The sequence below is a fragment of the Nerophis ophidion genome, linkage group LG16 (assembly GCF_033978795.1).
Source record: "Nerophis ophidion isolate RoL-2023_Sa linkage group LG16, RoL_Noph_v1.0, whole genome shotgun sequence".
In the NCBI taxonomy this organism is placed as follows: domain Eukaryota; kingdom Metazoa; phylum Chordata; class Actinopteri; order Syngnathiformes; family Syngnathidae; genus Nerophis; species Nerophis ophidion.
In genome coordinates this window covers 27,291,484-27,558,847 of record NC_084626.1, presented here as the reverse complement: position 1 = coordinate 27,558,847, position 267,364 = coordinate 27,291,484, and the positions used below count along the sequence as shown (strand labels likewise).

General features: G+C 41.3%; 3 protein-coding genes across 7 annotated transcripts in view; 1 reads left to right on the top strand and 2 right to left on the bottom strand.

Moving 5' to 3' along the window:
- The window catches only part of trnt1 (tRNA nucleotidyl transferase, CCA-adding, 1), a 27,021-nt gene extending 21,897 nt beyond the window's left edge, over positions 1-5,124 (bottom strand). The window contains 3 exon segments of the mRNA XM_061874773.1: positions 1,785-1,978; positions 4,722-4,851; positions 5,007-5,124. Coding sequence (XP_061730757.1) covers positions 1,785-1,978; positions 4,722-4,851 — 324 coding nt within the window. The 5' untranslated portion in view covers positions 5,007-5,124.
- Positions 5,125-9,045: 3,921 nt separating this feature from the next.
- Positions 9,046-17,976, top strand: arl6ip5a (ADP-ribosylation factor-like 6 interacting protein 5a). Its single transcript, XM_061874772.1, has 3 exons — positions 9,046-9,273; positions 16,977-17,194; positions 17,261-17,976. Exons 1-3 carry the CDS (start codon positions 9,095-9,097, stop codon positions 17,434-17,436), a joined length of 573 nt encoding a protein of 190 aa, XP_061730756.1. The 5' UTR covers positions 9,046-9,094; the 3' UTR covers positions 17,437-17,976.
- A 14,116-nt stretch (positions 17,977-32,092) lies between these two features.
- frmd4ba (FERM domain containing 4Ba) lies at positions 32,093-157,962 on the bottom strand. Of its 5 annotated transcripts, XM_061874770.1 has the most exons (25): positions 157,927-157,947; positions 157,726-157,832; positions 85,021-85,086; positions 84,782-84,876; positions 84,549-84,641; positions 84,092-84,176; positions 80,349-80,405; positions 79,851-79,873; positions 67,676-67,759; positions 63,114-63,179; positions 62,414-62,471; positions 61,882-61,968; positions 51,256-51,332; positions 50,678-50,816; positions 48,311-48,452; positions 48,112-48,245; positions 47,914-48,030; positions 47,531-47,756; positions 47,384-47,440; positions 47,150-47,285; positions 46,531-46,695; positions 44,767-45,527; positions 44,552-44,675; positions 39,037-39,238; positions 32,093-32,862 (listed from the first exon to the last, which is right to left on the bottom strand). In XM_061874770.1, the coding sequence occupies exons 3-24, from the start codon at positions 85,084-85,086 to the stop codon at positions 39,043-39,045; spliced, it is 2,988 nt and encodes a 995-aa protein (XP_061730754.1). In that variant the 5' UTR covers positions 157,726-157,832; positions 157,927-157,947; the 3' UTR covers positions 32,093-32,862; positions 39,037-39,042. The 5 variants fall into 5 exon arrangements, with proteins under 5 accessions (XP_061730754.1, XP_061730753.1, XP_061730751.1 ...); XM_061874769.1 differs by having other exon boundaries at positions 157,726-157,962; XM_061874767.1 differs by lacking the exons at positions 157,726-157,832; positions 157,927-157,947 and adding an exon at positions 101,678-101,842.
- Between the last annotated feature and the right edge of the window lie 109,402 nt (positions 157,963-267,364).

The window sequence follows — 267,364 nt, the reverse complement described above, 5'->3', positions numbered from 1 at the left end:
AGCAGGGAAGCCCAGACTTCCCTATCTCCAGCCACTTCGTCTAGCTCTTCCCGGGGGATCCCGAGGCGTTCCCAGGCCAGCCGGGAGACATAGTCTTCCCAACGTGTCCTGGGTCTTCCCCGTGGCCTCCTACCAGCTGGACGTGCCCTAAACACATCCCTAGGGAGGCGTTCGGGTGGCATCCTGACCAGATGCCCGAACCACCTCATCTGGCTCCTCTCGATGTGAAGGAGCAGCGGCTTTACTTTGAGTTCCTCCCGGATGGCAAAGCTTCTCACCCTATCTCTAAGGGAGAGCCCCGCCACCCGGCGGAGGAAACTCATTTCGGCCGCTTGTACCCGTGATCTTATCCTTTCGGTCATGACCCAAAGCTCATGACCATAGGTGAGGATGGGAACGTAGATCGACCGGTAAATTGAGAGCTTTGCCTTCCGGCTCAGCTCCTTCTTCACCACAACGGATTGGTACAACGTCCGCATTACTGAAGACGCCGCACCGATCCGCCTGTCGATCTCACGATCCACTCTTCCCCCACTCGTGAACAAGACTCCTAGGTACTTGAACTCCTCCACTTGGAGCAGGGTCTCCTCCCCAACCCGGAGATAGTGTTAGATGTAAATATAAACAGAATACAATGATTTGCAAATAATTTTCAACCGATATTCAGTTGAATATGCTACAAAGACGACATATTTGATGTTCAAACTGAAAACATTTTTTGTGCTAATAATCATTAACTTTAGAATTTGATGCCAGCAACATGTGACAAAGAAGTTGAGAAAGGTGGCAATAGATACTGATAAAGTTGAAGAATGCTAATCAAATACTTATTAGGGACATCCCACTGGTGTGCAGGCTAATTGGGAACAGGTGGGTGCCGCTATTGGGTATAAAAACAGCTTCTCAAAAAATGCTTAGTCTTTCACAAGAATGGATGGGGCGAGGTACACCCCTTTGTCCACAACTGCGTGAGCAAATAGTCAACAGTTTAAGAACGTTTCTCAAACTGCAATTGCAAGAAATTTAGGGACTTCAACATCTACGGTCCATAATATAATCAAAAGGTTCAGAGAATCTGGAGAAATCACTTCACTTAAAACAATATATGTATGTATGTGTGCGAGGAATATATATGTATGTATGTATATATATATATATATATATATATATATATATATATATATATATATATATATATATATATATATATGTATATATGTATATATATATATATATATATATATATATATATATATATATATATATATATATATATATATATATATATATATATATATATATATACATACATACATATATATTCCTCGCACACTAATTGACTGAAAACATGACATGAAGTGCGTACTCCATCCACAAAAAAATACATTTTTAGACAATATGATTTGCCTGAGCGGCTAGGAGACACATAGTAACAAGCAGTAGAAAATGTATTAGAAAGGACAGATTTAAAAAAAATAATTAAAAATAATTGTTTATATATATATATATATTGTTTTTTTTAACTTGGGACTTCCCGCGGGCCATAGTTTGGGTACCCCTGGCCTACAGTGTCTTACAGAAGATGTATATGTGGATATATTGCTTGACTAAGTATGGGTTTTTATTTGCTGCAATTTGCCATGCGTGCAGAAAGTTTGACACCTGTTCTCTACGCTTATGTAAATCTTGCTTTGCTGTGGACAGCGACACCGAATGATCATTTCACCCTGGAAAAATACTTTTTGGTTACATGAACACACATTTGTATGGCAACTGGGACTTACTCGAGCTGTAATAGTTCCATGCTTCTCTCCTTTGTTGTTGATCATCCTTATCCCAGCAGCTTGGAACATTTGCTTCATCTCCTCCGGGGTGGCGGTGGTGGCAAAATCCACATCATCAGGCCGTTTCCCGGACAACAGGTCACGGACAGCACCTCCAGCTATTCGGAGCTCATACTGGTGCTTCCTAAATAATTCTGACAAGATCAGACAGGCTAATTTTAGAAGTCAGAATGTACATAATGACAGAGCTCATGATGTAAATTAGGGTAGATTAGAATTTTCAAAATAAGTTACCCACTCTTGGAGATAGGGCTGGGCGATATATCGATATACTCTAGATATATATCGCGGGTTTGTCTCTGTGATATTCGAGTATATGTTCTCACGCAGTTACTTTTAGCTGCTGACACTACACTCCAGGCTCTTCCCACTCTTTCTTGTCCCTCCTTCTCACAGACACCAAGCGCACCTTCTTACATACGTCACATAAGTATACGCCCTCGCGGAGCAGAGAGGTGGGTAACGTTAGCTGTGGTGCGAGTGTTAATACGAGAGAAAGAAGGTGCAAATCTGGTAACAAATGAGGGAAGAAATAATTCCCAAGAAAAACAGCTGGGGGTCCATCGCTTGGCCGTGGTTTGGTGGGAATATGTCGAACAGACAACCGTAATGTGTCAAGTGTGGGGCAAAAGCATTGCTACAAGGAGTAGCATTACTGCTAATATGGAGCATAATTAGAAAAGTCCCCTGCTAGAGAATGAAGAGTGCTTACTCCGCATGTCAACATCTCCATTCGGTGCCACACCAACAAAATGCCGAGGCAACCATTTCCACATCAACACCGTATAAAAAAAATAAACAACATAAGAGATAACGTCCGCAGTAACCTGCCACATAGCGATTTGATTTTCTATTATGCAGGTAATTTTTTTGGACAGTTAATGAAATAACTTGTGTGACATCATGCACAAAAGTGCAGTTTATTTCATGTTGTTTTGATATGTCGTTCTTAGTGACATCATGCACAAAGGTGCACTTTATTTGTTTTTAACTATTGTAGTGGTGTTCTGTACAAAAAGTGCACTTTATTTCATGTTATTTTGATATGTCGTTCTTAGTGACATCATGCACAAAAGTGCACTTTATTTGTTTGTAACTATTGTAGTGGTGTTCTGTACAAAAAGTGCACTTTATTTCATGTTGTTTTGATATGTCGTTCTTAGTGACATCATGCACAAAAGTGCACTAATAGCTTGTTTTAAAATGTCTCTGACAATCTTGCCCTTTCTTTTTTGGAATTTACATGAAAGTTTGTGCCACTGCTTAATAACTAGGGATGCGGATCTTTGGGTGTCCAATGATTCGATTCAATATCGATTCTTAGGGTCACGATGGGATTCAAAATCGATTTTTTTTTCAATTCAACCCGGTTCTCGATTCAAAAACGATTTTTTCCCGATTTAAAGGGATTCTCTATTCATTCAATACATATGATTTCAGCAGGATCTACCCCAGTCTGCTGACATGCAAGCGGAGTAGTAGATTTTTGTGAAAAGCTTTTAAAATTGTAAAGGACAATGTTTTATCAACTGATTGCAATAATGTAAATTTGTTTTAACTATTAAACGAGCCAAAAATATGATATATTTTATCTTTTTGAAAATATTGGACCCAGTGTGTTGTCAAGCTTATAAGATGCGATGCAAGTGTAAGCCACTGTGACACTATTGTTCTTTTATTTTTATAAATGTCAAATGATAATGTCAATGAGGGATTTTTAATCACTGCTATGCTAAAATCATAACTGATATTGATACTGTTGTTGATAATATTCATTTTTGTTTCACTAATTGTAACTTAGATATTGGGTTTCACTATGTAAAGCGCTTTGAGTCACTTGAGGAAAAAGCGCTATATAAATATAATTCACTTCATTGTGAAAATGTATACTTTTGGTCTGTTCTGTGTCGTGTTTGTGTCTTCTCTCAATTGCTCTGTTTATTGCAGTTTTGAGTGTTGCTGGGTCAGGTGTGGTTTTGGAATTGAATTGCATTGTTATGGTATTGCTGTGTATTGTTTTGTTGGATTGATAAAAAAAAAAAATCGATTTTTAAAAAATGAGAATCGATTCTGAATCGCACAACGTGAGAATCGCGATTCAAATTCGTATTAATTTTTTCCCCACACCCTTATTTATAACTGATTAATAATTACAGTTTTGGTCAATTGACTTTACCCATTCACACACTGAAGGAGGGAGCTGCCATGCAAGGCGCTAACCAGCACCCATCAGGAGCAAGGGTGAAGTGTCTTGCTCAGGACACAACGGACGTGGCGAGGTTGGTACCAGGTGGGACTTGAACAAGGGACCCTCAGGTTGCGCACGGCCACTCTTCCACTGCGCCACGCCGTCCCAATGAGAGACTTATTATACTCTAAAAATGTTGGTCTTACTTAAAAATGCATGCATTTAGTTGTATTCAGCGTTAAAAAAAATGATATGGCTCTCACTGAAATACATTTTAAAATATTTGGCTTTCATGGCTCTCTCAGCCAAAAAGGTTCCCGACCCCTGGCAAATATTAATGCAGTATGAACAAGAATATTTTAATGTAGACACATAGAATCATCATTCTGCTGTGATTATATGCATCAAGTGTTAATTCAAAGCTCAGGCGACATATCGAGATATATATCCTGTATCGTGATATGGCCTAAAAATATCGAGATATCAAAAAAGGGCCATATCCCCCAGCCCTACTTGGAGCAATAAGCCCCACGTGACGTCGTGTGCTGCGATGAGGTGGCGACTTGTCCAGGGTGTACCCTACCACCCGAATGCAGCTGAGATTGGCTCCAGCGACCCCAAAAGGGACAAGCGGTATAAAATAAAAATAAAAAAAATGGATGACGTCGTGTGTTATGACCGCGTCTCACCTGCGAGTTCGTTCAGTCCATCGTTGAACAACACCTGGAACTCGCTTGTCTTCAGCTGCATTGTAACGAGGCTCTTCCACAATAAAGGCGTCCTACCGATCACAAGAGGTCGGAATAGTCTCCCCCACATCTGCGGAAATATCCATAATAACCACGCTTGTTAGCTTGTTACATGTGCCGGGTAGTCGACTGTCAGCCACCAGACCTCACTCAGTTGTGACATTATTCTTCACATGTTAAACAAGTATCGAGATTTGAGCGTAAACTGCAACAAATATGTTTTACCAGAAACAGAAGCTTGGGTTAAAGTCATCGGCGCTTCGTCCTACTTTTAAAGTCACTTTCCAGCTCAGGAAACGTTGCAAGTAAAAGTGACGTCACGTGACAACTGTCTTCTTCGTTTATGTCCGCGTTGGTTAGCATCTTTTCTGGCGCGTTGCTGCCCCCAACCGTTGCTTTAAGACAATTACATGCTGCAGTCTATGTTAAAGACTTAATAAAACCCACTACTACTCACCACGTAGTCCAGGGGTGTCAAACTCAAATACAGAGTGGGACAAAATTTTAAACTGAACAAAGCCGCGGGCCAAGGTTGAACAGATTAACCTTTTAATAGGGACCAAAACAAGTTTTGCATTGAATATTGAACAAGAGGGCTTCACGGTGGAAGAGGGGTTAGTGCGTCTGCCTCACAATACGAAGGTCCTGCAGTCCTGGGTTCAAATCCAGGACTGCAGGATCTCGGGATCTTTCCGTGTGGAGTTTGCATGTTCTCCCCGTGAATGCGTGGGTTCCCTCCGGGTACTCCGGCTTCCTCCCACTTCCAAAGACATGCACCTGGGGATAGGTTGATTGGCAACACTAAATTGAAGTGAATTATATATTTTATATAGCGCTTTTTCTCAAATGACTCAAAGCGCTTTACATAGTGACACCCAATATCTAAGTTACATTTAAACCGGTGTGGGTGGCACTGGGAGCAGGTGGGTAAAGTGTCTTGCCCAAGGACACAACGGCAGTAACTAGGATGCCACAAGCGGGAATCGAACCTGCAACCCTCAAGTTGCCGGCACAGCCACTCTACCAACCGAGCTATGCCGCCCCAGCTATTGGCCCCAACATGTGAATGTGAGTGTGAATGTTGTCTGTCTATCTGTGTTGGCCCTGCGATGTGGTGGCGACTTGTCCGGGGTGTACCCCGCCTTCCGCCCGATTGTAGCTGAGATAGGCGCCAGCGACCCCAAAAAGGGAATAAGCGGTAGAGAATGGATGGATTGAACAAGAGAGACTTATATAACTTTATAGTGACATGCAAAATCAAGTTTCAAATAATACTAATAATTTAAAAATAGCAATGGCATATCAAATCAAATTTAAATAGAAATTGAATGCCTCTTTTCTATTTGCAGTCTTCTCAGGTAAATATCAAAATACACTTTTCCCACAGGCTAATAATGAATTTGTATATTGTAGCGTCCAGGTAGTGCTGCAAGGGATCCTGTGTATTTGTTCTGTTGTGTTTATGTTGTGTTACAGTGCGGATGTTCTCCCAAAATGTGCTTGTCATTCTCGTTTAGTGTTGGTTCACAGTGTGGCGCATATCTGTAACAGTCTTAAAGTTGTTTATACAGCCACCCTCAGTGTGACCTGTATGGCTGTTGACCAAGCTTGCATTGCATTAGCGTGTGTGTGTGTAAAAGCCACATATATCATGTGACTAGGCCGGCACGCTGTTTCTACATAGGAAAAGCGGACGTGACGAAAGGTTTTAGAGGACGCCTGAGGCAGTGCCTTTAAGGCACGCCCCCAATATTGTTGTCCAGGTGGGAATCGGGAGAAATTTGGGGGAATGGTTGCCCCCTGTGATTTTCGTGAGGGGCACTGAAATTTGGGAGTCTCCTTGGAAAATCGGGGGGGTAAGCAAGTATGAGTATTAGCGGTGAATGCGGTGTTACAGCGACACCGCCACTATATAATACCGGCGGGCCAGCTCTAATGTTAATTTGATATTGCCTCAAGGGCCAAATGAAAATACACGTCGGGCCAATTTGGCCCGCGGGCCAGAGTTTGACACCCAGTTTATATATCAATGATGAAATATTAACATTGCAACACATGCCAATACGGCCTTCTTAGTTTACTAAATTTCAATTTTAAATTTCCCGAGAGTTTTTTCTTGAAAACGTCGCGTAATGATGACGTGTACGCAAGACGTCACAGGTTTTAAGAAAATATGAGCGCTGTACACACACACAGCTGAAAGTTGTCCGCTTTAACCGCATAATTACACAGTATTTTGGAGATCTGTGTTCCTGAATCCTTTGCAATTTGTTCAATTAATAATGGAGAAGTCAAAGAAGAAAGATGCAGTTGGGAATATTTAGCCTTTAGCCACACAAACACACGGTGATTCCTTGTTTAAAATTCCAGGAGGTGAAACTTTACTATGGATCACAGCGGTCAAGCGAACATGGATCCCAACCAAATGTCAACCAGCAGGTTTCGGTGAGAAAATTGTGGTAAAAAATCAGAGCTTGTGCCGCTGCCGTCGACTTCCCTGAGACACTGCGCGTCAACACACCCGTGGACGTATACATCCGACTATCAGGCACTGTTAAACTCACCAAAACACTAGTGAACACAATAGAAAGATAAGGGATTTCCCAGAATTATCCTAGTAAATGTGTCTAAAACCATCAGAATCCGTCCCAATGCAATGGCGTTTATTTTTTTTAAACATTTATTTATTTATTTTTTCTAGTCCGTCGCTATCAATATCCTCGAACACAAATCTTTCATCCTCGCTCAAATTAATGGGGAAATTGTCGTTTTCTCGGTCCGAATAGCACTTTTTGTTGGAGGCTCCCATTAAAAACAATGTGAATATGTGAGGAGCCATCAAACATGTGACGTCATCGTCTGCGACTTCCGGTAGAGGCAGGGCTTTTCTCTTAGCGCCGAAAGTTGCAAACTTTATCGTGGATGTTCTCTACTAAATCCTTTCAGCAAAAATATGGCAATATCGCGAAACGATCAAGTATAACACATAGAATGGACCTGTTTGAATAAGAAAATCTCATTTCAGTAGGCTTTTAAAGGCCTATTTGAAACCCACTACTACCGACCACGCAGTCTGAAAATTTATATATAAATGATGAAATCTTAAAGCCCTACTGAAATGAGATTTTCTTATTTAAACGGGGATTGCAAGTCCATTCTATGTGTCATACTTGATCATTTCGCCATATTGCCATATTTTTGCTGAAAGCATTTAGTAGAGAACATCGACGATTAATTTTGCAACTTTTGGTTGCAAAATTAAGTAACGTTTATGACAACCTTTTTCCAAAACACGATATATAATGTGAGATACAACAGGATAATGAATATGTTTTCAAAACTCTTACAAAAAAGTGGGACCCCAAAAATTTATTGTGGGACCCCATTTTTATGACTTGATGGGGTCCCTGGGACCCCATGTTAAAAATCCCTAGCGCCAACACATCAGTCAACAGAGGAGAAAAAATGCTTTATTTAGATAAATATAAATAAATAAATTGGTTGTACCTGTATAGCGCTTTTCTACCTTCAAGGTACTCAAAGCGCTTTGACACTACTTCCACATTTACCCATTCACACACACATTCACACACTGATGGAGGGAGCTGCCATGCAAGGCGCTAACCAGCACCCATCAGGAGCAAGGGTGAAGTGTCTTGCTCAGGACACAACGGACGTGACGAGGTTGGTACTAGGTGGGATTTGAACCAGGGACCCTCGGGTGCTGGTTACGCCACGCCGTCCCTATATTATATATTATTATTTATATTAATATTAATATATTATTTATAAAGCAAGTTCGAGTATCATTGGCAAAATTTCACCTACTCCCGGCCTTGGCGTGCTGCCCGCCTTTGCACGCATATATGTGTCCTCTTTTTGGGATTTCAGAATATGGTCATTCAATTATATTACTGTGAAGCAAACCATGAATAATAAAACACGCCAAAACATGTGTCCTTTATCATAGCTACACGTATGACAAAACAATGCGTGAAAATCAATGGTATTTAGAGAGGTAAGATGATTTAAATGCGCTGACAGTTCATTGCTCATGCCAAATTAATTGCACTGACTGGAGCGGATCACCACTCCAAGATGGCGGCCCCGCATCTCGTCAGCGCCAGTAGGCTGTGGCGCTCGATCCCGCGTCTACTTTTGAGACGTCAATGTACAATGGCTGGCTGTGCACGTGACAACCGACCAATAGCAGGGCTCATACCAAAAGCACGCGACGCAAATAATCTCGCGAGATTTGGTCACATCTCTGCTGTCGCCTAACTGTCAACACAGCAAAGGAGTGGGGGGAAAAAATGGCTGGAGTGGAAGTGACACCGCTGAGAACATGGGACGACTTCTTCCCCGGGTGGGAAAGATTCGCCAAACCGGACGTGAAAGATATGGCAAGATGGAATAACAGAGTTGTCAGCAACTTGCTTTACTATCAAACTAATTATTTGGCCGTGGCTGTCGGAGTTTTTTTTATTGTCGGGTAAGTTGACTTGTGTTGACATCCGCGCTCCACTTTTTTTTTTAACTTCTGAAAAACACATATCTATGTCAATGTGGAAGATTAATTGTAACTAATTATACCGTTTGATATGTGGTAATTATTGCATTTGTGGTGGCAGCTGCTTATAAAACCCTTTTAACGTTTGCACACAGGAAGTACTCCTTTCGATATACTTTACCAGGGGGTCGGCAACCCAAAACGTTGAAAGAGTCATATTAGACCAAAAAAATACAACAAACGGGTCTGTATGGAGCCGAAAAAAATGTCAAGCCCTATATAACTCTTATAATGAAGGCAACACAATTGATAGTAATAATATAGACCAGGGGTGCCCACACTTTTTCTGCAGGCGAGCTACTTTTCAATTGACCAGCTCGAGGGGATCTACCTCATTTATATATATCATTTATATTTATTTATTTATGAAAGAGACATTTTTGTAAACAAGTTAAATGTGTTTAATGATAATACAAGCATGTGTAACACATATAGATGTCTTTCTTTCACAAAGACAAGAATATAAGTTGGTGTATTACCTGATTCTGATGACTTGCATTGATTGGAATCAGACAGTAATGATGATAACGCCCACATTTTCAAATGGAGGAGAAAAAAAGTTGTCCTTTCTGTACAATACCACATGAAAGTGGTTGGTTTTTGGCATCTAATTCATCCAGCTTCCATACACTTTACAAGAAAAACATTGGCGGCAAATTCCGTAGCTTGCTTGATTGACATTCACGGCACCCGAGGGTCTTGTGAGATGACGCTGGCTGCTGCCAGTTCATTATTATGAAAAAATGACAGAGAGGAAGGCGAGAAACACTTTTTATTTCAACAGACTTTCGCGCCGTCCCTTCCGTCAAAACTCTAAAGGCCGACTGCACATTTCCTATCTTCACAATAAAAGCCCTGCTTCATGCTGCCTGCGCTAACAAAATAAGAGTCTCGGAAAGCTGGCGTGCACAAGTTATGTGCACGCCAGCTTTCTGAGGGATCGCTTGTGCACGCCAGTTTTCCGAGACTCTGTATTTAGTTAGCGCAGGCAGCATGAAGCAGGGCTTTTATTGTGAAGATAGGAAATGTGCAGTCGGCCTTTAGAGTTTTGACGGAAGGTACGGCGCGAGAGTCTGTTGAAATAAAAATTGTTTCTCGCCTTCCTCTCGGTCATATTTTAATATTAATGATCTTGCAGCAGCCAGCGTCATCTCACAAGACCCTCCGGTACCGTGAATGTCATTTAAGTGACGTCTTGGTGAAGATTGATGATCACTCATTTTTAGGTCTATTTTTTTTAAAAGCCTGGCTCGAGATCGAGACTGACACACCCCCCGCGGTCGACTGGTAGCTCGCGATCGACGTAATGGGCACCCCTGATATAGACACTTTAGTGGTTGGGGCGGGGCGTGGTTAAGAGGGGAGGAGTATATAGCTAGAATTCACCAAGTCAAGTATTTCATATATATATGTATATATATATATATATATATATATATATATATATATATATATATATATATATATATATATATATATATATATATATACACATACACACAGTGGGGCAAAAAAGTATTTAGTCAGCCACAGATTGTGCAAGTTCTCCCACTTAAAATGATGACAGAGGTCTGTAATTTTCATCCTAGGTACACTTCAACTGTGAGAGACAGAATGTGAAAAAAAAATCCAGGAATACACATTTTAAGAATTTTAAATGTATTTGTAAATTATGGGGGAAAATAAGTATTCGGTCAACCATTCAAAGTTCTCAATGATGGAAGGAGGTTTTGGCTGAAAATCTTACGATACATGGCCTCATTCATTCTCTCCTTAACACAAATCAATCGTCTTGTCCCCTTAGCAGAAAAACAGCCCCAAAGCATTATGTTTCCACCCCCATGCTTCACAGTAGGTATGGTGTTCTTGGGATGCAACTCAGTATTCTTCTTCCTCCAAACACGACGAGTTGAGTTTATACCAAAATGGATACATGGATGATACGGCAGAGGATTGGGAGAATGTCATGTGGTCAGATGAAACCAAAATAGAACTTGTTGGTATAAACTCAACTTGTCGTGTTTGGAGGAAGAACAATACTGAGTTGCATCTTAAGAACACCATACCTACTGTGAAGCATGGGGGTGGAAACATAATGCTTTGGGGCTGCTTTTCTGCTAAGGGGACAGGACGATTGATCCGTGTTAAGGAAAGAATGAATGGGGCCATGTATCGTGAGATTTTGAGCCAAAACCTCCTTCCATCAGTGAGAGATTTAAATGGTTGACCGAATACTTATTTTCCACCATAATTTACAAATAAATTCTTTAAAAATTCCTACAATGTGAATTCCTGGATTTTTTTTCCACCACATTCTGTTTTTTCACAGTTGAAGTGTACCTATGATGAAAATTACAGACCTCTGTCATCATTTTAAGTGGGAGAACTTGCACAATCGGTGGCTGACTTAAATACATTTTTGCCCCACTGTATATATATTTTATTAGCCATCCATCCATTTCCTATCGCTTATTCTCTTTGGGGCCGCTGGGGCCTATCTCAGCTACAATCGGGCAGAAGGCGGTGTAGACCTTGGACAAGACGCCACCTCATCGCAGGGCCAACACAGATAGACAGACAACATTCACACTCACATTCACACACTAGGGCCAATTTAGTGTTGCCAATCAACCTATCCCCAGGTGCATGTCTTTGGAAGTGGGAGGAAGCCGGAGTACCCGGAGGGAACCCACGCATTCACGGAGAGAACATGCAAACTCCACACAGAAAGATCCCAAGCCCGGTATTGAACCCAGGACTACTCAGGACCTTCGTATTGTGAGGCAGACGCACTAACCCCTCTTCCACCGTGAGAAATACTTGAATTTCAGTGTTCATTTATTTACACATCTACACACACACACATAACACTCGTCTACTCATTGTTGAGCTAAGGGTTGAATTGTCTATCCTTGTTCTATTCTCTGTCACTATTTTTCTAACGATGCTGTGATGATGCATTGCTGTGTGGCACGCACAAAGGTGCTTTCATCAAATGCACTAAAGTCTGGAATCTTCCATCTTTCCCTAACATGGCCCAAAACCGGTCAATCTTTGCTTCCTGAGGAAGTTCTTCACTGCCAAGCAATTGGTAGTCCACTACTTCTTCCCGGAGGCTATCCAGGTCCAATCGCAGCTGCGGCTTGGAACTTACAAGCGTATTTCTTCATCTTACTCATCATCGGCGTTGCTATGGCTGTATACTCCTCGTTCTTCTGCACTCTCTAAAAGCCGTAGATGTTATTGTCACATATGCATGTACAGTAGATGGCAGTATTGTCCTCTTTAAGAGTGTCACAACATTGCTGTTTACGGCAGATAAACTGTTTTAGGGTAGACGAAAACGTGACTGCTGTTGTTGTGTGTTGTTACCGTGCTGGGAGGACGTTAATGAAACTGCCTAACAATAAACCCACATAAGAAACCAAGAACTTGCCCTCGATCATTCTACAGTTATAATGTAATTGGGCAGACACAATGTTTATATTGTGGGAGGGCGTACGTGAAAACAGGCTGTCGACACGTCACTCAGGTCAGCATGGAGCTGGAGGGGGCGTGGCCTCCAGCTCAGCCTTAATTTTTGGAGATTTTCGGGACAAAATTTGTCCCGGGAGGTATTCGGGAGAGGCGCTGAATTTCGGAAGTCTCCCGGAAAATCCGGGATGGTTGGCAAGTATGGTTTAAATCCATCCATCCATCCATTTTCTACCGCTTATTCCCTTTGGGATCGTGGGGGGCGCTGGTGCCTATCTCAGCTACAATTGGGCGGAAGGCGGGTACACCCTGGACAAGTCGCCACCTCATCGCAGGGCAGAAATATCTAAATTTAATATTTATTCTACACCTTTTTATAACATCTGAAAACATTAGTAAAACTTCTCAGAAGGTGAGATAACTCCTGGAAATGTCTGTCTTAGAATGGCCAAAGGTATAAAAGTGTGTGTCCAAGTTGAAGGAAACGGCGGGCTGTCTCCTTCTAATGGATTTAATACAATCTTTGCAAGGTGGGTAACATTTGCTGTGGTCTGGAACAACAAAAATGCAGCCAATATTACAAACAGATAATGTGTCATGGAACATGCAAATATAAATCATATACAAAGAAGATACAAGTAAAGGATATTAAATGAGCCAAATATACCTAAAAAAAAGGCATAGTGATGCAATATGTAGATATAGCTAAACTAAATAGCATGTTAGCACGAATTAGTTTGCAGTCATGCACTGACCAAATATGCCTGATTATCACTTCACACAAGTCAATCACATCCACAAAGCGCACCTTTGGTCATTCACGCACAGTCGGGCTGGGCAATATGGACGAAAAAGTATACCTCTATATTTTTACTTAAACTCGATATGTATCTTAAAATATTTTTGGGTGAAAGTATACATAGAAAAATATTAATTTTTGAGTGATGTTCAATGAAGTTGAAGTGAATGACAACTGTATGGTAAACAGTCAGTGGCACCTTTTTTTTAGCTTAGTTAGTCAAGATGGGTATTAACACTTCAATTATAATGTAATAATCACTTATTCTTCAATTTCGACTCTTTAAAATTCAAAATTAAACCGAAAAAAAGAAGAGAAAAACTAGCTAATTCGAAACTTTTTGAAAAAATTAACTGAATTTATTGAACATCATTAGTAACTTTTCCTGATTAAGATTAATTTTAGATTTTTGATGACATGTTTTAAATAGGTTAAAATCCAATCTGCATTTTGTTAGAATATATAACAAATTGGACCAAGCTATATTTCTAACAAAGACAAATTATTATTTCTTCTAGATTTTCCAGAACAAGATTTTTAAAAGAAATTCAAAATACCTTTAAATAAGATTTAAATTTGATTCTAAAGATTTTCTAGATTTGCCAGAATAATGTTTTAAAATTTTAATCAGAATAAGTTTGAAGAAAGATTTCACAAATATTCTTCGTTGAAAAAACAGAAGCTAAAATGAAGAATTAATTAAAATGTATTTATTATTCTTTACAATAAAAAATACTTGAACATTGATTTAAATTGCCAGGAAAGAAGAGGAAGGAATTTAAAAGGTAATGTGTTTAAAATTCCTAAAATCACTTTTAAGGTTGTATTTTTTCTCAAAAATTGTCTTACTGAAAGTTATAAGAAGCAAATTGAAAAAATAAATGAATTTATTTAAACAAGTGAAGACCAAGTCTTTAAAATATTTTTTGGATTTTCAAATTCTATGAGTTTTGTCTCTCTTAGAATTAAAAATGTCGAGTAAAGCGAGACCAGCTTGCTAGTAAATAAATACAATTTAAAAAAACAGAGGCAACTCACTGGTAAGTGCTGCTATTTGAGCTATTTTTAGAACAGGACAGCGGGCGACTCATCTGGTCCTTACGGGCTACCTGGTGCCCGCGGGCACCGTGTTGGTGACCCCTGACATAGATGAAACCATGATCTGCTCTCATCCAAATCAGTAAAGCAAACATAAAAATCCACCGTGTCAAAGTTTAAACCAAATACTGACAGAATATCCAATACTGGACTTTCACCTATGATTGATGGAAGGTAATGAAGCAGTCAGAGACACAGTAGTTTCTCTTCACAATACGAGCAACAATAAAATTTGTTGCCGACAATTCTATTTGTCAAAATGGCATTTTTGGGGGGATTTTTGTAAACAAACCTTAGTCAGGCCAATGTAGATCACCTTAGCTCACCCTTTAGAGCACAGCTGAAACTTCCTGGCACTAAACCTGCAAAAAAATAGCTTTTCTCCGGTTTCTTTATGGTTGCATTTTTACACTTTGCACTTTAATAAGCATTTATTGCCTTATCTGTGGGGCTTCACGGTGGCAGAGGGGTTAGTGCGTCTGCCTCACAATACGAAGTTCCTGCAGTCCTGGGTTCAAATCCAGGCTCGGGATCTTTCTGTGTGGAGTGTGCATGTTCTCCCCGTGAATGCGTGGGTTCCCTCCGGGTACTCCGGCTTCCTCCCACTTCCAAAGACATGCACCTGGGGATAGGTTGATTGGCAACACTAAAATTGGCCCTAGTGTGTGAATGTGAGTGTGAATGTTGTCTGTCTATCTGTGTTGGCCCTGCGATGAGGTGGCGACTTGTCCAGGGTGTACCCTGCCTTCCGCCCGATTGTAGCTGAGATAGGCGCCAGCGCCCCCCGCGACCCCGAAAGGGAATAAGCGGTAGAAAATGGATGGATGGATGCCTTATCTGTGCACCTAAGAACTTATTGTTGAGTGTTGAATGGGATTTTAGAATTATGTTTACATTTAGTGTTTTTTTATGGTTGTGTTAACATTTCTTTTCCTCTTTGCCTCGATAGCTGAGAGGTTTGATTGAAACTTTTATTAGTACAGTACATATTCCGTACAATTGACCACTAAATGGTAACACCCGAATAAGTTTTTCAACTTGTTGAAGTCGGGGTCCACGTAAATCAATTCATGGTAATTGATTTACCAGGATTATAATTAGTTACATTTAAATACAAATGTTTACCTTTTAATACAGTTTTCTCCTGGTCCCTATTTTTGATCGGTCATTAAAAAAAATATTTAAAACTCTCCCAGCCCTTCATAACACTAGTGCAAATTCACTGGAGTCCAAAGATGGTCAAACTTTGGTTTGCTGACATTATCCTCCAGCGTAGCAAGTCCACTGGCCATGTTATTGACTTGGAAAGTTAAATTCCAGATTAACACTCCTTAAGGTCGCCGACATGACCCTTGATGACATCACAGCTGCGGCATGCCAACAGTGGATTAGCCACAAAGAAAGTGTCTGGCGAGGAAGTATTATACTTAATTTAGGACAAAGATACATGCCAGAGGTTTCTTTTTCCCATTTAATAGGTTTTGTAGATCAGTAGAAGCATTTAAGTCTCACCTTAAAACTCATTTGTATACTCTAGCCTTTAAATAAACTCCCTTTTTAGACCAGTTGATCTGCCGTTTCTTTTCTTTTTCTCCTATGTCCCACTCTCCCTTGTGGAGGGGGTCCGGTCTAATCCGGTGGCCATGTACTGCTCGCCTGTGTATCGGCTGGGGACATCTCTGCGCTGCTGATCCGCCTCCGCTTGGGATGGTTTCCTGCTGGCTCCGCTGTGAACGGGACTCTCGCTGCTGTGTTGGATCCGCTTTGGACTGGACTCTTGCGACTGTGTTGGATCCATTATGGATTGAACTTTCACAGTATCATGTTAGACCCGCTCGACATCCATTGCTTTCCTCCTCTCCAAGGTTCTCATAGTCATCATTGTCACCGACGTCCCACTGGGTGTGAGTTTTCCTTGCCCTTATGTGGGCCTACCGAGGATGTCGTAGTGGTTTGTGCAGCCCTTTGCGACACTAGTGATTTAGGGCTATATAAGTAAACATTGATTGATTGATTGATTGAAATTGTTTTAATCTTTAAAAATTTGTGAACAAGTCTGTCTGTCTTTTGTTTTACACAGGACGTGGCTACGAGACATCAAATGACTGCAATTATGAGCGGTAGAAAATGGATGGATGTTTTGCTCATTGCATTGTAATGATTCACTTTCACCACGTGGCGGCGACAGCGACCACATTGGAATCTGCATTAAAAAAAAAACACATTCATGTTTTGCTGTTCTGGTGTACTGCAGGTTCCTGAACCCCCTGGGGATGTTCACCGCCATGGCTGTAGTATCAGGAGTCTTTCTGGGCTCCGTGTGGGCCGCGAAGAACAGAACCGTCGTCTCCAACTTCAAGAGGCGGAGCCCCGCGGCCTTTGTGCTGGCCGTCATGGTGGCTAGCTACGTTTTAATATCCTTACTCGGGAGCGTGATGGTGTTTATGACAGCAATCACATTACCTCTCAGCCGTAAGGTCCACACAATCCTATTAGACCTAGAAAGTCAACACTTTCATAACTCTCTCCTCTTTTCAGTGATATTGGCCCATTCCTCCTTTCGCCTCCGCAACATGAAAAACAAGCTGGAGAACAAGATTGAATGTGCCGGACTAAAAAGGTCACCTATGGGCATTTTGCTGGAGACTCTCGGTCAGCAAGAGGAGAACTTGCAAAAGTTTCAGTCTTTCCTGGAGGCCAAAATGAAGGAGTGACAAAGGAAAGGACAAGACAACACTCAAAGTTTCCCGAAGATCTTCAACCGTGCGTGTCTGAACCGTCTCAGCGAGTGTGTGCCTGGAGCGATGTCTTCCCTTGCGTTTAGGAGTGCAGCAGACATGTCAAACCCACAGGTATTGCACTCCGACAAGGCTACTACGCCCTAAGTCTTTTAATACTCTCTTGAAACACAACAACACTGGCAGAAACAAAAAAACTAGATAAAAGAGCACAAAACATGCAAATAAAAGGCTCGAAAGCAAGGGTCTTCAACATTTTCCAGGTCAAAGACAGCCAAACTGATAGAGAGACAGAGCAAGGACCTCTACTTATACTGCACATCTTGTTTGAAATCATGATTGTATTTTATATTAAACTGCCCCTAAAGGTTCCTTGTTCTTGAGTAATAACAATATTATGCTGTTAATCGCTAGCAACTACAACTTTAATCACGAGCACCTAGGGTTGTTCCGACAGCAATATATACCAAAATGTATTTCAATACTTTTCTAAATAAAGGGAACCACAAAAAATGGCATTATTGGCTTTTTTCAACAACAAATCTCAGGGTACATTAAACATATGTTTCTTATTGCAATCAAAGAACAAATTTGTCCTTAAATAAAATAGTGAACATACAAGACAACTTGTGTTTTGGTAGTAAGTAAGCAAACAAAGGCTTCTAATTAGTCTGCTGTCATATGCAGTAACATATTGTCTCATTCCCCATTCTATTACGGGACTCTCGCTGCTGTGTTGGATCCAATATGGATTGAACTTTCACAGTATCATGTTGGACCCGCTCGACATCCATTGCTCTCGTCCTCTCCAAGGTTCTCATAGTCATCATTGTCACCGACGTCCCACTGGGTGTGAGTTTTCCTTGCCCTTATGTGGGCCTACCGAGGATGTCGTAGTGGTTTATGTTGTGGTTTGTGCAGCCCTTTGAGACACTAGTGATTTAGGGCTATATAAGTAAACATTGATTGATTGATTGAGTGATATGATTTTTGAGTGACAAACTATACAAATTGAATATCAATCCACTTGTTTATGTACTGTTAATATCGGTCTATTAGGGTGTGGGAAAAAATCGATTCGAATTTTAATTGCGATTCTCACGTCGTGCGATTCAGAATAGATTCTCATTTTTTTTAAAATCGATTCTCATTTTAAAAAAAATCGATTGTTTTAAATTTGTATTTATTTTTTAATTATTTTTTTTAAACAATCCAACAAAACAATACACAACAATACCATAACAATGCAATCCAATTCCAAAACCAAACCTAACCCAGCAACACTCAGAACTGCAATAAACAGAGCAATTGAAAGGAGACACAAACACGACACAGAACAAACCAAAACTAGTGAAACAAAAATGAATATTATCAACAACAGTATCAATATTAGTTATAATTTCTGTATAGCAGTAATTAAAAAATCCCTCATTGACATTATCATTAGACATTTATAAAAAATAAAAAAAAAGAACAATAGTGTCACAGTGGCTTACACTTGCATCACATCTCATAAGCTTGACAACACACTGTGTCCAATATTTTCACCAAGATAAAATAAGTCATATTTTTGGTTTGTTTAATAGTTAAAATAAATTTATATTATTACAATCAGTTGATAAAACATTGTCCTTTACAATTATAAAAGCTTTTTACAAAAATCTACTATGCTTGCATGTTAGCAGACTGTGGCAATTCCTCCTGAAATCTTATGTATTGAATGAATAGAGAACCCTTTTAAATCGGGAAAAAATCGTTTTAGAATCAAGAATCGTGTTGAATTGAAAAAAAAAATTGATTTTGAATCGAATCGTGACCCCAAGAATCGATATTGAGTTGAATCGTGGGACACCCGAAGATTCGCAGCCCTGCACTTCTGTTCAAATGTAATAATCACTTATTCTTCTGTTGTTTGGATACTTTACATTAGTTTTGGATGATTTAGGTATCGATCCGATACCAAGTAGTTAGAGGATCCTACATTGGTCATATTCAAAGTCCTCATGTGTCCAGGGACATATTTCCTGAGTTTATAAACATACTATACATTTTTAAAAAAGGAAAAAAGATTTTGTGACGATAAAAAATATCGATATAATCATAGTAGTATTGACTAGATACTCTATTGTACTTGGTATCATTACAGTGGATGTCAGGTGTAGATCCACCCATGGCATTTCTTTACATTCAGGGTGCTTGCTTGCTGTTAGCGGTTAGCTATTGCATCCTCCTACGGTGTGTACGAATTAGAGATGCGCGGTTTGCGGTCTCATCCGCGGAGTTCGCGGATAAACCGCGGGTCGGGCGGGTGACATGACGAAAAAATAGATTTGAATTACATTCGGGCGGGTGGCCGTTGAATCCTTGTATCCTTTGCCATTCAAAGAGACATTTAAGACCCGCGTCACAAAGCGAAGAAGTCAACAGGAGACGCTAATATTCTCTAGAATGACTACCGGCAGTCACCCATATAATAAGTATTAGGGGGTGCTATGAAGTCATTGACTTTGTCGCCCTCTACAGCATGTACGATCTGCTTGTTAGTTCAGCAACATGTGTGTGGCTTCCGCAGCAACACGCACACGACTGCAAGGCATACTGGGTGACACAGAGTACACTAATGGTTGTGATATAAACAATTTTAACACTCTGAGTAAATGCGCCACGCTGTGAAGCCACACCAAACAAGATTGACAAACACATTTCGGGAGGACATCCTCACAGTAACACAACATAAATGCAACACAACAAATACCCAGAATCCTTTGTATCCATGACACTGCCTGACTATTTTATACACCCCGCTAGCAGCAAACCCCGCCACCTCCCTACCCCCTTCTCCCCACCCCACTCCGTGCGTTGGTAAGGTGGGCGGGGTAGGGGGTGCGGGGGTGTAAAATATATTCAGAACTTCTCATGGATACAAAGGATTCTGGGTATTTGTTGTGTTGCGTTTATGTTGTGTTACTGAGAGGATGTTCTCCTGAAATGTGTTTGTCAGTCTTGTTTGGTGTGGCTTCACAGCGTGGCGCATATTAGTAAGTGTTAAAGTTGTTTATATCACAACCATCAGTGTACTCTGTGTCACCCAGTATGCCTCTAGATCTTGTACGTGTGATTGTGGAAGCTGCACACATGTTGCCAGACTAACAATCGGTGTGTACATGTTGTTGAAGGTGTCAAAGGCAATGGCTTCACAGCACTCCCTTATTCTTGTCATCAGGATGAACCCCAATTGGATAATCACGAGAACTTTAGCGGCTCCGACTGTCTTCGTTACTCTGTGAAACGGGTTTATACAGCTCTTTGAGTGGTAAAGGTGGCCGACCTCTGATGTATTTCAGCGGGCGGATGAGTTTCTGATAAAATGTTGGTTCGGGTGAACGGCGGGTGGATGACGACTTTGGTGACGCGGTTGCAGATTATATAATTCATTATATAATCTCTAGTACGAATACTTCCAGTTAAAGAAACACTACATTGTCGACCCTCAGTGAGCAAACCCATCCAAAAGATGGCACTGTAGCACAAACAATGACACACCTTTTTAGTGTCTCCGTGGTCTTCTATGAAAACTATTTGTTAAATACAGAGGGGACAGAGCCATTTCCGTTGCCGCTCCTAAGCTTTGGAACAGCCTTCCCCTCCACATTAGGTCAGCCCAGAGCGTGGGGGTCTTCAAAACCCTTCTTAAGACTTACTACCTGAGCTGAGTCCAACCACTAGGCTTAGATTTTGTCAATTGGTCGCACTTTTAATATTTAGCTTTTTTTTTTTTTACTTTTTATTCGACCCCTTTTACTGTACTGCTTTTGCACTATCTTGTTTAGCTCATTCATTGTTTATGTTCCTTGTTTTTTTATTTTGCTGTATGTTTTTTAACCTTTAAAGCACTTTGGTTCAACTTAAAAATTGTTTTAAATGTACTATATAATTAAAGTTGCATTGCCTTACAAAACATTATGGCTGTTAGTGAAGAAAAAGTCATAAATTTAGCAGCACAATGTGTTTGGTAAAAAAAAAAAAAAATACAATAAGCAAATGCATAGGAATTGTATAATGATATATATTTGCATTAGTTCTGTTAAATTATTTTATTTAAATTTTAAAACATAGTTCATGTGATGGGGACGGATTCTCCACCCTACTCACGTCTGTTGTGTCCTTGGGCAAGAGACTTCACCCTTGCTCCTGATCATGGTTAGGGCCTTGCATCAGTGTGTATAACCCATTTGAATACACCCAAATGCAATTATAACATCAAAATGTCATACAGGAATATGTTTTACTCGAATGCTGCGATGAGGTGGCGACTTGTCCAGGGTGTACCCCGCCTTCCGCCCGATTGTAGCTGAGATAGGCGCCAGCGCCCCCCGCGACCCCGGAAGGGAATAAGCGGTAGAAAATGGATGGATGGAATATGTTTTACTCGAATGCCCCGTCATTTATTTCCTCAAAATATCACAAGTTTAACTTTCAAATGAAATGTTTTCCTCACTTTTCATTGACGTATGCATTGACTTGATCACTGACCGTATGCACGTACTTATCCACGTTCAATTTGAGGTCAAGATACATTTTGTGATTAATCTGCGTTTATACATGATTTAGGAAATATTTTTTGTGGTTAATTGCTTGAGTTAATTTTGACAGATGTAAATTATATTCATGTGTTTACAGTTTGACGCGGCCTTCAATGAAAACAAGTTTGACACTTCTCATTTGAACAGATATGGACATTTTTTATGGTGTGTCCACCGTAATTTGCCAATATCAGAGATTTACTGTATTTCGTAACCCTTTTGTAATGACGTGGATAACAACACAGCCAAAGTATTTGCAATTGAAGCGAAAATATAGCTGCTTTGTTTTGAAACCATGACGAATGGAATATGTGAGTCACAGTTGAAAAGTAAAGACTTCAAAGCAGTGTGAGGTCTTCACCCAAACCCCATTTGTATTCCAACCGCACCCTTTCCGGTCTTTCATCCTGACTGAGCCCTCTGGGTGACTTATTAGCTCGGCCAATGCTAATCGATGGGCTGTGCTACGTTGTAGTAAAACTGCTCAGAGTTTGGATTCACGGAAGTCCGGGGAGGGCCGTGTCCGCTACTTTTATTAGGTGTAGACATCAGCGTGAAGTCGTTCACACACAGCTAATTTACGATGGAGAACTTGATCATCAGATTTAATGGCTGCAGCGAGCCATTTCTGCACTGCACATTCTTTCAAATATGAGCTTCAAACTTGATATTACTTTTAATTCGTGTTGGATTTTAAAGTTACCCATAGTTTCCAGATGTCTGAAATTTCCCTGACAAGTTCTCTTTATGTGTTGTTTGCGTCTAAGAATGAATCTTGCAGCCATTTCCCATTATCATTTTTTTTTTGGAGTAATGCGTAGATCAGAGGTCCCCAAATTTTTTGACTTGGGTTAAAAAAAAATCATTATTGAAGTATAACAATTATAATATAAACAAAACAATTATCAAAATGATATAATATCCGAATTAAAAGCTAACATAACTACAAAATAAACCCATGTGAATGGAGATTTTAGTAAAACATTTAATTCAACAAACAGCAAAAGTAGAAAGTAACATTTCTACGATGGAGTTCAGGGTGTGCATCAACCTATTGCAAGCACTGTACGGAACAAGTGGTAAGCCTTAAGTCCATGCATCTTACTGTTTTGTTATTTTACCCGTTGAGTGGATAAATTACAATGAAAGAAGGTATTATGCAGAACAAACTACACAAAATTGAAATTGCCTTGAGTTTTCTGTAGGTGACGTCAGCAGGCTGATGCAGGAACTAAAAATGTGCGTTAACAAAATGTGCTGAAAATAAGCGACTGGGGGTTTTATTTGTAGATATCCTGTTTAGGTCCAGAACTATGAAATAAGTGTTGTCAGTATTAGAGCCATTTTAGCTGGGATATGTTATTTGTTTTTTTTATTGTGGCAAAAGTAGAAAAAACATCTCACAGAGATAAGATGTTAGTAGAATGAAAGAAAACACACTGGCATTTCCTCATTTCTCACCATGGTTACATTAAATGCAAAGACTATATATGGCTTGTGTACTTCCGGCCCACTTTTTTTTTCTCTTTTCCATTCCTGTTGCAAATTTCTCCATCTCTCCGCCTCCATTAATTCTGTCTACGTCTGTTCTTATGTGCTTCCTACTTCTACCGGGTAGAACCTGCTGCTACCTAGCTGCAGGCTTGTGTATCGTTCCGACATGTACGGTGTACCAGAGCAGGGGTTCTTAACCTTTTAAGACCTCTTAACTCCTTTTCATTGAGGGCCACATCGCACAATGAGTAATATATGAATATACATGTGTATATATATATATATATATATATATATATATATATATATATATATATATATATATACACAATACATTAACAATATATTTTTTTACATAAGCTGCAAAAAATATTTAAATTTTACTTTACTAACTGGCATCTCAGTCAACAGAATTTTACAGTAAAGCAGTGTTTTTTTTACAGCATGTAAAAAAATTTAATGGAATGGAGAAACCTGCGATGAGGTGGCGACTTGTCCAGGGTGTACCCCACCTTCCGCCCGATTGTAGCTGAGATAGGCACCAGCGCCCCCTGCAACCCCAAAGGGAATAAGCCGTAGAAAATGTATGGATGGAATGGAGAAACAATACCACTGTTTTTAGCGGTAAAATTCAAGCAACAGAGCTGTCTTTTTTTTTTTGTTTTTCTTTACAGTAAAACCTTGTTTTGATTTTTTTTTCTTTTTTTTATGTTTTAGTGTCTTATTGTATATGGAAAAAATATGTCCCAAAGTTGATTTTACGGTAAAAAAAAAACCTCAAGTCAGCGGAATTTAACCGTAAAATTTATTGTCAATTTTACAGTCTACAATTTGATTGATCATTTATTTTGAAACCATAAGTCCGGCAGATATTTAAGTGCAGCGTTTATCTTTATTTAAAAAATAAAATAAAATTGGAATGCACGATAATACAATATTTTCATTTTGATAATATCGAATTTTAGAAGACATGTACTTGCATGCAGGACATGATTTTTAATGTCAAAAAGGGAAAGAATAAATATATTTAGTGAGAAAAGATGAAGCATTTTTGTAACGCAAATTTTTTCCAGGCTTTTTTGGGCCTCATAAAATAATGTAGCGGGGGTGGGGGAGTTTGATACCTGTGTTGTAAGACCTTGGGACTCAACCACTGAAATACTAATCCTATTCTTTTAAAAAAAAAATTTAATCAGTCCAAGAAAATAATACATAATAATACCCCAAAGGGAATACGCGGTAGAAAAACGGATGGATGGATAATACCATAATAATACAATTCCAATTTCCCGGCCCAGCAACATTCTGAATAGCAACCAACAGAGAAATTGAGAAGACACACAAACATGACACAAAACAATCCAAAAGTTGTCAAAACAAAAATGAATAATATCCAATCTTATTCTTGATTTTAGTCATATTCAGTAATTCTATCTGACCTACTTACACTTGAACAGGATCAACCTTGTCAAGTGCTGTGGAAACATGTGTTTTTCACAAATATTATCATTACAAAAATAAAAACCAATTAATAAATAGATAAAAAATAATGACGCAGTCTAACTTTCTTCACTAAACTGTCAACAAAGAAACTTCTCTATGACTTAAAGGCCTACTGAAATGATATTTTCTTATTTAAACAGGGATAGCAGGTCCATTCTATGTGTCATACTTGATCATTTCGCCATATTGCCATATTTTTGCTGAAAGGATTTAGTAGAGAACGTCGACAATAAAGTTTGCAACTTTTGGTCGCTAATAAAAAAGCCTTGCCTGTACCGGAAGTAGCAGACGATGTGCGCGTGACGTCACGGGTTGTGGAGTTCCACAGATCCGCACATTGTTTACAATCAGGGCCACCAGCAGCGAGAGCGATTCGGACCGAGAAAGCAACGATTCCCCCATTAATTTGAGCGAGAATGAAAGATTCGTGGATGAGGAAAGTGAAAGTGAAGGACTAAAAAAAAAAAGAAAAAAAACAGCAGTGGGAGCGATTCAGATGTAATTAGACACATTTACTAGGATCATTCTGGAAAATCCCTTATCTGCTTATTGTGTTACTAGTGTTTTAGTGAGATTATATAGTCGTACCTGGAAGTCAGAGGGGTGTGGCGACTGCCAGTGTCTCTGAGGGAAGCCACGGAGGAGGCAAGAGAGTCGCAGCTGCCTCTTTTTTACACGAGGAACGACGCAAGCTACGCTCATGTCTACGGTAAGAGCCGACTTATTACCACAATTTTCTCACCGTAACCTGTTAGTTGACATGTGGTAGAGAACCATGTTCACTTGACCACTCTGTTCCATAGTAAAGCTTCACCTTCGGAAATGTAAACAAGGAAACACCGGCTGTGTTTGTGTTGCTATAGGCGGCCGCAATACACCACTTCCCACCTACAGATTTCTTCTTTGACGTCTCCATTATTAATTGAACAAATTGCAAAAGATTAAGCAACACAGATGTCCAGAATACTGTGTAATTATGCGGTTAAACCAGACTGCTTATAGCTGGGATCGGGCTGGAAAAAAAATGTCTGTTACAATCCAAGACATCACGCGCACGCATCATCATATTGAGACGTTTTCAACAGGATACTTCGCGGGAAATTTAAAATTGCAATTTAGTAAACTAAAAAGGCCGTATTGGCATGTGTTGCAATGTTAATATTTCATCATTGATATATAAACTATCAGACTGTGGTCGGTAGTAGTGGCTTTCAGTAGGCCTTATGATGACGTGTGTTTGTGACGTCTCGGGTTCGACGGACATATTAGCCCAGCACCACTTGCGGCTAAAAGTCGTCTCTTTTCATCGCATAATTACACAGTATTTTGGACAACTGTGTTGCTGAATCTTTTACAATTTCTTCAATTAATAATGGAGACGTCAAAGAAGAATGCTGTTGGTGGAAAGCGGTGTATTGCAGCTGCCTTTAGCAACCAAAACACAGCCGGTGTTTCTTTATTTGTTGTGAAGCTTTAACACAGAGCGTTCAAGAGAACATGTTTCTCTACGTCAACCAGCAAGTTTTTGGATGGGAAAATTGTGAAATGAAGTCGACTCTTACCGGAGACATCAGTGGATTATGCGTCCCCCTGCAGCAGCTGTCAAAAAGGAAGCTGTGAGCTTGGCTTCTCTGAGAGACACTGGCGTTCACCGCAGCCATCCCTACTTTGAGGTATGACTTTACAATCTCATTAAAACACTATTAAAACATTAAGCAGATAAGGGATCTTCCAGAATTATCCTAGTAAATGTGTCTAATTACATCTGAAAGGCTCACACCGCCGCCGCTTTTTCTTTCTTTTTTGTGCTTCACTCTAACTTTCCTCATTCACGAATCTTTCATCCTCGCTCAAATTAATGGGGAAATCTTCGCTTTCTCGGTCCGAATCGCTCTCACTGCTGGTGGCCATGATTATAAACAACGTTCAGATGTGAGGAGCTCCACAACCCGTGACGTCACGCGCACATCGTCTGCTACCTCCGGTATAGGCAAGGCTTTTTTATTAGCGAACAAAAGTTGCAAACTTTACCGTCAATGTTCTCTACTAAAGCAAAAATATGCCAATATCGGAAATGATCAAGTATGACACATAGAATGGATCTGCTATCCCTGTTTAAATAAGATCTCATTTCAGTAGGCCTTTAAGCTTGATATTGTCATTACTGCTACCAGTGGTGGAAAAGTGTACTACACGCCGATGCATCTAAGTCTGGCGTGGAACATCGTGTGCAGATTATACTTGCAATGACTTGTGCAGCTCCACAGGTGAGTCACGAGATCCACGCCAACGTGCACCTCCCCCCACCCGCCCCGGTGCAGATTGCGCAACCCGAAGGGACGAAGCGCTGAGGGCAACAAGATTCTTGTACAATCTTGTCTAAGGGTGCACAGCACCGGCCTCTCCGCGCATGCGCAGTCAGGACGGGTGTTTTTTGCACACCGGCGCCAGATTGCATTGAAGACTCGAAACTGGTTCTACGTGTTTTTTCTTTTCTTGAAGGCAGTGGTCGGCCTCTATGTGGCCTTTGTTTGCTAAGCTGCTAGAAGCAAACTAATTCGCTTTTAAAAGAAACAAAGTTATTTTTATTCCCTGTTTGACTCAAAACGTTTGGTGTGTCCGCCTTATTTGAGCAATAAGGGCGATGCCCGGTGTTCACCACTAGAGGGCGCCCTTCGTCACCGCCCCATACACACTTGCATGTAGACTTTAAGGCTGAATTTTTGGGCACCACACGATTCGATTCAGAATGTATTCTTGATTTAAAATCAATATATATATATATATTTAAATAAAATCGCGTCCCAGTTCTATTATTAACTATATTCTTCTATAAAATAGATAAACAGCTCTGATAAAAAAAAAAAAATGTTGGAACTAATTTGTTAATCTTTCCAGATATGGGCATCAAGAGCAGAAATTGTATATATATATATATATATATATATATATATATTTAAAAAAAATTGAGACGTGGACTTGTCGGACACAGTACACTTTTCCACTTTGCACCAGTCCATCTTCGATGAGCCGGCGGCGTTTCTGGGTGTTGTTGATAAATGGCTTTGGCTTTGCATAGTAGAGTTTAAACGTGCACTTACGGATGCAGCGACCGACTGTAGCTGCTGACAGTGGTTTTCTGAAGTGTTCCGGAGCCCATGTGGTGATATCCTTTACACGCTGATGTCGCTGTTTCGATGCGGTACCATCTGAGGGATCCAAGGTCACGGGATTTGCCGCTTAAGTGCAGTGTTTTTATCCAGATTCTCGGAACCTTTTGATGATATTACGGACCGTAGATGGCGAAATCCCTAAATTCCTTGCAATAAGTGGTTGAGAAATGTTGTTCTTAAACTGTTTGACAATTTGCTCACGCATTCGTTCGCAAAGTGGCGACCCTTCGCCCCGTCCTTGTTTGTGAATGACTGAGCATTTCATGGAGGCTTCTTTTATACCCAATCATGACACCCACCTGTTCCCAATTAGCCTGCACACCTGTGGGATGTTCCAAATAAGTGTTTGATGAGCATTCCTCAACTTTCTCAGTCCTTTGTGCCACTTGTGGCAGCTTTCATGAAACATGTTGCAGGCATCAAATTCCGAATGAGCTAATATTTGCAAAAAATAAAGTTTTCCAGTTTGAACATTAAATATATTGTCTTTGAAGTCTATTCAATTGGATATAGGTTGAAAAGGATTTGCAAATCATTGTATTCTGTTTTTATTTACCATTTACATAACGTGCCAACTTCACTGGTTTTGTGTGTGTGTATATATATATATATATATATATATATATGTATGTTTGTATACCTATTTTACAGTCGAATTTTACGCCTGCATTTAACGGCATTGTTACTTTTCAACACATCTTTTCCAACCTTTCGGCTTATCCTCGTTTTGCTTGAAAGCAAAAACTCGGTCACATGCCTGCGAGATGAGAGCTGTTGGCAGAGTCCTAGATAGGAGGTCTTTGTTTCTGTAGCAAGAGTCCACTCATGTCTGCAGCTGGTGTGAATCAAGCCAGGCGCAGAGGAGACAGCTGGATGCCAAACATGTAAAATCCGGGGAACCGCCCGGATTGTGCGAGACCTCCCGCGCTGGCCAACTCACGCTTGCGGTGGCAGAAAATGCGGGTCAGGGAGTGAAATGAGGTGAAGGGTCGGCGGGGGAGGATCTACACGTGTACGGCACATTTGGGCCTGAAGGGAGGGTTGGGTTCAATACATTTTACTAGCTTGTCTTTCAACGGGAGGACAGAAGAAGTGGTTCCTGCCCAAAGTGGGTGTGACGGAGTTTTTTAAAGACCGGTTTGGTGGCTTGACTGTTTAAGATCACAATAAAACCAGCCCGGCGACACAGCAGAAGTTCCAGGACAGAATACTGCAGTCACAACATACACGAGCAAAACATAACTTGTAGCACACGGATCAAGACTGGCGAGGCCAAATCCAGCACCCGGGCTCAATCCAGAACTTGGGAGACAAAAAAAAAATCCTAAAAACATGATTGCTCCTGTTGAAGGGAGGTACTTGGACCAGTGTAAACACTCGGGATCCTTGCATTGAGACTTTTTAATCTTGTTCGCAAACATAGAACACCGAGAGGTCCAAACTTGTGATTTACATAACTGAGGCGTTCTTCAAAGCACCTTTTAAATTCCTCTCCTTTTTTTTTCGTAATGTGGTCAAAAGTTTACATACACTTGTAAAGAACATAATGTCACGGCTGTCTTGAGTTTCCAATCATTTCTACTCGTCTTATTTTTTGTGATCGAGTGATTGGAGCACATACTTGTTGCTGACCCAAAACTTTCATGAAGTTTGGTTCTTTTATGAACGTATTATGGGTCTACTGAAAATGTGACCAAATCTGCTGGGTCAAAAGTATACATACAGACCCGTTTTCCACTCTGTGGGTCAGCCGCATTCTTGCCGACCGCTCGGAGAAGTCCGGTAGATTTCCAATTTTAATGTCTCAATCAGAAATCTCCCAGGTAAACATTTTTCGATTTCCACCCGGACGTCAACTTTGAGGACGTGCCGCGATGACAATGCCTCTAACACCCTTTCTACGTGTCATCGCGCCAGGATTTCCACCATGCTATCTGCGTGCTGGCTATCTGGTCACATTTTGGATGCCACCTCTAACTGAATGCATACGCAACTGCAAGGCATACTTGGTCAACAACCATACAGGTCATACTGAGGGTTGTGATATAAACAACTATAACACTCTTACTAATATAACTGTGAATCCACACTCTTACTACTATAACTGTGAACCCACACCACACATGAATGACAAATACATTTCAGGAGAACACCCGCACTATATCACAACATAAACACGACAGAACAAATACCCAGAATCCCATGTATCCTGACTCTTTCGGGCTCCATTATACACCCCCGCTACCACCAACCCAACCAACGCACGGAGGGGTGGGGGTGGGGGGTGTTAGTTTGGTGGTAGGTCCAAATATACAATCATGGCGCGCTCTGAGGTCCGAGAGCCAGCTCCAGCTTGTGGTGCCCAAGACCAGACTTAAAACCAGGGGAGATAGAGCCTTCTCTGTGGTCGGCCCTAAGCTCTGGAACATTTTGCCCCTCCATGTTAGAACTTCTCCCACAGTGGAGTGTTTTAAGTCTCGTCTTAAGACCCACTTTTATTCTTTGGCTTTTAACACTACGTGAGTTGTGTGGTCCTCCTGTGTTTAAAAATTTAGATTTCTATTTACTGTTTTAATTGGTTTGACCCTAAAAATCGTTTTTAATCATATTTATTTTATATGTATTTATTTTTGTTTTTACTCAGTCATTTGTAGAGCTCAGGATAGTATTTGAATGCTGTTTTTAATATTGTTGTGCAGCACTTTGGAAACATTTTGTTGTTTAAATCCATCCATCCATCATCTTCCGCTTATCCGAGGTCGGGTCGCGGGGGCAGCAGCCTAAGCAGGGAAGCCCAGATTTCCCTATCTCCAGCCATTTCGTCTAGCTCTTCCCGGGGGATCCCGAGGCGTTCCCAGGCCACCCGGGAGACATAGTCTTCCCAACGTGTCCTGGGTCTTCCCCGTGGCCTCCTACCAGCTGGACGTGCCCTAAACACATCCCTAGGGAGGCGTTCGGGTGGCATCCTGACCAGATGCCCGAACCACCTCATCTGGCTCCTTTCGATGTGGAGGAGCAGCGGCTTTACTTTGAGTTCCTCCCGGATGGCAGAGCTTCTCACCCTATCTCTAAGGGAGAGCCCCGCCACCCGGCGGAGGAAACTCATTTCGGCCGCTTGTACCCGTGATCTTATCCTTTCGGTCATGACCCAAAGCTCATGACCATAGGTGAGGATGGGAACGTAGATCGACCGGTAAATTGAGAGCTTTGCCTTCCGGCTCAGCTCCTTCTTCACCACAACGGACCGGTACAACGTCCGCATTACTGAAGACGCCGCACCGATCCGCCTGTCGATCTCACGATCCACTCTTCCCTCACTCGTGAACAAGACTCCTAGGTACTTGAACTCCTCCACTTGGGGCAGGGTCTCCTCCCCAACCCGGAGATGGCACTCACCCCTTTTCCGGGCGAGAACCATGGACTCGGACTTGGAGGTGCTGATTCTCATTCCGGTCGCTTCACACTCGGCTGCGAACCGATCCAGTGAGAGCTGAAGATCCCGGCCAGATGAAGCCATCAGGACTACATCATCTGTTTAAATGTGCTATATAAATAAAGTGGATGGGATTGGATTATTTTTCCGCAAATGTGGCGACCCCAAAACAATTTAGCTGAACATCCCTGATCTAGAATGGCTGAAAGACAACTTTCTCATCAGCAAAACCGTACAGTTTCCCAGGTACGCCATGTGAAAATAAATCCAGACGGGGTTAAAGCAATCTCCCGGTGCGTGAAGCACCACTAATGCCACTATTCCCAAGTCCCTTTAATTAACTCAACTGGCAGAACAGACATTCAATTACCTAATTTAATGGATTTCGAGTAAATCCCCCCCGTTCAAATGGATTAGTTTGTTTGGATGTGACCTCCGGACCCAAATGCTGGCTTCTTTTTATTCAAACACGTGAAATGATACAAATTCCTAAGAACCAGCTTGGCATTATTTACTATATATTACATGCTTTTCAAATACATACGAAGCTTTTAAAAAAAAAACAAACGACCAGTGTATTAACAATATTACCATGTACGATTTGTTTCCCTCGTCGGAGAAATGAGGAGCACCAAGGCCGTCAGTTCCAGCACGGATAAAAACAACCACCGTGTTTGTTTTGTTGTCCGTGTCTCTCCTCCAGTGGCAGTGCGCTTGTTTGTGTTCTGGGAGTAATACTGCTGGTAGACACAAACACAGATATGTGACACAGACTGAACACTAAAGGAAGTACTCCCAATTAAAGGTAGATTATCCTGGTTCCAGTCGGCGGCCGTCTTTGTCCGACTCGCTCTCTGCTGAGCTCCTTCATTCTTAATAAGATCCTGTCGATCCTGGTCTGATCCTTCATGGGCGTAGCGATCACATTTGTGGCGGGAGACGTTCAAATTTGTTCGTTGCAACTCGCTGTTGTTCCTCTTGGCAAAGTCCGCAGTGCACCGAAACTCATTTTTCGTTCCGATTCCTTCATTCTCCGGGTGTCCTTGTTGAGAAGTGCAGTGTAAGGCACGGGGGAACACCTGCTGGGTATTATTCCAACATAGGCAGCTAAACTATTGTTCCTGGCTCGGAGTCTTCGTGCCAGCAAATCCGGTCCTGTGGGTCCGTGTCTGCGTGCGTTTGGTTGCTGGTGACTTGCTTGACATCTGCGTAGGATCTGAAAGGAGCACAAATGAAAACGCTGAAAGATCGCAGCAATTATTTCACACACAGACATTTTTCTGAGTGTGTTGCGTGTGTGAAAGGACAACCCTGGTCTACACCAGTGGTTCTCAAATGGGGGTACGCGTACCTCTGGGGGTACTTAAAGGCATGCCAAGGGGTACGTGAGATTTTTAAAAAATATTCCAAAATAGCAACAATTCAAAAATCATTTAAAAATATATATTTATTAGGGGTGTAACTGTACACAAATTTCGGTTCGGTTCATTTTCGGTACAGTAAGAAAACAACAAAATATACATTTTTTGATTATTTATTTAACAAATTTGCTAAATCTTCCACCAAAAATATTTTCCTTAGTGGAATATTTGATGTGAAGTAATCGGAAACTTGGATAGGTCAATAATTCTTAATAACATTGATTTTGATTCAATATTATGTTTTGAGCAATGAGTTTGAAAGAAAAAAAAACAGCTTTGTTTTATTAGTCAACGTTGCAACTTTTTCTAAATTACATTTAGCCTTTAAACTTTTTTATTTCACTTTTGTTTATCCATCATCTTCCGCCGGGTCGGGTCGCGGGGGCAACAGCCTAAGCAGGGAAACCCAGACTTCCCTCTCCCCTGCCACTTCGTCTAGCTCTTCCCGGGGGATCCCGAGGCGTTCCCAGGCCAGCCGGGAGACATAGTCTTCCCAACGTGTCCTGGGTCTTCCCCGTGGCCTCCTACCGGTTGGACGTGCCCTAAACACCTCCCTAGGGAGGCGTTCGGGTGGCATCCTGACCAGATGCCCGAACCACCTCATCTGGCTCCTCTCCATGTGGAGGAGCAGCGGCTTTACTTTGAGTTCCTCCCGGATGGCAGAGCTTCTCACCCTATCTCTAAGGGAGAGGGAACTCATTTGGGCCGCTTGTACCCGTGATCTTATCCTTTCGGTCATGACCCAAAGCTCATGACCATAGGTGAGGATGGGAACGTAGATCGACCGGTAAATTGAGAGCTTTGCCTTCCGGCTCAGCTCCTTCTTCACCACAACGGATCGGTACAACGTCCGCATTACTGAAGACGCCGCACCGATCCGCCTGTCTATCTCACGATCCACTCTTCCCTCACTCGTGAACAAGACTCCTAGGTACTTAAACTCCTCCACTTGGGGCAGGGTCTCCTCCCCAACCCGGAGATGGCATTCCACCCTTTTCCGGGCGAGAACCATGGACTTGGACTTGGAGGTGCTGATTCTCATTCCGGTCGCTTCACACTCGGCTGCGAACTTTTGTTTATTTTAATGGTAATTTTAGAATGTGCCGTGGGCCTTTAAAACATTATCTGTGGGCCGCAAATGGCCTCCGGGGCACACTTTTGACACCCCTGATATATCTATAATCTGATACATCTATGGGTAAAAAGCAGAGCCTGGCGATGCATGCGCGTTTATCATAACTCTCTCACTCCCTCACGAATGTTGCCTCGCACCCAATTTTTTTTTTTTCAAACCCCTTCTTAACCCTGAACGTACATTGAAAATACACGCAACCCTAACTCAAAATGCCGGACATTCGAGGCATTAAAGAAACTCCACCTGGACAGCTCCGCAAAGAGGACATATCCCGTGAAAAGAGCAGGTATGGTCAGTCTATCAAAACCCAGTCGTTGCTAGCAAATCCCTTCCCCCTTTTCAAAGCAAAAATACCTAGGATGTTAACTCTGTTATGTGACGCGAACAAAGCGACTTCCAGGCATACGGACAAAACACACACCCATGGACAGACAAAACACACACACCCAGACATGAAAAACAGAAAACATGGAAAATATTGGGCTTTGTACATCACTACTTTTTGAGCACATTCAACAATACCTGACATAAAGAATTCAATTACAAGTCACATTTTGCCAAAACAATCGGAATTGACCAGCAGTGTGTGAACGTGATAATAGAACCATTTAAAAAAAAATGGTTACAAAGTTGTATAATTTTGTGATAAGTATTCATCATTTACTTGCTAATATCTGCTGTAACATGATTCTATCTACATTTTTGTTCAAATATAATAATTACGTATTCCTCAGTTGTTTGGATACTTTACATTAGTTTAGGGCGATACTACAAATTTGGGTATCTATCCAATACCAAGTACTTACAGGGACAATATTGATCAGTGCTAATACTGATACTTTATTTTTCTATGTTATTGAATGATTATATTTTTTTGTTCGGACAAAAACACAGGATGGCGGTGTGATATTAACCATAAATATTGAAATTATTCCCTACAATTGGCTGCAATCTAATTTTGGGGGTTTTGCCCTTAAAGCCCTCCTGTGTCTGGGGGCTTATTTCCAAAATGTATGACCAATAACAAAAAAGACAAAAGATAATAAAAAAAAAAATCAATCCAACCACTGTAGTATGCTGCCATACTTGATATCGTTACTGTTGATGTTAGTATCGATCCGCCCGACTTTTTGTTACATTCAATAGCTCTAGTTTGCGGTTAGCAGATCTTCTTACGGTGCATGTTTACCTATTCCTCGTCCTCCAGGGATGATGCTAGTAAGAAAACTTTCCGTAATTTCCGATACGTTTTCCCTACACTTTGAACGCTGCGGCGTATAAAAAATATGGATTTTTCTTTGCTGACAACCAAAATAAAAATATTTCTTGTCTGCAAATGTTGAAATTTATAAATAAAGGTTATTAAAAAAAAAGAAATAAATAAAAATAACCAAGCATTATTGTCTGTGCTATGGCGCCATCTTTTGGACAAGTTCGCTCACTGCAGGTACTGCAGTGTCCTTCCATTTAGTGCCTTTGAACCGTAAGTAGAGTACTGTTCAGTCTTCTAACCTTCCATAGCGTTTCTACTCGTATGGATTCTTTATTCATAACTCCAAAGAACGTTTGTAAGATTTACAATATAACTTAAACCAGTGGTCCTTAACCTGGGTTCGATCGAACCCTAGGGGTTCGGTGAGTCAGCCTCAGGGGTTCGGCGGAGCCTCTGCCGCGGAGGTCAAGACACACCCGACTCATCGTGTAAATAAAAAACTTCTCCCGTTTGGCGTATTATGAATACGGAAACAGCAGAAGTCACACAGATTTGCAGGTGTGTAATGTTTTATGAGTTAATGCACTGTGTTGGTTTGGTTCTTTGAACAAGGTGATGTTCATGCACGGTTCATTTTAACTTTGTCTTAAATTTGAAAAAAAAAATTAACATTTTATTTTTCACTAAAGAATGGTTCGATGAATGCGCATATGAAACTGGTGGGCTTCAATACCTCCAACAAGGTTAAGAAACACTGACTTAAACTGTTTATACTCACTAACCCGTCCCATGTGTGATGTCTGTAGGTGTGGGTTCATGCATATTTGTACGTGCTATGGTAATGAAATCAACTTAGCGTTAGCTAATATGCTGACCCATTTACAAGTGTCTGTGGTAGAATTATTAACGTACAATGACGTTGTTTTTGTGATGTTTCAGTTTCACAAATTCTTCAGTAAATTCACCAAAACGTCACCGTGGAGTTATGGAGTTTGTTTAGCTGATTTGAGAGCTATCTTCTGCAGCTCGTGGGTCCATGACAATGACTTGTGTTTTGTTTGATCAGCCGTTTTACTGCCGTGTTACAGACACAGTTTGTAAACAATCAAAGACAGTAAATAAAACATTTACAGATTCTTTCTGTGTAAATATTTCATTTCACAATTTATATCTGAATGTTATAATCCGCTGCGGCTAATATATGGAAAACAATTTTTTCCTTCTAGAATTGAGTGCGTTTTATAAAAGCCGAGGAAACCGACTTAGAAGTGGCTTTGCATTGTGGAAGGACGTTAGCCGCAAACAGAAGCTCCTTTGCTTGTTGCTGTCAAATGTGCGAGACAAAGCTAGAATGTGTCGAACATGCATTATCACGATATAACAACAGTTTTTTAAGAGCTCTATCGTCAGCCAAATTAAAATCATTTATATCGTCTACATTGCACAACACCACGCCTGATTATAGTGATTACAAACAGCTGAAGACCACAGCCTCCTCAGACAGGAGTCAGGGGAACACGTAGAACGCATAACAAGAAACAGATGCGATAAAACAAGAACACAGGATTGAAACTTAGCGAAAACGACACAAAACGCAAAACCCTGTCATGTGGAGCTGCCAGCACTTTGACGAAGAAGGTGAGAAGCAGAAGAAAGTACTGGCGGCAAAGTACAAAGGTGGCCCTCCTCTTGATGTCTCGCCCACAGAAGACGTCAATGCAAGTAAGTGTTGATTAATATGTATTTTGCATTGTTTTCTACAAGGCATTATGCACTATACAATGTGTTTTGTGTTAATATTTCAGTGTTTCTTGTACAGACGAATGGATTGTATTTCTTACAAGAAAAATGATTTATGTCTGATCCTTTGGAACGGAGTTCTAACAAAAAGCAAGGTACTGCAGTACAGCCCAAGAGTTTGGACACACCTTATCAGTTCAATGCGTTTTCTTGATTTTCATGACTATTTACATTGTAGATTGTAGAAGGCATCAAAACTATGAATGGACACATGTGGAGTTATGTACTTAATAAAAAAAGGTGTTTTATATTCTAGTTTCTTCAAAACAGCCACCCTTTGCACTGATTACTGCTCTGCACACTCTTGGCATTCTCTCCATGAGCTTCAAAGCACACAGGACAAGTGAAAACCATTTCAGGTGACTACCTCTTGAAGCTGACACACCTTCTCATTTCAATGCGTTTTCTTTATTTTCATGACTACCGTATTTTTCGGAGTATAAGTCGCTCTGGAGTATAAGTCGCACCTGCCGAAAATGCATTATAAAGAAGGAAAAAAACATATATAAGTCGCACTGGAGTATAAGTTGCATTTTTGGAGGAAATTTATTTGATAAAACCCAACACCAAGAATAGACATTTGAAAGGCAATATAAAATAAATAAAGAATAGTGAACAACAGGCTGAATAAGTGTACGTTAAATGAGGCATAAATAACAACTGAGAAGGTGGCTGCTATGTTAACCTAACATATTATGGTAAGAGTCATTCAAATAACTATAACATATAAAACATGCTATAAGTTTACCAAACAATCTGTCACTCCTAACAGCTAAATCCCATGAAATCTTATACGTCTAGTCTCTTACGTGAATGAGTTAAATAATATTATTTGATATTTCACTGTAACGTGTTAATAATTTCACACATAAGTCGCTCCTGAATATAAGTCGCCCCCCAGGCCAAACTATGAAATAAACTGCGACTTATAGTCCGAAAAATACGGTATTTACCTTTTAGATTGTCACTGAAGGCATCAAAACTATGACACCTGTGAAGTGGAAACCATTTCAGGTGACTACTTCTTCAAACTCATGGTGAGAATGCCAAGAGTGTGCAAAGCAGTAATCAGAGCAAAGGGTGGCTATTTTGAAGAAACTTGAATACAAAACATGTTTTCAGTTATTTCACCTTTTTTTGTGAAGTACATAACTCTACATGTGTTCATTCATAGTTTTGATGCCTTCAGTGACAATCTATTATGTAAATATTACAGTATATTTTCACACTGTGGTATGAATGCTGGACAATGACAGAGCGGCTGTGTATAATCTACACAACAATGTCCCAACATTGGTGTCCAATACAAAAGCAAGTAGCACACAAATACACAAAACGATCAATTGCAACAAAGCTCAGGGGTCACATTTTCCCTCTTCCACTTAAAAGTGCTTACAAAGATCTGCAACAATTAAAAGAAAGTATTTTGGGTAATTTGCCAATAAACAATCAATTAAGTAATACATATGATTATTTTGGTAACAACATCTTTGAATTTTGGGTTTGGTTATCTGCTTGGTATACAAAGACCCCAATAGGCCACACCCTCTTTCGTGGCTTTGATTGGCACGGGGGCCTCTGTAGAGTCCATGAAGACATTAGAAAAAAAACAAGCACACTGCAGAGGAATGTGACCACTGGATGACAATATGCCAACCACAGGAAGAAGTAGGGCAGACATGTTGTGTTGGAGAAGCCATGCAGCCACCTTGTCATACACGACACTGAGCAGCCAGGGAAATATCTCAGGGGCAAAAGTTCAACTTCAACATCACTGGAAAGCAGCAAAAGCACAGACTGCGGCCACGGCTGTTTACTTACTATGAGCTACAAGGGGCACCTGAGTGGGCCTGAGCCCTCTGGAGGCCACCGACCTTGTTCGGCAGCCAGGGGAGTAAGAAGAGGAGAGAAGGGAGGAGGGGTGGAGAAAACTGGAGAGGAAGAACTTGAGGGAAAAAAGATGCAGCCTCCCCGGCCATCAGGGCTGCGCCACGAACCATTAAAAATCTGCGAGGTGCCGTATCTATGAGAAAGTCAGCCCAGTGGACATTTAAGGGGAAGAAGCATACTTAACAGGGATGTTCTGATCAAGGGTTTATGCAATATGATCACATGTTTTACCTGTAAATGTTTTTGTTTGTCAATGGGGAGTGTTTTGACAGTTAACTAACAATAATAATGATTTAGATTTACATAGTACTTTTGTAGACACTCAAAGTGCTTCTTAGAGAACTGAATACCCATCAGTCATTCACTCCACATTCACACCTTGATGGTGGCAAGCTACCATATTTTCTGGAACATAGGGCGCACTGCCGATGAGCGGGTCTATTCAGGTAAATTGTTCATACCAAAGGCGCACCAGATTATAAGGGTCAATTATGACTTTTTTCTAAATGTCAAACACTTCCTTGTGGTCTACATAACATGTAATGGGGGTTCTTTGGTCAAAATGTTGCATGGATTATGTTTTACAGATCATCTTCAAGTCGCTTTCTGACAGTCGCTTCAGGTTGCGCCGTTTTGTGGGCGGTCTTATTTACGTGGCTCACTTTCTCCCCATTATTTTTTGTAGCGGTGTAGCGTGCAAGGACGGGAGTGGAAGAAGTGTCAAAAGATGGAGCTAACTGTTTTAATGACATTCAGACTTTACTTCAATCAATAACGGAGCAGCATCTCTTCATCCGTAAAAAACAATAAGGCCGGAATTGTGTTCCGTAAAAAAACGTCCCACCGAAACTCTCTAATGACTAAAGTTCAATCAATCAATCAATGTTTACTTATATAGCCCTAAATCACTAGTGTCTCAAAGGGCTGCACAAACCACTACGACATCCTCGGTAGGCCCACATAAGGGCAAGGAAACCTCACACCCAGTGGGACGTCGGTGACAATGATGACTATGAGAACCTTGGAGAGGAGGAAAGCAATGGATGTCGAGCGGGTCTAACATGATACTGTGAAAGTTCAATCCATAATGGATCCGTGGGTGAATTGTGTAAACTCACCACACTGGTAAATTTTAGCGCTTCCATAGTGAGATATAAGTTGGGACTTTACAGTACTTTGTATTAGAAATGGCAACAGCGGAGGATGAATGTCCCATAACAAGAAGATAGAGAACAAGAAGAAGCCTATCGACTACGGCATCAGCACGGACTACAATTTTCAGGACTTAAACAGATCTCTAATACACATCAGCAGATACCAGAAGGTAAGAAAAGTTGGTTATATCAGATAATATGTCTGCTAATGGGTGCCATTTTGCGGTCCTTATTAGGGGTGTGGGAAAAAATCGATTCGAATTTGAATCACGATTCTCACGTTGTGCGATCCAGAATCGATTCTCATTTTTAAAAAATCTTGTTATTTATTTATTTTTTTTTTATTTTTTTTATCAATCCAACAAAAATATACACAGCAATACCATAACAATGCAATCCAATTCCAAAACCAAACCTGACCCAGCAACGCTCAGAACTGCAATTAACAGAGCAATTGAGAGGAGACACAAACACGACACAGAACAAACCAAAAGTAGTGTTAACAAAAATGTACAAACCAGTATCAATATTAGTTATAATTTCAGCATAGCAGTGATTAAAAATCCCTTATTGACATTATCATTAGACATTTATAAAAAAAAAAAAAAGAACAATAGAATAGCATCTCATAAGATTGACAACACAATAAATAGGTTGTACTTGTATAGCACTTTTCTACCTTCAAGGTACTCAAAGCGCTTTGACACTACTTCCACATTCACACACTGATGGAGGGAGCTGCCATGCAAGGCGCCAACCAGCACCCATCAGGAGCAAGGGTGAAGTGTCTTGCTCAAGGACACAACGGACGTGATGAGGTTGGGATTATGTGGGGATTGAACCAGGGACCCTCAGGTTGCGCACGGTCACTCTTCCACTGCGCCACGCCTTCTTTATTATGCATTTTTCGGCAGGTGCGACCCATACTCCGGAGCGACCCATACTCCAAAAAATACGGCACTAATCAAATGTACTGCAGAAGAAGGCACACTGAAGAAAAATAAAGGTACATACAATTATGAATACATTCCAACTAAATTAATAATAAATAACATTTATGATTCTTGAATAAACTGTCAGTAAAGTTGAAGTGCAAATGAAAATGTTGTCATATTTTTTGCACTTGAGAAAATTGTCAATGACTTTAGACTTGAAGAGAATTGCTAGCTTGAAGTAAAATGCTGTCAACAATTAGGGAATGATGACACAAGCAATATGTACATCGTATTTTAATATTCATACCAAAAGGCTCTTTCTACTAATAAATGCTGATCACCTTCTGTCAGCCAAGTACTAAAACACACGTTTGTATTTAAAGCACTTCTGTTTTAAATGTATCAACACAAATAAATCAATACTCCGATTGTAAAGAAAGAATTACTTAGACATAAAAGTTTGAGTAGAAATGTATCATCTTCTTTTGGGATGATATAAAGATGAGTTCATCATTTGGGTTACTACACTGTAAGTACTGTATTGGAGGAATCTTTCAAATGTATGTTTGGTCTTGTAGGAGAGAAAAAAGTGTCATCATTTCAACACCTTTAATAAAACAAAGCAATATCAGTAAATACAAACAAAGAGTCTAATAGTGGGTGATAATGAGAAGAGAGAAATATGAAAGTACAATTGTGAAACTGTACTAAGGATGGCTACTTTCACATTTTAGCCCCGGCTGTGTTTTTCATTGCTGTAACACATGCTGACTTGTCAAATATTTTCTTTTTATTTACACTCGGAATATTTTCTTACACTTCTGAGTCTCACTTGCAAGGACACACTCCTTTCAGTGTGTTGCTGCAGCCAGGAAGTAGTCTTTGCCATGATGTTAAATGTTCTAGTCGTGTCCTAAGTGTTTGTACTGTAAGCATTGTACTTTTTACACACTGTCACTTACCAAATACGGAGGTGTTGACGTCGCCATGTAAAATTGCTAATGCTAATTAGAAACATGCATAAGGCGTATCTAATGCACATTAGCATTGAGCTAGTGCATTATGGAAAAGTGGAGGCTTGCTTTGGAGCGCTTTTCACTCAGAGGTTGGTTTTGTTGGCTCCTGCAAAAGTACCGAACTTAGTAGCCATCCCTAAACTAGCACGTGTTGGTATCTATCCGTCAAGAGCATTCGCTTTGAGAAGTAGTCTTTGCCATGACGTTAAATGTCTCAGTCTCGTCCTTTGTTAGGTCCTACAAAGTGTTTATACTGTAAATATTGTACTTTTTACACACCTAAACACGGAAGTGTTGACGTCGCCATGTAAAATTGCTAATGCTAATCAGTAGCATGTATATGGCGTATCTAATGCACATTAGCATCGAGCTAGCGCATTATGGAAAAGCAGAAGATTGCTTTCGAGCGCTTTTCAATCAAAGAGGCTGGTTTTGTTGGCTCCTGTAAAAGTACCAAACTTAGTAGCCATCCCTGAACCAGCAAGTTTTGGTATTTATCCGTCAAGAGCGTTCGCTTTGAGGTCCAACGCTCACATTGTTTTTCACAGACGTCTGCTTGGTACAATGTGTCCAATATGTTCACAAAGAAAAAATAAGTCATATTTTTGGTTCGTTTAATCGTTAAAACAAATTTACATTATTGCAATCAGTTGATAAAAAATTGTCCTTTACAATTATAAAAGCTTTTTACAAAAATCTACTACTCTGCTTGCATGTCAGCAGACTGGGGAAGATCCTGCTGAAATCCTATGTATTGAATGAATAGAGAATCCTTTATAAATCGGGAATCGTGTTGACTTGAAAAAAAAAAAAATCGATTTTGAATCTAATCATGACCCCAAGAATCGATATTGAATCGAATCGTTGGACACCCAAAGATTCGCAGCCCTAGTCCTTATACACACACCATAGTAATACTTGTATCTCTGACAATCCATCAAGCGGTGCAGCTTCAGTCATACTAAAACATTATGACAGATTTTTGAGCGCCGTGTGAAATGTTCTATATTCTCAATAAAACATTTAACATTTTAGTGTTGTTTACTGGCATAGGTCAAGTTGCAGTCTACACGTATCTCTTATGTGTGACTACCATCTACTAATCACACTTATTACACCATCTACCAAATTAAATTGCTTCGACGTCGGTAAGCACAATCAGAATTATTATTTTTGTCATTGAGAAACTGAAAGGATTTTAAGTGCGCCTTATAGTCCTAAAAATACGATACATTGTAGTGACCGACGGACCGTGGTTGCCAAGTTGCGCCTCCGGCTCCACCGACCACTACCAAACATTCCTTCCCAGTCATACACCAGTGTGAGTGGCACTGGGAGCAAGGTGGGTGAAGTGCCTCTCCCAAGGACACAACAGCCGTGACTCGGATGACGGCACGACCGCCCTACCATCTGAGCCACGCCATCCCGAGTACCTTAACCTATATTATTGCATACAATTGTTTGAGCGACACAAAGTTAATATGATACACATTAACTAAACAAAATCAAAAACTATTTATTAATCGTTGATTTCATGTTTGCTTTCAAAGTTCTCCTGTTTCCAGGGACTGAATTTGTAAACAATAACACAAACAAGTTTTGAAAAAAAAAAAAAAAGGTAGATTTTGAGGAAATAAAAATATCCATCTAGTCACACTAGTGTCGCTCATGTACTGATGTTACTCTTGTTATTGACACCACTAATTTTTTGACACACTCTTAACTCTTATCAATCTACTCATGAAGTTTCTGTTAATAGCTGCTTACTTTCGGTTGTAACACCGTTCCATCTACACTTGAACTTTACGAAGCACTTATATCTTCTGTTGTTTCCAGCTATCTTAGCGGCTAGCCTAGCTATTAGCATGCCTGCTCCTCCTTGCTCTTGGTGTGTAGCATGTTGATAAGGTTACATCAGGAATTGTTTGTTTTCTGCAGTCAAGGTGATTATTATGAACTTCGGCATTGTAATCGGCATTGAAAGCTATTGATCGGCAACAACAATCAAGTACTTTTACAATAAAATCTTCCGATACTAACTTGTGGCCGATCGATTGGCACATCCCTAAGACTTAAGGTCTGAGGAATCACTGTTGGAGTGCACAGATCCGATAATCCCTGCTGAGCCATGCTGTCATGCAACAAGGTGGAAGACTGCATAATCATCCATCCATCCATCCATCCATCTTATATACACTCCTGCACGCGATACTTATGTGTAGGTGATAATAGCCCCAAACCTCATCTTCTACGTTCAACACTAATTGATTGCAGATCATTTAAATATTGCATTTGGCTGTTAGCAAAAAAGAAGGAGATGAAGCCAAGTTTTACTTCTTACCTGCTGAGAGTGGAGTGGTTGAAAGGAGCTGTAGTGTACTTGAAGGTCTGTGGCGTCTGCTTAGGCACGGCACAGTCCAGTATACTACGGCCGCTTATGTGGCCGTGCCAGTTTCCAATTGAAGCTGAGGACATTGGAGAACGTCACATGTTAGCACTGGGCTCTACACGCATGTCGCCCCGGGATTAACTGATTTCTGCGGAGACTTATCTAACCTGAGGAGTAGGAGAGGTTTCTGTTGTTGTGGCTGATTGGTGGAGGCATGGTCTGGTAGCTCACACTCTGCGTGGATCCTCGGTCATAGTCGTAGCTGTACGCAGCCTGTTTGTTAGCCGTGTTGCGTTGGTACCAGCCTACCAAGTGCTTGGTTACAACTTCCTTCTGGAAATTTCTCGACGTCTGCTCTTCACCCCGGGGGCCCGGGCAGTTTCTAGGTGGCCTCAGTGTAGCGTACAGGTTCTGTGGCATGCCATCTATCTCGTCAGTGCCGTAGCGGCCATGCGTGTCATGGACACGATAAACTGCGTGGTTGGGATGGTGGGACGGATTAACGCTGTAGTGTCCTTCCGTGTCATTGCCGTATATGTGTACCCGACTGGAGTAAGGCTCTGGCTCCATTTGGCCGGGAAACCCTGCCAGGTAGTAGGCAGTTGTGTTGGGTCTGTTCCGGGAATGGTAAGCGTAACAGTGGGTCTCCGGTTGAGCCAAGTTAGGCATGCTGCCAGTGTTGGCGTAAATATCTTTCTTGTGGCGGCCGCGCGTTCTTCGTCTGTGGTTGTGGTTGCCGGGAATGGCGTTCTCCACACTGGACTGGCTCGTGTAAGAGGAGCCATCGTCGAGTACCTCGGTGCTGTTGCTCCGTCGGGTTGGGGAAATCTTGAATGTGGGCAAGGGCCGTTCGGTCTCTGGTAGAAGCTGAGACTGGGACTCCAGACTCTCGCTCCGTTGGCGAAAATGCTGCGGCGCGTGCTCTGATCTAGAAGAGACAAAAAGGTGTGGAATATTGTATTAGTCTTTTAAAATATTCCATTCAAAAGTAAGCAACAACAAAATTAAAAGTGTTAAAAGACAACTTAAAAGATATATATATATATATATATATTTTTTTTTTTTTATTATCATTAGACAAGTGGAGAAAAGGAAGATACTCCATGAGAAGTGGATAGATAACTCTTTAGTAAAGCTGTCAAATTTAATGCATTAACTCATGAGATTAATTTACAAAATGTTTAATCATATGCATTAATCATCTATGTTCTGTAGAGGCCAAAAGTTTGGACACACCTTCACGTTCAATTTGTTTTCCTTATTTTCATGACTATTTACATAGTAGATTGTCACTGAAGGCATCAGAACTACGAATGAACACATGTGGAGTTATGTACTTAACAAAAAAATGTGAAATAACTGAAAACATGTTTTATATTTTAGTTTCTTTGAAATAGCCACCCTTTGCTCTGATTACTTCTTTGCACACTCTTGGCATTCTCTCGATGAGCTTCAAGAGTAGTCACCTGAAAGGGTTTTCACTTCCCGGGTGTACTTAAAGCTCATCGAGAGAATGCCAAGAGTGTGCAAAATAGTAATCATTGCAAAGGGTGGCTATTTTGAAGAAACTCGAATATAAAACATGTTTTCAGTTATTTAACCTTTTTTTGTTAAGTACATAACTCCACATGTGTTCATTCATAGTTTTGATATATATCTACAGGTAACAAAGTTACTTGGTAACAAGATTAGGTTGAAATGTTGGCATAGGGACTACGGAATATGGACACAAGTTTTTTTTAAATACAGGAACGTGGATCTCCTTCAGCGTCTTTAGCACTGGACGTACAGGCCGTTTTTTTTTCCTGAAAGGTATTGATCTCACAAAAGAAATGAAACAAAAACATATGCCCCCTGCAGAGGACACCAGTTCTTAGGAGGGTACAGACGATTAAAACGTGGTAATATTAGGAAATACAAATATGACATACTTGAGCTGGGTGCTGCTGTAAGCATTGCGTGTGAGGACTGGAGTCGGAGGCATACTGCGTGCGTCACCCGGTTGTCTGGAAGCTAACTTGTATGGACTGCTGTGGCTTAATAAGGCATCATGGTGACTGTGGTGGACTGGTTCCTGGATTTGACTGTAGATCAACCTGGAACACAGATAAGAATCATATTTCAGCACACTACCATCGGTCAAGATATACACTCCCACCCTCTTTCCAAACTGACGAACCAAAGCGAAAGAACATGGCCTAGTCCTGAATTCAGCATTTGGGTCAGCATGCATCTTGACTGCTTAAAATGAGTTCACATCTGAAGGCAGCACAGCAAGGAGCAGCTATTAAAACCTCACAGATAGAGAATGTTGCTCCTTTACCAGCACTGATATGTGTTTAGTTCCTTCTATTTTTAAAACGGGTGCATTTGGGCTGATAAGAGGGATCTAATTTGGAGGAGGCAGCTGGTAGGAATGCAGCTCTGAAACTCTTTTACAGACCCGTACTAGCTCCACATACACACACAGCAGTCAATGCACACACACTTAAAAATACGTACATTGATGTATTCTACAAAGGAGCACAGGTGACAATACAAATTATATACCAGCTGTCCGTGTGTTGGTCATTAGCGGAAGCTCGTCTCTCTTTGCTGTGGTGAATCCTGAAAGTTTCTTCATGGTGGGATCTTGGGGAGTAATGGACTGACGTGGAACGCTGTCTCTGGGAACTGATGTCACCATCTGGAATGGAAAAAAGAGCCCAGTTGAACCTGATGCATCCTTTAGAAACTGGAAATTAAACAGCACGTGACCACTGATGAAAAAACTGTAGGTCTTACCTTCGTCCAGTGTGAAGCTGTCAGATAGAGAGCTAAGGTCTGATGGATTTAAATCATCTGGTGACAAAACACAGACAATGGGCCTTATAATTATGACATGTTTTACCAGCATTTTGAACAGATAGTCATGGTGCTTGTTTATGCTACCTAAGGTCACAGAGGCCCTTTCGATGGGTTGTTTTCCGTTCTTCACCCTATAGTCGTTGAGCTCCCTCTCAATCGCCTCCATTTTTGTTTTTGCATCCTTGCAGTTGTTTTGCCTTTTTTTCTTCATCGTCTTGGACATATCGCCCTCTTTGGTTAACTTATGGGCTGCTTGTACAATCTTCCGCTGCAAGGCTAATCTGCTTTCCAGGTCCCTTAAACGTGGATCCTGCAGAGTATAGTGCAAGAGGGTCCGTTACATTTCTCCTACACGTTGCATATTCATATGAAAAAAAATATAATGCATGTAAAGGATTTGTTTTCCTGATTTCAGTGGGGAGTTTCCACAAACACAAATAGTTAAGATAAGGCTATATTCTCCTCACCTCATTATAAGGAAAAAGGTCTTCGAGCTTGAATTCTGTCCCAACACGTCGTCGTACTTGAGGGACTTTCTCTCCCGTGGCAAAGGGATATTCTTTAGGTAATGTGCCTGTAAGTTCCTGGAAATAAAAAGAACAAACATTTAGTGCACAGTTCCGATCATTTACAGTAATTATGGAAGAAGACGTTTAGTGGCTAACCGCTTCTCTCAGGCAGATCTTCTTAAGTTCTTCAAGTTTTTGCGAGAGTGTGTCTTGAAGGCTCTTCTCTTTCTTTTTCATCTCGGCAATTTTCTCTCTCTTCTGCTCCTCGGCCACGTCAGAGTCAGCAGAACCTGTAAGAACACGTATGATCACCCTCCAAATAAAGTAGACGGTAAAGGATGAAACTGCGACTTACCAGCCGAGATGAGGCTTCCACTGCTTGCCCTGATGAGCTGATCATTGCATTCGAGGCTGGTAAGTTTAGTGATCCGTTGGGAAGCAATTTCTGTGAGATCCATGGCAATGTCCCCTGAACTCCTTGTTGTCGTCATATTAGACTAAAAAACGTTACAGGGAAAGGAACAGAGTTACAGCATAGTGAAGAGGGGGAAGAAAAGAAAGGTGAAGGCGGCAATGAAAATATTTCATTTTGATAAATGCACATAGCGGTTGTCTCATTTGCATGCTGGGTATATCAACGGCTGTCTCATCAATCAGGTTAGGCTCCCTGTTCCTGGATAAATACTGAAACTCCTTTTGAGACACAGTGCTTGGAAAAACCTAATTTGACTATAAACCAATTCTTTAATCAAGTTCCACAGCAAGAGGCAATATCACACAGAAACGTGCCTCATAAAAAATATAAACACACGAGAATTTATCTATTTTGTGACGACGGGGGGTTCGAACAACATCTAAAAGAGTGGAAGTACAAGGAGGCTATAAAGCCTCTGCGCCTTGTTCTCATTATCTTTGCCTGGGTGGTTTAATAGTAAGTTTGTCAATTCCCAGCCCAACCCTGCACATATAATGTATACTTTCCTTTTGAATGAGCACATTTTACCACAGTGCTAATTAAAAGGTAATTCCCCCGCATCCACCATAAAACCTCCACTCCCATACACTGGAAACAACTCACAATCTCACCAAGTATATAATTCTGATTTATAGGTGAATATCTAACAAGTTACAATCTCCTGAATAGTATTTTTTTAGGGAGACATAAAAAAAATAAGAAATAAAAAGACTAATGTTGAGCATTACATGTTTGTTATTGGACACAAAAGGTAACACTACTGTACTAGTAAGTATAGATAATAATGTTTTAATTGCTAAATTCAAGGACACTTTTAAGTTTTTAAAGCTTAAATAAAATGTCTTATTTTAAGAAATCCTACCAAGACAATTTAGATTTGTTCCATTGGCAGATTTTTTTTGCTCATTTTGAGCAAATATAACTTGTAATTATGTTTTTTGTACTCTTTTTAAAAGAGGCGTTGTTTCCACTTCATAGTTTAATAATTAAATGCTGAGCACAGTAAACAATATGGGTGTCAAAAAATAAACAGAATCGATTTTCAAATGAATCGCGATTCTTATTTGTGACGATACTTATTGATTAACGTGGACCCCGAACAAGTTGAAAAACTTATTCGGGTTTTACCAATTATTGGTCAATTGTACGGAATATGTACTGAACTGTGCAATCTACTAATGAAAGTTTCAATCAATCAATCAATAACTGTTCTAAAAATCGATAATCTATTAAAAAAACTAAAAACACATTACAGAGGGGCAAAAAAGTATTTAGTCAGCCACCAATTGTGCAAGTTCTCCCACTTAGAATGATGACAGAGGTCTGTAATTTTCATCATAGGTACACTTCAACTGTGAGAGACAGAATGTGAAAAAAAATCCAGGAATTCACATTGTAGGAATTTTAAAGAATTTCTTTGTAAATTATGGTGGAAAATAAGTATTTGGTCAACCATTCATAGCTCTCACTGATGGAAGGACGTTTTGGCTCAAAATTTCACGATACATGGCCCCATTAATTCTTTCCTTAACACGGATCAATCATCCTGTTTCCTTAGCAGAAAAACAGCCCCAAAGCATGATGTTTCCACCCCCATGCTTCACAGTAGGTTTGGTGTTCTTGGGATGCAACTCAGTATTCTTCTTCCTCCAAACACGACAGGTTGAGTTTATACCAAAAAGTTATATTTTGGTTTCATCCGACCATATGACATTCTCCCAATCCTCTGCTGTATAATCCATGTATCCATTTTGGTATAAACTCAACTATTGTTGTTGAAGATTCCCATATCTGTTGTACAGATTTACTTTAGAAAAGCAAAGCGTTGGTTACTTTTTGGGTAGAGATGTATTGAACAAAAACAGTTTTCTTTTACGTAATACCAACATTTATCAAAGCTGCTTATGTATTTTATGAAGGAATGTAGTTAAATATAGAACTGGCACGCAGTATTATTTAAAAAATTTTTTTTATTCTGAATCGAGAATCATTTTGAATCAAGAATAGATTCTGAAACAAATCGTTACCCCCAAGAATCGAATCAAATCAAATCGTGTGTTGCCCAAAGATTCACGGCCCTATTAAACAACTCTTCATGTGTATCATCATATCTACCACTACCCAGTGGCCCTCTTTCTATTACCAAGCCAATAGCATACAACTATTTGGACAACTTAAAACTTGAGAATGTGAGAAATATCACAAATAAAATATGGGATAGACCGAGAATAAGACACGAATACTCACTCTGCTTTGCTTCCTGTCCAGGTAGAACTGGTGCTGACTGATGGCCATCACCCAGATAGTTTTAATCAAAGAATGGCTGGCATACCAGGAGTGAATGACAAGGCCAGCCTGCCCAAAGGTCCGCTTGCTCACTGTTCGACTGGAGAAGGTCAAAACATTCTATTTGTTCTATGTCAAAGAAGGAAGTACGATTGCCAGAGAAATTGCCCAGTCAAAAAATTTGGGGTTTTCAATCATAAAACACTAGATATACACACAGTCATAGCTGTACCGTCAAACCTGCAAGTTTGTATCTGATATTTTCGAAATACATTTTTTAAGGAATCAGATGTAATCAACAAAACTTTTGGTGTCTGTAAAGTAGCACATCCAAAGGCGAGGAGAAGAACAGTAGTCCTCATAACCCTTTTAAATACAGCAGCAGGACAACTCTTGTTTAACAGATTTCCGCCATTAAGACTTGGGTCCCTTAATAACAACCCACTGCAGACACCCTTTTCAATGTGCAGAGTTACAGCTATAATCAGAACACAACAAAAGAGCCACAGAAATATATCAACATGTTAGCCCTCACTGACCTGTGCGGGTCGTTCACTTCCACTGCAAATTTCTTCTCTCGGAAATACAAATTCTCCAACTGCTTCCACTGGAACAACTGCAGTCAAAAACAGTGAAAAAGGGGGAAAGAAATATAAACATGAGTATTTTATACATTAATCCCTGTGAGCCTGCGTCCTCTGCAGTGGACGTTTGTGTTTAGCATGGCAAGACTATTTTTTTCACCCTAACTGACAAAAGAAATAGTCCAGATACAAAATGTCCTCTGCAAAGGACGCACGTTGTAAGTGGATATAGAACTAGAGTACATTACCAGACATGTCGCTGACATTATATTTCTCACATGACAGGCTCAATCAAGTCAAAAGACAGTAGTAGGAAGGCAGATATTTGTCATTTTAAATATGGCTATCTGAATGATCATCAAAACTCAAATGATTCACGCGTCTGCAGCACAGAAGGACTAAAAAAAAATCCCTCTGGCAACACATTCCAGGCAGTTTGTTCTAGGGCAGTGGCTCTTAACCTGGGTTCGATCGAACCCTAGGGGTTCAGTGAGTTGGCCTCAGGGGTTCGGCGGAGGTCGAGACACACCCAACTCTAATCCAATCCAATCCACTTTATTTATATAGCACATTTAAACAACAATAACGTTTCCAAAGTGCTGCACAGCCATGTTAAAAACGATTGTAAAAAAAAAATATATATATATATATATATATATATATACATATTATGCTCCACCAATGACTGAATAAAAACAAAAAATAAATAAATATAAAACCAATAAAAACAATATAAAAACAAATATGGTTAAAAACTATTTTAAAGGGTAAAATCAATAAAAAAAGTAAAATAGAAATCAAAGTGTATAAAAAACACAGAGGACAACAGAGGACCACACAACTCACGTAGTGTTAAAAGCCAAAGAATAAAAGTGGGTCTTAAGACGAGACTTAAAACACTCCACTGTGGAAGCAGTTTGAACATGGAGGGACAGAGTGTTCCAGAGCTTAGGACCGACCACAGAGAAGGACCTGTCTCCCCTGGTCTTAAGTCTGGTCTTGGGCACCACGAGCTGGAACTGGCTCTCGGACCTCAGAGCGCGCGCAGGAATGTAAATTTGGATGAGGTCCGAGATATATTGAAGTGCCAGTCCATGTAAAGATTTAAAAACAAACAGCAATGTTTTAAAATCAATTCTAAAATGAACAGGGAGCCAGTGCAAACTCTGAAGAAATGGGGTTATATGCTGGCGTTTCCTGGCCCCTGTTAAAAGTCGTGCTGCCGCGTTCTGGACTAACTGCAACCGGGAGAGAGCTTTTTGGCTAATGCCAGCATAAAGTGCATTGCAGTAGTCCAGGCCACTTGAAATAAAAGCATGCACGACTTGTTCAAAAAGGTTAAAAGATAAAAACGGTTTAACCTTTACTAAAAGACGAAGGTGATAAAAACACGATTTTAAAACGCCATTGACTTGTTTGTCTAGTTTAAAATCGCTGTCTAGAGTGATTTTATTTACTCTATGTGTAAATAAAAACTTTTCCCCATTATTCCCCCCAAAACGATGTTCCCTCTCATTTTTGCCATCTGATTTGCAGGTGTGTAATCTGTTGTGGTTTATGCACAATTCATTTTGTGCAACTTTGTCTTAAATTAAAAAAAAAAAAAAAAAAAGTTGTATTTTTTTTTTACCAAAGAAGGGTTTGGTGAATGTGCATATGAAACTGGCGGGGTTTCGTACCTCCAACAAAGTTAAGAAGCACTGTTCTAGTGTTACTATTGCATAAAAAGTGCAAAGGAGCAGTTGATCCGGTAGTGACAGGCTGTAGAAGCAAACAAGTCAATATGTAAGAAAATAAACAGCATGTTGGTCCTTTCTGTGAGAAGTTTGAATAAAAAAAAAATAGAGGTATTTTGGTCATTTTCCAGGAATTAGTTGTTGTTTTTTTCACCAAAGAACTACTATCTTAAAATACCACCCTAATAACACAAAATGAGCAACAGGTCCACATTAATGTGGATTAGGGTTGTCTTAATACCAATATTTGTTATTACCAGTAGCAAAATGTATTTTGATACATTTCGATGCTTTTCTAAATAAAGGGGACCACAAAAAAATTGCATCATTGGCGTTATTTTAACATAAATACTTAGGGTACATTAAAGATGTTTCTTATTGCAATCAAAGAACAATTTTGTCCTTAAATAAAATAGTGAACATACTAAACAACTTATATTTTAGTGGTAAGTAAGAAGGCAAACAAAGGCTCCTAATTTGTCCGCTGATGTATGCAGTAACATATTGTGTCATTCCCCATTCTATTATTTTGTCAAAATTATAAAGGACAAGCTGTAAAAATGTATTATTAATCTACTTGTTCATTTACTGTTAATATCTGCTTATTTTCCCTTTTTACGTGTTCTATCTACACTTCTGTAATAAACACTTATTCTTCTGTTGTTTGGATACTTTACATTAGTTTTGGATGATACCACAAATGTAGGTATCGATCTGATACGAAGTAGCTACCGGGTCACACGTTGGTCATATTCAAAGTCCTCATGTGTCCAGGAACTTATATCCTGAGTTTATGAATATAATCTGAATTAAAAAAGATTTTGGAGACGATAAAAAATATTGATGTAATCATAGTACTATCAACTAGATACACTCTTGTACTTGGTATCATTACAGTGGATGTGAGGTGTAAATCCACCCATGGCATTTGTTTACATTGTGACGTCGGTGAGCTATTGTATCTTTGTATGTTGTGTAGTAAAGCATGTTTAGCTCTTCCTCATCCTGTAGGGATGAAACGTGTAAAAAAGTAACTTTGTTTGTCGCCATGGAGGCAAGAATTAGTAAATCAAAAGAAGCTAAAACACTGTCGATCGCGGATGGACATTAGCCGCTAACTAGTTAGCGATGTTTTAAAGCAGTGGTCCCCAGCCTTTTTTATCCGCGGACCGGTCAACGCTTAATAATTTGATCCGCGGCCCGGGGGGGGGGTCCTTTTTTTATTTTTATTTTTTCTTCTTCTTTGTCATGAGAAAGGGACGTTTTTGTCATGAAAAAGGGAGGTTTTTGTGGTTGGTGCACTAATTGTAAGTGTATATTGTGTTTTTTATGTTGATTTAATTAAAAATAAATAAATAAATAAATAGAAAATGTTGTTTAGTTTTTTTTATAAAAAATTCTTCTGCGGCCCGGTGGTTGGGGACCACTGTTTTAAAGCACCTCTTCCTGAGGGCGTTTCTGTGTCATAGCTTCACCTTTACCCTTAGTTTTTAAGCCAAAATGGGTCCGTTCTCCATTTTTTTGTCTAAACACTGTGTCTGCTTGTAAGTACTCCGTGATTTTGCGCTGCTGAACATGCTAGTCTGCTCGTAAAACCAGTAATGTCAAGATATGTCGACAACGCGCCGTCATGCCTGTAAAATAAAAAATATGGCGTACTGGTAATTTTCAAACAGAGTAGAGTACCGTTTTCGATTCATTATTACCGCGATAGTATACTAGTACCGGTATACCGCACAACATTTTTGTTTTTTTGTTTACATCAATGTGATATTAAGGTGTTTAATTAACACGCTATGTGCATGTAATATATAATAAAAAAATATGTATTCAATTTTGATCAGCTAAAATTGATCTACAGCAACCCTGCGATTAATTTGATGAAAAATAGCAACTGTTTGACAGCACAAGTTTTACTTACTCTCTCTTTGCTAATGGGCTCAATTTTAAATTACATCATCTAATAGCAGAGGCTGGTAGAGATCTGGCAGGCCAGAAAGTCTAGAGGAGTTATAATTGATACACTTCTATTTAGAGACCGTGCAAGTGCACAGTGCAAAATAGGTGTGGGAGAGCCTTTCACTTCTCTCTTCTGAGGAAGAGTGCTACAAATATAGCAGAAGTTCTCTGTCAGAATGACACGTCTGCTCATGGGAAACTGGACTCACCTAACAGTCCACTTAGGTCACTGGCCTGTGAGCAACTAACTCCACTTTAATAAAAGATTACAGTAGAGATGGATGCAAGGAACAAATTCTAACAATTTTCTATTCATACATGAAAAAAACACAAGCTTGTCTGCAATTCGATAAAAAAATAACATATTGAACACAAACTTTAGCAGTGCACAATTAAATTAATGATAAATAATAGGCGGATGTGACAAAGGCTTACCGTGAAGGTTATGTCTTAGTTATCCATACTGAATTCCTGGTGTAATAAATCCTGACTTTGAGCTTCCCACAGGGCTTGAGCTTCCTTGAACAATGCTGGCTCTTGTCTGTTCTCTGAGAGACAGATAGGTGTTGCAAGAGTTTCAGCTGAATGGAGCTGAGAGCCACACCCCTTTAAACACCCCCGTCCTCTGACATCACCGACGCCTCACGCTTTGTACCGCTCGGAGCTACTCCCTCTCTCCCCTCTGGCACACATGGCTCTTCTGTTTTAGTTAGACCAGATTAACAGGTTGTATACACAGTTTTAAAAAGTACATTCTGCTTCACTTCATAACTCAAAAAATAAGCATCTAGATTACTCTTATTTCATTCTGCTTCATCTACAACTTACGGTGTTGGTTAAGTTGAACTCTCTAGGGAAAACATGCAACGAATCTGGTGTACTTTGGTCTAATCATTAATAGACTATCGCTCCTTTTATGTGAAACTTGAGCAGTCTGTCAGGTATTTGGTCTACGAAACTGTAGATTGATACAATATTTTGTAGAGCATGAAAACGTATCATTTTAGTATGAAAAAAAAAAACAGTTCATACCATCCATTTGACTGTCCTTTACATGTAAAATCTCCATTACCTAATTAGGATAAGGCATCAACTGTCAGTCTTCTTTTCACTTAGTAAACCAAAATGTCTTATCAAATAAACAACAATGAAACAAAAGGTTGCTTTATAAATAAACAATGGCACCCCCATCGCAAATTAGCACCCACTAGTCACTATCACTTAGCATCATTAACATTGTGTCAACAGATAACATTTTCATCGAGTTAGAGAAACTTCACACCTGCGTGCAAGCACATTCTGTCTGCAGAACATACTGCAGGGACTACTGCTGAGGCCAAAATATGTCAGTGATGTGACACACCTTAACTTTGCAGAGGCAACAACCACAAGACTAAAAGTGGTTTTCTTTAGACGATAAACCCACACTGACAAAATGTGATCTTTACAGGAATTTTACACAGCTTTTAGGTAGTCAAAACAAAACAACATAGTCAATATCTGATAACAAGTCTGAGCCTGGCCTGTATGAAAATCGTCCACCCCCTTCAGAATCACGTCACACATGATTGCTGGCAAGTCTCAACATTTGATGCAATTTAGTAACATGACATGAGATATGATGGCTGCCAAAGGAATTCATTATTTAGCTTGTTTTCTATGTACATTGATTCGATGTATTATATTCTATGTTAATTTTACAGACAAAATGAACATTGCCACTTAAAATAAGGAATAGATTTAAAGGCTCTGCTTTCACCCTAGATACTGTATATACACCAACATTAAGTCTGAAACATTATCTAATTACCTGTTAACTTACAAGTCCTAAAATTGAGGAAGTAAACAGATGGATTATATTTTGGCAACTGTTTTTTTTGAGAAACACAATTATTTTCCAATGCATTGCTCCGTCTAACTCCACTAAGCAGTTCAATAGTCAAATGTACTTTCATCATCATCTCTCTGTATTTACAAAACATAAAAGTCCATAAACATAACACTTTTATATGATTTGTAAGTGCTTTTGTAAAAAGGGGAAACTCCTCGGAAGCTGGAATAGCTTATAAGGGGGAGCCTTCATCCCAAAATGAAAGAAGTCCTAAGACTTGTAATGATCATTTGAAAGATGAAAAAATACTGTATAAAAAAGGTTGCATGTTATCCCCCAACAACAGGACACTAGTGTATACCCAAATTCTTAAACCCCACCCACCTAAATGGCTAAGAACCAGTGTAAGCCTCAGGGGCTTGTTGCCTCCTATAGAACATAATTGCCACAAAAGTGATAGCTTTTGAAAACCAGTGTAACAAAAGAGCCACAGGTCCCTGCCATATAGTGGCTATAAAAAGTCTTCACACTTTTGAAATTGGACCAAGGCAACTCGTACTCAACTTCATGCCATTTGATTTTTGAATACGTTTTCCTTATTTACCTATAGCCTTGAATACCTAGCACCAAAGCTGATAATATATTTCCCACCTACTCTTTGCTCTCTCTTGACTGGCATGGGAACCAGGATCTTCATGATGCTTATTTACACGATGGATTGATCATTAACCATGTCTAAATCTAGCAATACACATAGCAAAGGTTTGTAAGGTTTATCCAACCTTTATCTTCTTTTTATTCGGATTGCGGGACTTGCAGTTTCAATGGAGATACCCATACTTCTCAGTCTCTGGTCATCTCTTCCACTTCCACTGGAGGACACTGAAGCATTGGCAGGCCAGTTGCAACGCTTAATCACTCCAGCATTTCCTAAATATATACCCTGGGACCACCTCCATGCTGGGCATGTCCAGAACACCCCATCAGAGAGGCGTCCAGGAGGCATCCGAACTATATGCCCAGGCCACCTCAACTGGCTACTCGATGTGAAGTATCAGTGGCTCTACTCTGAGATCCTCTTGGATGACGAAGGTCCTCTTCAGGAAACCATTCCGTCGGCATGTACCGTATTTTTCGGACTATAAGACGCACTTAAAAATCCCTTCCATTTTCTCAAAAATCAGCAGTGCGCCGAATGACTCGGTGAGCCTGATATACGAAATAATTCTGGTTGTGCTTACCAATCTCAAAGCTATTTTATTCGGTAAATGGTGAAATGATAAATGTGACTAGTAGATGGCAGTCACAAATAAGAGATACGGGTAGACTGCAAGATGACGCTAATAAACAACAGTAAAACATTAAATGTTCAATTGAGAATATAAACATTAGCTACGGCACTCAAGAAACTGTCAAAATGTTTTAGTCAACTTTGGTAAACAATGAAGCCACACAACTTGAGGATTGTCGAAGCATTACGGCTACCGTAGTCAGACGTACTGTGCTTTAACATACAGGTATTAATATGGTGTGAGTATAAGGACCGCAAAATGGCACCTTTAAGCAGACATATTATCTGGCGGGTTTTTTTTCACGAAATTATGCAAAACCAACTTTTCTTACCTTTTGGTACCTGCTGATGTGTATTTGGGTTCTGCGTAAGTCCTTAAAATGTGCGCGCGTCCGCCATTGTAGTCTGTGGCGACACTGTAGTCGATAAGCTTCTTTTTTTTCTCTATCTGTATCTCCTTGGGCATTCATCCTCCGTTGTTGCCATTTCTAATATAAAGTAACGAAAAGTTGTAACTTATATCTGTCAGTACACTTGCTATGGAAGCGCTAAAAACTACCAGAGTTCCAACGGCTTTTCACGGGACACATTTCAAGCGTTGTTATTGCACTAGTGAGACACGGATTAGGAAATGCTGCTTTTTTTATTGATTTAAGTAACGTCTGAATGTCATTAAAACAGTTAGCTTAATTTTTTGACACTTCTTCGACTCCCGTACTTGCACGCTACACCGGTAAAACAAAGATAACGGGGGACAAGATGCTGTCAAAGTGGAGCCACTTAAATAATACCGCCCACAAAGCGGCGCATCCTGAAGTGACGGTCATAAAGCGACTTGAAGATAGTCTGTAAAACAGAATCTATGCAACATTCTGACCAAATAACTACCATTAAATATTATGTAGACCAATAGGAATTGTTTTAAATTTTGAAAAAAAATTCTAATATGACACCTTTAATGTGTCTTATAATCCGGTGCGCATTTTGTACGAAAATAGGCCTGAATAGACCCACTCATCAGCAGTGCGCCCTATGGTCCGAAAAATATGCTATCCACGATCTTGCTCTTTAATAGTACATAAGGTTGATAGATCGTAAAATTAAAAAATGTTTACTTGTTTGTCGGTTGCTCCTTTCATGGTCACCACAGCAAGCAACACACTAAATCAGGGGTCGGGAACCTTTTTGGCAGAGAGAACCAAGAAGCCAAATATTTAAAAATGTATTTCTGTAAGAGCCATATAATATATTTTTTTAAAATATATTATATGGCTAAACGCTTGCATTTTTAAGTAAGACCAACATTTCTAGAGTATAATAAGTCTCTTATTCTTTGTAATAAAATTGTTATTCCGAAGCTAACTGTGGAGGGGGCGTGGCCTGTGGACCTGCAGCGAAACAGGGTGTGCCAGGACCGGCCTTGAAATCAGCGACAGGTGCGTAGATGGCCCACCTGGGCCTTGTTATCTAATCACCTGTCGCTATTTTATAAGCAGCAGCCAGGAGGAGAGATGGGGTTGAGGCTGGAGCCAGAGTGCGAGCGAGAACGAAAGAGAAAAAGACAATTGCTGGAAAGCAACTGAGAGACTTATTGAAAAATAAAACAATATTGTAACCCTGAAACAGGCTCTTATGTCGGTGTTTGGTGGTCTAAAGAACCCCCATGAGGGAAAGCCACACACTAACCAATAACAAATAAATAACTTCTTGCCATTAACACAACTTCTTGAACAGATGTGGTAGAAAACAGATGGATGGATTAAAAATGCACGAGAATGTTTTGTATTTTGAACATTATTTTTAACACTGTGATTACAAGTGGAATGATTTATAACTTATCGTGTCAAGCAATGTCAGCTCAGATTTACCTGAAAGCCGGATGCACTCATCAAAAGAGCCACATTTGGCTCTAGAGCCATAGGTTCCCTACCCCTGCACTAAATTCTGCCCTGCTGCAACCCTGCCATTTGTCCAACTACAGTAGAACTTCTATCTACGGACTGGTTCTTGATTCTTCAACATGGTTCACCAACCAAAAAGTTTGTATAGTGAAGCAGAGTTCCCCATTAGAATCAATATAAGCATGACTAATTGGCTGTAGCCTAAAAGTCCTTACTTTAGTAAAAGAAAATTGCATTTTGAAGACACTATCATGTATATATATATATATATATATACATACATACATACTTATATACTTTTATATATATATATATATATATATATATATATATATATATATATATACACACACCGTATTTTTCGGAGACCGTATTTTACGAGTATAAGTCGCTCCGGAGTATAAGGTGCATTTTTTGGGGGGAAATGTATTTCATAAAAGCCAACACCAAGAATAGACATTTAAAAGGCAATTTAAAATAAATAAAGAATAGTGAACAACAGGTAGAATAAGTGTACGTTATATGAGAACGTGCCTGGTATGTTAACGTAACATATTATGGTAAGAGTCATTCAAATAACTATTACATATAGAACATGCTATACGTTTACCAAACAATCTGTCACTCCTAATTGCTAAATTCGATGAAATCTTATACGTCTAGTCTCTTACGTGAATGAGCTAAATAATATTATTTGATATTTAACGGTAATGTGTAAATAGTTTCACACATAAGTCGCTCCTGAGTATAAGTCGCACCCCCGGCCAAACTATGAAAAAAACTGCGACTTATAGTCGGAAAAATACGGTGTGTGTGTGTGTGTCTGTGTATGTATATATATATATATATATATATATATATATATATATATATATATATATATATATTATACACAGTATAAATATACATATATATTTAACCAATATAATAAAGGGATAATAGCTCAACAATCTCTATTTTATCCAAACAACACAACATTACAGCAAGCTTAAATGTGAATTGAACACGCACGCACACACACAATTGGTGTTGGTGCGCTCCAAAACAAAAACACAAAAATCATTTTACCTTGTGTCTGAGATTTTATGTGGCATTGTTGAACACTCTTGGGGTTTCGGAGTGATAAACGAGCAGTGGCTTCATGAAGTCACTGATAGTGTTAGCACAAACTAGCAGTGTGAGGCGATCCTTAACCAGCTTGTGTCCAGGTAGTGCCTTCTCCTTCACTGTAATCAATGTCTGCTCTGGCATATTTTTCAGTCTTATGGCAATTAAACATTTGCTGCGGAACAAAGTCTTCTTCGCTGACAAAATCCTACAAATTAAGCTGTTGCAAGCCAAAGGCTAACTACGTGGCAAAAATGCTAGCTCAGTGGTTATCTAGCTACCCGATGCTATACATCAAGACTGTGAGAGTTTGGACACATTTAAAGTGTTTCTGACCACACAAAGTTATCTCTAAAACAGGCTTACACAACCCTGACCGGCGCAAGGTATGGCAATTGTGGAAACAAACACGTCAGAAGTGCAGCGAGCCTAGAAGCTCTTCGAAATGGTGTGCAAAAACTGTAAACAGGATGGGACGTAGGGGGCCCCGCCTTTTCAAAATTCCAGCGGCACACACAAATAATGAATTAATGAACTTATCCAGGGTGTACCACGCCTTCCGCCTGAGTGCAGCTAGGATTGGCTCCAGCACCCCCGCGACAAGAAGTAGAAATGGATGGATGAATGAATGAATTAAGTGTTTGTACGCCGAGACATGGTTCGCACACAAAGGAATATTTGTCGCGATGTAAACATTCACAAACTGAAAAGGACACAAATAGAGGCGAGGTCACCATTTGTTCAGCAGAGACTAACCTTTCTCGGTTTCAGCTTGTCCTGCTGGTCGTACTGGCCAATGCCCTTGTAGCTGACACCTAGCCACCAGGGTATTCCCTGCTTATCCTGAAGGAGAGCAAAGAAAACAATTAGTAGGAGTAGGAGTAGATCTTCATCCATCCATCCATGTTATGCTATACATCTTTATTAGGGTCAAAGGTAAATGGAGCCTAACCCTGCTGACTCTGAACATTTGGAGTCTCCAATGAATGTCCCAATAGTTTCAATTAGGCTCACCGCTGCAGGAAAATAAAATATAATGTTTAAGGGTGTGTCTAAACCAGTTCCAACATGCTATTTAAGCATGTTACAGATCGCCCTGCAAAGCCATGCTTGAATGCAAATGGCCAAAGTATGTTATTTGATGGTGATACATGGATAAAATGTTAGTGCACAGAGAAATTAATACAATTTAATAAAGAAATGTTTACTTATAGTATTACTATTTCAAAACAACTGTGCTGTAATGAATGGTACAACTGTATAGCTTAATAAAGGTCACTGATGTTACCTTTACGGGGTAATAATGGACGCCATATGTTGGCAGGGACTCCACCAGGGCCAGATACCTACAGAAAAACAGAAACCCGTTATAAAGGATATAGCCACTTTATCCTTAATCACTGTCAACCTGTGGTCGTTATACAGCCAACGATTCAGGAGATAAAATGCAGTCATTTAGAACACACACTCATTTACAGTGGCGATCAATCGATTCGTTTTACAGCCTGGCAGAGGGAGGGAAAGGCTACTGATCAATTCAGGGACACACAACATCAATGCCATCAATGATCAAGAGTTGTACTAACCTACAAGCCTGTAATAAAAGGTTTACAATCAACACAATTAATCGCTACTCTGACTTCTCTGTGGAATTTGCATTCCACAGAGAACATTGTCAGCATAATTGGACATTTAAAATTGCCCATACGTGTGAAAGTGATTGTGAATGGTTATTCATCTCTACAGTATGTGTCTTGGGATTGACTGGCAACCAGTCCCGACTGTGTAATACTCCTCTCCCCCACAGTCAGCTGGGATAGGCCCCAGACTGTGAACAGGATAAGCGGTCAAAAATGCATTAACTAATGACATCCACTAATTAATGACACATTCTGGCATGGTGACAACTACTTCTCTACTGCAACAACAGACATCACAATGCGGAAACAAGTTTTAAAAAAGTGCATTGGAAACCATAGACTACTTACTTCACAATGGCTTGTCCTCTGGTCAGTCCCTTCAGTTTCTTGTAATGGTCAATCACTTCGTCTTCACTGTAATTTAATAAAAACTTTTAAAGCAGAATTTTGAACACCTCATACAGTAGACACACATGCACACACACCATTTTTATATGATATTACAGTACACTTTATATTCCAATCTAAACTGTTTAGTCTCTGTATTTAAAATATACATACTTACGACCATAAGTAATTTACACAGTTGAATTAATCAAAACGACGCATAGGAACAGGTAATTTTTTGGGAGGGTGTGGCTCGTTTAGTACAGCGGCCGTGCTAGCTACTTGAGGGTTCCAGGTTCAATTCCCGCATCCGCCATCATAGTGTCAGCCGTTAAGTTGGTTTAAATGTTAGTTAGATAATGGGTTTCACTATGTAAGGTGCATTGAGTCACTAAAGAAAAGCCCTATATAAATATAATTTACTTCACATGTGTAATATTTTCCTCAATTAAATTTCTGTCAGGGGTCCCCAAAGTAAAATATATATATATATATATATATATATATATATATATATGTATATATGTATATATACAGACCAAAGGTTTGGACACACCTCCTCATTCAATGTGTTGTCTTTATTTTCATGAGTATTTACATTGTAGATCAGGGGTAGGGAACCTATGGCTCAAGAGCCAGATGTGGCTCTTTTGATGACTGCATCTGGCTCTCGGATAAATCTGAGCTGACATTGCTTAACACGATAAGTAATGAATAATTCAACTTGTAATCACAGTGTTAAAAATAATGTTCAAAATATAAAACATTCTCATGCTTGTTCAAGAAGTTGCATTAATGGTAAGAAGTAATTTATTTATTATTGGTTAGTGTGGGGCTTGTTGCCCTCCTGGAGGTTCTTCAGACCACCAAGAGCCTGTTTTAGGGTTACAATATTGTTTTATTTTATTTTTCTCTCAGTTGCTTTCCAGCAATTGTCTTTTTCTCTTTCGTCCTCACTCCCGCTCTGGCTCCAGCCCCAACCCTGTCTCTCCTCCTGGCTGCTGCTTATAACAGAGCGACAGGTGATTAGATAACAAGGCCCAGGTGGGACATCTACGCACCTGTCGCTGATTTCGAGGCCGGTCCTGGCAACATCCTGCTTTGCTGCAGGCCCACAGGCCACGCCCCCTCCACAGTTAGCTTCAGAATAACAATGTTATTATAAAGAATAAGAGACTTATTATACTCTGGAAATGTTGGTCTTACTTAAAAATGCACACGTTTAGTTGTGTTCAGTGTTAAAAAAATATTATATGGCTCTTAGGGAAATACATTTTAAAATATTTGGCTTCTTGGCTCTCTCAGACAAAAAGGTTCCCGACCCCTGTTGTGGATTGTCACTGAAGGCATCCAAACTATAAATGAACACATGTGGAGTTGTGTACTTAACAAAAAATGTGAAATAACTGAAAACATGTTTTTTATACAAATTTATTCAAAATAGCAACCCTTTGCTCTGATTACTGTTTTGCACATTCTTGGCATTCTCTCAATGAGCTTCAAGCGGTAGTCGCCTGAAATGGTTTTCACTTCATAGGTGTCATAGTTTTGATGCCTTCAGTGACAATCTACAAAGTAAATAGTCAGGAAAATAAAGAAAACGCATTGAAATAAGAAGGTGTGTCCAAACTTTTAGCCTGTACTGTATGTACATACTTTTCTTTTTTTTTTTACTCGGGACGTCCCACAGGCCAGGTTGTGGATGCTGGCGGGCCGGACCATAGTTTAGGACCCCTGATTCTTTAAACTTTGTTACACCACATTCTTACAGGCTGTGTTAGTTTCAGAAATATGTTTATTGAAGAATTACACACTGCAGCCTCATGTTTTAACACTTGAGTACTACATGTGAACAATTACACTTACATATTACCAGTGTACTTTGAGACTGAATTTGTAAAAATATGAATAATTTAGGGCTACTTCTGTAGACATATGACTATTTGGGGGGGACCTTGAACTAGGACTGCAAGGTTATTTTTATCAACATTGAAATCACAAAATGTTTTTGTTAAAAAATAGTGTTTCCCAAAAGTCTGCAATCTACTTGTGGTAATGGGACCCTGGAGGTGGAGGGGTTGTGTGAACTTGATGTCATCATGTAATTGTAATAAAATGTTCTGATACAAAGGCAAAATAAGCACGTTTTTAAAAAATTATTTGTGTTTTGTTCACAGGGTTTCCCCTACATGTAATGAGTTCTGGCGCAGCGCCACAACAATATGAAAGTCACCACACCTTAAAAAGGAACAAAAATACATTGATTTTGATCAGCAAGACGTACGCAATTGTCTGGATTGTCAGGGATATAGGGGTTCAGCAATGGCAATTGCTCTAGGACTGCAAGCCAGCTTCCTATAAAATGTCCCCCCAAAAAGGTGATCAGTTATGTACTTTTGTGTTCACATTTCATTGACTAAATAGGCGCGAGGATGCATTCAACTTTTTTTCAGAATCAGCTTCTTTCGTGAGAGCTGACGCGACTCTCTCTTCATTCATTTGGAGCATAGAGTGAGTAGTTGCACTGCAGCACAGCTAGACAATCATTGGGCCGAGCGTCTCTGAAAATGAATGAGAAGTGGGCGTGGCCTCGACTGGCCTGGACACCTAGCTTCCGAATGATGATTGAATGATCGGTCTGAGGCTTATTAATCCCTTTTATATTGGCAGCAAAGTTAGCGAATCAGCGATCCTAAAATATAAGACTGCCAAGGCATTTTTCGGTTTTCATTCCGTTGTTTCTGTTTACTTTTGCCTGTGTTACCATCCTTCCATTCATCCATCCATCCATCCATTTTCTACCGCTTATTCCCTTTGGGGTCACGGGGGGCGCTGGAGCCTATCTCAGTTACAATTGGGCGGAAGGCGCAGTACACCATGGACAAGTCGCCACCTCATTGTAGGGCCAACACAGATAGACTCACATTCACACACTAGGGTCAATTTAATGTTGCCAATTACATTGTACAATAATAACCATTATAAAGAAAGAGCAAAATGACATTAAAGCTGAAAGCAGCGTTGGTCGGGTCCGCCTTTGACTGCTGCCCCCGCGACCCAAACTCGGATAAGCGTTAGAAGATGGATGGATAGTAATAACTTCCTGTTGATTATTGCCGAAGGAAGTCAATTATCTAAATGTAGGTCTAAGTGAGACCTACATAGAAGTTTTTGTTTCATGTCTTTCCGGCATTCCTACTGGAAGTTACAAGCAATTTTGTTTGTGTTTTCTTCCTAGGAGCAGTTTTTGCTGTGTTTTATTCAAGAAATGCGCTAGAGCGCAATTTTGAGTATTGGGATTTGGTTTTTTCATTAGATCGCAATTTTTGCCAGTCCTGATGTGTGTGCCAAGTTTGGTGAGTTTTGAAGCATTTTAAGGGGGTCAAATTACAGCTCAAAGAGGCAAAAATATCATTTTTTCCGCAACTTTTGCTTTGAATGGGGTTTTGCAAAATTTTTGTTGATTTTTGCCCTAGAAAGTAAAATTATGAAATTTAGGTCTAAGTCAGCCCTACATAGAGGTTTTTGTTTCATATCTCTACGACATTGCTAACGGAAGTTACAAGCGGTCTGTTTTTTTTTTTTCTTCCTAGGGGGCGCTAGCGCGCAATTTTCAATTTTGGGTTTTGGTTGCTTAATATGTTGGGAAGGCCCACCGTACCGATGTGTGTGTCAAATTTGGTGAGTTTTGAAGCATGTTAAGGGGGTCAAATTACAGCGCATAGGTGCGGAATAAAAAAGAAAGAATAATAATAATAAAACACAGCAGTTTCAATAGGGTCCTTGGCCCATTGCAAAGGACTCCAAAGGAGTCATTTGCAATGGGCCTGCGGACCCTAATTAAACAATTACTAATAACACAGATTCGTTTTTAAATGTATGTATATATTTTTTTGTCTTTTTGAAAGAAAATATATGCATCATTGACTGTTAAGCAAATCATACGATGACATTTGACCACACCTCCACCACCACAAGTATATTGGCAAGCTGGGGGAAACCCTGTGTTCAATATTAGTATTCACTTTTCAGGGTTTTGTCATGGGAGGACACCTATTTATAATTGTTTGCAGTCATTCAGGGCTACAAAAAAAACAGCCACCTTCTGCGGGTGGTCTGCGCATCATCAATTGGACACCTTATAATAACGGCGCTGTAACCCAAGCTTGACTCCACGGAAGACAGGGCAGTAAAAAGAGTTTGGTAATGCCGGTCGGAGTGGTCATGACTCATGGAGCTCTGCGACCATACACAATGGCCTCTGGCTTTTGGGGGGGGGGGGGGGGGGGGGGGGGCTGATTCATAGGGGCTTCAAGACAAGCCACTTTTACTTTCCTGCCGCTGTGAGCTGTGAAAGTGTTTGGTTTGACATGCCGGCAATCACCTTTATTTAATTGTGGCAGTCAAAATCAGGATCGTGATTAAAATTTGATTAATTGTGCGGCCCTACTGTGTACACTATATAACTTTGAGAGACTGCAAACTTACCAATAACTAAGCGCTATGAGATATTGCAAACTTACCAATAACTAAGAGACGGGTGCTTTCTGAGAACTTGGGTGGGCAGAACTGGGAGCTGTTTCAGATCTGATCTGGCAGTTTCAGTGCTGTAGACATAAAGAAATAAAACAAGAAAAAATATTTATACATGCATAAAACAAGTCATTTCCAAATGTTTCTCTGAAAAGGGGAATCAAGTTTTTCATGTATTCTTCATGTCAAGGCCGAGACACAAAAAGACCCAAAGTTTGCACTGAAGATGATGAGAAACATATCATTAGAGTGTAATTACTAGTGCTATTTATGCCCTACATGAGACTCTAAAATATCAGGCATTGAGTTATTCCCTTTCCCAGTCACAGTCACATTGTTCTGAAACTCTTGTGGTTCTAAGTTGATTATTTAAAATGTTTAGGGCTTCATAACAAAAGCAGTATCCATCCAACGATCCATTTTCAATATTTTTAAGGTGATTTTGAAAAGCTGCACTTTCAGAAAAGTGTCTTTTTCATTTTAATATTCAATGCAAATACTTTAAGCACTGTGTGCCAAGAATAAACATTAGCTTCACTGATGTCTTGCCAAGTTTAATATTTCAAAGAACACTGACGGCCTTTAAGTCATAAAGAACTGTAGGAGACCTTGAGAAGACATAATAAATCCAACTACCAAAGCTACTTCAAAACTTAGAAAGTGCTTGAAAAAACAAATGTACACAAAAGCGCATTGATTTACCTTCATTGAGTAGTTAAAGATTGACCCATGAGAGATTTACCCGCAATCTCTGGCTTCAAGTCCAACATTGACAAGTAAATACACAGACTGGCCATGTTTTCTGTGTAGTCAAATGCTGGTGTGTCCCTGCCAAAGTCTACGCTGAAGAGGTCTGACTCACAAACATCGAGTCGAAGGTAACGCACACAGTTTGGTCTGAACAAAAAGAGAGCTGGCCTGGCAAGCCAGTCCACTAGGGACCTAAACAAAAGCTATTCAAAACTTTTGGCAGACTCTGTTCCCTTTGTTGGAAGGTTATGTTGAAGTCCGAGGACTGTCCAAAAGCAGTTCACTCGGCACACTATTTAAAATAAAACCAACTAATCCAATAACATAAAAAATAAAAGGATTAGGGTTTCAGACCAATCGCCATTTGACCTTAAATTGTCTTCTGTAATTGACAAATCAGGCCTTAATGGAATTTGACAGCAATATATATAATTGATCCAGTTACGTGAACTAACTTACCAATCAAAAACAAGGTTGAGCTTTAGCGAGGTTAGAGGGGCTCACAGCTCCTTGTTGCTACCTCTCCCAGGTTGACTGCATTTTGCTGCCACGGCACTATGCTCTGTGTTTGATGGCATACTTTTTATGAGGAGTTGGGGCCAGGCGTTGTCGGTGTGATCTACACATTACCCTGTCAGCAATCTGGAATTCATTACTACGTCTGTTATCTCCCCACAGCCTGGAGCGTGGGGCCAATTCCTACACACGGTACAGCCCGGCCCAGCGCAGCCTACCCAGCGTTCTGGAGATAATACTCCTGTGTCAGCTATTCTAAACAACTCACATGTGGTGATTGTGGAGGGGGGCACGATGAGAGAAAATGTTTCCGTGAATGAACCAATACCAGACAACACTCAGGAGTACACTTGAGGATGATGGCAACAAGAACAAAGTGTTAAGTCAATGTCAATTGACAAATTAGGTCAATAGTGTGCAAGTGATTGGTATTTATTGACGCAACTAAAGCAAATAACTTTCAACAGTGAGCTGCCAAACTGATTATTAGGAAGTTTTGACTCTGTTTTCGATTTATGCAAAAGGGAGAAAAAACATTTTCTTCTGTTTGCGTGGACTTAATAAAAACAAATACAAAGTCAATGTTCTCCTATCATTTTAATCTTCTAACACCAGATAACGTACATTTTTTTAATTTCCTCTTTCCACTTGTGCTTAGTTTAGGGCTACAACAATGAATTGATTATCCATCCATCCATCCGTTTGCTACCGCTTGTCCCATTTTGGTGTTGCGGGGGGTGCTGGAGCCTATCCCAGCAGCATGTTTAAAATGATTAATTTGATCCCAAAAAAGTTTTTATTTTCCTTTAATACTTTGGTTAATTGTTTTATAAATACATCTAATCAAATCTGGACTGCAATGATTGTGGCGGCTAACAATTTCTATGTTCTACTTTTATCAATTCATTCATTTTAAAAGTGCAATTTCAGTGTTGATGATGTAGATTTGTTTTGAGAAAAAAATGGTGTTAACGGCAAACATAAAAATGGTTGTTTATTTCTACTATTTTCCATTGATTGATTGATTGAAACTTTTATTAGTAGATTGCACAGTACAGTACATATTCCGTACAATTGACTACTAAATGGTAACACCCGAATAAGTTTTTCAACTTGTTTAAGTCGGAGTCCACGTAAATCAATAATCGATAATTGAACAAAATAATCAATAGATTACTCGATTACTAAAATCTAGAACCACCTTTATCAAAGAGTGTTCTCATTCATCCGGGTCATTGTATTCTCACGGTATGCAATCGATCTCAACTGGGCTGTCTCAACGCTACTCTCACGTCATTCTGTGTGTGGCAGAATGCTCCACAGACACGCATGCTTGTATACTGCAGTAAAGATTTCTTTAATTAATCTTTTAATAAGTGTAATGACTAAAAAATTGATAAGATACAAACCACAAGGAGTGGCCAAAACTTTAAACACGTGAACAGAGTTTCCACAATAGAGTCTACATGAGAGCAGTGGTGCGTATGTTGTGATCTGTGTGGCGGTGTACAACGGATACTTTTTATTAGGGGTGTAGGAAAAAAACGATTTGAATTTGAATTGCGATTCTCACGTTGTGCGATTCAGAATCGATTCTCATTTTTTTTTAAATCTAGTTTTTTTGTGGATTTAAAAAAAAATAACCAATCCAACAAAACAATACACAGCAATACCATAACAATGCAATCCAATTCCCAAAACCAAACCTGACCCAGCAACATTCAGAACTGCAATAAACAGAGCACTTGAGAGAAGACACAAACACGACACAGAACAAACCAAAACTAGTGAAACAAAAATGAATATTATCAACAACAGTATCAATATTAGTTATAATTTCAACATAGCAGTGATTAAAAATCCCTCATTGACATTATCATTAGACATTTATAAAAATGAAAAAAAAAGGAACAATAGTGTCACAGTGGCTTACACTTGCATCGCATCTCATAAGCTTGACAACACACTGTGTCTAATATTTTTACCAAGATAAAATAAGTCATACTTTTGGTTCGTTTACTAGTTAAAACAAAATTACATTATTGCAATCAGTTGATAAAACATTGTCCTTTACCATTATAAAAGCTTTTTACAAAAATCTACTACTCTGCTTGCACGTCAGCAGACTGAGGTAGATCCTGCTGAAATCTTATGTATTGAATGAATACAGAATCTTTTTGAATCGGGAAAAAATCTTTTTTGAATCGAGAATCGTGTTGAATTGAAAAAAAAAAATAGATTTTGAATCGAACCGTGAAGCTAAGAATCGATATTGAATCAAATCGTGGGACACCCAAAGATTCACAGCCCTACTTTTTATTTATATTTTGTTACCGTGCACATGATAAAAGTGCAATTTGAGTTTAAATTGAGCTTTATTTCAAACATGTACACTGCTGGCGTTAACACACTTTTTGTGTCTTTTTACGCATTGAAATCAGAAAGGAAGTGCATTTTCAGGTTTCCGTCAAAGTAATGAACTTCCCAGTACAATTTCTTACATTATGATTCGCCAAAAGGTTTATAAATCACAAATACTGCCTCTGTTTGCACTCGGACAACTCTACCGCGAGGTGCTGTCAAAAGAAAAACTTCATGGTAAACACTAAGAAAAGTGTAAAGTCAACCTTTTTAATTTCATCCTGTGCCATGGTTCCAGTAAATGAGTTGTTTTAGTCTTTGTGAGTCCATGGAAACGTCACTTTTATCTCCCGCTGGATCGACAATGTTCAAGGATGGAGACAGGCTAGCTGTTAGCTTCAAGATAACCAACACCCGACCAGACTCCTTCACCCCAAAAACATACTTTGCAGGTTAATAAATACATTTACTTATGCATAAAAACTTGTTTTCTTTTGTATTACGTTATTAATGAACTAAGTAACGTTTATGAGAACCTTTTTCAAAAACACAATATAGAATGTGAGATTGAACAGGATAATGCATACATTTATAATTTGTTTTCACAACGGTTACAAAAAGGTGGGACCCCAAAAATTTACTGTGGAACCCCATTTTGATAACTTGATGTGACCCCATTTTAAAAATTCTTGACGCCATCAAAATCAATATGATACATCACATATTACGTGTACTTTAATTTATTGATAGAGCATGTCTAAAACGGATAATTTCAATGTTGATGATGTGCATTTATTAGAAATAAATGAAAGGGGATGGTTTTGGTCAGTAGAAAAAATGTTTATTTTACCTAGTTTCCCTAAAATTTGCATTGAGGCTATTAAAAGTGCTTCATCTGTTTAATTGAACAAACGGATCAATAGATTAGTCGATTGCCAAAATAACTGATAGCTGCAGCCCTACACTGGTACGTGGCAACAGATCTCTTGAAAAATTTATTTTAGAAGCTTTTTCGAAATCTGAGCGAGTAGAAATAGCAGAATATAAACATAGCCAACATATCGTGGACTTCTGGATCTGCCTCCCGGGAGCCTTTTGGCCATGGAGGCCAGTTGCAGGGTCTCTGCTACACCAGAGTCTGTTTGGATGTACTGGAGGAGATGCGGATGAAGGGACAGGACTGTGGAGCTAGCACTGAGTGCTGGGACGGAGAGGCTTCGCTGTGTCTTGACTGGGTGAGCAGGTGTCGGACACCTCAGTCACCTTGGACGTATCCTCGCTCATCCATGCGGACTGGACACTGGCCGAGAGTGGAGTCGGCTGTCTTGGTTGCCTTGTTGGGTCTGCTTCTGTCTCTGGCCATGCTCCCTCCACCCCAGCAGACGATGGCGTGGAACACCGCAGAGGCCACCACATTGGATATGTTTATTTTACTTTTTATTCATAGCTGTATGTAGAAGTGTCTGCTTGTATCTGCTGCTTTAATATCCTCTGTGTTCTTTGATGTTTGATGTTTCCCTCTTACACACATGGAAGAGGGATGTGTACTATGGCTATGAGTTGTTTTTTTTTTCCCTTGGCCTCAGTCTGCACCCCCACTCAAGGGCCTAGGCTAAGACCGATTTTTAAATTTTATTTTAATCTTCTATTTTTTCTCCCCCCCCACCCCCCTTGTTTACCTGTATGTCATCTTTTTTGTAAGGGGCGCTGGAAGCCGGCAGACCCGTCAGCGATCCTGTTCTGTCTCCCTGTAATGTTTGTCTGATCTTGAATGGGATTGTGCTGAAAATTTTAATTTTCCTGAAGGAACTCTCCTGACGGAATAAATAAAGTACTATCTATCTATCTATCTATCCAACAGATCAGCTGCCATTTTGGTTTGCTATATTTGAGTTATACACACATAATATCTAACTTAGTAATTTAACCAATGCACACCGATGCTAGTTTCCAGACACTGTCTAAAAAAAGTGTCTGGGATGCTTAGCAATTTGCATACGCGGGACAAGAAATGGAGGCACATATAAATGAGTACTGTACTTACATAGCCAAAAGCTGAATGATAGTTGGAATAGTACATTGTTGCCTTAAAAATCAATTGCAACAATGCATGAGGCATAACAGCATGAAATGTTTCCAAAAAAGAAGTCTAAATACAATAAATCTGAGCGTATTAATTCCACACTCAATAGGGGGTTGCCCCACGGTGCTACAACTTGATTCAAGTTGCCTACTATTGGACAGTTGACCAGGATCATCCTTCTTAAAGCAGCTGACTGCCAGAAGAGGAGGACTCCAGCTAATCTCTCTGCTACAGAGCCCTTTGCTGATACTGTGTAAAGGAGGCTCATTTATACTTCACGCTTTATGAGGGGATTTATTGAGCCTCTTCAGCAGAAACAAAGGGGATTGCTGACAGGAAAGAGAAATACTGCCACAAAACACGGGGGATGCACCAGTGAAAAAGCCTAATTTGTGCAAGCTTTTATTCGTGTGGGAAGGTTTATAGTACAGCCTATCCCCGTGCCTACAAGCTGAATGTTCACACACACATTTTCCTAATCGTATGACTGAAAATAGAGCTGTAAGAAATACCAATCAATGTGTACTGTATGAGCTCATTGATGCTTTTGAATAATGAGGCAGTCATCGTGCATGAACAGATGGTGCCAAGTTTGATAAGGACAAAGACAAGGGTTGGACAGGCGGTCAAAGTGCATTTTCAGCATTGCACATTGGAGGGTGCATTCAAACATGCCTAATTTCTTAAGGGGAACAGTTGTGTGTCCAGTGAGGACAGGGGCCAACATTAGGGCAAGACACTTGTTCTGCAGCTGAGCCACACGCTCATGCTGAGCAGTGTATACTGCAGACCACAGCCAACGAATGCTCTTCGTTTCATTTCCTGGTAGAATAAAACAACACACCTTATCAGGCGGACAAACCTCTGTGAGGCCCACTAAGCTTATCTCCACTGCTGGGCAGATTACGAAGGCTAGGTCTCCAAAATGAGTCACACACAAAAAGCATTATCTGAGTAAAAATATGTATGTCCAAACAAAGTCATGATTAGGATTCAATTACAAAAGAAGGTGATTGCTGAGATTTTTGAAAATGTAGCATTTCTGCCTTTTAACGCAAGTTTCAGATTCATGTGGCTGGTGATTTCGAGAAACATTAACTGAAGGAAGTCGGTAAGAAATAAGTAGAAATCTGATCGAGGCTGGTCAAACATTATCTACATACAGAACATATTTACAAAGTAACATTTCCTGCTCTTGGAGGACGACATCACTTTGAGCAGAATGAGTACACTTACAGTAAATACTACATGTATTGTATGGCACATTGTTGACATGCCTAACACCCCCAAACTTCCAACTCCAATCATCATGGTCACAGTGTTTGCACCACTTAAACATAATTTCAGCTATAATGCATGCAGGGTTTCTCCTTGATTGATGATGCCTGTGGCGGTAGAGACATGGCGAGGGGCGTGGTCAAAATGCCATCACATTATTTACTATGACGCATATGTATATTTTCTTTAAAAAGGAAAAAAATATATATATACGGTTGTTATATACTTTTTTCGGTGGCCAAATTTTCAGTGCATCACTATAAGTGAATGATAAACTATACATATATCCATTTATACTGTAATTACCTGCCGGTGTTAATGTGTATGTTTGTGTGTCATGATGTTCATTTTTCTCATGGGTTGTGAACACTCCATGTTGGTGGGGAATGAGTAAGTGTTGTGTGTCGAGGAGTGAAACACGGAGGGGGACATGTGTGCACGCAGCAAATACTTGTTGGAATCAAGCTCATTGTTAGCATAAAATTGGCAATAAAAGCTAAAAATAGCGTCAGACTTTGTGTGTGTTTTTCTGGACGCTACAATATTTTGTATTACTATATTATGTATTCATGTAAAACCACTCATTTTTTTTAAGTGTGGCGGTTAATATGTTGCCGTGGCACACCGCCACAATCATTAGGGGAAACCCTGGCATGCATATGAATAGAGAGTATGTATACACATTTATAAAATGCAGTCAATGTAAAAACAAACAGGATACATCTGTGGATAAATCTGCAAAAACATAAAAAAAACTATATATTTTGTAATGTATTTGAACAAGCAATGATATATTTTTAAATGACATTGTCAAAATACTTTGGTATATAATTCCATGCCACTTTACTAAAGTATGTCACAACAATACCAGACCTAATTATTATTGTCAATATTTATGTGGATACAAATGTTACTGGATCACATTAGATAGTTGCAGGTGTAACCAATATTGGGTGTTTTGAGAGTAAAATGATGCAAATTATGCAATAGATACACCGATCAATCAGCAGCATTAGGTATCGGACCGTTTTTGTGAAGAAGTAAGTAGTTGGCCATTACTGTTGTTTTTTAATGCCAATTACAAACACCTATCCCATCTAACTGACACTGTTTATTTTTGGTCCCCGGCTGACAAACGGCCAGCATCTAATTATGTATCTCCATACACAGTGTGGAGCCGCCCAACTAAATTAATAATAATCGCCCCCATTGTTAAAGTTAAAGTACCAAAGATTGTCACACATACACTAGGTGTGGCGAAATTATTCTCTGAGTTTGACCCATCACCCTTGATGGCAAATAAACTGCATTTTCTAGTTTAATGCCCCCGTGACCCTGAAGGGAATAAGCGGTAGAAAAATGGATGGATGGAAGTTTCATTATCAGGTATTATTGGAGTACGAGGCTAAACAAGTTAGACACCAAGAGCAAGCAAAGAACTGGCTTTTTTGTACAGAACACCACTACAATAGTTTAAAACAATTAAAGTGCACTTTTGTGCATGATGTCACACAAAATATTTCAATAACTGTCAAATAAAAATTAGCTGCAAAATAGGAAATCAAATAGTGTATGTCCTTTGCTATGTGGTAGGTTCCTTTTGTTGTTGACTATTTTTTTTCATACAGTGTTGATCTGGAAATGTTTGCCTTGGCATTTTGATGGTGTGGGCGTGTGGCACCGAATGGAGATGTTGACATGCGGAGTAACACTCTTCATTCTCTAGCAGGTGACTTTTTAAATGATGCTACATATTAGCAGTAATGCTACTGTTTGTAGCAAAGCTTTTTACCCCACACTTGACAAATGACGGTTGTCTGTTCGACATATTCCCGCTTGAAGCCAAACCACCGCCCGATGATGGACCCCCTGCTGTTTTTCTTGGGAATTAATTCTTCCTTTATTTATTACCATATTCGCGCCTTCTTTCTCTCGTATCACTTCTCGCACCACAGCTAACGTTACTCATGGTTGCCCATACCTCTCTGGTCCGCGAAGTCGTATACGTATGTTACATACATAAGAAGGTGCGCTTGCTGTCTGTGAGAAGGAGAGACAAGAAAGAGTGGGAAAAGCATGCGGTGTAATGCCAGCAGCTAAAAGCAACTGCATGAGAACGTACAGGGTATACTCGAATATCACGATATAGTCATCTTCTATATCGCACAGAGACCAACCCGCACAAAAAAACTCAAGAACAGTTTCTACCCCCGGGCCATAACTGCACTAAACACAGCTGGAATGTAAAAAAAAACACAAAAAAACTGGACAACTGGACAATATTTACCACATTTATTTACATATTTAATCCACAATAAAAAGCCTGCACAGCATAGGAGGTAGGAAATACTGACTCCCACCCCCTCAGCACACTGGGAATCAGCATTTTCCTCTCTAGTCAGTTTTTACCAGTCACTTTATACTTTTTATCGTCTCGTTCTTTTACATTGCCTCTTAGAGTGGTCTTAGGCCATATTGTATATTGCATATTGTGTTGTTTCCTTATATTGTGTGGCTTCTTCTTTTTTTAAACACAAAGCACCCCAGGAAAGCAAACTAAATTTCGTTGGACCAATACCTGTACATGCACAATGACAATAAAGATCATTCATTCATATAAAAAACTTTCTTGTGTTTGTTTTTGTTAACGTTTTACAAATTCATGGTAAGTCTCTGGACACATGAGGACTTTCAGAGCAACAGTCAAATGGATTCAAACAAGTACTTAGTGTGTACTCTTGACTTTGTTTTGGTCAAACAATTTCATGTAATGAGAGAGAATAAATAGGGAAGTAGTTAAAATTTAGTGTTGATATTTGTAAACTATTAACTGCACTCTTGATAAAATGTGGATAAATTTGCAGGCAATACATGTGATCGGTGTCAGTATAGTATCGGCCGATGATCCGTATCGGCAGCATAACACCTTGCTCAAAACATCCCTAGTTTATTATTATACAAACTCCGTTTCCATATGAGTTGGGAAATTGTGTTAGATGTAAATATAAACGGAAATACAATGATTTACAAATAATTTTCAACCCATATTCAGTTGAATATGCTACAAAGACAACATATTTGATGTTCAAACTAATAAACACTTTTTTTTGCAAATAATCATTAACTTTAGAATTTGATGCCAGCAACACGTGACAAAGAAGTTGGGAAAGGTGGCAATAAATACTGATAAAATTGAGGAATGCTCATCAAACACTTATTTGGAACATCCCACAGGTGTGCAGGCTAATTGGGAACAGGTGGGTGCCATGATTGGGTATAAAAGCAGCTTCCGTGAAATGCTCAGTCGTTCACAAACAAGGATTGGGAAACGGTCACCACTTTGTGAACAAATGCGTGAGCAAATTGTTAACAACATTTCTCCCCCGGCTATTGCAAGAAATTTAAGAATTTCACCATGTATGGTCCGTAATAGCATCAAAAGGTTCAGAGAATCTGGAGAAATCACTGCACGTAAGCGGTGATATGAAGGACCTTAGTTCCCTCAGGCGGCACTGCATCAAAAAGTGACATCAGTGTGTAAAGGATATCACCACATGGGCTCAGGAACACTTCGGAAAACCACTGTCAGTAACTACAGTTTGTCGCTACATCTGTAAGTGCAAGTTAAAACTACTATGCAAAGCCAAAGCCATTCTTCAACGGCACCCAGAAACGCCGCCGGCTTTGCTGGGCCTGAGCTCAGCTAAGAAGGACTGATGCAAAGTGGAGAAGTGTTCTGTGGTCTGACGAGTACACATTTCAAATTGTTTTTTGGAAACAGTGAACGTTGTGTCCTTCGGACCAAAGAGGAATAGAACCATCAGAACCATCAGGACTGTTCTAGGTGCAAAGTTGAAAAGCCAGCATCTGTGATGGTATGGGAGTGCATTAGTGCCCAAGGCATAAGGCAACTTACACATCTGTGAAGGCACCATTAATGCTGAAAGGTACATACAGGTTTTGGAGCTACATATGTTGTCATCCAAGCAACGTTAACATGGACGCCACTGCTTATTTCAGCAAGACAATGCCAAGCCACGTATTACAACAGCGTGGCTTCATAGTAAAAGAGTGAAGTCCAGACCTGTCTCCCATTGAAAATGTGTGGCACATTATGAAGCCTAAAATACCAAGAATGGGAAAGAATTCCACCCGAAAACCTTCAAAAATGTGTCTCTTTAATTCCCAAAGGTTTATTGAGTGTTGTTAAAAGAAAAAGTGATGAAACACACTGGTGAACATGCCCTTTCCCAACTACTTAGGCACGTGTTGCAGCCATGAAATTCTAAGTTAATTATTATTTGCAAAACAACTATAAAGTTTATGAGTTTGAACATCAAATATATTGTCTTTGTAGTGCATTCAATTGAATATGGGTTGAAAAGGATTTGCAAATCATTGTATTCTGTTTATATTTACATCTAACACAATTTCCCAACTCATATGGAAACGGGGTTTGTAGATTTGTGGTTGCAATACACAGTGTGAAATGACAATTATCATCCATCCATCCATTTTTTACCGCTTATTCCCTTTTGGGGTCGCGGGGGGCGCTGGCGCCTATCTCAGCTACAATCGGGCGGAAGGCGGGGTACACCCTGGACAAGTCGCCCCCTCTTCGCAGGGCCAACACAGATAGACAGACAACATTCACACTTACATTCACACATTGGGGCCAATTTAGTGTTGCCAATCAACCTATCCCCAGGTGCATGTCTTTGGAGGTGGGAGGAAGCCGGAGTACCCGGAGGGAACCCACGCAGTCACGGGGAGGACATGCAAACTCCACACATTTGAACCCAGGACTGCAGGACCTTCGTATTGTGAGGCAGACACACTAACCCCTCTGCCACCGTGAAGCCCGACAATTATGTGAATTATGTGAATTATATTTATATAGCGCTTTTCTCAAGTGACTCAAAGCGCTTTACATAGTGACACCCAATATCTAAGTTACATTTAAACCAGTGTGGGTGGCACTGGGAGCAGGTGGGTAAAGTGTCTTGCCCAAGGACACAACAGCAGTAACTAGGATGGCACAAGCGGGAATCGAACCTGCAACTCTCAAGTTGCTGGCACGGCCACTCTACCAACCGAGCTATGCCGGTTATCATATTATTCTGAAATGTACGCCTTTAAGGATTAACATTTGTCTTAACTACACAAAATGCTCTTACCATGTGTAATCCCCGTTGGCTTCCTGAAAAAAAAAAGGTGAATATTGAAGTGAATAACAACATTGTAACAAGACTCACTTAATGACTTACCATGCAGTATTGTATTTGTGAAACTTCTATATACAGTGGACATTTCAAAATATATTTTATTGAGATTTGGCAGAAAGTTACTTTGCTACACCAGACATCTTTAAGACAGTAGGCTATAGTACAAACAATAATAAGGGTTTAAATGTGCAATTGCTGAATAGCTGCAATATACAATTTGTTGTAAATAATAGTAGATACACTATTATTTACATACAAAAAACACGAATGTACATAATTCACATTTTATTATGTGTCAATTTTATGTTAGATACTTTGCCTGAATAAGTTTTTGTGAATTTCAAAAGGGCAAAAAAGACGACCAAGTGTTGTGCCGAACAAACAGGAGCTGTTTGAAATGTGGCTATCAGTGTAAATGACATTGATTTTAGTAGAAAGCGGCGTTCTTACCTGCAACGCGAATGCAGCTAACTTGAATACATGTCCACTTTCCACTTCGATTGTCTCCTGTTTTCATTTAAAAGGAAAAAAAAAGTTAGGTCTAAAAGCGACACAATTTAAACACGACTACAAAGTGTAGTTCCGCCAAACACTTGACCGTACCTCGGTCCTCTCGTTACGGACTAAACCACTACCATGGGGACCGCGCTGTTCCAAACAATATGTTTTTAAGCACATTAAATCAAAATAGTTTTTATATAAACCCAGTGTCGTGATATTTAATTAGAAAGTTAACTAATTCTAGTGCCTGAAAGTCTAACTTGAGTTCCTACAAGGATATGGAGTGTGTTTGTCACAATGGTACGGTCCGAGCAGGTTCAGCGGTCTGTATCCATGGCAACCAGGCTGCTAGCCCCGCGAAAAAAACGGGGATTACAAAAATTTGACCGTTTGTTGCGTTCAAGTACCGCTCGTTTTTCTCGATATTACCCCAAGTTAAATATCACCGCGTGGTGGAAACATACACACATGGTAGTTTGTATTGTCAGTCTTTTATGGCAGTGGTTCTCAACTTTTTTTCAGCGATGTACCCCCTGTGAACATTTATTAATTCAAGAACCCCCTAATCAGAGCAAAGCATTTTTGGTTGAAAAAAAAAAGAGATAAAGAAGTAAAATGCACCACTATGTAATCACTTTCTGATTCATTAAGTTGTATAACAGATCAAAATATTGCTCATTTATAGTGTTCTTTCTATTTGGAAAAAAGATATAAAAACTTGTTGAAAAATAAACAAGTGATTCTGTCAGGCTGTGATGAGGTGGCGACTTGTCTAGGCTGTACCCCGCCTTCCGCCCGATTGTAGCTGAGATAGGCGCCAGCGCCCCCCGTAACCCCAAAAGGCAATAAGCGGTAAAAAATGGATGGATGGGATGGATTCTGTCAGGTTCGCCCCCTGACGGTTTTTTTTTTTTTTTTTAGTTTTTCCTCTGTTTATGTCTTTGTTTCCTGTCAGCGCTTTTATTTTGGTCATTTCCTATCTTTCTCCCTGAGCGCTGTTTCCCATCACCTGCGGCTCATTGGCACCTGGCCACACCTGGTGTCAATCAGCTCGCTCCTATTTGAACCTGTTTGGTCCTCCAGCCAAGGGCTGGATTATTGTCATGTATTGTCGCCCCTGTCTTGTCGTGCCGTGTCGTGTCTTTGCAGCGTAGCGGTAAGCTATATTCGTTAGATGTTTGTAGCTTACTGTTTTTTGTTCCCTGCTTCCAGATTGTTTTCATATTACAAGTACGACGTCTGTTTTCCTGCTCGCTACCCGCTAATTTCCACGCTAGGCCCTTTTTGTTTTTGCTAGCTTCCATGCTAAGTTCCTTTTGTTTATTTTTCACAGTTACAAACACACAATTAATTTTTTTCACATCAGATATAATTGTACTACTTGTCCTGTCCCATCCAGTTGTGCATCGCTGCAAAGTACAACCACGATAATAAACATATTATAAATTATTAGCTATCTGACAGTGTCAATCAATACTGTGTATTATCATCATGTACTGCACAACCACAGCTTTATAAGATACTGTACTGTTTTGAAAATAGTACACTCATATAAGGGGACGGCGTGGCGCAGTGAAAGAGTGGCCGTGCATGACCCGAGGGTCCCTGGTTCAATCCCCACCTAGTACCAACCTCGTCACGTCCGTTGTGTCCTGAGCAAGACACTTCACCCTTGCTCCTGATGGGTGCTGGTTAGCGCCTTGCATGGCAGCTCCCTCCATCAGTGTGTGAATGTGTGTGTGAATGGGTAAATGTGGAAGTAGTGTCAAAGCGCTTTGAGTACCTTAAAGGTAGAAAAGCGCTGTACAAGTACCAACCATTTATTTATTTATTATTTGTTTTCTAGCTCCCATGCTAGCTCTCTTAGTTGGTTATCCGCCTCGTGCGCGCTTTTTGTTGTACCCCTTTGGTTTGTTCTTGTTTTAGTATCTTTATTAAATCATGTTTTCTTCTCCAATGCCTGCCTCCATCTCTGCATCTTGGGGTTCGTCACACACTAACTCTGACAGACTCACTTATAAATAAAGATTTCTACACATAGAAGTAATCAATTTAAAATGCCCTCTTTGGGGATTGTAATAGAGATCCATCTGGATTCATGAACTTATTAACTCATAACATTTCTTCACAAAAAAAAAGCAATCTTTAACATCAATATTTATGGAACATGTCCACAAAAAAATTGTTGCATTTCTTATCACAGTTTAAGAACTTAAATTCATATTTTGTTGAAGTATTATTCAATAAATATATTTATAAAGGATTTTTGAATTGTTGTTATTTTTAGAATATTTAAAAAAAATCTCACGTACCTCTGTGCATACCTTCAAGAACCCCCAGGGGTACGCGTACCCCCATTTGAGAACCACTGTTCTACGGAAACATTGGCTTGTTTACATGATTATTTTCTTAATCAAGCACATTTGTACACACGTCTTTGTATAATGAGTGAGTATGTACATCTTGTACAGGATGATATGTACGTGCATAGTGGTGCATTTGAATATCTTTGAAAGGTGTATTTATTTTAGTAGTTCTATTTGAAAAGGGACACTTGTATATTCCATGAATTTTCTACACATAGAATGTAATATTTCAAGATTGTATGTCTTAAAAGTTTTCAAAAAGAAACAAAATTAATACAAAACTTTAATATTGTAAAAGAAAAAAAAAAGGTTCACACTCTATTTAGACTAACACTTAGACCAGGGGTCGGGAACCTTTTTGGCTGAAAGAGCCGAAAAGCCAAATATTTTAAAATATATTTCCGTAAGAGCCATATAATATTGTTTTTAACACTGAACACAACTAAACGCATGCATTTTAAAGTAAGACCAACATTTCTAGAGTATAAAAGGTCTCTTACTCTTTGTAATAACATTGTTATTCTGAAGCTAACTGTGGAGGGGGCGTGGCCTGCAGCGACAGGTGCTTAGATGGCCCACCTGGGCCTTGTTATCTAATCACCTGTCGCTCTGTTATAAGCAGCAGCCAGGAGGAGAGATGGGGTTGGGGTTGGAAATACAATTGCTGGAAAACAACTGAGAGACTTATTGAAAAATAAAACAATATTGCAACCCTGAAAAAGGCTCTCATGTCGTTGCTTGCGGGTCTAAAGAACCCCCAGGAAGGCAAGCCCCAAACTAACCAATAATAACTAAATAACTTCTTACCATTAACGCAACATCTTGAATGGATGGATGGATTAAACATGCATGAGAATGTTTTATATTTTGAACATTATTTTTAACACTGTGATTACAAGTGAAAATATTCATTACTTATCGTTTTAAGCAACATCAGCTCAGATTTTTCCGAGGGCCAGATGCAGTCATCAAAAGAACCACATCTGGCTCCCGAGCCATAGGTTCCCTACCCCTGTCTTAGACACACTTTATTGATCCACACGGGAATTTGCTCCACACAGGAGGTCAGTTACAAAAGATGGAAAGTATAAGGATGAGAAGGTTAATGCAATTGCAAGTATAAAGTAGACTAAAAAATAATTACCAAAACTAATTAACAAATTAACTTCAAGCAAATACCTAAACTAATTTATTGAGACACATGTATCGTTTCACACACACACACACATACACAAATCAATCAATAAATCAAGGTTGATTTATATAGCCCTTAATCACAAGTGCCTCCAAGGGCTGCATAATCCACAAACAAATGGTAATACTTACATTAAAGACCATTGATTTGGCATTCAAGAAGAAAAGCTCCACTGTTGTGTTGTCTTTTAAAAAGGTGATCTTCTCAATGTAAAATCTGTAAAGAGGGTCTCTTTGTTACATCAGGTACATTTTCTAGGAATGTTGTCCATTGGCTTTATTGACAATATGGTGATCACGCATGTACATGAGTGCCATCTGCTGGTCTACACATGTAACTGCACCACAATTGAACATAGTACAGCAGAATAGAACCTATCACTGTCCTTGCATAACAGGCACACAATACAATTGCAGTGTCTTTGGTCTGTGCATACCGCAACAATGATAAATACACATTAAAAGACTAAATAAAACTAAACGTTTACAATAGATACAAAAGACGGTTACACTTTCACATAAATGATCATGTAATCAAAAAATAAAGTAAGCTTTAATGGTTGTAAAAGTTACAAAAAAACATACTAACCTCACATAAAATTTAAGTTCCAGTGTTGTTGACGTCTTTGAGAAGTCATGATCAAGGACTTTTCGATCAAGCTGAAGCCAGTTATGCTGACCACTACCAAGGATGAGGAGAACATCTTATCAGTCCTTCATGTATAGTAATTGAAAACATGTAACTGACTTTGTGGAATCGAAGGAAACCGGGTTTATACATAAATACATTGAAATTGTTGTTGTGTTAACGGATCTACTTACGTGTCGTCAATGAAGCAAAGTCCAAAATAGTCCTTCTCCTTCAAGTTAAAATGTGATGACACCAAGTCTAGCAGGTCTCGGGATAAAAGCTTGGGCTGAAAAAAAAAAAAAAACAGTTCAATGTGTTATTATCTTTGGACATTTACTCTACACAAATTGAGGCACAAGCTAAAAGTTAGTAGAATGGATGTATTGTGAAACCCCCACACAGGAATGTGAGATCAAATGTCACTTTCTACCTGAACCTGCAGCTGCAGCTTTCTACCGTCCAGCAGGTGTACCTGGCACTGACGTCCCTCGGACATCTGAAGGAAGAAAGACAACATGAGGGATGACAAGCTTTTGCAACACGATGCCTTCATTGTACAGCCTCCACCTCCACCTGTGGCCATTCCATTTTTCCACCCTCCTGTGAGAATAAATGGTGGTTTGACTTTTGTGAGGATGAACAGTGGCTGACTTGAGTGTCAAGTTTGCCTTTGTTGCGAATCAATGGGTAATCTGAACTGCTGGACAGACATGTACATGGGAACTTCCATCCATCCATCCATTTTCAACCGCAGGGGGCGCTGGTGCCTATCTCAGCTACAATCGGGCGGAAGGCGGCGTACACCCTGGACAAGTCGCCACCTCATTGCAGATAGACAGACAACATTCACACTCACATTCACACACTGGGGCCAATTTTAGTGTTGCCAATCAACCTATCCCCAGGTGCATGTTTTTGGAATTGCGAGGAAACCCAAGTAGAGGTAACCCACGCATTCACGGGGAGAACATGCAAAGTCCACACAGAAAGATCCCCAGCCCGGGATTGAACCCCAGACTACTCAGGACCTTCGTATTGTGAGGCAGACGCACTAACCCCTCTGCCACTGTGAAGCCCACACATGGGAACTTGACCCCAGCTAATGAGATATAATACAACATAGCCATCTTTGGTTGGAGATATGAGTTGAAAAGCTGCACATTTACATTTATATATGTCACACTTCAAAAGGTTATTTCACCTATAAGACTGTACACATAGAGTGGACTAAAGAATTCCTGGATGACACTATGTTAGATCGGGGGCCACATGGAGAAAAGTCCACTCCCAAGTGGGCCAGACTGGTAAAATCCCAGCACGATAACCTAAAAATAAAGACAACTTCAGATTGTTTTCTTTGTTTAAAAATAGAACAAGCACATTCTAAAAATGTACAAATCATAATGTTTTTTGTTGTTGTTTTTTTTTTACACTTAAATATTGCGGTTAATAGTAGTCTAACAATATTTATCATTAGTAATACTTTCTGAATAAATTATGTCAACTTATTGGTGTTAATTTTCAATTTATCACGATAAAAAATTATGTCAAAATCAATTTACAGGATGTTATTTATGTAGTTTGCTCATTTTCCTCAACTGCTGGACTAACATCTGTTTTTTTTTTACATATGTCGCATAATCGACAAAGATACAAATAATTGCTATTCCGACATCTAGTGGACACATTTAAAACAGCAGTTTTTTTCATTCAAAAATTCTGGCTCATTTTCATACTTAGCAAACTCATCCCGCGGGCCGGATAAAACCTGTTTGCGGGAAAGATCCGGAAAGTATTCAAAGCCCTTCCCTTTTTCCACAGTTTGTTATTTCTACAGACAATTATTTCGACTTCATTCTTGGTGTGTGTGCAAGCGCTGGGAAGTCTTGGACCATACGGTATATATATAGTAGGGTTGTCCCCATACCGATTGTTTTGGTACTGGCAGGGGTGTCGCCAGACAGATTTCACTTGGGCACATGCCCCAGTGTTGATCTGCAGTGCCCCAGTACAAATTTCACCAATAGAAAAAAAACGCTTCAGAGTTTTAAGTCTACATAACATAGACAACAGCGCACATACTACTTAGTATGCTAATTGATTGCTACTGTATTCACTCGAGTAACAATGAGCACATGGCTAATTAATATGGTAATTTATTCACGTGTGGATCGAGACTTCAGTTGAGAAAGAGCGAGAGAGAGAAAGAGAAAGAGAGAGAGAGAGAGAGAATGCGAATCACTGCTGAGGTAGGTAACGTTTTTTATTATTTATTATTATTTATTATTATTTTGATTTTGATTTGACTCAAACTGTAACTCCTAGATGGATATCAGAAAGTTATTCGCCCGCAGCAGAGAAGAAGCAGCAGGAATGAGAGATGTAGGTGAAGTCCTAGCTAGCTAGGCAACATTATTGTCTTAAGTTGATGCTAAGTTAGCTAACGTTATTCTTTGTATCAAGACAAACATATTCATTTGCTGTACGAGCTGTCGGGGGAATTTCCAATGAACATGAAACATAATGTTGGTTATTGTCTGCTGCTTCTGCATCAATGATGATTTGGAGTAAGCATGTGTGAGTTGAGTGCTTCTCAAATGGTTTATCGTCCGGAATACAACCATTTTTCCATATCATCAAGTCGTGAGCCACATTTTTAAATCATTCAAGTTTATTTCACAGAAAAATAGCACAGTAGACTTGTCTTGTTAATCGGTGTGACTTTGACTAAAATAATCTTGTTTTGTCACCAGAAAAATGGCTACAGCTAAAGCATCTGGTTTTGTTTCCAGAAAAAATTGTAACATTTCTGTATTTGTTTTCAGAAAGATGGCTGAAAATATTGGGTTTTGTTGCCCCATTTAGATTTTAAAAACATATATATTTCCATGTCTGTCCTGAGTCCTCCAACTTGTTAGTCGGTTTGCCTTTTGCTAAAATACTCACTAATAGTCACTAGAAAAATGGCTAAAAATATCTGGTTTTGTTGCCACAATTTGATTTTTTTCTCCCTAAACTTTTTTTTTTTTTTCATGCACACATGTGACTGCGACTCACTAAAAATGACACACAATCCGCTTTTATGTCACGTCCCAGCAGTTGGGAACCACTGGTCAACTGTATAACAGTTACTGTGATATTTCCATGTCTGTCCAGAGTGGTTGACCACTTTGCAAAAATGAAAAGGAGACGTTACAGTTTACTTCTCAGAAAATGATTCCCTGAACAGACACACAACAGTTGTTCATTTATTCTACTACTGTGGCTTTATTGTTTTGTGTATATGTTATAGTTTTGTGTATCTGAAATAGGATTAGCCACATTGCCATAAATGGAAATTAAATAATATAAAAAAAACCAGAGATGTAGGGGTGCTTTATTTTTTGTTTTACTTTTGTAGATGTTAAATTTGCAGATGATTACTGCGATATATATTTCCAAAAGATTCATTGCTCTTCCTTTTTGCTTTTACCAGTAGCAGTTTAGAAGTCTGGAGTAAAAAAGTGCACAAGTAGGTCAAATGCATTAGTTAATTTCAATCAATCAATCAATCAATGTTTACTTATATAGCCCTAAATCATTAGTGTCTCAAAGGGCTGCACAAACCACTACGACATCCTCGGTAGGCCCACATAAGGGCAAGGAAAACTCACACCCAGTGGGACGTCGGTGACAATGATGACTATGAGAACCTTGGAGAGGAGGAAAGCAATGGATGTCGAGCGGGTCTAACATGATACTGTGAAAGTTCAATCCATAATGGATCCAACACAGTCGCGAGAGTCCAGTCCAAAGCGGATCCAACACAGCAGCGAGAGTTCCGTTCACAGCGGAGCCAGCAGGAAACCATCCCAAGCGGAGGCGGATCAGCAGCGCAGAGATGTCCCCAGCCGATACACAGGCGAACAGTACATGGCCACCGGATCGGACCGAATTTCAGGTGGTTAATCAAAGATCCATACAACATAATCTGATATGATTTAATAGTTTAAAGCACTATTTATGTATATTTCATGATTAAAAAAAGTGCTAAAAATGTTTTTGCTTGCGCACTTTGCACGCTTATTTGTGCCCCAGTACAGTATTAGGTCTAGTGATGCCCCTGGGTACTGGTAGCAAAATAAATTTCGATAATTTCCGATACTTTTCGAAATAAAGGGTACACAGAAATTTCATTACTGGCTTTATTCAAACAGAAAATCTTCCATCCATCCATCCATCATCTTCCGCTTATCCGAGGTCGGGTCGCGGGGGCAGCAGCCTAAGCAGGGAAGCCCAGACTTCCCTATCTCCAGCCACTTCGTCTAGCTCTTCCCGGGGGATCCCGAGGCGTTCCCAGGCCAGCCGGGAGACATAGTCTTCCCAACGTGTCCTGGGTCTTCCCCGTGGCCTCCTACCAGCTGGACGTGCCCTAAACACATCCCTAGGGAGGCGTTCGGGTGGCATCCTGACCAGATGCCCGAACCACCTCATCTGGCTCCTCTCGATGTGGAGGAGCAGCGGCTTTACGTTGAGTTCCTCCCGGATGGCAGAGCTTCTCACCCTATCTCTAAGGGAGAGCCCCGCCACCCGGCGGAGGAAACTCATTTCGGCCGCTTGTACCCGTGATCTTATCCTTTCGGTCAGGACCCAAAGCTCATGACCATAGGTGAGGATGGGAACGTAGATCGACCGGTAAATTGAGAGCTTTGCCTTCCGGCTCAGCTCCTTCTTCACCACAACGGATCGATACAACGTCCGCATTACTGAAGACGCCGCACCGATCCGCCTGTCGATCTCACGATCCACTCTTCCCCCACTCGTGAACAAGACTCCTAGGTACTTGAACTCCTCCACTTGGGGCAGGGTCTCCTCCCCAACCCGGAGATGGCACTCCACCCTTTTCCGGGCGAGAACCATGGACTCGGACTTGGAGGTGCTGATTCTCATTCCGGTCGCTTCACACTCGGCTGCGAACCGATCCAGTGAGAGCTGAAGATCCCGGCCAGATGAAGCCATCAGGACTACATCATCTGCAAAAAGCAGAGACCTAATCCCGTGGCCACCAAACCGGAACCCCTCAACGCCTTGGCTGCGCCTAGAAATTCTGTCCATAAAAGTTATGAACAGAATCGGTGACAAAGGACAGCCTTGGCGGAGTCCAACCTTCACTGGAAACGTGTCCGACTTACTGCCGGCAATGCGGACCAAGCTCTGGCACTGATCATACAGAGAGCGGACTGCCACAATAAGACATTCCGATACCCCATACTCTCTGAGCACTCCCCACAGGACTTCCCGAGGGACACGGTCGAATGCCTTCTCCAAGTCCACAAAGCACATGTAGACTGGTTGGGCAAACTCCCATGCACCCTCAAGAACCCTGCCGAGAGTATAGAGCTGGTCCACAGTTCCACGACCAGGACGAAAACCACACTGTTCCTCCTGAATCCGAGGTTCGACTATCCGGCGAAGCCTCCTCTCCAGTACACCTGAATAAACCTTACCGGGAAGGCTGAGGAGTGTGATCCCACGATAGTTGGAACACACCCTCCGGTCCCCCTTCTTAAAGAGAGGGACCACCACCCCGGTCTGCCAATCCAGAGGTACCGCCCCCGATGTCCACGCGATGCTGCAGAGTCTTGTCAACCAAGACAGCCCCACAGCATCCAGAGCCTTAAGGAACTCCGGGCGGATCTCATCCACCCCCGGGGCCTTGCCGCCAAGGAGCTTTTTAACTACCTCAGCGACCTCAGCCCCAGAAATAGGAGAGTCCACTACAGATTCCCCAGGCACCGCTTCCTCAAAGAAAGACGTGTTGGTGGGATTGAGGAGGTCTTCGAAGTATTCCCTCCACCGATCCACAACATCCGCAGTCGAAGTCAGCAGAACACCATCCGCACCATACACGGTGTTGATAGTGCACTGCTTCCCCTTCCTGAGGCGCCGTATGGTGGTCCAGAATCGCTTCGAAGCCGTCCGGAAGTCGTTTTCCATGGCTTCCCCGAACTCTTCCCATGTCCGAGTTTTTGCCTCCGCGACCGCTAAAGCTGCACACCGCTTGGCCCGTCGGTACCCGTCCACTGCCTCCGGAGTCCTATGAGCCAAAAGAACCCGATAGGACTCCTTCTTCAGCTTGACGGCATCCCTCACTGCTGGTGTCCACCAACGGGTTCTGGGATTACCGCCACGACAGGCACCAACAACCTTGCGGCCACAGCTCCAATCAGCCGCCTCGACAATAGAGGTTCGGAACATGGTCCACTCGGACTCAATGTCCCGCACCTCCCTCGTGACATGTTCAAAGTTCTCCCGGAGGTGTGAATTGAAACTCTCTCTGACAGGAGACTCTACCAGACGTTCCCAGCAGACCCTCACAATGCGTTTGGGCCTGCCAGGTCGGTCCGGCATCCTCCCCCACCATCGCAGCCAACTCACCACCAGGTGGTGATCGGTAGAAAGCTCCGCCCCTCTCTTCACCCGAGTGTCCAAAACATAAGGCCGCAAATCCGATGACACAACTACAAAGTCGATCATGGAACTGCGGCCTAGGGTGTCCTGGTGCCAAGTGCACATATGGACACCCTTATGTTTGAACATGGTGTTTGTTATCGACAAACTGTGACGAGCACAAAAGTCCAATAACAAAACACCACTCGGGTTTAGATCCGGGCGACCATTCTTCCCAATCACGCCTCTCCAGGTTTCACTGTCGTTGCCAACATGAGCGTTGAAGTCTCCCAGTAGGACAAGGGAATCACCCGGAGGAGCACTTTCCAGTACTCCCTCGAGTGTACCCAAAAAGGGTGGGTATTCTGAACTGCTGTTTGGTGCTCCTCTCTGAGCTGCTACCTTACCGTGGTAGAGGAGTTTGCGTGTCCCAATGATCCTAGGAGCTATGTTGTCTGGGGGTTTTCATGCCCCCTGGTAGGGTCTCCCAAGACAAACAGGTCCTAGGTGAGTGATCAGACAAAGAGCAGCTCAAAGACTTCTATGGAATTACAACGAAATGAACCCAGATTTCCCTCGCCCGGACGTGGGTCACCGGGGCCCCGCTCTGGAGCCAGGCCCGGAGTTGGGGCACGATGGCGAGCGCCTGGTGGTCGGGCCTGTTCCCATGGGGCCCGGCCGGGCACAGCCCGAAGAGGCAACGTGGGTCATCCCTCAAATGGGCTCACCACTCATAGGAGGGGCCATAGAGGTCGGGTGCATTGTGAGCTGGGCGGCAGCCGAAGGCAGGGCACTTGGCGGTCCGATCCTCGGCTACAGAAGCTAGCTCTTGGGACGTGGAACGTCACAGAAAATCTTATGATACATTAAACACACATTTGTATTTGCAATCAAATAATAATTTTGGCATTAAATAATACGGTGAACATACTAGACAACTTCTCTTTTATTAATAAATAAGGAATCAAAGGCTCCTAATTTGGCTGCTGACGTATGCAGTGACATATTGTGTCATTTGCTATTCTATTATTTTGTCAAAATTATGAGGGACAAGCAGTAGAAAATGGATTATTAATCTACTTCTTCATTTACTGTTAATATATGCTTGCTTTCTGTTTCAACATGTTCAATATACATTTTCTGTTAAAATGTAAAATCTTATGTTGTTTGGCGTACTTTACATAGGTTTTTGGTGATACTACAAAGTGTGTGGTATCACCAAAAACCTATGTAAAGTACGTATCTATCCAATACCAAGTCGTTACACTGTCATACATTGGTCATATTTGAAGTTATTTTGTGTCCAGGGACTTATTTCCTGAGTTTAACAACAATAAAAAACATTACAAAAGATTTTATGAGAATAAAAAATATACTGTAGATGTAATATACTGTAGATGTAGACACCGAACTCTATTTAATAATACAACTCTAACATTTGACAACCAAACAATTAAACAAGGCGACACGGTAAAGAATCTGGGTATTATCTTCGACCCAACTCTCTCCTTTGAGGCACACATTAAAAGCGTTACTAAAACGGCCTTCTTTCATCTCCGTAATATCGCTAAAATTCGCTCCATTCTGTCCACTAAAGACGCTGAGATCATTATCCATGCGTTTGTTACGTCTCGCCTCGATTACTGTAACGTATTATTTTCGGGTCTCCCCATGTCTAGCATTAAAAGATTACAGTTGGTACAAAATGCGGCTGCTAGACTTTTGACAAGAACAAGAAAGTTTGATCACATTACACCTGTACTGGCTCACCTGCACTGGCTTCCTGTGCACTTAAGTTGTGACTTTAAGGTTTTACTACTTACGTATAAAATACTACACGGTCTAGCTCCATCCTATCTTGCCGATTGTATTGTACCATATGTCCCGGCAAGAAATCTGCGTTCAAAGGACTCCGGCTTATTAGTGATTCCCAAAGCCCAAAAAAAGTCTGCGGGCTATAGAGCTTTTTCATTTCGGGCTCCAGTACTCTGGAATGCCCTCCCGGTAACAGTTCGAGATGCCACCTCAGTAGAAGCATTTAAGTCTCACCTTAAAACTCATTTGTATACTCTAGCCTTTAAATAGACTCCCTTTTTAGACCAGTTGATCTGCCGTTTCTTTTCTTTTTCTTCTATGTCCCACTCTCCTTTGTGGAGGGGGTCCGGTCCGATCCGGTGGCCATGTACTGCTTGCCTGTGTATCGGCTGGGGACATCTCTGCGCTGCTGATCCGCCTCCGCTTGGGATGGTTTCCTGCTGGCTCCGCTGTGAACGGGACTCTCGCTGCTGTGTTGGATCCGCTTTGGACTGGACTCTCGCGACTGTGTTGGATCCATTGTGGATTGAACTTTCACAGTATCATGTTAGACCCGCTCGACATCCATTGCTTTCCTCCTCTCCAAGGTTCTCATAGTCATCATTGTCACCGATGTCCCACTGGGTGTGAGTTTTCCTTGCCCTTATGTGGGCCTACCGAGGATGTCGTAGTGGTTTGTGCAGCCCTTTGAGACACTAGTGATTTAGGGCTATATAAGTAAACATTGATTGATTGATTGATTGATTGATAATCCTTGTAGTATCTACTACATACGGCTCTTGTACTTGGTATGTTTACAGTCGATGTCTGTGTGGACCCACTCATGGCATTTGTTTGCATTCAGGAGAGCTTGCTTGCTGTTAGGGGTTAGCTATTGTACCCTCCTACGGTATGTAGTGAAGCATGTTTAGCTATTCCTCATCCTGCAGGAAGGATACTTTTAAGAAACTTACTTTATTTGTCGCCATGGAGCTGAGAATGATTGATTTAGACTAGTGATTCTTAACCTTGTTGGAGGTACGGAACCCCACCAGTTTTATATGCGAATTCACCGAACCCTTCTTTAGTGAAAAATAAAAAATACATTTTTTTCAAATTCAAGACAAAGTTATATGTTTTTGGTAACACTTTAGTTTGGGTTAGGGCAGGGGTCGGGAACCTTTTTGGCTGAGAGAGCCATTAAAGCCAAATATTTTAAAATGTACTTCAGTGAGAGCCATATATTTTTTTAACACTGAATACAACAAAATGTGTGCATTTTTAAGTAAGACCAACATTTTTAGAGTATAAAGAGTCTCTTATTCTTTTTAATAGCATTGTTATTCTGAAGCTAACCTATAACAAAGAAAATACTTCTTACCATTGATACATCTTCTTGAACAGGTGCGGTAGAAACCGGATGGATGGATTAAAATGCATGAAGTGCAGTGAAGTGAATTGTATTTATATAGCGCTTTTCTTTAGTGACTCACAGCGCTTTTAAATAGTGAAGTGAAGTGAATTATATTTATATAGCGCTTTTCTCAAGTGACTCAAAGCGCTTTACATAGTGACACCCAATATCTAAGTTGTGAATTATTGTGAATTATATTTTATATAGCGCATTTCTCAAGTGACTCAAAGCGCTTTACATAGTGACACCCAATATCTAAGTTGTGAATTATTGTGGATTATATTTTATATAGCGCATTTCTCAAGTGACTCAAAGCGCTTTACATAGTGACACCCAATATCTAAGTTGTGAATTATTGTGAATTCTATTTTATATAGCGCTTTTCTCTAGTGACTCAAAGCGCTTTACATAGTGACACCCAATATCTAAGTTGTGAATTCTATTTTATATAGCTCTTTTCTCAAGTGACTCAAAGCGCTTTACATAGTGACACCCAATATCTAAGTTGTGAATTCTATTTTATATAGCTCTTTTCTCTAGTGACTCAAAGCGCTTTACATAGTGACACCCAATATCTGAGTTGTGAATTATTGTGAATTCTATTTTATATAGCGCTTTTCTCTAGTGACTCAAAGCGCTTTACATAGTGACACCCAATATCTAAGTTGTGAATTATTGTGAATTATATTTTATATAGCGCTTTTCTTTAGTGACTCAAAGCGCTTTACATAGTGACACCCAATATCTAAGTTGTGAATTCTATTTTATATAGCTCTTTTCTCAAGTGACTCAAAGCGCTTTACATAGTGACACCCAATATCTGAGTTGTGAATTATTGTGAATTCTATTTTATATAGCGCTTTTCTCTAGTGACTCAAAGCGCTTTACATAGTGACACCCAATATCTAAGTTGTGAATTATTGTGAATTATATTTTATATAGCGCTTTTCTTTAGTGACTCAAAGCGCTTTACATAGTGACACCCAATATCTAAGTTGTGAATTCTATTTTATATAGCGCTTTTCTCTAGTGACTCAAAGCGCTTTACATAGTGACACCCAATATCTGAGTTGTGAATTATTGTGAATTCTATTTTATATAGCGCTTTTCTCTAGTGACTCAAAGCGCTTTACATAGTGACACCCAATATCTAAGTTGTGAATTATTGTGAATTCTATTTTATATAGCGCTTTTCTCTAGTGACTCAAAGCGCTTTACATAGTGACACCCAATATCTAAGTTGTGAATTATTGTGAATTATATTTTATATAGCGCATTTCTCAAGTGACTCAAAGCGCTTTACATGGTGACACCCAATATCTAAGTTGTGAATTCTATTTTATATAGCTCTTTTCTCTAGTGACTCAAAGCGCTTTACATAGTGAAACCCAATATCTGAGTTGTGAATTATTGTGAATTCTATTTTATATAGCGCTTTTCTCTAGTGACTCAAAGCGCTTTACATAGTGACACCCAATATCTAAGTTGTGAATTATTGTGAATTATATTTTATATAGCGCTTTTCTCTAGTGACTCAAAGCACTTTACATAGTGACACCCAATATCTGAGTTGTGAATTATTGTGAATTCTATTTTATATAGCGCTTTTCTCTAGTGACTCAAAGCGCTTTACATAGTGACACCCAATATCTAAGTTGTGAATTCTATTTTATATAGAGCTTTTCTCTAGTGACTCAAAGCGCTTTACATAGTGACACCCAATATCTGAGTTGTGAATTATTGTGAATTCTATTTTATATAGCGCTTTTCTCTAGTGACTCAAAGCGCTTTACATAGTGACACCCAACATCTAAGTTGTGAATTATTGTGAATTATATTTTATATAGCGCATTTCTCAAGTGACTCAAAGCGCTTTACATAGTGACACCCAATATCTAAGTTACATTTAAACCAGTGTGGGTGGCACTGGGAGCAGGTGGGTAAAGTGTCTTGCCCAAGGACACAACGGCAGTGACTAGGATGGGGGAAGCGGGAATCGAACCTGCAACCCTCAAGTTGCTGGCACGGCCACTCTACCAACCGAGCTATGCCGGTGAAACCCAATATCTGAGAATGTTTTATATTTTGAATGTTATTTTTAACACTGTGATTAGAAATTATTCATTACTTATCATGTTATCTGAGAGCCAGATGCAGTCATCAAAAGAGCCACATCTGGCTCTGGAGCCATAGGTTCCCTACCCCTGGGTTAGGGTCAGGGTTAGGGTTATAACAAGGACATGCCGAATAAGGCATTAAAAAGGAATTAAAAATGACTAGTTTAGACCCAATATGTTACTAATTTGCATGTTAATAAGCAACTAATTAATGGGGAATATGTTTCCCATACTTAAGTGTTACCATGTTTTTTTTACTGGTGCACAAAATGAACCGTGCATGAACCCTTGTTCAAACAACAAAACCAACATGGTGCATAACCTCACAAAAAAGGACACACCTGCTGTCGCCGTATTCATAATACGGCGATAGGGAGAAGTTTGTATTTACACGATGAGTCGGGTGTGTTTTGACCTCCGCCGAACCCTTAGGGTTTGATCGAACCCAGGTTAAGAACCACTGATTTAGAAGTACATAAAACATTGACGACTTTGGATGGATCTTAGCCGTGAGCTTGCCATGTTTTAAAGCACTGTGTTTAAAGCTTCACCTTTATCGTTATTTTTTTAAGCCTAATTGGGTCCATTCTCCCTCTATGCTGTGTCTGCTTGTAAGTTCTCCAAGCGTGTGCGTTGCCTAACATGCGCCTCTGAAACTTTCAAAGGCAGAAGAGTAGTTTTTTAGTTCAGTACTACCGCTTTACTTTATTTGTACCGGTATACCGTACAACCCCATTAGTGTGCCTTTCCAAATCATGTCCAACCAACTGAATTAACTCCAGTTAAGCTGTAGGAACATCTCAAGAATGATTAGTTGAAACACAATGTACCTTAGCTCTTTTTTGAGCTTCATGGCTCAATTTTTTTTTTCATTTGGGACGGCGTGGGTCCCTGGTTCAATCCCCACATAGTACCATGAGCAAGACACTTCAACCTTGCTCCTGATGGGTGCTGGTTAGCGCCTGGCATGGCAGCTCCCTCCATCAGTGTGTGAATGGGTAAATGTGGAAGTAGTGTCAAAGCGCTTTGAGTACCTTGAAGGTAGAAAAGCGCTATACAAGTACAACCCCTTTATTTATCATTTATCATTTAATTAATTAGCAAAAACTTCTAAAAAAAAAAAAAGAAGTATTTACATGATCTTTTTTGTGGGGCATTGTGTGTGCAATTGTGAGGACAAATATATATTTATTCTATTTTGGAATTCGGCTGTAACATAAGTGATGCACTGTGTATGCTGGACAAGGTATGCCTTTGTTGTGCTGGGAGAGAGGATGACTGCAGAACGAAGTCGCTGCAATGCCCCCCTCTTGTGGCGTTTTGAAAAATTACATCAAACAGTAGTCTGATATCGGGCACATATTTCCACAGCGTGTTTCAAAATAATTGCAACTGCATTCACCTGATTGCCTTTGCAACAAAAATGTTGTTGCACAGACATAGTTTAACCATACTAGATAATGTGTTTGTTCTAGGCTTCTTAGTGACATAATACACCATGTTAACTGAAAGCTTTGCATTATTACATTATGGCTGAGTAGTGAGTACATTATGGGGAGTGATCTGGTGCAGATCCATCCATCCATTTTCTACCGCTTATTCCCTTTTGGGGCCGCGGGGGGCGCTGGCGCCTATCTCAGCTACAATCGGGCGGAAGGCGGGGTACACCCTGGACAAGTCGCCATCTCATCGCAGGGCCAACACAGATAGACGGACAACATTCACACTCACATTCACACACTAGGGACCATTTAGTGTTGCCAATCAACCTATCCCCAGGTGCATGTCTTTGGAAGTGGGAGGAAGCCGGAGTAAACGGAGGGAACCCACGCATTCACGGGGAGAACATGCAAACTCCACACAGAAAGATCCCGAGCCTGGATTTGAACCCAGGACTGCAGGACCTTCGTATTGTGAGGCAGACGCACTAACCCCTCTGCCACCGTGAAGCCCATCTGGTGCAGATATACAATATAATTAACAACCTAATGTAAATAATCAAATGTACTTCTAATGTATATACTTGTTCTTCCGCTATCTGAACTCACTCTGTTGTTTGCTCGATGTACATATCCTACTAAGTAAAACCTACACTGTTTCAATGTCCATTTCTCTGTTGATGCAATTGTTGATGATATCAACCAAAGCTCCTCATCCCACCCCCCGGATTGTAAATAATGTAAATAATTCAATGTACATACTATGATGATTAACTTGTGTGATGACTGTATTATTCTGATAGTATATATTTGTACCATGAATTGATTAACGTGGACCCCGACTTAAACAAGTTGAAAACTTATTCGGGTGTTACCATTTATTGGTCGATTGTACGGAATATGTACTGAACTGTGCAATCTACTAATAAAAGTTTCAATCAATCAATATGATAAAATATGATATATCCATCCATCTCCTACCACTTGTCCCATTCGGGGTCGCGGGAGAGCCTATATCAGCTGAAAAAATAAAAATGATACAAAAGAAAATAATAGTGGAATTTAATAAAGATATAGGGAATAAGGAATAACAGGTGCGTTGTTCTGAATAACGGCTATCGTTGTATGCGAGCTGTTTAGCTCATTTTGCATGTTTAAACCTAATTAATCATGGACTTTTCTACTCTGTGCTTTCGAACAAGTGTGCTCAGTGGCCTCCCTGAGATCTGTAAGTCGTGAGTTCAAACTCAGGCTGAGTCATACCAAAGACTATAAAAATGGGACCTACCTCCCTGCTTGGCACTCAGCACCAAGGGTTGGAATTGGGGGTTAAATCACTAAAATGATTCCCGAGCGCGGTCACCGCTGCTGCTCACTGCTCCTCTCACCTCCCAGGGGGTGGGACAAGGGGACGGGTCAAATGCAGAGGCTAATTTCACCACACCTATTGTGTGTGTGACTATCAGTGGTACCTAAACTCTAACTGTTAAATCCATCAAATTACTCTATTTTCCGGGCTATAGAGTGCACCAGTATTTGAAATTGTATAAGAAATAAATATTTTCACGTATATTAGCCACACCAGATGATATATACCAGTGCAATAGATTTTGTAGATGTTTATTTAAATAGCTTAATTGTTTCAAAACGGTGTCTGTAACACGGAAGTAAAATGGCTCATCAAACAGAATAGAGTTAATTGTCATGTCATGTCACAGCGAGTTCTCCAATCAAGTAAACAGACTCAATAACTCCATGGTAACATTTTGGTGAATTTACGAAACTGAAACAATACAAAAAGAATGCCAAAAAGAACTCCTGCAGACATCATGCAAGTGACGGTTTAGTAAGTATGAATTGTCTTAGTTATATTGTTAAACTTTGTCTTAGTTATATTGTTAAACTTAAAGGGGAACATTATCACCAGACCTATGTAAGCGTCAATATATACCTTGATGGTGCAGAAAAAAGACCATCTATTTTTTTAACCGATTTCCGAACTCTAAATGGGTGAATTTTGGCGAATTAAACGCCTTTCTGTTTATCGGGCTGGAGGCGATGACGTCAGAATGTGACACCCACCATTTTCATTTTCAACACATTACAAACACCGGGTCTCAGCTCTGTTATTTTCCGTTTTTTTGACTATTTTTTGGAACCTTGGAGACATCATGCCTCGACGGTGTGTTGTCGGAGGGTGTAACAACACTAACAGGGAGGGATTCAAGTTGCACCACTGGCCCGAAGATGCGAAAGTGTCTGCCGCCAGACCCCCATTGAATGTGCCAGAGTGTCTCCACATTTGACCGGCGATGCTAAGGCAGACATGGCACAGAGATGTATGGATAACCTGCAAATGCATTTTTAACGATAGTCAACGAAATCACAAAGGTGAGTTTTGTTGATGTTGACTGCCAGCTAATCGATGCTAACATGCTACGCTAATCGATGCTAACATGCTATTTACCGGCGCTGCTAAAGCAGACATGGAACAGAGATGTATGGATAACCTGTAGATGCATTTGCAACAATATTACGTTTCCTTCCACCCACTTTTAATGCGAAAAAAACACTTACCAATCGACGGATTTAAGTTGCTCCAGTGTCACAAGATGCGAAAGTCCTGATCATTTGGTCCGCACATTTTACCGGCGATGCTAACGCAGCTATTCGGCCATGCTATGGCTATGAATAGCGTCAATAGCTATTCGCTCAATAGCTTCAGTTTCTTCTTCAATATTTTCATACTCCAACCATCTGTTTCAATACATGCGTAATCTGTTGAATCGCTTAAGTTGCTGAAATCCGAATTTGAATCCGAGCTAATGTCACTATATCTTGCTGTGGTATTCCCATTGTTTGTTTACATTGGCAGCACTGTGTGACGTCACAGGGAAATGGCCAGTGTCTTCGCAGAGAGTCGAAAATCAGGCACTTTAAAGCTTTATTTAGGGATATTACGAGACCGGTAAAATTTTGAAAAAAACTTCAAAAAATACAACAAGCCACTGGGAACTGGTTTTTACTGTTTTTAACCCTTTTGAAATTGTGATAATGTTCCCCTTTAAACGTTGCTTGAAGTGATGAATGAAGAATCATTTTTAGCGGAATTATTCCGGTTCAAAGTAAGCGAAAAAGAAAACACATTTTCAACCCGCAGCACCCGCAGTGAGTGCATACGTCCAAAAGATGGGACCATAGCAGAAACAAAACCACACATTTTCAGTGTCTCTGTCAGTGTTACATGAGAACTATTTGTTGAATGCAAACATAATGGCCGTTAACAAAGACAAATCCATAAGTTAGCTGCACCGTTTTATAAGCTGCAGGGTGCAAAGCGTGGGAAAAAAGTGAAGTGAATTGTATTTATGTAGCGCTTTTCTCTAGTGACTCAAAGCGCTTTACATAGTAAAAACCCAATATCTAAGTTACATTTAAACCAGGGTGGGTGTCACTGGGAGCAGGTGGGTAAAGCATCTTGTCCAAGGACACAACGGCAGTGACTAGGATGGCTGAAGCGGGGATCGTACCTGGAACCCTCAAGTTGCTGGCACGGGCGCTCTACCAACCGAGCTATACCGCCCCAGTAGTAGCGGCTAAAAGCCCGTAAATTAAGGTACAAGCAAAAAAAGCAAACTATGGTACGTTGTTCAGTTTTGCCCATGAGCTTGACTGCATGGTGTGTAAATCATTCAGGTGTACCAGAAACAATAAAGTTTCAACAGCAACTTGGAAAGTGGGTTCAAACGACGTGGTCTTGCTGTTCTGCGATGAGTGCCATATGTGCTTGGAAAATGTTAAAAACAAAGCTCTGTGACTCATCAAAGAGCAATCTGTAAAGTCCCATAAATAAACCTGCTAAATCAATATTGATTAGTCAAGGAGTGCCCATACCTGGTAGCAATTTTCAGTCCTAAACCACGCTACGAGGAGGCGTCGACATGGCAACAGCCACCTCCTCCAGGTCTGATGTGCCATGCTCCATATGAGCTGGCTGCCTGATGCCATCAAATCCTCCATTGCACGAATCAAGTGCACGGCCATAACTGTGTGCCCCTGACGGAGTTCACCTCAAATGGTGACTGACACCTCACGCAACCAGAAGAAAAGATGAGATGCAGTCCCGCTTGAGTAAGCGCCACTCAGAGAGCAGCGAAGTGGGAAAAAAAGCCACAAAGACACATTGTATACTGTGTTTGTCTTGTTGATGTGATGTCACCAACAGTCATTACTACGGACAGTGCGTATCAGTCAATACAGGCCCACAAAAAGCTCACTAACAAGGTCAGATGTTCTATTTACACCAGGGGTGTCCAAACGTTTTGACCGAGGGGCTTAAAAAATTGAAGTACAAATATACAGTCGTGGTCAAAAGTTGACATACACTTGTAAAGAACATAATGTCATGGCTGTGTTGATAATATTTTTTACAATTCTTATTTTTTTGTGATAGAGTGATTAGAGTTAAGTTAAAGTTAAAGTACCAATGACTGTCACACACACACTAGGTGTGGTAAATCTGCATTTGACCCATCCCCTTCATCACCCCAGGGAAGTGAGGGGAGCAGTGGGCAGCAGCGGTGCCGCACCCAGGAATCATTTATGGTGATTTAACCCCCAATTCCAACCCTTGATGCTGAGTGCCAAGCACAGAGGCAATGGGTCCCATCTGCTGGGTCAAAAGTATACATACAGAAATGTTAATGTTTCTGGTTGAATTTTTGACCACTCCTTTTGACAAAATTGGTGCAGTTCGGCTGAATTTGTTGGTTTTCTGAGATTGACTTGTTTCTTCAGCATTGTCCACACCTTTAAGTCAGCACTTTGGGAAGGCCATTGTAAAACATTAATTGTAGCCTGATTTAGCCATTCCTTTACCACTTCTGACGTATGTTTGGGGTCATTGTCCTATTGGAACACACAACTGCGTCCAAGACCCAACCTCGGGGCTGATGACTTTAGGTTGTCCTGAAGAATTTGGAGGTAATCCTCCTTTTTCATTGCCCCATTTACTCTCTGTAAAGCACCAGTTCCATTGGCAGCAAAACAGGCCCAGAGCATAATACTACCACCACCATGCTTGACGGTAGGAACATGTTCCTGGGATTAAACGCCTTACCTTTTCTCCTCCAAACATATTGCTGGGTATTGTAGCCAAACAGCTCAATTTTTGTTTCATCTGACCACAGAACTTTCCTCCAGAAAGTCTTATCTTTGTCTATGTGATTTTTCAGGACAACCTAAAATCATCAGCCCAAAGGTTGGGTTTTGGGCACAGTTGGGTGTTCCAACAGGACGATGACCCCAAACTGTTAGGCTTGTGTGGCATTGTAATGCCGGATTCGGTCCTCCGTGGATGCATCAGCAAGAACACAGCAAAAAGGCAAGAACTAAGGGATTTATTAAACGAAAGGAGCTATGAACAAAAACACTGGTACAAATAGAAAAGGCAAATAAAAGCGCTAGCATGGAAAGCTAGGTCAAACTAACCGAAAAACAAACATTTGGCACAAAGGCACACAAAAGGAAACACAAAACAACTAGCGTGAAAACTAGGAATAAAATAAAGCTTAGCGTGAAAGCTAGCGAAGTCGAGAGTGAGAGACAAGTCATAAACAGATGTATGTGAACAAACTAAGATCCGACAATGAGTGAACAGAAAAGGCTGGCTTATAAAAGGTGGTGATTAGTAAAGACAGGTGTGCTGGAAAAGAGAGTAGCAGCTGAAACTAATGAGTGACCATGGAAACGAACAAAACAGGAACTAAGCATGTCATACCGCAGAGTGATATAAAAATGGAACAAAAATAACAATATGGTGATGATCCGACCATCGGATCACAACACAAACACAAAAATGGTGAAGGAATTGCTAAATCAGGCTAGAACAAAAAAGTCCTGACTTAAACATGTGGAAAAGGCTGAAGAAACTGCGGGCTATAGAGCGTTTTCCGTTCGGGCTCCAGTACTCTGGAATGCCCTCCCGGTAACAGTTCGAGATGCTACCTCAGTAGAAGCATTTAAGTCTCACCTTAAAACTCATCTGTATACTCTAGCCTTTAAATAGACCTCCTTTTTAGACCAGTTGATCTGCCGCTTCTTTTCTTTCTCCTATGTCCCCCCCTCCCTTGTGGAGGGGGTCCGGTCCGATGACCATGGATGAAGTACTGGCTGTCCAGAGTCGAGACCCAGGATGGACTGCTCGTCGGGACCCAGGATGGACCGCTCGCCTGTATCGGTTGGGGACATCTCTACGCTGCTGATCCGCTTGAGATGGTTTCCTGTGGACGGGACTCTCGCTGCTGTCTTGGATCCGCTTGAACTGAACTCTCGCGGCTGTGTTGGAGCCACTATGGATTGAACTTTCACAGTATCATGTTAGACCCGCTCGACATCCATTGCTTTCGGTCCCCTAGAGAGGGGGGGTTGCCCACATCTGAGGTCCTCTCCAAGGTTTCTCATAGTCAGCATTGTCACTGGCGTCCCACTGGATGTGAATTCTCTCTGCCCACTGGGTGTGAGTTTTCCTTGCCCTTTTGTGGGTTCTTCCGAGGATGTTGTAGTCGTAATGATTTGTGCAGTCCTTTGAGACAGTTGTGATTTGGGGCTATATAAATAAACATTGATTGATTGATTGATTGAGAAACAAGTCCATGTCAGAAAACCAACAAATTTAGCTGAACTGCACCAATTTTGTCAGGAGGAGTGGTCAAAAATTCAACCAGAAGCTTGTGGATGGCGACCAAAACAGCCTTATCGCAGTGAAACTTGCCAAAAGATATGTAAGCAAATATGAACATTGCTGTATGTATACTTTTGATACAGCAGATTTGGTCACGTTTTCAGTAGACCCATAATAGATTCATAAAAGAACCAAACTTCATGTATGTTTTTTTGTGACCGACAAAAATGTGCTCCAATCACTCTATCACAAAAAAATACGAGCTGTAGAAATTATTGGAAGCTCAAGACAGCCATGACATTATGTTCTTTACAAGTCTATGTAAACATTTGACCACGACTGTATATTGCGATATATATTGCAGCCTCTTGTGACAACAATATATAACACAATATATTATTTGGTGTATAAATGATAAAAAAAAACCCATCTCAAAATGGATTGCAAAGGTTTCCTAATTTAGTTGCTGATGTATGCGCTAAGCTCAGTAACCAACGCGCGGAGGTGTCGGCCTCTATATGCCAAAAGACTGGACCAAACAGGAGTGAAGGTAGGAGCTTGCTTTTAATTATAAAATACAACAAAACACTAGACAAAGAGAAAAGAAAAGGTGTGCCACCGCAGGGAAAGCTAAATGCTAATCGTTAGCCAGGGTAGAGTTCAAAGTCCAGATAATAGCGCGAGCCGAGCACGCGAAGCTAAGCTAAAACTTAGCTAAGTACATACAAGGATGAAAGATAACTCACGTAACTGTCGCATTGAGCGAACGAACCAACCAGACTGAATGTACTAAGGTAACAGGTGGGCTTAAAGGGGAACATTATCACCATTTCAAAAGGGTTAAAAACAATAAAAACCAGTTCCCAGTGGCTTGTTGTATTTTTTGAATTTTTTTTCAAAATTTTAACGGTCTCGGAATATCCCTAAATAAAGCTATAAAGTGCCTTATTTTCCGCTCTCTGCGAAGACACTGGCCATTTCCCTGTGACGTCACACAGTGCTGCCAATGTAAACAAACAATGGGAATACCACAGCAAGATATAGCGACATTAGCTCGGATTCGAACTCGGATTTCAGCGACTTAAGCGATTCAACAGATTACGCATGTATTGAAACGGATGGTTGGAGTATGAAAATATTGAAGAAGAAACTGAAGCTATTGAGCGAATAGCTACTGACGCTATTCATAGCCATAGCATGGCCGAATAGCTGCGTTAGCATTGCCTGTAAAATGTGCGGACCAAACGATCAGGACTTTCGCATCTTGTGACACTGTAGCAACTTAAATCCGTCGATTGGTAAGTGTTTTTTTCGCATTAAATGTGGGTGGAAGGAAACGTAATATAATTGCAAATGCATCTGCAGGTTATCCATACATCTCTGTGCCATGTCTGCTTTAGCAGCGCCGGTAAATAGCATGTTAGCATCGATTAGCATAGCATGTTAGCATCGATTAGCTGGCAGTCAACATCAACAAAACTCACCTTTGTGATTTCGTTGACTATCGTTGCAAATGCATCTGCAGGTTATCCATACATCTCTGTTCCATGTCTGCTTTAGCACCGCCGGTAAATAGCATGTTAGCATCGATTAGCTGGCAGTCAACATCAACAAAACTCACCTTTGTGATTTCGTTGACTATCGTTGCAAATGCATTTGCAGGTTATCCATACATCTCTGTGCCATGTCTGCTTTAGCACCGCCGGTAAATAGCATGTTAGCATCGATTAGCATAGCATATTAGCATCGATTAGCTTGCAGTCAACATCAACAAAACTCACCTTTGTGATTTCGTTGACTATCGTTGCAAATGCATCTGCAGGTTATCCATACATCTCTGTGCCATGTCTGCTTTAGCACCGCCGGTAAATAGCATGTTAGCATCGATTAGCATAGCATATTAGCATCGATTAGCTGGCAGTCAACATCAACAAAACTCACCTTTGTGATTTCGTTGACTATCGTTGCAAATGCATCTGCAGGTTATCCATACATCTCTGTTCCATGTCTGCTTTAGCACCGCCGGTAAATAGCATGTTAGCATCGATTAGCTGGCAGTCAACATCAACAAAACTCACCTTTGTGATTTCGTTGACTATCGTTGCAAATGCATTTGCAGGTTATCCATACATCTCTGTGCCATGTCTGCTTTAGCACCGCCGGTAAATAGCATGTTAGCATCGATTAGCTGGCAGTCAACATCAACAAAACTCACCTTTGTGATTTCGTTGACTATCGTTGCAAATGCATCTGCAGGTTATCCATACATCTCTGTGCCATGTCTGCTTTAGCACCGCCGGTAAATAGCATGTTAGCATCGATTAGCATAGCATATTAGCATCGATTAGCTGGCAGTCAACATCAACAAAACTCACCTTTGTGATTTCGTTGACTATCGTTGCAAATGCATCTGCAGGTTATCCATACATCTCTGTGCCATGTCTGTCTTAGCATCGCCGGTAAAATGTGGAGACACTGGTACATTCAATGGGGGTCTGGCGGCAGACATTTTCGCATCTTCGGGCCAGTGGTGCAACTTGAATCCCTCCCTGTTAGTGTTGTTACACCCTCCGACAACACACCGACGAGGCATGATGTCTCCAAGGTTCCAAAAAATAGTCAAAAAAACGGAAAATAACAGAGCTGAGACCCGGTGTTTGTAATGTGTTGAAAATGAAAATGGTGGGTGTGTTACCTCGGTGACGTCACATTCTGACGTCATCGCCTCACGCGATAAACAGAAAGGCGTTTAATTCGCCAAAATTCACCCATTTAGTGTTCGGAAATCGGTAAAAAAAATAGATGGTCTTTTTTCTGCACCATCAAGGTATATATTGACGCTTACATAGGTCTGGTGATAATGTTCCCCTTTAAATACAGAGAACATAATTACAAACCGGTGTGTGAACGGAGCCGTGCAGGAGGAGATAATTAAGTAACCATGGTAACCAATATAAACTAGGAAGTGCTCAACTCAGGGGAACGGAAGAGTCCAAACATGATCAAAAACACCAAAAGGGATACACACATAAACTAGAGATGTGATCCGGGAACAACAATTTCCTGTTAAATTATTTTCTCAAAACTATTATTAATCAACGTGCTAATTTACTGTTAATATCTGGTTACACTCTGCTGTAACATGGCTATATCTACACTTCGGTCTAAATGTACTAAGCACTTATTATTCTGTTATTTGGATGCTTTACATTAGTTTTGGGCAATACTACACATTTGGGTATCCAATACCATGTTAAAGGGGCTGTATTGGGGATACCAATGCTGATACTGATACTTCATTAATCATTAAATAATTACATTTTTGAACATGATAATAATCAGACACAAATTATACGACACTAATACTATACTTGGTATCAGTAATGTCGATATTTGTATTTAACCGTCCACCTTTGTTTACATTCAAGAGCTTTAGCTTGCAATTAGCATATCCTGCTGCGGTGTGTAGTATACAATGTTTAGCTATTCCCGTCCTCCAGGGATAATGACATTTGGATGAAAGTAGTTTATTTGCAGTCATGAAGCGTGAAGTGAAGTGAATTATATTTATATAGCGCTTTTCTCTAGTGACTCAAAGCGCTTTACATAGTGAAACCCAATATCTATTTTTTTTACATTTAAACCAGTGTGGGTGGCACTGGGAGCAGGTGGGTAAAGTGTCTTGCCCAAGGACACAACGGCAGTGACTAGGATGGCAGAAGCGGGAATCGAACCTGCAACCCTCAAGTTGCTGGCACGGCCACTCTACCAACCGAGCTATACTGGGAGATTTGCCGCAATCAGAAATATTGTGTGTTCGCCTGTTAATGTCAAAATTGCAATCAACGTGCATTATAATGATAGCACTGAAAACGTTATCATCGGTCAAATTTATATAATTTATATCGTAAATCATATACATTTTTCCCGCCACTTCACCACACCCGCTTCAATACATTTATTGACTTTGACATTCAGAGCACTGTGTTGAGCGACTATGTTGAGCAACCTGTAAAAACTCGTAACAACAGCATGACTGCAAATTGTCAGTCGTTTCTATGAGATAGTTTTTGTGTATACCCATGCGCTTCGAGCATGTACATCTGTACCAGACAGCTGTAAGTGACAGCCGTAAACGGCAGTCATCTTAGTTGGACCGAACAACAATTTTCATTGAAAATTAATGTTTCATTCGTAGAAAAATAGAAAATTAAGTCTTTTAAACCCATAATGGAACAAATGACTGCTGGGGGTGTTGGTATTAGATTGTATTTTGAGCCAGTAATATCAAAAAAGCTTGAATTACTTATTTCAATCAATCAATCAATCAATGTTTACTTATATAGCCCTAAATCACTAGTGTCTCAAAGGGCTGCACAAACCATCACGACATCCTCGGTAGGCCCACATAAGGGCAAGGAAAACTCACACCCAGTGGGACATCGGTGACAATAATGACCCAGTGGGACGTCGGTGAGAATGATGACTATGAGAACCTTAGAGAGGAGGAAAGCAATGGATGTCGAGCGGGTCTAACATGATACTGTGAAAGTTCAATCCACAATGGATCCAACAGAGTCGCGAGAGTCCAGTCCAAAGCGGATCCAACACAGCAGCGAGAGTCCCGTTCACAGCGGAGCCAGCAGGAAACCATCCCAAGCGGAGGCGGATCAGCAGCGCAGAGATGTCCCCAGCCGATACACAGGCAAGCAGTACATGGCCACCGGATCGGACCGGACCCCCTCCACAAGGGAGAGTGGGACATAGAAGAAAAAGAAAAGAAACGGCAGATCAACTGGTCTAAAAAGGAAGTCTATTTAAAGGCTAGAGTATACAAATGAGTTTTAAGGTGAGACTTAAATGCTTCTACTGAGGTGGCATCTCGAACTGTTACCGGGAGGGCATTCCAGAGTACTGGAGCCCGAACGGAAAACGCTCTATAGCCCGCAGACTTTTTTTGGGCTTTGGGAATCACTAATAAGCCGGAGTCCTTTGAACGCAGATTTCTTGCCGGGACATATGGTACAATACAATCGGCAAGATAGGATAGAGCTAGACCGTGTAGTATTTTATACGTAAGTAGTAAAACCTTAAAGTCACATCTTAAGTGCACAGGAAGCCAGTGCTGGTGAGCCAGTACAGGCGTAATGTGATCAAACTTTCTTGTTCTTGTCAAAAGTCTAGCAGCCGCATTTTGTACCAACTGTAATCTTTTAATGCTAGACATGGGGAGACCCGAAAATAATACGTTACAGTAGTCGAGGCGAGACGTAACAAACGCATGGATAATGATCTCAGCGTCTTTAGTGGACAGAATGGAGCGAATTTTAGCGATATTACGGAGATGAAAGAAGGCCGTTTTAGTAACGCTTTTAATGTGTGCCTCAAAGGAGAGAGTTGGGTCGAAGATAATACCCAGATTCTTTACCGTGTCGGCTTGTTTAATTGTTTGGTTGTCAAATGTTAGAGTTGTATTATTAAATAGAGTTCGGTGTCTAGCAGGACCGATAATCAGCATTTACGTTTTTTTGGCGTTGAGTTGCAAAAGAGGTAAAATCACATCTATTTGCAATTTTCAAGTCTTCCCGCAATTTACTGCAACAAGCACCTACAAACCTCCAACATTTTGGTGAAAAAATCCTACGACACTGGGCTTTTAAGACTGCAACAATCTTTACAAAGTCCTGAAAAATCATATGAAGACTGCAGTGTAGACTGCAGGCGTATTAAAAATAATTGGCTCCGTTTCTGTCAATTAGGGTGGTGGAACTGACCTGCTGGCCGAAGGTGAAACGATGGCCATAAACATTTAGAAAGGCTTTGTTGTAAAATGTAGGAAGGGAAACATAGCTTGCCGGTCAATACTATATCTTCACGTGTAGCAGCTGTGATTAATAAACAAACTTCATGGAAACGCCACACCGCATGCTTAACTCAAAAAAATCAAGGCAGCAAACATGAAGGCAGTGTTGTTTGGAAAAATAATGCGATGGAACATCAATGGGCAGCTACATGGAAACAATATCCTGTTCTTTGTTTGTGTGACCACATTTCCAGAAACACTTTAGTGTTTGTAGAAGACGTGACAGTTATATTCAACGTGACCATAGTAAAGAATTGCACAGTGACCTCTACATTTCCTATTTTTGTGACGTTTTTTTTTTTATGCCTCATTAAATGAAGTGAGCAGATGAACAATTTTCTTTGCAGTCGATTTACCGGGTACATGTTTCCACGCCACATTATGCAAACAATAAATACAAATCAGTGCAAATTAGAATCAACCATGCAGGTAAACACCAAAGAATGTTCAGTTTCTATTGTAGCGTGTGTAAATCAGCTCGAAACATACCTTGCAAAAATAACAATCATAAATCAGATTCGAGGGTTTTAAATGTAAGATCCTCAATGTTGAAGGAATGATGAACATTTAAAATATAATACTTATATCAGGGGTGCCCACACTTTTTCTGCAGGCGAGCTACTTTTCAATTGACCAACTCGAGGGGATCTACCTCATTTATGTATATCATTTATATTTATTTATTTATGAAAGAGAAATTTTTGTAAACAAGTTAAATGTGTTTAATGATAATACAAGCATGTGTAACACATATAGATGTCTTTCTTTCACAAAGACAAGAATATAAGTTGGTGTATTACCTGATTCTGATGACTTGCATTGATTGGAATCAGACAGTAATGATGATAACACCCACATTTTCAAATGGAGGAGAAAAAAAGTTGTCCTTTCTGTACAATACCACATAAAAGTGGTTGGTTTTTGGCATCTAATTCATCCAGCTTCCATACACTTTACAAGAAAAACATTGGCGGCAAATTCCGTAGCTTGCTTGATTGACATTCACGGCACCCGAGGGTCTTGTGAGATGACGCTGGCTGCTGCCAGTTCATTATTATGAAAAAATGACAGAGAGGAAGGCGAGAAATACTTTTTATTTCAACAGACTTTCGCGCCGTCCCTTCCGTCAAAACTCTAAAGGCCGACTGCACATTTCCTATCTTCACAATAAAAGCCCTGCTTCATGCTGCCTGCGCTAACAAAATAAGAGTCTCAGAAAGCTGGCGTGCACATCACTTGTGCACGCCAGCTTTCTGAGGGATCGCTTGTGCACGCCAGTTTTCCGAGACTCTGTATTTAGTTAGCGCAGGCAGCATGAAGCAGGGCTTTTATTGTGAAGATAGGAAATGTGCAGTCGGCCTTTAGAGTTTTGACGGAAGGTACGGCGCGAGAGTCTGTTGAAATAAAAAGTGTTTCTCGCCTTCCTCTCGGTCATATTTGAATAATAATGATCTTGCAGCAGCCAGCGTCATCTCACAAGACCCTCCGGTACCGTGAATGTCATTTAAGTGACGTCTTGGTGAAGATTGATGATCACAAATTTTTAGGTCTATATTTTTTAAAAGCCTGGCTGGAGATCGACTGACACACCCCCCGCGGTCGACTGGTAGCTCGCGATCGACGTAATGGGCACCCCTGACTTATATGATTGATATAATGAATTTCTAGTGGCTATATTTATAACATGTGTTAAAAATACACCACGAGTCACACACATACCACAGTTTTGCGAACCAACATCTTGTCATTTCATGCTGTCTGCTGACTGAGCTTGTTTAAAATGTTGTCTGGTGACGTTCCCAAAAATTGTAGTCAGTCCAATCATTGTGTTCTGTGTTCATCTATATTGCCATACTACAGGAGTCGGGAACCTTTTTGGCTGAGAGAGGCAAGAAGTCAAATATTTTAAAATGTATTTCCGTAAGAGCCGTAAAATATTTTTTTAACCCTGAACACAACTAAACGCGTGCATTTTTAAGTAAGACTAACATTTCCGGAGTATAATAGGTCTCTTATTCTTTGTAATAACATTGTTATTCTGAAGCTAACTGTGGAGGGGGCGTGGCCTGCGGGCCTGCAGCGAAGCGGGGTGTTGCCAGGACCGGCCTCGAAATCAGCGACAGGTGCGTAGATGGCCCACCTGGGCCTTGTTACCTAATCACCTGTCGCTATGTTATAAGCAGCAGCCAGGAGGAGAGATGGGGTTGGTGCTGGAGCCAGAGTGCGAGCGAGAACGAAAGAGAAAAAGACAAATGCTGGAAAGCAACTGAGAGACTTATTGAAAAATGAAACAATATTGTAACCCTGAAACAGGCTCTCATGTCAGTTTTTGGTGGTCTGAAGAACCCCCAGGAGGGCAAGCCCCACACTAACCAATAATAAATAAATAACTTCTTACCATCAACGCAACTTCTTGAACAGGTGCGGTAGAAAACGGATGGATGGATTAAAAATGCACAAGGGTGTTTTATATTTTGAACATCATTTTTAACACAGATTACAAGTGGAATTATTCATTATTTATCGTGTTAAGCAGAGTCAGCTCAAATTTACCTGAGAGCCGGATGCAATCATCAAAAGAGCCACATCTGGCTCCCGAGCCATAGGTTCCCTACCCCTGCCATACTATATCAATTACAAACGTATATATGTATCTCTAATAAAATTTGTAAAATCCGACTTAACCTATGGTTCTTGCCGAGAGGCCGCAGTGGCATCTCTGATTACACCCCAAGTGGTAGAAGTCCAAGTACCTTGGGGTCTTTTTCACGAGTAAGAAAAGAATGCATCGTAAAATCAACATGGCAGAGCGGTGAGGCGTCTGCAGTAATGCGGGCTCTGCATCGGCCCATCATGGGGTAATTGCTAGAGGACGATATTGCACGTTCAAACAGCTGAAATGAGTTTCTTCTGTAGGATTGCGGGGCTCTCCCTTAGAGGTAGGGTGAGAAGCTCTGTAATTCGGTAGCAAGTCAGAGTTAAACCGCTGCTCCTACACACGTTTGGTCTGGATGACCTTCGGAGGCTTCCCTCGGTAAGTGTTCAGGTCACGTCTGACTGGTAGGAAGCCTCGGAGAAGACTGAGGCACGTTAGAGAGACAATACCGCTCAGCTGGCCTGGAAATGCCTCGGAATCTGGGTTGCTACCTTGCAACCCAACCTCGGATAAGCGTAAGAAAATCCATGAATGGGTGGATGGATAAAATAAGAGCTTAAGGTCTTGAACTGTGCATTGGACTTTAAGGACATACAAAGGAGAAAATACATGTTTTAATTCATAAGGATGGATCGTATTTTATTTGGTTTGTCATGTACTGAAGTGTGACCACATGCCATAAAACAAGTGCATGCCATCCTTTGTCGTTTAATGCGCCTGATGCAGTCGACCGCACAAACCAGTTGGATCTATTTCTGGAGGGCTAGTTTCGTTATTGGAGAGCCATTATGATGCGATAGAACCACTGGAACTAGTTAACCATGACAAGAACCGACAGGCGTGATAGAACATGCAGTATTGTGTCCAATCCACTGTTGATTGCACATATGAGAGTCAAGTGGGTCACAAAGAAATAGTGCTTTCAGCACATCTGAAAGATCAAAACGCACGATTTAAAATGCATTGAGTGTACATGAAAACAGATAATTATTATTTCGCAATTATGCAAGTACTGGGAAATACTTTACTGCTATTAATCGCATTTAGTCAAAATTCAAAAGTGTTTATAATCTAATTTAAAAAATGTATCATTTGACAGCACTAAAACAACACCAAAAATGTATAGGATCACACCACTTGGAGGATGTTCATTCAACTGTTAAGTGGAGAAGAATAGCAGATAATCCATCCATCCATCCATCATCTTCCGCTTATCCGAGGTCGGGTCGCGGGGGCAACAGCCTAAGCAGGGAAACCCAGACTTCCCTCTCCCCAGCCACTTCGTCTAGCTCTTCCCGGGGGATCCCGAGGCGTTCCCAGGCCAGCCGGGAGACATAGTCTTCCCAACGTGTCCTGGGTCTTCCCCGTGGCCTCCTACCGGTTGGACGTGCCCTAAACACCTCCCTAGGGAGGCGTTCGGGTGGCATCCTGACCAGATGCCCGAACCACCTCATCTGGCTCCTCTCGATGTGGAGGAGCAGCGGCTTTACTTTGAGTTCCTCCCGGATGGCAGAGCTTCTCACCCTATCTCTAAGGGAGAGCCCCGCCACACGGCGGAGGAAACTCATTTCGGCCGCTTGTACCCGTGATCTTATCCTTTCGGTCATGACCCAAAGCTCATGACCATAGGTGAGGATGGGAACGTAGATCGACCGGTAAATTGAGAGCTTTGCCTTCCGGCTCAGCTCCTTCTTCACCACAACGGATCGGTACAACGTCCGCATTACTGAAGACGCCGCACCGATCCGCCTGTCGATCTCACGATCCACTCTTCCCTCACTCGTGAACAAGACTCTTAAGTACTTAAACTCCTCCACTTGGGGCAGGGTCTCCTCCCCAACCCGGAGATAGCATTCCACCCTTTTCCGGGCGAGAACCATGGACTCGGACTTGGAGGTGCTGATTCTCATTCCGGTCGCTTCACACTCTGCTGCGAACCGATTCAGCAAGAGCTGAAGATCCCGGTCAGATGAAGCCATCAGGACTACATCATCTGCAAAAAGCAGAGACCTAATCCTGCGGTTACCAAACCGGAACCCCTCAACGCCTTGACTGCGCCTAGAAATTCTGTCCATAAAAGTTATGAACAGAATCGGTGACAAAGGACAGCCTTGGCGGAGTCCAACCCTCACTGGAAATGTGTTCAACTTACTGCCGGCAATGCGAACCAAGCTCTGGCACTGATCGTACAGGGAACGGACCGCCACAATAAGACAGTCCGATACCCCCCATAGCAGATAACAGATATGACACAAATCTATAACCATTTCAAATAGCAACTTTCCGACTTTAAGAAATACTAAAATTCATTCATCCACCCAGTTCCTACCGCTTGTCCCTCTCGGGGTCACGGGGGGTGCTTGAGCCTATTCTAGCTGCACTCGGGCGGAAGGCAGGGTACACCCTACACAAGTCGCCACCTCATCCCAGTGCCAACACAGATTGACAGACAACACTCACACTCACATTCACACACTGGGGCCCTAAAATCAATCAAGAAAATGAATTGTGGTAATCAGCAACAGTTTAATTTTTAGATCAAACAGAGTAAAAAATATGAAATTACTCAATTTTGAGAAAACAACTATGAAATCATAAAAAATAGACAAACAAAAAAACATGCCAACAAGTACTTTGTTGCACCAACTCTAGCTTTTATAACAGCTTACAGTCCTTAAGGCATGGACTTAATGAGAGCCAAACAGTGCTCTTCATCAATTTTTCTCCAACTTTCTTTGATTGCTGTTATCAGATTAGCTTTGCAAGTTGGAGTCTTTTCATGGACCATTTATTTCAATTTCAACCACAGATTTTTAATTTAATTGAGATCTGGACAATTTGCAGGCCATGGCATTAACCTTATTTATCTTTCCTCAAAGAAAGTTATCCCAGTTTTTTTTTTTAATCTATGGCAGGATGCATTATCATCTTGAAAAATGATGTCAACATCCCCAAACAGTCTTTCGATTGATGAAATAAAAAGAGTGTCCAGAATGTCAATGTAAACATGTGCATTGTTAATGGCAGCCATCTCCCCAGTGCCATTACCTGACATGCAGCCCCATAACTTCAATGACTGTTGAAATGTGCTTGCTTTCCTCAGGCTGTCGTCTTCATAAATCTCATGGGAACAGCACCAAACAAAGCATCATCACCTTGCCCAATGCAGATTTGGGATACACCATTAAATATGACTTTCATCCAGTCATCCGAAGTTCATGATATTTTAGCCCATCGTAACGTTGTTTTTTCTGTTTAGTTGTAAATTATGGCTTTTCGTTCAGCTTCCTTACAGTCCAATCATAGATGGTGACTCCAGTTTCCGCCAATTTGTTCTTCATTTGTTTTGTTGTGCATTTTCTGTTTTCAAGACATATTGTTTTACATTTTCCGTCTTGATGCTTTGCTGTTTCCTTTGGTCAACCGGTATGCTTACCTTTTACAACCATTCCATGCTGTGACTGTGAACAATCAACATATTTTTGTGATCATTTACCTTCTTGTAGAAGTTGGATAATCCTCTCCTTTGTTTCATTTGACATCTCTCGTGCCGTAGCCATGATTTATGTCATTTCACCCGGTGCAGCAACTCTCCAAGGTGTGAACTATCCTTTTTAAGTGTACACGAATGAACACATTTAATCCGACGTATATTTTAGTAATGTAAATTTATATTTACAGGGTGATTACAATATTTTATCCTCAGAATTGAGTGATTCCATCATTTGGACGCTCTGCTTGATCTAGAAATGAACCTGTTACTGACTACAGCAATTTATTTATGGATTGAATTTATTGTTTCTTAAATCCAGAAAGCTGCCATTTAAAATGACTAGAGTTTTGTGTCATGTTCATTATTTACTTATTTTCTACTAAATTAAATAACTGAATGAACGTCATCCAAGTCTGAAGATACCAACATTTTTTGTCAGGTGTTGTGTAAACCCACACCTTTGAATTATTATGTAGACACTTCTCTGATTAGCCACCACGTTGTATTTGAACTGTTTTCATGTATACACTGTAACTCATTATTTTCAAGGTGTTTCTTATCTTTATATTCAAGGGTTAACATTTTCTCTGACAAACAGGCAACTCCTGATGACTGCCTTACTCTTACAAACTAGTTTTATTTCTGTTAGGTTTATTGTGCTGCACCTAAGTCAGGGCTCTGCAACCTACGGCTCCAGAGCCGCATGTGGCTCTTTAGCTCCATCCTTGTGGCTCCCTGGAGCTTTTTCAAAAATGTATGAAAATAGAAAAAGATGGGTGGGGGAAATATTTTTGTTTTATTAGGGTTTCTGTAGGAGGACAACATGAAACAAACCTCCCTATTTATTAGAAATCCCAGTGTTTGTATCAAACATGATTCTCAGATGAGAGTATTTGGCGAGCACCGTTTTGTCCTACTAATTTTGGCAGTCCTTGAACTCACCGTAGTTTGTTAACATGTAACTTTATTCAATGATGCCAGAGAAAGACATATTTTATCCCACTCATTCTTTGTCTCATTTTGTCCATCAAACATTTTATACTTTATATATTGTAGTCGTAATGATTTGTGCAGTCCTTTGAGACATTTGTGATTTGGGGCTATATAAATAAACATTGATTGATTGATTGATTGATCCGCCTCCGCTTGGGATGGTTTCCTGCTGGCTCCGCTGTGAACGGGACTCTCGCTGCTGTGTTGGATCCGCTTTGGACTGGACTCTCGCGACTGTGTTGGATCCATTATGGATTGAACTTTCACAGTATCATGTTAGACCCGCTCGACATCCATTGCTTTCCTCCTCTCCAAGGTTCTCATAGTCATCATTGTCACCGATGTCCCACTGGGTGTGAGTTTTCCTTGCCCTTATGTGGGCCTACCGAGGATGTCGTAGTGGTTTGTGCAGCCCTTTGAGACACTAGTGATTTAGGGCTATATAAGTAAACATTGATTGATTGATTGATACTGTGTGTGATTGCTCAAAGGTGAGCTTTGTTGGTGTTATTGAATTGTGTGGAGTGCTTATCAACCATATTTGGTCCTTGCATGACTGCAAGATAATCGATGCTAACATGCTATTTATGCTAGCTGTATGTACATATTACATCATAGGATAGGATAGATCTTTATTGTCATTGCACAAGTACAACGAAATTTCATTTTCGGCACAGTCCCGCTAAGAGCAGACATATGTTTCAGGGGGGGGACAAGACAAGACCGCCAACGGATCAGCCACTTACGGCGCTCCTTAAAAAGGTGAGAAAATGGTGACATTGGGGGGGGGGGCCTAAAAAAAATATCAGTCTAAGGCTAGACCCTCAGTAGGGGTCCAGACTGAGTCCAAGGAAAAAAAACTCACACAGCATGGCACACATTAAACATGGTACGTATAGCACACCAACTTGCAACAGAGGGAGGGGGTGGGTTTGAGGAGACACCGCTGCCGCTATATAGCGCTGCTCAGCCATCCACAGCCCCAGAGGAATTAAGCGGTGCTGAAGGAGTTGATTCGAGGGTGAGGGTCGTGTGTGCATATATACCCAATTAACTTGGGAGGGATGATGAAATGTTTTTATATGGACTGAGGCCGATCTCAAAGTTCGGCCCCCAGGTGTTGTTGACAAAAAGGAAGGTCAAAAGCGTCCATCATTAAACCTCATTTGTAGGTATATTTGAGATAATTTAAATATTCTTTACTTTGATCTTCTTTGTATATAATTTCGTTTTGCATGTCTCATCAAACATCATCTGTATTTAATATTGGGTGCATTTCACATATTTGTTTGTGTGCCATGTTGTTCCAGACCACAGCAAACATTACCTGGCTTGCCAAAGATTGTAATAAATCTATTAAATGAAAACATCCTGCCGATTCCTTTAACTTGGACACACAAACCATTAAAAGCCAGTAATTTCCAGGAGTTATCTCACCTTCTGAGTAGCCTCTGTTTTATTAATGGTTTCTAATGCTGTAAAAATGTGTAGAATAAATATATAAAAGATTTGATTCAGCCTGCGACACATCGTCATTTTTATAGTAGGTAATATCGACATTTATGTCATGTGTTGCCTTCACTATAAGACTTACAGTATATACGGATTTTCATATTTTTGCGGCTCCAGAAAGATTTGTTTTTTGTATTTTTGGTCTTATGTGGCTCTTTCAGCGTTTTATGTTGCCGACCCCTGACCCAAGTAGTGCATTCTCTATGGCTGTTAACATCATCGAAGTCCTCCCCATTTCTAGCCTGGCACTACAACGGTCAACTAGATGACCTCATGCTATTTGACGTCAATCTTGAAAGTGCTCCTCTATACTGCTTGTGTTTTGTTTGTGACATGATTAGAAGGCCCATTCTTTTCGAGCTGTTGTTTTATTGTCTTTCCCTCAGACGCATCATCATCAATTGTCATGGTGAATCATCGTCACACTGCAATGCACACTTATGAACAGCAGATGGGGAAATTTAGCTCCCATATGACAACTCAAGAAAGAAAAGATATACTGTATAACAGCTTGTAACAGGAACTTAACATCACAAAGAGCCTAGAGGCAAGTCCATAAAATAGATTACATTAACCATTACAGTTTATATTTAGTGCAACTTAAGATGTTGTTGATTTAAAGAGATAAACAACACCGTTTCCTCCTTCCTGGTCTCAGCGTCACTTTGGAACGTCTTGCTTAGCTTGCAAAGCGGAAGTGATCAACACGTCGCTAAGCAGTTGCTTTTTGACCTTCGGTGATCGTCAATGGACTAAGTAATATTTTGCTGGTTTCTTGTCGTTGAATTTTTAATGAACAAATAATCTTAATCGATCATTATTAGTTTGTTTACATTCTATTCAAACGGAAATACGAACAAATACAGGAAGTAGTAAGACGGAAGTTGTGTGACGTCACCGCAGAACTTTGCTAGTCGCTGCTCGACCGTAGCTAGCTAGCTAGCGAAAATATCTGAAATATACATTGTTTGTTTTACCATTAATAACCTTTACAGTTTGGTGAAGCAGCGACTAACTGCTGCTGTGGAAGAAATATTTGTAGTGTTAGAAAGAACCTTCACGGTGGCAGAGGGGTTAGTGGGTCTGCCTCACAATACGAAGGTCCTGCAGTCCTGGGTTCAAACTACTTACGTATAAAATACTACACGGTCTAGCTCCATCTTATCTTGCCGATTGTATTGTACCATATGTCCCGGCAAGAAATCTGCGTTCAAAGGACTCCGGCTTATTAGTGATTCCCAAAGCCCAAAAAAAGTCTGCGGGCTATAGAGCATTTTCCGTTCGGGCTCCAGTACTCTGGAATGCCCTCCCGGTAACAGTTCGCGATGCCACCTCAGTAGAAGCATTTAAGTCTCACCTTAAAACTCATTTGTATACTCTAGCCTTTAAATAGACTCCCTTTTTAGACCAGTTGATCTGCCGTTTCTTTTCTTTTTCTTCTATGTCCCACTCTCCCGTGTGGAGGGGGTCCGGTCCGATCCGGTGGCCATGTACTGCTTGCCTGTGTATCGGCTGGGGACATCTCTGCGCTGCTGGTCCGCCTACGCTTGGGATGGTTTCCTGCTGGCTCCGCTGTGAACGGGACTCTCGCTGCTGTGTCTTGGATCCTCTTTGGACTGGACTCTCGCGACTGTGTTGTATCCATTGTGGATTGAACTTTCACAGTATCATGTTAGATCCGCTCGACATCCATTGCTTTCCTCCTCTCTAAGGTTCTCATAGTCATCATTGTCACCGACGTCCCACTGGGTGTGAGTTTTCCTACCGAGGATGTCGTGGTGGTTTGTGCAGCCCTTTGAGACACTAGTGATTTAGGGCTATATAAGTAAACATTGATTGATTGATTGATTGAAATCCAGGCTCGGGATCTTTCCGTGTGGAGTTTGCATGTTCTCCCCGTGAATGCGTGGGTTCCCTCTGGGTACTCCGGCTTCCTCCCACTTCCAAAGACATGCACCTAGGGATAGGTTGATTGGCAACACTAAATTGGCCGTAGTGTGTGAATTGGAGTGTGAATGTTGTCTGTCTATCTGTGTTGGCCCTGCGATGAGGTGGCGACTTGTCCAGGGTGTACCCCGCCTTCCGCCCGATTGTAGCTGAGATAGGCGCCAGCGCCCCCCGCGACCCCGAAAGGGAATAAGCGGTAGAAAATGGATGGATGGATGGATGGAGACAAATTGAACCTAATGTGGATTTCATTTCACTCTTCCTGTGTTAACGCACACCCATACCCTCATTTGGTGACTTATGAAACCTGGATGATAGGAAGACAAAAGACATGAACGCTGTTCCAAATTAAAACACTCCTTTGTTCACTCTTCTGAACTCCAGTATTAATGGGTCTTAATCTGTTGAGAATACAAGGTAGGTCATGCCAAGAAGCTGTGTTGCCAAGCTCATCACACTTTCAGGTCTCTGGGCTTACTTCCACATAACACTTCAAATTAGCGTGTAAAACTGGCGGATTAATTGTTTTAAAAGGGGGTGAATGGAGTGGGTGCGGCACAGCCTGAAAGGCGGAGAGAAACAGCTGTCATCCACACGGGCCTACAGCTGACAAGTCTACCACATACTGAGGGTACAGCTGACAGGCTGAATACAAGACATTATGTGCAGTATGCCAAACACACACGCACGCACACGTGCAAAGACGGTTAACCCCGGCTAGTCACAAAGGACTCTGTTTGCACGCTTACCAAGGTGGATCCAGCTGTCAATTGTTATCTTCTTCCATCGATGGGCAATTTGAAGTCATATATTATGAATAAAAGAGAATATGAAAGTGGGCCATCTTTCATGCATAGGGTGTGCTCCATCTTTACTTGGGAGTAACACTAGTGTGACAAGATTCAAGTGACACAATTCAGATTTTTTGCTCTAAAAAAACACATTCCACAAATCAGATGCATTAAGCAGATAGCCATCAATAGACAATAATCGCGTTTATACAAACAATAAATTATGGTGGGTGAACACCATTAAATATATGGTTGTAAAATTGGAAGCAGTGGTCAGTGGAGTAGCTATTTCACACAATGTGGGAAAGAGTCAATGCAGGCCAGTATTAATAACAGTTGTAGTTATTTAGTAGGGCTGCGAATCTTTGGGTGTCCCACGATTCGATTCAATATCGATTCTAGGGGTCGCGATTCGATTATGAATCAATTTTTCGATTCAACGCGATTCTCGATTCAAAAACGATATTTTTCCGATTCAAAACAATTCTGTATTCATTCAATACATAGGATTTCAGCAGGATCTACCCCAGTCTGCTGACATGCTAGAAGAGTAATAGATTTTTTTTTTTTAAAAAGGACAATGTTTTATCAACTGATTGCAATAATGTAAATTTGTTTTAACTATTAAACGCACCAAAATATGACTTATTTTATCTTTGTGAAAACATTGACCGCAGTGTGTTGTCAAGCTTATGAGATGCGATGCAAGTGTAAGCCACTCTGACACTATTCTTTTTTCTTTAATTTTTATAAATGTCTAATGATAATGTCAATGAGGGATTTTTAATCACTGCTATGCTGAAATTATAACTAATATTGATGCTGTTGTTGATAATATTCATTTTTGTTTCACTACTTTTGGTTTGTTCTGTGTCGTGTTTGTGTCTCCTCAATTGCTTTATTGCAGTTCTGAGTGTTGCTGGGTCAGGTTTGGTTTTGGAATTGGATTGCATTGTTATGGTATTGCTGTGTATTGTTTTGTTGGATTGATAGATAAAAAATAAATCGATTTGAAAAAAAGAAGAGAATCGATTCTGAATCGCACAACGTGAGAATCGCAATTCAAATTTGAATCGATTTTTTCGATTTAGCATTGTTTATAGGGGTGTAACGGTACACACAAATTTCGGTTCGGTACGTACCTTGGTTTAGAGGTCACGATTCGGTTAATTTTTGGTACAGTAAGAAATCAACCAAATATACATTTTTTGGTTATTTATATACCAATTTTGTAAACATTGGCATAACATACAGGGTCCATTGCCAAGGTTAATTTGGTAAACATATTTAAAATAAAAATTAAATAAGATAAGGCTCAGAATGGTTTCTTAACAAAACCTTTCTACATATAAAGTGCTTTTTTGATTGATTGATTGATTGAGACTTTTATTAGTAGAATGCACAGTACAGTACATATTTCGTATAATTGACCACTGAATGCAAACACCCCAATAAGTTTTTCAACTTGTTTAAGTCGGTGTCCACGTTCATTTACACCCAACCCCCCCCAACCCGCAGCCTGGCTAACTTGGCAGTAAGAGGATATATGGTGTTACTGTTCTTCCACCATAGAAGTGGGTCAAAATCTAGTTTTTAATGCAATACAGCAACCCCCTGCCACCCCGAACGGGACAAGCGGTAGAAAATGTATGGATGGATGGTCTTAAATCTGCTGCTATAAAAACATTTGTTATTGCCTCAGCCCTGCCGGACTAGCCGAGGAGAGGCTGCTTGAATGCGGTGGAGCCGCGTCAAAGGAGTTAGCATGTTTGACGTGTTGGCAGAAGCATACCCTACTGCTGCTCAACAATGTCGGCAAACCTCCGTCCATTGTTGTATCGCACCGCGCAGCAAAAGAGTTCCCAAACGGGAGATCTTAACGAGGCAGGAGGGTCTTCCAGCTCTGGCTTTTGTATGTTGTCCTAGCCCGGTCGCTGCTAGCCTGCTGTGTGTTGTGCCTCGCTCTGCTTTGTTTACACAACCTGCGGTGCGCTACCAAAATATGTCGGTACACCTCCGAACCGAACCGAAACCCCCGTACCGAAACGGTTCAATACAAATACACGTACTGTTACACCCCTAATTGTTTACTTCAGTTTTGTCGTTGCCCAATGTTGACACTCGTATATTTGCTGACATGCATTTTTACTGTGTGTGCAACAGAGAACCTTCAGTATATGTCAACACTGACATGTCAAATATGGGTCACTCTGACTTGCAATGTAATGCAATTTCAGACTTTCATTGACACTGTGTGTGTTTAGAAATGAACAAAACATCCTAATTCACGCCTTACACGAAGCTGTTTTAATGTGTTGGGGGAATGCAGTCAAGCTGGGCATTGTGTGAGAGTGTCAAGAGCCTGCAGGCTACCACTATGTACCTAATGCTGTTTGTGGAGACTTGTGACCATTTGCTTTTTGTTACATTGGGAAAAGCTTGGGGACATGCTGGAGGGCAGAGGCCAGAACAGATGATGTATGAGAGTAACCCACATGTTTTGCGTAGTAAGAGGTCAGAGCAGAGAAGCATGTGGTACGTTGTAAGCAAGCACTCTTCAAAAAGATGTTGCCTCAAGGGACTGACATTTTGCATTTCTTAGAAGGACCACACTTATGATCCTCTGTGTTTTTGTTACTAAATATCTTATCCAAATGAAATAAAAATTAAATTGGATACACCTGAAGTCGGTTTATAAGAGGTTGTGTTATTTTTTTCCTCACGCATTCACATCTCTTAAAATGTTAATAAACTGTAGCAAATCAGAGTCATCTTGTCGAGGAGGCCATGCTCTTGAAATGCATATATTTATAATCATTGTCAGTAAAATATAAACAAATTAGGATTCTTATTTGTTAAATTTGTAGCCATATTTGGAAATAAAGTCTGAAGAATAATGTGTGGGTAATCGAGACAACGTCTTTGTGTGATACGCCTCTCATCACTGGAGTTAAAAAAAAAAAAAAGGGGTTTTCACTGCTTAACAACTTTTGTCATGTTGGGATAATACCCCTGGTAAGGAATTTTTTGGCTGCTGCAAATACAATTTTACTTCAAGTGCTAACGGACTCCACTGTACTGTGAGTGGAATGACACTCTTTGCGGAATGTCCACAGCCTTTCATAGGCCCTGTCTACATTAAGCCGGATAACTCCTTAAACCAGGGGTCGGGAACCTTTTTGGCTGAGAGAGCCAAGAAGCCAAATATTTTAAAATGTATTTCCGTAAGAGCCATATAATATTTTTTTTAACACTGAACACAACAAAACGCGTGCATTTTTAAGAAAGACCAAAATTTCTAGAGGTCTCTCATTCTTTGTAATAACATTGTTATTCTGAAGCTAACTGTGGAGGGGGCGTGGCCTGCGGGCCTGCAGCGAAGCAGGATGTTGCCAGGACAGGCCTCGAATTCAGCGATAGGTGCGTAGACGGCCCACCTGGGCCTTTTTATCTGATCACCTGTCGCTATGGTATAAGCAGCAGCCAGGAGGAGAGACCGGCTTGGGGCTGGAAACCAAGCGCGAGCGAGAACGAAAGAGAAAAAGACAATTGCTGGAAAGCAACTGAGAGACTTATTGAAAAATAAAACAATATTGCAACCCTGAAACTGGCTCTCATGTCAGTGCTTGGTGGTCTGAAGAACCAATAATAAATAAATGACTTCTTACCAACTTCTTAAACATAAAAATGCATGACAATATTTTATATTTTGAACGATATTTTTAACACTGTGATAACAAGTGGAATTATTCATTATTTATCGTGTTAAGCAATGTCAGCTTAGATTTATCTGATTGCCAGATGCAGTCATCAAAAGAGCCACAGGTTCCCTACCCCTGCCTTAAATGAATAATTATTTAGCCTAAGCACCGTGTCAGCTACATTAAGCCATCGTTTAAGGTCCACCTCCTTGGATAATTTGTTACACGGGTAATTGTGCCATGCATTTCTTGAATCTCTGGCTCTTAGCTTTGTATGGACTCATCGATCGTTTACAAACTGAGTTCGGAGAGGAAGTGAAGCCAGAAAGGCCGCGCCCCGCACAGGAAATGACATCAGAAAGAACAATCCACAGCCAGCTTCATAATAAAGTGGTTAGGTGGGATTTACCCTGGATAACCTTAGCCGGCTTAGTGTAGAAGGGGCCGTAGTCCCCTGCCCTATGGTGCTGCGGTTTCCTGGAAAATGTCTGTTTGTTTCACTGACATTTCACAGGAAACCACAACATTTTCCACAATCCCTGAGTGTTGTGTACATATTTCAGTCATGAGGCGCTACACTGACGACAAGGAAGTGCAGCTGCTCTGCCTGCTCGTTTTGCAAAGTGATGAACTAAAGAGATGGCCGGTGGTATGTACGGTCATTAAAGGGGCTTTGTTATAATCAACTACCTTTTTTTTACCTCTTGGTACCTGTTTTTGTGTATTTGGGATTTGCATAAATCCTGAAAATTAGAGGCATGGCAAAGATATTTAAATAAGAATCTTGCCTTCTTTCAAAATTGCTCCAAACGAGCTGTTTGCAATTTGAGACTTCAGGGATGTATTTTGCCTTAGTTGCGTGAGCGAGTAACTCTATATATGATAGAGGTTTACCCGAAGATGGCCCTGTGATGTGGTGGCGACTTGTCCAGGGTGTACTCCGCCTTCCACCCGAATGCAGCTGAGATAGGCTCCAGCACCCCCCTCGATCCCAAAAGGGACAAGCAGTAGAAAATGGATGAATGGATGGGTTTACCCGAAGAGCTTTGCGCAAGTCCGCCATTTTTATTCAGTTGTAATCCAAAGTTTTAGTAAATAAGTTCCTTTTTTTCTCTATCCTCTTCAATCAATTAATTATCAATCAATGTTTACTTATATAGCCCTAAATCACTAGTGTCTCAAAGGGCTGCACAAACCACTACGACATCCTCGGTAGGCCCACATAAGGGCAAGGAAAACTCACACCCAGTGGGACGTCGGTGACAATGATGACTATGAGAACCTTGGAGAGGACGAAAGCAATGGATGTCGAGCGGGTCTAACATGATACTGTGAAAGTGCAATCCATATTGGATCCAACACAGTCGCGAGAGTCCAGTCCAAAGCGGATCCAACACAGCAGCGAGAGTCCCGTTCACAGCGGAGTCAGCAGGAAACCATCCCAAGTGGAGGCGGATCAGCAGCGCAGAGATGTCCCCAGCCGATTCACAGGCGAGCAGTACATGGCCACCGGATCGGACCGGACCCCCTCCACAAGGGAGAGTGGGACATAGGAGAAAAAGAAAAGAAACGGCAGATCAACTGGTCTAAAAAGGGAGTCTATTTAAAGGCTAGAGTATACAAATGAGTTTTAAGGTGAGACTTAAATGCTTGTACATGCATGCTAATATCCTCCGCTGCTGTCATTGCTAATAAAAAAGTAGTGTATAGTAGTAACTTATATCGGTCTGTAGACTCGATATGATTGATTGATTGATTGATTGATACTTTTATTAGTAGATTGCACAGTACAGTAAATATTCCGTACAATTGACCACTAAATGGTAACACCCGAATAAGTTTTTCAACTCGTTTAAGTCGGGGTCCACGTTAATCAATTCATGGTACAAATATATACTATCAACATAATACAGCCATCACACAAGTTAATCATCATAGTATGTACATTGAATTATTTACATTATTTACAATCCGGGGGGTGGGATGAGGAGCTTTGGTTGATATCAGTATTTCAGTCATCAACAATTGCATCAACAGAGAAATGTGGACATTGAAACAGTGTAGGTCTTATTTAGTAGGATATGTACAGCCAGCAGAGAACATAGTGAGTTCACATAGCATAAGAACAAGTATATACATTAGAAGTACATTTGAGTTGTTTATAATCCGGGGAGATGGGATGTGAATGGAGGAGGGTATTAGTAAAGTGTTGAAGTTGCCTGGAGGTGTTGTTTTAGAGCGGTTTTGAAGGAGGATAGAGATGCACTTACTTTTATACCTGTTGGGAGTGCATTCCACATTGATGTGGCATAGAAAGAGAATGAGTTAAGACCTTTGTTAGATCAAAATCTGGGTTTAACGTGGTTTGTGGAGCTCCCCCTGGTGTTGTGGTTATGGCGGTCATTTACGTTAAGGAAGTAATTTGACATGTACTTCGGTATCAAGGAGGTGTAGCGGATTTTATAGACTAGGCTCAGTGCAAGTTGTTTTACTCTGTCCTCCACCCTGAGCCAGCCCACTTTGGAGAAGTGGGTTGGATTGAGGTGTGATCTGGGGTGGAGGTCTAAAAGTAAACGGATTAGCTTATTCTGGGATGTTTGGAGTCTAGATTTGAGGGTTTTGGAGGTGCTGGGGTACCAGGATGAAAGTGCAAAAAACTAAAACATAGCAGATGGAGTGGAAAAGCAGGAGGAGGGCTTTGGCACGTAAATAACACGCCAACAAAACAGCACATTCGAAAGAGACGGTGAGAAAGCGTCTGGAAGATGGTCTGTAAAACCAAATCAATGCGAAATTTGAACCAAAGCACCACTATTACATGTTATGTAGACCACAAGGAAGTGTTTCAAGTGAAGAAAAAAAATGATAATATGACCCCTTTAAATGTCACGAGACGGGAAAGAAATCCACAGACTCCGCACAGACATACGATTTGAGCTCCGCGCGAAACGGCCAGGCAGATGTCTGCTTTGCATACAATTAGACCTCTGCGTATGTTTGGGGCTTATCATTCAATCAATCAATCAATCAATGTTTACTTATATAGCCCTAAATCACTAGTGTCTCAAAGGGCTGCACAAACCACCACGACATCCTCGGTAGGCCCACATAAGGGCAAGGAAAACTCACACCCAGTGGGACATCGGTGACAATAATGACCCAGTGGGACGTCGGTGACAATGATGACTATGAGAACCTTAGAGAGGAGGAAAGCAATGGATGTCGAGCGGGTCTAACATGATACTGTGAAAGTTCAATCCACAATGGATCCAACACAGTCGCGAGAGTCCAGTCCAAAGCGGATCCAACACAGCAGCGAGAGTCCCGTTCACAGCGGAGCCAGCAGGAAACCATCCCAAGCGGAGGCGGATCAGCATCGCAGAGATGTCCCCAGCCGATACACAGGCGAACAGTACATGGCCACTGGATTGGACCGGACCCCCTCCACAAGGGAGAGTGGGACATAGAAGAAAAAGAAAAGAAACGGCAGATCAACTGGTCTAAAAAGGGAGTCTATTTAAAGGCTAGAGTATACAAATGAGTTCTAAGGTGACACTTAAATGCTTCTACTGAGGTGGCATCTCGAACTGTTACCGGGAGGGCATTCCAGAGTACTGGAGCCCGAACGGAAAACGCTCTATAGCCCGCAGACTTTTTTTGGGCTTTGGGAATCACTAACAAGCCGGAGTCCTTTGAACGCAGATTTCTTGCCGGGACATATGGTGCAATACAATCGGCAAGATAGGATGGAGCTAGACCGTGTAGTATTTTATACGTAAGTAGTAAAACCTTAAAGTCACATCTTAAGTGCACAGGAAGCCAGTGCAGGTGAGCCAGTACAGGCGTAATGTGATCAAACTTTCTTGTTCTTGTCAAAAGTCATCATGGGATTCACATTTTTTCCAGAATTGCGAATACAGTGGAGAAAGCAAGTATTTGATTGCCTAACGAGTTTGTGCAGGTCGCCTCTGACAAATATATATAAACAATACAGAATGCTTTGGTAGGTTTCATTGTACCAGTGAATGTATTAAATCCAGAATAAATAATATGAACTAATTTGTTTTGTATTTAGGGAAAAAGGAAGCTTTATTGTGAACAAACTGTGGCTTTGTACTTGGAGGGGGTCCGGTCCGATGACCATGGATGAAGTACTGGCTGTCCAGAGTCGAGACCCAGGATGGACCGCTCGTCGGGACCCAGGATGGACCGCTCGCCTGTATCGGTTGGGGACATCTCTACGCTGCTGATCCGCCTCCGCTTGAGATGGTTTCCTGTGGACGGGACTCTCGCTGCTGTCTTGGATCCGCTTGAACTGAACTCTCGCAGCTGTGTTCGAGCCACTAAGGATTGAACTTTCACAGTATCATGTTAGACCCGCTCGACATCCATTGCTTTCGGTCCCCTAGAGGGGGGGGGTTGCCCACATCTGAGGTCCTCTCCAAGGTTTCTCATAGTCAGCATTGTCACTGGCGTCCCACTGGATGTGAATTCTCCCTGCCCGCTGGGTGTGAGTTTTCCTTGCCCTTTTGTGGGTTCTTCCGAGGATGTTGTAGTCGTAATGGTTTGTGCAGTCCTTTGAGACATTTGTGATTTGGGGCTATATAAATAAACATTGATTGATTGATTGATTGAATGATGCATGAGCATCTGTCGCTGCATGAAATGAAAAGTGATATCAATAAGTCAATAACCTGTGGTTGGAGTGTCCGCCCTGAGACTGAAAGGTCGTGAGTTCAAACCTCGGCCCAATCATACCAAAGACTATAAAAATGGGACCCATTGCCTCCCTGCTTGGCACTCTGCATCAAGGGTTGGAATTGGTAGTTACATCACCAGATGATTCCCGAGCACAGCCACGGCTGATGCTCACTGCTCCCCTCACCTAACAGGAGATCATTTCACCACACCAGGTGTGTGTGTGACTATCGTTGGGACTTTAACTTCATGCTCTGTTGTTAAATAATGTATAAAAACATGGCATAAAGGTCACACATTTGTTGTGGCACAGTTTTACCCGTCCCCACACAAACACAGATTTTTGTATTTAAGGCTAATTAAGAAATTAGATGGCGACGTCATTTAGCTCCCCACCGCTCACCTCCCTTCAACTCAGGGCCATAGATACATTCCGGTCCTCTGGGAATAACATTCCATTTATTGATTATCGTGTCAACAATGGTCTCTTTTTCGCAGGTTTCTTGCTAAAAGGACAGTACTAATTTGTGCTTCGGAGATCGTCTGTGTGGGACAGACTGCTTTTCATTTGGTAATAGATGAAATATGGATTTCCCAAACATACACAAATTAATTCATAACATGTACTTCATGTTATTATTCTGGATTTTTTTTTTTTTTTTCACATTCTGTCCATCTGTGAAAAGGAAGCAATATTGGGTCAGTGCACAGTTGGTATTGTTTCTGTCTTTTTGCCAGAGGGACTTAACAGGTCTTTGTTTGCATGACTGGAAAACCTAATCCTGCCTTCAAAATCCCCACACCCAATAATTTACAGTTACAGATATTGTAACATTTTCCACCACTCCTAATCTTTGATCTTATTTTCCAGTTGCTGTGGAAGTTTTACCACATAGCAGCTGCCTCAATCTGGATCAGGACCTTGTGTGGTCTGCTAATGAGCTGATGTAGTTGTTATGTTCAAATGATCTAGTTAGCAAACTGAATTGAGAGGCAGATGGTCTCCTTAGTTATTGTGATTATTACAAATGATCTGATTGTATAACTTCCAAATTTGTGCTGAGGATAATGAATCATTAAAGTGGTTCTTTGGTCTTTTAATCTTTCGTTTGAAAGGTTCATATTAGCAGACACACTCTTTTATTTTGGTACCAGTTAGAATAACAATCTGTCCACATCTTGTTTTAGCTGGTTATATTTTCTCATTCTCTGCATTATTACTGTAAAATATTTTCCCAATGGACAGAAAAGTAAGTAGTGTTACTATGCAAGTAAAGTTCAAATATAAGTCTGTGTTGTTAAATTGCTGATGCTGCTTGGTAAAACAGTACTCCTTATGGAAATTTGAGATTGGCTGTTTAGTTTGCTCTTACCCATGAGAACAGGAAAGCGGTATCTGCGTGAATCTGTATTATCTCGGGGTTCAACTAATTTAATTTTGACCACACAGACTCCCACTCGTCTGGACAGTTAAATTAATTACACAGAGCATCCTGATAATCTCAATAGCACATGCTACAACACTAACCACAACACAACAACATATATATATATATATATATATACACACACATACACATACAGTGGGGCAAAACAGTATTTAGTCAGTCACCGATTGTGCAAGTTCTCCCACTTAAAATGATGACAGAGGTCTGTAATTTTCATCATAGGTACACTTCAACTGTGAGAGACAGAATGTGAAAAAAAATTCAGGAATTCACATTGTAGGAATTTTAAAGAGTATATTTGTAAATTATGGTGGAAAATAAGTATTTGGTCAACCATTCAAAACTCTCACTGATGGAAGGAGGTTTTGGCTCAAAATATCACGATACATGGCCCCATTCATTCTTTCCTTAACACGGATCAGTCGTCCTGTCCCCTTAGCAGAAAAACAGCCCCAAAGCATGATGTTTCCTTCCCCATGCTTCACAGTAGTTATGGTGTTCTTGGGATGCAACTCAGTATTCTTCTTCCTCCAAACACAACGAGTTAAGTTTATACCTAAATGGATACATGGATGCTTTTTTTGGTATAAACTCAACTCATCTTGTTTGGAGGAAGAAGAATACTGAGTTGCATCCCAAGAACACCACACCTACTGTGAAGCATGGGGGTGGAAACATCATGCTTTGGGGCTGTTTTTCTGCTACGGGACAGGACGATTGATCCGTGTTAAGGAAAGAATGAATGGGGCCATGTATCGTGAGATTTTGAGCCAAAACCTCCTTCCATCAGTGAGAGCTTTGAATGGTTGACCAAATACTTATTTTCCACCATAATTTACATATAAATTCTTTAAAATTCCTAAAATGTGAATTACTGGATTGTTTTTTCACATTCTGTCTCTCACAGTTGAAGTGTACCTATGATGAAAATTACAGACCTCTGTCATGATTTTAAGTGGCTGACTAAATACTTTTTTTTGCCCCACTGTGTATATATATATATATATATATATATATATATATATATATATATATATATATATATATATATATATATATATATATATATATATATATTGGAATTGGATTGCATTGCTATGGTATTGCTGTGTATTGTTTTGTTGGATTGATAAAAAAAAAAAAAAATCGATTTTTTAAAAATGAGAATCGATTCTGAATCGCACAACGTGAGGAATCGCGATTCAAATATATATATATATATATATATATATATATATATATATATATATATATATATATAAAGGTTTGTTTGAAATAGGGACAGATACAAAAACATAGACATCTGAAACAGTTATCCAATGTATGCATCATAGTGTTTGTAGCCAAAGCTTATTTAAAACACTTTTTCCCCAACAACAACAACAACAAGACGGATCCAACATCATTAAAATAGGACAATAAAAAATGGAATAAAGCAAAGATGAGTCGATAATAATGATAATAGAAATAATACAGGCAAAGTGCAAACAAGATAAAAGCCAATAATAATAATAACACAAAGTGCAGACTAGATAAAAAAACAATTAGTAATTAGTAAAAACTAAACATAGGAAAACGATTGTTGCTCAACTAGCCATAATTTTGTTTGTTTTTTGAAAGTGACAAATGCAGTTATACTTTTCAAAGTGTCAGGTAAAGAGTTCCATAGTTGTGGTCCTTTTATTGAAAAGGCAGTCTGCGCAAAAGATGTTCTACGGAATGGAACACAACAGTTGCCTTTTGACAAATAATAAAATGATAATGCCTGTTAAACATAATAAAAGATACAATATTAAGCCATATGAATAAAGCATCAGAGTGCAAGAAGACTTAAAAAAAATGTTTTCCCATTGAAAACTTTTATTTCCCATATGGTTTTCTCTGGCCTATTGTTTCACTGAACACCTACTTCTTTCCTCCACGTTGGACCTGCATGGTGCTTGGTTTCGGTCCACAGGGCAAGTAATAATGACTTCCCTCCCATCCCTGCGCTTACTCACCTCAAGCTGCAGCGGTGAAGGTGACTGGAGCTGGATGATTTTTTTTTTCAGGCTTGACTGCATGGCATATACAGTACTAGGGCCGTTATTACAGTATTACTGTCTTGCAGTTCTACAATGACAATATAAAGTATTTCTCAAAAGGCAATCATTTTATCACTTCACCTTGCGCTACTGTTGTTTTTGTCAAAGTTTCTAGGACAACCATATATTCCCTGTGTTTCTATGTAAAACAAAACAAACGCCAAGGATTGTTTTTTTGCGTTGAAAAAATCCGGAGGCACACCACCAGCAGAAATCATTAAAAAAGAAAACTCAGTTGACAGTAAAAAGTCGTCGCAATTGTTGGATATGACTTTAAACCATAACCAACAATGCATTAATATAGCTCTTGTCTCAAAGTAGGTGTACTGTCACCACCTGTCACATCACGCTCTGACTTATTTGGATTTTTTTGCTGTTTTACTGTGTGTAGTGTTTTTGTTCTTGTCTTGCACACCTATTTTGGTGGCTTTTTCTCTTTTTTGGTATTTTCCTGTAGCGATTTCATGTCTTCCTTTGAGCGATATTTCCCGCGTGTACTTTGTTTTAGCAACAAATAATATTTCAGTTGTTTTTCTCCTTTCTTCGTGGGGACATTGTTGATTGACATGTCATGTTCGGATGTACTTTGTGGACGCCATCTTTACTCCACAGTAAATCTTTGCTGTCGTTTTTGTTTACTTTGTAGCCAGTTCAGTTTTAGTTTTGTTCTGCAAAGCCTTTAATGCCTTTCCTTAGGGGCACTCATCTGTTGTCTTTTTTTTGGTTTAAGCATTAGACATCTTTTTACCTGCACACTGCCTCCTGCTGTTTCCAACATCTACAAAGCAATTAGCTACCGGCTGCCAGCTACTGATATGGAAGAGTATTACACGGTTACTCTGCCGAGCTCTAGACAGCACCAACACTCAACACCAACACATCATTTGCAGACTATAATTACTGGTTTGCAAAAAATATTTTTCACCCAAATAGGTGAAACTAGATAATCTCCCACGGCCCACCAGACTGTATCTCACGGCACACTAGTGTCCCGCGGCACTGTGGTTGAAAAACACTGATATAAACAACCCAGTGCTCGCGAAAAACGTACACAATGCAGTATAGAGCAGTTATTGCCAACCACTGTGCACTAAAGTGCCATGAAAGATCATTAGGTTGCCAGTGGATTTTTTATTTATTTATTTCACTTACCGCCTTTTCCGGACTATAGAGTACACCGGAATATAAGCCGCAACCACTAAATTTTAGAAGAAAATAATATTTTATATATATATTAACAGCATCATATTAAAAGCTGCAGATATATACTGTATGTTGCGAAATGAGTTATTTACACAGTAAGATTCTGTAAATGCTTATTTAAATACCTTAATTGTTTCCAAACGATGTCCGTAACACAGCAGTAAAATGGCTGTCAAAACATAAGTCATAATCATGGACACACTAGCTGGACAAGCTAGATCTCCTTTTTAATTTTTTTTCAAACTAGTTCATACTTGCCAACCCTCCCGATTTTTTGGGGAGGCTCTCGTATTTCAGTGCCCCACCCGAAAATCTCTTGGGGCAACCATTCCCCCGAAATTTTCCCAATATCCAATATTGAGGGGGTGCCTTAAAATCACTGCCTTTAGCGTCCTCTATAACGTGACGTCACGACCGCTTTTCCTCCGTACATAGAGCGTATCGGCGCAGTCACATAATATATGCGGCTTTTAACACACTTGAGCGAATGCAAGGCATAGTTGATCAACAGCCATATAGGTCACACTGAGGGTGGCCATATATACAACTTTAACACTGTTACAGATATGCGCCGCACTGTGAACCCACACCAAACAAGAATGACAAACACATTTCGGGAGAACATCTGCAGCGTGACACAACATAAACACAACAAAACAAATACCCAAAATCACTTGCAGCACTAACTCTTCGGGGACGCTACAATATACACCACCGCTACCACCCACCCCACACACCTCAACCCGCCCACCCCCAATCTACCAAAATCGGAGGTCTCAAGGTTGGCAAGTATGAGCTAGTTCTCTAATCAGCTAAAAAGGCTTAATAGCTCCACGGTGACGTCTAGATGAATCTACTGAGAAATTTTTAAAACTGAAACAATACAAAAAGAATGCCATTGTAAGTAAATAATACTAAGACAGACACTTGTAGACCTGTTAGCATATTAGGTAATGCTAACCACACTAGCGTCATTGATTTACGATGCATGAAAACACACCTACAAACATCACACTTTGGACGGTTTAGGAAGTATAAACAGTTTCAGTTATACTCTAAAATTAACAAAAATTGCTTGGAGATATGAATGAAGAATACGTACAAGTAAAAACGATATGGATGGCTAAAAGACTGAACATTATACTCCACAATAGAAACTATATAGATTTGGCCTAAAATAGAGATTTATTATTTAGTATTATTATTTAAACCCCTGTATTTTGAAAATGCATGTTGATGACACATTCTAGCCGTATCCCGAAAAATTGAGAGTGACAAGCTGCAACAAACTGCAATGAAGGCAATGTCACCGATGCAACGTCCTAAATGAGGCCAAGCGAGTGTGGCTAAAGTTTTTCCAAACACAGACCACAGTCCCTTTTAAATTACAAATCCACACCTTCATGATGGCAAATAAATACAAAAAATATTTCAAATATCACGAGGACTTAAGGAATAGTCAAACATACAACAACCCTGAGCAAAAGAGCAGGAAGAGGTAAGAAGCAAAAAGCTAAACAATAGAACAGGTGCTTAGTGCAATTAAAGTAAAATGTAGCTAGAGCCGAGTTACAGCAGAGAGTGATTAGCGCTGCACAGGAAATCATCAAGTAGATTAATAAGAGTCTAGAGAGAGAATACCGTATTTTTTGGACCATGAATACACCCGATGAGCGGGTGTATTCTCAAACAAAAGGCACACCGGATCATAAGGTGCATCAAAGGGGTTACATTCTGGGGTTTTTTTTTACATATAAAAACTTCCTTGGGGTGTACGTGTTTTTTTGGTCCAAATGCTGCAAAGATTATGTTTTAGACACCATCTTCAAGACGCTCTCTGACCATCTCTTCACGACACGCCGTTTTGTGGGCGGTCTTATTTGTGTGGATTGTAGTCAGATGGAGGAGTGTCTTAATGAAATTAAACAATGGATGTCCGCTAACTGGGCTTCACGGTGGCAGAGGGGTTAGTGCGTCTGCCTCACAATACGAAGGTCCTGCAGTCCTGGGTTCAAATCCAGGCTCGGGATCTTTCTGTGTGGAGTTTGCATGTTCTCCCCGTGAATGCGTGGGTTCCCTCCGGGTACTCCGGCTTCCTCCCACTTCCAAAGACATGCACCTGGGGATAGGTTGATTGGCAACACTAAATTGGCCCTAGTGTGTGAATGTTGTCTGTCTATCTGTGTTGGCCCTGCGATGAGGTGGCGACTTGTCCAGGGTGTAACCCCGCCTTCCGCCCGTTGTAGCTGAGATAGGCGCCAGCGCCCCCCGCGACCCCGAAAGGGAATAAGCGGTAGAAAATGGATGGATGGATGTCCGCTAACTTTTTGCAACTCAACGCCAAAAAAACGGAAATGCTGATTATCGGTCCTTCTAGACACCAAACTCTATTTAATAATACAACTCTAACATTTGACAACCAATTAATTAAACAAGGCGACACGGTAAAGAATCTGGGTATTATCTTCGACCCAACTCTCTCCTTTGAGGCACACATTAAAAGCGTTACTAAAACGGCCTTCTTTCATCTCCGTAATATCGCTAAAATTCGCTCCATTCTGTCCACTAAAGACGTCGAGATCATTATCCATGCGTTTGTTACGTCTCGTCTCGATTACTGTAACGTATTATTTTCGGGTCTCCCCATGTCTAGCATTAAAAGATTACAGTTGGTACAAAATGCGGCTGCTAGACTTTTGACAAGAACAAGAAAGTTTGATCACATTACGCCTGTACTGGCTCACCTGCACTGGCTTCCTGTGCACTTAAGATGTGACTTTAAGGTTTTACTACTTACGTATAAAATACTACACGGTCTAGCTCCATCCTATCTTGCCGATTGTATTGTACCATATGTCCCGGCAAGAAATCTGCGTTCAAAGGACTCCGGCTTATTAGTGATTCCCAAAGCCCAAAAAAAGTCTGCGGGCTATAGAGCGTTTTCCGTTCGGGCTCCAGTACTCTGGAATGCCCTCCCGGTAACAGTTCGAGATGCCACCTCAGTAGAAGCATTTAAGTCTCACCTTAAAACTCATTTGTATACTCTAGCCTTTAAATAGACTCCCTTTTCAGACCAGTTGATCTGCCGTTTCTTTTCTTTTTCTTCTATGTCCTACTCTCCCTTGTGGAGGGGGTCCGGTCCGATCCGGTGGCCATGTACTGCTTGCCTGTGTATCGGCTGGGGACATCTCTGCGCTGCTGATCCGCCTCCGCTTGGGATGGTTTCCTGATGGCTCCGCTGTGAACGGGACTCTCGCTGCTGCGTTGGATCCGCTTTGGACTGGACTCTCGCGACTGTGTTGGATCCATTGTGGATTGAACTTTCACAGTATCATGTTAGACCCGCTCGACATCCATTGCTTTCCTCCTCTCTAAGGTTCTCATAGTCATCATTGTCACCGACGTCCCACCGGGTCATTATTGTCACCGATGTCCCACTGGGTGTGAGTTTTCCTTGCCCTTATGTGGGCCTACCGAGGATGTCGTGGTGGTTTGTGCAGCCCTTTGAGACACTAGTGATTTAGGGCTATATAAGTAAACATTGATTGATTGATTGATGTGGCTCCACTTCGACAGCGTCTTCTCCCCGTCATCTTTGTAGTTTTTAACGCTTCCATAGCAAGTCTACTGACAGATATAAATTAGAACTGTACACTACTTTGTATTAGAAATGGTAACAACGAAGGATGAATGCCCCACAAGAAAAGGATAGACAAAAAAAAGGAGCTTATTGACTGTGGCGCAGACTACAATGGCGGAAGCGCGCGCATTTTCAGGACTTATGCAGATCCCAAATACACACACAGGTACTAGTAGGTAAGAAAAGTGGGTTTTGCATAATATTTCAAAACAAAACTGCAGATAATATGTTTCCAAATAGGTCCCATTTTGGGGTCCTTATCCACACACCATAATAATAGAGGTTGGTAAGCACCACCAGATCTAATCTGTTCATTCGGTGCACCCGGTTATAAGGGGTATTGAGGATTTTTGAGAAAATGAAAAGATTTTAAGCGCGCCTTATAGTTAATAGCATACAGTAATGCCAGATGGGAAATGACACATTCTCGTACAAGAAGCTAGAAATGATTGTCTTGTCAGGAGAATGCTCAAACACACTCTATTTGACATTGCTTCAGTGAAACATTATTGTATATCAGTGTAAATAAATTTGAAGGTAAAACTGAATTATAAACTAATAGCACTGTTGGAAAAAATCTGCCACTGCCAGATCAGGACAAGCGCATGTATCCTGTTTGTTTGCTAGTAATCCATATATCAAAGGGCTCAAATGATCCCAAATATTGGATTTTTGAAAATATTTATCTTTCAGAGGGTGAGATGATTAGGCAGCACGTTTACACAGGGTTTAGTGCATTTGCCTCACAATACAAAGGTCCTGGATTCGATCCCCTTTCTGTGTGGAGTTTGCATGTTCTCCCTGTGACTGCCTGGGTTCCCTTCGGGTATTCCGGCTTCTTTCCACTTCTAAAGACATGCACCTGGGGATATATTGATTGGCAACACTAAATTAACCCTAGTGTGTGAGTGTGAATGTTGTCTGTTTATCTGTGTTGACCCCGCGATGATGTGGGAACTTGTCCAAGGTGTACGCCGCCTTCCACCTGAGTGCAGCTGGGATAGGTCCCAGCACCCCCCGCAACCCCTAGAGGGACAAACGGTAGGAAATGGATGGATTGAGGATAAAATGATTAAAAGATATCCAGATATGGATTTTAGACGATGTCGCCCAACAGGAAATGTATTTTTGTCCAAGAATCACAGTCACAGAATTAGCATAATGAGCACAATTAACCATAATCCACATATTACCATTCACACAAATAAATAAGTCATGACAGGCTTGGTGGTGTCCCGTAAGATTTTTTTTTTACAATTTAAGGTACAAACTGTGGCTCAATAAAGGTTGGGAAGGTTGTGAGGGTGTCTCCATCAACCATTTCAGGTATTGGTTTCCAACATGAACCCACTTAAGGGAGAGGTTCATGTGACTCCATTAATGAGGAATCCATAACTTGGACAGACAAACACGTTACAAGCTCTGCACACCCACTGTCTGCCACGAAGTAACCTGCACTCACCTCACACAAAAAGCAACCCAGACAAAAGTTCAAAAATGAACATTCAATGAAAAACAACAACTCTAGACAGGAAAAACCTGGGATTTAACAAACCGGAGGAGAGGTCAAAACTCAGAACATCCCACGCTTGTCTCCAGGGTGTCTTCTCTGCCATGCCTCAATCTCTTCTGGCACATAACGTGAGAAACACTCACTAGAGGCTTTAACGTTGAGCTGTATTGATCTCTATTAGACCTGAGGCAGTGGGTTGCTTCTGCAGTGGGAATATGTTGTCTTCCATTTGCAAGTAAGAGGGTAATAATAGCAGCTCATCTATTTTCATTCCGCTTTTTCAATTGTAGGATGGATGCTCATTCTAGTTACCACTATTCTCAAGCAGAGGGCCTGCAGTAGCTCAGTCTGTAAGGCCTTGCGCTTTGAAACCAGAGGTGCCGTTAAAAGACCACTTGTTGACGAGATGTTTGTTTCCTACCTGACTACTCGCAATGCAACAAACACACCTGGTCTCAGTGCATGACAGGTAGGTCTACAGAGCATTTGCATTGCAAGAGGACAACGAGGAAGAAATGGAAGTTTATCACAAAGCTTGAGTGAATTGATTAGAAAAGTGGGTGCTTGGAGAAAGCCATAATAACAGAGATTTACAATACTTCTATAGCGTGCAAACCTCCAAGGCAAGTATTTAAACAGGACTTTGCTCGGTCAGTATTTTCATTTCCTTGCCCTCACTGCGTTTGAAGGGCCACGTCCCAATCTGCGAAACACGTGCACGGACAGACATGTGTGTGTACACAAAAGCAAACAGACACGGCCTGTAAGGCTGCACAAATCTGCTGGGTTCACTGCCAAAAACTCCACAAATTAAGTTGTGGACATCATAGTGCATGGGTGTCAAACTCTGGCCCGTGAACCAAATTTCATTTGGCCCTTGAGGCAATATCAAATTAACATTAGAGCTGGCCCGCCGGTAACACCAAATTCACGGTTAAAACTCATACTTGCCAACCCTCCCGATTTTCCCGGGAGACTCCCGAAGTTTAGTGCCCTTCCCGAAAATCTCCAAGGGCAACCATTCTCCCGATTTCCACCTGGACCACAATATTGGGAGCGTGCCTTAAAGGCACTGCCTTTAGCGTCCTCTACAACATCCTCTTTTCCTCCATATAAACAGCATGCTGACCAAGTCACATAATATATGCGGCTTTCACACACACATATGCGAATGCCCTGCATACTTGGTACACAGCCATACAGGTCACACTGAGGGTGGCCATATAAACAACTTTAACATTGTTACAAATATGCGCCACACTGTGAACCCACACCAAACAAGAATGACAAAACACATTTCGGGAGAACACCCGCACCGTAACACAACATAAACACAACAGAACAAATATCCAGAACCCCTTGCAGCACTAACTCTTCTGGAACACTACAATAAACACCCCCCGCTACTACCAAAACCCGCCCACCTCATTTTTATTTTATTTTCTAATTCATTAGCCTGTGGAAAAAGTTAATGTATATATTTACCTCAGAAGGCTGCAAATAGAAAAGAGGCATTAATTTTTTTAATTAAATTTTATTTAATATACCACTGATGTTTTTTCGTTTGTTTTTTGAAAGTTGATTTTGCACTATTGCGTTATATAAGCTCTGCCTGTTCCATGGGAGGAAGCCGGAGAACACGGAGGGAACCCACGCAGTCACGGGGAGAACATGCAAACTCCACACAGAAAGATCCCGAGCCCGGGATTGAACCCGGGATTGAACCCAGGATTACTTAGGACCTTCATATTGTGAGGCAGATGCACCAACCCCTGTTCCACCGTGCTGGCCTATTTAAGCCTTGCTTGTTCAATATTCATTGCAAAACTAGTTTGGGTCCCTATTAAAAGGTTAATTTGTTCAACCTTGGCCCGCGGCTTTGTTCAATTTTAAATTTTGGCCCACTCTGTATTTGAGTTTGACACCCATGTCATAGTGGATATTCTGGTTACCTGCAGTCTACAGTCATTTCAGACGTCTTGTCCTAACACTTTGCAATGTGAACGCAAACTTGCTTGTTTTTGGCTAAACCAAGATAAGAAAGTGCTGCCTCTTTTTGGTTCCTATTTAGTACCTTACGAAGAAGCACATAAGCAAGCACCACATGGCCTCTATAAACTCCCCAGTCAAGATGCCTGAAATTAATTGTGACCATCGCTGAACACCGACCGTATCTGTTGACACAATCAGTTAAAGGTATCTTTTCAAAATGTGGTCTATCTTCAAATTGATTTTCTTTATCTTATATGTATCTGTAAGCTAGTTTGCCTGCACACAGCAGCGGTCTACACAGGACGGCAATTTATTTGTGGTGATGTGTTGCATATTTGGCAATGACAGATGTGCATAAATGTAATGGATATTGTCGGAATGAGAAATAACGTTGTGGGAGGGACAAAAAGTGAGTAGTCAGTAGAGTTGCGCAATATAGACGATGTACGGTATAAATAATATAAATTTGGCAGACGATTGAGTTTTTAATATTAACATTATATCGTGATAATGCATGTTGATGACACATTCTGTGTACTGACAGCAACAATTCCTCAATGCAATGTAGCCGCCTCTCTCGGGAGCTAAAGGCTACTGTCCCTCCATGATGCAGCTTCTGAATCACTAACCCTCTTCTCAAAGATGGTAAATAAACTGTGTTTCTTACAAGTACCATTGTTACTGGAGGACTACAAGACAAGGAATAGCTAAACATGAAATGGGTTGTACTTGTATAGCGCTTTTCTACCTTCAAGGTACTCAAAGCGCTTTGACACTACTTCCACATTTACCCATTCACACAAACATTCACACACTGATGGAGGGAGCTGCCATGCAAGGCGCTAACCAGCACCCATCAGGAGCAAGGGTGAAGCGTCTTGCTCAGGACACAACGGACGTGACGAGGTTGGTTCTAGGTGGGATTTGAACCAGTGACCCTCGGATTGCGCACGGCCACTCTCCCACTGCGCCACGCCGTCCCTTGCATCTGAGGTGTATACAAGAAGTCCTGCTAACCGCTAAACTAGAGTTCTTGAATGTAAGCAGGGGTGGGCGGATCGATACAAATACCGACAGTAACAATACCAAGTATATTATCAGTATACTATATTCATGGAAACACTTATTTCCCTTCACGTTCATGTTATCATGCTAGGTTTTATGCAATATAGAATTGCATTCCCGACAACAGAAACTATTTTTAGCACAATGAAGCTCCGCGGGTAGGTAGGTGGGTGACCATTACAACCGCAGCGCATTCATGCGTCTGGAATGATCCAAATGCAAGAAAATGCATATTGTAAATAGGAAATGTATTCAAATAAAATATTTCCTGTACTAAAAAATTAACACCATGAAAAATAACATCAGCACAGACCAAAACACATTAAATTAATTTGTCACCCAGCCGCTATACAATTATAAAATGATATTGCTGAAAATACAATATCCATCCATCTATTCTACCGCTTGTCCCTTTTGGGGTCGCGGGGGGTCGCTGGAGCCTATATCAGCTGTATTCGGGCGAAAGGCGGCGTACACCCTGGACAAGTCGCCACCTCATGGCAGGGCCAACACAGATAGACAGACAACATTCACACTCCCATTCACACCAATCAACCTATCCCCCAGTGCATGTCTTTGGAGGTGGGAGGAAGCCGGAGGGAACCCACGCAGTCACGGGGAGAACATGCAAACTCCACACAGAAAGATCCCGAGCCCGAGATTGAACCCAGGACTACTCAGGACCTTCGTGTTGTGAGGCAGATGCACTAACACTTCTACCACCGTGCTGCCCTGAAAAGACAATATGTCTAATACTTTTTATTTCGACAGTTCATTATTGTATATGGGACAGAGCTGTAGTGCAATTGCCTCCTTTCTTACAGACATTTGACACATCTTTGATAGACACACAAAATAAAAATGCAAAACAGTGGTTGCAGAACAGTTTCAGTTTTGATAAATCACATGTGTGCATGTGCTACATAATTCTCCTTGTATCTTTTCCTAGTATTGTAGGCTCTCTGATAACTAGGGATGCTACTCAAAACCGATTTTCCCTGTTGTTCGATAAGAAAAGAACCGAGTCCTCGGACTCGAACCCCTTTTTTATAACCGGTACCCGTTATCGAGACCACTATAGTAAAGAAAAAGAGTTGGTTCTTTATTCGAATCCGTCCCGACCAGAAATGCTCCGTGAGACATCACAAGAAACGACGTCACGTAGCTCAGTCATTAGGCGCAGATAGCGAAAGCAGGAAAACAACGGACGGGAAAAAGTGCTCCAAGGTGTAATAAAGTTCAAAACAAAAGACATAATCCAATGAATAACTCTACTGAAAGATTTGAGCAGGGTACAAACACATGACCAACACTTTGACGACCAACCGGAAACATAGCAACCAGGCTAGCAACGCACCTTCTTTACGGCAGCTGTCGCAACGTTCTTAAAGCAACCGCAGCACATACATATATATATATATACACAACATATCCCCCTTTTTTAACTTTTGTTTTTGTTTCCTTGTAAACAAAGCAAAATCACACTGTATATGTGTTGTCAATCTAATTATAAATAATGCAGACGAGGCGTATTGGCTGAGTTCTTGACGTTTACTGCCGGGTGACGACATGCAACAACACTTTTCGGGGCTACCGCGCATGCTCGTCACTCCCGTTGCATGCTGGGTAGTGTAGTTATATTCCCTAGCTCATAAAGAAATAATGTTAACTCAATAAAGTGTATTTCTTTTTTTAGCTTTAACTTTTCATATTTTAGCATTGTAACCACATTTGCAAACAACTTTTCTCTTCATAGAATTTTCTTTCAATAAACCCTGCCTTCCGCCCGATTGTAGCTGAGATAGGCGCCAGTGCCCCCCGCGACCCCGAAAGGGAATAAGCGGTCGAAAATGGATGGATGGATAAATAAATAAAGTGCAAAAAATGTCAAAGCATCATAACAGTTATGTCAAATGGTAGTAGAAGTGCACTTTTTGAAAAGCTGTATTATTTACAGTCGGGTGCCCAAGGGACTGATTTGATTTAACACTATATTATTGTTTATACACCTATAGTGATCACAGAGACAGGTTGTTTTTGTGTTACTGTATATATTTGTTTTTCTGAAAAATCCCACTTAATATACTTTGGGTAACAACAGTCAATATTTATTTTATTTTATTTTATTTTTTAGGGGGGTAACAATCAATATTTATTAGATTTTATTTTTTCTTATATAATAAAAGTGAGCTTTTGTTAAACCAAATATATATATATTTTTCCATGTACAACATCCTATCTGGACTCGATAAGAGAATCGATAAGTAATCGGTTCGATAATAGGATTCGATAATAGGCTCGAACTTGATAATTTCTTATCAAACATCATCCCTACTGATGATTAGCATATATTCTGCCTATTCATGAAGACAGACATACTGAATGGATCTATTTTGCTCACTTAAGAGATGCAACCTTCTGCGCTCCACTTTAGTAGTAAAAAATCTAAAAAATCTGGGTATTATCTTCGACCCAACTCTCTCCTTTGAGTCACACATTAAAAGCGTTACTAAAACGGCCTTCTTTCATTTCCGTAATATCGCTAAAATTCGCTCCATTTTGTCCACTAAAGACGCCGAGATCATTATCCATGGGTTTGTTACGTCTCGTCTCGATTACTGTAACGTATTATTTTCGGGTCTCCCCATGTCTAGCATTAAAAGATTACAGTTGGTACAAAATGCGGCTGCTAGACTTTTGACAAGAACAAGAAAGTTTGATCACATTACGCCTGTACTGGCTCACCTGCACTGGCTTCCTGTGCACTTAAGATGTGACTTTAAGGTTTTACTACTTACGTATAAAATACTACACGGTCTAGCTCCATCCTATCTTGCCGATTGTATTGTACCATATGTCCCGGCAAGAAATCTGCCTTCAAAAGACTCCGGCTTATTAGTGATTCCTAGAGCCCAAAAAAAGTCTGCGGGCTATAGAGCGTTTTCCGTTCGGGCTCCAGTACTCTGGAATTCGAAATGTTACCTCAGTAGAAGCATTTAAGTCTCACCTTAAAACTAATCTGTATACTCTAGCCTTTAAATAGACCTCCTTTTTAGACCAGTTGATCTGCCGCTTCTTTTCTTTCTCCTATGTCCCCCCCTCCCTTGTGGAGGGGGTCCGGTCCGATGACCATGGATGAAGTACTGGCTGTCCAGAGTCGAACCCAGGATGGACCGCTCGTCGGGACCCAGGATGGACCGCTCGCTTGTATCGGTTGGGGACATCTCTACGCTGCTGATCCGCCTCCGCTTGAGATGGTCTCCTGTGGACGGGACTCTCGCTGCTGTCTTGGATCCGCTTGAACTGAACTCTCGCGGCTGTGTTGGAGCCACTATGGATTGAACTTTCACAGTATCATGTTAGACCCGCTCGACATCCATTGCTTTCGTTCCTCTAGAGGGGGGGGGGTTGCCCACATCTGAGGTCCTCTCCAAGGTTTCTCATAGTCAGCATTGTCACTGGCGTCCCACTGGATGTGAATTCTCCCTGCCCACTGGGTGTGAGTTTTCCTTGCCCTTTTGTGGGTTCTTCCGAGGATGTTGTAGTCGTAATGGTTTGTGCAGTCCTTTGAGACATTTGTGATTTGGGGCTATATAAATAAACATTGATTCATTGATTGATTGAGTAGACCAGCTTTGCGTGTACAATCAAGTTTGCACTTGAACCTTTAGTAGATAAGGCTTTTGTCTGTGTGTTAAGTAGCCTACCACACGCTACATTCAAAGACAGTCCCATTATAATGTGCCTATGAGCAAGGGCCAACAGATAATGGCAAAATGTATTTGTGGTGATGTGCCATCAATAAATAAAAGTATGGGAAACACTGCAAAAATAGATGAAACGCTGTGCATGCACCAGGGGAGAAATAGAGTCAGGGGTCAACTCAGCATGTTCATGCCCCTGAGCAGTTTCGGGAGGGTTGATCCCTTTTGATGGGTATGGATGACATCCGGTTGGCTGTCATAAAGGTAAAACGCCCACACAGCTAAAGCTGTACCACAAATCCTTCTCTGGGGTAAAAGGATAACACTGTGGTCTGGTTAAACTACTGCAAATCGCTGACTTTTGAAGTTAACCTTCTGTACTGTTTTTAAATCATTTAAAAGGAGGCGGGCTAGTGCTCTGCAATTTCAGAAGAATACGCCCACAATCTGGCACATGTTTTTGGTCAAACATATTAAAAAGTGTTTTACTGTCTTCATTCTTCCAAATCATTAGAAACTAAATCACCATTCGAGAGCCTGATACGATTATTTGTTTTCTAATTATAACTGGATCAAGTCCATCAGAAGTGATATTTCTGTAAGAAAAAATGCTGGAAATGAGTCATAAAGTGTGTGTTTGGTTGACTCTTTGTTTAACTCAGGATGTCCTGTCTGCAGGGACAAAGCAGACATGAAACAAGGAAAAGAGATACAGCGTCTGCACACCGCTGAGCTGATTCACAGCATATGAGGAACAGATTCCTGTTGACACAACTTTCGGCGTGAACCACGTTGGCTGTGATTACATTATAGACTAAATTGATGTTCATCAAAGGAGACAATTTTGTCGCAAGGGCTGTCATTTTAAAAGAAAACCAATGGAATCAAGGCCACAGTCTGTCGGCTCAGGAAGGGCTCTGAATTGATTTTTACGGCTGGGACTATAGATTAGCACTGACCCAAAAACACATAAATTGGAAAATAGTGGTCTTCCTTAATTGAGCTTCCAGGGAACAGAAAAACAAAATTCGTAGAAGTCGCTTCTACTGTTTTAGTAAGCAGCTTTTAGGATACAAACTGAAAGGATTCTCAGGGTCATACAAATTTTTCTTTAGAAAAAGCAATGTGACGTTTTATGAATTCAGACTTTAGTTAGTTAGATGTCTCATGTTTCTGTAAAATGTTACCGTTCATGTATGTACAGCTCCAAATTATCGAACTTGCAACTTCTGTAAATAATTGTTTTCAGAGGTGTGTCCTCATCTGTGTCTTCGAAACACAATATAAATGATACAGAAATGTTAATACTAAGGTAACATATTGCGATAATGCATGTTGATGACACATCTAAAAGTGTCCCGCAAATTTAATAGCGACTAGCAAACAAAGGCATCCAAAACGCAAAGTATTGTCATCGCTAGCGGCTAATGTCCCTTCACAGTGCAGACCCACTTCTAATACAGCTATCCCCACCTCCATGGCGGCAAATAAATGTTTCTTACAAGTATCATCATTGGAGCGTGAGAAGTAGCTGAACATGCTACGCTACACACCGTTGGGGGGTTAGCTAACCGCAAGCTAGATTTTTAAAATGTAAATAACAGAGGGCAGCTCAACATAAATACCGACAATAATAGCTGAGATAGGTTCCAGCACCCCCCGCGACCCTGAAAGAGATAAGCGGTAGGAAATGGATGGAGAGATGATTAAAAGTGGGAATCTTTGAAGACTTCACAATTTAATTCGATTCCGATACTTGGGGTGACAATACGTTTTCGAATCGATTTTTGATTTAACATAATTCTGGTAGTGAAGTGTGAAGGGAATTATATTTATATAGCGCTTTTCTCAAGTGACTCAAAGCGCTTTACATAGTGACACCCAATATCTAAGTTACATTTAAACCAGTGTGAGTGGAACTGGGAGCAGGTGGGTAAAGTGTCTTGCCCAAGGACACAATGGCAGTGACTAGGATGGCACAAGCGGGAATCGAACCTGCAACCCTCAAGTTGCTGGCACGGCCACTCTATCAACCGAGCTATGCCGCCCCATGGTAATATTATTTGGTATTTATAAAAATGTATTCTTGAAATTTTACTTACAAAAATCACAGAATGGTAATCAAGATAATAAAAGAAAATACAGCAACCTAAACACTAATATAATCCTATATTTAGGATAGTGATTGACAAAATAAAATGAGGAGACATATAAATACGATATTTATTAACTACAATACTAAAAATAAAAGGAAAACCAAAAAATAATAAAACTGAAAATATAAATAATAGTTGTTTAATGTTTTTAATCCAAAAATGTATTCCTAAAAAGAAAGGTGAAAAAATAAATAAATTATTTTTTTAAATTTGATTCCTGAAAAGTATGACTTGATAGGATCGTAATAAATATAAATTAAGATTTGAATGTGAATTGATTTTTTGAGGTACCAAATATAGTATTACTATATGGTTGATACTACAGTGGTTAGATCAATACTTTTTTTTATACTAAATATATTTTGTTGTTATTGTTCCAAAACTTAGGGAATACATCCTTGGACAAAGGAGGGCTTTAAGAGCAAAAACCAAACGACCAATTACAGCCAATAGGAGACGGTTATTTGAATATTTAATTAATATTGTTACACTGCTATCCTGTGTTTTTGTTTGATTATAATTGTGATTATAATAAATGATCTAAAAAAATGTGAACTATCAGTATCAGCATTGGTATGACCAACACTGCCCCTGTAATTACTTGGTATTGAATACCCAAATTTATCCAAACAGAATAATAAATATTTCATACATTTACAGAGAAGCGAAAAGCAGAAAGTAACCATCTATTAACAGTACATTAGCAAATACATTCATAATAGTTTTGGCAAAATACAACTAGAAATTATGTAATCTGTTACGTCAGCAGCCCATTTAGGAGCCTTCGTAACCTGTTTTGAAATGGTTCTATTATCTTTTATATACCAAATAATATATTGCAATATACATCGTTAGTGCATGAGGCTGCAACTTATATTGTGATATAGATTTAAGGCTTATCCTTTAGGGGTGTGGGAAAAAAATCGATTCGAATTCGAATCGCGATTGTCACGTTGTGTGATTCAGAATCGTTTCTCATTTTTTTTTTTTTTTTTATCAATCCAACAAAACAATACACAGCAAAACCATAACAATGCAATCCAATTCCAAAACCAAATCTGACCCAGCAACACTCAGCACTGCAATAAACAGAGCAATTGACAGAAGACACAAACACGACACAGAACAAACCAAAAGTAGTGAAACAAAAATGTATATCATCAACAACAGTATCAATATTAGTTATAATTTTAACATAACAGTGATTAAAAATCCCTCATTGACATTATCATTAGACATTTATGAAAATAAATATAAAAGAACAATAGTGTCACAGTGGCTTACACTTGCATCGCATCTCATAAGCTTGAAAACACACTGTGTCCAATATTTTCACAAAGATAAAATAAGTCATATTTTTGGTTTGTTTAATAGTTAAAACAAATTTACATTATTGCAATCAGTTGATAAAACATTGTCATTTACAATTATAAAAGCTTTTTACAAAAATCTACTACTTTGCTTGCATGTCAGCAGACTGGGGGAGGTCCTGCTTAAATCCTATGTATTGAAAAAATAGAGAATCCTTTTAAATCGGGAAAAACACGTTTTGAATCGAAAAAAAAATTGATTTTGAATCGAATCGTGACCCCAAGAATCGATATTGAATCGAATCGTGGGACACCCAAAGATTTGCAGCCCTGCTATCCTTAGTTGTCGGTAGCTATGTTTCAATACCAGTCTTTTGCAAAATAAAAGTGATATTTTGAAAAATTTGACAAAGTACATTTGCGAGTTGTAGGTGTTTCCATTAAAGGGTGTTTTGTGTCATAATTGTAGTAAAATCTCATCCCGCGAAACTGGATGGACGCTTTGCGAGGAGGTCAAAGGCAGGGGGTGATTGCTCAAAGGCAGCGCCCCCATGTACAGTATGGCAGCGGATTTGTGGGAGAGAATTTCGAACGAGGAATTCTCAGCTGAATCGGGGATTCAAGGAGGACATACGTCGTTAGAACCAGTCTGACAGGGGTATGCTTTATTGCTGATGCATTGCATTGTATGAACTTGCCTGACCACAGTATCACATAACCCAACTGACAAACTCTCATTTAAATGTGGGTTGAGTGCATAGTAATCAAAATGTGTTGGCAGAAAATGCTGACTTGTACAAAATTGCAGTGTAAAAAGGGCGTAAAGCAGCACAGGTCACACAGTCCCCCATTCACTAGATATAACCTTGTTTACTCTGTACATTATGTATACGCTTGTCAATGAGCCCTGATTGGTAAATATTGTATATGTGCAGGCCTAGCAGCGACGTTGGAATATTCCGTGGTTAATAGCTTTATTGAATTGGAAGCGCTGACCGCATTAAAATCAGCCGAACATCCCACACCAAAGCAGACACAAAGCTGTCTTTGCAGTCTGTGAGCGAGTCACAAAGGGAAAGCACATGTTGCTTTCTGGAGGCACAAATTGAATACAGTCAACGCTAACCAGCCGGAGCTTTTGGTCCCACGTCCCTCGCACACCTCCTTGTCACTGAATTTCCTCATGATCGAGACTCTATTGTGACATTAAAAGAATACTCTTATTTGATGTTTGTTGTGTTATTAGGGGAAGTGAACGGCCACCTCGGCACCGCACTTGTTTTCATTATTTAGAGCGACACAAGACCCATACAGGATATCACGTTCCTGCCTGCCCCATTGTTTGTTTTGATCGGGGAAACAGGATATTCACACCAAGCAAGGCAGCTGACAACATAGGTCTGAAAAACGAGAAAACAAACTTAAAGTCTTACTTGTTGTACTTAATGATGGTGTTGCGCTAATGGAGGTACCGGAGTAGAGGGGCACCTCGGTTTTTGCTAGTAATAAGTTCCAAAAGGTCCAATGAAGATTGAATCATGCAATATTACAATGATTATAGTTTAACATGCCAAAATTAGTTTGAAATAATACAAGGATGGCAATGTGAGAGGAGGTGAGCCCGCCACCTTCATACTTGGTTGTTAGGGCTGCAACTAATCAGTGATCATTTTGTCAATTAGTTGACCAGTCAATTGCTTACGATCTGTTGTACACGTCTTTGTTTACCGTTGAATCCACAAACTGATTTGAACTTGTTTTAAAACCTATTATAGTAAATTCAGTGATAACAAAAGAAACCCAATCCCAGCTCTACAATACTTGAGATAGAAATTAGGGACAAGCTGTAGAAAATGGATGGATAGATGGATGGAAATTTAAGACATACAGATACTATACTTAAAACAGGAAAAACTACAATTCATAATAGCAACTATATGAATTATATATATATAAAAAATTGTGATTTGGGTGTGAATCCATTTTTTTTCAAGCACCCCCAATAACCAGAGTGAAAATAAATCAACCCATTTAAAGTAAGAATATTTTGTCAATTAATGTTTATAATTGACTTATGTCGATTAACTGTTGCAGCCCTGTTTGCCATGTGTACATTTTTTGTATTATATTTGTGTCGATATATCAATAGATGATAGTCCTAAATTTGAAGTATATATCGATCTGTGCTCGGCAAGTCGACCTTCCGGAAGATAGGTATCAATCCAACGTTGTTTAAAACACTCATCTAAATTAATCGATAATAGAAAACAGAAAACAATGGATTTAAGAACGACAAACTTTATATGAAGTTTTGCACTTTTAGTGATAAGAACGCTTAACAATGAGAGTAGTGGCAGGTCAAACCACTGCTCATTTAACCTGAAAATATTTGGTTGCACTTAATTTTTCGGGTAAACCTATAGTTAATTCAACCCAAAGAGATTAATATTGTATTATTTACAATGAAAGTAACAAATACATGTACTGATAATAGGTTGGTTACTGTACTTTTATTTAACTGTTGTTTACTTGCTTTTTTTGTGTCCATAATTAATTCATTCATAATTCCCTTAAAAGAAATAAAAGGGAATATAGGAAACTTCACCTGCAGGGTTTCATTTATTTCACAGTCACACTGGTTGTTGTTGTTTTTTTGGAACATCCCACAGGTGAACAGGCTATTTGGGAACAGGTGGGTGCCATGATTGGGTATAAAAGTAGCTTCCATGAAATGCTCAGTCATTCACAAACAAGGATGGAGCGAGGGTCACCACTTTGTCAACAAATGCGTGAGCAAATTTTTGAACACTTTAAGAACAACATATATCAACAAGCTATCTCAAAGAAATCACTGCACGTAAGTGGCAAGGCCGTGACCTTCGATTGCTCAGGCGGTACTGCATCAAAAACCAATATCAGTGTGTAAATGATATCACCACATGGGCTTAGGAACATTTCAGAAAACCACGATTACAGTTTGTCGCTACATCTGTAAGTAAGTACAGTTTGTCGCTACATCTGTAAGTGCAAGTTAAAACTCTACTATGCAAAGCAAAAGCCGTTTATCAACAACACCCAGAAACGCCGGCGGCTTCACTGGAAACCCTGAATACAAATAATCATCAATTTTAGGGCTTTTAAAGAGTGCGTCCGCTATTTATGGTTTTACACTATTCAGAGCTACTGCAGGGTTCCCCAACCTTTTTTCCACCAGGGACCGGTTTAATGTATGCGTTATTTTTCACGGACTCGCTTTCTACGTTTGGCAGATAAAAACAGCAAAAAAATTAGCATGAACAATTTTGCATTTGGCTACAATCTGGCATGTTAACATTTTATATGTCCATTAATATATATGTCTATTTGTCACCCATTTTGTTCATAACTTTTATGGACAGAATTTCTAGGCGCAGTCAGGGTGTTAAGGGGATCTGGTTTGGTGGCTGCAGGATTAGGTCTCTGCTTTTTGCAGATGATGTGGTCCTGATGGCTTTATCTGGCCAGGATCTTCAGCTTTCGCTGGATCGGTTCGCAGCCGAGTGTGAAGCGACTGGGATGGGAATCAGCACCTCCAAGTCCGAGTCCATGGTCCGGAAACGGGTTGCGTGCCATCTCCATGAATCTACCATCCACCATGAATTGATTAACGTGGACCCCGGCTTAAACAAGTTGAACAACTTATTCAGGTGTTACCATTTTGTGGTCAATTGTACAGAATATGTACTGTACTGCGCAATCTACTAATAAAAGTTTCAATCAATCAATTCGGGTTGGGGAGGAGACCCTGCCCCAAGTGAAGGCGTTTAAGTACCTCAGAGTCTCGTTCACGAGTGAGAGAAGAGTGGATCGTGAGATCGACAGGCGGATCGGTGCGGCGTCTTCAGTAATGCGGACGCTGTATCAATCTGTTGTGGTGAAGAAGGAGCTGAGCCGGAAGGCAAAGCTCTCAATTAACCGGTCGATCTAGGTTCCCATCTTCACCTATGGTCATGAGCTTTGGGTTATGACCAAAAGGAAAAGATCACGGGCACAAGCGGCCAAAAAGAGTTTCCTCCGCCGGGTGGCCAAGCTCTCCCTTAGAGATAGGGTGAGAAGCTCTGTCATCCGGGAGAAGTTCAATGTAAAGCTGCTGCTCCTCCACATCGAGAGGAGCCAGATGAGGAGGTTCGGGCAGCTGGTCAGGATGCCACCCGAACGGTTTCATCTGACCACATGACATTCTCCCAATCCTCTGCTGTATCATCCATGTCCTATCTGGCAAACTTCAGACTGGTCTGGACATGCACTGGCTTAAGCAGGGGGACACGTCTGGCACTGCAGGATCTGATTCCCTGTCGGCGTAGTGTGTTACTGATGGTAACCTTTGTTACTTTGGTCCCAGCTCTCTGCAAGTCATTCACCATGTCCCCCCGTGTGGTTCTGGGATTTTTGCTCACCGTTCTCATGATCATGTTGACCCCACGTGATGAGAGCTTGCATGGAGCCCCAGATCGAGGGAGATTATCAGTGGTCTTATATGTCTTCTATTTTCTGATAATTGCTCCCACTGTTGATTTTTTCACACCAAGCTGCTTGCCTATTGTAGATTCACTCTTCCCAGTCTGGTGCAGGACTACAATTCTTTTCCTGGCGTCTTTTGACAGCTCTTTGGTCTTGGCCATAGTGGAGTTTGGAGTCGAACTGTTTGAGGCTGTGGACAGGTGTCTCTTATACAGATAACGAGTTCAAACAGGTTCCATTAATACAGGTAACGAGTGGAGGACAGAAGAGCTTCTTAAAGAAGAAGTTACAGGTCTGTGAGAGCCAGAGATCTTCCTTGTTTGACCTATTTTCCACCATAATTTACAAATAAATTCTTTAAAATTCCTACAATGTAAATTCCTGGATTTTTTTTTTTCACATTCTATATCTCACAGTTGAAGTGTACCTATGATGAAAATTACAGACCTCTGTCATCATTTTAAAGGGGAACATTATCACCAGACCTATGTAAGCGTCAATATATACCTTGATGGTTCAGAAAAAAGACCATCTATTTTTTTAACCGATTTCCGAACTCTAAATGGATGAATTTTGGCGAATTAAACGCCTTTCTGTTAATCGCGCTGGAGGCAATGACGTCAGAATGTGACGTCGCCGAGGTAACACACCCGCCTCTGTTATTTTCCGTTTTTTAAACTATTTTTTGGAACCTTGGAGACATCATGCCTCGACGGTGTGTTGTTGGAGGGTGTAACAACACTAACAGGGAGGGATTCAAGTTGCACCACTGGCCCGAAGATGCGAAAGTGTCTTCCGCCAGACCCCCATTGAATGTGCCAGTGTCTCCACATTTGACCGGCGATGCTAAGACAGACATGGCACAGAGATGTATGGATAACCTGCAAATGCATTTGCAACGATAGTCAACGAAATCACAAAGGTGATTTTTGTTGATGTTGACTGCCAGTTAATCGATGATAACATGCTACGCTAATCAATCAATCAATCAATCAATGTTTACTTATATAGCCCTAAATCACTAGTGTCTCAAAGGGCTGCACAAACCACCACGACATCCTCGGTAGGCCCACATAAGGGCAAGGAAAACTCACACCCAGTGGGACATCGGTGACAATAATGACCCAGTGGGACGTCGTTGACAATGATGACTATGAGAACCTTGGAGAGGAGGAAAGCAATGGATGTCGAGCGGGTCTAACATGATACTGTGAAAGTTCAATCCACAATGGATCCAACACAGTTGCGAGAGTCCAGTCCAAAGCGGATCCAACATAGCAGCGAAAGTCCCGTTCACAGCGGAGCCAGCAGGAAACCATCCCAAGCGGAGGTGGATCAGCAGCGCAGAGATGTCCCCAGCCGATACACAGGCAAGCAGTACATGGCCACCGGATCGGACCGGACCCCCTCCACAAGGGAGAGTGGGACATAGAAGAAAAAGAAAAGAAACGGCAGATCAACTGGTCTAAAAAGGGAGTCTATTTAAAGGCTAGAGTATACAAATGAGTTTTAAGGTGAGACTTAAATGCTTTTACTGAGGTGGCATCTCGAACTGTTACCGGGAGGGCATTCCAGAGTACTGGAGCCCGAACGGAAAACGCTCTATAGCCCGCAGACTTTATTTGGGCTTTGGGAATCACTAACAAGCCGGAGTCCTTTGAACGCAGATTTCTTGCCGGGACATATGGTACAATACAATCGGCAAGATAATCGATGCTAACATGCTATTTACCGGCGGTGCTAAAGCAGACATGGCACAGAGATGTATGGATAACCTGCAGATGCATTTGCAACTATTTTACATTTCCTTCCACCCACATTTAATGCGAAAAAAAACACTTACCAATCGACGGATTTAAGTTGCTCCAGTGTCAAAAGATGCGAAAGTCCTGATCGTTTGGTCCGCACATTTTACCGGCGATGCTAACGCAGCTATTCGGCCATGCTATGGCTATGAATAGCGTCAGTAGCTATTCGCTCAATAGCTTCAGTTTTTTCTTCAATATTTTCATACTCCAACCATCTGTTTCAATACATGCGTAATCTGTTGAATTGCTTAAATCGCTGATATCCGAGTTTGAATCCGAGCTAATGTCACTATATCTTGCTGTGGTATTCGCCATTGTTTGTTTACATTGGCAGCCCTGTATGACGTCACAGGGAAATGGCCAGTGTCTTCACAGAGAGCCGAAAATAAGGCACTTTAAAGCTTTATTTAGGGATATTCTGAGACCGGTAAAATTTCGAAAAAAAAACTTCAAAAAATACAACAAGCCACTGGGAACTGATTTTTACTGTTTTTAAACCTTTTGAAATTGTGATAATGTTCCCCTTTAAGTGGGAGAACTTGCACAATCGGTGGCTGACTAAATAGTTTTATGCCCCACTGTCCTGCAGTCCTGTGTTCAAATCCAGGCTTGGGATCTTTCTGTGTGGAGTTTGCATGTTCTCCCCGTGAATGCGTGGGTTCCCTCCGGGTACTCCGGCTTCCTCCCACTTCCAAAGACATGCACCTGGGGATAGGTTGATTGGCAACACTAAATTGGCCCTAGTGTGTGAATGTGAGTGTGAATGTTGTCTGTCTATCTGTGTTGGCCCTGCGATGAGGTGGCGACCTGTCCAGGGTGTACCCCGCCTTCCGCCCGATTGTAGCTGAGATAGGCGCCAGCGCCCCCCGCGACCCCGAGAGGGAATAAGCGGTAGAAAATGGATGGATGGATGTACATCAATTAATAAGCTTATTGGTGCAGTTAGTGGGGACCACTGATCTCCAGTACCTACAAGCTGCAGGACCAGCAAAACATCATTGGTGACGTCACAAGTTCCAGCTGACATTAAAACAACACACAGTACTTTTTGTGTCAAGTCAGCGAATTAGGATAAAATATAGCAAAAGACCACCGTGTCATAATAGCACGTATTGTCTCATAGCAGTTAAAGTGAACGCTAAATATAAGAAATGTAACATGGCGAGTAGTAAACGTTGCTCACCTTCTCGTGTCTTTTGTTGTGCTCGGTTGGCTCCACTTATTGTTCCTACTCACTGCCGCTCAGCCCGCACTTAACGCCAGGCGGACTCCCGCCGAGGACCGGATGTACTAATTGTGAAGAACGAACCCCCAAAAAATACAAAAAAAACAGTAAAAAGAGTTGCCGGCTTGCCGGCATAGTGAACACTTGCTACACACTCACATCCGCTCGCCTCCTCTTCCTCCTCCTCATCCTCACCCCGCGCGAGCAGGATGGGGCACGTGAGCTTCGGGACGGATGGACACCAGCCTTCAGACTGGGTGGGCGGATCGATACAGGTTTCGGTCATGTCGATACCTGTGTTTGTGTTTGTTTTGTTTGTTGTGTTAATCACGAGACATTTGAATGTTTCAAAAAGTCCCAAGCGAATAGTGTTTTTGTTTGTTTTTACTTGTTTGCACTTTCGGCTTTATTTAGTTTGAACCACTTGGGGACGCGTTAGGGTTAGGGTTATTCTGCGTTAGGGTTAGGGTTCCGGTTTGGTGGCCGCGGGATTAGGTCTCTGCTTTTTGCAGACGATGTGGTCCTGTTGGCTTCATCTGGCCGGGATCTTCAGCTCTCACTGGATCGGTTCGCAGCCGAGTGTGAAGCGACCGGAATGAGAAACAGCACCTCCAAGTCTGAGTCCAAGGTTCTCGCCCGGAAAAGGGTGGAGTGCCATCTCCGGGTTGGGGAGGAGACCCTGCCCCAAGTGGAGGAGTTCAAGTACCTAGGAGTCTTGTTCACGAGTGGGGGAAGAGTGGATCGTGAGATCGACAGGCGGATCGGTGCGGCGTCTTCAGTAATGCGGACGTTGTACCGATCCGTTGTGGTGAAGAAGGAGCTGAGCCGGAAGGCAAAGCTCTCAATTTACCGGTCGATCTACGTTCCCATCCTCACCTATGGTCATGAGCTATGGGTCACGACCGAAAGGCCGATATGAGTTTCCTCCGCCGTGTGGCGAGGCTCTCCCTTAGAGATAGGGTGAGAAGCTCTGCCATCCGGGAGGAACTCAAAGTAAAGCCGCTGCTCCTCCACATCGAGAGGAGCCAGATGAGGTGGGTCGGGCATCTGGTCAGGATGCCACCCGAACGCCTCCCTAGGGAGGTGTTTAGGGCATGTCCAACCGGTAGGAGGCCACGGGGAAGACCCAGGACACGTTGGGAAGACTATGTCTCCCGGCTGGCCTGGGAACGCCTCGGGATCCCCCGGGAAGAGCTAGACGAAGTGGGTGGGGAGAGGGAAGTCTGGGCTTCCCTGCTTAGGCTGTTGCCCCCGCGAACCGACCTCGGATAAGCGGAAGAAGATGGATGGATGGCACTTGGGACGTTCAATTCGAACTACCCTCAATGTCAGAATTTTGTACTATAACTACGGCCGGCGGGCCGATACGGACAGCCAGCGTTCAAAATCCGGCCCACGGGAAGTCCATCCATCCATTCATTTTCTCCCGCTTATTTCCTTTAGGGTCGTGGGGGTCGCTGGTGCCTATCTCAGCTACAATCGGGCAGAAGGTGGGGTACACATATATACATATATATATATATATATATATATATATATATATATATATATATATATATATATATATACATATATATATATATATTATGGGTGTGGGAAAAAATCGATTCGAATACGAATCGAATCGTTTATGTTGTGCGATTCTGAATCGATTCTCATTTATAGAAAATCGATTTTTTTTTTCAATCCAACAAACCACTACACAGCAATACCATAACAATGCAATCCAATTCCAAAACCAAACCTGACCCAGCAACACTCAGAACTGCAATAAACACGACACAGAACAAACCAAAAGTAGTGAAACAAAAATGAATATAATCAACAACAGTATCAATATTAACTATACTTTCAGCATAGCAGTGATTAAAATCCCTCACTGACATTATCATTAGACATTTATAAAAATACTAAAAAAAGAACAATAGTGTCACAGTGGCTTACACTTGCATCGGATCTCATACGCTTGACAACACACTGTGTCCAATATTTTCACAAAGATAAAATTTGTCATATTTTTGGTTCGTTTAATAGTTAAAACAAATGTACATTATTGCAATCAGTTGATAAAACATTGTACTTTACAATTATAAAAGTTTTTTTTTTTTTTATCTACTACTCTGCTAGCATGTCAGCAGACTGGGGTAGATCCAGCTGAAATCCTATGTATTGAATGAATACAGAATCGTTTTGAATCGGAAAAATATCGTTTTTCTATCGAGAATCGAATCGAAAAAATCGATATATTATCGTATCGTGACCCCAAGAATCGATATTGAATTTTATATATATACATATATATATATATATATATATATATATATATATATATATATATGTATATATATATGTATATATATATATTGTCCACGGTGTACACCGTCTTCCACCCAATTGTAGCTGAGATAGGCACCAGCGCCCCCCGCGACACCAAAGGCAATAAAGCAGTAGGAAATGAATGGATGGATATATATATATATATATATATATATATATATATATATATATATATATATATAGATAGATATAGATATATATATATATATATATATATATATATATATATGTATATATATATGTGTATATATATATATATATGGATGTTTGGGAAAAATCACAAGAATACTTCATCTCTACAGAACTGTTTCATGAGGTTTCCCTCAATCATCAGGAGATTTTAATGGAAGCATTCACATACAATGGTTTATATAGGGCACAGAGTGGGTGGGTACATCCAGGCGTAGAGTGTGGTGATTGGTTCATGTGTTACCTAGGAGGTGTTTCCGTCTGTGACGGCATGTTGATATGATTTAACTGCGCTTGTTGAGGGAAGACAGGTCTGGATGATATATAATAAACAGTTTCTCTTTGAGGCATAGGTTACATCTTTTATTACCACTGTTGTAAGGTGTGCTGGATGCAAGAATGTGCCATGTTATTGAATATTCAACATTGTTGTCTTTGAGGTTCCAAATGTGCTTGCTGAGTTCTGTAGAATTCCGCAATTCAGCAAGCACATTTGGAACCTCAAAGACAATAAAGTTGAACTGAGGAGACCAATTTTTGAAGCTTTTCAGGTGGAATTATTTCCCATTCTTGCTTGAAGTACAGCTTATGTCGTTCAACAGTCCTGTGTCCCCGTTGTTGTATTTCATGCTTCACATATTTTCAATGGGCGACTACAGGAAGGCCAGACTTGTACCCGCACTCTTTTGCTACAAAGTCACGCTGTTGTAACATGTGCAGACTGTGGCTTGGCCTTGACTTGCTTTGCATAGTAGAGTTTTAACTCAAACTTACAGATGTAGCGACCAACTGCAGTTACTGACAGTGGTTTTATGAAATGTTCCTGAGCCCATGTGGGGATATCCTTTACACACTGATGTTACTTTTTGATGCAGTGCCGCCTGAGGGATCGAAGATCCGTAATATTATCGCTTACGTGCAGGGATTTCTCCAGATTCTCTGAACATTTTGATGCTATTACGGACCGTAGATGGTGAAATCCCTAAATTCCTTGCAGTAGCTGGTTAAGGAAATGTTCTTAAACTGTTCGACAATTTGTTCACAAAGTGGTGACCCTCGCCCCATCCTTGTTTGTGAATGACTGGGCATTTCATGAAAGCTGCTTTTTCACCAAATTATGGCACCCACTTGTTCCCAATTAGCCTGTTCACCTGTGGGATCTTCCAAATACGTGTTTGATGAGCATCCCTCAACTTTATCAGTCTTTCTTTCCACTTGTGCCAGCTTTTTTGAAACATGTTGCAGGCATCGAATTCCAAATTAGTGGTTTTATGAAATGTTCCTGAGCTCATGTGGGGATATCCTTTACACACTGATGTTACTTTTTGATGCAGTGCCGCCTGAGGGATCGAAGATCCGTAATATTATCGCTTACGTGCAGTGATTTCTCCAGATTCTCTGAACATTTTGATGCTATTACGGACCGTAGATGGTGAAATCCCTAAATTCCTTGCAGTAGCTGGTTAAGGAAATGTTCTTAAACTGTTCGACAATTTGTTCACAAAGTGGTGACCCTCGCCCCATCCTTGTTTGTGAATGACTGGGCATTTCATGAAAGCTGCTTTTTCACCAAATTATGGCACCCACTTGTTCCCAATTAGCCTGTTCACCTGTGGGATCTTCCAAATACGTGTTTGATGAGCATCCCTCAACTTTATCAGTCTTTCTTTCCACTTGTGCCAGCTTTTTTGAAACATGTTGCAGGCATCGAATTCCAAATTAGCTAATATTTGCGAAAAATAAATGTTTTTCCATTCGAACGTCAAGTATCTTGTTTTTGCAATCTATTCAATGGAACATAGTTCATAAAAGGATTTGCAAATCATTGAATTCTGTTTTTATTTACGGTTTACACAACGTGCCAACTTTACTGGTTTTAGGGTTTGTGAATATCTTGTTGTGGAGAGACGGAGCCGACGAGCCGACAGCAGGATAGGACAGACAGCGGTCCTACCCGAGATGGCGGCCAGGAGGCGGAGCATGCAGCGGTGCGGAGAGGCGGGGCGCACTTGGAGCGACGCTGCAGCAATCCGAGTCAGGTGCGTAAACGACACACCTGCTCTCAATCCCTGCATCTTCTGCTGCAGCATAAAAGGGGAGAAGGAGGAGCAATCGTGGCAGAAGTAGGAGAAGGAACAACGGACAATGAAGACAAGGAAGACGACGAGAGCGACCAGGAGAAAGATGAAATCCCGCGGAAGACGCAGCCACCGGCCACCGAAAGGCGCGCCGAGACGAGCAGGTAAGGAGGTCGTGCTAGAAATTGGCGCGATCAGCTGGAACGAAAGCATGTTTATTGAAACAATAAATGAGAGTCAAAACTGCTATAATGCGTGTTGTATCGAAGGTCCATGTAAGCCAGGGGTCGGGAACCTTTTTGGCTGAAAGAGCCGAAAAGCCAAATATTTTAAAATATTTTTCCGTAAGAGCCATATAATATTTTTTTTAATACTGAACACAACTAAACGCGTGCATTTTTAAGTAAGACCAACATTTCTAGAGTATAAAAGGTCTCTTACTCTTTGTAATAACATTGTTATTCTGATGCTAACTGTGGAGGGGGCGTGGCCTGCAGCGACAGGTGCGTAGATGGCCCACCTGGGCCTTGTTATCTAATCACCTGTCGCTCTGTTATAAGCAGCAGCCAGGAGGAGAGATGGGGTTGGGGTTGGAAATACAATTGCTGGAAAACAACTGAGAGACTCATTGAAAAATAAAACAATATTGCAACCCTGAAAAAGGCTCTCATGTCGGTGCTTGGGGGTCTGAAGAACCCCCAGGAAGGCAAGCCCCACACTAACCAATAATAACTAAATAACTTCTTACCATTAACGCAACTTCTTGAATGGATGGATGGATTAAAAATGCATGAGAATGTTTTATATTTTGAACATTATTTTTTACACTGTGATTACAAGTGAAAATATTCATTACTTATCGTTTTAAGCAACATCAATCAATGATCAATCAATCAATCAATGTTTATTTATATAGCCCCAAATCACAAATGTCTCAAAGGACTGCACAAATCATTACGACTACAACATCCTCGGAAGAACCCACAAAAGGGCAAGGAAAACTCACACCCAGTGGGCAGGGAGAATTCACATCCAGTGGGACGCCAGTGACAATGCTGACTATGAGAAACCTTGGAGAGGACCTCAGATGTGGGCAACCCCCCCTCCCTCCCTCTAGGGGACCGAAAGCAATGGATGTCGAGCGGGTCTAACATGATGCTGTGAAAGTTCAATCCATAGTGGCTCCAACACAGTTCAGTTCAAGCGGATCCAAGACAACAGCGAGAGTCCCGTCCACAGGAAACCATCCCAAGCGGAGGCGGAGCAGCAGCGTAGAGATGTCCCCAACCGATACACAGGCGAGCGGTCCATCCTGGGTCCCGACGAGCGGTCCATCCTGGGTCTCGACTCTGGACAGCCAGTACTTCATCCATGGTCATCGGACCGGACCCCCTCCACAAGGGAGGGGGGGACATAGGAGAAAGAAAAGAAGCGGCAGATCAACTGGTCTAAAAAGGAGGTCTATTTAAAGGCTAGAGTATACAGATGAGTTTTAAGGTGAGACTTAAATGCATCAGCTCAGATTTATCCGAGAGCCAGATGCAGTCATCAAAAGAGCCACATCTGGCTCCCGAGCCATAGGTTCCCTACCCCTGATGTAAGCGCACGATGACGGCTAGAGACCTGTCACACTTGTAATATTTAATGAAGGGCAGATTCGGAAATACATGCCGCAGATCAGATTATAATCAATATATTGTACTATGAAACACAAAAAGACATGCAACTCGTTCTTGTTCATGTGATCCTGGCCACTAAGTCTACTACTGTTCTGTCCTTCACTGAATTTTATTTTGTCATCGAATTGTGCTTTCTCTCCTTCTTTGATTAATTGCATCAAAAAGATGCAGTTAAAAACATATCAGCATATTTAACATTCGATATTTGTATTATGTTTATATATGTATTAATATTTAATTGAACAATTAACCAGAACCACCAGACAGAGACAGCAATTTTCCCTCAGAGGTGCAAAATCCCTCCCGCCCACTCCACACACACACACACACACACACACACACACACACACACACACACACACACACACACACACACACACACACACACACACACACACACACACACACACACACACACACACACACACACACACAGAGTGCCCCCCTACTGAACTGCAGAGATACAAGAGCACCATCCCCTGGAGTCAGACACACAAGCACACACTCAAACACACAGACACACACACACACACACACACACACACACACGTTTAAATGCTGTAAAGACTGCGATTTGCACTGTCCCGCACCGCTGCACTTTATTTTTACTGTGTTGTATCATAGCCTGCTGTTTGCAATGTCGCAATTACGGCTTTTGAAGCTACCAAACTAAATTGTACGATGTGCATGCATAATGACAATAATCACTTCTTGAATTCTAGAGGATAAATATGAGGACTTTCCTTTTTTCTGACTCATAAAATGTTGCTTACAATGTTGGATACTTGTGTTCAACCATGCCAAAGAGTAACATCATAAGGTTGGTGCAGTTTTGAATGCCTCTTGAGTGCTCTGTCGTCTTGCAGCTCAATCCATCAAAGACCAAGGAGCTGGTCATTGACTTTGGGAGGTCGAGTCCACGGTCACAACCTATTGTGATCGAGGGAGTTGAGGTACAGACCGTGGACTCATTCAAGTACCTCGGGGTTTGGGTGGACAATAAGCCCGACTGGACTGTTAACACGGACCACCAGTACAAGAAAGGACAGAGCAGGCTGTACTTCCTCAGGAGACTGCACTCCTTCAACATCTGTAGAAAACTCCTGTGGATGTACTACCAGTCTGTGGTTGCCAGTGTTCTGTTCTACATGGTAGTGTGCTGGGGGGGCAGAACATCTAAGAAGGACAGCTCCAGACTTGAGGAACTGATCAGGCGGGCCGGTTCTACAATGGGAATGAAACTGGACTCACTGGTGACGGTGGCAGAGAAGAGGACTGTTGACAAACTAGTGAGCATCCTGGATGATGCCAGTCACCCTCTGCATAGTGTTATCAGTAGCCAGAGGAGCCTGTTCAGTGCTAGACTGCTTCATCCCAAGTGCAGGACTAATAGACTCAAGAACTCCTTTGTCCCACACGCCATTAGACTGTACAACTCCTCTCTGGGACGGGGGACGGGGGGGTATTAGGATGACAGGGGATGCAAAACATTAACAGTGCAATACATTTTCATAACATGGTCACTACTGCCTACTTTGTCTTGTTATATTCTTATTTTACTGTTATATTGTTATTCCCATTGTTTTTATTCTTTTTGTAATATTTCTCTATTTTGTTTCCTTTTAAACCCCCATTATTTACTTTTTACTTTTTTCTTTAAATTGATCTCAACTCTGTACACTGCTGCTGGAATGTTAATTGTCCTGAAGGAACTCTCCTGAAGGAATCAATAAAGTACTATCTATCTATCCATCTATCAATTGTGATGTCACAGATTGGCGGCATAGCTCGGTTGGTAGAGTAGCCGTGCCAGCAACTTGAGGGTTGCAGGTTCGATTCCCACTTGTGCCATCCTAATTACTGCCGTTGTGTCCTTGGGCAAGACACTTTACCCACCTGCTCCCAGTTTCACCCACACTGGTTTAAATGGAACTTAGATATTGGGTGTCACTATGTAAAGCGCTTTGAGTCACCTGAGAAAAGCGCTATATAAATATAATTCACTTCACTTCACTTGACGGATGTGCAAACCCAAAACCATTGAAGTTGGCACATTTTGTAATTTGTAAAAAAAAAAAAAACAGAATACGATGGTTTGCAAATCATTATCAACTTATATTCAATGGAATAGACTGCAAAGACAAGATATTTAATGTTCGAACTGAGAAACGTAATTTTTTTTTTTTGCAATCTATCATTAAAGGCCTACTGAAAGCCACTACTACCGACCACGCAGTCTGATAGTTTATATATCAATGATGAAATATTAACATTGCAACACATGCCAATACGGCCTTTTTAGTTTACTAAATTGCAATTTTAAATTTCCCGCGAAGTGTCGTGTTGAAAACGTCTCGGTATGATGACGCGTGCTTGTGACGTGTCGGGTTGTAGCGGACATTATTTTCCAGTCTGATCCAAGCTATAAGTAGTCTGCTTTAATCGCATAATTACACAGTATTCTGGACATCTGTGTTGCTGAATCGTTTGCGATTTGTTCAATTAATAATGGAGAAGTCAAAGTAGAAAGATGGAGGTGGGAAGCTTTTAGCCTTTAGCCACAAAAACACAGCCGGTGTTTCCTTGCTTAAAATTCCCGAAGATGAAGTTTTACTATGGATCAGAGCAGTCAAGCGAAAATCGATCCCGACCACATGTCAACCGGCAGTTTTCGGTGAAAAAATTGTGGTAATAAGTCGCCTCTTACCGGGGACATCAGCGGAGTTTACAGTACGTCCTGCTGCAGTTGTCGTGACTTCCTTCAGAGACTCTGGCGTCAACACACCCGTGGCCACACCCCTCCGATTTTCAGGTACTATTTAATCTCACTAAAACACTAGCAACACAATAGGCAGATAAGGGATTTTCCAGAATTATCCTACTCTCGGCAGGGTTCTTGAGGGTGCATGGGAGTTTGCCCAACCAGTCTACATGTGCTTTGTGGACTTGGAGAAGGCATTCGACCGTGTCCCTCGGGAAGTCCTGTGGGGAGTGCTCAGAGAGTATGGGGTATCGGACTGTCTTATTGTGGCGGTCCGTTCCCTGTACGATCAGTGCCAGAGCTTGGTCCGCATTGCCGGCAGTAAGTCGAACACATTTCCAGTGAGGGTTGGACTCCGCCAAGGCTGTCCTTTGTCACCGATTCTGTTCATAACTTTTATGGACAGAATTTCTAGGCGCAGTCAAGGCGTTGAGGGGTTCCGGTTTGGCAACCGCAGGATTAGGTCTCTGCTTTTTGCAGATGATGTGGTCCTGATGGCTTCATCCGACCGGGATCTTCAGCTCTCGCTGGATCGGTTCGCAGCCGAGTGTGAAGCGACCGAGTCCATGGTTCTCGCCCGGAATGCCATCTCCGGGTTGGGGAGGAGACCCTGCCCCAAGTGGAGGAGTTCAAGTACCTAGGAGTCTTGATCACGAGTGGGGGAAGAGTGGATCGTGAGATCGACAGGCGGATCGGTGCGGCGTCTTCAGTAATGCGGACGTTATACCGATCCGTTGTGGTGAAGAAGGAGATGAGCCGGAAGGCAAAGCTCTCAATTTACCGGTCGATCTACGTTCCCATCCTCACCTATGGTCATGAGCTTTGGGTCATGACCGAAAGGATAAGATCACGGGTACAAGCGGCCGAAATGAGTTTCCTCCGCCGTGTGGCGGGTCTCTCCCTTAGAGATAGGGTGAGAAGCTCTGCCATCCGGGAGGAACTCAAAGTAAAGCCGCTGCTCCTCCACATGGAGAGGAGCCAGATGAGGTGGTTCGGGCATCTGGTCAGGATGCCACCCGAACGCCTCCCTAGGGAGGTGTTTAGGGCACGTCCAACCGGTAGGAGGCAACGGGGACACGTTGGGAAGACTATGTCTCCCGGCTGGCCTGGGAACGCCTCGGGATCCCCCGGGAAGAGCTAGACGAAGTGGCTGGGGAGAGGGAAGTCTGGGTTTCACTGCTTAGGCTGTTGCCCCCGCGACCCGACCTCGGATAAGCGGAAGATGATGGATGATGGATGGATCCTAGTAAATGTGTCTGAATCGCTCACTTGAATCGCCTTTTTTTTTCTAGTCCTTCACTCTAAGTTTTCTCATCCACGAATCTTTCATCCTAGCTCAAATTAATGGGGAAATTGTCGCTTTCTCGGTCCGAATAGCTCTAGCTGCTGCTGGCTATGATTGTAAACAATGTGAGGATGTGAAGAGCTCCACAACCCGTGATGTCACGCACACATCGTCTGCTACTTCTGGTACAGGTAAGGCTTTTTTATTAGCGACCAAAAGTTGCGAACTTTATCCTCGTTGTTCTCTACTAAATCCTTTCAGCAAAAATATGGCAATATCGCGAAATGATCAATTATGACACACAGAATGGACCTGCTATCCCTGTTTGAATAAGAAAATCTCAATTCAGTAGGCCTTTAATTTAGGATTTAATGGCAGCAACACATTGCAAAAAAGGTTGAAAAGCGGCATTTTTACCACTGTGTTACATGGCCTTTTATCAACAATGAGCGAACTTTTGGAAACTGAGGAGACCAATTTTTAAAGCTTTTCTGGTGGAATTCTTTCCCATTCTTGCTTGATGTACAGCTTAAGTTGTTCAACAGGTATTTTAGGCTTTATCATTCTCACACATTTTCAATGGGACACAGGTCTGGACTACAAGCAGGCCAGTCCAGTACTATGCAGTCACACTGTTGTAACACGTGGCTTGGCATTGTCTTGCTGAAATAAGCAGGGGCGCCCATTCAAACGTTGCTTGGATAGCAACATTTCTTGCTCTAAAACCTGTATGTACCGTCCAGCATTAATGGTGCCTTCACAGATGTGTAAGTTACCCATGCCTTGGGCACTAATACACCCTCATACCATCACAGATGCTGGCTTTTGAACTTTGCGCCTATAACAATCCGGATGGTTCTTTTCCTCTTTGTTCTGGAGGACACGATGTCCACACTTCCCAAAAACAATTTGAAATGTGGACTCGTCAGACCACAGAACACTTTTACACTTTGCACCAGTCCATCTTAGGTAAGCTCAGGCCCAGCGAAGCCGGTGGCATTCGCTTTGCATAGTAGAGTTTTAACTTGCACTTACAGATGTACCTACCGACGAGTTGAGTTTATTCCAAAATGGATACATGGATAATACAGCAGAGGATTGGGAGAATGTCATGTGGTCAGATGAAACCAAAAATAGAACTTTTTGGTATAAACTCAACTCGTCGTGTTTGGAGGAAGAAAAATACTGAGTTGCATCCCAAGAACACCATACCTACTGTGAAGCATGGGGGTGGAAACATCATGCTTAGGGGCTGTTTTTCTGCTAAGGGGACAGGACGATTGATCCGTGTTAAGGAAAGAATGAATGGGGCCATGTATCGTGAGATTTTGAGCCAAAACCTCCTTCCTTCAGTGAGAGCTTTGGAAGGTTGACCAAATACTTATTTTCCACCATAATTTACAAATACATTCTTTAAAATTCCTTCAATGTGAATTCCTGGATTTTTTTTTCACATTCTGTCTCTCACAGTTGAAGTGTACCTATGATGAAAATTACAGACCTCTGTCATCATTTTAAGTGGGAGAACTTGCACAATCGGTGGCTGACTAAATACTTTTTTGCCCCACTGTACGTAGAGGCAGTCCAATAAAGAAGAAAAAAAATCATCGATTTAGAAAATAAAAAACATAATCCAGTAGAACAGACATATTCCTCAATATTTATTGGTTGCAATAGGAAACATATGTTTAATGTACCATAATATTTTTCTGTTAAAATAAAGCCAACAATGCCATTTTTTGGGTCCCCTTTATTCAGAAAAGAAACATAATGTATAGAAAAGTATTGAAAAACATTTTGGCATATTGGCATCGGGACAACCCCACTCAGAAGTACAAACCCCGTTTCCATATGAGTTGGGAAATTGTGTTGGATGTCAATATAAATGGAATACAATAATTTGCTAATCATTTTCAACCCATATTTAATTGAATGCACTACAAAGACAAGTTGTTTGGTGTTCAAACTCATAAACTTTATTTTTTTTTTGCAAATAATAATTCACGTAGAATTTCTCGGCTGCAACACGTGCCAAAGTAGTTGGGAAAGGGCATGTTCACCTCTGTGTTACATCACCTTTTCTTTTAACAACACTCAACGAACATTTGGGAACTGAGGAAACTAATTGTTGAAGCTTTGAAAGTGGAATTTTTTTCCATCCTTGTTTTATGTAGAGGTTCAGTCGTTCTCCGGTGTCGTATTTTCCGCTTCATAATGCGCCACACACACAATGCCAAGAAAGTAAACACACTCTTTTTTTTACAAAGCCACGCTGTTGTAACATGTGCTGAATGTGGCTTGGCATTGTCTTGCTGAAATAAGCAGGGGCGTCCATGAAAAAGACGGCGCTTGGATGGCAGCATATGTTGTTCCAAAACCTGTTTGTACCTTTCAGCGTTAATGGTGCCTTCACAGATGTGTAAGTTACCCATGCCTTGGGCACTAATGCACCCCGATACAATTTCAGATGCTGGCTTATGAACTTTGCGTCGCTAACAGTCTGGATGGTTCGCTTCCCCTTTGGTCCGGATGACACGATGTCGAATATTTCCCCAAAAAATTTGAAATGTGGACTCGTCAGACCACAGAGCACTTTTCCACTTTGCATCAGTCCATCTTAGATGATCTCGGGCCCAGAGGAGCCGGTGGCGTTTCTGGATGTTGTTGATAAATGGCTTTCGCTTTGCATAGTAGAGCTTTAACTTGCACTTACAGATGTAGCGACCAACTGTATTTAGTGACAGTGGTTTTCTGAAGTGTTCCTGAGCCTATGTAATGATATCCTTTAGAGATTGATGTCGGTTTTTGATACAGTGGCGTCTGAGGGATCGAAGGTCACGGTCATTCAATGTTGGTTTCCGGCCATGTCGCTTATGTGGAGTGATTTCTCCAGATTCTCTGAACCTTTTGATGATATTATGGACCGTAGATGTTGAAATCCCTAAATTTCTTGCAATTGCACTTTGAGAAACGTTGTTTTTAAACTGTTTGACTATTTGCTCACGCAGTTGTGGACAAAGGGGTGTACCTCGCCCCATCCTTTCTTGAGAAAGACTGAGCATTTTTGGGAAGCTGTTTTTAAACTCAATCAAGGCACCCACCTGTTCCCAATTAGCCTGCACACCTGTGGGATGTTCCAAATAAGTGTTTGATGAGCATTCCTCAACCTTATCAGTACATATTGCCACCTTTCCCAACTTCTTCGTCACGTGTTGCTGGCATCAAATTCTAAAGTTAATGATTATCTGCAACAACAAAAAAATGTTTATCAGTTTGAACATCAAATATGTTGTTTTTGTAGCATATTCATCTGAATATGGGTTGAAAATGATTTGCAAATCATTGTATTCCGTTTATATCTACATCAAACACAATTTCCCAACTCATATGGAAACGGGGTTTTTAAGAAAGCATTTCCACACCGCACTTTTCCATGACTGCAGCTTGAAGGGAAGGAAAGGAGTGTCACTGCGAGTTGAGGTCTCAATGTTGACTGAACAATGGGAAGGTCCAGCAGTGATCCTGCAGGCGTGAGGAAATGGGAGGGATGAACCTGTCATCTCCAATCGCAAAAACAGTTTGGACTAAATTGCACACGCAAAACATTCCCTTGGTGCAGTATCAATAAAATAAATCATAACGTACAAGAAACAGAATTTCAACAATATTCCTTCAAAAGGACTGTCGCACCCTCCCCCCACTTGTGAGGATTTCTGCATGCTGTGATGAGGCCCTGTATGGAAGCCGACCCCCAAAATCTCTGCTTGCCCTCTGCTCCCGCTGAGATTAGCCTCCAGCTATTGTTCTGGCGACACCTTCTTTTCATATGATCATACCCAGCATCGAGAGGAGGAACTCGGGGCTTTTGCATAATGGAACATTTGTATTTTCCGTACAAATGTATAGAAAGACAAGCATGTTACTGCTCGGGATGAGTTTTGCAGCAGATTAGAATGTTGTGCTTATGTAACAGATGTTAAAGGGGAACATTATCAGCAGACCTATGTAAGCATCAATATATACCTTGATGGTGCAGAAAAAAGACCATATATTTTTTTAACCGATTTCCGAACTCTAAATGGGTGAATTTTGGCGAATTAAAAGCCTTTCTGTTTATTGTTCTGGTGGTGATGACGTCAGAACGTGACGTCACCGAGGTAATACAACCGCCATTTTCATTTTCCACACATTACACACACGGGACTCAGCTTTGTTATTTTCCGTTTTTTCGACTATTTTTTGGAACCTTGGAGACATCATGCCTTGTCGGTGTGTTGTCGGAGGGTGTAACAACACTAACAGGGAGGGATTCAAGTTGCACCACTGGCCCGAAGATGCGAAAGTGTCTGCCGCCAGACCCCCATTTAATGTGCAGTAGTGTCTTCACATTTTACCGGCGATGACAGACATGGCACAGAGAAGTATGGATAACCTGCAGATGCATTTGCAACGATAGTCAACGAAATCCCAAAGATGAGTTTTGTTGATGTTGTTGACTTATGTGCTAATCAGACATATTTGGTCGCAGCATGACTGCCAGCTAACCGATGCTAACATGCTACGCTAATCGATACTAACATGCTATTTACTGGCGATGACGGACATGGCACAGAGAAGTATGGATAACCTGCAGATGCATTTGCAACGATAAAGTCAACGAAATCACAAAGGTGAGTTTTGTTGTTGATTTATGTGCTAATCAGACATATTTGGTTGCGGCGTGACTGCCAGCTAATCGATGCTAACATGCTATGCTAATTGATGCTAACATGCTATGCTAATCGATGCTAACATGCAATTTACCGGCGATGACAGACATGGCACAGAGAAGTATGGATAACTTGCAGATGCATTTGCAATGATAAAGTCAACGAAATCACAAAGGTGAGTTTTTTTGTTGATTTATGTGCTAATCAGACATATTTGGTTGCGGCGTGACTGCCAGCTAATCGATGCTAACATGCTATGCTAATTGATGCTAACATGCTATGCTAATCGATGCTAACATGCTATTTACTGGCGATGACAGACATGGCACAGAGAAGTATGGATAACCTGCAGATGCATTTGCAACGATAAAATCAACGAAATCACAAAGGTGAGTTTTGTTGTTGATTTATGTGCTAATCAGACATATTTGGTTGCGGCGTGACTGCCAGCTAATCGATGCTAACATGCTACGCTAATCGATGCTAACATGCTATGCTAATCGATGCTAACATGCAACTTACCGGCGATGACAGACATGGCACAGAGAAGTATGGATAACCTGCAGATGCATTTGCAACGATAAAGTCAACGAAATCACAAAGGTGAGTTTTGTTGTTGATTTATGTGCTAATCAGACATATTTGGTTGCGGCGTGACTGCCAGCTAATCGATGCTAACATGCTATGCTAATCGATGCTAACATGCTATGCTAATCGATGCTAACATGCAACTTACCGGCGATGACAGACATGGCACAGAGAAGTATGGATAACCTGCAGATGCATTTGCAATGATAAAGTCAATGAAATCACAAAGGTGAGTTTTGTTGATGTTGACTTATGTGCTAATCAGACATATTTGGTCGCGGCGTGACTGCCAGCTAATCGATGCTAACATGCTATTTACCGGCGGTGCTAAAGCAGACATGGCACAGAGACGTATGGATAACCTGTAGATGCATTTGCAACTCTATATCACGTTTCCTTCCACCCACATGTAATGCGAAAAACACACTTACCAATCGACGGATTTAAGTTGCTCCATTATCACAAAATGCGAAAGTCCTGATCCTTTGGTCCGCACATTTTACCGGCGATGCTAACGCAGCTATTCGGCCATGCTATGGCTATGAATAGCGTCAATAGCTATTCGCTCAATAGCTTCAGTTTCTTCTTCAATACTTTCATACTCCAACCATCTGTTTCAATACATGCGTAATCTGTTGAATCGTTTAAACCGCTGAAATCCGAGTTTGAATCCGAGCTAATGTCGCTATATCTTGCTGTGCTATTCCCATTGTTTGTTTACATTGGCAGCACTGTGTGACGTCACAGGGAAATGGACAGTCGCATCGCAAATAGCGAAAATCAAGCACTTTAAAGCTTTATTTAGGGATATTCCGGGACCGGTAAAATTTTGAAAAAAATTTCAAAAAATACAACAAGCCACTGGGAACTGATTTTTATTGTTTTTAACCCTTTTGAAATTGTGATAATGTTCCCCTTTAACACAGTTGAGCTCATCCTGCAAAGAGGACCCCAGATTGACATTGTAGTTATCAGCTGGAGTGTTTAGCTGCCCCCCACCCCCTACAATCAGCCTTGACCTTGATGGACTTGGTCCTTTATGTGTTGACAGACATTGACCGGCCGGGGGCTTTGAAAGAAACTTTATGCATTCACGAGCAGCTCATGACACACAAAAGGAGCGGTGACAATAAGTGAGCACCCGACCTTCATGCCTCGTCTCACCCTCTCACCGGACCTCCAAGCAGGTCAGCTGTTGTGAGGTTGTTATTGTGCCACCAGCCTTTAAGCCTCCTCTCAGTTTGGTCTTTTCTATGTCTTTAGTAGTATTCAGGTCAGGGTGAAAAAAAAACATGTATTGTAAGGGTACACCCCTCCCCCCACTGCCCCCAAACCCCCTCTTATGTTTTTGAATTTCTTGAAAAGCATCCTGTCAACACAACACAACACGGACAATAATCCACCTTTTTACTACGGTATGTGTATTAAATATAAAAAATAACATCTTAACTCCATTTCTTTTTAAAGGCCTACTGAAATGAGATTTTCTTATTTAACCTTCCTCTTGTGTTATCGTTCTTTTACCATCTCGTTAAAGGGGAACATTATCACAATTTCAAAAGGGTTAAAAACAATAAAAATCAGTTCCCAGTGACTTGTTGTATTTTTTGAAGTTTTTTTCAAAATTTTACCGGTCTCGGAGTATCCCTAAATAAAGCTTTAAATTGCCTTATTTTCACTATCTTCGAAACCACTGTCCATTTCCCAGTGACGTCACACAGTGCTGCCAATGTAAACAAACAATGGGAATACCACAGCAAGATATAGCGACATTAGCTCGGATTCAAACTCAGATTTCAGCGACTTAAGCGATTCAACAGATTACGCATGTATTGAAACAGATGGTTGGAGTATGAAAATATTGAAGAAGAAACTGAAGCTACTGAGCGAATAGTTATTGACGCTATTCATAGCATGGCCGAACAGCTGCGTTAGTATCGCCGGTAAAATGTGCGGACCAAACGATCAGGACTTTCGCATCTCGTGACAGTGGAGCAACTTAAATCCGTCGATTGGTAAGTGTTTTTTTCGCATTAAATGTGGGTGGAAGGAAACGTAATGTAGTTGCAAATGCATCTGCAGGTTATCCATACATCTCTGTAGCATGTCTGCTTTAGCACCACCGGTAAATAGCATGTTAGCATCGATTAGCTGGCAGTCACGCCGCGACCAAATATGTCTGATTAGCACATAAGTCAACATCAACAAAACTCACCTTTGTGATTTTGTTTGACTTTATCATTGCAAATGCATCTGCAGGTTATCCATACTTCTCTGTGCCATGTCTGTCATCGCCGGTAAATTGCATGTTAGCATCGATTAGCATAGCATGTTAGCATCGATTAGCGTAGCATGTTAGCATCGATTAGCTGGCAGTCACGCCGCAACCAAATAGGTCTGATTAGCACATAAGTCAACAACAAAATTCACCTTCGTGATTTCGTTGACTATCGTTGCAAATAGTTATCCATACATCTCTGTGTCATGTCTGCCTTAGCATCGCCGGTAAAATGTGGAGACACTCCAGCACATTCAATGGGGGTCTGGCGGCAGACACTTTGGCATCTTCGGGCCAGTGGTGCAACTTGAATCCCTCCCTGTTAGTGTTGTTACACCCTCCGACAACACACCGACGAGGCATGATGTCTCCAAGGTACCAAAAAATAGCCCAAAAAATGGAAAATAACAGAGCTGAGACCCAGTGTTTGTAATGTGTTGAAAATGAAAATGGCGGGTGTGTTCCCTCGGTGACGTCACATTCTGACGTCATCGCCTCCAGCTCGATAAACAGAAAGGCGTTTAATTCGCCAAAATTCACCCATTTAGAGTTCGGAAATCGTTTAAAAAAATATATGGTCTTTTTTTCTGCACCATCAAGGTATATATTGACGCTTACATAGGTCTGGTGATAATGTTCCCCTTTAATGGGTCGGTTTTGACCCATGTCTTAAATCAGCTGTGAAATACACTAAAACAATTATCTATCATCCAATTTGTTTCTCATCTCTTGGTTACCTTGTTAGGCTTCCTTACCCAGGAAGGTATTGGTTTTAATATTTTTGGTGTGGGCCATTGGGCCTTTTATTTCTCAGTATACCCCTCGATTTCAATTAAAAAAATGGTAAAATGAACCTCAAGAGAATCGTCTGAATAAATAAAAGGTTGTTGTGTTACCTGACTATTACTGAGAGGTATCGGAACACTTCTCTTAAATAAATTATTTTTATTATTTTTTTCATTTTAAGAATTTTGTACTGAATTTACCTCATGTGTCTTAAAAATGCCCGTGTCTTTGTTTGTTTTTGTACTGGATAACAAAAAAAATGAGAATCCCCTCGAACTCACATGTTTGGTAGAGGAGCTGGCTTTCAGTGTGTTCAGTTTTGGCTCTAATTATTGCTTGATAATCTTATTTTTAGAACTGGGTCAAAACCGACCCTTACAACACCAAGGTGATAATTTCAACCAGATCATTTTATAATTTAGTAAAAAAAAAAAAAAAATACATTTTCCATCCATCCATCCCTTTCCTACAGCTTATTCCCTTTTGGGGTTGCGGGGGGCGCTGGCGCCTATCTCAGCTACAATCGGGCGGAAGGTGGTGTACACCCTGGACAAGTCGCCACCTCATCGCAGGGCCAACACAGATAGACAGACAACATTCACACTCACATTCACACACTAGGGCCAATTTAGTGTTGCCAATCAACCTATCCCCATTTTACATTTTATTTTGTTAAAATAAAAGTTCCTGACAAAGTAAAAAAGCCTTAGTTAAAAAAAAATACATTTATGTGGTTGCTTTATGCATTTAAACACTAAAACGGGTCGGTGCCGACCCCAACACAAGACAAAGGTTAAAGTTAAAGTACCAATGATTGTCACACACATACTAGATGTGGCGAAATGATTCTCTGCATTTGACTCATCAACCTTGATCACCCCCCTGGGAGGTGAGGGGAGCAGTGAGCAGCAGCGGTGCCACGCCCGGGAATCATTAATGGTGATTTAACCCCCAATTCCAACCCTTTATGCCGAGAAGCAATGGGTCCCATCTTTATAGTCTTTGGTATGACTCGGCCGGGATTTGAACTCACGACCTACCGATCTCAGGGCGGACACTCTAACCACTAGGCTAGTGGTTCTCAACCTTTTTTCAGTGATGTACCCCCTGTGAACATTTTTTTAATTCAAGTACCCCCTAATCAGAGCAAAGCATTTTTGGTTGAAAAAAAGAGACAAAGAAGTAAAATACAGCACTATGTCATCAGTTTCTGATTTATTAAATTGTATAACAGTGCAAAATATTGCTCATCTGCAGTGGTCTTTCTTGAACTATTTGGGGGAAAAAAAAAATATAAAAATAACTAAAAACTTGTTGAAGGTAACGTGTGGAGTTCCCCAGGGTTCGGTCCTTGGCCCTGTACTCTTCAGCATCTACATGCTGCCGCTGGGTGACGTCATACGCAAATACGGTGTTAGCTTTCACTGTTATGCTGATGACACCCAACTCTACATGCCCCTAAAGCTGACCAACACGCCGGACTGTAGTCAGCTGGAAGCGTGTCTTAATGAAATTAAACAATGGATGTCCGCTAACTTTTTGCAACTTAATGCCAAAAAAACGGAAATGCTGATTATCGGTCCTGCTAGACACCGACCTCTATTTAATAATACAACTTTAAAATTTGACAACCAAATAATAAAACAAGGTGACTCTGTAAAAAATCTGGGTATTATCTTCGACCCAACTCTCTCCTTTGAGTCACACATTAAAAGCGTTACTAAAACGGCCTTCTTTCATCTCCGTAATATCGCAAAAATTCGCTCCCTTTTGTCCAAAGACGCTGAGATCATTATCCATGCGTTTGTTACGTCTCGTCTCGATTACTGTAACGTATTATTTTCGGGTCTCCCCATGTCTAGCATTAAAAGATTACAGTGGGTGCAAAATGCGGCTGCTAGACTTTTGACAAGAACAAGAAAGTTTGATCACATTACGCCTGTACTGGCTCACCTGCACTGGCTTCCTGTGCACTTAAGATGTGACTTTAAGGTTTTACTACTTACGTATAAAATACTACACGGTCTAGCTCCATCCTATCTTGCCGATTGTATTGTACCATATGTCCCGGCAAGAAATCTGCGTTCAAATGACTCCGGCTTATTAGTGATTCCTAGAGCCCAAAAAAAGTCTGCGGGCTATAGAGCGTTTTCCGTTCGGGCTCCAGTACTCTGGAATGCCCTCCCGGTAACAGTTCGAGATGCTACCTCAGTAGAAGCATTTAAGTCTCATCTTAAAACTCATCTGTATACTCTAGCCTTTGAGTAGACCTCCTTTTTAGACCAATTGATCTGCCGCTTCTTTTCTTTCTCCTATGTCCCCCCCTCCCTTGTGGAGGGGGTCCGGTCCGATGACCATGGAGGAAGTACTGACTGTCCAGAGTTGAGACCCAGGATGGACCGCTCGTCGGGACCCAGGATGGACCGCTCGCCTGTATCGGTTGGGGACATCTCTACGCTGCGGATCCGCTTGTGATGGTTTCCTGTGGACGGGACTCTCGCTGCTGTCTTGGAGCCACTATGGATTGAACTTTCACAGTATCATGTTAGACCCGCTCGACATCCATTGCTTTCGGTCCCCTAGAGGGGGGGGGGGGGTTGCCCACATCTGAGGTCCTCTCCAAGGTTTCTCATAGTCAGCATTGTCACTGGCGTCCCACTGGATGTGAATTCTCCCTGCCCACTGGGTGTGAGTTTTCCTTGCCCTTTTGTGGGTTCTTCCGAGGATGTTGTAGTCGTAATGATTTGTGCAGTCCTTTGAGACATTTGTGATTTGGGGCTATATAAATAAACATTGATTGATTGATTGAAAAATAAAAAAGTGATTCAATTATAAATAAATATTTCTAGTTTATATACGATGGTTATATTAAATGTTATTTATATACACTCTATGTTGTTGATGTGGATAGTGATATCAGTATTAAGGATTACTCTTATTCCCTGATTTTATCAGCATGTGGTCAAGGCTTAAAATCTGCGAAAAAACAACACATTTGATAAATATACCAACTCTTTCTTTGTCGTATCAAATCAGTAGTCGTTTGATTGCATGATGATTTGTGTTCTCCTAAAAATATTTAGAATCTGTATTAAACCCCTTCCTAAATGTGTACAATTATGTTTTCTTCACAGCAGAACGATTCAAGATGTTTTGGCAAGTTTTACTGGAACACAGACTATGTGGGATTTCCTTTGTCTTTTTTTTCTGGCTCCCTCTAGTGGCCATTTAGGGTAGTAGCATTAGGCTGATGAAGGCCACTGTGGTATAATATTCAACATTATTCATCCATCCATTCTCTACCGCTTATTCCCTTTTGGGGTCACGGGGGGCGCTGGCGCCTATCTCAGCTACAATCGGGCGGAAGGCGGGGTACACCCTGGACAAGTCGCCACCTCATCGCAAGGCCAGCACAGATAGACAGACAACATTCACACTCACATTCACACACTAGGGCCAATTTAGTGTTGCCAATCAACCTATCCCCAGGTGCATGTCTTTGGAAGTGGGAGGAAGCCGGAGTACCCGGAGGGAACCCACGCATTCACGGGGAGAACATGCAAACTCCACACAGGAAGATCCCGAGCCTGGATTTGAACTCACGACTGCAGGAACTTAGTATTGTGAGGCAGACGCACTAACCCCTCTTCCACCGTGAAGCCCTATTCAACAATATAATAATCTTAAAATGCCAAAATATTTTTTTGTGTTATTTAAACTACACCACCGCATTATTGTTTACATTATTTAGCGTCAAGTACTGCACGTAGATACTTTATATGTTGGAATATAGGCAAAGTAATTAAGAGCAACTCTGCCCGAATGTTCTAAATTCAAACAATTGCACAAAGCATTGCCAAAAAAAAAACCCCTATTATTTCTGCTTTGGAAAAATTGCATGATGGCATATTACTCCTACACTTGATTATACATATTATTTTATTCAACAACAAAAACAAAAAGGCGGCAAATATTTTATTAAATCAGTAAAATCCAGCAAATATTCATCCAAACAAACAAAACAATAATGACACAGTTATTAAACTTGATTAAGACACAATTAGAAAAATGGCCCTGACTGATACTGATCCGATACCAGCATGAATCATACATATTTTTTAAGCAGTGTGGAATATCAGAAAAGGTTTGATCAAGGGAAATTAGTCAAACAGAGAACAATGGTATGCATGGCCAAATAATTATTATTAACCATCTAAAAATGGCCTTATTCTGTCTGTAAATGGTTGTTTTTTTGCAACACCAGTGGCCACAATAATTCATTAAGTTCAACTCATGACGCAGTAAGTTAAATGATGCGGACCCGTTTGTTACTTGGTATTTTATATCTGTAAGTAATATGCAACTATGATTATTTCATACTGGTTTATATTGACAAATTTAGACTGCAATAATGTTCGATTAAGGACACTTATCAGATCAGAATACTCTTTATTATTGGCGGAGTATGTAACAAAAAAGGAATTTGACTTGTTCTCTTCGTTCAATGCAAGAAACAAAGCAATACATACCAACGACGAGAAATTGCAGTTATGTTTTAATTAGTACATGCACTTTGGAGAAGTAGGAGTTGTTTTTTTTGTTTTTTTTTAATTGTGCTTTATAAAATAAACAAACCTTACAGCTTGTGTGCTTTGGTGTGCTTAGCTGTTGTGTAGCTGCAAGCTCCAAGTAGCCTGTAGTCCACCATGTTTACTTTGCGTAAATGACTTCACTAAAACAGAAAAAAAAAAAACAGATATGTGTACTTATTTGAGGACATTCCATCTTGTTTATGTTGGAAATTTTACATAAAATCAATTTTTTTGCTGATATCGGAGCGTGACACCCCCAATATCCATACATGTAAAACAAAACAACTATCCCCAATAATATTTGCTTTTAAACAACTACTTTTAATTGCATTTCAAATCAATTAGACTTTGACAATCTTTATTGATCCACAGGGGAAATTGTTCCACACAGTATCTTAGTTACAAAGGATGGAAAGGATGAGGATGGAAAAGATAATGCACACAAGGGCACAGAAAGAGGGCGAAAACAAAAGGTATTAATAGTAGACTAAAAATGGACCATAGTAGCAATATAAAATATAACATATGTGTATTATTTACATATTATATATACAGTATATCATATATACTGATATATAAAATGAATATTTTATATTGTTATATAATATCTACAGAATATAAATGTGGAGGGAGGCGTGGCCTGCGGGCCTGCAGCGAAGCGGGGTGTGCCAGGACCGGCTTCGAAATCAGCGACAGGTGCGTAGCTGGCCCACCTTGGCCTGGTAATATAATCAACTGTCGCTCCGGGAGGAGAGAGGGGTTGGAGCTGGAGGGGAGCTGACGTGAGAGCGAAAGCGAGTGAGAACGAGACTGAAGGACAATTGCTATAAAGCAGCCGGGGACAATTCATCAAAATAAAACACTATCGTAACCCTGAAACAGACTCTCATGTCGGTGCTTGGGGGGCTGAAGAACCCCTAGTAGGGGCAACATGCACAATAACAAATAACAATTACCATGTATAATAATAAGATAGGCTCCAGTCTAAAAAAAAAAGACCATACAAAAGCGCCCAAAAACCATAATTAGTGGTTTATGGAAAAGACAAGTGATTTAAAAAAAAAGCAACAAAAGTTGGGAAGAATACCAAAAATAAAGTAAATTCAAGGAAATCAAAGGCGCTACTGTGATGTGCTGCCACTCTTTCAGGCGCATCAAAGGGAAAATGTAATGACAAAAACAAAGCATTAATTAGATTAATTAATTCAAATAAATACGAAAAAAAATATGCAAATTCTTTACATATTTGGTAAATCTTTGTCATATCTCAAAAACATTTTTCTGTGATTGCACTGATTTAAGTTAAGCCAAGTTTGTTTACAAATAGTTATTAAAAAAACCTAAATACTGTAGTCTCATGTACAAACCCTGTTTCCATATGAGTTGGGAAATTGTGTTAAATGTAAATATAAACGGAATACAATGATTTGCAAATCCTTTTCAACAGGTGGGTGCCATGATTGGGTATAAAAACAGCTTCCCAAAAAATGCTCAGTCTTTCACAAGAAAGGATGGGGCGAGGTACACCCCTTTGTCCACAACTGCGTGAGCAAATAGTCAAACAGTTTAAGAACAACGTTTCTCAAAGTGCAATTGCAAGAAATTTAGGGATTTCAACATCTACGCTCCATAATATCATCAAAAGGTTCGGAGAATCTGGAGAAATCACTGCCATGGCCGGCAACCAACATTGAAAGACCGTGACCTTCGACCCCTCAGACGCCACTGTATCAAAAACCGATATCAATCTCTAAAGGATATCACCACATGGCTCAAGAACACTTCAGAAAACCACTGTCGCTAAATACAGTTGGCCGCTACATCTGTAAGTGCAAGTTAAAGCTATACAACGAGCGGTTTAGCTCGGTTGGTAGAGCGGCCGTGCCAGCAACTTGAGGGTTGCAGGTTCGATTACCGCTCCTGCCAACCTAGTCACTGCCGCTGTGTCCTTGGGCAAGACACTTTACCCACCTGCTCCCAGTGCCACCCACACTGGTTTGAATGTACTTAGATATTGGGTTTCACTGTGTAAAGCGCTTTGAGTCACTAGAGAAAAAGCGCTATATAAAATGTAATTCACTACAATGCAAAGTTAAAGCCATTTATCAACAACATCCAGAAATGCCGCCGGCTCCTCTGGCCCGAGAACATCTAAGATGGACTGATACAAAGTGGAAAAGTGTTCTGTGGTCTGACGAGTCCACATTTTAAATTGTTTTTGGAAATATTCGACATCGTGTAGAAGCATTTAAGTCTCATCTTAAAACTCATTTGTATACTCTAGCCTTTAAATAGACCTCCTTTTTTAGACCAGTTGATCTGCCGCTTCTTTTCTTTCTCCTATGTCCCCCCCTCCCTTGTGGAGGGGGTCCGGTCCGATGACCATGGATGAAGTACTGACTGTCCAGAGTCGAGACCCAGGATGGACCGCTCGCCTGTATGGGTTGGGGACATCTCTACGCTGCTGATCCGCTTCAGATGGTTTCCTGTGGACGGGACTCTCGCTGCTGTCTTGGAGCCACTATGGATTGAACTTTCACAGTATCATGTTGGACCCGCTCGACATCCATTGCTTTCGGTCCCTAGAGGGGGGGGGTTGCCCACATCTGAGGTCCTCTCCAAGGTTTCTCATAGTCAGCATTGTCGCTGGCGTCCCACTGAATGTGAATTCTCCCTGCCCACTGGGTGTGAGGTTTTCCTTGCCCTTTTGTGGGTTCTTCCGAGGATGTTGTAGTCGTAATGATTTGTGCAGTCCTTTGAGACATTTGTGATTTGGGGCTATATAAATAAACATTGATTGATCATTGATTGAGTGTCATCTGGCCCAAAGGGGAAGCGAACCATCCAGACTCTTAGCGACGCAAAGTTCAAAAGCCAGCATCTGTGATGGTATGGGGGGTGCATTAGTGCCCAAGGCATGGGTAACTTACACATCTGTGAAGGCACCATTAATGCTGAAAAGTACATACAGGTTTTGGAGCAACATATGTTGTCATCCAAGCAACGTTATCATAGACGCCCCTGCTTATTTCAGCAAGACAATGCCAAGCCACATTCAGCACGTGTTACAAATGGGTGGCTTTGTAAAAAAAGAGTGTGTGTACTTTCCTGGCCCGCCTGCAGTCCAGACCTGTCTCCCATCGAAAATGTGTGGCGCATTATGAAGCGGAACTACTCAGTGGCCTAGTGGTTAGAGTGTCCGCCCTGAGATCAGTAGGTTGGGAGTTCAAACCCCGGCCGAGTCATACCAAAGACTATAAAAAAAATGGGACTCATTGCCTCCCTGCTTGGCACTCAGCATCAAAGGTTGGAATTGGGGGTTAAATCACCATAAATGATTCCTGGGCGTGGCACCGCTGCTGCCCACTGCTCTCCTCACTTCCCAGGAAGTGAACAAGGGGATGGGTCGAATGCAGAGGACAAATTTAACCACACCAAGTGTGTGTGTGACAATCATTGGTATTTTAACTTTTTGTAAAATACGACTGTTGAACGGGAGGAACTCAAAGTAAAGCCTCTGCTCCTTCACATCGAGAGGAGCCAGATGAGGTGGTTCGGGCATCTGGTCAGGATGCCACCCAAACGCCTCCCTAGGGAGGTGTTTAGGGCACGTCCAACCGGTAGGAGGCCACGGGGAAGACCCAGGACACGTTGGGAAGACTATGTCTCCCGGCTGGCCTGGGAACGCCTCGGGATCCCCCGGGAAGAGCTGGACGAAGTGGCTGGGGAGAGGGAAGTCTGGGTTTCCCTGCTTAGGCTGTTGCCCCCGCGACCCGACCTCGGATAAGCGGAAGAAGATGGCGATGGAGGTGGAGACGACTGTTGAGCGACTGAAGCTCTACATAAAACAAGAATGGGAAATAATTCCACTTTCAAAGCTTCAACAATTAGTTTCCTCGGTTCCCAAATGTTTATTGAGTGTTGTTAAAAGAAAAGGTGATGTAACACACTGGTGAACATGCCCTTTCCCAACTACTTTGGCACGTGTTGCAGCCAATTAATTATTATTTGCAAAAAAAAAATAAAGTTTATGAGTTTAAACATCAAATATCTTGTCTTTGTAGTGCATTCAATTGAATATGGGTTGAAAGGGATTTGTAAATCATTGTATTTTGTTTTTATTTACCTCTAACACAATTTCCCAACTCCCATGGAAACGGGGTTTGTACACCCATGTGAGTCAATGCGATGTGTCCTACTTTGGTATCGTTTCTTTTCTTATATATTTACTGAACAAAGACAGTTGTCGTCACTCAGATTAAATGCACAGAACGGACAATAAGGGCGACAACATGTGACTCACACAAACTTGCCACGTCCAACCGTGCGATTGTACAATTCATTTCACACTAGTGAGAAATGTCAAGGGGAACAGGCGCCTCAAATACAACAATAAACACGGCAGTGTGTCAAATGGGCATTTTACAAATTAACTGTAGCTTGGCTGTAAACTGTTTTACGCAGAAGTTTCTTTCAACCCATCCATCCATCCATCCATTTCCTACCGCTTCTTCCCTTGGGACGGTATAGCTCGGTTGGTAGAGTGGCCGTGCCAGCAACTTGGGGGTTGCAGGTTCGATTCCCACTTCCGCCATCCTAGTCACTGCCGTTGTGTCCTCGGGCAAGACACTTTACCCACCTGCTCCCAGTGCCACCCACACTGGTTTAAATGTAACTTAGATATTGGGTTTCACTATGTAAAGCGCTTTGAGTCATTAGAGAAAAGCGCTATATAAATATAATCCACTTCCACTTCCTTTGGGGTCGCGGGGGGCTCTGGTGCCTATCTCAGCTACAAACGGACGGAAGGCGGTGTACACCCTGGACAAGTCGCGACCTCATCGCAGTTCTTTTAACCCATCAATCCTTTTTATTAAACCACAATCATTTTACTGTCACAGCAAGCCAATACAGATTTGCTTCTAAAGTTGTTGACTGTAACTAAAAAAAAACCCCAAACCAGTGAAGTTGGCACGTTGTGTAAATGGCACATAAAAACAGAAAACGATAATTTGCAAATCCTGTACAACCTATTTTCAATTGAAAAGACTGCAAAGACTAGATATTTAACATTTGAACTACAAACCCCGTTTCCATATGAGTTGGTAAATTGTGTTAGATGTAAATATAAACGGAATACAATGATTTTCAACCCATATTCAGTTGAATATGCTACAAAGACGACATATTTGATGTTCAAACTGATAAACATGTTTTTCCTTGCAAATAATCATTAACTTTAGAATTTGATGCCTGCAACATGTGACAAATAAGTTGGGAAAGGTGGCAATAAATACTGATAAAGTTGAGAAAATACTCATCAAACACTTATTTGGAACATCCCGCAGGTGTGCAGGCTAATTGGGACCAGGTGGGTGCCATGATTGGGTATAAAAGCAGCTTCCATGAAATGCTAAGTAATTTACCAACAAGGATGGGGCGAGGGTCACAAATTTGTGAGCAAATTGTCAAACAGTTTTAGAACAACATTTCTCAACGAGCTATTGCAAGGAATTTGGGGATTTTACCATCTACGGTCCGTAAAATCATCAAAAGGTTTCAGAAAATCTGAAGAAATCACTGCACGTAAGCAATGATATTACGGACCTTTGAGCCCTTAGTCGGTACTGCATCAAAAACCGACGTCAGTGTGTAAAGGATATCACCACATGGGCTCAGGAACACTTCATAAACAGTAACAACAGTTGGTCGCTATATCTGTAAGTGCAAGTTAAAATTCTACTATGCAAAGCCAATATCCTGAAACACCGCTGGCTTGGCTGGGCCCAAGTTCACCTAAGATGGACTGATGCAAAGTGGAGAGGTGTTCAAATTATATTCGGAGACAGAAGACGTGATGTCCTCCAGAAAAAAGAGGAAAAAAACCATTCGGATTGTTACAGGTGCAAATTTCAAAAGCCAGCATCTGTGATGGTATGGGGGTGTATTAGTGGCCAAAGCATGGGTAACTTACACATCTGTGAAGGCACCATTAATGCTGAAAGGTCCATACAGTTTTTGGAGCAACATATGTTGTCATTCAAGCAACGTTATCATAGACGCCCCTGCTTATTTCATCAAGACAAGTGTTACAACAGCATAGTTTTGTAAAAAAAGAGTGGGGGTACTTTCCTACTTTCTGGTAGTCTAACACCTGTCTCCCATCGAAAATGTGTGGTGCAATATGAAGCGGAAAATACAACAGCGGAGACCCCGGACTGTTGAACGACTGAAGCTCTACATAAAACAAAAATGGGAAAGAATTCCACTTTCAAAGCTTCAACAATTAGTTTCATCAGTTCCCAAACAATTATTGAGTGTTGTTAAAAGAAAAGGTGATGTAACACTGTGGTGAACATGCCCTTTCCCAACTACTTTGGCACGTGTTGCAGCCATGAAATTCTAAGTTAATCATTATTTGCAAAAAAAAAAATAAAGTTTACGAGTTTGAACATCAAATATCTTGTCTTTGTAGTGCATTCAATTGAATATGGGTTGAAAAGGATTTGCAAATCATTGTATTCCGTTTATATTTACATCTACAACAATTTCCCAACTCATATGGAAACAGAGTTTGTATGTATGTATGTATGTATATATGTGAGTATATGTGTATTTTTCTGTACAATATATCCGACTCCCAGTGTGTGTGGGAGCCAGAGTTCGGCCCCAGCCACCCAGAGAGCCCAACTCACAAACAGCAGGTGTGATGCCCAGGGAACCAGGGACCACCGGCCCCACACAGCGAGGCCGGCCAGCAACAGGAACCCCAGAGCCAGGCCTACCGTGCAGGCCGCAGACAGACGACAAGGCATGAGAGAAGCAGGCGACAGCCAGACCTCAAGCCAGCGAGAGACCACAACCCACACGGGCAGAAAGTTGGGATGCCCCGACCGGGAGGGCCCAGAGACTCCCCCGTGACAGGACCCCCCACGAGGTCACCCCACCCAAGTCGGCAGCCGCAAGACCGCCCAGCACGGGGCCACGCGAGCCACCCACCTTACCCGCAGGGACCCCAACGATGGAGATGGAACAACCAGCTACCACGGGTATATTAAATATATACATAAATAAAAAAATAATACATTGTTGTTGTCCCAATACGTGTATACCTAAATTTGTGGATTATGTTACAAAGTTAAACCCTCTTAAAAGCACAAACGTACACATACTTTAAGGTCGATGCCAGGGTTTCTGATCATGAATATTCGACCGTGTCCGCAGCCTCCAGAATTAATGCAGAGCTTTTAAACAACTCACTATTCTGGTTCGGGATCACGACATGTGGCTTTGAATTCTCTTTTTGTGTAGACAAAAGTGACCTTGTAACACATTGCATCCATGATTATCAAGCGGTCAAAATGTTTTTTCACGCTTCCCGTTTTGAAGCAGACAAAATTTTAAGGCCAAAGTTGAAAGCGGATGTTCTGCTTGAACGAAAACACACCACACGCCAATTGTCCCCCCCGCTGAAAGCTTTCAGTCCAGTCACCAAATTCAAGACTTTTGCACTGATTGCACTTAAAACAATTCTGTCATGATTTAAAGCTTTCTGCTTTTTTTGTCAACTGATTGCGATTATTCAGCAACTTCTCTACTCACGCATATGAAGGACGATGATGAAATTGGCCACACGTTTTTAAACACGGGCATGGAAATGGCTGAATCACAACCCTTGCTTCCTGTTTTCAGAGACAGGATTATCTCGTCTACTGTAGATTTATCATTTGGAAACGTCCGTTTTTGTACAAAGTCCAAAACCGGTGAAAATTGTAAATAAAAACAGAATACAATGATTTGCAAATCCCTTTCAACTTATTCACAATTGAATATCCATCAATCAATCAATGTTTACTTATATAGCCCTAAATCACTAGTGTCTCAAAGGGCTGCACAAACCACTACGACATCCTCGGTAGGCCCACATAAGGGCAAGGAAAACTCACACCCAGTGGGACGTCGGTGACAATGATGACTATGAGAACCTTGGAGAGGAGGAAAGCAATGGATGTCGAGCGGGTCTAACATGATACTGTGAAAGTTCAATCCATAATGGATCCAACACAGTCGCGAGAGTCCAGTCCAAAGCGGATCCAACACAGCAGCGAGAGTCCCGTTCACAGCGGAGCAAGCAGGAAACCATCCCAAGCGGAGGCGGATCAGCAGCGCAGAGATGTCCCCAGCCGATACACAGGCAAGCAGTACATGGCCACCGGATCGGACCGGACCCCCTCCACAAGGGAGAGTGGGACATAGAAGAAAAAGAAAAGAAACGGCAGATCAACTGGTCTAAAAAGGGAGTCTATTTAAAGGCTAGAGTATACAAATGAGTTTTAAGGTGAGACTTAAATGCTTCTACTGTGGTGGCATCTCGAACTGTTACCGGGAGGGCATTCCAGAGTACTATAGCCCGCAGACTTTTTTGAATAGACTGCAAAGACTGGATATTAATGTTTGAGCGGAGAATTTTTTTATTTATTTTTTGGAAATAATCATTAAATTACAATTTAATGGCAGCAACACATTGCAAAAATGTTGGCACAGAGGCATTTCCTTTTAACAACACCCTGTAAACGTTTGGGAAGTGAGGAAAACCAATTTTTGAAACTTTTCAGGTAGAATTATTTCCCATTCTTGCTTGATGTACATCTTAAAGGCCTACTGAAATGAGATTTTCTCGTTTAAACGGGTATAGCAGGTCCATTCTATGTGTCATACTTGATCATTTCACGATATTGCCATGTTTTAGCTGAAAGGGTTTAGTAGAGAACATCCACGATAAAGTTCGGAACTTTTGGTCGCTAATAAAAAAGCCTTGCCTGTATCCGAAGTAGCAGACGATGTGCGTGTGACTTCACGGGTTGTGGACCCCCTCACATTGTTTACAGTCATGGACCGAGAAAGCGAGGATTAAAGATTTGTGGATGAGGAAAGCGAGAGTGAAGGCCTACAAAAAAAAAACAAGAAAGCAGAGCAATTCAGATGTTATTAGACAAATTTACAAGGATTCTGGAAAATCCCTCTTCTGCTTATTGTGTTACTAGTGTTTTAGTGAGATTATATCATGGTTTTGGATCCAAGGAATGTGACTGATCATGAGCCAGTGGTCATCAAAAATCCTGAAATCACTCAGGTATCCTCATATAAATATTTAGGGGTTCATATTGATAATCTTCTCTGCTGGAAGACACATATTGAAAAACTGTGCAATAGACTGCAACAGAGGCTATATTTTTTTGCGAATATCACGATTGTACGGCGACTATTTGGCTGCAGAAGAAGTGAAATGAGTAACGTGTTGTGCTGGGATGGATATGACGCGGCGGATGCACGACGGACCTTTGCTGGCTGTGTAAACAACCGGGCTGAAATAAAGCATGTTCCAGTCCTAAATACCCAGTGTATTATTCATACAATAACACTTCATGTTGGCAGCGGTGGGATAAAGAGATCACCCACGGAGCAGAACGGGAGGGGGAGTAGTCCGAGGATAATTCTGTCATCGCCCGCACTCGAGGAGCCAAGCTAACTGATAGCAGCGGTCTGAGAGCAGTTTTCTAAACTGGACTTTCAATCGAAGCAGGAGGTAATAAAGGAAGATCTCCATTGAGACAGAGAGACTTTTAAAAATTAAGAAAGATAAGGAAGACTTTTATAAACAATTTATCGATGCTTTTGACCATAAGGAGCTGGAATGGATTTCATTGATAAGTAAAAGTAAGACCTTAATAACTTTTTTTTTTTATTAATGGTGCTTTTCATGATGGTATCCTTACATCACACTCAGACTTTTACTGCAGGCCTTTGGTAAGTGCCGGAGTGAGAAGAGGTTTTAAAATAATTAGCGCATGCTTACTTTTACCGCATGCCTTTGGTAAGCGCAGGAGTGAGAAGAGGTTTTAAATCAATTAACGCCCCGGCGGCAATTCAAGGAAATACGGTAGCTGAAGTGGGGACAAAATGTCTTTTTTCATACTAAATATTTTCGACCCCAGTTCTAGGCTAATGGATATCCTCTGATGGTGTTCACCAAAACCATGTCCAGGGTCACTGACTTACAGTATAGAAAACCAGTTAAATAACTAAATATTATTATAATGCGCTCCCTCATCTTCGCTGTTGCAAATCTACTAAACCACTGGACTTCCTTCCCTAAAGAACATCAATTAAACCAAAACTCTGGAACTTGTCATATCATGTTGAACTTGCCAATGATGTGCGATTGTGTCACAGCAGGAAGTTCTGACATCCTAAAGTATGGGTGTCGAACTCGTCCGCTTTTCCTGCATAGAAATAGCGTGGCAACCCAGTCACATAATATATGCGGCTTTTACACACACACACGCACACAAGTGAATGCAAGGCATACTTGTTCAACAGCCATACAGGTCACACTGAGGGTGGCCGCATAAACAACTTTAACAATCTCACAAATAAATATATGCACAAATCTGTGAACCCACACTAAACAAGAATAACAAACACATTTCAGGAGAACATCCGCACCGTAACACGACATAAACACAACAGAACAAATTCCCAGAACCCCCTGCAGCACTAACTCTTCCGAAGCAATAAATAACGTTTTACTCATGCACTTTCTCTTGCTACTTCAAGGCTTGAATGTTTGATTCAAGCCTTGAAGTAGCAAGAGAAAGTGCAGGATGTCCGCTAATTTTTTGCAACTTAACGCCAAAAAAACGGAAATGCTGATTATCGGTCCTGCTAGACACCGACCTCTATTTAATAATACAACTATTACATTTGACCACCAAATAATAGAACAAGGTGACTCGGTAAAGAATCTGGGTATTATCTTCGACCCAACTCTCTCCTTTGAGTCACACATTAAAAGCGTTACTAAAACGGCCTTCTTTCATCTCCAGTAATATCGCTAAAATTCGCTCCATTTTGTCCACTAAGGACGCTGAGATCATTATCCATGCGTTTGTTACGTCTCGTCTCGATTACTGTAACGTATTCTTTTCGGGTCTCCCCATGTCTAGCATTAAAAGATTACAGTTGGTACAAAATGCGGCTGCTAGACTTTTGACAAGAACAAGAAAGTTTGATCACATTACGCCTGTACTGGCTCACCTGCACTGTCTTCCTGTGCACTTAAGATGTGACTTTAAGGTTTTACTACTTACGTATAAAATACTACACGGTCTAGCTCCAGCCTATCTTGCTGATTGTATTGTACCATATGTCCCGGCAAGAAATCTGCGTTCAAAAGACTCCGGCTTATTAGTGATTCCTAGAGCCCAAAAAAAGTCTGCGGGCTATAGAGCGTTTTCCGTTCGGGCTCCAGTACTCTGGAATGCCCTCCCGGTAACAGTTCGAGATGCTACCTCAGTAGAAGCATTTAAGTCTCACCTTAAAACTCATCTGTGTACTCTAGCCTTTAAATAGACCTCTTTTTTAGACCAGTTGATCTGCCGCTTCTTTTCTTTTTTCTCCTATGCCCCCCCCTCCCTTGTGGAGGGGTCCCGGTCCGATGACCATGGATGAAGTACTGGCTGTCCAGAGTCGAGACCCAGGATGGACCGCTCGTCGGGACCAAGGATTGACCGCTCGCCTGTGTATCGGTTGGGGACATCTCTACGCTGCTGATCCGCCTCCGCTTGAGATGGTTTCCTGTGGACGGGACTCTCGCTGCGGTCTTGGATCCGCTTTGAACTGAACTCTCGCGGCTGTGTTGGAGCCACTATGGATTGAACTTTCACAGTATCATGTTAGACCCGCTCGACATCCATTGCTTTCGGTCCCCTAGAAGGGGGAGAGGGGGGGGGGGGGGGGGAGTTGCCCACATCTGAGGTCCTCTCCAAGGTTTCTCATAGTCAGCATTGTCACTGGCGTCCCACTGGATGTGAATTCTCCCTGCCCACTGGGTGTGAGTTTTCCTTGCCCTTTTGTGGGTTCTTCCGAGGATGTTGTAGTCGTAATGATTTGTGCAGTCCTTTGAGACATTTGTGATTTGGGGCTATATAAATAAACATTGATTGATTGATTGATTCATTCATTCATTCATTATTGTTATTTTATTTGCAAATTTATTATTAGCCTGTGGAAAAAGTTTATTCTGATATTTACCTAAGAGGGCTGCAAATAAAAAACAGGCATTCAATTTTTATTTAAATTTGATTTGATGTGCCATTGATATTTTTTAAATTATTATTATTATTATTTAAAACTCGATTTTACATGTCACTATAAAGTTATATAAGCCTTGCTTGTTCAATATTCAATGCAAAACGTGTTTGGTTCCCTATTAAAAGGTTAATTTGTTCAACCTTGGCCCGTGGCTTTGTTCAGTTTTACATTTTGACACCCCTGTCCTAAAGCCTGATTTTTTTCTTTTTCTTCCAAGGCAAGGGTCTTATTCCGCAAAAATGAACAAGAGCGGAGTGTCTCTTTTGACTCGTTGTTGCAGCATGAAATTCAAAAGGTAAGAATGGTATTCATTAGAATTTCCTTTCCAACTGTTTAATATTTACTTGACGCATTGAACCATAGCCTAGATGGGTTTGTTCTGCTTGGCCTTTGTATATTTCCACATTCTAACAATTGGCAACACTTTAGTGGTGTATCTGGCGAGGACATTTATACGATTAAGGCAGAGAATGATGTGTTTGTGTTTTTTACATTAACTGTTGAGTGGATTTATCGTGGCGACCATATGCATTTAATCAGTATCCAACCTTATAGCAGAATGCATATGACTCGACTGACGTCAGTATGAGGTCAAGGCAATATGTCAGGATTCAGTTAACTATGGCCGTATTCTGCAGAGTCTTGCTTTCCATCGGTGTTTAACCGTTATTCGGCCGTGAGCGCGTCCTAGAGCGGTGTTTTTCCACCTTTTTTTGAGCCAAGGTACATTTTTTGCGTTGAAAAAATCCGGAGGCACATCACCATCAGAAATCATAAAAAAACTAAACTCGGTTGACAGTAAAAAGTCGATGTCGCAATTGTTGGAAATGACTTTAAAGGCCTACCGAAATGAGATTTTCTTATTCAAACGGGGATAGCAGGTCCATTCTATGTGTCATACTTGATCATTTCGCGATATTGCCATATTTCTGCTGAAAGGATTTAGTAGAGAACATCCACGATAAAGTTTGCAACTTTTGGTGCTGATAAAAAAAGCCTAGCCTGTACCGGAAGTCGCAGACGATGACGTCACAAGGGTGAGGGCTCCTCACGTCCTCACATTGTTTATAATGGGAGCCTCCAGCAGCAAGAGCTATTCGGACCGAGAAAATGACAATTCCCCGATTAATTTAAGAGAGGATGAAAGATTCGTGGATGAAGATATTGATAGCGAAGGACTAGAAAATAAAAATAAAAATAAAGTTAAAAAAAAAAGGCGATTGCATTGGGACGGATTCCGATGTTTCTAGACACATTTACTAGAATAATTCTACGAAATCCCTTATCTTTCTATTGTGTTGCTAGTGTTTTAGTGAGATTAAATAGTACCTGATAGTCAGAGGGGTGTGTACACGGCTGCATGGACGGCGCAAGCTCAGCTGATGTCCAGTAAGAGGCGACTTTTTACCCCAATTTTCTCACCGAAACCTGCCGGTTGACAAGTGGTCGGGAACCATGTTTGCTTGACCACTCTGATCAATAGTAAAACTTCACCTCCGGGAATTTCAACTCCATTGTTCAGTCCTGTTTTCCTGACTTTGTAGGATATTTGTAGTTTATGTAGGTCACCTGCTCGGTGGCCTAGTGGTTAGAGCAGGGGTAGGGAACCTATGGCTCTAAAGCCAGATGTGGCTCTTTTGATGACTGCATCTGGCTCCCAGATAAATCTTAGCTGACATTGCTTAACACGATAAGTCAGTGTTTTTCAACCTTTTTTAAGCCAAAACACTTTTTTTTCGTTGAAAACATTTTGAGGCGCACCACCAGCAGAAAACATAAAAAAATTAAACTCAGTAGCCGATATTGACGAAAAAAATTGTTTTCGCAATTGCTCTTGTCTCTATGTAGGTGTACTGTCAAGCCGTAACTTATTTTGAGTTTTTTCTGTGTTTTCCTGTGTGACTTGCGCTCCTATTTTGGTGGCTTTTCTTCTTTTGTTGGTATTTTCCTGTAGCAGTTTCATGTCCTCCTTGAAAGCTATTCATCGCACCTGCTTTGTTTTTACAATCAAGACTATTTAAGATGTGCGGACGCACTCCCTCTGTGTGTGGACATTGTTGATTGTCATGCCATGTACGGATGTACTTTGTGGACGCCATCTGCTCCGCACACTGTAAGTCTTTGCTGTCGTCCAGCATTCTGTTTTTGTTTACTTTGCAGCCAGTTCGGTTTTAGTTTTGTTTTGCTTCAATGCCTTTTTCTTAGCGGCACTCGCCTTTTGTTTATATTTTTAGTTTAAGTGTTAGATACCTTTTTACCTACATGCTGCCTCCCGCATATTGTGATCACGACATACCATGTTCCCGACATCTACAAAAGCAATTAGCTACCTGCTGCCACCTACTGATATGGAAGAGTATTACACGCTCACTCTGCCGAGCTCTAGACAGCACAGACACTCAATAACAGCACATTTTTGAATTATAGTTACAGCTTTGTAAAAAATATTATCAACCCAATTAGATGAAATTACATAATCTCTCCCACGACACACCAGACTGTATCTCAAGGCACACTATAAGTAATGAAAAATTCCGCTGGTAATCACAGTGTTAAAAATAACGTTCAAAATATAAAACATTCTCATGCATTTTAATCCATCCATCCGTTTTCTACCGTTCCTGTTCAAGAAGTCGCATTAATGGTAAGAACTATTTTATTCATTAGCTTCAGAATACCAATGTTATTAAAAAGAAGAAGATACTTATTATATTCTTAATATGTTGGTCTTACTTAAAAATGCGCAAATTTATTTGTATTCAGTGTTAAAAATTATTATATGGCTCTCTCGGAAATACATTATATAATATTCGGCTTTCATGGCTCTCTCAGCCAAAAAGGTTCCCGACCCCTGGGTTAGAGTATCCGCCCTGAGATTGGTAGTTGAGGTCAAGGCAATATGTCAGGATTCAATTAACTCCGGCAGAGTTATGCCAAAAACTACAAAAAAATAAAAGTTTTAATAACTAAAGTTCCTTGGGTGAATAAAGTAGACTCACTACACCGGTATGTTTTAGCGCTGACAGATATATGTAAGAACCTTACACTACTTTATATTAGAAATCCCATAACAACAAAATAAACTGTTATTTTTACTCTATTAACTACGTTGTCGGCGCAGGCGCGCAATTTTTCAGGATTTATGCAGATCCCAATTACAGATCAGCAGGTACCAGAAGTAAATACAAGTTGCTTTTGCATAATATTGCCAAACAAAACCTCAGATAATGTATTTTACCTTATACACACATCATAATAATCCTCATATGTCAATATGTCAGGACTCAATTAACTCCGGCAGAGTTATGCCAAAAACTAAAAAAAAAAAAAATGTTTTAATAACCAAAGTTCCTTGGGTGAATAAAGTAAACTCACTACACCGGTATGTTTTAGCGCTTTTATGGCGAGTTTACTGACAGATATATGTAAGAACCTTACACTACTTTATATTAGCAATCCCGTAACAAGAAAATAAGCTGTTATTTTTACTCTATTAACTACGGTGTCGGCGCAGGCGCGCAATTTTTCAGGATTTATGCAGATCCCAATTACAGATCAGCAGGTACCAGAAGGAAATACAAGTTGCTTTGGCATAATATTGCCAAACAAAACCTCAGATAATGTATTTTACCTTATACACACATCATAATAATCCTCATATGTCAATATGTCAGGACTCAATTAACTCCGGCAGAGTTATGCCAAAAACTACAAAAAAAAACAACGTTTTAATAACTAAAGTTCCTTGGGTGAATAAATTAACTCACTACACCGGTATGTTTTAGCGCTTTTATGGTAATTTTACTGACAGATATATGTAAGAACCTTACACTACTTTATATTAGAAATCCCATAACAAGAAAATAAGCTGTTATTTTTACTCTATTAACTACGGTGTCGGCGCAGGCGCGCAATTTTTCAGGATTTATGCAGATCCCAATTACAGATCAGCAGGTACCAGAAAGTAACACAAGTTGCTTTTGCATAATATTGCCAAACAAAACCTCAGATAATGTATTTTACCTTATACACACATCATAATAATCCTCATATGTCAATATGTCAGGACTCAATTAACTCCGGCAGAGTTATGCCAAAAACTAAAAAAAAAAAAAAAGTTTTAATAACCAAAGTTCCTTGGGTGAATAAAGTAAACTCACTACACCGGTATGTTTTAGAGCTGACAGATATATGTAAGAACCTTACACTACTTTATATTAGAAATCCCATAACAACAAAATAAGCTGTTATTTTTACTCTATTAACTACGGTGTCGGCGCAGGCGCGCAATTTTTCAGGATTTATGCAGATCCCAATTACAGATCAGCAGGTACCAGAAGGAAATACAAGTTGCTTTGGCATAATATTGCCAAACAAAACCTCAGATAATGTATTTTACCTTGTACACACATCATAATAATCCTCATATGTCAATATGTCAGGATTCAATTAACTCCGGCAGAGTTATGCCAAAAACTAAAAAAAAAAAAAAATGTTTTAATAACCAAAGTTCTTTGGGTGAATAAAGTAAACTCACTACACCGGTATGTTTTAGCGCTTTTATGGCGAGTTTACTGACAGATATATGTAAGAACCTTACACTACTTTATATTAGCAATCCCATAACAAGAAAATAAGCTGTTATTTTTACTCTATTAACTACGGTGTCGGCTCAGGCGCGCAATTTTTCAGAATTTATGCAGATCCAATTACAGATCAGCAGGTACCAGAAGGTAACACAAGTTGCTTTTGCATAATATTGCCAAACAAAACCTCAGATAATGTATTTTACCTTATACACACATCATAATAATCCTCATATGTCAATATGTCAGGATTCAATTAACTCCGGCAGAGTTATGCCAAAAACTACAAAAAAAAAGCAACGTTTTAATAACTAAAGTTCCTTGGGTGAATAAAGTAAACTCACTACACCGGTATGTTTTAGCGCTTTTATGGCGAGTTTACTGACAGATATATGTAAGAACCTTACACTACTTTATATTAGCAATCCCATAACAAGAAAATAAGCTGTTATTTTTACTCTATTAACTACGGTGTCGGCGCAGGCGCGCAATTTTTCAGAATTTATGCAGATCCAATTACAGATCAGCAGGTACCAGAAGGTAACACAAGTTGCTTTTGCATAATATTGCCAAACAAAACTTCAGATAATGTATTTTACCTTATACACACATCATAATAATCCTCATATGTCAATATGTCAGGATTCAATTAACTCCGGCAGAGTTATGCCAAAAACTACAAAAAAAAACAATGTTTTAATAACTAAAGTTCCTTGGGTGAATAAATTAACTCACTACACCGGTATGTTTTAGCGCTTTTATGGCGAGTTTACTGACAGATATATGTAAGAACCTTACACTACTTTATATTAGCAATCCCATAACAAGAAAATAAGCTGTTATTTTTACTCTATTAACTACGGTGTCGGCTCAGGCGCGCAATTTTTCAGAATTTATGCAGATCCCAATTACAGATCAGCAGGTACCAGAAGGTAACACAAGTTGCTTTTGCATAATATTGCCAAACAAAACCTCAGATAATGTATTTTACCGTATACACACATCATAATAATCCTCATACGTTTAATGCACCGACAATCCATCAAGCGGTGCGGCTTCATAACTTACCAAAGTTGTACTAAAACATTTTGATGGATGTTTGAGCACCGTGTGTAATGTTCTATATTTTCAATGGAACATATACAATGTTAGTGTTGTTTACTTGAGTCATATTGCCATCATAGGGCAGGCTACATTAATCTCTTATGTTTGACGGCCATCTACTGGTCACACTTATCATTAGACCATGTACCAAATAGAATTGCTTTGAGGTTGGTAAGCAAAACCAGAATTATGTTGTACATTAGGCGACTCGGTTTATATAAGGTGCACTGTTGAGTTTTGAGTAAAAAAAAGGATTTTAAGTGCACCTTATAGTCCGAAAAATGCGATACTATGCAATATAGCAGGGGTCGGGAATGTTTTTGGCTGAGAGAGCCATGGAAGCCAAATATTTTAAAATGTATTTCCGTGAGAGCCATATAATGTTTTTTAAACATTGAATACAACTAAATGTGTGCCTTTTTATGTAAAACCAACATTAGGGTATAGCACGTATGTTTTTCTTTTTAATAACATTTTTATTCTGAAGCTAACTAATAATGAATAAAATACTTCTTACCATTCTTGACTTCTTGTACAGGTGCGGTAGAACAGTCTTTTTCAACCACTGTGCCGTGAGATACAGTCTGGTGTGCCGTGGGAGATTATCTAATGTCACCTATAAGGGTTAAAAATATTTTTTGCAAACCAGTAATACAGTCTGAAAATGATGTGTTGTTGTTGAGTGGTCGGTGCTGTCTAGAGGTAATTGCTTTGTAGACGTCAGAAACAGTGGGAGGCAGGGTGCAGGTAAAAAAAAAAGGTGTCTAATGCTTAAAACATAAATAAACAAAAGGTGAGTGCCCCTAAGAAAAGGCATTAAAGCTTAGGGAAGGCTATGCAGAGCAAAACTAAAAATGAACTGGCTACAAAGTAAACAAAAAAACGGAATGCTGGACGACAGCAAAGACTTACTGTGGAGCAAAGACAATGTACATCCGAACATGACATGACAATCGACAATGTCCCCACAAAGAAGGATAAAAACGACTGCAATATTCTTGATTGCTAAAACAAAGTAGATGCGGGAAGTAGCGCTCAAACTCAACTGGCTACAAAGTAAACAGAAACAGAATGCTGGATGACAGCAAAAACTTACATGAAAATGCTACAGGAAAATACCAAAAAAAGAGAAAAAGCAACCAAAATAGGAGTACAAGACAAGAAGTAAAACACTACACACAGGAAAACAGCAAACAACTCAAATTAAGTCAGGGCGTGATGTGACAGGTGGTGACAGTACATCTACTTTGAGACAAGAGCTATATTGATGAATGCATGGTTATGGTTTAAAGTCGTATCCAACAATTGTGACAACGACTTTTTGCTGTCAACTGAGTTTTGTTTTTAATACATTTCTGCTGGTGGTGTGCCTCCGGATTTTTTAAACGCAAAAAATGTGCCTTGCCTCAAAAAAGGTTGAAAAACACTGCGGTAGGAAACGGATGGAGGGATAAAAATGCATGAGAATTTTTTACATTTTTAACGTTAATTTTAACACTGTTTACCAGTGGAATTATTCATTACTTATGGTGTTAAGCAATGTAAGATAAGATTAATCTGAGAGCCAGCTGCAGTCATCAAAAGAGCCACATCTGGCTCTAGAGCCATAGGTTCCCTACCCCTGCAATATGGAATTGCATCCAGTCTTCCGTCGGTGACGACAGCAGGCACAGGACCACATTTTGGAGTTAAAAGTGAGCGTTCCAAAAAATGCTGACAATGTTACCTGTTAACATATTTTTTAGGTGCAAAACTATGAAAAGAGTTGACAATTAGTCAGCATTAGAACGGCCCTTCTTAGAACGGTTTGAATTGTCGACTGTGGGTACGACCAGACTGTGAAAAATGCAATTTTTGGTAGATTCATTGCGCTAACAATAAAGACACGTTGACTGCAAATAGATATAAAAATGCAAGCCGGTGATTTTCAACCATTGTGCCGCAGCACACTCGTGTGCCGTGAGATATTGTCTGGTGTGCTGTGGAAAATTATGCAACTTCACCTAATTGGTCCAAAATATAATTTTTTGCAAATCAATAAATAGAATCTGCAAATAATGTGCAGTTGCTTAATGTCTGTGCTGAGTAAAACTCGACAGTGTTATTTGCTGTGTCTGGTGAGACAAGGATGGTTCTTTGTGATCCCAATATGCAGACCACATCGGGAGGCAGTGTGCAGGTAAAAAGGTCAAAACCAAAAAATTAACAAAATAGAAAGGTAATGGCTATGCAAAATGAAAGTAAAACTGAACTGGCTACAAAGTAAACAGAAACAGAATGCTGGATGACAGCAAAAACTTACAGCGTCCACAAAGTGCATCCGTTCTTGACATGACAATCAACAATGTCCACACAAAGAAGGATAGCAAAAATGTAAATAGTCCTGCTTGCGAACACAAACCAGGTGTGCGGAATAGCGCTCAAATAAAGACATGAAACTGCTGCGGGAAACCACCAACAAAACACAAAGGTTCCACCAAAATAATAGCGCAAGACAAGAACTAAAACACTACACCCAGGAAAACACCAACAAACTCAAAATAAGGCACCTGGTCATACTTGCCAACACTTCCGGATTTTCTGGGAGACTCCCAATATTCAGCGCCTCTCCCGAAAACCTCCCAGGACAAATTTTCTCCCGAAAATCTCCCAAAATTCAGGCAGAACTGGAGGCCACGCCCCCCTCCAGCTCCACGCAGACCTGAGTGACGTGTCGACAGCCTGTTTTCACGTCCGCCCTCCCACAATATAAACATCGTGTCTGCCCAATGATCGAGGGCGAGTTCTTATGATAAATAAATGGGTTGTACTTGTATAGCGCTTTACTACCTTCAAGGTACTCACAGCGCTTTGACACTACTTCCACATTCACACACACATTCACACACTGATGGAGGGAGCTGCCATGCAAGGCGCTAACCAGCACCCATCAGGAGCAAGGGTGAAGTGTCTTGCTCAGGACACAACGGACGTGACAAGGTTGGTACTAGGTGGGGATTGAACCAGGGACTCTCGGGTTGCGCACGGCCACTCTTCCACTGCGCCACACCGTGGTGTCTTATGTGGGTTTATTATTAGGCAGTTTCATTAACGTCCTCTCAGCGCGGTAACAACACACAACAACAGCAGTCACATTTTCGTCTACCGTAAAGCAGTTTGTCTGGCGTAAACAGCCATGTTGTGACACTCTTAAACAGGACAATACTGCCATCTACTGTACATGCATATGTGACAATAACATCTACGGATTTTAGAGAGTGCAGAAGAACGAGGAAGATACAGCCATGGCGACGCCGACGACGAGTAAGATGAAGAAATACGCAGCTGCGATGGGACCTGGATAGCCTCCGGGAAGAAGTACTGGACTATCAAGTGCTTTTCAGAGAAGATCTTCCTCAGGAAGCAACGAATGACCGGTTTCGGGCCATGCTAGGGAGAGATGGAAGATTCCAGACTCTAGTGCATTTGATGAAAGCACTTTTGTGCGTGCCACACAGCAATGCATCATCAGAGAGGATGTTCAGCATTGTTAGAAAAATAATGACAGAGAATAGAACAAAGATGGACAATTCAACCCTTAAAAGCCTACTGAAAGCCACTACTACCGACCACACAGTCTGATAGTTTATATATCAATATGATGAAATATTAACATAGCAACACATGCCCCTTCCAACCCGCACCAAGCCAGCGTGGAAGGTGTAGGCTAATAACCAGCATGAAAAGTACGCCAAATGGTAGAAACATGCTGAGGCTTTCGTCCAGCAGTGGACTGACAACGGCTGATGATGACATGCCAGTACGGCCGGTTATTTTACTAAATTACAATTTTAAATTTCCCACGGAGTTTCTTGTTGAAAGTGTCGGGGAATGATGACACGTATGATGACGTGTGTTTGTGACGTCTCGGGTTGGAGGGGACATACTAGCTCAGTTGTTGTTTTCCCGTGGATGCGTCGAAGCAGAACACAGCATAGGTAAGATAAAGGTATTTATTTAATAATAAAAAGGCTAGGAACAAAAACACTGGTGTGAAGAGAAAAGGTAAACAAAAGACGCTAGCGTGAAAGCTAGGATAAACACAAGGAAAACTAAAACTTGGTACGAGGACACAAAAGAGTAAACAAAAACATTCAGCATGAAAGCTGGAATATAGAGTGGCTTAGCGTAAGAGCTAGCGAGAAAATACATACGAATGAAAGATGAGAGTCGTCACCGTAGCACGTAGGCAAATTAGGATCCGAGAAAGACTGAACAGAAAAGGCTGGCTTATAAAGGAGGGTGATTAGCTGAAGCAGGTGTGCGGTACGAGTGTAGCAGGTGAAGTAATGCGTAACCATAGTGATGGACAAAAACAGGAAATAAACGGGTCAGACTGAGAATGAAACAAAGATGGAAAAAACAAACGTGAAGATCTGAGCAGAAGATCGCAACATCAGCACCACTTACGGCTAAAAGTCGTCTCTTTTCATCTCGCAATTACACAGAATTTTGGACATCTGTATTGCTGAATCTTTTGCAATTTGTTCATTTAATAATGGAGACGTCAAAGAAGAATGCTGTTGGTGGAAAGCGGTGTATTGCAGCTGTCTTTAGCACCGAGACACAGCCGGTGTTTCTTTGTTTGTTGTGAAGCTTCAACACAGAGCGGTCAAGCGAACGTGTTTCTCTACTTCAACCGGCATGTTTTTGGATGGGAAAATTGTGATATATATAGCTTACCGGAGACATCAGTGGATTATTCGTCCTCCTGCAGTCGCTGTCAAAAAAGGCAGCTCCTCGGCTTCTCTCTGAGACACTGGCGTGTTCACCGCAGCCATCCGACCTCGAAGTATGTCTTTACAATCTCACTAAAACACTATTGAAACAATAAGCAGATAAGGGATCTTCCAGAATTGTCAGAGTAAATGTGTCTAATTACATCTGAAACGCTCACACTGCCGCCGCCCGGAGCCGTCGCTTTTTCTTTTCTTTTCTTTTTTTCTTTTCTAGTACTTCACTATCAATATCCACAGCCACAAATCTTCCATCCTCGCTCAAATTAATGGGGAAATTGTTGCTTTCTCGGTCCGAATAGCTCTTTTTGTTGGAGGCTCCCATTATAAACAATGTGAGGATGTGAGGAGCCCTCACACGGGTGACGTCATCGTCTGCTACTTCCGGTACAGGCAAGGCTTTTTTTTATTAGCGACCAAAAGTTGCTGTCACCACCTGTGGATCATGTTTTGTTTTGTCATGTTTTGATTTTGGACATTTAGTTCTGTCTTGGCACTTCCTGGTTTGTTTTTGTCTCCCATGCCTACTCATTAGTTTTCACCTGTCACAACCCTGTTCTCAGCCTCACACCTGTTTTCACTAATGATCATAGCTATTTAACTCACTCTTTTTCTTGTCTTCGTCCTGGGATCTTCACACACGCTACCCATGCTGCACCTCTTTCACGCCCTCGTTTATCTGCTTCATGCCTTGCTACGCTGTTCATTTTGTCCAAGTAAGTCTTTGTTCATAGTTCGTAGCCAATTGTTTTTGTGCGAAGTCCTTTAGTGTGTGTCCGTCATTTCATGCCGTCGAGCAGGTGTTTTTGTTTCACGTTTGTACTGTGGAGCCAAGTTTTGTACCTCCATGGTGAGCGCTTTTTGTTGTTTGTTGATTAAATAAATGTCATGTACTCACGTCCACGCCTCGCTCGTGCTGATCCTCATCTGCATCGAAGAAACAATCCACGTCCAAGCCTTGTTGTGACAGTTGCGAACTTTATCGTGGATGTTCTCTACTAAATCCTTTCAGCAAAAATATGGCAATATCGCGAAATGATCAAGTATGACACATAGAATGGACCTGATATCCCCGTTTAAATAAGAAAATCTAATTTCAGTAGGCCTTTAAAGTCAACAATGAGTAGATAACTGTTATGTGTATATGTGTGAATAAATGAACACTGAAATTCAAGTATTTATCTTATTCTCTTATATATATATATATATATATATATATATAAATATAGCTAGCTACTAGAATTCACTGAAAGTCAAGTATTTCTTATATATATATATATATATATATAGTAGAAGCATTTAAGTCTCACCTTAAAACTCATCTGTATACTCTAGCCTTTAAATAGACCTCCTTTTTAGACCAGTTGATCTGCCGCTTCTTTTCTTTCTCCTATGTCCCCCCCTCCCTTGTGGAGGGGGTCCGGTCCGATAACCATGGATGCAGTACTGGCTGTCCAGAGTCGAGACCCAGGATGGACCGCTCGCCGGGACCCAGGATGGACCGCTCGCCTGTATCGGTTGGGGACATCTCTACGCTGCTGATCCGCTTGAGATGGTTTCCTGTGGACGGGACTCTCGCTGCTGTCTTGGAGCCACTATGGATTGAACTTTCACAGTATCATGTTAGACCCGCTCGACATCCATTGCTTTCGGTCCCCTAGAGGGGGGGGGGTTGCCCACATCTGAGGTCCTCTCCAAGGTTTCTCATAGTCAGCATTGTCACTGGCATCCCACTGGATGTGAATTCTCCCTGCCCACTGGGTGTGAGTTTTCCTTGCCCTTTTGTGGGTTCTTCCGAGGATGTTGTAGTCGTAATGATTTGTGCAGTCCTTTGAGACATTTGTGATTTGGGGCTATATAAATAAACATTGATTGATTGATTGATATATATATATATATGTACATATGTGAAATACTTGACTTGGTGAAGTCTAGTTATAAACTCCTCCCATCTTAACCATGCCCCACCCCCACCCCACCTCTCGAAACCAGAGGTCTCAAGGTTGGCAAGTCTCCCGTCCAAAGGCAAAACCTAGTAACTCACGTCTAGCTGATTTTGAGAAAACAAAGGAAAACCAATCCATCTTGATGCTGTCCTACAAAGATCTTTTCTTGAGCTTTCATTTTCTTGCCGATTGAGCCTCGGATTGAATCTGCTCTCATGAACGCGTGTGCCCTTTCGCCAGATATTTTATCACAATCTCGGGCGGGCCCCATTCTGCGTTCGCACATTGGGCAAGAGCCGTGTACAAGCGTCCAGTTTTTATTTTGACCTCCACAGTTATCTGCCCAAAAGAGTATACAAGGGGAAGAATCGAGAACAATACATTTAATGAAAGGTGCTTGCAACGTCCTGGGCCGATCTTCCAAAGATCCCCTCGTGCCGTAATATCACATAATCAGGTTGACCGTCGGCCCCCATTCGTGCAAATAAATGATAAATGGGTTGTACTTGTATAGCGCTTTTCTACCTTCAAGGTACTCAAAGCGCTTTGACACTACTTCCACATTTACCCATTCACACACACATTCACACACTGATGGAGGGAGCTGCCATGCAAGGCGCCAACCAGCACCCATCAGGAGCAAGGGTGAAGTGTCTTGCTCAGGACACAACGGACGTGACGAGGTTGGTACTAGGTGGGATTTGAACCAGGGACCCTCGGGTTGCGCACGGCCACTCTTCCACTGCGCCACGTCTCATTAAAAACAATAAGGCGACTGACAAAGAAGCTCCGATTGGTCCCTTGAGATACTAGGTTTTTCTGTTGTATCCACGCGGTTATGTGGTAGTTGCTAGGTCCTGCCATGCGCGTAACAGCTTACTTACGGAACAAATTACAATATCGCATACACTAATGGGTTGTATTTGTATAGCGCTTTTCTACCTTCAAGGTACTCAAAGCGGACGTGACGAGGTTGGTACTAGGTGGGATTTGAACCAGGGACCCTCGGGTTGCGCACGGCCACTCTTCCACTGCGCCACGTCTCATTAAAGACAATAAGGCGACTGACAAAGAAGCTCCGATTGGTCCCTTGAGATACTAGGTTTTTCTGTTGTATCCACGCGGTTATGTGGTAGTTGCTAGGTCCTGCCATGCGCGTAACAGCTTACTTACGGAACAAATTACAATATCGCATACACTAATGGGTTGTATTTGTATAGCGCTTTTCTACCTTCAAGGTACTCAAAGCGCTTTGACACTACTTCCACATTCACCCATTCACACACACATTCACACACTGATGGAGGGAGCTGCCATGCAAGGCGCCAACCAGCACCCATCAGGAGCAAGGGTGAAGTGTCTTGCTCAGGACACAACGGACGTGACGAGGTTGGTACTAGGTGGGATTTGAACCAGGGACCCTCGGGTTGCGCACGGCCACTCTCCCACTGCGCCACGCCGTCCCTAATGTAAAGCATATCAGCTCAGTTTTGACCAAAATTGAGTTACTGGGTTTTGCCTTTGGACGGGAGAAGTATGCACCTGGTGGAGTTTTTCTAAACTTTTCTGCTGGTGGTGTGCCTCCAGATTTTTTAATGGGAAAAATATGCTTTGCCTCAAAAAATGTAGAAAAACACTGATGTAAACAATACCTGTCAAACTCACACCAAACTCCGGCAACTTTCCAAACGAAAATGACTTTCTACCGCCGACTCAACAGCCCTAATTGCTAGACTGTGCATGCTAGATCAAATTGCGATGTAAAACGGCTAACAGAAAGGGCTTTTGACTCTCACCGCTGTAACAAATCCATCCGGGAAGAACATGAGCACCGCTGTCTCAGATGAAGACAAACGACAACAACAACAACAGTCATTCTCAAAGCCGAACTCTTATCACCACCGGGTTTTAAAATCACTCACACGGGTCCAGCCCGGCCAAATACAGAATCAATTATTGAGCGTGTGCAGCGTAATGCAAAAAAAAGAAATTTGTGGTCAGTTGCTTATGTACGCTAACCATGAAGATTCATATCATGGCAATATATCTTCCGGAGCAGATCCGACTAAATACTATAAATATTGAAGAATACGTCTGTTCTACTTTTGTACTATTTTGAACATATCCACTTGGAATCTGCATAATTCTAGTAATGGCTACTAGGGATATTTCTAACTTGGGATACGTCGAGGATTTTTTTTTCTTCTTCTACGTACATGTTTGTTGTTCTGTGAGTGACAAACGCAAAACACCTATTAGATGCGGTTGGATATAATTTTTAACATTAAAGAGTACAATACAGTTCTGAACATTTAAAATATCGTGGAAAATCCAAGGTCAAATGGTAGAGTTCAAACAGGAAAAAAAAAAAAAATACACATTAGAAAAAGGGTTGGGTGTTGTTGATGTTTTACTTGATAGTTGTAACAAATACATAAAAAAATGATTATTGTGTCCTAAAACATCCATCCATTTTCTACCGTTTGTCCCTTTTGGGATGGCAGTGGATGCTGGAGCTTATCTCAGCTGCATTCGGACGGAAGGCGGGGTACACCCTGGACAAGTCGCCACCTCTTCGCAGGGCCAACACAGATAGACAGACATCATTCACACTCACATTCACACACTAGGGTCAATTTAGTGTTGCTAATCAACCTGTTCCCAGGTGCATTCATATCATGGCAATATATCTTCCGGAGCAGATCCGACTAAATACTATAAATATTGAAGAATACGTCTGTTCTACTTTTGTACTATTTTGAACATATCCACTTGGAATCTGCATAATTCTAGTAATGGCTCCTAGGGATATTTCTAACTTGGGATACGTCGAGGATTTTTTTTTCTTCTTCTACGTACATGTTTGTTGTTCTGTGAGTGACAAATGCAAAACACCTATTAGATAAGGTTGGATATAATTTTTAACAGTAAAGAGTACAATACAGTTCTGAACATTTAAAATATCGTGGAAAATCCAAGGTCAAATGGTAGAGTTCAAACAGGAAAAAAAAAAAAAAATACACATTAGAAAAAGGGTTGGGTGTTGTTGATGTTTTACTTGATAGTTGTAACAAATACATAAAAAAATGATTATTGTGTCCTAAAACATCCATCCATTTTCTACCGCTTGTCCCTTTTGGGATGGCAGGAGGTGCTGCAGCTTATCTCAGCTGCATTCGGACGGAAGGCGGTGTACACCCTGGACAAGTCGCCACCTCATCGCAGGGCCAACACAGATAGACGGACATCATTCACACTCACATTCACACACTAGGGTCAATTTAGTGTTGCTAATCAACCTGTTCCCAGGTGCATTCATATCATGGCAATATATCTTCCGGAGCAGATCCGACTAAATACTATAAATATTGAAGAATACGTCTGTTCTACTTTTGCACTATTTTGAACATATCCACTTGGAATCTGCATAATTCTAGTAATGGCTCCTAGGGATATTTCTAACTTGGGATACGTCGAGGATTTTTTTTTCTTCTTCTACGTACATGTTTGTTGTTCTGTGAGTGACAAATGCAAAACACCTATTAGATGCGGTTGGATATAATTTTTAACATTAAAGAGTACAATACAGTTCTGAACATTTAAAATATCGTGGAAAATCCAAGGTCAAATGGTAGAGTTCAAACAGGAAAAAAAAAAAAATACACATTAGAAAAAGGGTTGGGTGTTGTTGATGTTTTACTTGATAGTTGTAACAAATACATAAAAAAATGATTATTGTGTCCTAAAACATCCATCCATTTTCTACCGCTTGTCCCTTTTGGGATGGCAGTGGATGCTGGAGCTTATCTCAGCTGCATTCGGACGGAAGGCGGGGTACACCCTGGACAAGTCGCCACCTCTTCGCAGGGCCAACACAGATAGACAGACATCATTCACACTCACATTCACACACTAGGGTCAATTTAGTGTTGCTATTCAACCTGTTCCCAGGTGCATTCATATCATGGCAATATATCTTCCGGAGCAGATCCGACTAAATACTATAAATATTGAAGAATACGTCTGTTCTACTTTTGTACTATTTTGAACATATCCACTTGGAATCTGCATAATTTTAGTAATGGCTCCTAGGGATATTTCTAACTTGGGATACGTCGAGGATTTTTTTTTTCTTCTTCTACGTACATGTTTGTTGTTCTGTGAGTGACAAACGCAAAACACCTATTAGATGCGGTTGGATATAATTTTTTAACAGTAAAGAGTACAATACAGTTCTGAACATTTAAAATATCGTGGAAAATCCAAGGTCAAATGGTAGAGTTCAAACAGGAAAAAAAAAAAAAATACACATTAGAAAAAGGGGCTGGGTGTTGTTGATGTTTTACTTGATAGTTGTAACAATTACATAAAAAATTGATTATTGTGTCCTAAAACATCCATCCATTTTCTACCGCTTGTCCCTTTTGGGATGGCAGTGGATGCTGGAGCTTATGTCAGCTGCATTCGGACGGAAGGCGGGGTACACCCTGGACAAGTCGCCACCTCATCGCAGGGCCAACACAGATAGACAGACATCATTCACACTCACATTCACACACTAGGGTCAATTTAGTGTTGCTAATCAACCTGTTCCCAGGTGCATTCATATCATGGCAATATATCTTCCGGAGCAGATCCGACTAAATACTATAAATATTGAAGAATACGTCTGTTCTACTTTTGTACTATTTTGAACATATCCACTTGGAATCTGCATAATTCTAGTAATGGCTCCTAGGGATATTTCTAACTTGGGATACGTCGATGATTTTTTTTTCTTCCTCTACGTACATGTTTGTTGTTCTGTGAGTGACAAACGCAAAACACCTATTAGAGGCGGTTGGATATAATTTTTAACATTAAAGACAACAATACAGTTCTGAACATTTAAAATATCGTGGAAAATCCAAGGTCAAATGGTAGAGTTCAAACAGGAAAAAAAATAAAAAATACACATTAGAAAAAGGGTTGGGTGTTGTTGATGTTTTACTTGATAGTTGTAACAAATACATAAAAAATTGATTATTGTGTCCTAAAACATCCATCCATTTTCTACCGCTTGTCCCTTTTGGGATGGCAGGAGGTGCTGGAGCTTATCTCAGCTGCATTCGGACGGAAGGCGGGGTACACCCTGGACAAGTCGCCACCTCATCGCAGGGCCAACACAGATAGACAGACATCATTCACACTCACATTCACACACTAAGGTCAATTTAGTGTTGCTAATCAACCTGTTCCCAGGTGCATTCATATCATGGCAATATATCTTCCGGAGCAGATCCGACTAAATACTATAAATATTGAAGAATACGTCTGTTCTACTTTTGTACTATTTTGAACATATCCACTTGGAATCTGCATAATTCTAGTAATGGCTCCTAGGGATATTTTCTAACTTGGGATACGTCGAGGATTTTTTTTTCTTCTTCTACGTACATGTTTGTTGTTCTGTGAGTGACAAATGCAAAACACCTATTAGATGCGGTTGGATATAATTTTTAACATTAAAGAGTACAATACAGTTCTGAACATTTAAAATATCGTGGAAAATCCAAGGTCAAATGGTAGAGTTCAAACAGGAAAAAAAAAAAAAATACACATTAGAAAAAGGGTTGGGTGTTGTTGATGTTTTACTTGATAGTTGTAACAAATACATAAAAAAATGATTATTGTGTCCTAAAACATCCATCCATTTTCTACCGCTTGTCCCTTTTGGGATGGCAGGAGGTGCTGGAGCTTATCTCAGCTGCATTCGGACGGAAGGCGGTGTACACCCTGGACAAGTCGCCACCTCATCGCAGGGCCAACACAGATAGACAGACATCATTCACACTCACATTCACACACTAGGGTCAATTTAGTGTTGCTAATCAACCTGTTCCCAGGTGCATTCATATCATGGCAATATATCTTCCGGAGCAGATCCGACTAAATACTATAAATATTGAAGAATACGTCTGTTCTACTTTTGCACTATTTTGAACATATCCACTTGGAATCTGCATAATTCTAGTAATGGCTCCTAGGGATATTTCTAACTTGGGATACGTCGAGGATTTTTTTTTCTTCTTCTACGTACATGTTTGTTGTTCTGTGAGTGACAAATGCAAAACACCTATTAGATAAGGTTGGATATAATTTTTAACAGTAAAGAGTACAATACAGTTCTGAACATTTAAAATATCGTGGAAAATCCAAGGTCAAATGGTAGGGTTCAAACAGGAAAAAAAAAAAAAATACACATTAGAAAAAGGGTTGGGTGTTGTTGATGTTTTACTTGATAGTTGTAACAAATACATAAAAAAAATATTATTGTGCCCTAAAACATCCATCCATTTTCTACCGCTTGTCCCTTTTGGGATGGCAGGAGGTGCTGGAGCTTATCTCAGCTGCATTCGGACGGAAGGCGGGGTACACCCTGGACAAGTCGCCACCTCTTCGCAGGGCCAACACAGATAGACAGACATCATTCACACTCACATTCACACACTAGGGTCAATTTAGTGTTGCTATTCAACCTGTTCCCAGGTGCATTCATATCATGGCAATATATCTTCCGGAGCAGATCCGACTAAATACTATAAATATTGAAGAATACGTCTGTTCTACTTTTGCACTATTTTGAACATATCCACTTGGAATCTGCATAATTCTAGTAATGGCTCCTAGGGTTATTTCTAACTTGGGATACGTCGAGGATTTTTTTTTCTTCTTCTACGTACATGTTTGTTGTTCTGTGAGTGACAAACGCAAAACACCTATTAGATAAGGTTGGATATAATTTTTAACAGTAAAGAGTACAATACAGTTCTGAACATTTAAAATATCGTGGAAAATCCAAGGTCAAATGGTAGAGTTCAAACAGGAAAAAAAAAAAAATACACATTAGAAAAATGGTTGGGTGTTGTTGATGTTTTACTTGATAGTTGTAACAAATACATAGAAAAATGATTATTGTGTCCTAAAACATCCATCCATTTCCGACCGCTTGTCCCTTTTGGGATGGCAGGAGGTGCTGGAGCTTATCTCAGCTGCATTCGGACGGAAGGCGGGGTACACCCTGGACAAATCGCCACCTCATCGCAGGGCCAACACAGATAGACAGACATCATTCACACTCACATTCACACACTAGGGTCAATTTAGTGTTGCTAATCAACCTGTTCCCAGGTGCATGTTTTTGGAGGAAGGGAGGGAACCCACACAGGACCTTTGTATTGTGAGGCACATGCACTAACCCCTGTACCACCATGCTGCCCTGTCCTAAAAAAAATGCTGTTTATTTCCAAATAATTTTGTTAAAGTGGAATAAAGTTCCATCCATCCATTTTCTACTGCTATGTCGCTTTCGGGGTCGCGGGGGGTGCAGGAGCATATCCCAGCTGAATTCGGGCAGGAAGGCAGAGTACACACTGGACAGGTTGCTAGAATAAGCATGAATTTTAAAAATACAATTATAAATAAAAAACCCAAAACCAGTGAAGTTGGCAAGTTGTGTAAATGGTAAATAAAAACAGAATACAATGATTTGCAAATCCTTTCCAATTTATAGTTAATTGAATGGATTGCAAAGACAAGATACTAATAGTTTGAACTATTTTGCAAACATTAGCTCATTTGGAAATTGATGCCTGCAACATGTTTCAAAAAAGCTGGCACAAGTGGCAAAAAAGTTTGAGAAAGTTGAGGAAATGCTCATCAAACACTTATTTGGACCATCCCACAGGCTAAATAGGAACAGGTGGATGCCATGATTGGGTATAAAAGCAGCTTCCATGAACGGCTCAGTCATTTACAAACAAGGATTGGGCGACGGTCACCACTTTGTGAACAAATGCGCGAGCAAATCGTCCAACAGTTTCAAAACAACTGTGGAAGATTTGCTCCTCCGGGTTGTTCGGACCACTAATCACCGACATGACAGCTTCATTCGTAGTTCTGAACAATGTTTTATTTTGCAATATGAGTCTTTTTTGGTGTGCTCGTCTTTTTACTCAGATGAGCACTCGAATGGTTTCCCTCCATTGTGTGGTCTGTCTCGCTCTTGCTCGCACTCCAGCACCAACTCCCTTTCCTTTCCAGCTGCTGCCTTTTAACAGAGCGACAGTTGATTAGATAAGCAGTCCCATTTGTGACATCCACGCACCTGTCGCTATTCTCGAAGTCGGTCATGGCATACCTCGCTTCGCTGCAGGTACGCAGGCCACGCCCCCACACAACATTTCTCAACGAGCTATTGCAAAGAATGTAGGGATTATACCATCAACGGCACGCCTGGGCAAATATTTTACTCGGGGGGCCAGATTTAGATGAAAAAAAGTGTGTCTGGGGGCCGGTATATCTATTTTTAGGAACACTAATACAAAACCTCCGAATAATGATAGAAAGCTAAAAACATTATGACAGACCACCTTAAAAAACGGAATGGAATTTGAAATTTTTTTACTGAGTGAGACACCCAGAATGTAGATGAAAATAAAGAATGTGGGGTTTACAATATTAACTATGAATGATAAAACATGGAATATTGACAATATATTTTAAAATCAACCGAAACGCAACCAAAATGCAACAAACGTAGTGAAAAAACCCCCACCTAAAATCTGAAATATCTCATAGTGACCATAGTAAGTAATTCGATTACCATAGTACAAACCCCACCTCCATATGTTTTGGGAAATTGTGTTAGATGTAAATATAAACGGAATACAATTATTTGCAAATCATTTTCAACCCATATTCAATTGAATATGCTACAAAGACAACATATTTAATGTTTAAACTGATAAACAGTTTTTTTTTTTGTGCAAATAATCATTAACTTTAGAATTTGATGCTAGCATCACGTGACAAAGAAGTTGGGAAAGGTGGCAATAAACACTGATAAAGTTGAGGAATGCTCATCAAACACTTATTAGGCTAATTGGGAACAGGTGGGTACCATGATTGGGTATAAAAGCAGCTTCCGTGAAATGCTAAGTAATTCACAAATAAGGATGGGGCGAGGGTCACCACTTTATAAGCAAATTGTCGAACAGTTATAGAACATTTCTCAACGAGCTATTGCAAGAAATTTAGGGACTTTACCATCTACGGTCCGTAAAATCATCAAAGGGTTCAGAGAATCTGGAGAAATCAATGCACGTAAGCGATGATATTACGGACTTTTGATCCCTCAGGCGGTACTGCTTTAAAAATCGACAGCAGTGTGTAAATGATATCACCACATGGGCTCAGGAACACTTTAAAAAAACACTGTCAGTAACTATCTGTAAGTGCAAGTTAAAACTCTGCTATGCAAAGCAAAGCCCATTCATCAACAACACCCAGAAACGCCGCCGGCTTCGCTGGGCCCGAGATTATCTAAGATGGACTGATGCAAAGTGGAAAAGTGTTCTGTGGTCTGACGAGTCCACATTTCAAATTATATTTGGAAACTGTGGACGTGGTGTCCTCCGGAACAAAGAGGAAAAGAACCATCTGGATTGTTATAGGCGCAAAGTTCAAAAGTCAGCATCTGTGATGGTATGGGGGTGTATTAGTGCCCAAGGCATGGGTAACTTACACATCTGTGAAGGCACCATTAATGCTGAAAGGTCCACACAGGTTTTGGAGAAACATATGTTATCATCCAAGCAACGTTATCATGGACGCCCCTGCTTATTTCAGCAAGACAATGCCAAGCCACGTGTTACAACAGCATGGCTTCGAAGTAAAAGAGTGTGGGTACTTTCCTTGCCCGCCTGCAGGCTAGACCTGTCTCCCATTGAAAATGTGTGGCGCATTATGAAGCATAAAATACGACAGCGGGGACCCCGGACTGTTGAACGACTGAAGCTCTACATAAAACAAGAATGGGAAAGAATTCCACTTTCAAAGCTTCAATAATTAGTTTCCTCAGTTCCCAAACGTTTATTAAGTGTTGTTAAAAGAAAATGTGATGTAACACAGTGGTGAACATGCCCTTTCCCAACTACTTTGGCACGTGTTGCAGCTATAAAATTTTAAGTTAATTAATATTTGCAAAAAATAAAAGATAAAGTCCCTGAGTTTGAACATCAAATATGTTGTCTTTGTAGTGCATTCAACTGAATATGGGTTGAAACGGATTTGCAAATCATTGTATTCCGTTTATATTTACATCTAACACAATTTCCCAACTCATATGGAAACGGGGTTTGTAACTAATTAGATGACCATAGTAACTATGATGCAGATTCCAAACATTGAAACACTTAGTATAGTTGAAGATTTCCGGTCATTAGAAAACATGACTGCACATCATAATGGCAGCTACACTTTCCATCTTAAAGATTTAAAACTATTATCTGGGAATGTCCAGCGGGCCAGATTGAAAAACTCAACTGGTCGCATGCAGCCCCCTGGCCTTAATTTTCCCAGGTCTGATCTATGGTCTGTAATATCATCAAAAGGTACAGAGAATCTGGAGAAATCGCTGCACGTAAGCGGCAAGACCCGAAACCAACATTGCCAACGTATTTTTCATGGACGCCCCTGCTTATTATTTTAGCAAGACGATGCCAAGCCACATTCTGCACGTTTTACAACAGCGTGGCTTCGTTGTAAAATAGTGCAGGTACTAGACTGGCCTGCCTGTGGTCCAGACCTGTCTCCCATTGAAAATATGTGGCACATTTTGAACCGTAAAATACCACAACGGAGACCCCGGACTGTTGAACAACTTAAGCTGTACATCAAGCAAGAATGGGAAAGAATTCCACCTGAAAAGCTTCAAAAATTGGTCTCCTCAGTTCCCAAACGTGATGTTAAAAGGAAAGGCCATATAACACAGTGGTAAAAATGGCCCTGTGCCAACTTTTTTGCAATGTGTTGCTGCCATTAAATTCTAAGTTAAAGGCCTACTGAAACCCGCTACTAGCGACCACGCAGTCTGATAGTTTATATATCAATGATGAAATATTAACATTGCAACACATGCCAATACGGCCGGTTTAGTTTACTAAATTGCAATTTTAAATTTCCCGCGGAAGTATCATGCTAAAACGTCGCGGTATGATGACGTCACGCATTGAGAGGACATTTTGGTCCAGCACCGTTCACAGCTATAAGTCGTCTCTTTTCATCGCAAAATTCCACAGTATTCTGGACATCTGTGTTGCTGATGCTTTGGCAATTTGTTCAATTAATAATGGAGACGTCAAAGAAGAAAGATGTAGGGTGGGAAGCGGTGTGTTGCGGCCGCCTTTAGCAACACAAACACAGCCGGTGTTTCCTTGTTTACATTCCCGAAAGATGACGGTGAAGCTTTACTATGGAACAGAGCGGTCAAGCGAACATGGTTTCCTACCACATGTCAACCGGCAGGTTTCGGTGAGAAAATGGTGGTAATAAGTCGGCTCTTACCGTAGACATGAGCGGAGTGCTTGCGTCGTTCCTCCTGCACCTGTGGACTCTCTTGCCTCCTCCCACCGGCCGCCCCCGACCGTCGGATGTTTCCACCGTGGAGGAGGGGGAAAAAAAAAAATTCTCAGCCCGGCCCCACTGGCTGCCTTCGCCTCGTCGGGAAACATGGCTTCCCTCGGAGACACTGGCGGTCACCACACCCATGGCCACACCCCTCCAACTTTCAGGTTGTACAGGTAGGACCATATAATCTCACTAAAACACTAGTAACCCAATAAGCAGATAAGAGATTTTCCAGAATTATCCTAGTAAGTTTGTCCAATAACATCTGAATCACTCTGCCGTCTAGGTTTTTTTTTTTTTTTCCTAGTTGTGAACAGCTTCCTGCCGTCATCGTGTGGGTTGCAGGGACCATTGAGGACAGACATCGCTGAGCAGGTTTGACTCTTATTTTATTTTTCAATAAAGCTTCCGTCTTTTGCTCGGATTGCTTTTCAGCGCTTCCGATCCTGCTCGCTCCTCTCTCCCCCTCAGTCAGCCGCGTCTTCGTCGCTCTCGTCAGCTCGCTCTCGGTCGTTCTCGGTCTTTAGGTTCTGTAGCTGGTTCTCCTACTCCTAGCGCCCCGATCGCTCATCTTTCTCCCCTTTTATGCTGCAGGAGAAGATGCAGGGATTGAGAGCGGGTGTGTGATCTACGCACCTGACTTGGATTGCCGCAGGGTCGCTCCAAGCGCGCCCCGCCTCTCCGCTCCGCCGCACACTCCGCCCCCTGGCCGCCATCTTGAGTAGGACCGCCGTTTGTCCTACCCTGCTGTCGGCTCGTCGGCTCCGTCTCTCCACACTAGTCCTTCACTCTCTCTTTCCTCATCCACGAATCTTTCATCCTCGCTCAAATTAATGGGGAAATCGACGCTTTCTCGGTCCGAATCGCTCTCGCTGCTGGTGGCCATGATTGTAAACAATGTGCGAATGTGAGGAGCTCAACAACCAGTGACGTCACGCGCACATCGTCTGCTACTTCCGTTACAGGAAAGGCTTTTTTATTAGCGACCAAAAGTTGCAAACTTTTTTGTCGATGTTCTCTACTGAATCCTTTCAGCAAAAATATGGCAATATCACGAAATGATCAAGTATGACACATAGAATGGACCTGCTATCCCCGTTTGAATAAGAAAATCTCATTTCAATAGGCCTTTAATGGTTATTTACAAAAAATATATATATTTATATAAAGTTTCTCAGTTCAAAACATTAAAGGCCTACTGAAATGAGATTTTCTTATTCAAACGGGGATAGCAGGTCCATTCTATGTGTCGTACTTGATCATTTCGCGATATTGCCATATTTTTGCTGAAAGGATTTAGTAGAGAACATTGACGATAAAATTCGCAACTTTTGGTTCATAATAAAAAAGCCTTGCCTTTACCGGAAGTCGCAGACGATGACGTCACAAGGGTGAGGGCTCCTCACGTCCTCACATTGTTTAAAATGGGATCCTCCAACAAAAAGTGCTATTCGGACAGAGAAAACGACAATTTCCCCATTAATTTGAGCAAGGATGAAAGATTCGTGGCTGAGGATAATGATAGCGAAGGACTATAAAAAAATTTGAAAAAAAATAAAGTCAAAAAGAAAAAAAAGGCGATTGCATTGGGACGGATTCAGATGTTTTTAGACACATTTACTAGGATAATTCTGGGAAATCCCTTATCTTTCTATTGTGTTGCTAGTGTTTTAGTGAGATCAAATAGTACCTGATAGTCGGAGGGGTGTGTCCACGGGTGTCTTGAGGCCAGTCTCTGACGGAAGTCACGACAGCTGCATGGACGGCGCAAGCTCCACTGATCTCCGGTAAGAGGCGACTTTTCACCACAATTTTTTCACCGAAACCTGCCGGTTGGCAAGTGGTCGGGATCCATGTTCGCTTGACCGCTCTGATCCATAGTAAAGCTTCACCTCCGGGAATTTTAAACAAGGAAACACCGTGTGTTTGTGTGGCTAAAGGCTAAAGCTTCCCACCTCCATCTTTCTACTTTGACTTCTCCATTATTAATTGAACAAATTACCAAAAAAATTCAAATGTCCAGAATACTGTTTAATTGCGCGATGAAAAGAGACGACTTTTAGCCGCAAATGGTGCTGCGCTAATATGTCCCCTGCAACCTGAGACGTCACGCGCACGCGTCATCATTCTGTGAAGTTTTCAACAAGAAACTCTGGGGGAAATTTAAAATTGCAATTTCATCCATCCATCCATCTTCTTCCGCTTATCCGAGCTCGGGTCGCGGGGGCAACAGCCTAAGCAGGGAAGCCCAGACTTCCCTCTCCCCAGCCACTTCGTCTAGCTCTTCCCGGGGGATCCCGAGGCGTTCCCAGGCCAGCCGGGAGACATAGTCTTCCCAACGTGTCCTGGGTCTTCCCCGTGGCCTCCTACCGGTTGGACGTGCCCTAAACACCTCCCTAGGGAGGCGTTCGGGTGGCATCCTGACCAGATGCCCGAACCACCTCATCTGGCTCCTCTCGATGTGGAGGAGCAGCGGCTTTACTTTGAGTTCCTCCCGGATGGCAGAGCTTATCACCCTATCTCTAAGGGAGAGGAAACTCATTTCGGCCGCTTGTACACGTGATCTTATCCTTTCGGTCATGACCCAAAGCTCATGACCATAGGTGAGGATGGGAACGTAGATTGACCGGTAAATTGAGAGCTTTGCCTTCCGGCTCAGCTCCTTCTTCACCACAACGGATCGGTACAACGTCCGCATTACTGAAGACGCCGCACCGATCCGCCTGTCGATCTCACGATCCACTCTTCCCTCACTCGTGAACAAGACTACTAGGTACTTGAACTCCTCCACTTGGGGCAGGGTCTCCTCCCCAACCCGGAGATGGCACTCCACCCTTTTCCGGGCGAGAACCATGGACTCGGACTTGGAGGTGCTGATTCTCATTTCGGTCGCTTCACACTCGGCTGCAAACCGATCCAGTGAGAGCTGAAGATCCCGGTCAGATGAAGCCATCAGGACCACATCATCTGCAAAAAGCAGAAACCTAATCCTGCGGTCACCAAACCGGAAACCCTCAACGCCTTGACTGCGCCTAGAAATTCTGTCCATAAAAGTTATGAACAGAATGGGTGACAAAGGACAGCCTTGGCGGAGTCCAACCCTCACTGGAAACGTGTCCGACTTACTGCCAGCAATGCGAACCAAGCTCTGGCACTGATCATACAGGGAGCGGACCGCCACAATAAGACAGTCCGGTACCCCATACTCTCTGAGCACTCCCCACAGGACTTCCCGAGGGACACGGTCGAATGCCTTCTCCAAGTCCACAAAGCACATGTAGACTGGTTGGGCAAACTCCCATGCACCCTCAAGAACCCTGCCGAGAGTATAGCGCTGGTCCACAGTTCCACGACCAGGACGAAAACCACACTGTTCCTCCTGAATCCGAGGTTCGACTATCCGGCGTAGCCTCCTCTCCAGTACACCTGAATAAACCTTACCGGGAAGGCTGAGGAGTGTGATCCCACGATAGTTGGAACACACCCTCCGGTCCCCCTTCTTAAAGAGAGGGACCACCACCCCGGTCTGCCAATCCAGAGGTACCGCCTGGATTTAGTTTACTAAATTGTAATTTAGTAAACTAAAAAGGCCGTACTGGCATGTGTTGCAATGTTAATATTTCATCATTGATATATAAACTATCAGACTGCGTGGTCGCTAGTAGTGGGTTTCAGTAGGTCTTTAAATATCTTGTCTTTGCAGTCTATTCCATTGAATATAAGTTGAAAAGGATTTGCAAATCATTGCATTCTGTTTTTATTTACCATTTACACAACGTGCCAACGTCACTGGTTTTTTGTTTTGGTATAATAAATTCAGCAATACGACATACTGTATATTCGCAACAAATTTCCAAAAAGGACTATATCATATTCCTTTTACAGCCCTGCAGTACAACCACAAATTTGAGCGTGTCCGAGGGAATATTAAGCCAAATCTAAGTCTATAAATCCAGCAAACCAGAAAAAGCCATAACCCATAATATTTTGTGTCAACAATGCTTACATTTTTCAGTCGTGGAGGTTCTTTTTTACATCCTGCTTGGGGCGTTTTCCTTTCCAAGACATTTACAAACCACTTCTCCTCCACCTACAAAGCGATTCTTTCATTCCCACTCAAGAGATCTAACATCCTTTTAAAATTGGGCTCCATGTGACTCTAAAGGCATCATTAAATGCAGATTGTCCGCAGGTAACCGAAAGGCAACCGAGCCGTTGTAAAAATTAGTCACGTCCATAATGAACGCCGTACAAGCTGATACGTGCTAATTTTAGAGAGGACACTTCCAACTTTAAAAATAAGGGGACTTTCATAGATAAAAAGCACGGCTTTGTTTCCAATTTCCCACGGAAACAAACTAGTTTGACAAATACTTTGTTCTTTCAAAAAGAACAAGCAGAAACTTTGTTTTTTAACCTTTGTGTTCTGCCTTTTCCACTCCCATTATTTAGAGAAAATGGCAATTCTTAACAGACTGCAGTTTGTTTAGTCCCCCCATTTAGTACAGGACTGGGACTTTGGTTTCAAAAGGGAGCTACACTGCAAAAGGATTAAAATAATTTTAGTTTTTTTAAATTTTACAAACCATACCCCATAATGATTATATTTAAATGTTTTACTTAATTTTTTTTTTTTTTTTCATATGCAAATTTATAAAAAAATCAAAAATAAAAATTACATCAACCATATTTTTGGGGACTATAAGGCGCACTTAAAATCCTTTCATTTTCTCCAAAATCGACAGTGCGTCTTATGTACTGCAAAATTCGGGTGGTGCTTACCGACCTCGAAGCATTTTGGTACATAGTGTAATAAGTGTGACCAGTAGATGGCAGTCATACATAAGAGATACGTGTGAACTGTAAGATGACGTCTGTAAACAACAACAAAACTTTAAATGTTCCATTGAGAGTATAGAACATTACACATGGCGCTCAAAAATCTATCAAAATGTTTTAGTACCACTTCCGTAAGCTATGAAGCTGCTCCGCTTAATGGATTGTCGGCGCATAAAAAATACGAGTACTATTATGATGCTTATATAAGGACTGCAAAATGGCAACTATTAGCAGACATATCTGGCGTTTTGTTTTGCTATATTATGCAAAAGCAACTTTTTTTTTTTACCTTCTGGTACCTGCTGATCTGTATTTGGGATCTGCATAATGTCATGATCTGTGGTCTAGATCATGTTTTGTTTAGTTCTGTTCTGTTACTTTTGGACACCATTAGTTCCTGTTTTTATGCACTCTTGTTTGTTTTAGTTTCCATGACGACTGATTCGTTTTACCTGTCTCATGTGTTTGACTCACACACCACTATTATTTAAGCCTGTTTTTCCAGTTAGTCGTCCCAGCGACATTATTCTGTATGTGCCCTGTCAATGCCATAATTCTTGATGATCTTATCATGCTCCGTTTTGACTTTTCTTGCCATAGTCATGTTGTTCAATTCATGCCGGGTCCAGTAAGTCTTTTTGTTTCATGTCTGTAGTTCTTGCTATTTGTGTCCTGCGTTAAGTTGTGTTTTCGCCTTGTGCGCATTTTTGTTTGGTACTTCGTTGAGTTTTGAGTAGAGATTAAAATATGCTCCTACCTTCAAGCCTTGTAAGGTTTGTAGTCCGTTTGCACCCTGGGAGAACAAATCTCGCAGCAAGGCGCGACCCCCCCCCACCTCTACACATAAGTCCTGAAAATGTGCGCACAGCCGCCATTGCAGTCCGTACCGACACCGTAGTCAAAAGTTTCTTCTTTTTCTCTACCTTCTTATGTGGCATTCATCTTCCGCTGTTGCCATTTTTAATATAAAGTAGTGTAAAGTTCTAAATTATATCTGTCAGTAGACTAACTATCAAAGCGCATAAAACTGAGTGATTTTACATAATTTACCCACGGAACTTTAGTTATTAGAGGGTTCCGGTCGGACGGTTTTTCACGGTACAAGGGCAGCACGGTGGACCAGGGGTTAGTGCATGTGCCTCACAATATGAAGGTCCTGAGTAGTCCTGGGTTCAATCCCGGGCTCGGGATCTTTCTGTGTGGTGTTTGCATGTTCTCCCCGTGACTGCGTGGGTTCCCTCCGGGTACTTCGGCTTCCTCCCACTTCCAAAGACATGCACCTGGGGATAGGTGGATTTGCAACACTAAATTGGCCCTAGTGTGTGAATGTTGTCTGTCTATCTGTGTTGGCCCTGCGATGTGTGTAACCCGCTTTCCGTCGGAATGCAGCTGAGATAGGCTCCAGCACCCGCCGCAACCCCAAAAGGGACAAGCGGTAGAAAATGGATGGATGGATGGACAACGTTGATGTTACATTATTGAGCCACGGATGAGGAGATGCTGCTCTGTTATAGATTGAAGTAAAGTCTGAATGTCATCAAAACAGTTAGCTTCATCTTTTGACACGTCTTCGGCTCCCGTCCTTGCACGCTACACCGCTAAAACAAAGATGACGGGGAGAAGACGCTGTCGAAGGTGAGCCACGTAGGTAAGACCGCCCACAAAATAGTGCATCCGGAAGAGACTGTCAGAAAGCGACTTGAAAATAGCCTATAAAACATAATCTATGAAATATTATGACCAAATAACAACTATGACATGTTATGGAGACCACAATGAAGTGTTTACAATTTAGACAAAAATTATGATAGGACCCCTTTTAATGCGCCTTTTAATCCGGTCCGCCCTATAGTCCGAAGAATACGGTACATGAGTATTCACACTTTGTTGATGCACCTTTTGGCACCCTTAAATCTTTTTGAATACAATGCCACGAGCTATGCATCTGTTATAAAGCCTAAATGTCCATTCCTCCCCTCGCCATGATGGATGGGTGTGAATAGACCAGTGGTTCTCAAATGGGGGTACGTGTACCCTTGGGGGTACTTGAAGGTATGCCAAGGGGTACGTGAGATTTTTGGAAAATATTCTAAAAATAGAAACAATTGAAAAATCCTTTATAAATGTATTTCCATCCATGGGGTTATTGAATAATATTTCAACAAAATATCAATGTAAGATCATAAACTATGAAAAGAAATGCAACAATGCAATATTCAGTGTTGACAGCTGTGGACACGTTCCATAAAATAGTTTTTTGTGAAGAAATGTTTAGAATGAAGTTGATGAATCCAGATGGATCTCTATTACAATCCCCAAAGAGGGCACTTTAAGTTGATGATTACTTCTATGTGTAGAAAGCTTCATTTATAATTGAATCACTTGTTTATTTTTCAACAAGATTTTAGTTATTTTCATATCTTTTTATCTCAAATAGTTCAAGAAAGACCACTACAAATGAGCAATATTTTGCACTGTTATAAGATTTAATAAATCAGAAACTGATGACACAGTGCTGTATTTTACTTCTTTATCTCTTTTTTTCAATCAAAAATGCTTTGCTCTGATTAGGGGGTACTTGAATTTGTCATAGAAGCATTTAAGTCTCACCTTAAAACTCATTTGTATACTCTAGCCTTTAAATAGACTCCCTTTTTAGACCAGTTGATCTGCCGTTTCTTTTCTTTTTCTTCTATGTCCCACTCTCCCTTGTGGAGGGGGTCCGGTCCGATCCGGTGGCCATGTACTGCTCGCCTGTGTATCGGCTGGGGACATCTCTGCGCTGCTGATCAGCCTCCGCTTGGGATGGTTTCCTGCTGGCTCCGCTGTGAACGGGACTCTCGCTGCTGTGTTGGATCCGCTTTGGACTGGACTCTCGCGACTGTGTGGGATCCATTGTGGATTGAACTTTCACAGTATCATGTTAGACCCGCTCGACATCCATTGCTTTCCTCCTCTCCAAGGTTCTCATAGTCATTATTGTCACCGACGTCCCACTGGGTCATTATTGTCACCGATGTCCCACTGGGTGTGAGTTTTCCTTGCCCTTATGTGGGCCTACCGAGGATGTCGTTGTGGTTTGTGCAACCCTTTGAGACACTAGTGATTTAGGGCTATATAAGTAAACATTGATTGATTGATTGCTTGATGATCCACGTCTTGGATCATGGCATATTCTGGTTTTGGTTCTGTTTATCACATTCTGTCTAGTGTCACCTGTCTCTGCTTTGATCACGCGCACCTGCCCTTGATTATTTATCTCCTATATATGCCTGCCTCTGTTTGACATTCAGTCTTGGACTCTTGCTTGCTACACGCAACAGACGACGCCGCTCTTCAAACATTGTGGTAAATTTATTTTTGTATACTTGTTAGCTTATATGCTATTTTGTTTGTTTATGTCCCTAGCTTCCACGCTAGCGCCCTTTGTTCTTTCTAGCTCCCAGGCTAGTTCTGTTGGTTTTTGGTTATTGCCTTCGTGCAAGTGTTTTTTTTCTTAGTTTGTTTTATTATATAAATACATTCTTATCCCTACCCTCACGCTGTGTTCCATCTTCCGCTGCACCCACGAGAGAACAACTCGTCACCACAATGCCATCGAGACGTCACAGAATTAAGAAAAATGTTCATCACTGGAAAAAGGTTGAGGACCACTGGAATAGACAATTACAATTTGCAACACTGTGAACAAGCTCATATTTGGCCACTGAATAAACTCTTTTGTTTGCTACCAGGAACACATACAGTAGGAGCAGTAATGGTGATAGTCAGAGATGAGAGGAGGAAGGAACATTTTGCTGTATTTCAGCTGATTTCAGGGTAAAGTATTCCTGTAAAGTCATCTGTTTAGAAATGCGTGTCAACAGCTGTGCTAATGGAATGGAATGCCCCTTTTGTAGTTGCCCAATTTCCACAGATGTTCCACCATTTCTTCCCAGTCTGATCCACTTTGGCATGCCTTGTTTTCGCTGCAGTTGGCCAGCCATAGGAGAGGAAGACTTAGTCCAGGTCGTTTGCCCGGATCATGTTTTGTTTAGTTTTTGACTCCCTCAGTTCCTGTTTTGAGCACCCCTGGGTTTGTGTTTTGGTTGCCATGGGTGCATACTGGTTTCACCTTCCTTTGATTAGTGTTCGGCACGCTCACCTGCTGCCGGGCACTAATCGGAGAGCTACTTATTCCTGTTTTTTGCCACACACGGTCTAGCTTTCTTGTTTGCTTATCCAACACGTTATGTTACGTATACAGGTGCTGGTCATATTATTAGAATATCATGAAAAAGTTGATTTATTTCATTAATTCCATTTAGAAAGTCAAACTTGTAGAATGTATACATTCATTCCAAACAGTCTGATACATTTCAAGTGTTTTTTTGCCAAAAAGGAGATGATTATAGCTGACAACCAATGAAAACCCTAAATTCAACATCTCAGAAAATTAGAATATGGTGAAAAGGTCAGATATTGAAGACACCTGGTGCCACACTCTAATCAGCTAACTAACTCAAAACACCTGGAAAAGCCTTTAAATGGTCTCTTGTTTTGATTCTGTATGACACACAATCATGGGGAAGACTGCTGACTTGACAACTGTCCAAAAGATGACCATTGATACTTTAAAGAAGGAGGACAAGACACAAAAGGTCATTGCCAAAGAGGTTGGATGTTCCCAGAACTCTGTGTCCAAGCAGACTAATAGAGAGGTGAAGGGAAGACAAAGATGTGGTAGAAAAAAAGTGTACAAGCAAGAGGGATAACCGCGCCCTGGAGAGGATTGTCAAACAAAACCGATTCAAAAATGTGGGGGGGATCCACAAAGAGTGGACTGCAGCTGGAGTCAGTGCTTCAAGAACCACTACGCACCGACGTATGCAAGATATGGGCTTCAGCTGTCGCATTCCTTGTGTAAAGCCACTCTTGAATAAGAGACAACGTCAAAAGCGTCTCGCCTGGGCTCAAGACAAAAAGGACTGGACTGCTGCTGAGTGGTCCAAAGTTATGTTTTCAGATGAAAGTACATTTTGTATCTCCTTTGGAGTCTGGAGGAAGACAGGAGAGGCACAGAATCCACGTTGCCTGAATTCCAGTGTCAAATTTCCACAATCGGTAATGGTCTGGGGTACCATGTCATCTGCTGGTGTTGGTCCACTGTGTTTCCTGAGGTCTAGGGTCAATGCAGCAGTCTACCAGGAAGTTTTAGAACACTTTATGCTGCCTGCCGCGGACCAATTTTATGGAGGTGAAGATTTCATTTTCCAACATGACTTGGGACCTGCACACAGCGCCACATCTACCAGTACCTGGTTTAAGGACCATGGTATCCCTGTTCTTGATTAGCCTGCAAACTCACCTGACCTTAACCCCATAGAAAAGCTATGGGGTATTGTGAAGAGGAAGATGCCAGATGCCAGAGCCAACGATGCTGAAGAGCTGAAGGCCACTATTAAAGCAACCTGGGCTCTCATAACACCTGAGGAGTGCAACAGACTGGTGGACTCCATGCCACACCGTATTGCTGCAGCAATTCAGGCGAAAGGAGCTGCAACTAAGTATTGATTGCCGTACATGCTGAAACTTTCCATGTTCATACTTTTCAGTTGTCCCACATTTCTAAAAAATATTTTTTGGTACTTGTCGTAACTAATATTCTAATTTTTCTGAGATACTGAATTTGGGATGGACAGTAATTGTCAGTACTAATCATTAAAATTTAAAGAAATAAACATTTCAAATATATCACTAAGTGTGTAATGAATTGATATAATATGTAAGTTTCACGTTCTGAATATAATTACTGAAATAAATCAACTTTTTCATGATATTCTAATGATATGAACAGCACCTGTAAATCTACGATCTGTGATTCTTATTCTTGCGTTAAGCTTCGCCATTGCTCCCACGCTATTGGCACACTTCTATAATTTTGAATGATTGATGAGGAATAAATCATTTCATTACCCACAACTTGCCTCCGGAGTTTCCGTCTGCACCTTAGGAGAACAACCCGCGCACCACCATGCGACCAAGACGTGACGCCATCGTCCTATTTGCATTGGATTGAACTAGAACGTAACGTGTGGAGTTCCCCAGGGTTCGGCCCTTGGCCCTGTATTCTTCAGCATTTACATGCTGCCGCTGGGTGACGTCATACGCAAATACGGTATTAGCTTTCACTGTTATGCTGATGACACCCAACTCTACATGCCCCTAAAGCTGACCAACACGCCGGACTGTAGTCAGTTGGAAGCGTGTCTTAATGAAATTAAACAATGGATGTCCGCTAACTTTTTGCAACTTAATGCCAAAAAAACGGAAATGCTGATTATCGGTCCTGCTAGACACCGACCTCTTTTTAATAATACAACTTTAACATTTGACAACCAAATAATAAAACAAGGTGACTCGGTAAAAAATCTGGGTATTATCTTCGACCCAACTCTCTCCTTTGAGTCACACATTAAAAGCGTTACTAAAACGGCCTTCTTTCATCTCCGTAATATCGCTAAAATTCGCTCCATTTTGTCCACTAAAGACGCCGAGATCATTATCCATGCGTTTGTTACGTCTCGTCTCGATTACTGTAACGTATTATTTTTGGGTCTCCCCATGTCTAGCATTAAAAGATTACAGTTGGTACAAAATGCGGCTGCTAGACTTTTGACAAGAACAAGAAAGTTTGATCACATTACGCCTGTACTGGCTCACCTGCACTGGCTTCCTGTGCACTTAAGATGTGACTTTAAGGTTTTACTACTTACGTATAAAATACTACACGGTCTAGCTCCATCCTATCTTGCCGATTGTATTGTACCGTATGTCCCGGCAAGAAATCTGCGTTCAAAAGACTCCGGCTTATTAGTGATTCCTAGAGCCCAAAAAAAGTCTGCGGGCTATAGAGCGTTTTCCGTTCGGGCTCCAGTACTCTGGAATGTCCTCCCGGTAACAGTTCGAGATGCTACCTCAGTAGAAGTATTTAAGTCTCACCTTAAAACTAATCTGTATACTCTAGCCTTTAAATAGACCTCCTTTTTAGACCAGTTGATCTGCCGCTTCTTTTCTTTCTCCTACGCCCCGCCCTCCCTTGTGGAGGGGGTCCGGTTCGATGACCATGGATGAAGTACTGGCTGTCCAGAGTCGAGACCCAGGATGGACCGCTCGTCGGGACCCAGGATGGACTGCTCGCCTGTATCGGTTGGGGACATCTCTACGCTGCTGATCCGCCTCCGCTTGAGATGGTCTCCTGTGGACGGGACTCTCGCTGCTGTCTTGGATCCACTTGAACTGAACTCTCGCGGCTGTGTTGGAGCCACTATGGATTGAACTTTCACAGTATCATGTTGGACCCGCTCGACATCCATTGCTTTCGGTCCCCTAGAGGGGGGTGGGGGGTTGCCCACATCTGAGGTCCTCTCCAAGGTTTCTCATAGTCAGCATTGTCACTGGCGTCCCTCTGGATGTGAATTCTCCCTGCCCACTGGGTGTGAGTTTTCCTTGCCCTTTTGTGGGTTCTTCCGAGGATGTTGTAGTCGTAATGATTTGTGCAGTCCTTCAAGACATTTGTGATTTGGGGCTATATAAATAAACATTGATTGATTGATTGATTAAAAGGCATCCGGACAGCGCAAACCTTGCCAGGTCCTACCTGCCAACAGTAAAAAATTTAAAAAAAATCCAGAATCCAGAGGGTGATCCGAATAACCCTAGAAAAGTAATCACTTGTGCCTTATCCCATTTCCGACATTTCTTGAAAGTTTAATTCAAATGTGCACATAAAGAATTAAATCAGGGGTCGGGAACCCTTTTGGCTGAGAGGGCCAAGAATCCAAATATTTTGAAATGTATTTCCGTAAGAGCCATATAATATTTTTTTCAACACTTAACACAACTAAACGCGTGCATTTTTAAGTAAGACCAACATTTCTAGAGTATTATAAGTCTCTTATTCTTTGTAATAACACAAACACAATGCTATCTTAAGGCCTACTGCAACACGGAGAACATCCCTAAACTGAGCTAGCACTGTCACTAACACAAATGTAGGGCTGGGCCATATGGTTTAAAACCAGAGATGTCCGATAATGGCTTTTTTACCGCTATCCGATATTCCGATATTGCCCAACTCTTATTTACCAATACCGATATATACAGTCGTGGAATTAACACATTATTATGCCTAATTTTGTTGTGATGCCCTGCTGGATGCATTAAACAATGTAACACGCTCGGTTGGTAGAGTGGCCGTTCCAGCAACTTGATAGTTGCAGGTTCGATTCCCGCTTGTGCCATCCTAGTTACTGCCGTCGTGTCCTTGGGCAAGACACTTTACCCACCTGCTCCCAGTGCCACCCACACTGGTTTAAATGTAACTTAGATATTGGGTGTCACTATGTAAAGCGCTTTGAGTCACTTGAGAAAAGCGCTATATAAACATAATTCACTTCACTTCACTAAATAAATCAACTTAAGTTATGGAGAAAAAATGCCCACATGGCACTGCCATATTTATTATTGAAGTCACAAAGTGCATTATTTTTTTTTTAACCTCCAAAGACATGCACCTGGTGATAGATTGATTGGCAACACTAAATTGGCCCTAGTGTGTGAATGTGAGTGTGAATGTTGTCTGTCTATCTGTGTTGGCCCTGCGATGAGGTGGCGACTTGTCCAGGGTGCACCCCGCCTATCGCCTGATTGTAGCTGAGATAGGCGCCAGCGCCCCCCGCGACCCCAAAAGGGAATAAGCGGTAGAAAATGGATGGATGGATGTGTGAATGTGAGTGTGAATGTTGTCTATCTGTGTTGGCCCGGCGATGAGGTGGCGACTTGTCCAGGGTGCACCCCGCCTTCCGCCCGGTTGTAGCTGAGATAGGCGCCAGCGCCCCCTGCGACCCCAAAAGGGAATAAGCGGTAGAACATGGATGGATGGATGTGTGAATGTGAGTGTGAATGTTGTCTATCTGTGTTGGCCCTGCGATGAGGTGGCGACTTGTCCAGGGTGCACCCCGCCTACCGCCCGATTGTAGCTGAGATAGGCGCTAGCGCCCCCCGCGACCCCAAAAGGGAATAAGCGGTAGAAAATGGATGGATGGATGTGTGAATGTGAGTGTGAATGTTGTCTATCTGTGTTGGCCCTGCGATGAGGTGGCGACTTGTCCAGGGTGCACCCCGCCTTCCGCCCGATTGTAGCTGAGATAGGCGCCAGCGCCCCCTGCGACCCCAAAAGGGAATAAGCGGTAGAAAATGGATGGATGGATGTGTGAATGTGAGTGTGAATGTTGTCTATCTGTGTTGGCCCTGCGATGAGGTGGCGACTTGTCCAGGGTGCACCCCGCCTATCGCCTGAATGCAGCGGAGATAGGCTCCAGCACCATTCCGTGATCCCTAACGGGACTTGTGGTAGATAAGTTATTAATTCAATAATAATTTTGTGAGTGTGAATGTTGTCTGTCTATCTGTGTTGGCCCTGCGATGAGTAGGCGACTTGTCTAGGGTGTACACCGCCTTCCGCCCGAATGCAGCTGAGATAGGGTCCAGCAACCCCCCGCGACCCCGAACGGGACAAAAGGTTGGAAAAATGGATGGATGGATGCTTCAAAACAGCAGCTTGAAATTTGGGACATAGTCTCATAGTCTCTCTCCCTGAGAGTGGGCGGGTGTTGGGGGGGAAGGGGTTAAGGTAGGGGAGGTAGCAGGGCTGTATATTGTAGCGTCTCGGAAGAGTTAGTGCTGCAAGGGTTCCTGGATATTTGTTCTGTTGTGTTACGGTGCGGATGTTCTGCCAAAATGTGTTTGTCATTCTTGTTTGGTGTGGGTTCACAGTGTGGCGCATATCCGGTGGCCATGTACTGCTCGCCTGTTTATCGGCTGGGGACATCTCTGCGCTGCTGATCCGCCTCCGCTTGGGATGTTTTCCTGCTGGCTCCGCTGTGAACGGGACTCTCGGTGCTGTGTTGGATCCGCTTTGGACTGGACTCTTGTGACTGTGTTGGATCCATTATGGATTGAACTTTCAGAGTATCATGTTAGACCTGCTCGACATCCATTGCTTTCCTCCTCTCCAAGGTTCTCATAGTCATCATTGTCACCGACGTCCCACTGGGTGTGAATTTTGTGCAGCCCTTTGAGACACTAGTGATTTAGGGCTATATAAATAAACATTGATTGATTGATTGATTGTTTATACTGCCACTTTCAGTGTGACCTGTATGGCTGTTGACCAAGTATGCCTAGCATTCACTTGTGCGCGTGACAAGTTGTTGATATCACGTGACTGGGCTGGTACTCAAAGGCAGTGCCTTTAAGGATTATTGGCACTCTGTACCTTTCCCTACATCCGTGTGCAGAGTCATACATTTTACATATTGAAACCGATACCAATAATTTCCGATATTATATTTTAAAGCATTTATCGACCTATAATATTGGCAGTCCGATATTATCGGACATCCCTAATTAAAATTCATATCCCAATATAGCTTGGCCCATAAACAAACCCAGAAATACAAATATTTGTTGACATAAGTAAATATTTCCACCATGTCTTGATTTTAAATTTTCGGTACTGATGGGGATGGCGAAATATATGATCTTTTTGAGGGCCCGGAAATGTAATTTTAAATTTCACTCCATAGCACCCCTTTAACATCGATGGAGACGTCTATCTTAAGAGAACGCAGGATGATATCTCAAGAAGCCATATTTAAAAATAAACATTTAGGGTTTCATCGGCTAAAAACGTTGGTCGGACTTTGAGAAACTCCTTCAAGGGACCACGACTTCCACCAAAAATAAAAGACGGGCGAAGGAAAGTTGCCCCCGTCATAGGATGTGGGCGTGGCATGAAGCCAAATCTTGATCTGAAGGCTCGCCGTACAATTTTAAAGGACACAAAATGTTAGGCTTAAGTTCAAGGGTGGACCCCGGGATGCAGAGAATGGAGGCAAGGTTTACGATAGAAAATGAAAATATTTAACAAGCTCAAAATGGTAACTAAAGGTGATGGGGCAAAAGTGCACACTATGAGAAATATAACAAAAGTAGTCTCTTTCAGTGGTTGGCAGAGCAAAGGCCTGGACGCACACACCGTGGCAAAACTAGTCCTCTCAAATCAAGGTGGCTAGGAAACAAAAACACAACAAGGTCAAAATTAGAGGACTAGGCGAAGACCACATACCAGGGACGCGGAATCATGGAAACACATGTCAGAGCGGAGTTCAGGAACAATAACCGGGAGGGACCAGCTGGCGGAGACGCGCTTAAATGCTACCGGGAAGTGATTAGCAGCAGGTGTGCCTCGTTTGGGACAAAAAGACTGGGAGAAGACTACAAACACAACACAAAACTTGAATAATAAGGCTTGACAAGTTCAGATCTTAATCATAATTAGTAGAAATGAAGATGATGATGATGTTGATGATGACATTGTCATGATCCGGATCATGTTTTGTTTAGTTTCAGCACCCCTGTGTTTGTGTTTTCTTGGTTGCCGCGGGTGATGATTATTTTCACCTGCCTCTGATTAATGTTCTGCTCCTGGGCACTAATCAGAGAGCTATTTGTTCCCGCTTTTCGGTCTGGCCGTCTCGTTTGCTTCACGCAACAAGTTACGTTCGATGATTCTTGCTTCTTGATTTCCATGGTAAGCTTTTCTGTTAGCTTTGCCGTAGCTTCCAGTGCTGCATTTTTGTATTCTGGACTATTTTTATGAAGAATAAATCATTCTCCCACCTGCACGCTGCCTCTGGAGGTCCGTCTGCAGTGCTGGAGCCTATCCCAGCTGCACTCTGGCGGCAAGCATCATATTTCATTGACGTACTAATTAATTTTCTTTGGTTGTGACCAAATTGAAAGTGCATGCAAAAAAAGATTGAGTCGAAGAAAAAAAAAAACGATTTAATGCTGCAAACCTTCAACAGACTTTACATTTTGAGGCGCTTCTAATGCAGTTTTCACAGTGGTGTTTTTTTTATTTATTTTTTTTTTATTACAGCTCCCTTGTCCTTACTTGACAGGTTCTTCTAAACGGGTTTTGAAGTACTCATTAACCCTGGCCGTACTACTTGGATTTCACGGGGTGTCATTCTGAGGAGATAAACATCGTTCTTTGACTTTACTGCATGACGACACATTCCAGCATGACCGCCACAATCTAATGTGACACGTGAGGCAGCTGGTCATATGGTTGCTTGTGTCTTTGTACTACGCAGAAAGGATTAGTGCATTGTCATGGCATTTCTGGTGGAAATTTTGGAATATATCCTGCCATTTAAATTGTTTGTGGGTTTGTTTACGCCAGGAGTCACCAACGCGGTGCCCGCGGGCACCAAGTAGCCCGTAAGGACCAGACGAGTAGCCCGCTGGCCTGTTCTAAAAATAGCTCAAACAGCAGCACTTACCAGTGAGCTGCCTCTATTTTTTAAATTGTATTTATTTAATAGCAAGCTGGTCTCACTTTGCTCGACATTTTTAATTCTAAGAGAGACAAAACTGGATCGGTTCGCAGCCGAGTGTGAAGCGACCGGAATGAGAATCAGCACCTCCAAGTCCGAGTCCATGGTTCTCGCCCGGAAAAGGGTGGAGTGCCATCTCCGGGTTGGGGAGGAGACCCTGCCCCAAGTGGAGTTCAAGTACCTAGGAGTCTTGTTCACGAGTGAGGGAAGAGTGGATCGTGAGATCGACAGGCGGATCGGTGCGGCGTCTTCAGTAATGCGGACGTTGTACCGATCCGTTGTGGTGAAGAAGGAACTGAGCCGGAAGGCAAAGCTCTCAATTTACCGGTCGATCTACGTTCCCATCCTCACCTATGGTCATGAGCTTTGGGTCATGACCGAAAGGATAAGATCACGGGTACAAGCGACCGAAATGAGTTTCCTCCGCCGTGTGGCGGGGCTCTCCCTTAGTGCCACCCACACTGGTTTAAATGTAACTTAGATATTGGGTGTCACTATGTAAAGCGCTTTGAGTCACTTGAGAAAAGCGCTATATAAATATAATTCACTTCACTTCACTTAGAGATAGGGTGAGAAGCTCTGCCATCCGGGAGGAACTCAAAGTAAAGCCGCTGCTCCTCCACATCGAGAGGAGCCAGATGAGGTGGTTCGGGCATCTGGTCAGGATGCCACCTGAACGCCTCCCTAGGGAGGTGTTTAGGGCACGTCCAACCGGTAGGAGGCCACGGGGAAGACCCAGGACACGTTGGGAAGACTATGTCTCCCGGCTGGCCTGGGAACGCCTCGGGATCCCCCGGGAAGAGCTAGACGAAGTGGCTGGGGAGAGGGAAGTCTGGGTTTCCCTGCTTAGGCTGTTGCCCCCGCGACCCGACCTCGGATAAGCGGAAGATGATGGATGGATGGATGGACAAAACTCAAATAGAATTTGAAAATCCAAGAAGATATTTTAAAGACTTGGTCTTCACTTGTTTAAATACATTCATTTATTTTTTTACTTTTCTTCCTATAACTTTCAGAAAGACAATTTTCAAGAAAAAAATTAACCTTAAAAATTATTTTGGGATTTTTAAACACATTTTAAATTCCTTTCTCATCCATCCATCCATTTTCTACCGCTTATTCCCTTTTGGGGTCACGGGGGGCGCTGGCGCCTATCTCAGCTACAATCGGGCGGGAGGCAGGGTACACCCTGGACAAGTCGCCACCTCATCGCAGGGCCAACACAGATAGACAGACAACATTCACACTCACATTCACACACTAGGGCCAATTTAGTGTTGCCAATCAACCTATCCCCAGGTGCATGTTTTTGGAGGTGGGAGGAAGCCGGAGTACCCGGAGGGAACCCACGCGTTCACGGGGAGAACATGCAAACTCCACACAGAAAGATCCGAGCCTTGTTTTGAACCCAGGACTGCAGGACCTTCGTATTGTGAGGCAGACGCACTAACCCCTCTGCCACCGTGAAGCTGTTTCCTGACAATTAAAATCAGTGTTCAAGTATTTTTTTTTGTTATTGTAAAGAATAATAAATGCATTTTATTTTAATTCTTCATTTTAGCTTCTGTTTTTTCGACGAAGAATATTTGTGAAATATTTCTTCAAATTTATGATTAAAATTCAAAAAAAATTATCCGGCAAATTGAGAAAATCTGTAGAATTAAATTTTAATATTATTTCAAAGTCTTTTGAATTTTTTGTTCTGGAAAATCTAGAAGAAATAATGATTTGTCTTTGTTATATATATAGATTGGTCCAATTTGTTATATATTCTAACAAAGTGCAGATTGGATTTTAACCTATTTAAAACATGTCATCAAAACTCTTAAATTAATCTTAATCAGGAAAAAATTACCAATGATGTTCCATAAATTCTTTTTTGTATTTTTTCAAAAAGATTCCAATTAGCTAGTTTTTATCTTAATTTTTCTCGGTTGAATTTTGAATTTTAAAGAGTCGAAATTGAAGATAAACTATGTTTCAAAATTAAATTATCATTTTTTTCCTGTTTTCTCCTCTTTTAAACCGTTCAATTTTGTGTTTTTTTCATCATTTATTATCTTCAAAAAACCTTCCCTAAAAGGAAAACAATGTACGACAGAATGACAGACAGAAATACCCTATTTTTATATATATATAGATTTATTTATTAAAGGTAAATTGAGCAAATTGGCTATTTCTGGCAATTTATTTAAGTGTGTATCAAACTGGTAGCCCTTTGCATTAATCAGTACCCAAGAAGTAGCTCTTGGTTTCAAAAAGGTTGGTGACCCCTGCTTTACGCCTTTGTTTTCTCACAACATCTCCGGGACTGTAGCAACATTTTTAGGCAGCAACTGGTACTGTGAGCGTTAGAAAAGTGGCTATTTTGAAGGCATTGTTGGGTTAAAAAAAAGGAAATGACTAATACCTTGTAAACTTGATTGTTACGTGCGGTGGAGAAGGAGACAGAAGTGTCGCTTAGCCTTGGGCGTGTTTATTACAATAAAAAGAATGACTTGTAATCGATATATTGCCAAAAGTATTTGGCCACCTTCCTTTACTCACATATGAAGTTGAAGTGCCATCCCATGGAGAATTCAAAAGTTCCTTTCACTGCAACTAAGGAGCCAAGCCCAACTCCTGAAAAACCAACCCCACACCATAATTCCCCCTCCACCAAATTTCAGACTCGGCACAATGCAGTCCGAAATGTAGCGTTCTCCTGGCAACCTCCAAACCCAGACTGGTCCATCAGATTGCCAGATGGAAAAGTGTGATTCATCACTCCAGACAAGGTGTCTCCACTGCTCTAAAGTCCAGTGGTGACGTGCTTTACACAACTGCATCCCAAACTTTGCATTGGACTAGGTGATGTATGGCTTAGATGCTGCTGCTCGGCCATGGAAACCCATTCCATGAAGCTCTCTGCGTACTGTACGTGGGCTAATTGGAAGGTCACATGAAGTTTGGAGCTCTGCAGCAACTGACTGTGCAGAAAGTCTTTGCACTATGCGCTTCAGCATCTACTGACCCCTCTCTGTCAGTTTACATGGCCTACCACCTGGTGGCTGAGTTGCTGTTGTTCCCAAATTTTTCACTTTTCTAATAATAAGTTGACTCTGGAATATTTAGGAGCAAGGAAATTTCACTATTGGATTTGTTGCACGGGTGGCATCCTATGACAATTCCACGCTGGAAATCACTGAAAGCGGCCCATTCTTTCATAAATGTTTGTAGAAACAGTCTCCATGTGTAAGTGCTTGATTTTATACACCCGGCCAAGTGATTAGGACACCTGATTCTCATCCTTGGGATGGGTGGCCAAATACTTTAGGCAATATAGTGTCATCGACGGTCACTCGAAGTGAGTATGACTATCCTCCTGGAAGGTGGGTATCCCTTTATGGAGAATGCCTGTGCGTGACTTGGTTTTATCATGGGGGAGACTGGTGCACCACACGATCCTTGACAGATCCGGGTCAGGGTCCAGTGGCATGGAGTCCAAAACGACTGGGGACCCTTTTCTGCTGCAGCCTTCATCCGCCATCCCAGCCGTTGTGACGCTCCATAGAGTTAGCAATCATCCTCCGCCTGTTCCACCGTTGAGGTCTTGAGTTGTTTTTTTCCCCAGAACTGGGCCCACATGGACCCACTACCGTTGTGGTAGTTCTTATATCTACCGTCTTCCACCTGCTGCGCAGTTGAGGTCTCCACCGTATCCCTGGCTAGGGGGCAGTCAGGTACTAGGCCTTTGCCAAGGGCCACCTGGGGTAACAGCAGTTAAAGGGTTAACCTCCTAGTGCCCCAAGACCCCATAGAGGAGCCTCCACTTCCGGATGCACTTTAACGTCATGCCCAGGACAATATAGTGCATGTGTGACTATGTGTTGATTTTAGCTCAGTGTTACCAGGAATTGTTGAAGGTGCAGAAGTCCAGAAGGGACAAGGCAGTTTCGGAGTTCCGTGGGCAAGCGAGAGGTCAAGGGCAGGGGCGAGGCGTCAGAGTCCGTGTCCAGGCGAGAGGTCGAGATCCGGGAAGGCAGCAAGAAGACAGGAGACGAAACACACAGCTCGAATCCAGGGAACCGGGAGGAGCTGCAGAGTGAAGACACAAGACGATGAGCAAGGAGGGGAAAACACAGAGAGCAAGGCAGCACGTATGCGAGGAGAGCTAGGTACGTTCAGGGCTTACTGTACGAGACAAGGAGCTACGTTCCGGCATTGGAACGCAGGATCCGCTGAGTTATGAAGGATGTGGAGCTTTTATCAAAGGTGTGTAGATTGTTGATTGCGTGCAGCCGGAGGGGAGTGTTTAAGGGCGTGTCCCGAGGCGTACTCCGAGGAGTGTGGTGGCAGGAGCTTGAGCCGTAAGATTGATGTTCAAATAAATGAACACAGATTCTTCTTTAGCCACAGTCTGTTCCCCTTCATGTTGTGTTTTGTTTATCTTTTTTTTTTTGGGGTCCAAAGGGCCAAGGAAAGCCCCAAAACACATTTGATTTGTATTTTATCACAGTGATACCAATTCAGGATCTTTTAAAATTATATTTTAATATGGTGTCGTTTGTGACATTAGGTCTTGACGTTATATTTGAGATAAAAGATACATCGATTTTAGGATGGCTGAATTTTGTACTTTTATAGGTACGGGCGGAATTCTGTCAGTAGGGTTTCAACAGGTATCGATTCACATAAAATCCAACCATGCCATATTCCGATATCTTTTGTTGTTTGTGACATCACTTTACTTGGAAAATGTCAGGTTCAAACCCTGAAGACATCTATTAAACAGACAGGATGCAAGGAATCATGCAGAGACAGAACAAAATTTTGCTCAATGAGGAGAGATGTTTTGGGCTGTACTCTAGTCACAGAAACAACCTATGCTCTAAGGCAGTGGTTCTCAAATGGGGGTACTTAAGATTTTTTTTAAATATTCTAAAAATAGCAACAATTCAAAAAGCCTTTATAAATATATTTATTGAATAATACTTCAACAAAATATGAATGTAAGTTCATAAACTGTGAAAAGAAATGCAACAATGCAATATTCAGTATTGAAAGCTGTTTTTTTTTTTTGTGGACATGTTCCATAAATATTGTTTATGTTTAAAATATTATTTTTCTGTGAAGAAATATTTCGAATTCATGAATCCAGATGGATCTCTATTACAATCCCCAAAGAGGGCTCTTTAAGTTGATGATTACTTCCATGTGTAGAAATCTTTATTTATAATTGAATCACTTGTTTATTTTTCAACAAGTTTTTAGTTATTTTTATATCCTTTTTTCCAAATAGTTCAAGAAAGACCACTACAAATGAGCAATATTTTGCACTGTTATACAATTTAATAAATCAGATACTGATGACATAGTGCTGTATTATACTTCTTTATCTCTTTTTTTCAACCAAAAATGCTTTTCTCTGATTAGGGGGTACTTGAATTAAAAAAATGTTCACTGAAAAAAGGTTGAGAACCACTGCTCTAAGGTAACAGTCCAACATGCTCTATTTATTTCGGACATCACTGAGGCTGCTGCTGAAAGAAGGGGGTCATTTCAGCAGCCCCAGTTAGACACAATATATGATTAGTCAGAAATGCAAATGTGCTGACACTCGTGATATCACCCTGTCTCTGCTTCGTCTGCGTCATGGCATTCTATGTTCGGCCTTGGCAGTCAGCAGGCCGGTTCTGGACACAAACACGATACAAGACGACTCGCTTTGCACAGATAGAAAAGTACAACTTCAGCACAATTGATAATAACTATAGCAACGGCCTTTAAGCAGAAGAGTTGTGTGATAACTTACACATAATTATTCTAACACCGGCTAGAACACTTGGTGGAGAAACAAGTGGTCAGACTGTTTAATGTTGCAATTTCCCATGACAACAAAGCAAGAAGAAGGCCCTCGGCAGTAGAGTAAGGTTCCGCTTTTTATAATGAGCTCGCTCGATGCTAATTTATATGTTATTGATTAGCATTAACGATTTTTTACACAGAGGGTACAACACCGCCACATTTGGTGATGAAAACAACCACTAAGATGCACGTTACAATCAAGGCGCTAGTGTGTAGGAAGTACAATATTTACAGTACAAACACTTTGTAGGGCTCATCAAAATGAATGACAGGCACATTAAATGTATCATGCAAAGACTACTTCAAACTCAAACAACACATTATACCGTATTTTCCGGACCATAGGGCGCACCGAATTATAAGGCGCACTGCTGATGAATGGTCTATTGCTGATCTTTTTTCATAAATAAGGCACACCAGATAACAGGGCGCAAAAAAGGAGTCATATTATTACTATTTTTTCTAAATTGAAACGACTTCCTTCTGGTCTACATAACATGTAATGGTGGTTCTTTGGTGAAAATGTTGCATGGATGTTGTTTAACACATCATCTTCAAGCTGCTTTTATGACAGTCGCTTCAGGATGCGCCGTTTTGTGGGCGGTCTTATTTACTTTGGCAGCGTCTCTTTCTCCGTCATCTTTGTTGTAGCGGTGTAGCGTGCAAGGACGGGAGTGGAACAAGTGTCAAAAGCTGGAGCTAACTGTTTTAATGACATTCAGACTTTACTTAAATCAATAACGGAGCCACAACACCGGAAATGTGTCCCGTGAGAAAACGTCCGACCGGAACTCTGATAACTAAAGTTCCTTGGGTGAATAATGTAAACTAACTATACCTGTATGTTTTAGCGTTTTCATGGCGAGTTTAGTGACAAATATAAGTAAGAAATTTACGCTACTTTGTACTAGAAATGGCAACAGCGGAGGAAGAATGTCCCATAACAAGAAGATAGCGAAAGAGAAGAAGCTTATCGACTACGTAGTCGAAGGCGGACGAGCGCACATTTTCAGGATTTATGCAGATCCCAAATACAGATCAGCAGGTACCAGAAGGTAAAAGTTGCTTTTGTATGATATTGCGAAACAAAACACCAGATAACAGGGGTGTGGATTAGAGTCACATGACTTGGACTCGAGTCAGACTCGAGTCATGAATTTGATGACTTTAGACTTGACTTGACAAAATGTAAAAAGACTTGCAACTCGGCTTGGACTTTAACATCAATGACTTGTGACTTAACTTGGATTTGAGCCTTTTGACTTGACAAGACTTGCTACTTTCCCCAAAACCCAACGATTAAAAAGTTATTCAGGAGCGCTCCGTATCTTCCATTGTGCACGCGTGTCTGTCAGCGTGTGCGCGATACCTGTCAGTACAACAGCCAATCAAATTACATCCACGTTATTTTCGTCACACAGCATTCAGCCAATCAAATTCCAGGAAAACCAACGAAGAAGATCTCTCAAACAACCCGCCAGTGAGGAAAAATTATGCCAAAAATATTTTTGTTTGGGGATTAAAGCTACGAGTTGGTCAACAAAAAACGAATTCCAGTTTGCAAAGCATGCGGTTCGAAGATGACAGACGGAGACGCAACAACTTCCTACTTCGTTTGACATTTCAAGATGCACAGTGAAGGGTAAGTTTTAAATGAAAGCTAACGTTTATTGGCTGAGTAACGTAACTTTTATTTGTTGTGTAGTTAATTCAGTGAGGCTGTAAACTCACTGCTAACGTTAGAACTATAGACATCTTATAAGTAGACACAGCATCGAGCGCTACTGCCTAGTGGCGCAGACGAGACGCGGGGCCGCCATCTTGGAGTGGTGATCCCCTGCACTCAGTGCAATTCATTTGACAGGAGCAATGAACTGTCAGTGCATTTCATACATTTTACCTCACTGAATACCACTTATATTCACGCGCTTTTTTGTCATACGTGTAGCTATGATAAAGGACACATGTGTTGGCGTGTTCATAGTTTGCTTAACAGTAATATAATATTCTTATATACTATAAGTGACCAGATGTCCGAGATCAAAACTGGGAATAATAATCCCAGAGAAGGGGAAAAAACGGTCAGCTATTTTTAAATTGAAGAAACAATATGATTAGGTTATATATACATGTGTATATCCTACATAAACAATGTATGAATACATTAGATATCTATATATCTTAGGGACCTATAGACTGTATCTCCGTTTTTGCAGCAACAGAGAGTTTATTCTGTCTTGACACTTTGTATTGATATTTTCTATTACATTCTTCCCTTAAATAATAATGTTTACAGTGATTGTTTTATATGTATTTTTTATGTATGTTGCTTTGGACAAAAGTGTCTGCCACAAATACTTAAACATATATAAACACCTGAAAGTCTGTATATGAACTAAAACCCCCGATCTGTTTCACTGGATTCAGAATAAAACCAAAGTCTGTCTTACCCAACAAAGTTAGTATTTGAATATTGTTACTTGAAGACTTATTAGACTGTTAAGAGAGTATTGTCTTATATTTTGCCTAAAATGATGAATGCATCATAATCAGTGGTGGCTGGTGAATTTTGTTTTAGGTGGGGCTGAAAGTTTGTTAACCAAATACCTGTAGGGGGGTCATCCTCCCCCAGAAGATTTCTTTGTGATTTTCACATACAAATATTGAAGATCTTTGCTCCTTCTCAACTCTGTAGTGATATTATTTTCACAAAATACAACCATTAGTACGTTAATGTTAAATCTTACTTATGAAAAGTAATCCCCAGATTCCTATTTTCAACAATCCTCTCATTTGAGCAAGGAAACGCTGAACACCAGCCCGACATCTTTGTTTTCTACCTGTCAGTTTAAGCTGCTCGCCGGCACCTTGTCACCTCTTCAAGATGGCGGCCAAATTGCTCGTGTAATAGCAGCCAATGCTGTGTCTACTTATAAGATGTCTATGGTTATAACGTCATTGCAAACACGACAATCTGTTGCGTCCACTGCAGATATACTTTTTGTCAGGTGATTTTTTTTAAGCGGGGTTGCATGATGTACCTACACATAACGTTACGTTGGTGAATGCATCACACACAGTAACGCAACGTTAGACGGCGGTCAGCAGCACTGCGTATTTTAGCCACCTACAATAAGACAGACATAGTCAAATAAAGGTTGGTTAAAATGTATACTATATTAAGAATATGTGTACATATTGCATTGGGCCCTGACATCTAAAAAGTACGACTCGGTTCATTGTTATGTTCATGTATTTGTTATGTTTTTCATGTGTACGCACACATAAACACACATAGAATATGAGATGAGATCAATGAGATAAGGTAAGAACAGGATAGAAACTGCTGTTGAACTAGTTACAATGCAAAATGCCATGGAAATACAATGTTAACACCTTTGTGCAAATAAGTACAGTTGCACTTGTTTTTTTTAAATGTGTTTATTCTGTAAAGGAATGAGTTAATTGTTTAAAATGACGGGTTAATAGTGCTATTATGAAGTGCAATGTCAGCACTATTTTTTTCCTGCAGTTTCAAATGCACTTGTTTTAATAAATGCATACAGCGTTTTAAAAGCATACACAATCTGTGTAAATATATTAGTCTGAGGTTAAAAGGACTTAAAATGACTCGAAACTCAAAATGCAGGACTTGGGACTTGACTTGAGACTTTCCAGGCTTGACTTTGGACTTGACTCGGACTTGCCTGTCTTGACTCGAGACTTGACTCGAGACTTGAGGGCAAAGACTTGAGACTTACTTGTGACTTGCAAAACAATGACTTGGTCCCACCTCTGCCAGATAATATGTCTTACCTTATACACACACACCATTATAGTACTCGTATGTTGAAGCACATCATACAGTTCAGCCTACTCTTCCGTTTGACTGCCATCTACTGGTCACACTTATCATTACACCATGTACCAAATAAAATTACTTCGAGGTGGGTAAGCTCAACCAAACTTATTCCTTATGGGTTACAAGGCACAATGTCAATTTTTGAGAAAATAGAAATATTTGAAGTCCGGAAAATACGGTTGTTTAGACACTATTGCCATCTAACGTATTGGATTTGCGATTGCATGTCTAATACTTGCAAATGAGACTCATAAGTGACGGAAAACAAGACATAATGATTGGAAAGGATAATTATCATTATCAGCTCACTGTTTAGTGTTGAATTCAAAATAAGAGATTTTATTATCAAACAATTAACATTTATTCACACATTCAACACACTCCAAAGTACACATGGAGCACTGGTATCGATTCCTCGGTAATTGTTACTGTATCGATTCAAATGCAAAAGGCGCCCATTCATATTAGATCTCGGAAATCCTCCAAATGTAGTAAAGTGAATGTATTGAAAATTAATACAAAAGGTTGGAAAGGCCTTCACACATTTATTTACATTTTTCAGCCCGAACCAGCTTTGTTGATAGTACACGTGGTTGTTTTTGTACAGCACTTTGTGCTTTTAGCGATTTAAACTTTTGACATCGATCATCATCTGAGAACATTTCATTCATTATAAAAGCCGGTCAGAAAAGATCTAATCTTCATGTATTTTAGAGAGAGTCAGTCCTATATTCACCTTGTTTTTTACCAAGAAGAAGACAGTCTAGTTGTCTGTAAACACAGTTTAATGAACAAGTCTTAATATGTATTTTATACTTTATAGATTTAATCAAAACAAGTCAGACCTGACCGCAGGTCCCAATTCCACGTTGTTTTCTGCATTTAAAACCCTAGTTATTCTACAAAACCTAAAATCAGTAAAGTTGGCACGTTGTGTAAATCGTAATTAAAAACAGAATACAATGATTTGCCAATCCTTTCCAACCTATATTCAACTGAATAGACTGCAAAGACAAGATACTTAACTTTCGAATTGGAAAAGTTTGTTAATTTTTCCAAGTAATAGCTCATTTGGAATTTGATGCCTGCGACATGTTTTAAAAAAGCTGGCACAAGTGGCAAAAACGACTGAGAAAGTTGAAGAATGCTCACACATGTCAATACTAAAGGGCCCTATGTTATTATGTGGCCAAATTGAAATACCTACCTTTTTAAACTGGTGGTTTGCTTTCTCCCAGTGGGACAAAAAAGTATTTAATCAGCCACCGATTGTGAAAGTTCTCCCACTTAAAATGATGACAGAGGTCTGTAATTTTCATCATAGGAACACTTCAACTGTGAGAGACAGAATGTGAAAAAAACAATCCAGGAATTCACATTGTAGGAATTTTAAAGAATTTATTTGTAAATTATGGTGGAAAATAAGTATTTGGTCAATCATTCAAAGCTCTCACTGATGGAAGGAGGTTTTGGCTCAAAATCTCACGATACATGGCCCCATTCATTCTTTCATTAACACGGATCAATCGTCCTGTCCCCTTAGCAGAAAAACAGCCCCAAAGCATGATGTTTCCACCCCCATGCTTCACAGTAGGTATGGTGTTCTTGGGATGCAACTCAGTATTCTTCTTCCTCCAAACACGACGAGTTGAGTTTATACCAAAATGGATACATGGGTGATACAGCAGAGGATTGGGAGAATGTCATGTGGTTGGATGAAACCAAAATATAACTTTTTGGTATAAACTCAACTCGTTGTGTTTGGAGGAAGAAGAATACTGAGTTGCACCCCAAGAACACCATATCTACTGTGAAGCATGGGGGTGGAAACATCATGCTTTGGGGCTGTTTTTCTGCTAAGGGGACAGGACGAATGATCCGTGTTAAAGGGGAACATTATCACAATTTCAAAAGGGTTAAAAACAATACAAATCAGTTCCCAGTGGCTTGTTTTATTTTTCGAAGTTTTTTTCAAAATATCCCTGAAAAAAGCTTTAAAATTCTTGATTTTCGCTATTTGCGATGCGACTGTCCATTTCCCTGTGACGTCATACAGGGCTGCCAATACAAACAACATGGCGGTTACCACAGCAAGATATAGCGACATAAACTCGGATTCAGACTCGGATTTCAGCGGTTTAAGCGAGTCAACAGATTACGCATGTATTGAAACAGATGGTCGGAGAATGGAGGCAGATAGCGAAAACGAAATTGAAGAAGAAACTGAAGCTATTGACGCTATTCGGCCATAGCATGGGTGTACCTAATGAAGTGGCCCATAGCATGGCTGTCTCATTAGCATCGCCGGTAAAATGTGCGGACCAAACGATCAGGACTTTCGCATCTTGTGACAATGGAGCAACTTAAATCCATCGATTGGTAAGTGTTTGTTTCGCATTAAATGTGGGTATCTAGTTTCAAATGTACATACAGCTAGCGTAAATAGCATGTTAGCATCGATTAGCATAGCATGTTAGCATCGATTAGCTGGCAGTCATGCTGCGACCAAATATGTCCGATTAGCACATAAGTCAACAACATCAACAAACCTCACCTTTGTGATTTTGTTGACTTAATCGTTGCAAATGCATCTGCAGGTTATCCATACATCTCTGTGCCATGTCTGTCTTAGCATCGCCGGTAAAATGTTAAGACACTCTGGCAAATTCAATGGGGGTCTGGTGGCAGATTTCTTGCCAGTGGTGCAACTTGAATCCCTCCCTGTTAGTGTTGTTACACCCTCCAACAACACACCGACGAGGCATGATGTCTCCAAGGTTCCAAAAAATAGTCGAAAAAACGGAAAATAACAGAGCTGAGACCCGGTGTTTGTAATGTGTTGAAAATGAAAATGGCGGGTGTGTTACCTCGGTGATTTCACGTTCTGACGACGTCGCTAAAAGACCGATAAACAGAAAGGCGTTTAATTTGCCAAAATTCACCCATTTACAGTTCGGAAATCGGTTGAAAAAATACATGGTCTTTTTTCTGCACCATCAAGATCTATATTGACGCTTACATAGGTTTGGTGATAATGTTCCCCTTTAAGGCCTTTTGGGCGATAACAGATAATAACGCTTTCAGAATTATTGATTAAATCTTCCTATTCCAATAGGTAAAGGCAGGAAAGACCCAAGGGGTTTAAACACTATCACTAGCTTCTTGAACAAGTGCAAATTCACTCAGAGATTGGACAGAGGGAGCTGGGGTTTTTTTTTTTTTTCCTTCCCGGAAAAGGATATTACTTTCTGGCTAATCTTAACCTCTAGCCACGGGCTAAAGAGCAAAGTCATCTCTTTGTTCTGAGCGGAAGGAGTGGCTGGTACTTGTAATATCTGATGCTGTCGCAAAGTGCACTAGTCAAGTTAGGAAACAATCAGTCTATAGTTTAGTCAGACAAATGTGTAGCTTTCTTATCATTATCATTATTATTATATGTAATGGTCTTAATACAAACCCTGTTTCCAAGTGAGTTGAGAAATTGTGTTAGATGTAAATATAAACGGATTACAATGATTTGCAAATCATTTTCAACCCATATTCAGTTGAATATGCTACAAAGACAACATATGTGATGTTAAAACTGATGAACTTTTTTTTTGCAAATAATCATTAACTTTAGAATTTGATGCCAGCATCACGTGACAAAAAAGTTGGGAAAGGTGGCAATAAAAACTGATAAAGTTGAAGAATGCTCATCAAACACTTATTTGGAACATCCCACAGGTGTGCAGGCTAATTGGGAACAGGTGGGTGCCGTGATCGGGTATAAAAACAGCTTCCCAAAAAATGCTCAGTCTTTCACAAGAAAGGATGGGGCGAGGTACACCCCTTTGTCCACAACTGCGTGAGCAAATAGTCAAACAGTTTAAGAACAATGTTACTCAAAGTGCAATTGAAAGAAATTTAGGGATTTCAACATCTACGGTCCATAATATCATCAAAAGGTTCAGAGAATCGGAGAAATCACTTCCACGCAAGCGGCATGGCCGGAAACCAACATTGAATGACCGTGACCTCCGACATCAATCTTTAAAGGATATCACCACATGGGCTCAGGAACACGTCAGAAAACCACTGTCACTAAATACAGTTCATCGCTATAACTACACGTGCAAGTTAAAGCTCTACTATGCAAAGCGAAAGCCATTTATCAACAACATCCAGAAAGGCCGCCGGCTTCCCTGGGCCCGAGATCATCTAAGATGGACTGACGCAAAGTGGAAAAGTGTTTGTGGTCTGGCGAGTCCACATTTCAAATTTTTTCTGGAAATATTTGACATGGTGTCATCCGGACCAAAGGGGAAGCGAACAATCCAGACTGTTATCGATGCAAAGTTCAAAAGCCAGCATCTGTGATGGTATGGGGGTGCATTAGTGCCCAATGCATGGGTAACTTACACATCTGTGAAGGCACCATTAATGCTGAAAGGTACATGCAGGTTTTGGAACAACCTATGCTGCCATCTAAGCGCCATCTTTTTCATGGACGCCCCTGCTTATTTCAGCAAGACAATGCCAAGTCACATTCAGCACGTGTTACAACAGCGTGACTTTGGAAAAAAAGAGTGCGGGGCACTTTCCAGCCCACCTGCAGTCCAGACCTGTCTCATTGAAAATGTGTGGCGCATTAGGAAGCGTAAAATACGACAGCGGAGACCCCGGACTGTTGAACGACTGAAGCTCTACATAAAACAAAAATGGGAAATTATTCCACTTTCAAAGCTTCATCAATTAGTTTCCTCAGGTCCCAAACGTTTATTGAGTGTTGTTAAAAGAAAAGATGATGTAACACAGTAGTGAACATGCCCTTTCCCAACTACTTTGGCACGTGTTGCAGCCATGAAATTCTAAGTTAATTACTATTTGCAAAAAAAACAAAGTTTATGAGTTTGAACATCAAATATCTTGTCTCTGCAGTGCTTTTCAACTGAATATGGTTTGAAAAGGATTTGCAAATCATTGTATTCTGTTTTTATTTACATCTAACACAATTTCCCAACTTATATGGAAACGGGGTTTGTATGTCTGCAACTTCTTTGAAATTAAAGGTGATTATGTCTGGGTTGTGATTAGATCTGAAGCATACATCATCTTAACGTCATCGGTCTCAGCGAAACCTGGCTTAAACCAAACGACTTTTTTGCGCTAAATGAGGCATGTCCTCCTAACTTTACACATGCGCATATTGCCCGTCCGCTCAAAAGGGGTGGGAGGGTCGCACTAATATACAACGAAAACTTTAACCTTAGTCCTAACATAAATAATAAATATAAATCGTTTGAGGTGCTTACTATGAGGTCTGTCACACCGCTGCCTCTACACCTGGCTGTTATCTACCGCCCCCCAGGGCCCTATTCGGACTTCATCAATACATTCTCAGAGTTCGTTGCTGATCTAGTGACACACGCCGATAATATAATCATAATGGGGGACTTTAATATCCATATGAATACCCCATCGGACCCACCGTGCGTAGCGCTCCAGACTGTAATTGATAGCTGTGGTCTCACACAAATAATAAATGAACCCACGCATCGCAACGGTAATACGATAGACCTAGTGCTTGTCAGAGGTATCACCGTCTCCAAAGTTACGATACACCCGTGTACTAAAGTATTGTCCGATCATTATCTTATAAAATTCGAGGTTCAGACGCATGTTCGTCAAACTAAGAATAATAATAACTGCTATAGCAGCCACAACATTAATGCTGCCACAACGACAACTCTTGCTGACCTACTGCCCTCGGTTATGGCACCATTCCCAAAGTATGTGGGCTCTATTGATAACCTCACTAACAACTTTAACGACACCCTGCGCGAAACCATTGATAACATAGCACCGCTAAAGTTAAAAAAGGCTCCAGAAAAGCGCACCCCGTGGTTTACAGAAGAAACTAGAGCTCAGAAATTATTATGTAGAAAGCTGGAACGCAAATGGCGCACGACTAAACTTGAGGTGCACCATCAAGCATGGAGTGATGGTTTAATAACTTATAAACGCATGCTTACCTTAGCTAAAGCTAAATATTACTCAAATCTCATCCACCGTAATAAAAACGATCCTACATTTTTGTTTAGTACGGTAGCATCGCTAACCCAACAAGGGACTCCTTCCAGTAGCTCAACCCACTCAGCTGATGACTTTATGCAATTCTTTAGTAAGAACATTGAAGTCATTAGAAAGGAGATTAAAGACAATGCGTCCCAGCTACAACGGAGTTCTATTAACACTGACACGATTGTATATACGGCGGATACTGCCCTCCAAAATAGTTTCTCTCGTTTTGAAGAAATAACATTAGAGGAATTGTTACAACGTGTAAATGGAATAAAACAGACAACATGCTTACTTGACCCTCTTCCTGGGAAACTGATCAAGGAGCTCTTTGTATTATTAGGTCCATCAGTGCTAAATATTATAAACTTATCACTTTCCTCGGGCACTGTTCCCCTAGCATTCAAAAAAGCGGTTATTCATCCTCTTCTTAAAAGACCTAACCTCGATCCTGACCTCATGGTAAACTACCGACCGGTGTCTCACCTTCCCTTTATTTCAAAAATCCTTGAAAAAATTGTTGCGGAGCAGTTAAATGAACACTTAGCGTCTAACAATCTATGTGAAACCTTTCAATCCGGTTTCAGAGCAAATCACTCCACGGAGACAGCCCTCGCAAAAATGACTAATGATCTATTGCTAACGATGGATTCTGATGCGTCATCTATGTTGCTGCTCCTCGATCTTAGCGCTGCTTTCGATACCGTCGATCATAATATTTTATTAGAACGTATCAAAACACGAATTGGTATGTCAGACTTAGCCCTGTCTTGGTTTACCTCTTATCTTACTGATAGGATGCAGTGTGTCTCCCATAACAATGTGACCTCGGACTACGTTAAGGTAACGTGTGGAGTTCCCCAGGGTTCGGTCCTTGGCCCTGCACTCTTCAGCATCTACATGCTGCCGCTAGGTGACATCATACGCAAATACGGTGTTAGCTTTCACTGTTATGCTGATGACACCCAACTCTACATGCCCCTAAAGCTGACCAACACGCCGGATTGTAGTCAGCTGGAGGCGTGTCTTAATGAAATTAAACAATGGATGTCCGCTAACTTTTTGCAACTCAACGCCAAAAAAACGGAAATGCTGATTATCGGTCCTGCTAGACACCGAACTCTATTTAATAATACAACTCTAACATTTGACAACCAAACAATTAAACAAGGCGACACGGTAAAGAATCTGGGTATTATCTTCGACCCAACTCTCTCCTTTGAGGCACACATTAAAAGCGTTACTAAAACGGCCTTCTTTCATCTCCGTAATATCGCTAAAATTCGCTCCATTCTGTCCACTAAAGACGCTGAGATCATTATCCATGCGTTTGTTACGTCTCGTCTCGATTACTGTAACGTATTATTTTCGGGTCTCCCCATGTCTAGCATTAAAAGATTACAGTTGGTACAAAATGCGGCAGCTAGACTTCTGACAAGAACAAGAAAGTTTGATCATATTACGCCTGTACTGGCTCACCTGCACTGGCTTCCTGTGCACTTAAGATGTGACTTTAAGGTTTTACTACTTACGTATAAAATACTACACGGTCTAGCTCCATCCTATCTTGCCGATTGTATTGTACCATATGTCCCGGCAAGAAATCTGCGTTCAAAGGACTCCGGCTTGTTAGTGATTCCCAAAGCCCAAAAAAAGTCTGCGGGCTATAGAGCGTTTTCCGTTCGGGCTCCAGTACTCTGGAATGCCCTCCTGGTAACAGTTCGAGATGCTACCTCAGTAGAAGCATTTAAGTCTCACCTTAAAACTCATTTGTATACTCTAGCCTTTAAATAGACTCCCTTTTTAGACCAGTTGATCTGCTGTTTCTTTTCTTTTTCTTCTATGTCCCACTCTCCCCTGTGGAGGGGGTCCGGTCCGATCCGGTCCCACTCTCCCCTGTGGAGGGGGTCCGGTCCGATCCGGTGGCCATGTACTGCTTGCCTGTGTATCGGCTGGGGACATCTCTGCGCTGCTGATCCGCCTCCGCTTGGGATGGTTTCCTGCTGGCTCCGCTGTGAACGGGACTCTCGCTGCTGTGTTGGATCCGCTTTGGACTGGACTCTCGCGACTGTGTTGGATCCATTGTGGATTGAACTTTCACAGTATCATGTTAGACCCGCTCGACATCCATTGCTTTCCTCCTCTCTAAGGTTCTCATAGTCATCATTGTCACCGACGTCCCACTGGGTGTGAGTTTTCCTTGCCCTTATGTGGGCCTACCGAGTATGTCGTGGTGGTTTGTGCAGCCCTTTGAGACACTAGTGATTTAGGGCTATATAAGTAAACATTGATTGATACATGTTTGAACAGCTTCTTTTTTTCTTGATGTGCAATATAAGTGTTATGATAGTGTTTTTGTTTCATAACTTATCCATACATAGTGTTAGTGTTGCAATATGTCTTATTTATTGAATTTTTAAAAAACTTTTAATACTGTATGTCAAAAAATAAAAGTCCATCCTATGCTATACAAAGTCTGAACAAATAAGGCAGTGACCTTTTTCACGCCATTTATTATCGCATATATTTAGGTTGATCTTTATTGTACCCCGAATGGGACAAGCGGTAGTAAAAGGATGGATGGATTTATTCTACAGTACAGAAGGGAAGGGATTCTATGGCCCCATTTCTGGGTGGAACCTGCGTGAAAGGCAGCGGTGGGGTTAATCATTTTGTAATGCAGTCTGATGAAAATAATGGAAAGCACCACTCGACATAGCATTTGAAGCTGAGGTCAAAGTTGAAGTTGCCGCATGGCATATTTGAAGATATTCAATAATCTACATAATGTGTCAGGTAAACTGCGACGAATAAGATCATACGAATCCCCTTCCTACCGTGCATTTTTGCAAAACTCCAAAACCAGTGAAGTTGGCACGTTGTGTAAATTGTAAATAAAAACAGAATACAATGATTTGCAAATCCTTTTCAACCTATATTCAATTGAATACACTGCAAAAACAAGATACTTAACGTTTGAACTTTGTTATTTTTTGCAAATATTAGCTCATTTGGAATTTGACGCCTGCAACATGTTTAAAAAACGCTGGCACCAGTGGCAAAAAAGACTGAGAAAGTTGAGGAATACTCATTAAACACTTGTGTGGAACATCCAACAGGTGAAAAGGCTAATTGGGAACAGGTGGGTGCCAGGATCGGGGATAAAAGCAGCTTCCATCGAATGCTTAGTTGTTCACAAACAAGGATGGGGCGAGGGTCACCACTTTGTGAACAAATGCATGAGCAAATTGCCCAATAGTTTAAGAACAACATTTTGTCAACGAGCTATTGCAAGGAACTTAGGAATTTTAACATCGACTGTCCGTAATATAATAAAAAGTTTCAGAGAATCTGGAGAAATCATTGCACGTATGCGATGATATTAAATACCTTTGATCCCTCAGGCAGCATTGCATCAAAAAAACGACATCAGTATGTAAAGGATATCACCACATGGGCTCAGGAAGTGAAGTGAAGTGAATTATATTTATATAGTGTTTTTCTCAAGTGACTCAAAGCGCTTTACATAGTGACACCCAATATCTAAGTTACATTTAAACCAGTGTGGGTGGCACTGGGAGCAGGTGGGTAAAGTGTCTTGCCCAAGGACACAACGGCAGTAACTAGGATGGCACAAGCGGGAATCGAACCTGCAACCCTCAAGTTGCTGGCACGGCCACTCTACCAACCGAGCTACGCCACCCTAACACTTCATAAAACCACTTTCAGTAACTACAGTAAGTCTCTACATCTGTAAGTGCAAGTTTAAACTCTACTATGCAAAGCGAAAGCCATTTATCAACAACACCCAGGAACGCTGCAGGCTTCGCTGGGCCTGAGCTCTTCTAAAATGGACTGATGCAAAGTGGAAAAGTGTTCTGGGGTCTGACGAGTCCACATTGTTTTTGAAAACTGTGGACTTCGTGTCCTATGGAACAAAGAGGAAAAGAACCATGCGGATTGTTCTAGGTGCAATGTTCAAAAGCCAGCATCTGTGATAGTATGGGGGTGCATTAGTGCCAAAGGCATGGGTAACTTACACATTTGTGAACGCACCATTAATGCTGAAAGGTACATACAGGTTTTGGAGCAACATATGTTGCCATCCAAGCAACGTTATCATGGACGCCCCTGCTTATTTCAGCAAGACAATGCCAAGCAACGTGTTCCCACAGCATGGCTTCATAGTAAAAGAGTGCGGGTAATAAACTGGCCTGCCTGTAGTCGATTGTATAAATCATTGTATTCTGTTTTTATGTAGGAATTACGGAAATTGCCAACTTTACTGGTTTGGTTTTTTGTAATATTTACCATCAAAATCATTAATTTTCATGTCAATTCACGTTGTGGTCTTGATTAGTTTGTGCTTGAAGGTATGACAGGTTTTGGTACCCGTCACGATCCTTGGCGCGGATCACTTTCTGTTAGATTTGGACTCCCTTAGTTCCTGTTTGTGCACCTCTGGGTTTGTTTTAGTTTCCGTGGGGATTCATTGGGTTCACCTGCCTCTGGTTAGTGGTCCGCACACTCACCTGTTGTCGACCACTAATCAGAGAGCTATTTATTCACCTCTCTCGCCACACCCGTCCCGGCTTCTTTTTTTGCTTATGCAATAAGTTACGTGAGTATTGCTCGTCGCTTTTTTATGCCAAGTGGCAGCCTTAGCTTTCAGCACGATCAGCACATTTTTCCATCGGCTTGTTTCCTGTTTTTTCTACCTCCTTTGATTTTCGAGGAATAAATCATGTTCCTACTGTCGTGGACATTTCTTAAAGACGATCCTTTAGTGACAAATAGCTTTAAAATGATTTATTAAAGTAACATACAGTACACCAGTGGAATGAATACCCAAAGTCCTGTAAAGGGGAGAGGGTGTCGTTTGCCCAGAGGAGGGGGGTCACTCAGGAAAGGGGAACAATTTAGCTCTGTTGGGTGTTGGGGGTCAGGAATAGGGAAAACACATGCCCACGTCAACTATAGTCCACATGTCACATCAAAGACACGGGAGAAAGAGCCCAATCAGATTAGAGGCCACTTGCAGAGTGTCACATTCCTAAACCTAATAAACAACTTTTGGTACCCAGTTCAAAGAACATCATCTATTTAAACAAGTATAAGTCATTTTGCTATCACATTACCTGCAAGTCCTTTCCGGAGTGATCCGTTTGCATCCCGGGGGAACTAACCTCTGTACGTAACAGTACCAGTCGGATTAAAACCACACCGCACTGTATAATGTGTGTGTTATGCTCACAATACGAAGTTCCTGCAGTCCTGGGTTCAAATCCAGGCTTGGGATCTTCCTGTGTGGAGTTTGCATGTTCTCCCCGTGAATGCGTGGGTTCCCTCCGGGTACTCCGGCTTCCTCCCACCTCCAAAGACATGCACCTGGGGATAGGTTGATTGGCAACACTAAATTGGCCCTAGTGTGTGAATGTGAGTGTGAATGTTGTTTGTCTATCTGTGTTGGCCCTGCGATGAGGTGGCGACTTGTCCAGGGTGTACACCGCCTTCCGCCCGATTGTAGCTGAGATAGGCGCCAACGCCCCCCGCGACCCCAAAAGGGAATAAGCGGTAGAAAATGGATGGATGGATGGATGTTCATTTCCTTGTTGCCATTAATTGTTTTATTTTTTGGGGGGGCGGTATTCACATATCCTAAAGACAAACTTTATGTCTGTAAATGTTGTACTATAATGTTCTCCCAAATGAGTGTGCAGTTTTTTAAAGGATAATGGATCGATTTGTGTTCAGGGGTCAAACCATTGACGCCTAGCTCTTGAAATTTTATGGGCCCTAAGGGCAAACTAGTAAACATGGACCCATGTGCTCCCTTTCGAGAAGGTAATAAACCTCTTTTTCACAGGGAATCTGTGAATAAAGTGAGAGATCGGGGGCATAAATGAAAAAAATTCTTTGTTTGAAAAAAAAAAAATCCCTCTACACCCAAAGGTTGAACTGACGAAAAAGGCTACGAAAGCATACGAACTTAAAGGGATTCTTGTGAGTTGACAATGAATGCATTCTCCGGTTTATCAGTCGCCGTCCTGCTAAAGGGCATTTCTACCCAGTTTGTAGTTGTCTCCCCCAATCCCAGAGAGTTTCCAATTATCCCAACAAAGATGTGTGTGTTCTAGTAGCATTACAAGCGATAACACAGCAGACCTTTTCATCAAATGATTCTGATGAGCAGGAGAATTCTCAGCGTCACAACGGTTGACAAATACAAATCAATGTAATGGATTAATCCACACTCATCGAATCAATAGAATCTTCACTGTCCCCGTACAAAATTACTATAAGTAATCAATGTTCCGTTTTCTGTACAGAATAACCTTTTGCCCAAAACTGGGAAAGAAAATGAAGGTATTCCGGGCATGTTGAGCTGGAAGGAGGCCATTCGATAAACTGCAGCCAACCCCTGGCAATATGTAGAAGAAAATGGATGGATAGAAATAGATTAGGTGACCTGTTTGGCAACCCAAAACGTTGAAAGTGTCATGATCGGTGGTCTGTATTATGTTTTTTATCGTCAATCTAAGACTCCTTCGGTTCCTGTTTTTTGTGCACCTTTGTTTGTTTTAGTTACCCATCCATCCATCCATTTCCTACCGCTTATTCCCTTTTGGGGTCGCGGGGGGCGCTGGCACCTATCTCAGCTACAATCGGGCGGAAGGCGGGGTACACCCTGGACAAGTTGCCACCTCATCGCAGGGCCAACACAGATAGACAGACAACATTCACACTCACATTCACACACTAGGGCCAGTTTAGTGTTGCCAATCAACATATCCCCAGGTGCATGTCTTTGGAAGTGGGAGGAAGCCGGAGTACCCGGAGGGAACCCACGCATTCACGGGGAGAACATGCAAACTCCACACAGAAAGATCCCGAGCCTGGATTTGAACCCAGGACTGCAGGACCTTCGTATTGTGAGGCAGACGCACTAACCCCTCTGCCACCGTGAAGCCCTGTTTTGGTTACCATGATTACTTATTATTTCCACCTGCTTATGATTATTGTTCACCCGCTCACCTGCTGCCTGAGCACTTATCAGAGACATTATTTAAACCTGCCTTGCCCTTCAGTGAGGGCTGGAGTATTGATTGCTGTTTGCTGTGGATTGCCTTTTTTTTGGAAGCTGAGAGATATTCCCTGGATCCCGACTCCTGTCCCTGTTTGCTGGTTTCTGGTTTGTGTTTTCCTTGCCTTAGTTTTTGAACATTAAAACCATGTTTTCATTTTCCCAGCCTGTCATCTCTGCATCTTGGGGTTCGTCACCCACACCACGTGACAGAAAGTGAAGTGAAGTGAATTATATTTATATAGCGCTTTTCTCAAGTGACCCAAAGCGCTTTATCTAAGTTACTTTTAAACCAGTGTGGGTGGCACTGGGAGCAGGTGGGTAAAGTGTCTTGCCCAAGGACACAACGGCAGTAACTAGGTTGGCACAAGCGGGAATCGAACCTGCAACCCTCAAGTTGCTGGCACGGCCACTCTACCAACCGAGCTATGCCGCCCCATAAAGAAAGCGCCATATTGGACGGAAAATACGAAAAACAAATCTGTCGCGAGGCTGCAAAAAATGAAAATCCATTTATAAGGGTTTTAATGAAGGCAAAACATGACTTAAGTGTTTATGTTAGCTATATTAGCCTACTATCAAAATCCATCCATCTTCTTCCGCTTATCCGAGGTTGCGTCGCGGGGGCAGCAGCCAAAGCAGGGAAGACCAGACTTCCCTCTCCCTAGCCACTTCGTCCAGCTCCTCCCAGGGGACCCCGAGACGTTCCCAGGCCAGCCGGGAGACATCAATCAATCAATGTTTATTTATGTAGCACTAAATCACAAGTGCCGCAAAGGGCTGCACAAACCACAACGACATCCTCGGTAGGGCCCACATAAGGGCAAGGAAAAACTCACCCCAGTGGGACGTCGACCATGATGACTATGAGAAACCTTGAAGAGGACCACATATGTGGGCAACCCCCCTTCCCTCCCTAGGGGGCCGAAAGCAATGGATGTTGAGCGGATCTAACATGATATTGTGAAAGTCCAATCCATAGTGGATCTAACGTAACCGTCAGAATAAAGTCTAAAGTGGATCCAATACAGTAGCAAGAGTCCCATCCAAAGTGGAGCCAGCAGGAAACCATCCCAAGCGGAGGCGGATCAGCAGCGCAGAGAAGTCCCCAACCGATACACAGGCGAGCGGTCCATCTTGGGTCCCGACTCTGGACGAGCGGTCCCTCCTGGGTCCCGATTTTGGACAGCCAGTACTTCATCCATCGTCACCGGACCGGACCCCCTCCACAAGGGCGGGGGGGACATAGGAGAAAAAGAAAAGAAACGGCAGATCAACTGGTCTAAAAAGTGGGTCTATTTAAAGGCTAGAGTATACATATAAGTTTTAAGATGGGACTTAAATGCTTCTACTGAGGTAGCATCTCGAACTGTTACCGGAAGAACATTCCAGAGTACTGGAGCCCGAAAGGAAAACGCCCTATAGCCCGCAGACTTTTTTTGGGCTCTGGGATTCACTAATAAAAAGACATAGTCCTCCCAACGTGTCCGGGGTCTTCCCGTCAGACATGCCCTAAACACCTCCCTAGGGAGGCGTTCGGGTGGCATCCTGACCAGATGCCCGAACCACCTCATCTGGCTCCTTTCGATGTGGAGGAGCAGCGGCTTTACTTTGAGTTCCTCCCGGATGACAGAGCTTCTCACCCTATCTCTAAGGGAGAGCCCCGCCACACGGCGGAGGAAACTCATTTCGGCCGCTTGTACCCGTGATCTTATCCTTTCGGTCATGACCCAAAGCTCATGACCATAGGTGAGGATGGGAACGTAGATCGACCGGTAAATTGAGAGCTTTGCCTTCCGGCTCAGCTCCTTCTTCACCACAACAGATCGGTACAACGTCCGCATTACTGAAGACAATGCACCAATCCGCCTGTCGATCTCACGATCCACTCTTCCCTCACTCGTGAACAAGACTCCTAGGTACTTGAACTCCTCCACTTGGGGCAGGGTCTCCTCCCCAACCCGGAGATGGCATTCCACCCTTTTCCGGGCGAGAAACACATGTACTCCAACCTGGAGGTGCTGATTCCCATCCCAGTCGCTTCACACTCGAGTGCGAACCGATCCAGTGAGATAAAGGGACAAGCGGTAAAAAATGGATGGATGGATGAATGATAATAATAAACAAAGATGCTAAAAACAGACACATGTATTTACTTTAGGACTGTCAAAAAGTTACTCATTTGACCAATCACCAAAAAATATTGCGTCAATCATGTATTTTCCAGAAAATAGACGTACCCACTATATTTAGGGAAAAAATGTTTTTCATAAAATATCTGTCCTGGAATATACGCTGCAGATGTATACGTTGCAAAATTAGTTATTTATAGAGATGTCCGATAATGGCTTTTTTGCCGATATTCCGATATTGTCCAACTCTTAAGTACCGATTCCGATATCAATCGATACCGAAATATACAGTCATGGAATTAACACATTATTATGCCTAATTTTATTGTGATGCCCCGCTGGATGCATTAAACAATTTAACAAGGTTTTCCAAAATAAATCAACTCAAGTTATGGAAAAAAATGCCAACATGGCACTGCCATGTTTATTATTGAAGTCACAAAGTGTATTATTTTTTTTAACATGCCTCAAAACAGCAGCTTGGAATTTGGGACATGCTCTCCCTGAGAGAGCATGAGGAGGTTGAGGTGGACGGGGTTGGGTGGGGCGAGCTTGAGGTGGGGGCGGATGGGTAGGGGGTAGCGGGGGATGTATATTGTAGCATCCCAGAAGTCCGGGTATTTGTTTTGTTGTGTTTATGTTGTGTTACGGTGCGGATGTTCTCCCAAAATGTGTTTGTCATTCTTTTTTGGTGTGGGTTCACAGTGTGGCGCATATTTGTAACAGTGTTAAAGTTGTTGATACGGCCACCTTCAGTGTGACCTGTATGGCTGCTGACCAAGTATGCATGCATTCGCATGTGTGTGTGAGTGCAAAGCTGTAGATATTATGTGATTAGGCCGTCACATAGAGGCAGTGCCTTTAAGGTTCATTAGCGCTCTGTACTTCTCCCTACGTCCGTGTACCACTCGGTACAGCGGCATTTTAAAAAGTCATAGATGTCACTTTTTGAAACCGATACCGATAATTTCCGACATTACATTTTAAAGCATTTATCGGACGATCATATCGGCAGTCCGATATTATCGGACATCTCTAGTTATTTACACAGAAAATATGTATATATGTTTATTTACATACCTTAATTGTTTCCAAACGGTGTAACACGGCAGTAAAACGGGTGATCCAACAAAACAGAAATCATCGTCATGGACCCACGAGCCACGGACGCTAGCTCTCCAATCAGCTAAACAGACTCAATAACTCCAAAGTGACGTGTTGGTGAGTATTCTGTTACGGTTCAGACCCTTGCCAACGTCGCTCATCCGTCTGTGCGCTCCAGTGAGCGCACCTCAGGACACGCCCAGGGACCCGGCACGCACCACACCTCCCCATAATGAAGGACCTGCCTTCATAAGCCTGCACAACTTGGCATGCCGGCGCCGGAGTATAGCCTCCCGGACCTTCCCTGTGTTCATCCCCGAGTCACGATGTGTGTCGTGTGATTCCAGATCTTCCCTGTCTTCTTCGTGCTTCCTGGTTTTTGACTCCTCGCTTGCCTCGGACAACGACGACTCGCTCCTGTCTCTCGACCCCGCTTCCGCCCCTGGACTACCCTGCCTGTCTTGTCCTTGTCGACTGCACCGCTTCTCTCAACACGCACCGGCTCCAACACTTACGGTAAAATCCCTCCAGTTAGATCCTGCACATGGCCTTACACCATACACACTCTTCGATCTCGTTCACACTCCATTACCCTAGTTATATTATTGTATTATATATATATATATATATATATATATATATATATATATATATATATATATATATATATATACATATATATATATATATATATATATATATATATATATATACATATTTGGACATTACTGGGGCTTCACGGTGGCAGAGGGGTTAGTGCGTCTGCCTCACAATACGAAGTTCCTGCAGTCCTGGGTTCAAATCCAGGCTCGGGATCTTTCTGTGTGGAGTTTGCATGTTCTCCCCATGAATGCGTGGGTTCCCTCCGGGTACTCCGGCTTCCTCCCACCTCCAAAGACATGCACCTGGGGATAGGTTGATTGGCAACACTAAATTGGCCCTAGTGTGTGAATGTGAGTGTGAATGTTGTCTGTCTATCTGTGTTGGCCCTGCGATGAGGTGGCGACTTGTCCAGGGTGTACCCTGCCTTCCGCCCGATTGTAGCTGAGTTAGGCGCCAGCGCCCCCTGCGACCCTGAAAGGGAATAAGCGGTAAAAAATGGATGGATGGATGGATGGACATTACCGCCACCTGGTGTCGGTCTGCCGTCATCTCCCTCTGTTTAAACCTTAACATTTTCTGCGGAATTTTCAAAACTGAAAAAATACAAAATGAATGTGCAATAATACATCATCTTGCAACAGCGTTTGCTGACGCAGCTGATTGTCTTTTAAAATTTGTAATTTCTCAAGACCATGCAATAGATCACTATTCATTATTTACAAACGTTTGTAATTATTTGACCAAGACAGCGTACATTAATAGACATTAGCGGAAATATTTTCAAATACAATAAGGCTATTTGACATCAATTGTCTTTGGACTGATGTTAAAAATGTTAAACCTGAAAGCAATAATGATGAGGCAACAAAATATCACAAGAAAGTCCATCAGTTTGATGAGCTACAGCAGCAATTACCATGCCGTGTTTTTCGGACTATAAGGCGCACTCAAAATCCTTTTAACTTATGTAACCTAATGTACGGCAAAATTCTGGTTGTGCCTACTGACCTCAAAGCTGTTTTAATTTTTACAAGGTAAAATGATAAGTGTGACCGAACTGCTGTTGTCGGTCCCTGACACAAGGCTGAAGTTTGCTGCTCCCAAGCTCTGGAACGACTTACCTTTGAGTGTTAGACAGGCCTCCTCTCTTCCTGTTTTTAAAACGCTCTTAAAAACACACTTTTATTCCATGGCCTTTAACACTCTAGTCCAGGGGTCGGGAACCTTTTTGGCTGAGAGAGCCATGAAAGCCAAATATTTTAAAATCTATATCCGTGAGAGCCATATAATATTTTTTAACACTAAATACAACTAAATGCGTGCATTTTTAAGTAAGACCAACATTTTTAGAGTATATGAAATACATTTTTATTTTTAATACAATTGTTATTCTGAAGCTTACCAATAATAAATAAAATACTTCTTACCATTAGTGGCTTCTTGAACATATGCGGTACAAAATGGATGGATGGATTAAAATGTTTTATATTTTGAAGGTTATTTTTCACATTGTGATTACCAGCGGAATTATTCTGCGATGAGGTGGCGACTTGTCCAGGGTGTACACTGCCTTCCGCCCGATTGTAGCTGAGATTGGCGCCAGCGCCCCCCGCGACTCCGAAAGGGAATAAGCGGTAGAAAATGGATGGATGGATATCGTGTTGAGCAATGCCCGCTAAGATTTATCTGAGAGCCAGATGCAGTCATCAAAAGAGCCACATCTGGCTCGAGAGCCATAGGTTCCCTACCCCTGCTCTATGATCTCCATCCTGCTATGGCGTCCCATAATGCACCTGCTGTGAACCTGTTTCTATGTTGTTGTTGTTGTTTTGTTTTTGTTTTTTAGTTGTTGTTGTGCTCTTTTTGTGTTGTGTTGTGTTTGCTCATTTCTCTTGTGTTTGTCAACGATGCGCTAGTTGTCACCCCAACTCGCGCTCCTACATGGCTTCACTCAGAGACACTGGCGGTCACCACACCCCTCCGACTTTCAGGTATGACTTTATAATCTCACTAAAACACTAGTAACACAATAATCAGATAAGGGATTTTCCAGAAAGATCCTTGTAAATGTGTCTAATAACATCTGAACCGCTCCCACTGCCCTCGTCTTTTTTTTTTCTCTTTTTTTTCTTCTAGTCCTTCACGCTCACTTTCCTCATCCACGAATCTTTCATCCTCGCTCCAATTAATGGGGAAATTGTCGCTTACTCGGTCAGAATCGCTCGCGCTGCTGCTGAGGAGCCCTCACACCGGTGATGTCACACGCACATCGGCTTCTACTTCCAGTTTTAGCGACCAAAAGTTGCGAACTTTATCGTCGATGTTCTCTACTAAATCCTTTCAGCAAAAATATGGCAATATCGCGAAATGATCAAGTATGACACATAGAATGGACCTGCTATCCCCGTTTAAATAAGAACATCTCATTTCAGTAGGCCTTTAAATTATTGTTGACATGTCTGGCTTGCGGGCAGCACGGTGACACAGAGGTTTGTGAGTGTGCCTCACAATACGAAGGTCTCGAGTTCAATCCCGGGCTCGGGATATTTCTGTGTGGAGTTTGCATGTTCTCCCCGTGACTGCGTGGGTTCCCTCCGGGTACTCCGACTTCCTCCCACTTCCAAAGACATGACCTAGGGATAAGTCGATTGGCAACACTAAATTGGCCCTAGTGTGTGAATGTGAGTGTGAATGTTGTCTGTCTATCAGTGTTAGCCCTGCAATAAGGCGGTGACTTGTCCAGGGTGTACCCCGCCTTCTGCCCGAATGCAGCTGAGATAGGCTCCACCACTCCCCGTGACCCCAAACAGGACAAGCGGTAGAAAATGGATGGATGTCTGATTTGCTACGAACCATGATTTTAGGTGTATTTTTTAAAAATACTGTAAGATGCTGACTCCCTAAGACGGGGGTGTCAAACTCATTTTAGCTCAAGGGCCGCATGAAGGAAAGTCTATTCCCACGCGACAAAATGGTAACATAATGGCGTAATAACAAAAAAAAAATACAACTTCCGATTCTTTTCTTTGCGCTACTTTGGCCAAAAATAGAACAAAACGAGTACATTCTGAAAATGTACATACTACAAATAATCCTCTTTGCAAAACCCTTGACGGAAATTGAAAACTCTGAGGGAAAAAAATGGGTGCAGTTTCAAAAACACCATGAAGAACGGAATGAACTTCGTCTTTGTCTCTGTGTTTTTACAAAGCCATTTGTCATGATCCGCTACTTGGATGATGTCATATTCTGGTTTTGTTCTGTTTTGTATCACATCCTGTTTGGTATTTGTCTTCCTTTGTTCCTGGTGGCACTCCCTGTTTGTTTCCGTTTCCATGGCTACGCATTTAGTGTCACCCGCCTGTTGTTTTTCACGCGCACCTGTTTTGTGATTTTCACCTTTATTTAAGCCTGCCCTTTTTGTCCATTCGATCTCGCATTGTAGCTTCTGCTCGATGCAACAGGTGACGTCGCTGATTCCCGATTGTGGTAAAATACTTTTTGTACTCGTTAGCTTCCACGCTATTCCTTTGCTTGTTCCCTAGCTCACATGCTAGCGCTTTCTGTTCTTTCTAGCTCCCATGCTAGTTCTGTTTGTTTTGCCTTTAGTGCCTTGTGCAAGTGTTTCTGTTCTTAGTTTGTTTTGTTAGTCTCGATAAATCATACTTTCTTACCTTTACGCTGTGTCCAAGTCCGACTGCATCATTCGAGAGAACGAACCATCGCCACAATGCCAGCCAACCGTCACACCATTAAATTTTAAGCACTTTTTGTTTCGCATTATAACGTTGCCAGTTTATGAAAAGCAACCGATTGTTTCCACAAACCGCCGGATTGGTGAAATCCGCATACTGCCACAACACATTCATTTATCATCATTCAAATAATACAATTATAATTAAATATGGTGTCCGTTATCAACACGACACCATCGCTTTATGATGTGGCTTTTTTGAACAGAGCCTGCCGGGACTTAAGACCTTGTTTGGAATTCTTCCACCATTTGTAGCCTTATAGTTCCGTGTCCATATTCTGGTCTTTGTGTTTTATAGTTCCTTCTTAGATGATATTCTTTCATTACAGCCACACTTTCTCCATACAGAAGACACACAGGTTTGCCTTTTACCTCCATGAACATGGACTCTACCTCCCACCTGGCTTGAAACCCCCTCCTCTCACCGTCCACCTTCCGTTTAGCCATTATTGGGGAGGGGGGTTGCTGAAAGTTGACATCTAAAGTTAAAGTACCAATAATTGTCACACACACACTAAGTGTGGCGAAATGATTCCCTGCATTTGACCCATCACTCTTGATCACCTCCTGGAAGGTGAGAAGAGCAGTGAGCAACAGCGGTGGCCGCGCCCGGGAATAATTTTTGATGATTCAACCCCCAAGTCCAACCCTTGATGCTGAGTGCTAAGCAGGGAGGTAATGGGTCCCATTATTATAGTCTTTGGTATGACTCGGCCGGGGTTTGAACTCACAACCTGCCGATCTAAAGGCGGACAGTGTCACTGTGAATACTGATGAATAATGAAGCCGGAGCCCACTTGGCTACCGTTGCATTGTGGGGAATGGAGTATTGGTGCGTGCAAAACAGCAGCAGGCGGCTGCGGCCTGCGGGCCGGTTCTTGTACTAATCATCCCGAGGACCGTAGATAATTCATTCGCGGGCCAGATCCGGCCCTTGGGCCTTGACTTTGACAACTAGGCTCTAAGGACTAGGACTGTGCTCTCACGTAGAAGGCCCTTTGGCTGAAGGAACTGTTCTTTACTGGAACCTCACAGTTTCGTCTTTCAGCCCCTGTGGTTACACGATGCGAGGCGTTCCGTACAAACTGGCCAAGCGGAGGTGAAGATCAACCTTTTATGACCTTTTATATTAGACAGAGATTTGAGTATTTTCAAACATCAAAACATTATATTGTGGTTTTTCCCAGAGAAATTGCCTGGGACCTTCATTATACTCAATATTTGTAAATGATATGTCATGTATTTTAAAGAATGGTTTCTGTGCAATTTACGCGGATGACACAACAAAATATTCTTTTGCAGATAATTACACAGACTTGTGCAGTATGCTACAAAATGAGGTCATGCAGATTTCTACAAACCCCGTTTCCATATAAGTTGGGAGATTGTGTTGGATGTAAATATAAACGGAATACAATGATTTGCAAATCATTTTCAACCCATGTTCAGTTGAATATGCTACAAAGACAACATATTTGATGTTCAAACTGATTATTTGCAAATAATCATTAACTTTAGAATTTGATGCCAGCAACACGTGACAAAGAAGTTGGGAAAGGTGGCAATAAATCCTGATAAAGTTGAGGAATGCTCATCAAACACTTTTTTGGAACATCACACAGGTGTGCAGGGCTAATTGGGAACAGTTGGGTGCCATGATTGGGTATAAAAACAGTTTCCCTCAAAAAATGCTCAGTCTTTCACAAGAAAAGACGGGGCAAGGTACACCTCTTTGTCCACAACTGAGTGAGCAAATAGTCAAACAGTTTAAGAACAACGTTTCTCAAAGTACAATTGCACAAAAATTTAGGGATTTCTACATCTACGGTCCATAATATCATCAAAAGGTTCAGAGAATCTGGAGAAATCACTCCACGTAAGCGGCATGGCCGGAAACCAACATTGAATGACCGTGACCTTCGATACCTCAGACGGCACTGTATCAAAAACCGACATCAATCTCCAAAGGATATCACCACATGGGCTCAGAAACACTTGAGAAAACCACTGTCACTAAATACAGTTTGTTGCTACATCTGTAAGTGCAAGTTAAAGCTCTCCTATGCAGAGTGAAAGCCATTTATCAACAACATCCAGAAACGCCGCCGGCTTCTCTGGGTCCGAGATCATCTAAGATGGACTGATGCAAAAGTTTCTGAGTTTGAACATCAAATATCTTGTCTTTGTAGTACATTCAATTGAATATGGGTTGAAAATTATTTGCAAATCATTGTAATCCGTTTATATTTACATCTAACACAATTTCCCAACTCATATGGAAACAGTGTTTGTAAATGGGTTTCAGAAAATAAGATGAAACTTAATATTTCTAAAACCAAATGTTTTGTTATTTGCTCACAACATGTTTAGAGAAAGGAACGCATATTAAATGTTTCTTTGAACGGAGTTCATATTGAACAAGTTGTAGAGTCCAGGTTGCTGGGAGTTACAATAGATGAAAGACTATCTTGGGCCAATCACATTAAAAACATAGTAACATAAATGAGCACAAGCATCTCAATCATAAGAAGAAGTGCCTATTTTTTAACGAACACCACTACAAAGCAAGCTG

What these genes read in the sequence shown, in the direction of transcription:
- frmd4ba (XM_061874767.1), bottom strand. Translation starts at nt 101,827, where the DNA reads ATGGCCGTGCACTTGATTCGTGCAATGGAGGATTTGATGGCATCAGGC. An exon ending in CCAAATCAATGGTCTTTAAT is followed by an intron (nt 80,406 to 84,091) that starts GTAAGTATTACC and finishes AAATGAAAACAG; the next exon opens with GAGACAATCGAAGTGGAAAG. An exon ending in AGATCTGCCTGAGAGAAGCG is followed by an intron (nt 48,031 to 48,111) that starts GTTAGCCACTAA and finishes TTTTATTTCCAG; the next exon opens with GAACTTACAGGCACATTACC.
- arl6ip5a (XM_061874772.1), top strand. Translation starts at nt 9,095, where the DNA reads ATGGCTGGAGTGGAAGTGACACCGCTGAGAACATGGGACGACTTCTTC. An exon ending in GGAGTTTTTTTTATTGTCGG is followed by an intron (nt 9,274 to 16,976) that starts GTAAGTTGACTT and finishes GGTGTACTGCAG; the next exon opens with GTTCCTGAACCCCCTGGGGA. An exon ending in AATCACATTACCTCTCAGCC is followed by an intron (nt 17,195 to 17,260) that starts GTAAGGTCCACA and finishes TCCTCTTTTCAG; the next exon opens with TGATATTGGCCCATTCCTCC.